Genomic DNA, 243,793 nt, shown 5'->3' on the forward strand with positions numbered 1-243,793 from the left:
ATGGACCACATTATAAAAATAATTCATCCAACATTAACAGACCCTCTACGCAATCGTATAGATGATTTAGAGAACCGAGTTGATGACTTAGAACAGTATTCTAGGCGAACATGCCTAAAATTTAGTGGCATCCCCGAAACACCTGAAGAAAACACTGATAATATAGTTTTAAATATTATTAACAATGACATACTTCCTGAAAAACAGGCTAAACTCACACTAAGTCAAATTGGCCGAACTCACCGGGTTGGAGCCAAACGCAGAGAAAAGGGCCGTGATATAATAGTACGTTTCAATAGTTATAGAGACAGGGCAAAGATATATGGTTCTAAACGCAACTTAAAACAGAGAAACCTCACCCAGATTCACAAGATCTTTATCAATGAAGCCCTCACTCGTAAACGCGCTGCACTCTACAAAAGATGTCGTGATATGTTTAAATCAAAGCTAATTAAAAACTGTTGGACGTATGATGGTCGAGTTTACATACGACCTCTAGCAGACGACGGAAATATTGTCATAACATGTGAGCAGGACTTCGATAACTTTCATACATCAACAAACAGAGTAAATTCACAAGCTAATAAGTCTTTGTTTAACTACAACGAAGCTACTTTATCACATTCTGCAATCAACACATCTTCCGACTGTATAGACGATGATAACAGAGTTGGGCCATTAAAACAACAATCCTTACGAGATTTTGGCGGGTTTGCCTCGACCCCACAGCCTGATAAAAAGAAATAATGATGCCTGACAGTATCTTTATATTTTTGAACCAATTTCATTCATCAATATCATTCCCAAACTACTGTACCTTATTGTGTACTGATTTTTCCTGTTTTTCTTAATGTCTACAAATGCATAAATATATATACGTATTTAATTATATTTAAACATCCATTGCAAGAGCTGAATCTGCGTATTGCAGGTCTTTTTTAGGCCTGAAATTATTAATTAAGACATTAATTAAAACTTATTCAGACCATAATCAACTCTCGATGTCATCGCTAGCCTGCGATATTTACTGGAGTAGGATCCGATTTGCTGCTCAGCTTTCATTCATGATTTAATCATGAAATGGATAATCGAATTCCATTTACATTATCTAGTTTTTAACTATTATAGTGAGATATGCCAGCTCTTTATCTAATCGCCCATAATGTATCTTTAAGTTGATGACCAACTGGATAGTACCTCAAATCGTTTCATGCATTCACCATTGCCCCAATTATCCTTCATGTAATAATAAGTTTGCTTAGATTTTTAAAACAATGACAAAATCTTTCTGTAAAGTAAAGTCATGTACATGTATTTTACTTGTTGGTTCCCTATTGTCTAACTATTACAGAGTAATATTAGCTTAGACCACTGTTTAGTTTATAATACATAGTTACATGTAGTTATACATTTATATTATTATATAACTAATTATGATAATAAAAAAAAATCGAATGTATAAAACTATGCCCACATTATTTATGGGCGTATCTTTTAAAAGTTCTCAATTATCTACTTAAAAGTTCCATTCAAATATTAACTAATTGGGTTATCATCTCAGTTTAAACTTTTGATTTCGTTTTTTATTCCATTTAAATTACTGAAATATAAACAGCCAATTATCTAAATAATTGTCAATTATGGGAACTCAGTCTTGCATCAAAATTGCATATCGGATTGTTAAACTGACCACCCTCTAAGTATTATCACTTTAACCTTCATCTTCATTTTTTGTCAAAATTGCCTGCTTTAGATATCATCGTACGATATTGTTATATTAACTTAACTATGACCGAAACATTCAATGTTTATGTATTATACTATTGCTTTAACTGTAAATAATTCACTGTTTTTGTCTGTATGTATGTTTTATTTGTTTACTAGTTATTTACATCATGTTCTCATGTCTCTATATCCACCAAAACTAACCACTAAATATTTAAGATCTAACTGTTTGATGATTTCTCAGTCCCCTCGTGCAATACTGGCGCAAGTGCAACACTCATTATATTTTCATTGCTACTGTAATAGTTGACATTTACTACACAGTAAAGCACGAGGCATCTGAGAAATGGCAATGTCGAATAATATCTCCAATAGTTTTATGTGAACTTGATAATTTTTGTCTGCTAAGTACTGTTTTAGCCTTATTAGTTCTAAGATCAGGAGACGTTCATAAAAATCCTGGACCTTCAAATCACGATTCAAATGAAAACCTATCAGTCTATCACTTAAATGCACGTAGTATAAGACACAAACTTGAAACAATATACAACGATGTCAATGATTACCATATTTGTAGTTTCACTGAGACTCATCTGGATAACTATGTGTTAGATTCATCTCTAAAATGGGACGGTTACCATTCTCCATACCGGAAGGATCGGACGTCGCATGGTGGCGGATTATTATTATATGTTAATAAAACCATTTATTGCAAACGGCGAGATGATCTTGAGGTTACAGGTATAGAGAGTATTTGGGTGGAATGCAAATTTCCAAACACCGTATTACTTGTTGCCTTATTTTACCGCCCGCCAAACAGCACAATTGAATTCTGGTCATTGTTCGAAAGATCCATTGAACTAGCCTATCAAACCACGCTTAAGGTTGTAATTTTAGGTGATCTAAATGATGACTTGCTAGCACAACGCTGCAAGCTACGGGATATTTTATCTTTAAATAATCTCAGAAATGTTATTGATGAACCTACACGCGTTACTGGGACGTCATCAACCTTATTAGACGTAATTTTAGTAAATGATGAAATTCAGATTAGTTCCAGTGAAACGATTAATGTCACTCCTGACATATCCGATCATAAGGGTGTTTATGCATTATTAGATTTTCCAGTTTCAAGTCCCAGGAATTTTAAACGGGAGATATTTGTATATAAGGATGGTAATTATAATAGGTTAAATACTCTTATCAAAGAACACGATTGGGAGAGTACCTTTGCAAATTCTGATATTAACTTAGTATGTTCAAAATTTTATGAAATTTTAAATAGCTATATTACATTGTGCATACCAAAGAAATCAATAACTATAAGACTAACTGACAAACCGTGGTTCAATACAGAAATACGTAGAGCGATAAGAATCAGAAACAGGTTACACAAAAAAGCTTTGAAAACACAACATGAATGCGATTTAAGAAAATACAAAGTTCAAAGAAATAAAGTAAATAATTTTAAAAAAGCGTTAAAAACAAAATACAAAGAAGAAATCACAAATTTCTTGAATTCTAACGATACAAATAGCCAGAATTACTGGAATAATTTAAGGAAAGTATTAGGCCAAAATGTATCAAATGATATTCCTCCACTTTTAGACCCCAATGGAAGAATTGCTCATTCAAATTTTGATAAAGCTGAATTACTTAACAACTATTTCGGATCAATTTCAAATAACACTCAGCAAGGAGAATTACCAAAATTCAATAAGCGAACAAATTGTCAACTTGATATTCCTTTAGTCGAAGAAAAGGAAATCGCAGATCTTATAAGTACACTGAAATTGAAAAAAGCCAATGGATTTGATAATATTAGTAACAAGTTACTAAAATATACCAAAACCTCAATATGTGTACCATTAAAATATATATTTAACAAATCACTAGAATCAGGCGTTTTTCCAACAATTTGGAAAAAAGCAAATGTCCTACCTTTCTATAAAAAAGGAGACAGCTCTCTAGTTTCAAACTACCGACCTATAAGCCTATTAAGTTCTTTGAGCAAATTATTAGAAAAGGTAGTTTTCAAACACCTGTTTAACTATTTTCATGAAAACAATCTCTTGTACAAATACCAATCAGGGTTTCGACCGAACTACTCTACTGTTCATCAACTTTTAGAAGTGTATCATGATATCTCATCTGCAATAGATAAGCAACTATATTCCTGCTATGTTTTTTGCGATATATCTAAAGCGTTTGACCGCGTATATTTACCTGGTTTGATACACAAATTAAGTCAATATGGGGTTTCAGGCATGCTAATTACGTGGTTGTCTAGTTATGTCCAAGACCGGACTCAACGGGTATTCGTAAATGGCTCTGTGTCATCAGAAATTACTCTTCAATCAGGAGTTCCCCAGGGATCAGTTTTGGGCCCCTTTTTGTTTTTGACTTACATCAATGATGTACAAGATGTACTCCATAATGTGGCTAGATTATTTGCAGACGACACGGCACTTGGGTGTAGCAAACAGTCAGTTTCAGAGATAGAACAGTCCCTAAACTACGATCTGACAAATCTCAACATTTGGGCGAATAATTGGCTTATAAACTTTAATCCAAACAAAACAAAAGCTATTTTATTTAGCTCCAAAAAAACAGAAAATTATCCGAGTCTGATATTCGATAATCAAGCACTTGAAGTGGTTAAATGTCACAAACACTTGGGCATTACCCTTTCAAATGACGCCAAATGGACCATCCATATAGAAACTATTATCTCGTCCACCTCAAAATTATTAAATATTTTGCGTAAACTAAAATTCACCTTTAATAGACAAACTCTAAATAACGTATATTTGATATTCATAAGGCCAAAATTGGAATACGCATGTGAAGTGTGGGATGGGTGTAACGTTTCCAATACCGAAAAACTTGAAAAGGTACAGCTAGAAGCTGCCAGGATTGTGACTGGACTAACTAAAACTTGTTCTCGTGAAGCGCTTTATTTTGAAACCGGATGGAATAAATTGTCAGACAGACGTACACAAAAGCGACTAACCACATTTTTTCAAATTAAAAATCAGAGAAACCCAGCATACTTATATGACATTCTAGAATATTATCAACAAACACCACAAAAATACAATTTAAGAAACATTAGCGAATATAGATATCCTTATTGTAGAACAGCATTACACCAAACTTCGTACTTCCCCACAACAATTCGAGATTGGGAATTATTAGAGGACCCCATAAAGCAATCAACCACTCTTAAATCCTTCAAATATCTATACAAACAAAAATTACGTTCCTTAATACATAAAGCGCCAATCTACTACTGTAAAGGTAATAGACATGAAAATATTATTCACACTAGAATACGGCATGGGTGTAGTTCGTTGCAAAATGATTTGTATGAAATAAACGTTGTGAATGATCCCACATGTTCTTGTGGCAAATTTATAGAAAATGCCGAACACTATTTCCTGCAATGTCACTTATATGATGTAATTCGTGCTGAACTATTAAATACATTGTCAAGTTATTCTGTGATAAATATAGATATCCTATTGTGCGGCAATTCAGAATTGTCAATTGAGATGAATACAAACCTTTTCCTTGAAGTTCACAAATATATCAAACTTTCAAAACGATTTAAATTTAAATAAAAGTTATTGTTAGTAGTTACATCTTAGAATAAATTATTAGCTTTAGCTTTTTTGGTGGATAACTTTTTTTTTTTTTTTTTTTTTTTTTCCCCCGCACCCCCCACCCCCCATTTTTTTTTTTTATTTTTTTTTTTTTTTTTTTTTTTTTTTTATTATTTCTTTTTATCATTTTATACATGCATCAGTTCATTTATATCCCATTTATTAAACTTTATTTTTCAATGTTTTAAATATAATTTTACATTCTCTTTATCACCTCTTCACTTATTTTATATAGAGCTTTGAGATATAATTCATCTGACTTTACTTATATTACTTATAAATTATTTATTATTGTATATACTATTTCGAAATCTTGTTAGTATTAAATAATGTCTATCATTTCTATGTATGGAAAGGGCTTTTCTAAGTTTTTGAAACTTGTGCTCAATCCTTTTGATATTTGTCAATAAAATATGTTTAAACTACTATATAGTTAAAAACTAGATAATGTAAAGGGAACTTGCTGAAAATTTCAATCAAATTGATCCACTCTGAACCGAGATTTTAGCGATTGAATTTTCGGCCTAGCCTCGATCATCATTACTAAAGTCGGTACGATAAAAAACAGTCTCGATTATCCATTTCATGATTAAATCATGAATGAAAGTTTAGCAGCAAATCGGAACCTAATCCAATAAATATCGCAGGCTAGCGTTGGCATCGAGAGTTGATGGTGGTCTGGATAAGTTAATTAATGTCTAATTAATAATTTAGATAACATTTCAGTCCTAAAAAAAAAGACCTGCAATAGGCAGATTTAGCAAATCATTATCTCTTCGATTTAAAAGCGGAGATTTGTACCCGTGTCAGGTAGTATTATATGCTTAATTGTGTGGCAGAAATGTTATAAAGAATAATAATCAATCGTTGTTTTGAAGAAAAAATTGTCAATTTTGCTTATTTGAAGCCCGATGTGATATGTTGTTTGCCAGATGAATCTTATGTAGTGTCATCTCTTATCTCGCCCCGTCTTTAGCCCAGTCGGAGCAGAACGGTAGGACGTTAAACCCTATTTCATTTCATTTCTCTTATCTCGAAACACGGAAGGTTAAGAGATGAGGTTGCTTATCTAGGTCCCGTGTTCGATCCCTGCGTTGGCCTAGAAATTTCATCGGGATTTTCCGCCGTGGTTCCCTCTTGTCAGTGATATAGGACGGAGGGCCTGGCAAAGGACAACGTATAAGTAGTTCAGGTTAGATGGGGACGAAAAGTCGAGGTCTCGTGTACGCATTGGCGTGCACGTAAAAGACCCCTTGACAGTTGGAATTCGAAAAATTTCTCTCATGGCACACTGCATGGCGTATGCCCGTCTTCATTAGCCCAGAAGGAGCAGAACAGTAGGGCGTTAAACCCCATGTCATTTCATAATTGTTTATCATAAGAGTCGCGTATTTGGTGAAGGCAGTGGCTATTTGCCACATGTGGTAAGCAAGAATTTCAAAATAGCCTTACGACTACAAACCGCAATTGTTACCCGATTTTAATGAAACTTACAGATTATAATAACAATGATAAGATCTTTAAGTAGCAAAACTTTCGACCACTTCCGGTTGGCGGTTTCCGAGATATTGAGGTTACCACACATTTCATGTGGCACGGCTACAGACCGCAATTATGAACCGATTTCAATGAAACTTGCAGATTATAATTACTTTAATAATATCTCATAGTAGCCAAAATTTCGACCACTTTCGGTTATCTCCGAAACTGCTAATCGGAAGTGGTCGAAATTTTGGCTACTCTGGGATATTATTAATGTTATCATATTCTGTAAGTTTCATGGATATCGGTTGATAATTGTGGTCTGTAGCCATGCCACATGAAATGTGTTGTAACCTGATATCTCCGAAACCGCTAACCGGAAGTGGTCGAAATTTTGCCTACTCTGAGATATTATTAATGTTATCATAATCTGCAAGTTTCATTGAAATCGGTTGGTATTTGCAGTCTGTAGCCGTGCCACATGAAATGTGTGGTAACGATATCTCCGAAACTGCTAATCGGAAGTGGTCGAAATTTTGGCTACTCTGAGATATTATTAATGTTATCCTATTCTGTAAGTTTCGTGAAAATCGGTTGATAATTGTGGTCTGTAGCCGTGCCACATGAAATGTGTGGTAACCTGATATCTCCGAAACCGCTAACCGGAAGTGGTCGAAATTTTACCTACTCTGAGATATTATCAATGTTATCGTTATCTGTAAGTTTCATTGAAATCGGTTGATAATTGCGGTACGGAGACTTGCCACATGTGGCAAATAGTCTCCGGATTGTCTTACCACATGTGGCAAATAGCCCCAGCCTTTGATGAAAGGGTGTAGTGGAGTAAACCAGATTAATAAACCCTCTAGTCCTTTTAAGGAGTTGATAAAGGGGCATAATCTTGTCACAACACCTTGAGATGATACTAAACAATAACAAATGTATGAAAATCAAAGGTAATGAAATTTGTAACTTTGGAAAATAAGAAGCAAATGCACAGGGTAACCAGCGGCTGCCAGGCAGGATACGCCCACATTTTGCAAGAGATGGATAGAGAACAAGCTAAAACAAAAACGATTTTTTGTACAATCAGGTCCATAATCCAGAAAGTTATGGTCTGGATAAAAACTGTGGCCTCTAGAGGGTCCACAACCTTGATATATACATGTAATTTTACATTATTTGTGTACAAGGGACGTACAGGGTAACCAGCGGCTTCCAGGCAGGATACGCCCACATTTTGCAAGAGATGGATAGAGAACAAGCTAAAAACAAAAACGATTTTTTGTACAATCAGGTCCATAATCCAGAAAGTTATGGTCTGGATAAAAACTGTGGCCTCTGGAGGGTCCACAACCTTGATATATCATACATGTAATTTTACACTATTTGCGTACAAGGGACGGCCATTATGTCCGTCAGTTTTTGTCCGATTTTCACGAAATTCGAACTCAACCATCATTAGTGTATAACTGTGATATATTCATACGTTTTCTTTAAACGGATAAAAATTGTGACCTTTATAGGACCACAAGCTCAAAACGCGATTTTTTTCGTGCAATCAAGGGCCATAATTCAGGAAGTAACGATCCGATATGTGCGAATAGCGAAAGGAACCAAGGTCTTTGCGTTATAAACATGAATTTCAAGTTTCATCAAAATCTAATCAAAATTGTGACCTCTAGGAGGTCTACAACCTTGATATACCAGATGTTTACATCATTTGCGTACAAGGGGCGACCATATATGCGAATATCGAAAGGAACCAAGATCTTTGTGTTATAAACCTGCATTTCAAGTTTCATCAAAGTCAAGGTCCATAATTCAGGAAGTTACGATCCGATATGTGCAAATATCGAAAGGAACCAAGATCTTTGGGTTATAAACATGTATGTCAAGTTTCATCAAAATCTAATCAAAATTGTGAACTGTAGAGGTTCTACAACCTTGATATACCATATTTTTTTACACTGTTTGCGTTCGAGGGGCGGCCATTTTGTCCCGCAGTTTTGGTCCGATTTTCATGAAATTCGAACTCAACCTTCATTAAGGTGTAAGGTGTAACGGTGATATATTCAAACGGCTTTTTAAATCGGAATAAAATTGTGACCTCCATAGGGTACAATCAGGGGCCATAATTCAGGAAGTTATGGTCCGATATGCGCGAATATCGAAAGGAGCCAAGATCTTTGGGTTATAAACTTACATTTCAGATTTCAACAAAATCAGATAAAAATTGTGACCATATAGGGTCCAAAAGCTAAAAACGCGATTTTTTTCGTACAATCAGGGGTCATAATCCATGAAGTTACGGTCCGATACATGCCAATATCGAAAGGAACCGAGATCTTCGGGAGATAAACCTATATTTCAAGTTTCGTTGAAATCGAATAAAAATTGTGACCTGTAGAGTGTCCAAAATCAATTGTGGGCGGGCGTCCGGACGTCCAGACGGACAGGGGCGACGACAATATACGGCCACATAAAAATGTGGGCGTATAAAAATTGTGACCTGTAGAGTGTCTATAAACAAATTGTCGACGGACGGATATTTGGGTTATATACATGCATTTCAAGTTTCATCAAAATCGGATAAAAATTGTGACCTCTAGAGGGACCACAAGCTAAAAACGCGATTTTTCGTACAACCAGGGGCCATAATTCAGGAAGTTACGATCCGATATGCGCGAATATCGAAAGGAACCGAGATCTTTGGGAGATAGACCTATATTTCAAGTTTCGTCTAAATCGGATAAAAATTGTGTCCTGTAGAGTGTCCACAACAAATTGTGGACGGACAGGGGCGACGGCAATATACGTCCACATGAAAATGTGGGCGTATAAAAATTACAACATGGGAAATAACAAAACTCCTACACACGTGCTTCAGCATACTACAGACTTACAAGACCGTTATACATGTAATAGTCAACTTAATTTATATTTCTAATATCGGCCATTATTTTTATGGGACAACTTTTAAACTTTAGGTATGGAGTAGCATCAAAAACATCATCTGGGATCAAGGTTTTTTTAGTTTATACGATAAATAGTAAATACAACATCAACTGGTGTTGCGTTGAGCTATTTTTGTATTAAAGGACAATATTGGTGCCAGTCATTATCACATATTTGATAGAACTGGTTTAACACATTCCAAATATTATTTTATCAAAGAGATCATTGCTACGATAGATGAGTGATCAATGTTTCAACAATCGGAAGTGACGAACGCAAAAGGAAAACACGAGTTATCCCTCTATATAACTGACTGAAGTGACGGGTGATAACAGATACATGGGCGAATTTCTGCTCACTAAAAATTCCGTTAAAGACCAAAAGTTGTTATATGAGACTGTAAGAGTATATCTGACAATTCAAAACAGTAATTGAATGTCATTAGATAAGAGAACACGAGAAAAATAGAAACAGGCCGTACATTCACGGGTGTTTATTCATTCTATACTTATAAAAACATGGTAATGCACGGACTTTTTCTATTTTTCTTTCATGTTCTCTTATCTAGTGACAGTCAATTTAGTTTATGAATTGTCAGTTATCCTTTCACAGTCTCACACAACAACTTTTGGTCTTCGAAAGAATTATTAGTGAGCAGAAATTCGCCCATGTATCTGTTATCCCTCGTCACTTCAGTCAGTTATATAGAAAGATAATTCGTGTTTTCCTTTTGCGTTCGTCACTTCCGATTGTTGAAACATTGATTACCCATCCATCGTAGCAATGAGCTCTGTGATAAAATAATATTTGGAACGTGTTTAACCAGTTCTACCACATATGTGATAATGACTGGCACCAATATTGTCCTTAAAGAAAAAATGTTAATAATATTGTTATAATTGCTCAATTCACTCTTTGAAACTTTTTGTCTGAAAGCAGAAATACATCTAAGGATTAAACATTGGAAGTATTCACTAAGTTTTATAATTATGAAGTTCAATATTTTCCCACAATCAACACAGAGTTTAGTATTTGTTAGATTTGACACTAACACTGATCAGTCCACACAATGCATACTGAATGTGAAAATGGCCCAAGTAAAATAATTAATTGAAAAGGACAATGCGTTGCAATTGGTGGGTCATAAAGGAATTAAATCCCTATCCTTTTGCACCTCGAAATGGACACCAATGGGTCGCAACGCATGTAATAATGTAATATGGATTTATTTAAACTGATTTGCATTCAATCGTTTCGGATTTTATTGTAATTTCTAATCAGCTATGTTCGGCGAAATGCGCGAAGAGTCCAAATTGAATTTGCAGTCTTTGGCGTACGAGACTGCAGGCGTACGAGCCAGGGGGGCAGGGGGGGCAGCTGCCCCCCTAACTTTCGGGCAATCTGACTTTACGGGCAGACGGGTAAAGTGATAAAAAAAATTTTATTTCATCTACATGGCAAAATAAAGTGCCCGGAAACTAATTTTATGTGCTGGAATCGCAGGAAAACGCGTTTGCGGCCATCAAATATTCCAAAATTTTCTTGGGGTCCATACAAGGTCAGCTCCGGTGTCGGTAAACTCGAAAATTTTTCGGGCATTTCGGGTTCTGCCCCCCGAAATTGTCATCGAGCGGCGGATCACGTGGCTAAGTGGGTAAGACGCTAGCTCGCTAGCCTGGAGGTCGGGTGTTCGATCCCTGCATTGGCCGAGAAAGTTCATCCAGATTTTCCGGCGTGGTTCTCCCTTGTCAGTGATGCAGGAAGGAGGGGCTGACAAGGAAAGCTGTCTAGTCGTTCGGATGGGACGAAAAACCGAGGTCCCGTGTACACATTGGCGTGCACGTAAAAGATCCCTTGGCAGTTGGAATTCGATATAAGAGTAGGCCGTAGTGCCGCTGTCCGGGCAAAATTTCCCTCATAGCACACTGTATGGCGTATGCCCATCTTCATTAGCCCAGGTTAGGAGCAGAACAGTAGGACGTTAAACCCCATTTCATTTCATTTCATTTCAGTCATCCAGCGCTAATAAAACACTAATTTTACTTTTCTTTTAATTGAATACAACGAATTTGTACTGAGATGACTATGGATTAAAACATTTTGTCTGGAGCCACTCTACTTTGTGCGACATTTTTCGGGTATCGATTATTATTTGTGAATGCAGCTGCAACAGTCTGATTGGATGGGTGGAATTCAGAGGGGGTTTTTGGTTTCAAAATCATTGGACACTTTTGGAGTTGCTTACACGGGCTAAAATAGCAGAAAACGCGTTTGCAGCCGTCAAATATTCCAAAATTTTCTTGGGGGCCCATACAAGGTAAGCTTGCGGAGCGGGGGCGCTCTCTGTAAACGCAAATTTTTTTTCGGGCATTTCGGGTTCTGCCCCCTAACAGTCATCGAGCCCGTACGCCTATGTCCACAATGATAGTAGTAGTATAGTTTGCAATGTCAAAGACCGTGGATGATATTGAGTTAAAGACTTGCCTCCTGTAAGTTAAGAAATTCTATATTAAATCAAAAACCATATTATTATTGAATGAAAAGTATTCTTTACAAAAAGGTAGAAACAAGCTTTTTGGTAACATTTACCAACATTTGACAACGGAAGCCATCATGGTTTTCGATTTTGACATTTCCATTTCTATTTTAGACGGTCTATATGAATAATCTAAATGCTACGTAATAGAAGTGACAGTTCTTGCAATGGTCTATAATATTAGGAGACCGCGATTGGCAACTATTATCGGTAATATGTTCACCCATGTAGGCGAAAGAACCTACTTGATGAATTGTCATTTGAAGGTGAACATTCACCGAAGACGTTTCAACTTTTGTCAGATCCAACCACTCTCAAAATATTTTAATCGCAAGGAAATACACTAAGCCGTCAAAAATGTATTTTAAGCAGCCATACTTATTGTTGTGGCAACTATCCAAGTTGAGTGAAGATCCATTTCGGTTTGTATTTGTCTTTAACCACCGCCCATTTACCGTAAATATCGACGTCCATGTAAATTATCCTCCTTACACTTCTTTTTCCACTGTTTAATCGCAGAGTCTCTCACTGTTCTCACAACAATTCCGACAACCCGACAAGTGTGGATACCCTTACCTTTTTGTCCTAGCATTTTTCTAGCAAGAATTTGTGTCTATACTTTCCATATATACCAAAATTGCCATAATTTAATTGGAAATAACTACCCTATAAATATTTTCATGGGAAAGTATCTTTAAGATACCTCGCGTAACAGTTGATATAATCACCCCAGACGACATGGGATTTACTGCTTTATTCAGATTTGAGTAGTCATTTTCTCAAATATCGCGTATAATGTCGATTTGTACATCTACTATATTTGAGACTATTGATTCTTGGGGTTCATATAATCGTCTTATGAAGACGTAATATTTTTTTATTGAGCGACCATAATGGAATCAGTAATGGATATAGCAAAGTGCAGAATCATTAGGGTTTCACACTGCGTAACTTGTAGGAAACACTATCGTTTTTGTTCGGATTATTCTTCTTCTTATTAGGCTTTTAGATTATTCTTTACCTTAAGGCCTATATCTCAAAGTCTGTAAGAGATATCGATCTGGGGTTTCAATTTTTGATGGAAAACCGTGTGATTGCTACTCGGAAAAGCAATTGCCAAAGGAAGTGCCCGGATGTTCGAAAACTGGAAGTCGGCCGTGGTTTCGAAAGTTCTTTATCTATTCCAAAAATAATTACATTTTTGGATACCGTGTCACAGGGTCGAAACTTCGTCGTTGACTTCTGTCACAATTGGTATGTTCATTTGGTATGTATAATTGTGACATGGTTTATTTCGGTGATTTAGGATACCTAATAAATTTGGTGTATGTCTGAAAGGAATATTTCTTTTTTTAAAAAACATTATTAATGGTTGTACAGGTTTTGGTTAATAAAGTTTACTTATTTTCAATGTATATGCGTTGTTTTTTTACAGAATGATTTTGGGTATGTTTTCACAAGTTAGGTAATGATGGTGTAAAATAATGAATGTGTCTGGATTGTGATGCATGTGGATGTGGTGCATAGTTTTGATTGGATGTTTGAGTGACTTAATGTTTCTTGGTGTGCGAATTGAAAAAGTTCTGTCAGAGAGGTTTGAGATAAGTTACATGTTAACTTTCAACATCTACAGTAACACCAATGACTGGCTTTAGATGATTAGAACCTGGTAAATAAATAAGATTTAATTAAATGTGATGAATCCGTTCCTTGACGAAATAACATTTAAACTAAGTTAACCCCTGTGGGTTGCCACAAATCGATAAACCACATTTAGTTTAAAAATATTCAAATATTATTTACATAACAAAACTCTGCAAAAATTGTATCGTGTAGAAGTATCACATTAACCAAATTTGATGCTTTTATTTGACCCAAATTAAATAGCCCCTGCTAAAAATTATCTCAAACTAGAACTGCGATGCAGTAATGATGGGTTTCACCGGTGCCACGTTACCCTTCAACTGACCTGACTTCCCGTACCAATGCAAACGTTAAACAGATTTCCACTTGAGCATTGCACGCGTGTAATAAAATGGACGCAGAATTAGCCAATAAATCCAGCAATATCAGTTCCATTTATAGAACAAAGACTTGACACAAAGACATCACTTCCGTCATCCACAAAATATTTAAATTGGATTAGAGACATACCCCTTTCGATTGTCCTTTGCGTGACAGAAAATTGATTAAAATTTGAACAGAATCAATACTTTATAAAACTTTATTAATATGCAAAAAATCCTAAAAAGTGATCCTGACAAAATTGGTTATTTCTCGTCAAGGCAAGATGTTAGAAAAACGTTTTTTATATCCATATGATCGTATGGATTCATACTATTTTCCATTGAAATCATATATCATAATTTTATACGAATAATGAATATCGGTTACTTCAAACAAATATTTTTTTTTTAGGGGCTAAGGATACAGTTTTTGCCATAATGGCATTACTTCTGGTGATTATGAAAATATTAATTATTTTTATGAAATCGTAAACGTTATTAGGCATCCCATGGTGAATTTTTTTTTATAAAAATCGAATAATAATGGACCCTTTTTTATAGACCAAAATCCTTGAAAAGTCGTCTATTTCTCTGCAACTGAACAAGTTAGAAACGATTTTGTGATATCTGTAAGACCGTATTCTTTTTAATTATCTGTTAATTTAAACTGAAAGTTAAAATTTTCAGAACGTAGCAAATAATACGCAGTTGAAAAAATATTGATTTTAAAGGATAGAAATGCAGTTTTTGACAAAATGGCGTTACTTCCGGTGTAATCAATTTGATATAACACGTATTTGCTTTATGCATCAAATGGTATCACTTGTATGGAAATCCATTATTAATTGACTCTTTTACAGGCAAATTCTCGGCAACTGCTCATATTACAAACTAATTTTGACATACATTGTTCTCTTGTGGATTATTGCTTCAAGTGTATGAAAGTTGCGAAGAAATTTTAAAAATATGAAAAGCCGGATTGCATTGTAAATAGCTCATTTTTACAACTTTTTTCATATTTTGCACCTTTAGTGGGAGCATTCACCTTGATCTATTAGATTTGTAAAAATTATTATTTGCTTTTGAAAAGTCCTCCCGACCGGTCTAAATTGATGTGTGGGCAAAATTCCGTCACTTCCGGGACCGACAGAAAATCGTTACAACAAAGTTGAGAATTTGCACCATGGAACATATGAACACTCTTTTATACAAATCAGGCAATAAATAATTAACATAGAATCCATAAACTGAAGTGAAATTAAAATGCGAAAAATCTTAAAAAGTGAACCTGAAAAAATTGGTTATTTCTCAGCAACGGAAGATGTTAGAAACAATTTTTTGATATCCACATGATCGTTTTGATCCAATCTGTATGTCCAATGGAATCAAATATCACAATTGCATACAAATAATAAATATAACTCATTATAACAAAATATTTATTATGGAGGCTAAAAATGCAGTTTTGCCAAAATGACACTACTTCCGGTGAGGTTTAATAAATCATAAATGGCATAATGCATCACATAGTGAAAAATTTATGAACATCGAATAAAAATTGAAACTTTTATGGACCAAACAACTTGAAAAGTGACTTGTAGAAAATCGACTATTTCTTCGCAACTGAACCGTCAAACAGATTTCCTCATGGTCCTTGGACACGTGTTATAAAATGGACGCAGAATTAGCCAATAAATCCAGCAATATTAGTTCCATTTATACAACGAATTCTCGTCACGTTGACATCACTTCCATTATCAACAGAAATAACCACTTCGATTGTCCTTTGCATGGCAGTAAATTAATTAAAATTTGAACAGAATTATCCTTTATAAAGCCTTATTAAAATGCAAAAAATCTTAAAAAGTGATACTGGCGAAATTGGTTATTTCTTGGCACAAGAAGACGTTAGAAACACTTTTTTGATATCTATATGATCGCATTGATCATACTATAATATAGTATGTCCATTGAAATAAAAAATCATAATTTCATACGAATATTGAATATCACTTTCTTCAAACAAATAGTTGTTTTGGAGGCTAAAGATGTTAGAAACACTTTTTTGATATCTGTATGATCGCATTGATTCATACTATTTGTCCATTGGAATCAAATATCATAATTCTATACGAATAATGAATATAACTTAGTTCTAACAAATATTTGTTTTAGAGGCTAAAAATGAAAATCTTAATCTACTTGTATGAAATCGTTAATGGGATTAGGTATCACATGGTGAAAACTTTACGAAAATCGAATAATAATTAACACTTTTTTTTACCAAAAACCTTGAAGAGTGACCCGTTGAAAATCACCTATTTCTCCGCAACTGAACAAGTTAGAAACCATTCATGATCGTATGGGTCCATGCAATTTGTTGATTGGAATCAAATATCACAATTGGAGGGTCTAGAGCACAAGTGATCTAACTACCAACCATTTTAGTTGGTTGTTAGATCACTTGGGCTCTAGAACCTCCAATTTTAATGGTGACACTTTTATGAAAATCTAATAATAATTGACTCTTTTACACGCAAAATAACATGAAAAGTGACTCATGCAAACTTACCTATTTCTCGGCAACTAACTTATTACAAACTAATTTTGACATACATTCTCTTTATATGCATTAATGCTACAAGTTGAAAAAAGTTACGAAGAAATTTTAAAAATATGAAAAGCCTGATTGCATTGTAAATAGCTCATTTTAAAATATGAAAAGCCTGAATGGGTGCTATCCGGTGCTATCGGGAAACTTCATCGGTAACAAAAAAAGGAAAAAAATAACACAAGGGACCACGGAGCTTATGAATTTGTTTTATGTAATCTGCGCCAATATTGTCTCTACCCACTATTTTCTGACAATAAAAGAAAGAAAAATTCTGTATACTTAATGTCCATCCCATCATTCTACTATTAGCAATTTTGGCCTTGTGTAAATATTGTAGTGGTTCATGATCAGTTTCAACCAAAAATTCAACACCATATAGGTATTCCTCGAATCTTTTATTATTAATACCCCAAACAAAGGCTAAACATTCTTTTTCAATAATAGCATACTTGGTTTCAAGTGGTAAAAGTTTCTTACTGGAAATTTGCCATCCTCAAAATTCCTGTAAAAGAATAGCCCCTAAACCTAATCCACTAGCACCAGTTCTTAATATAAATGTTTTAGTAAAACCTGGCAAACGCAACACTGGTGAATTTGACAAAACCTGTTTTAGAGAAATATATAAGCATTATTTTGAGCATTTCCCCATTCTAGTTAAATCTGTAAGGGGGACTGCTACAGCTGAAAAGTTAGGTACAAATTGTTGAAAATATACCACTAACCCTAAAAAGGATTGTAATTGTTTTTGTTTTTTTCCTTTTAGGAGGTTCAGTCTGTTTGGTGCTTACAATTTTATTCTATATGGGACGAATAACTCTGAGTCTCTGACCTACAAAATGCCTTAATTAATTTAATTTTGAAAAACTGATTGAACATTTGCTGGGACGTGCAGTTAAATTGGGCAGCTCGTAATCGTTCAAATAAACATCGAAGAATCTGTAGATGATCTGACCAAGTCTCCGAAAAACGTAAATATCATCTAAATAGTTATCAGTTCCATCCAAGTGATATAAGCGTCTCCTCATAATTTCACTTAATGTCGCGGGTGCTGTTACACATCCAAACGGCATATTTCTAAACTGCATCAAACCTAAAGGGGTTGCAAAGACTGTCTTTGACATAGAACTCTCTTCTAGGGGTATTTGCCAGTAGCCTTTGTTAAATCTATTTTTAAAAGGTATTTACTTTTTGCTATCCTAGCAAAGATATGATCATGTCTCGGCATAGGCTCAACATCAAATTCTGTTGTACGATTGAGTGCTCTAAAATCAATACACAAATCTGTTAGATAATAGGATAATAGGAGAACTATAAGATGTCGAAGGCTCAATAATACCCAAATGTAACATCGTCGCAACTTCTTTAATTACAACATCTTTCACAGAGTAAGGAGTTGGATACGGTTTTAGTGTTACTGGTTTATCTGAAATTAAATTAATCTTATCTTTGTCCAAGTTTGTACAACCTGGAACATCTGAAAACTCCTGGAATAAATCAATTAAATTAGTTATTTTATCTAAACTTAATTTTTTATTATAAACAATGTCTTTAAAGGTTTCCTTTTGGCTCAAATTTGGTAAATCTATCATCTCCGCCTGTGTATTAACAAGATCATCATAATCCTCTATCACTGCTGAACAAAATACATTTTCATAAACATCCATTTCAATGTTTGTTACATCAGTCTGCAAAACAATTCAGATTTTATCATCGTTTCTTGGAATATACTTTTTAAGCTGATTATATGAAAAGTTTTTAATTGATTTTTAATACTGATTTTTAAATCCATTTCTCCAAATTTCTCCACAGTAGTATAAGGACCTTTCCATTGCATGGGTAGTTTACTGGCATGTGTTCGCAATAATATGAGAACCTGATCACCTACGCTAATATTCCTTACCTTTTTATATGCTAACTTACATGTGCTTTCTAAACGTCCTTTCAGATAAAATACATACTGGTAAGTAGTAGTTATTAGCACACTTTCCGAGGTGTATCGGTGAATATCAGGACAGTTTTGGTCGAGGGGCCCAGCCGAGGCGGCTCCCGACCAAAACTGTCCTGATATTCACCGATACACCGAGGAAAGGTGCTAATAAGTTACTTACATCACATTTCTATCGAGTTTTGTGAAGCAAAATGTGAAAAATAGTATTTATTATCGAGTCGTTTCAACCGAAAAGTGACAAATACTTTCTGCTCTTTTATTATTTATCCCTTTCTGAGCCTCACGTTACATTTCATGGTAGAATGATTTCGCAGTGGAGAGACGACCTGAGTAGTATTTACACGTGCGTCTTGCTATAATACTCTGAGCGTAAGACAATCACGTGTTTGTTTAGACCACATCGTCAAAACAACTTGTCTATGGCGTAGAGGACAGCGATATTATTAAATGTAGTGTAAAGGAAATGCGAAACGTGGGTCATTCCTGGTGAAAGTATGCATCGGCGGATGGTTCTTCCGTTGAAATTTATTTGTAATAAAGTTTATGACTTTCTAGACGTTTTTTTCATCCTGCTTATTTTCAATGCCTGTGAAGTGTCCAGCAAGAGAACTGCGCCTTCTATCATCACAATTAATTAAAATAATTATTCAATATTCTAATTTATATATTTTGCATATTAATATAAATCAAACCAAATTATGAAATAGATGCCAATTGATATGTATAATAATTGATTTTTGTAATATGTTGTTATGTTAATTTAATGTCATTGTATATGTTTTTGAACTGCCATGTAGTTCCCCCCATTTTGTTTTGTTACTATGATTTTGACTAGTTGTTTCATGTACATTAACCTTGTGCATTGTATAGAGCCATCGTTATCAATTGCGATCTAGGTCGGACTAAACGTCCGCTACTTATTGCTTGATAGGTATCTAAAACGGTGTAAAAGTATCCGTGTATCAGAAATGAACAGTACTCTTTCTGTACATTTCTGATACACGGACACTTTAAAGCATGTATTGAAAATAAACAGGACAGTTGTATCAAAGGTTACCACTGGCAACGAGTAGAAGTGTGATGTAAGTGTTTTTAACTTCCGTTTTCAAAACATTACCTGCCCACAATAAAATTCATGTAATATAGCCATCGGTCCACGCACTGTTCTTCCATACAATAGTTCAAATGGACTAAACCCTAGACTTTCCTGACTAGATTCTCTATATGCAAACAAAACTGCTGGTAAAGATGTGTCCCAAACTTTTTTCAACATACTTTTTAAAGTACCGTTAAACCTTTCACAGAGTCCATTACAAATTGGATAAGGAGTCGCTACTAACTGTTTATAGATAATAGTTCACTTACCTTTTTCATTAGACAAGACATAAATTGTGTATCCCTGTCACTTAAAATTTCTCTCGGAAAGCCAATGCGAGATAGTATGTCAATCAATGCTTCAGCTACTTGCTCAGTTGCTATGGTCTTTAAAGCAATCTGGGGGGGGGGGCGAATGGGTAGCACATGCGCGCTGTATCATAAGGTCTGTCATTGAGTCAACTGGCGTGGTTTCGATTAGGGTCGCCTGTCCAACCTCGTGGGTTTTCGCCGGGTCCTCCGGTTTCCTTCCACTGCTAAAGACCCCTACGCGCAAGCGAATTATTGAAATAAAATTGAACCATGTGTTAGTCCCGAAATGACCTACTTTGTGTCGTGTGGACGTTAAACCTTATTTCTCTCTCTCTGACTCTTTAAAGCAACAGCTTCTGGATACCGAGTAGCGAAATCTACTAATGTAAGAATATATATTTTTCCTTTATCAATTATTGGAAAAACCGGACCAATTAAATCAGCAGCTACACGTTCAAATGGAACATTTATCAGTGGCATAGTACCTAAGGGAATTTTTGTTACTTTACCTGTTGGGCTTGTGCGTTGACAAATATCACAAGATTTACAAAACCTTGAAACATCTCATAAACATCTGGCCAAAATAAATATATAATACCCAGTAGTTTTACGAATCCCCAAATATAGATTCGTGAGCTATTTTAAGAACGACAAGTTGTTTGAAAGTTTCCCCATGTTCCACATCTGAAGACATAAAACACCTGTAAATTAAACCCGTGATTAGTATAAATCAAGATATTCAAATTTTTCACCATTAGTTACTTTATCTCTTACAGATTTCAACGTTTCATCCTTAATTTGTTCATTCTTAATTTCATCTACAGTTACTTCCCCTAACGCTGAAAGCACTGAAAGAGATTAAAACTTTTTATTTTTAGATATTACCTGTGCTAATGGTTCAGGAGATTTTACATGATTCGTAGCAACTGGTACATTCCATCGATTTAGACACACCGCTGAGTTCCTCCTGTAAATTGAGACTTATTAACTAAACTCGTTCTAACTACAGCCCCATTACATCCCGTATTCAGTAATACACTGATCTTTTTGTCATTAACATATCCGTCAACAACCGGCATATTTGAATTATTCCTAGAAGAAGAAACATTTTCCTTAAAAGATACACTTAAAACGGGTAAAATATGCCCACATTTTAGTTCAACAATGTTTTCTAAATTAGAACAACTGCATAAAGTCTTGGCTTAAGGTCTGGAAAATATGAATCGGCTTGGCAAAAATTAGCAAATTTATGTTGTTGGTGTCTATTCGGTGTATATGAAGGCGCAGACGCATTCCATCGTGCTATCGGCTCCCTTGATTGTAAATGAAATGAAATGAAATGGAGTTTAACGTCCTACTGTTCTGCTCCTAACCTGGGCTAATGAAGACGGGCATACGCCATACAGTGTGCTATGAGGGAAATTTTTGCCCGGACAGCGGCACGCCAATGTGTACACGGGACCTCGGTTTTTCGTCCCATCCGAACGACTAGACAGCTTTCCTTGTCAGCCCCTCCGTCCTGCATCACTGACAAGGGAGAACCACGCCGGAAAATCTGGATGAACTTTCTCGGCCAATGCAGGGATCGAACACCCGACCTCCAGGCTAGCGAGCTAGCGTCTTACCCACTTAGCCACGTGATCCCCTTCCTTGATTGTCTATTACCCGGAAACCTGTTAGGAGTGTATGGAGGTTTATATTTAAAGTCTTGATTCTGATAGTTAGAACTTGGAACTTAAGCACCCTGAAAAGTTTTCTGGACAAAATTTCATTTCATGATCTGGTGATCTGCAATATAACATCGTCTGATGAACCTTTGTGTCGTTTCCCTGAAATTAAATTTATTGAAGCGGTTATTACTATGTGCCTCCAAATACTGTTTAGCTAAAGATATATACTAATTCTTTATTTGTACCCGGTACTCCCTCTATAATTATGCAACCAACGATTAAAATAACCTTTAACTCTGGCCATAAATTGTTGGGACATTTCGGTGGGATAAGGTTTACAGTTACGGAATTTCCGTCTGAACCCTTCTTCAGTTAAGTCATAACTCCTCAATAATGCGCATTTAAAGGCATCAAAATCATTGATTTTCTCTCCTGGCAGACTTAAATACACACACTCAAAGCCTTAGCGGTTGCAAATCTTTCGGATCTGTTTAAGTTATAGGCATCCATGTCATATTTGTCATCAAAAGGTGGTAGTTTCATATACGGTTTACGTGTATTTTCGGAACCTTCGTGAATACGAGTACTCGTTAAACTGGTATTTGCAGTTTCTTTTTCAATTCTAGCAACTTCGAATTCTGCATCGCACAATGCTTTTCTTAGTTGTACTTCCTTTAACGAAAATTCTCTACTTTCTTTTTCACGCAAAAACGCTTTTTCGGACTTCGCAATTTCTCTCTCGCGATCAGCTTTTTTCTCTCTCGCGATCAGCTTTTTCTGAACCACGTCTTTCTTTCTCAATTTGTAACTGATGCTCACGATTCAATTCCTCTTGTTCTCGTCTCTCTTTCTCTCGCTCAAACTCAAACCCTTTCTCCCTCCCTTTCTCTCGCTCAAGATTAAACTCTTCCTCTTTAACACATTACTGTAAAGCCTCCCCATTCAAACCAAAATCTTTACCTATCTTAGCTATCTTTTCTAAATCCATATTGAACCACAAATCTTATCCAAAACCTGATCCTACACAGTCTAAAATAATAAACTTAAGTTTAGTGTATCAGTTATTGTGTTGGTATACATACAAAGCATGCACATTTCAATATACATTACTAATAAATATAACACAAAATTAAAACTTACAATAGGCCACTATTTCAAAAACTAATCTTAAAGCGCTATATAGACTATGTCATACCAAATACAATATCAGCAGTAAACAATTTTCTTATTAATATCCCTAAATGTTTTTACAGTCCACTTTCATAATGTTATTGTCAATAAGCAATTGCAAGCTCGCCAAGATGTCACAAATTGGTGCGATAATAAACAAAGTCTCGATTATCCATTTTTACGTTAAATTATCCATCACAAAACGAATTCAAATCCACTGAATATCACAGGCTAACGATGTCATCGAGAGTTGATTATGGTCTTGATAAGTTAATTAATGTCTAATTAATAATTTAAATAACATTTAAGGCCTAAAGAAAGATCCACAATAGGCAGATTTAGCTCTTGCATAATGCATGTTTAATGGAAGACAGCTAGCTTAGTATTTTGTATGTATTATATTGAAGACGTGAAGATTGTTCATTTTTTAAACGTGACGGATTTTTTTAAAATCTATGCATGTATTAATCTACTGTACAAATACACGTTCTGCTTTAAAAGATTGCCTTTTTGTAATTTGAGAGTTAACGCCTATTGAAGTAAAACCATTTGTGATAAAGGAAATAAACTACAGTTCAATGAACTATTTCAACCAGTAAATTGCTTAATGATTTGTTCAAATAAGTTATCCATGTCGCCTAATGATTTTCCAAAACTGTCAGAATGATTTAATTTAAAAATGGATAATCGAGACTTTTTTTTATTATTTTGACAATGACAATCGACACTACACTGTTGTTCTAATGCCGATAACTCGTCTCAGAATGACAGAAATTTTCAACATATTCTCTTTTCATTATCTATTTTTTAACTATTATAGCGAGAACTGTCAGTTCTTTATCTAAATCTTACATAACGCCCCTTTAATAAGATAGGTCTATAAATTGTCATTTTCAATTTATTCACTGGTTTGACCAAACTGAGCAAGATACTGTTTGGCGTAAATTACGACTCCGACGCTTCCTGGCTAGTTTCGGCTGCTTCAGCCCAATTTGTTTTTGCTTGGTCTACAAGGAATAGTAGTCTCAGAAAATGGACAAAACATCATTGATTGTGTATGTAGTAACTGTCAGTAAAGGTCACATTTCCTCACAGCCAGTCTACAGACCTGAGAATCACTGTATGGAACTGTATACAAATTTAGCACTATGTTTTCCAGACTAACATCGCTATAATTATAATATAAATGCTAATCGAACGAAAGCATGCTTCAAGTCAGATGCGTTCGAGATAAAAATGTTGTTTGTTTTGGAAATGTCATTCCTTAGACCAAACCGGGGTTAATATGTTTTTAATGTCATATATTGAAATTTAATTTAATAATAATAATAATAATATCGACATTTATAAAGGGCGTTAATACTGAAGAAAACAGTTTCTAAGGCACTGTTGGTTTTTATATTAACTGATTATTTACAGATCGGGGTTTTGAAATAAGAATGTTTTGAGTTTAAATTTAAAATGGTCCACAGACGGTAATTGTTTCATTGATTGTGGTAGTCTATTGCATAGAAAAGGACCAGCATAAGAAAAGACACGTTTTCCAAGTTGTAAGTTAATGGCTCGAGATTTTAGAAGATGTTTTTTTCTGAGAACGGAGTTTTCTGCCGGTAGTATAGTGTTCTACAAGACTTTTTATATAAGATGGAGCTTGGCCGTTTAACGCTTTGAAGAGGAAGAGGAGTAACTTGAACTTGATTCTTTGCTGAATTGGGAGCCAATGTAAAGATTGCAATACAGGGGAGATGTGTTGATGTTATCTAGTTTTAGTGAGGAGTCGAGCTGCTGAATTTTGAACATGTTGTAGTTTGTTAATCTGATAGTCTGGTAAGCCGTGTAGTAAACCATTGTGGTAATCTAGTTTAGTTGAGATGAATGCGTGAATGAGTTTTTCTTTATTTTCATAATTGAGATAGCGTTGGATCTTTCCAATTCGATGTATATGATAGAAGGCAGTGGAGCAAATACTTTGTATGTGATCTTTAAACGATAGGTTCGAGTCTAATATAGCACCAATATTTCGAGCTTTATGGTTTCCTGAAATTATTTCTTTATCAAAATTAACTAACGTTTGATCAATTTTCCAGAGTTGTTGCTTGGTTCCAATTACTAGCAGTTCTGTTTTATCTGGATTTAATTTCAAGAAATGTTCTGTCATCCACGCAAGAATTTCTGTGAGACGAAGTTCTATATTTTGTATCGTAGAATGTTGAGAGTCTGTGTCAAATTCAATATAAAGTTGGGTGTCGTCTGCAAACGAATGAATATTTAGCCCATAGCCTTCAGCAATCTTAGTGATGCTTTGTGAAGATAATAAAAAGTACAGGTCCGAGTACAGAACCTTGTGGTACCCCGCAAAGCATTGTATTATCATCGGATGTTGAATCTCTAATTCTGACAGCGTGGGTGCGATTGGTTAGATATGACTTAAACCAGTTAAATACAGAACCACGCAAGCCAATTTCACACCATAATGCATCAAGGAGATCCTCGGTATCGAGCGTATCAAATGCGGGTGAGAGATCTAAGAGTACCAAGATAACACATTTCTGTTGATCTATAATAGCCTTGTCAGCCGTCTAAATGCAAGGAACGTCCCACCTCGTGCTATTTGTATTTGGGCTACCATTCTTATAGATTGGATGCATTATTGTGTTTCTTATTTCCCTACGCGCAAGCGAATTATTGAAATAATACTGAACCATGTGTTAGTCCCGAAATGACCTAGTTTGTGTCGAGTGGACGGCAAACTCCATTTCCCTCTCTCTTGTGTTTCTTATAATATCAATTGTTATTTTGTTGAAGAAATTGAGAATAAACCAAGAAGAATAGTTAAGAGGTGTTTGGTTCTAATGCCTTTAAAAGTAGGTGGTATTATTATTTTGGTTTGGAGACTTTCGCGTAAATAGAAATACCAGCTACCGGAACCCGGTATTTTCGCCATGTAACATAATATTGGGCTATAACTTTTCTTGGTCAAAATAGGCCAGTTATACAGTGCATGACCGAAAATGACGTCAAATCACGTAAACGCGCCAATAGGCTTCTTTAGTATCACAAAGTCTTCGTTTAGTTCCTTTTGGGCATCAGAATATAATTGAACATGTTTTTAACACAGGCCTTATTTAAAGGAGCTAAATCTCACGGAAGAAAATATCAGGAGTCCTTTTTTTTCATGGTAAGATAACAACATCGCTCACTATTGATTGGAATAGATCAATTATAATTCGTGTTTGTAATGTCGAAGACTGTGGACTATATTAAAGGAGCCGAGTCTTTAACTCAATATCATCGACATTCTTCGAGGTATTGGTCAATTTAAATCAACATTGATGTTGTTATCTTACCGTGAAAAGTTAGGCTTCTGGTATCTAATATATAAGACAAAATGAAAATTTTAAAATTGGCACATGAATCGCGTGCCAGAATGCTATCGAGTGCCATTTGTATGAAGCGACTCGATGAACGAAGCTAAACATATCCCACTAGCGGTGTAGACGGGAATAACCAGACACCAAAGACTGCCATTCAATTCGGATTCTTCGCGTATTTCGCCGAACATAACTGATTAGAATTTACAGTAAAAACAGAAACGATTGAATGTAAATCAGCTTATATAGATTCATATTACATTATCATATATGCGTTACGACCCAATTTGTGTCCATTTCTAGGTGTCAAAGAATAGCGCTTTAGCTCTAGAGGTTTACGCCTTTGAATAGTTTCTTCAGCTATGGAAATAGGCATTCACCCGAAACTGATGACTATTGCATACAGAGATAATATTTTGAAGATTTCACAATACCTGTAGTTAGATAGTAATTTGTAATTTGCAACTTTATGGGAAATCTTGAAATACCACTTTGATCACCGTAACATATTGTTTATAATATGGACGAGAGTTGGAGATGTTATTTTCCCCAATCTGTGGATGTACAATATTTCAATACCAAGAGGGCTTACATTATAGCCATACGTAAATCATGATTGCCGGGATGTTAAAATGATTAGCTGTGACCAATAAATGCATAATATAATGTAATTACGTTTCCTTAAATATAATCATAGATGGAGAGAGAGAGAGAGAAATGGGGTTTAACGTCCACTCGACACAAACTAGGTCATTTGTCATTTCGGGACTAACATATGGTTTTATTTTTATTTCAATAATTCGCTTGGGCATAGGGTTCTTTAGCAGTGGGAGGAAACCGGGGGACCCGGTCAAAACCCACGAGGTTGGACAGGCGACCCTACTCCTTGGCACGTACAACCGGGGATTCGAAACCACGCCAGTCGACTCAATGACAGACTTTATGATACAGCGCGCACGCTAACCATTCAGCCATCCAACCCCCCAATCATAGATGGAGGCAGGCCTATTTATAACAGATCTTCGGCGGAATTTCAAATAACAATTGACGTCTCAAAAAAACGTCATCTATTGAAGTGGTCTACCGGTTCAAGACACGGTGGCTTATAAAATAGAAAATATCTTTCAAGCATAGCATTAGGCTGATGCTAAGTTAAATGCCTGAAATCTGTTATGTAAGGGAGATAATCAAATTTAGGGGCAAATCGATTGTCTCAAACCGTTTCTCCAGCAATCATTTTACTAAAGGTGAGAAACGAGGATTTTATACCACGTTCCATTCTCGTTAAATTTCTCAAATATCAATAAATTTTTACTTGCCTGTTCTCCCGAGGATGATTGTATATTTTAACAAGACCGTTTCCACCAAATATATACGACGTAACAATGAAATAATTCCATGGTTTTAGCCGAGTAGGCATAATATACTTTTCAACCTTCGTTTGAGAAAGGAAGAATCAAAAATCGCGACCGGACACATTGATCCGGCGTCATATAACGGACGATTCCATTCGCCGAGAGTGTTTTACTTTCCGTCAAGAGGTCGTAAATAACTAATCGAATCTACCAATTTTAAATAAATGTCGCAGACTTAATTTCTAACGACGGGGTTGTGATAACATGGGAATTAATTAGTAGCAATATACGTAAAAGCTTAATGTACGTAAGGACGGTATACAATTTAGGCTGCACTAAGCCAAAACGCTTCAGTTCTGTTGAAATAGTTCAAAAATTATTTATTTTAGCCTATTTATGTTTATTCCTAAATTGGTAATTTTAGCCCATTGAGAGTTTTCCGAAAATCTACCCGGATTATCACCCTTATTATTGCTCATTTTGTACGCTCTAACTTATGGCGTCAATTGGAAGACTATGGTATCGGCGTCCAGAAACGCCATTCAGCGTGCAGCCTGTAACAGGGACTGTAGAGTGCAGTGGATGCTTACGGTCTGCCGCCGTATACGTTTGTTGTTTATTGCTTTTGGTGTCAGTGTAGTTTGTGTGGCTTGTCCGCAGGTTTGTCTAGTGAGTTTTGTACTGCGGCTCTACTTCGCTTACCATTATAGATGGTCTTTCATTGAATCTCCTTCCTTCATTACAAACATGCAGAAGGTGTTTCGCGTGCAGTTTTCGATGTTGTTGCACCGGAGCATGTATAAACCCACTGCATAATTTTATTACAGAATGAAATGAAACGAAATGAAATGAAATGGGGTTTAACGTCCTACTGTTCTGTTCCTAACCTGGACTAATGAAGACGGGCATACGCCATACAGTGTGCTATGAGGGAAATTTTGCCCGGGCAGCGGCGCTACGGCCTACTCTTATATCGAATTCCAACTTCCAAGGGATCTTTTACGTGCACGCCAATGTGTTCACGGGACCTCGGTTAGTCGTCCCATCCGAACGACTAGACAGCTGTCCTTGTCGGGCCCTCCATCCTGCATCACTGACAAGGGCGAAACCACGCCGGAAAATCTGAATGAACTTTCTCGGCCAATGCAGGGATCGAACACCCGACCTCCAGGCTAGCGAGCCAGCGTCTCACCCACTTAGCCACGTGACACCCCCCCCCCCATTACAGAATGATCACAAGATGGTAGTTCCCATTTTCATAGCTAGTTTAGAAATTGATTTCGTAAAGTAGGGTTGTCCCCCTTTCATCACGACGTAACCAGTAATTTCTTCTCTAGTACAATAAAAGACTAAATTTTTCTTGACGAAATTTGATTATTCTGCGTTCACTCAGCAAACCTCGGCAGATTCCGTTGCTCTACATCTAGCCTTGGCTGTATGACGGTAAGTGATGTGTACCTACGCCTATACAATTGCGATGCAGCACCGGTTTACATATTAGGAAAACTTGCCGCTTTTAAAATTGCGTCGTTCGAAGCGTGTGTAGAATTTTTAGTGCAACGTTGTTCTTGTTTGAAAAAAATCGGATCAACTTGAAAGAAAAACGGCTTCAGACTTTGAAATATTTGTGTGATAAAACATTCTTCAAGGGCGTCGTCATGGGCAACGCCGTTGGTAATCCGGGAACTTGAAAGTAGTTCCAATGGCGGACTTCGTCATACATCCGAGGCTATCTGGTATCGTACCGTCGCTTTTCAAACACGCAGTTGTTAAACCCTTGATAAAAAAGCCAACATTGGACAAAAATGTTTTAAAGAACTATCGGCCAGTGTCAAATTTGACCTTCATTTCTAAAGTTCTGGAAAAAGCAGTAAAGAATAACCTCCTTGAACATCTAAATCAACAAAATCTATTCTATGAATTTCAATCTGCGTACAGATCTAAACACGGTACGGAAACTGCCCTAAATTGTGTAATAAATAACCTGATCACATGTGTCGATAGAGGGAAATATCCCTCCTAGTTCTTTTGGATTTCTCGGCCGCATTTGACACCATCGACCACTCTCGACTCTGGAACGACTGGAAACCGAATTTGGTATAACCGGAATTTGCTTAAATTGGTTCCCCCACCCCTTAGATCAGCGTTTGGATGGAAGTGCTCCGAAGTACCTGTGCGATCTCTTAAAATTTTACATCCCATCTAGACAGTTACGGTTACTTAATCAGAAAAAAACTCTGTGTTCCTCAGTGGAAGTTAAAGTTATTCGGTGGTCGCTGTTTCCAAGTCGCTGCATCTACTATGGAACAAACTACCATTAGACCTTCACAGAAGTCCCACACTTAATAAATTCAAATCTGACTTGAAAACTTATCTGTTTAAATTATATTATAAGAGACTTGTGTTATGCGCCATGAGCACGTTTTGTGGATATAGCGCTTTATAAATGGACATATTATTATTATCATTATTATTAGATGTGGAGCACTGGAATCTGCTGCGTTAAGCATTCAAAATAAAATTGTGCTGTGACATTGTTTGCATCCATGAACTCTGCACACGTTAGCCTATAATTACAGGTTGTGACTGGTGTCCAGCACGAAGCATGGTATTTCTACACCTCCAAGAACATCCGATACCAGTTATCAGTGTATTAATTTATGAAACATTTTTGTAAAACAAATACCTGATATTTACATTAATTGGCGCCTTGGCGGGAACCACAGTGACGCAGTGAGAGGCCACCCCACCCGATTGCAGAGTATACCCAAGTCCTCTAGTTTCCCAATAAAATACAGATGTGGCGTTCTCGCTTGGCACGTGTGTTAATATTAACTTATCGATATTGAGGATTCGTAATAAAAACAATTATTTTAATGTAATAATAAATGTTTGGTATTTAGATGTGTCTGGTCGCGTCTAACTTCATTCGCATTTCAGATTTTCAAAGAACAGTGGTTGTCATATTTGACATAAGGTTAGACATAATTTGACAGTAATCACATTGTTGATATTAAAGCACCTAACCTAACACGTCTTTCGTAAAGTAGAACTATAAGAGAGAAAACAATGTACTTATTCGTGTCAAAAATTAACTTGGTTTTAGTGGTTGGTATTTGACAATCTTACTACAAACTATAAAACGTCAATCAGGTTACCATTATGTTTTCTCTTCTCTTGACAAGTCCAAAGTCTATATTATAAAAAGGGGGGGGGGGGCGGATGGCCGAATAGTTAGCACGTGCGCGCTGTATCATAAGGTCTGTCGATTGGCGTGGTTTCGATTTCCCGGTTGTACGTAGCAAGGAGTAGAGTCGCCTGTCGAACCTCGTGGGTTTTCTCCAGGTCCCTACGCACAAGCGAATTATTGAAATAAAATTGAACCATATGTTAGTTCCGAAATGACCTAGTTTGTGTCGAGTGGACGTTAAACCCCATTTCTCTCTCTATAAATATATATTATGAGAATTATCATATTGATGCAACTTCATGTCACAGAGGTTTAACGGCAAAGTCTCTAATTTTTTTCTGGATATATTATTTTTCATACCGAGAAATAACTCCGCTGGCTGATAAAGTATTACATTCATTCATATATTCTTTTTATCATTCGACTCTTCTTCGGATTCCAATTGTCTATGTATATATAGCGGTGAACCTGGGTTGTTCGTCCCGTTCAAATACCTAGTAGGGGTCTTTAGTGGTGAGAGGAATCCGGGGGACCAGGAGAAAACTTAAGTGGTTTTAAGAAAATTCGTGGATCAATATTTTTGTTTTAATTGGAGACTGGCTGGCGAGCATACTGGGACAGCCAATTACAACTTACAACGCAAATAAACACAGCATATATCGTCCATTATTTTACATGGTCCCGTTTCTGCATAATGTATGTTTGAAATAACTTTATTTATCGCCCACTTCTACAATGAAGTGATATGGAAGACAAGTTACGGTTGCTACACTAAATCCCAAGAACTAACTAGAAGTGATGACAAAGGTTAGTGTGGCATCTTTAACCTTTGTCATTCGATGGCAAAAAAACTATTTTTGTATGCATGGACATTGATGTGTGCATGCTGTCCTTAATGGATGTACATGTAATATGCAAATAAAAGGTTGAAAAATAAATTCCACTTATCTAGAAAAGACGAAATACGCATTAACAAGGTGTTTATTGGAGTGAAATTGTCGATAATGAAATCAATTTTGTCGCTAGAACCTAAATGCATATATTATCATATACCTTTTTTCTCCCAGTATGTTTTGAACTAAGGTAAGTTAGCGAGACCACAGTCCACTGGCCGTCAACTACAGTAATTTGATTCACGTGTCATTAACTATAGAATACAGTCCATTAACCAAATCCATCCTTTCCCATTATTCCAAAGTGACAAATCAGAGCTCGCGATGGCAAGATAACATTACCACGAATTGTGGTCATCTAATGGATAAACTGTGAGTTTCGTTCACCATAGACAGTTACTCACGGTGGTAGACAAAGCCGTTCTGCCAGACTAATTGATGTCAGGATTGTGAAACCAGGTTGATTGTATTCGGTGTTATTTTTACAGGAACGTGGACAAAAAGTGACCGGGGTCGAAGAAAATTGCCTTTCATATGCTGTCATGACAGAAAGAACGGGCATCTGACCTGCCATGCCCACTTTCTTCAGCCGGGTCATCATTTGCTAGTTTGTGTCCAGCGATTGTCAAATTATCACGGGGTTTATAAATGTCATTCGGCTAATTGACTATTCTGAACAGACGACATTTGATATTTATTTCATATACAACGTACATACTGTTGTTTATTCTGTTTTTGACTCCGTACAAGTGTCGTGTTTGCTTGATATCTATATATATGTATATATTAAAATGATCTATAACCGTAGAAACATAATAAACATTAAGGATGCAGGGTTTTTTTCTGCCTTCAAATGTTAAATAATCAACTCTCTAGGACATGGTATGGCCGATATAATAAATATATTAGAACCATCGCGCAATTTAATATGGGATAACAGATACTCTGATTATTATCGAAGCAATCATACTTGACAATCGAGACTATTAGGCTAAACATTCGTAATTTGACAGAAATTTTCAATATATTCGATTTTTATACGCCCACATTTTCATGTGGACGTATTATGCCATCGCCCTTGTCCGTCTGGAAGTCCGTCCGTCCACAATTTGTTTGTGGACTTTCTACCGGTCACATTTTTAATCCGATTTTGATGAAACTTGAAATATAGGTCTATCTCCCAAAGATCTCGGTTCTTGTCGATATTGGCGTGTATATCGGACCATAACTTCATTGTACGAAAAATCACGTTTTTAGCTTGTGGACAGTCTAGAGGTCACGATTTTCATTTAATTTTGATGAATCTTGATATGCATGTTTATAACCCAAAGATCCTTGTTCCTTTCGATATTCGCGCGTATCGGATCGTAACTTCCTGAATTATGGTGACTTCCTGAATTATGGTGACTGATTGTATGAAAATGTATGAAAAATCGCGTTTTTAGGTTGTGGTCTCTCTAGAGGTGACAATTATTATCCGATTTAAAATAAAAACGTTCGAATATATCACTGTTTTACCGTAATGTCGGTTTAGTTCGAATTTCGTGAACTGCTTGACCAAAAGGCCACCTATCGTACGCATATAGTGTAAAAACATGGTATATCAAGATTGTGGAGCCTCTAAGGGTCACAATTTTGGTCCGATTTTGAGAAAACTTAACATACATGTTTATAACCCAAAGATCTCGGTGCCTCTCGATATTCGCCCATATCGGATCGTAACTTTCTGAATTATGACCCTTAATTGTACGAAAAATCACGTTTTTAGCTTGTGGTCACTCTAGAAGTCACAATTTTTATCCGATTTTAAATACATCACCGTTACACCATAATGTAGATGGAGTTCAAATTTCGTGAAAATCAGACCAAAACTGCTGGACAAAATGGCTGCCCCTCGTACGCAAATATTCTAAAAATATGGTACAACAAGGTTGTGGACCCTCTATAGGGGTCACAATTTTCATCCCATTTTTGATGAACCTTGAAATGCATGTTTATAACCCAAAGATCTTGATTCCTATTGATATTCGCAGACAAAATGGCGGCTCTTTGTACGCAAATTGTGTAAAAGTATGTAATACGAATGTTGTTGTGGACTCTTTAGAGTTGACAATTTTTATCCGATTTTGATGAAACTTAAAGTATATCTTTATATCCCAAAGATCTCAGTTCCTGTCGATATTTGCGCATTTCAGACTGTAACTTTCTGTTTAATGGCCCCTGATTGTACGAAACATCGCTTTTGTTTTAGCTTGTTCTCTATCCATCTCTTGCCAAATGTGGGCTTGTCTTGCCTGGCAACCGCTGGTTATTATCTATTTTTAAACTATTATTACTGTCATCCCTTTATCCAAATCTTACATAATGCATCTTTATTAATAGTTATGTTGTGTATGGATAAAACTGGGAAACATCTAATGAACACCACTGAATTCTAAGAAAACAATTCACCTATACAAGTCTTTTGCGCCTTTAATTTTTTTCTGTACAAAAGGAGCTAGAAAGAAAGACTTGACAATGTGCAGATAAGCCTCATTCGTTTTAACAAAACCATTACCTTGACATTTGATTTGTCTTAAAAAAAAGAAAATGGTGAAAGTGAAAGGTTGGGTTGCTTGGGAAGGTTTTAGTTGTCCAAAAGGTTACACATAAATCGAGTGTTGATCAACGCATTATTAGATTAGCCTAAAGGTATATGTCCAAGTATAACCCTGAATTACTCGGATTGTCTTAAAACAGGTGTAATAATAAAGCCGTGTAAATTAGAGAAAATTAAACTGTTATGACACGAATCATGTTAACGGTTTATCTTCCTCAACCCCTCGGGCAGACGTCTCGTAATTACCAAATTGTCAACACTACCCTGTGAGGTCCGCCTTATTTGTCATAGAGATCGGAGATATAAAATGTACAATTTTTCTTCTATTCCCGTCACTAAAATCTACATAAGATGTTGATTGTCATTTATTTCTTTTTTGCGATATAAAACCATAATTAAATCACGTTGATTCTTGGTCATTACTGCTTTTATATCGCAGTGGTGAGTCTATATGTTTATCGTTCTAAATTTGCTCAAAGCTTCTTGTACCACTTTAAAGAAACGGTATATAGATTCTGTGATTTACACAACTGGCTATGGTTTACAGCATTGGTGCTAATTCAAGAGATAAGATATACACAACCAACGTTTGGCATGCCAGGAATCGAACACCATGTGGCTTGGATTTGGTTAAGCTGTGAATTTGTTGAGATTTTGTCCGAACAACAGTGCATCTCCAGCCTAACTCCCTTGAGACAACCAACTCGCTGTATTATTTAGTTATAATAATTGTTTGATCATTTGTCATTGAAATAATTTCAATTTTCCATAACTGCCTGTGATGTGATGAAGAAACATAGTGATAAAATTAATATTACAAAATAAACTAAAAGTTTGGAACTTTCATCAAGGCGAAGAGGGTAGTAGTTGAGCTTTTGGCTGGTATGCGGGGGTGAGTGGATGGGGGGGGGGGGGTGGTCTCCATTCAAAGCTGTTTTTTTTCATATTTCAATCAATTTTCTGTTAAGAACGTGCCCTTTGGATGGAATCATATTATTATCATTAAGTCTATTATTCTTTGTAAGCATTAATGGTCGAATTTTAATTATAGTAGACATATAAATAGTTATTGCCGAATTCAAAGATCTTGGGGTATGTTGAGTTATGTATACTGTTAATTTTGTGTTTGTAAATTGAGTGTTTGTTTGTTTGATACACCCCACTTGATAATTAGGAATACAAAATGTAAATACGGAGGAAGAAATTGGCGGTATTATAGTATTACTTGTTGGGAGCGGACAAAATGAAATCCGACGTCCCATTTAACGTTTGCCCCTGACAGTTGGTCGAAATAAGGGTAGGCCGTGGCGCTGTCCGTGCGAAATCCCCACTCACAGCACATGAAATGAAATAAAATGTGGTTTAACGTCCTACTGTTCTGCACCGACTGGGCTAATGAAGACGGACATACGGCATACAGTGTTCTATGAGAGAAGTTTTGCCCGAAAAGCGTACCCACAAAGCTATGAAGTGAAAAGTGGTTCCATAAGCAATTCATGCCTGTGTCATGTTTCCATGTCGATTGTATTTCAGATTAATGAAACTAGATGAGATATTTACAGAATTACCATACGCCAATAAAACAGCCCTCTACATCAAATATTTAATCTCTCGTCAGCTTCGTTTTTCTCACAGCCGACCCGATATGTGTGAAATAGACACCAGGGTCATCATCGTCGACGTAATAAGATGGCGGGAAAGCAGTAACACGTCTGGTGTTGATGGAAGCACGCGGTTACGTGACCAGAAATAAAGATTGGTCAATTACGTTGGCGTTTTTTTAACTGATCTGTCATTCGTATGTGTCATACGATTAATTGCCTTGCAATTTTCAATTATATTTACCATGGAAAGGAGCTATGGCGGCCACGGTGTATTTAGCTTTAGAGATTTTTTTCATCTGGTTCCCATTAACACTATAAACTCCTTCACTATTGATTTCTGTAAACAAGCTTCTTTTTTTCTCTCTGCAAACAATTATAGTTCGGCTTCTGTCTTAAAAAAATATAAAATCTTCTTTTACAGGAGTCTGATTCACTTTTTAAGGGATTTAATATGTTCTTTGTGTTTCAAGGTGAATAATAATGACGCCAATAATAGAATTATTAGGATAAAAGTAAAAGGCTAACTTTTTAGAAAACTATATTTTCAAAGATGTTCAACAAGAAAAAAGCCAGATGCTAGATAGAAAAAATAATGCCCGGGCATGGTGTCCGAACTGTTTATATAGTGGCTGTTTTGAAGATGTAACTCCGGAACGGAAGGTGGCCGAGAGCTAAAAATCGATATGCCACCAATGTTTCACACCACATCGCGTTAACGAGCCAATTGATGACGGGCAAATCGACGAACTTTGGTGATGGCAAAATACACCCATGTAGGCATGTTAACAAGCCAATTGTTGACGAACATTGCTGACGACGTAATACACCCATATGGAAAGTTGTGGGTGCCGAAACAATATTAGTGTCTGGACGTAGAATTACAGTCGTGAATAAGTCAGTCTACTATGATAGAGTGTGTGAAACAATGTGACGTCCCCTCACCCACCTACCACAGGTATCATCAACTGATATTTATTTATCAACTCTAGATGTATTGTGTATTGAGTTATAAATAAAAATATTGGTAACCACTCTGCTCTGAATACACCTATGACAGATCGTTGTAGATCAAACCAAGCACTAGTCTACATCGGAATGAAACTTTAATCTAATATTTTATATATATTTATTTCATAACTTTTTTTATATCATCACTATAGCAACATACACCTGTGTCACTGTGCTACAAGGCATAACCCAAATTATTACGATCTTAAGCCAAATGTACACATCGAATAAGAGAAGGGATTTGTGAAGGATTACTTCTTGTCGCGTAATATTTGTTTTTAATAGATTCTAACGGATTAAGTAGACTTATTTTCTCATATATCGGCACGTTCTAATCTATTTTCTCTTAAACATTGATGTATATTTTATGTATAAATTTTATATATTCCGTCGTCTTTAATATTAAAAATCTACACCAATTTAAGAGACAGTTTCTTTAGTTCTAAAGGTAGCGTGTATACTAAAATATAGATAATGGGGTTCTTCAGTGGGTTATTTGTCTGGTGCAAAGTAATCCATGATTTGCAGAAAATGTTTAATTTTATGGATTGCAGAATAAATATATATGATTACGTTGCAGAATGAACCGGAAGGGGTTATCTGACCTCAAAATTACGCTTTGCGTCTCAGTTTATCAACAGCTTAGATCCATCATCTAACATTTCTGATTGTAATATATTAAAAAACTATCTTGGGTCATCGTTCTATTCAAGATTCCTGTGGGTAACGACTTCATATTGGACATGTTGAAACGAATCTTATTATCTTTTCGGGAGCGGAACCACTTGGGGGTTCCAAAGAAAAAACATCTGAAAATAAAAATGTTGGAGCTGATTCAAAGACGATGAGAAAACATATCATTATTTCTCTGAACAATATTTAGCCTTTTAATTGAATGGGTGTTTTTGCGGGAGAAAGACTTGTGCGCAACAGGTGTAATAACAAGAAACGCTCTTCTTTGTCAAGCTCAGGCGTCAAAAGAAGTCATTCCAAGTTAAACCTCAGTTTGTACATTGATTAAAAGCCCTTTAAAGTAGAAATAATAATATTGGACGATAAAAAAATTTAGACTGACTTAAATTAACATGTAAGTGAGCATCTAATTTATCACTATTTGTTTTTCTATCGAATTCACATGAAGAGAAAAATGGCGTCCAATTAGTGGAAGCTTGTTGTGTTCTCCTGTAGAGTCAACTAGAGGGGATATATTATTCCTCTCCTTTATAAGCTTTATTAAACCAAAAGACCCCGGTACTTCTATTTTTTGTATTTAAACAAACACATATTTAGTTTCAAGATGGTGTTGTTAAGTTTGAAAATTTTAATCAAGCACAAAAAATCAACACTGGTCTAACGTTTCTTGCATCCATTACCAAACATAACCTAATAACAGCGCACTCGTTAAAAATATTAATTGTTCGCCGTAATTTCGTCATTTACCAAAATTCAGTACCAAAAATTCAATCGGAACGATTTCTGGGGATGACATGCAACCATTAACCAAATTTCTTTCGAAAGGAACCTTTCGAGAGAGGAGATGGAGAGATAAATAGGGTTTAACGCCCACCCGACACATACTAGGTCATTTCAGTTCAATTGTATTTCATTAAATCGCTTGCGCGTAAGGGCCATTAGCAGTGGGGGGGGGGGGGTAAACCGGAGGACCAGGAGAAAAAACACGAGGTTGGACAGAAGACCTTACGCCTTGTCACGTACAAGGGGGGAATCGAAACCATGCCACTTTATGATATAAAGCGAACGCGTTAAACCATTCGGCCACCCCACCTTTCGATAGAAATCTACGCGGTTCATAGCCAGCATAAATCGCTGCGGGACAAATTAATTCTATCTAAATCGATTTAATTTTTTAAATTAATTGTTCAAAAAATTTGCGAAAATACAACATGAATTTTATGTCCCAAATATTTATATTATGCATAGTACATTTCACTGAATGCTAATAAAAGTGATCTAAGAAATCACCTCAATAAATCATGGACTTAAATGAACGTTGCAGTTAGAAACAGATCAAGCTGATTATAACTGCATCGTGGTTGCCAGGTTGTTCCTTAGATTATAAAGATCTGTGTGTGTTTATTTACAATATCATGATATAAATGGAGAATGATCCTCTAGAATTAGAACAGGCCTGATATAAAGTTTTATGGCCTTTCTCGCCGAGATAAAAGGAGAACACCCATATTGTAATGAATAAAACTGATTAATTCTGTAAGAAATACTTTCGATAATCTTTGTCTTAACCTTTGACTATAAGCCACCAAAATCCTCATTATATGAGGATGTGGATAACCTTAGCGAATATACAGTTGAAGAATGGGATTCCTTAAATGGGTTTTGTAACCCCTTTAAGCACAAGCGGCAATTGCAGAAACACTGTTTCTTCACACTTTGAGGTTTGAATGGTAGACCGTATACTAAGACTCGATGCGTGATTTAGCGCAATGGGAATCCCTTGCAAACTAAAATATTGTGAATGTTTAATCTGTAATGGGGACATGAAGGGATTAATAGGGGTGGAGAGTTGGTAGTGACTGGGATGCAGGATGCAGGCCCCAATATTAAAGGGGCCCACAAATTGGTTTTATGGTGTATATTGTTTGTACCAAATAAATCTATTTATCTAACACAATTACAAATTGTCTTTTCACTGTTGATGCAGGGGTAGCCCTAGGGACATTTTCAGTCAGGTGCCCCATGCAAGCTTAATCCGGCCCTGAATAGAAATATCAGTCCTAAAATGGTTCAATTCCGTTCAGTATTTACATAGTTATGATAAAAAGTCGACATGCTTTATCTCTCTATAGCTAAACATTGAAAAACGAGGCACGACGCGCGATGCTGGAAGTGGCTAGAATAGAACACCATAAGTTTAATCCAAGTCGGGAGGTTGTCTTGGTATACTGTAGCACCATCTAGCGTCCTTGTATATTCAACCCACTTTTATGAAATCCTGGTTGAACCACCAGGATATAGTCTAGTTAACCGGTTTTTAAATATGCGTTTACATCTGAATGCAGGAGACCAGTTCCTGAATCGTGGGGCAGGTCCAATCAGGCCACGACACACGCTTCGCCACTTAAAGGAGCTAAATCGCTAATATTTTGGACCTAGAAATTGGCACAAATGGGTCCAACACATATAATAATGTAATATGAATTTATATAAACTGTTTTACATTCAATCGTGTCCGTTTTACTGTGAATTGTCATCAGTTATGTTCGGCGAAATACGCCAGAAGTCTCAACCGCAAGTCAGTTTCTAGCGTCTGGTTATTCCAGTCAACACCGATATTATTTATTGCGCATGCTCTCCAAATAAGAACATGATATCACCGTTTGACATGACTTGTGGAATATGTCTAGCCTCATTCTTTGAGCACCTTGTTACAAATGGCGCTGAAACGCATTATGGTACACGATTCGTGTACCAATGGTAAAATGTTTATTTTGTCTTAAATATTGGATATCAGAAGCCCATCTTTTCCAGGTAAGATCACAACACCAATGCTGATTTAAATTGCCGAAAAATTCGTGTTTTCAATGTCGAAGATTTTGGAGGATATTGAGTTACGGACTTAGCTACTTTAACTGACACGCAAACCGAAGACATGTTATTTAATACACAGGACACGGGTTCCGTTTTATTTTTGTAATGTTAATGAGTTTATAAAATATGATGTTATTGAAACTATAACCAATCTTTGTAATTCATGGACCACATCCTGATCATACGTTACAAGGGATATTTATAAATTTGATTAATTTCGATTAAAGAAGCATTATGGAAAAGCTAAAACTAGAGCCTATTTGCAGTTCTTATTTATCTTTTTGTTTTGAAAATGTTTTATTATCAACTCCCTAGTAGTAAGTGCAGATCGGATGGCCTTGATATTTAATTGATTAGAACACGTCCTGATATTCCAGATTTTGTTTATTATTGTGGGAATTGTACTTGGCAATAGAGACTGTAAAAACTTCAAACAGTCATAACTTTGCTCAGGTTATAGTAATTTGACTGAAATTTTCAAAATATTCATTTTTCATTATCTATTTTCAAACTATTATAGTAAGAACGGTTAGCTCTTTATCTAAATCTTACATAATGCGTCTTTAAGATATATGCTGTACGGCTTGTTCCCTGTGGACGGTCGGAAATGAGTGAAGGCAATATCCATCCATATTTTGATAAGGAAAATAAAATAAACTTAAAGTAGCTAAGACTCTAACTCAATATCATCCAAAGTCTTCGACATTAAAAACACGAATTATTTGTCAATTTAAAGCAACATTGATGTTGTGATCTTACCAGGAAAAGATGGGTTTCTGATATCCAATATTTAAGACAAAATAAACATTTTACCATTGGTACACGAATCGTGTATCATAATGCGTTTCAGCGCCATTTGTAACAAGGAACTCGAAGAACGAGGCTAAACATATTCTACAAGTCATGTCAAACGGTAATGCCATATTCTTATCTAGAGAACATGCGCAATAAATACTATCGGTGTAGACTGGAATAACCAGACGCTAGAGGTTGCCATTCGATTGAGATTTCTGGCGTATTTCGCCGAACATATCTGATTTGAAATTATAGTATAAACAGAAACGATTGAATGTAAATCAGTTTATACACATGTACATTCATATTACATTATTATAAGCCCCTTTAAGTAATTACTAGCAAATGCATTTTTATTCTTTAGTAAACTGTGATGTGAAACTTACTTTACAGGCTAACGCTATTTAATTGTCCCCCCCTGCATTATCAGTTTACGTATAGAGTCTTCTTTCCTAGTCTCTTTGTTCCAATGTTTATATCTATACAGGTGAACTGTACTTACTAGCTTTATATGTTGGTGAACGTGCGATCAGCAAGCCTGGAATGAAACAATGTTATTTCTTGTAACATGTCATGAAGAGTTACACCATGGCACGGGGTATTTTTATGCCCTATTATTTTAATCTCTGTAAACATACGCGTTTCTTGAATTCATGCCGACCGAACTAACGTTAATATAAATGTTAAAATAACACAAATTTCCTCCCTGGCCGTTCTTTTCCCAGTGTAAATTATAGCCTGCTTTCCAGGTGCCGTATAATTTCACTTCTAACCAGATCCATATTTTGTGGTGAGTCAAAAGACAACGCCTTCAATTGAGTCAAATAATAAGTGCGATAAAATGTTCTTGGTGACTTGTCATAAATGTGACAAAAAAAAAACAAAAAAAAACGAAACTAAGAATTACACATCGGTATTAGAAAGTCACATTCACCTTCCTTATTGCCTAAATTATTAAGATTGTCGATACTCAATTTTAATCAAAGAGCGTAGTGCACAAGAAATTTTGTGTGTTGTTAAACATGTATGAACCATTATTACCAGTAGTGGTTGCAAGATAATTGTTTGGTTTTTTATTGATTGGGGGGGGGGGGTATAATCCTATGAAAAAATTTGGATAAATTGGATGTCAATAATGATTTGTGGCCCACATCTGGACTTGAATATAACATGACATTTTATAAACTATAATCTCACTCCACTGCTAATAAACAGAATGCTCAAATTTACACGTTTAATAGATACAGAATAATAAGTCATATGTTTATAATGGTATGGATTGGGGCGCCTAGATCCGTCACTGACGATATCCAAATATCGTTTATAATAATTTACATTTTCAGCTGCAAAAACGAAGAAATGACAACATACTTTTATGACTAACACGCATGCCTTAAAACCATGGCCAAAAATCATAGAAGTTACCCCTTATTCATTTTTTGTATAAATCAGATGTTGACGTTCTTTTGTGAAAAAAAAAATGCTTTTCTTAGTCTAATATAAAGGCTTTTCAACAATCAAAAAAGAGTCATCGACTTTTTACAGTCAACATATGTTATAGAGGAAGGAAATTGGGTTAAATGTATGACCACAGTCAGTTCCTCATATCACGTAGTAAAATATTCGCATTGTCATGTCAGTCATTTCTGATGATTTCAGAAGAAAAACAACAAAAGCTACCAACATTAAGAAAATATTTTCGGAATGACTGCTCATTATACGTTAGTAATATAAAATAATAAATATGAATTATTCAAAGAGTCCTTGAAGAATAACATGACACTCTGTTTTTACTAATTATGGAAATTGAATATCCAGTTTTTCCACTTAGAGTCAAATAAAAACATTACGTACAAACATAACATAAATATTATCCAATTATACAATAAAACGACTGGGATTATTCTTCGCTTGAAAAATGCGTGGTGAAAAATTCAAGATTTGGATAATATTTCCCACGTTGACGGTTTAAAAAGTAGGTGATCGGGTGCACAATGGAAAGTTTGCTAACTGGATTTAAAGGTGAACTATAAGACACGGTTTATTACATTCCATATAAAACAGTACGCATATCACATGTTTGATTATGAAAAATGGACAAGAACTTGTCTCCAGAGGACTATTTCAATCAGCGGGAAACTTTCAAAATGAACAGGCTGAATCCGGTTCACAAATTTGGACCCTACTAAAGTTTTATATATATATATATCTTACGCGTATTACTCTCAGAGTAAGGAAACTACCCAGAAAAGCTATGTATATAAGCAAATTAGAAACTTTTAATATTTTGTCAAATAATGTTCCTTTAATTGTATATTGCCTAGAAGCATTTCACAACAACCACATTTCACCATCGAGAGTTTATGGGCAAATATATTGGTGTAAAATGTACCGGGGGTGTCACTTTAAACATTATTTACTAGTACTTCATTTACATAACAATAAGTACCGTTATGACTGAAAAGCGCGGGAAAATGAGCACAATTTTTCAATCAGTTGTTGTCATACTGTTACCATGTGTCGTACTTATTAGAGTATGAGTCGATATGGTAGCAATAGACGTTTGGGGGGTCCACCCCTTTATAGAAAGTCTGTGCACGCTAATAATAAATCGGGTAATTTTACGTAACACATGTACTTTATTATTTTATACTATAATATACTCAACTGAGACAGAAGCACCCCAGCGCATGGAGTCGATGACAAACGTTAAAGAACGAAAATAATGTAAATATTGGAAACAAGTCGCTATGATATCATTTTATGGGGAATATTTATGCAAATCAAAACGGCTAAATTGAAGAAAAAACATATCTGAGTGAATTGACAGAGGTTTGATTGCCTGACATTATGAATTGTTGAAAAAAACGAAAGAGCCGAAGCAGGTAAAATTGTGGCTACAACAGGAATTGCATTCCTGTTCTTTTTTTTATTATATATTGTCTAGTTCGGTATGGTGTATATATATATATATATATATATATATATATATATATATATATATATATATATTTTTAGAAGGTCAGATTCTTGTGGTATATGTGAGGGTGGGCTCTTTCGTAGAGCTCAAGTCTAAAGTTGTTAGCTTAAATATAGAAACAGGGTATTTTCAAAAATCGGCTTTTAATTTGTAAAATAATCTTATTTGCATTACGCTATCTCCACAATAGACTTCGCAGATACAACCATCCTCGGTATCCCCAGTGGTCTCAATCCGTTCTACTCCACTATACCCTCGGTTTATCCATTGGTTATTCACGTATTCAAATTATTTGCCCTTGATCGTAGCTTGATTCCACGAACCAATCAAAAACAGTTTATAAACCAGTCTTCGCCCTCATTGTTTACGTTCACAAAAATATGGCAGCTTGTTCGCTTGATTACGAAAAGTTTGCAAGAAGTTTAATGTAAAAGAAGTGACATGCACACAAAATGATGTCATAAATCATCTTCTCAATGGGAAAGATGTTTTTATGTCAGTTCTTATGTATTTAACGATTTATTTGATTGGTGGATAAAATAGCAGGATCATTCAGGGCAGATAATTTGAATACGTGTCTCCCCCTTGGATGAACCAAGGGGTTAGTGGAGTGGAACTTAATAATGAGACCACTAGGGATACCGAGGATGAGATAATACTAGATTGATTTTTAATAACAGAGTCCTTTTATTAAAAAGTGTAAGTAGTGGGGCAAATGTCCCCTGCTTAAAAAAAATTGCCCATGATGTTGACATTGGGGGACGAAGTTGATTTCTTGAAACCAACACAGGGTTGAAAAATTTATACCTTTAGTTTGAAGTCATGTTCTGACTACTATGTACGCTCCAGAGCTTCAGCTTCTTTAAAAATAAATGTCCTATTTGAGAAAGTACAACTTTTACCGGAGTATACTCAAATGCTGACATCGTGACTGTGTTTACAGCAAATAGCTTTGTTTAAATAAAGAATCAAGTATGAAAATTAATAATATCTATAAATCAGTCGACTTGATTAAAACCATTAAAAACTATAAATCAGAAGAATGATGTCACGTGTCAACATTGGTCAGGGGTCAAAGGTTGACAATTTTTCTCGAAACGAAGGCACTGTGTAAATAGAAGAGAGTTTTATCACTGATTAATGCCACGGTTGATAGTTGGCCTGGGGGGTGGTCTGATACCAAACATAAACGCCAATTAGAAAAGAATGGGTAATTTAGCTCAGGACTGCTACATTACGTCGATAGGAGAATATTCTCAAGACTCGTTGTGGTAATGTGAGAAAGGGTTAAGGTCAGAGCAGCGGTGAACGGTTGGTGTCAAACTTATAACAAATGTAACAGACGGTAAAGATCATTGTTGGAAGTCGTGAAAAAAAAACTAATAGCTCATGCCGACTCTTTCCATTACTATAAATTGTGAAGTACTATATTTTACGACTGTACGTGGACAACGTTTGTGTCGTCTGCCTTCTATAGCTCTTGGGGGTTTCCTCCAGAATGTCCAGTTTTACATCAGTACTAACGGGCCCAGAATTAATCTGAATCAACGAAGTAAAAGTAATAAATATACCATATATAAGTTCAGGCATTACCTTATTTTGCTGAGCGGATGTTTAACTTTATTTATCGCCTCGCTTTATTTTGTCATGAATTTACCTAACGTTAAAACGGGTTGCCGTTTACTTCCTTATAGGTCGATTTATTTCGTTATTATTATCCCCTTCTAGGCGGCAATAATATTCGATCGGATGACTCCACTTATGTATGGATGTAAACTGTATGCCGTTAAGAAAGCCATATAATAAAGGGTTAGAGACCAGGACAGGTATATATTTGTTTTTAAAAAAGGGTTAGAGACCATGGCTAATTACAAAACTGGTCGTAGATTTAACACCATAAGTAAGTATTTGATCTACTCCCTTTAATTATATATAAGCTTATATTTGACATACTCCCTTTAATTATATATAAGCTTATTTCTCACCTGTGAATGATTTTAATACACCACCTTAAGTAACTTTATTAAAGAATTTCATAATTTCAGACATACGTGAGTTCATTTAATATAGAATGCAGTAATCAATTCCTCCTCTGAGCTTTAAATAATGTTTGAAAGTAAATTACCCAACACCTGCATTAATTTTCAAATCCGAGCGTAATTGGAAAAATGTTCCATAACTTACATAATGTCTTCATGATGTTTTCTGAAATTGAAAAATATATGCACGATTATATAAAAGTATCTGATAAACATACCTACTGCAGTGAGGCGCTATCAGACACTGGGTAAAATTGTTAAATTTTATCTTTTTATTTTTTTGTAGAAAACATGACATTTGTGCCACTTCCAGTGTCTCGAGTTGGGTTTATTCAAACTCTGAAGCATGTGTTGTCAATCTTGTTTCTTACAACTAGTCCCTAGGAGAATATCTTTACTCGACAACTTGTGTATAAGATTTCTTCTCGAGGTATCCTAGGTGTTTCGTGTCACGACATCAACAATCCACAAGCAATACTCCCGCCACGAGTTTCCTAAGGCATAATCTTGTATTTCTCCTATCTGATATTTAACACAACATCACTTTTATTACTTCATGTCTACTGTTTTCCTTTGTTGCAGATATTCTGTTTTTGGTAGAATTGATTCAAGTTTATTTATTTATATACACGTATAATTATTATCAATATTATTAAATTGTCATTCAAATATTAATTATCTAGATTATGTTGCAGATAATTTGTTTTGGTAGATCTGATTCAACTTTATGTATAAGTAGATGCTAAACACATAGTATTATTTATTATTGGTCAAATATTAATTATATTTAGCTAATGTAGATTCAACTCGACTATTTTAGATTTGGATTATTTAGAAGTTTATCAGATTTGGCAAGCAACCGTTAAGACTGGGGCAGTTCGAAAAGACTTCGCTTCCGCCTATTAGTTTAAACAATATTTTATTCCGCCTATTCTGATCTTTGCAAAACTCATCTGCTATCTAAGTACGGGGCGCCATTTTGGATTGCATAGCATGTATGATACGAACTTGAATGGTGTTGATGTTGTAGTGAACTGCAGGAAGTATTGCAACATGCTGCAGTAATGTCAACCGCTGGTGGTCCACCGGTAACTCTACTTGGTGCATTTTCACGCTGAACAGTAAATAGAATGAATATTTTGAATAAGGGTGTAATATCATTCAGACAAATTGATATTTATTTGCTGCAGAGAAAACAACAACGCAGAAGAAGAATATTTTAGATTATTGATTAATGGACACGGATTTAATTGTAGATTGAGATACCTTCTTTTTCGTGGGTCTTACTAAAACGTCTACAGTGCCGGATTTAGTTATTAGCTATACAAGTTATTACAATTCGCAGGTGCCTTACTCAACTACATTGTTTGTTGGGTTTTTTATATGGCTTTTTTATATGTATACCATAGTTTTTAAAATGACTTGTGCTATTAAATAGACATGTTTTTAATGTGTTGTGGCGACCCAAGATTTTGTTTTGGGGTGCACCTTTGTGCGACCTTCTGGGCTAACTTTATTGTTGTAAATATGAGATTTTATGTCCGCTTCCACCTTTCGGCGATATCGCAGACAATGTCTTTGATGACCCTCCCCCCCCCCTTCTCTCCCACTCTAGTTCTCGTCCGCTCAGGGTTTTATGGGGTACTTCTGTTTTTACTTCTGTTAATTTCTTGAGGTAAGATTGCCCTTTGACGGTTATTACGGTTATTCTCGCCTGCGCATAACCTTCGCATCAGCTTTTAGAATTATAAGCTGGGGAATGGAAGGGATCTTGGCCGTTCTGGCTACGATTTGGACCTATCTGACCACTCTTTTGGACTTTCGAGCCGCCTATGAACACCTCTCGCCATTCCCGCACCTCTCTGAAGCAGGCCCGTAGCCGTGGGAGGGGGACAATGCCCCCACCCCCCTGAAACCTCTTCTAAGTAGTTGGCGATAAAATCGTACATTATTGGGGTAACTACTTGGTGCATTTTACCGTGAAAGACGTTTGTGGCCCCTTTCATAGGGATTTCTTCCTTGTCAAGGATTGTTCCTTGCGATTCTTTGTTTTTCAGTTGAACGCGCAATTTACCTTCCCTGGTGTAAATGAGCACGATCTTCTCTCGGCTACCGAGTAATGATGTTAGAGCAGACTCTTTCTCGGACACTTTAAACTTTGTAATTATTGGGTCCATGGTTTTAGACTGGAACACTGGATCGTTGGAGCACTGGATTAAATGTTAACGGGACGAACGCTAATTAACATCTGGGTTAACAATCAGCGCAAGCTAAAATAGCATGTGATATTACAAAATGGCCGGCTGCGACGCCAATCCATAAACGGACACAGCTCACAAAATAATATTTCTACGCCGTCACCCACGAAAGTAAAGCGAAAGTTATTTGTAGTATTTCTCTTTTTCCCCCTTTTGCATGGCGATTTTTGTTGACTTTTTGGTGTAGAATCGAAGGAAAGGGTTTGAAAATACATTTTCTGACAGGTTTTGGTGAATATTCATGATTTTGAAGTGGAAGGATACAAGAGTTGAGAGGCTGGTTAGGTTGAAATGTGCTTTTGGGCAAGGCATTCCCACATGTTGCTCCATCTGTGGTAGAAAGCGTTCTACCCAACGAAAATTCGGAAAAAGTTAGAGTCGGTCTAAGAGACGAGGATTAACATTAAAGTCAATGGGGACATCATTAGTGATCTATGGCTAAACAGACGCCTAAAAATTCCTAATCAACTAAACATTTCTCGTCGTTTCACCAAGCGGAAAAATTGGCCCGTGTGCGCCAGACAGATCCGGATTGCCATGAAGCAAAAAAAGCACATGCTTAGGGCATCATTGGAAGGGGACACCACATAATTTTGGCTTTGTTAGATGACAAATTTAAAATATTTCATTTAAAGGTTAATTAAGAAATTTTAATTAGTTTAGCATTGTTTTGTCTTTTCTTACCATTACCTGCTTTGTCTCTATTAATAATAACGTATATAAGACCTCATTTTGAAAAATAAAATTAATTTTATGGTTTATTATAGTTTATGTTCTGAATTGCATATGTATGGGGGGAACCAAAGTGTTTTAAGTGCTTAGGTTCTCTATGGGTCTTAATACAACCATGGCGCCAGGATTTTGGGCTTCACCACGTATGCATGTGGCACTGACTAATTAAGTGGTACTAGACTCTTGCTTTGGACATTACACTCCCTGTCTTGAGTAAATGACGTCGATACTGATATTTTCAAAGAGTCTATCTAAATTGTGGCTGATCATTGATTGATCGTGTCATTCATGGTAATCAAGCATTAAACAAAGAATAACATCGATACGAAAGAGTGTTCATAATACGAAGTGACACGCTAGGGGGATGGGGGGCATGCCACCAGAGTTCTGGAAAATGGAAGAACTGATATATATATATATTTTTTTTTTCCAGTTTTACTCATTTTCGTTGTTTATATTTTACCTGATCTCTCTTGGTTTAAGACTACAGATTCAGAAATGAAATTAAAATTGGGTTTGAATTGGTCCATTTGGGCTTATGTAGACAGACATACGCCATGCAGTATGCTATAAGGAAAATTTTGTCCTGACCTATAGATTTAGATTTATAAGATAAGGATAGTGATTTCTATTCTCTATTGTTTGTTTAACATGTATTTATAGCAAGCTATTGAAGGGGTAATGATATTTATGTTAGAAAGTTATTTAGTATCTGTTTCACTATATATAAATAGTACAGGTAGTGATGTGATTATATAGCCTCCTGGCTTGGAATGTTTCTAATATCCTAACTGATGTTATTCATAAACACTATAGTTTGACACGTCTATTTTGGTCGTGCACATTGCAAAACTTAAACCAGAGTTATTGAAACATCGAGACGAGTGTGATCCTAAACCAATGCCTCACTAACAGTAACCTAACCCGATCCCTTGTTTTCCTTGATCCAGTTTAGACACAGTATCAAGATGGCGGCAAAAACAGACGATCATATTTGACATTTTGGTAAAAATATAAACAAAAAGGTAAAAAAGATGTGTTTGTATATTAGCAGCTGTGCTTTGTGCCAAAGATAGATTATAGCCAGATTTTGAGGGTGTTGAAATATGTAAAGCTGATGTATAACGCCTTATTACCTATATGATGCTATAGACGTTAGACTTTTGTTACTCGGATGATCAATATGAATAGAAAAGATGGAAAATATAGTGTTACCAAAAGTACAATAAAAATTGAGAGCTACAATACAACCATATTCTACAATCCACATGGCCTGCAAGGAGTCTGCTTTGTTTCTGTTGTGAATTGTAATTATATGTGCAGACTTAACCTAATTTAAAAATATAACTTTACAAAAAGGAAAGCCAATCAAAAAGTGTTTCCGTTTGCCCTACATGTATGCAGAAAGCTTTATGGTGGGGATCGACAATGATCTGAAACCTCAAACCTACCACAAGTAAATGTGGATGGACGGAAGGGTGTACATGTATCTCATAAATGTACACCAACATGAGGACTTCTCCTTTAATAATTGAAACGTAAAGAATTCAGGGGCCATTGTCTGCTCCAAGTCAAGGATTTCTCCAATTCTGAATTTGAATACGGATCGCAAATAAATAACGGTTTAAAATAATAAATAATTTTAATAAAGCTTACTTATGCATGCATAACCTTAAATCCATCTGAACTATGTCCCAAATATAAAAGTTTGTATCGTTTAAAGGGGAAATATTGCAATATCTCATTTATAAATGTCTTTCATTTTCTGTGCATGTGACGTTTTCTATAATAACTTTGACGTCGTGACAGTTACAAAACACCCATAAACTTAGGGATTTTTTTGAAAAAAAAAAATATAATTAAAACATCACGCAGGTTTACGTGTACGTTAACATAGAAACATAATGTTATGTTATGATTTATAGAGTATATTTGGGATATGAGTCATATGTCATTTGTTTAAAAGTTGAATATGATTTTTTTTTTTATCTTGACAATGCATGTAAATCACCTTTAACACTCAAACGAGGACAAGACTGTACCCGATATAAGGTGAAAATTTCTCCCCACCCCCCAACCCCCAATAATTTGCAAATACGAGCGTATGCCTTCCTTAGTTTAAACGTTTTCCTGGGCGCAAGTCCCCGGAAGCCCTTTTGGCTCGTTATTCGCTGGCACCACCCCCACCCTGCCCCAAAATCTCAAGGCCCTTGGCATCAGCCTGCTAAGCCTATAGGTAAATCCAGTAATTCCAACTGATTGAAACTTTATATTTATAGTTTAACCTCGGTATTATGTTGTATTTACATTGTTTGGCATGGAAGTTTTTTTCTATGATTATGATTTACGTTGCCTTAAAGAAAATGCTGAAATTTCTTATTGGCCTAGATTCACACGAGCGAATAATTTCAATGTGTGTTAGAGTTAGGGGTCAAAGGAGGTTTGTTAATTTGGAGTGATTTTTGTTGTGTTCCTCCTAGCTCATATCTTATTGTGCGTCACGTTTTGTTAAGTAGTAAAATGTTACACTCTGACTATACATTATATAAGTCAATACATTACATAATAACACTATCGTATAATTATTGGTTCAGCTGAACGAGACGAACACACGTCAAAAGATTTGACCGGAGTACGGCCACGATCACACCAAACGACCGAAACTCGTGTCAACAAAACCACAAGACTTTCTTGTTCAGGTGTCAATTTCTGATCATTATTCCAGAAAAGATCTTGTCGTCTAATTTATCTGCTACATTCTATATTATACTATCGCGTACATGTTAAATTATGTCGTCACCAGGCAACCCTATAATACAACTATACAAATCTGCAACTGTACTATATCAATAGTTTCCACGTACTCATTTTATTTCGTGTGAGACATGTTCTATTGAGTGTATGAGTGTATGAAACTTGATGCATTTCAATAGTCATTATATTAAATATTATGTCATAATATAATATCATTTCGTAACTCAACGAACAAAAATACTAACTACACCTGTGGTCGTTATCTTGGTTATCACTCGCTAACGTGATTTGGACATAATGCATAATGCATATTCTACCTATCGGGTCATTACTGCGTAATATTTTATGAAATGAAATGAAATGGGGTTTAACGTCCTACTGTTCTGCTCCTAACCTGGGCTAATGAAGACGGGCATACGTCATACAGTGTGCTATGAGGGAAATTCTGCCCGGGCAGCGGTGCTACGGCCTACTCTTATATCGAAATCCAACTGCCAGGGGATCTTTTACGTGCACGCCAATCTGTACACGGGACCTCGGTTTTTCGTCCCATCCGAACGACTAGACTGCTGTCCTTGTCAGGCCCTCCGTCCTGCATCACTGACAAGGGGGAAACCACGCCAGAAAATCTGGATGAACTTTCTCGGCCAATGCAGGGATCGAACACCCGACCTCCAGGCTAGCGAGCCAGCGTCTTACCCACTTAGACACGTGATATTTTATGCCAGTGACATGGCTTTTATGGTGATTTGGTAAAGAGGTTAAACATTGATAATTAAGTGAACGTATTAAATTGAGTGAACATATTATTAAGTGTACAAGGATCTAAAACATATTATATAAGTGCTGAAAATAAGAAATAATGTCAGTATGAAATGTGAGCTAATAAACCCTTCTTCGGGTTTAAAAAAGAGTACAAAAAGGCAGTGATCCAAAAGATACAACTAATCCTTTCGACGCTTGTCTCTCAAATGGGTGACTGGGTTGATACTAGCAATTTGATAATAATACATTTTCTAATATTCGATTTAATAATGATTTATAAATAGTTTAAAGCCGCTGGTCGCCATTTCCTTTTTGTGGTCAATATCTAAAATGGTACTCAAAATATCTAAGGTAGATATCTCCCGACTCGGATTCAACTGATTAAAAAGTGGCCATCAAAATTTTTAGCGAACATTATAGGTGGCGCTGATTTGTCCAATTCATCATATTTTTAATAATACTGAATGGAGTAAAACTATTTTTGGACCTATATTCCTTTCAGAGATTCTACTCAGAGACTTTAATGTTTCTTATATTTGACGAATGTACTCATTATCTGCAATAAGAGCAATGACTCACATAGGGCTGCTACTAACAATTTGATAATCAATATATGAAATGAAATGAAATGTGGTTTAACGTCCTACTGTTTTGCTCCGAACTGGGCTAATGAAAACGGGCATACGCCATACAGCGTGCTATGCGGGAAATTTTGCCCGGACAGCGGCACTACGGTCTACTCTTATATCGAATTCCAACTGTCAACGGATCTTTTACGTGCACGCCAATGTGTACACGGGACCTCGGTTTTTCGTCTCATCCGAATGACTAGACAGCTGTCCTTGTCAGGCCCTCCGTCCTGCATCACTGACAAGGGGAAACCACGCCGGAAAATCTAGATGAACTTTCTCGGCCAATGCAGGGATCGAACATCCTACCTCCAGGCTAGCGAGCCAGCGTCTTACCCACTTAGCCACTATCATCCCCGATAATCAATATAACCAGGTGAATTGGTCAGGCATTCCCTCGAGAAATTTCATCATAAATACATAAATATAGATTAGACAAAAATATAACAATATAGATTAGACAAAAATATAACAATAAATATTTTCTACCTTTTTACAATATACTGTTCGGGATGCTTCGGAGAGTTTATATCGACAACCTACAACTTTTGACGCAGCCGCCATAATGTAGCAAACTTGTAAGACGATGAATAGAGGAGAGCTGGTATTCCAGTGCCCGATGCAGTGGTGGTTCAGTGAGTAAGACGCTGGCTCGGGTTCGCTACCGGTGCAGGTCGAGAAAGTTCCTCGGGTTTTTGCGGCGGAGTATCCCCTTGTCAGTGGTGCAGGACGGGGATTTTATTGAGGTCCTGTGTACACATTGGCGTGCGCGTAAAAGAACCGATGACAGTTGGAAATCGAAATAAGAGTAGCGTAGTGCCACTGTACGAGCGAAATTTGCCTTGTATGCCCGTCTTCATTAGCCCAGTCGGTGAAGAATATAGGACGTTAAACCACATATTATTTCGCATCATGTACAATACTTGACGCTCTGTAACTTTAAAAGAGTTTGACCTCTGACCACTATTATTATTCATTTTAGGAATCAGTTCAATAATTATATTTATGTATTGATTTTAACTGGAATATTTAAATATTAAATTATTTGTCAAGCGCTCTTCTCAAGGTAGTTGAGTTACGTACAAAAACATATTAGAGACGACAACGTGTGTCCAAAAATTTAAATGCAGAAATGTACATTACATGATCAAATATAATTTTTGTATCAATAGATAAAGATGGTAATACAGGACAAGAATGTTAAAGGTATGCTAAGGTAACTTTTTGATGAATGGATTTCATAATCTAAATATATTAAACAAACATAATCCGCATACATCAAAAATAACGTATTGGTATTCAAAATGATGGTCTAATCCCATGTTATCATTTAGTTACCAATGAATGAGAGTTATGTGTTCATTATCTATCATAGTAACAGTAGATCATTGATATAACAAAATTGACCACCATTCAATAGTACACAACCAAATTTACTTATATACACAGCATTGTAACTCAGTTCGTACAGTTGTTGTTTGTTTGTTGGGTTAGACCAGTGGTTCTCAGCCTTTTTTTTGCCAACGGCACACCTTGGAACACATGCAAAAATAGCGGCACACCTGGCTAAATATATGAAAAATATTTGAATTTTGCAAAAAAAAAACATGGTAAGTCAAACTGAATACAACTGTAGACAGAGACGAGTCATAGACACATAGAATGACTCAAACTAAATAAAGAAATACACTGCTATGAACTAAATAAAGAAAAACACAGCTATGAAGTTACCAGTAGACACCAGTCTATACTCAATTGGGATCACGTGGTTTTTCACATTTTCAAAATTTCGCGGCACACTTAGGAAGATCTCGCGAACACTGGTTGAGAATCATTGGGTTAGACGTTCGGGTGGCACGAAAAATGGAGGTTCCATGTGCACTTTGGCGTGCGCGTAGAAGAACCATTGACAGTATTCGAAATAAGAGTAGGCCATAGCGTCGCTGTCCGGGCATAGTTCACCTCATAATGGTGTATGCCCGTCTCTTATTCGCTAGCCCAATCGGTGTAGAATACTAGAACGTCTAGCCTTGTCTGGGCCACAAGCAGCGAATTCGTTCGCGCTTGATTTTAAACCAATACCAATGAGTCCCATCCAGTTTATGAAATGTAATAAATTTGTTGTTACGACTTGCAGGATCCAAAGTAGATTGAACGACAATACGGTTGATTTTTTCATATAATATATTAACTGTAATGTGGATTGTTTGATGTCTGTTTGTTTTTTGTTGTTTTTTTTTTTGGGGGGGGGGGTTACAGAGAAGTGTTTTTTAACATGTTATCTATTAATCAAATGACGGGAGGTTTTACACTGTGCAAAGATAAATTTTTATTTTACGGAAGATTTTCAAACAGAAACCGGTTTTTACATCTTTTGCAGTTTTCTAGTTATCTGCTATATCTCAACGTGATCCAATGTGGATACTACTGTACTCAGTTTGAAATAGTATGAATCTTAAAAGACAGTAATGATAGATACACATTTCCTTCAAATCCGTAAAGATGCGTTCAGTTACGAACAAATTTCAAACACCATACAGTTTTCATAACTGTTAAATTTTAATAGTATCACATGTGTTTATATTTTCAAATGCACCGTCTGTTGAAAACACAGATCCTATTTCGTTTCGTTTTTCATAGTTCATAATTTCGTTTTACTTGAAAGTATAAAAAAAAACGAAACCAAATATAGTTCTGTATTTTAATCGAATTGAAAATGTTACTAAATATAGAAGCTCGGTTTTGGTTACTTGTTCATCGAAGTCGTTAATGTTGCTGGTTAAAATCTGGTTAAAGTCAGAAATTGTTTATATCTATACCGACTGCTTCTCTAATTGAGCCATTTCCGTTAAGTTGCAGGTGTTTCTGGTAATATGAATTGATAGACGTAATTGTATACAAGCCGTATAGCCGAGATGTTACGTTTCATCTGTTTCTATATGTACAATATATATACATACAGCAGATTATTATAGAGCTGGTGTAACTGTGTTATACACTATTCAAGATTTATTCATGTGTTTTTAAGAGAACAAATTCATCGCTTTAGCTGGAACCATAATTATATATTTTGATAATATTCTTAACAAAAAAAAGTACTAAAAAAGTTGTTGGTGTTTTTTTTTCCATTTACCTGAAATGCTGCATGAACATGATGCGCAATTAATTGAGTACAATAAATAAGCGAATGAAATTCTCAATAAAAATTAATTTGAGTAGAACATTCAATGCTCAGTTGAAAGGCGCATTTTCAACACTTGGTCTAATTCCAAAACTATACAGAAATAAGGAATTGGCTAACGGTATTGCAAATCCCTTTTTAATACTGTTACATAATATTTCATCAAATATGTTTCAATATTTAGTCTTTTTCGCAAGCATCACATCTTTTTGATTGTCCGACTATAAAATACAAATTTGACAATAATTTATATAATATTGAAGTGCACTGTGGAAGATTTGTAATATAAAATGCCTAGTAGTGTAAAAGAAGTTTAATCGCTTTATATATTGCATCTTCATCGCTCTTAAATGTCAAATGCTTGATGTCAAAATAAAACTAGGGGAGACAACTCTAATAATCACAATTCTGAAATGCGAGACCGTTATTTTAATTCATTCATCTCACTTTATGCAACGCACTAACAACTTGTAATTATCACATAATTTATATACGGCGACTAATAAGAATTATAAACTGGATATTATTTTAGTTATAGGTTTCTTTTGGGCGATCAACGAGATGTTTTTCGTAAAATTGCACTAAATTGCCAGAATGCGGGCTAGATACTCAAATTACTATAAGTGAAATTACTGCCCTATTCTATTATTTAGTTTGAGCCGCCCATTGCTCCTGTACTGCCACTGCTTTACTGAAAGGCGTTTAATGTGAGGTATGATCGCTGTTATTAATAGCAATTACGTCGTGAAATTTTATCTAAAATGGTTGATAATTATGCAAATCTGGAAATTATGGTGATCAATTTTGTGAACTACTGAAAGCAAGTGACATATAACCACATCATAGCCATAAATTAAATTAGCGTTAACATTCTAGAGCAGTCATTGCCAACTAATTTTCTCTAAAATCTCTCAACACTTTACCATTTATTTTCTAGGCTTAATAAGTAAGGCGTTAAAACTGTTCAACTAATTTTCCTGGTATACCAATCAATAATACTTATTGCCAACCTATCTTCTCTAAAAATCTGATAGTATATCGGGCCCTACCTATAGTACCTAGCGGGGACATCGAAATTTCTGATGATAATCAGAACAGTACAACCTGTACCCACGTTTTTAATTTATTATAAACACTATTATGCAGTCTTTTCATTAAAAGTCGGTTTTATCCCTTAAACGATCGTTTCTCTACCAAACCATTGAACAACAATAATTAATGACATTTAGCTACGGGCGATATACTGCGAATAATCCCCTCATTTAATCAAACCTATTAAATTTGAACGTCATTATTCCATTTACCATATCTTTTGGGAGAAATAATAATGCGTTTCGCTATATCCCACTCAACAACTGATGACTATTCTATCTATAGGAGTTTTACTCACATTAAAAGCGTCACAGTTGATGAACAGGAGTCAGAAGATGGTAGCCTATATACTGGCTTATTGGGGCAGAACTATAAAAAAATCATTTACTAAACCATATTATTTTAATATGATCATATCTGAGCGCAAAGGTGTTCACTAATAAAACTGCTCGCTCTCTCTCTCTCTCTCTCTCTCTCTCTCTGACACGATTCTAGGGTTTGATCTTCTTTTGAAATACGGTTCTAGGGTTTGATATCCTTTCGGAATATTTTTCAAACTGAACCAAGTAAAATGTATATAATTTTATAAATAAAAAAAAATAATATATGAACAGGAAATAGAATTTTATGTTTCAGTTTAAATATAGGTTCTTGACAAAGAAAAGACGGAGTTACTAAGCACGTGAAGACATTTCAATGAATATTTTTCTTAGACAAATAAAATATCAGAGTTTTTGGTTATAAGGAAATTTATCATTCAATTTATTAACCATGTTTACTGATGATAGATTGTTAATGAGATCAGCAATTTTAGTTATATGAGCAAGAAGAACTTTTTTCCAAAGTGTAATTATTCCTACATAGAAACAGTTTCGTGGCTCCGTGAGAAAGACGTTGGCTCGCTAACCAGGAGGTCCGGGTTTTGATTCCAGATTTGGTCTAGAAAGTTCTCGGGTTTTCCAGTGTTATTGCCCTTGTCAATGGTGCAGGACAGAGGGCTTGGCAAGGAACATCGTCTAGTCGTTCGAATGGGACAAAAAGCCAAGGTCCCGTGTACACGTTGGCATGTACTTAAAAGAATCCATGACAGTTGGAATTCGAAATAGGAGTAGGCTATAACACCACCGTCCAAGCAAAAATTTGCCCACGGCATCTTCATTATCCCGGTCGGTGCAGAAATATAAGACATTAAACCCAATATCATTTCAGAAAATGTTTCAAATACACTAATATCCAATAGACACTATATGAAGAAAAACGTACTAGTATTTACATAAATTTTACTATTTTTTCAACTGATGTGCCTAAATGGGAAACGGTGTACACAAAACTACGCATAAATTAACTTTTTGTATTCAAAGACCTTTATATATTGGAATGTGACACGTGCATTCATCTCCAAAAATTGACAAACTATAAGATTTGAAGCTTGTATAGACCGTATCATTTTTATTCAGAAAAAAACCGACTAAAAATTACTGAAACATAGAAATTTTAAAAAAAATTAATTTCGCTGTTTTCACATTTGAACGTTTAAAAAAGATAACAGTTTTGGACCTTTAAAAATTTAACAATAAAATGGACAAGAAACGTTGCTACGATAATGAACGACCTACGCTTTATCTTCAAAATCAAACAGTCATAATTTCGCTTAGAATAAAGTAATTTGAATGACATTTTCAATATATTCATTTTTCATTATCTAGTTTTGAACTATTATAGCAAGAGGGTCCAGCTCTTTAAAGAAATCTTACATTGTGCGTCATTCTTTAATATGTTATCCAAATACAACTTATGCATCCACTATCTCCAGGCCGAATATCTCAAGGTCGGCGTGCATTACACCAGTTTGATTTAAATGCATTTTCTATCCCCAATTCCGACTCATATTTGAAGTACTTAGCTTTACATTTGGTTCACTGAAAACTTGAATCTTTCTTTTTACAATAATCGACATTTCGATCTTTCGGTCTGGTCTGTATTTTTTTTAAATGTAAACAAAGCGACCGTCCTCATGGTGATAGCTGGATGCATCTTACCCCGTGTTTATACGTGTTAAAAACATTGCCTGGAAGATGAAATCAAAATGAATATTGTAAAAAGTGATCACCGTGTCAGCGAGTAATTCCCAAAGTTATGGTTATCAAAACATTGCCAAAGATGATAGGTAAACTGGTGTCTCAGTAGAAATTTTGAGACTCTCAGCATGATCGGAAATAAAATGAAATGAAACAGATATCTATGGGGGAAATTTTGCTCGGACAGCGGCGTTAAGGCCTAATCTTATTTCGAATTACAACGGGTTCATTTCCGTACATGCCAATGTGTACACGGGACCTCGGTTTTTTGTTCTATCCAAACGACTATACGGTTGTTCCTTGCCTGGCCGTCCGCCCGCACCACTAGCAAGGAGAAACTACGTTAAAACATCCCTGGAAACTTTCTCGGCCGACACTGGGATCGAACCCCAGACCTCCTGGTTAGTGAACTACCATTGTTTTATACGTAGTCTGGAGATGTAATGTAATAGGACCACCTCTAGTTTAAAAAGTCGACGTCGCTTATTTTCTCCATAGCTTAACATTGAAAAAAGCGACGCTCGGCGCGCGACGCAAAATTCGCTTTTTTTAAAGGCGACGTGCGGCGCGGGGGAAGTGGCCGAAATAGAACACCATACTTGAACGCAGTATTAAAGCCCGACTTAATTATATTATTGAGAATATGTGAAGTTTTTCAAGTGTTGTAACGCTGTGTATAGTAAGTTGCACGTGTGCGATGGCAGATAAAGGTGTAGTAGATGTTATCATTATAGATGTATGTATGAAATGTATATAATATACATTAGCTTAAGTATGGAAGGTAATAAAGTCGAGTAAAACAGGTGTTCAAGAATAATATCTTCAATACCGTAACATTTAATCATAATCAACTTAAAAATCATCACTACCCAGTTTGTCATTATTATCATCTTTATTTATTTTTTATCTCAAGATTCTTATGCTGTCACCATCTTCATCACCGGCTGTATCAGCACTATCACCATTTTCTTCATTATCCCTTAATCACAGAATCATTATCGTTGGTTTCAACTATATTGTCTTCCTATAATGTAGGACGTTTCGTCCCGCGGACATTTCGGACTAGGACATTTCTGTTAAGGACATTTCGTTTAATGTTTAAGAAAGAAGACAGTTCGGCCAGATTAACTTCTTTTCTCCTATTTTTTTCTTCTTATTTTGCTGTGTATGTGGGGGGGGGGCGTGAGGGGGTTGAATTTTACTGCAACAAATATATTTGATTTAAAAAAAGTCCGAACTCGTTGTCATCTTTGTACATGTTTGCAAGTCCAAGTTGACTGAGTAAGGTGATATAAACAGTACTTAATTTGTACTTGTAGTCCATACACCGCACGAAGAGTAAGATCTACAGAAAGTCTATTATAACAGTTAACTGGTCACAACCATGCTCCTTTAACAAACCGAAACATTAATTCATAAGTTGTCTGAGTCTTTCTTTGTAAAAGTATGTACACTAATGGAACAAAAACTCCGGACACACGAACCTGGATGACATGCAACAGCATAAAACTACTGAGTGCCATTGCGTAGTTATCGTCCATGCACCAAACATCGGAATCTGCAAGTTTCTGGACGTGTTGTTCCCTTTAAATGCTTTAAAAACTTACTTTACTCACTTTCAAAACATTGTAAAATTGGCCGAAATGTCCACAGGTCGACATATCCTAGATCAAAATGTCCACTGGCCGAAACGTCCGTCCTCCGTCTTCCTCATCGTCGTCTTCATCATCATTATCACAATCCGCATTATTACAATCCTCCTCACATTAAATTAGCTCATTGAAGTGTCATCACCCTGTTGATCAGGCGGTTGACAAGGGTTAATTGGAAGTACATGTAGTAAGAAAAAGTTAATGCCAGGAAGTAGACGTTTCATTCCAAAATGAAGGACATTACTACTGGCTTGTTTCTTGGCAAAGTACAGTGTTACAAAAATATATATAGGGGAGCCACAGTGGCTCAGTGAGTAAGGCACTGGCTCATTGGCTAGTAGGCCGGGGTTCGTTCCTACTGTTGGCCATGAACGTTCCCCAGGATTTTCCAGCGCGCTTCCCTTTGTCAGTGGAGCAAGACGGAGTGGTTGGTAAAGAACGGCGCCCAGTCGTTCGGTTGGTTCGAAAAACAGAGGTATCCTGTACACGTTGGCGTGTACCTAATAAAAAAAACCTGGACAGCTGGAAAGTAGTTGCTATCTGGGCAAAATTTCCGTCACAGCACACTGTATTGCGTATGGTGCAGAGAAAAAGGACGTTAAACCCCATTGCATTCATTCTTTATATGCTGAACAAAAAAGTGAGTTAGCTCATTTTGGGAAGATGTTTTGTTTTTTCAAGGTAGCACAACATTGTTGTTTAGCAGCCAGTCTGCGTCTTAAACTTTTCTCATCTTCGTTAAATATCATCATTGACAAAATGATAAAAATGAAGAACACACACGTGGTAATTGTAAGGTGTGGTGCAATGATTGTTCGTGTTAAATGATGAATGCAGCATAGTGAATAAACGCCGTTAGCGATGATTTAAAATATAGATACCGTATTCAACTGAAGATAACTATATTACGCGTAAGATCTGTTTTTAACAGAAAATTGGTAACTACCTGAACTTTCGCAAAAAATAGTAAATGGTATCAGGTGTTCTAGAAACAACATAACCTGTATCGTCGTCCTACCTTCGTTATTCGAGTCCATTCCGTTACACACGTGGGTCAGAATTACTAAATGTCGAGTTCCGCCATGTAATTAATGATAATATATCATTATGTTGTTATCCCATCCTGGGGATCACTTTGTATGTTATAATGTGCGTAGGTAACAGTGGCAAGACCCGTCTTTGTTATGCGTATTTATTAGGAAAATACGGTATCATTTAAACAATTAAACTCAGAAAGTGATGATCACAATCATATATATCTAAGTGGATTCTTTTTTTTTTTCTTTTTTTTTTTTTAAGAAAACATTATTAATATCCCTTGATTGTTGATGCACATAGATTTCAAAACTGAATGGTGATGGGGCCCATGATTTGTTGACACCAAGCTCTACGTCATATAATCAGCGCCGTATTATAATCAGCGTCATGGTAAGCTTCGAACTTTAAGTGTTGATTTTCAGCCAGCAGGAAACCGATATCCTGTCTAAATGTCCAATTTCCATATCAATTTACAAATAATTGATACACCGAATGACTCGAATAAACCCTATATTATTATATATCGTTATGACAAATGAGTAAATTATAACGTTTATAAAGCTACACAATAATACATACTAAACACACCTTGTAGCCCATTATGAAATTATCCCTTCATTGAAAATATTCAAATATTTTGATCTTACTTATTAAAGATAGTCCCACTACGTCTTCCTTTGAACATTTGTTGAAAGAAGAAAGATTATACAGTATGACTTTTAAGAATTCATAGTTGAATTCACATACATTTTTTCCCCCATTTAAATAGCGGACTATTTAGCATGACTGGGGGCTTACATGTAGTGCCCCCACCTACCTCAAGCAATGATATTTTGCCTCTTTTCGCTTCACTATTCATTAAAGGTTTTTTTATATAATAAAGTTTGTTTTTCTTTTTCAGATATGGTTTTTGACGAGTCCCAAAATTGCACGCTGTCCCCAAGTGTCTGGATAGCCATGTCGCGATTATTATATTAAACATGCATTATGCAAGAGGTAAATCTGCCTATTGCAGGTCTCTCTTTAGGCCTGAAATGTTATATAAATTATTAATTAGACATTTATTGACATGAAAAGACCATAACCAATTCTCGATGCCATCTTTAACGCAAAAATGGATAATCGAGACTTTTTTAATTATCGTGGCAGCGCTAACAATGACAATGACAAAAGATTTTAAAATAAGGTTTTCTCGGCTTAGAGTGAAGCAATTTGACTGAAATTTTCAGCATATTCCCTTTACATCATCTAGTTTTGAACTATTATAGTGCTAACTGCCAGCTTTTTATCTAATCTACCATAATGTATCTTTAAGTCATCCAATCTGATACTATTTCGTTTTGTTTTTTAGTTTAAAATTTTGTTTTACTTGTAGTGAAGGCCATTGAAAATATAAAAAAAACGAAACGAAATATAGATCTGTAATTTAATCAGATTGTAAGTCATCCACACAACTGACCAAATAAATGGAATTCCTTAAATTAGTTACGTAACGTCCTTAAGCAAAATTAGCGATCACTTCCGAACGTCTTGACGGTCTCCGTTTAACTAATAAACCTTCACTGACTTTAAGTAAGATTTCAATATAAGTAATACAATTCTGGTCCAAGATCTCATGATTATAGTGGAACTGAGTCAGACTGTTTGTTTCCTGGTGATAAGAAGTCAACAGATCATCAGCGTTTATTTCAAAATTATGTTTTTCAATACCAACATATCGGCACCATTCAAACACAGAAGTCTGGTCATTTGAAAATGAAGACATTCAGAAACAACATCTCACACACGTACTATCAGGAAATGGTGTACTTCCTTTATGTGGCTGGGGACAGGAATACTAGAAGCAGGGCCAAAACAAACCAGTAATAATTAATATTCAATCATAACTGCTTTAAAATAAACAAGCCGAGAGAATGTATGTCAGCTTTTTTCGAGAATTTCACGCCATTATGACGCTAATTGATTGCTTGTTGGGTGTAAAAATTGTTTCTAAAGGCCAAGGAGTACTATCATGTTGTTCTTTTTATGAGAGTTCGTGCAGCTGTGGTTCTCGAGGCTTTAGAGCAGACGATCCACGGTGTCGTCTGATCTACATAACTCAAAGAAAAATAATTAATAACGACCTTCTGTGGCTGTCAATCATCGCAGACCGAGTGTAAAATGGAATACAAGACAGACTAGGGATGTACGTTTACTGGTAGGCCGTATGTAAGTACACTCGGTACCACGGAGGTAAATAGTTTTAGTACGTTGCCTTTGATTACAGATGGGCATACTTCGGTGATTTATACAAAGCCCCGTGGCGGGATGCATGCGCATGACTTTCTTTAAAAAATTAGTTTACCCAACTTGTTCAGCAAATGTAGTTTTAACTTTCAACTCTCCCTCGTGTAAATCAGTAATTCGATCAGAGTAGCGAGCAATTATAGATACGGAAATAATGGGGCTAGTCACATATTTCTTGAGTTGAACTCTTCCACGCATTAAATAGTGAAGATTTAGAGTTTTTGTGTACATGATATTAACCTTCTTTGGTTGAACCTTTTTTAGGTGACATGTGAATTACAGGTAGTCAATTACATATCACACTTTATTGGTGACAACATCACTTCTCAAATCTCTACTTTGGGTTCATGAAATGAACAAATACTACAGACACCATATAAAAATAAATCTTTTTAATACTAGTAAACTTATTTTAGTTTTTGTTACGTATTTCTTCTATTTAAATCTTCTGTTGGTGAAGTACTCTGTCTTCACTGGTCCGGTTGGTGCAGAAAAGTAGGACGATAAACCCCGTTTCATTCACTTGATAAAGTACTGATTGCGTGTTTGAAAATAAGGCTAAAAGCAGAAGGCCCTAAGAAATTTAAAAGGGCGTCAAAGCTCAGCCAATTCAATTGTGCAGAATTTGAACTCCTCACGCAAACTTATCCAAGAAATGATGCAAATAACCTAACCATCCGAATAACAGCTTTGATATTTTAAGTTAAATTCGAAAAAAGTAATTCGTGCTCTTCCCATGGCAGTATGATCAAAATAATTTGCCCAGAGCAATACCCAAATTTGTTCTTTGGGGAAAAGCAACTTCTAAAAAAAATTGGAATTTGTAACATGATTCTGTAATTATTTTCAGAAGAAAAAATGTGAATGAATTTGCACTATGCTTATAGGAATTTGATAAATCAGTCAAACTATATGCAGTAATTTCAGTATCTGTTCTCCATTTTAAAAGTGATCGTGTTTTGTTGGTTTCCTATCTGTGTGGAGGCTCAAGTTATTTTATGTGAAATTAGTATTAGAGCGGGAGCCCAGGGTGGAGGGACAACCTAGCTGAAAATTGTATCAATTTTCATCTATATGGTATCAATGCATGCATATCTATCCTTGTTGGGGGCGTGGCATCTTGGGCGTGCCTGGTAGGGTAACCCACCGCATAAACTGTCTGGCAGTGGTCATTCATGATTCTTGTGGTGGTACTGAACAACTCTAAAGCTGTTTATGTGGTACAGATTTTTGCTAATCTACTAGTATAACTGTGGTCTGGAAATTAGATAACTCTTGTCAAGGATACTACACCACTACAAATGTCTGGCAATTACATAGCTCTTTCAGGGGTAACCCACCACTAGAAATGTCTCTCAGAGTGTTTTTGTAAAATGCATACATTGATACCATATAGGAGAAAATTGGTACACTTTTCAGCTAAGTTGATCCCCCTGGGCTCCTGGTCTATATGTATTGTTTGTATTAATAACAAAGTTACCGACTTCTAATAATTACTTTCAAATATTAGTGTGACTGGAATGTCGATGGATCTTCAACATTTCGTGAGTTACTGCTCTTGTTCACTATGTAGAATCTTGTGAATGTTTCAGTTATGATCCGATCTAGTTGAAATTTATATGCGCTCCGTTTAGATTAGTGATAACTATCAGATAAGTGTACAAAATTACAATATAATTACTTCCAGACCTTTTGTCCTACCTTGCATTTTAGAACACTGTGTATCAGCAAGGTGTTGCCCTTTATTTATCTAGAAAATCTAAAACGGTATATACCTCGAGCAGATTATATTTGCTGGCTACACATTTTATTGACTGGCAACCTATTTTTCTGGACTAAATCCTATCTCGAACCCACATTCGCTTCACGTGCAATACGGGTAATGAGAGTGGTGGACAGAATGGGGTTGGGTGGCCGAATGGTCTAACGTGTGCGCTTTAGATCATAAGGTCTGGCATCAAGTCAAGTGGCGTGGTTTCGATACCGCACTTGTACGTGACAAGAAGTAGGGTCATCTATCTAACCTCGTTGGTTTCCACTGCTAAAGACCCATGAGGCCCAACGAATTATTAAATGAAAATTGTACCATGTGTTAGTCCCGAAATGATCTAGTTTGAGTTGAGTGCCCCCTCTCTCTCTCTCTCTCTCTCTCTCTCTCCAAAAACCGAATTCATGTGTGCACTTCACATGCACGTAAAAGATCCATTGACAGTTGGAATTCGTAAGCCCGTCTTCATTATCCCAGTCAGTGTAGAAAAGTAGGACGTTAAACCCCATTTCATTTCATTTCTCTCTCTTGTCGGTCTTTGTTTGGAGTATAGACCTTCTTGTAATCAGCTCCCTAATATTGTGTGGTAGTTTCGTATCAGAGTTGTCGCCTAAGGGTCTGTGATAAAAACAGCGTATCCCGGATATACGTGCTTCACCTAAACCTTTCTTTAATATATTGTTCTAATTTATCATCGATAGTTTAGGATGGCGGCATGGAGTGGGGTTGTAAGGTCAGTCTCACACCGCACTTGATATTGTTTTTGGTGGAGCCCCCTGCTTGTTCTTGACCAGATTTCTAGCTGATTGAGCAGTGATATGACAAACTGGTGGTGATAAGGCACGGCGGGTAGATTGTTCACACGTGCAAGGGGGAATAGAACGGACTATAATTATTTGATTGATAACACTAGAAACCAACCGTTACTTGGTAATTTGACTTTCTACTTGTAACGAAATACCAAATATTCCCAGAAAAGCGTGAAAACGACTTAAGTTTTGACGCCATCATGATTTATTATTATTTACTTTAGGCTAATGATATCTGATGTTTGCCAACTATATTCGTATTGTTTTATTTTTTGTGACTAGTATAGGGATTTATAAAAGATTCAAACTGTAAAACGTGCAACAGCCATCATTCGTGTGTCCTTTTCTTTATTCTTTGGAATGTTTTGAGTAACATTTAGAAAGTCTCTAGCTTTTAAATAAAATCCTTATAAACACCATTATTAATGCTAACAAGCATAATGTTTTAAAATTATATTAATAATTTTGAAGAATAATGAAGCCGTCCAAAATGTAGGCATTAAATTCGTGCACTTTAAAGATAGTTAGACGGTCTTTCGTTAGAACAGAGACAAGTAAACATAGGCCTATTTATAATTTTCAGATCCTGGCCACTGTTAATGTTTATTTTATAGCTTACATTAGATTTATTGGAGGGTGTTAGTCGGTCTGCCTGGAAAATCAATGACCGGGTTCAAGGAACACTCGATAAACCAGACCCTGATAAACATTTACCACCACCATTCAAACTCAAGACGTGACAATCGAGACATATGATTACACTAGTGGGAGTTGTTTGCGATCCGCCATCATAAATCTTGAGGAAAGCCCCTTTAACCCATTCTTCATAGCAACCGAAATTAAACTGAAAGTTTTATAGTCGAATAAAAATCTGAAATATTAGGATGTCGAAAGTTCTCAATAATTTAGCCATTTCTTTGTAAACCCAGCAGATGTAAAATAACAAAAATAGTGTAAACATTCTAAGCTGTTAGAGATATTGCTATAATTGGTGTCGGGTTCTGTTGATGGTGATTTTTAACAATACTATAAATTCTGTGGTTTATTTTTTTATGTTGTGGCGCCAAACACCATAGCAACTAAGTCTGATTTCTGTTGCGTACTCCCAAGCAGTCATGTGGTGGTCAGGTGATCTGTTATGGTAATTTCTTCCTGATTAACTTATGTGTAAAAATGATGAAAAGTTTTTTTGTATGTGGAACAATTTCGAACTCTCTTATCTAGTATCAGTATTTTCTTTCAACACATCTGTCTGTGAGAAGATTAATTGTCGATCAGGGTTTGTAAATCTCATCTACGCGTCCTGTTTAAAGGTTTAGTGGGCAGCTGGGCTTTGATGTCGGCTCATTACTGCACGTGGGTTTTAGATCTTTTACTCCACCGCTGCTACTGGTTCGATGCCTGCAGTCCTCGCAGTCCAATATATCTTCTGAATCCGAGCCAAAATTACAACTTTATAAAAAGATACAAAAAAACGATGAATGGTAAACCATTTGGTTAAAGACAGGAACCCGTACATAGAAAACTGATTCTTACCTGAACACTAAATCTGATGCGTGAATTCTTCACGAGCAGGATATTAAAGAAATGATAATGAATGGACCATTACAAACATTTTTATGTATTGAACTTTTTAAACTTTATAATTTTTTTTAAATTAGTATATTAAATAAAATGACAAATCACATATTCCACTAGTATAGAAATTCAGAACACTCTTAAAAACATGTCGGTATTATAATCCCTTTAATCACCACACCTCTGTATATTTGTTGTACATTGGTATTATAAAAATAATTAATAGTAACAGTGATATATCATGGAGAGAAAATCATTTCATTAAAATAAAATTTTAATCAGTGGTCTACTTATTGTTACAAATTTAAAGTAACACCTGAGATTGCGTGGATATATATTATTATTTTTGAGTGAAGGTATCCCGAAGAATTTATAGCAAATGATTTTTTACAGGGTTCTTATTAAGAATTCATACCGGATTTCACAAACAATGACTTATACCGGTATTATGGTGTATTAACAGATAGTAATAAAATGGCTGTATACATGAATATGCTAAATTCGTATCTCGTTTCTCATCTTGTTTTGTCTAAAGTTGGACACTCAAATTTTTGTTTTATAAACAATATTTTATTCTCAGAAAAGGATTGAGGACACTTAAATGTAACGTCTTCCAATTTATTCGTATAATATTTCAGACTGCAAATTAACTATGGATCTCCGCATCAACTAAAGTTTATTTATGCTGAAGGGAGCCATGTTTTACCATTGCAGATCTGTCCAAAATACAAATTAAAATTGTTTACACTGATTAATGATCATAAGCTCAAAAATAATTTGGATATAAAATTGTATGCCTGGAACTGAACATTTACAATGTCTTAACCTTACAATATAATATGTAACGGAAGTACACGTTTGCTACCATGGATTCGTTTCTTGTTATGGTGGAGCCGTTGCTAGGAAGCCAGACTCTCCACGACAATAAACCGGATTTGAATCCCGGCTTGGGTTGATAAACTGGAGTCACTCATGTAGACATTGACAATTGGAATCCAATTAGGAGCGATCAGTGACGCACAAATTAACCGTATGTTAGTCTCAAAATGACCGAAATATGGTGTTAACAAGGCATTTAACGTCATTTCTTTCTTTTCCAGCCCATTCTATTTAACACAGTTTTACAACTAGATTCTACACAAACTTCAAAATGACATCTCCTGTGTTTATAGCGACCTTCATCCAAAAAAGAAATTGACTTAACATTTGAATGTAAGGTCCAATTAATCTGGACTACAAATATAAGTAATCTGTAAGAAGGATCGATTACGTATGGATGTACGTAGAATACAAAATCATATAAATGTAACCACTGACATTCAACACGGAAATATCTTCACGGTGGTAAAGGAAACAAAATAGTTAGTTCACAAAAGTTCCCTTTCTGGGAATTCAAATTAAGAATACCAACTCCAAGCCAAAAACCGTGCGCGGTATTGTAAATCTTTTACAGGCGAGAAATTAGTTTATTTTACTTGTGCGACCTAACCCCTCTGTCTGTTCCTCTCGTGTTTACACAGATGGTTGGTAGGGAAAACCAGCCTCTAGTATTACCCATCATTTGTCGAAGCTGTTCGCTTCAGCAGATCGAATTTAGAGTTGTTGCCTTCCCACACCAAAACACCTCAATTTTCCACAAATGATTCTAACAGCTGAAACATTAGTCGTTCTCGCACATTTTTTTTTCTTTTTCGCCAGACATTTTTTCTGTACTTCTTTCTCTCTCTTTTAGAACGGCTTCTATGAAGAACGTATGTTGTTATTTTAGACCAGTGTGTTTCTTAGATGTAACGCGATGATAGCCAGACGCAACTTGAACTTAAAATAAGAAATAATTACTGATTCTAGAGATATCAATATTTGGATTTGATTTTTGTCAAACTTGGGGCAACACTCTAAAATATTGAATAACCAAAACAAAGGCATACCGACATAGTCTCAGCGACATGAGCAATCTTCCATTCATTCGCCCATGATTTCTGGAATTAATTCAGTCTCCAGTTGAGGGCTTCTTTTGTCAAATTTCAGGAATGGATTATGTATTACGAGAAAAGGTCATCATTTAAACTAGATACAATTGTTAGAAACGCCCCCGGATCAAAACAGCATCGTCGATTATCATATATATTTTTGGTATTGTAATGTCTCTGAATTTATATAATATTTGAAGATAAATCTAGAGTTTGTGGAGACATATTTCTTAGATTTCTTGACAAGATTCGTGTAACTGAATGAGGTGGAATTTCTTTTGAGCACAAATATGCTTCCCTCTTTACTTTTTTAATTTCACATGGAATTTATAACCTTGATAGTAAAACATACAATTTACGGAATGAATGAATGAAATGGGGTTTAACATCCCACTTTTTCTGTAGCAACCGGGATAATGAAATCGGGAATACGCCATACAGTGTCCTATGAGGGAATGTGTGACTTGGCAGCATTTAAATTCCAACTATCAAGGGTTCTTTTATGTGCACGCCAACGTGTACACGTGGCCTCGATTTTCGTCCCATCCACACGACTATACTTTGTCCCTTGCCAGGCCATCCGTCCTACACCAATAACAAGGGGGGAAATCCACGTTGGAGAATCCCGGGGAACTTTCTCGGTCAACACCGACCTCCTGGTTAGTGATCCAGTGCCTTACTGACAGGGCCACCATGGCTTACTACAATTATTTTTACGGCAGAGAAAACAGATGGTATATGTTTAACAGTCAGTTACATTTAGAAAATTGCGGACGGAAACGAGTTTAAATATGCATTGAGCACTAAATCACACCCTTTTGGTGAAATCCAAAGAACAAAGGTGTATCGTATACACGGCACAGTATATTGTACAGCAAGATGATAACATTGTTCGTCTACAAGAAAAGGTCACCAACTTTCGAAATCCAATTCCAGTAAAGCAACAACCCCTTTTGAGGTGGATGATACGATATGGCGAGATGTTACCCATGTGTATATCACAATTATTATATACCTATCATCTATTAGATAAACAAAAGGTTAGCCGTATCTTTCTTCAATATTTCTGTTATGAAATCAACCATACCCCTATTTGAAACAATGGTATATAAAAGAATATTATGAAAGATCTGTTGTATTTACGACTAAAACTAACACTTTGAGAAAGTTATTAGAGACCTGGGATTGTAGAGATATTGATACTTTTCGTTACACCTTTTACATTCTGCGGTGGTGTAAATGTGTTCTAGAAATTCCAAGTGAAATGAAATAATGAATAATGAAGACTGACATACGCCATGCTGTGTCCTATGAGGGTAATTTTGCCCGGACAGTGGCTTTTCCGCCTACTCTTCACGGAATTATAACAGTAAAAGTTTATTTTACATGCACGCCGATGGGTAAAGGGAACTTACATGTAGGTTTTTCGTACCATTCGAACGACTAAATACGGTTTCTCGCTTTTTATCCAACTTTAGATTTAAAAAAAATGTCATAGAATGTGTAGGTGGATTTTTGGAAAGCTAACAGATTCAGATTTCAGGCAGTGCAATATTATAAGGTATGTCAAAAACATGAATGACAGAGGAAGAAGGGACACATCTTTCTAACTTCACCCTTGTCGCTATTATAACCGTCGCAGTAGCCTTCTAAACGGTTAAGCTAACAGATATTTCAGAAACACTTTTGAAATATTGCAACAAGACCAGGGATGAAATAGCATGTCACCGCCGACAAAGGCATGGGATAATATTAATAACATACTATATGGCCACTAATTGAAACACCAAACCCAGACCTTTATAGTCAAAATTACAATTTATTCATTTATATTGGCAATGTATAAAGTTTAATATATTATTGTGGATGGCCACGACTGTATTGTAATTAATACAGACTGTACTTAAATTAGTATAGACTAAACATTTATGAGAGATGTCCATCATAATCTAATTATTATGTCTCGTGTCTTAATAGGTTAATTAACATCGGTAAACTTATGATTGATTACGTTGTTGTGCCTTATACAATGTTTAGGACTGTTATTTAACATTGAGCCATTTATTTAGTCGGTGAGTGGGTGTTGTCACAATTTTGTTATGTCTACAGAGGTATGACGTATAATATGCATGTAAACAATAGATTTTAGATAAATTATGTACCTATATTTGGAGGGAATTACTTTAATAATTACATACATGTATACCTACAGATCATGCTAATGTATATCGATTAACAAATAGCTTTTAACCATCATATTATACACTGTTTATTCTTGGGTCTTAAGTTTTACTTTTTTATTTTTGTAGATTTGTTTTACTTTAAAGATGTATTATGTAAGATTTAGATGAAAAGGTGACAATTTTCACTACAATAGTTTAAAAATAGATCATGAAAAAGGAATATATGGAAAATTTCGGTCAAATTACTTCATTCTTAGCGACGTTATGAATGTTTGATTGTCTCTATTTTCATTGCTACCGTTGTTACGATAATAAACAATGTCTCGATCATCCATTTTTAAATTAAATTATTAAATGCCGATCGTGTTTCAATACGTACTAGGATGTGTGAATAAATGTATGATTCATAATTTATATAACATTTGGCGCCAAATGAAAGATCTGCACTAAGAAGACTTGGCTCTTACATAATGCATCTTTAAATATGAAATAAAATCTCTGTTATTAAATTGATATTTTATAAGGTCGTTGACATATCAATAAAGAAGGGGTTATTCGATTTTGTTTTGTTGACAACATTCATGATTCATTCATTTTATATTTTTCATAATCGATGTTGAAGAGATTAAATATCCATTATCGTATTCTACATAATAGTAAAGTTTATGTATAATTTGAAGTGCCCGAGTAATGAAAGTTTTACGAATCTGCGCCTTTAATATCTTTATATGAAGTGGTGAAAGTGTCTTAAAATTTGGAATATTTCAATATCCAATTCTTCAGAAAGATATATATAAGTGTTGTTTAAACTTTCATCAGCCAATAAAACCAACACGCTTCTTGTTTGTTTTTCGTTTGATGTGACATTTAAATTGAGTATTCAATCAAGCGACTGGTTAGTCTCGCCTTTCTGTATGAGTCTACGTTAATCAAATAAAAGTGTATTAGAAACGGCTGTGTATTTTTAAAGAGATAAAGGGTTGTTGGGGTTTTTTTGTGTTTTTTTTTTTGTTTTTTTTTTTTTTGGGGGGGGGGGGATATACATATAGATATCACCTTATATCACAACTCGTACCAGTGTTTACAATGCTCGACTCTCAGGTTACCTTGGTGACACGTGCTCTTTGATTATTTGATTGAACATAAGTAAACAATAAGTAACATAGATAAGTAAACATTTGTTGCCATATTTTACACCTAGGGCCACTCTAGTTGTCTTGCCTGACCTTATTTCTTTTAAGGTTTTTAATGTAGGTGTTTTTACCGAGATATAAAGTGTTTGTGTAGACATATTGAGAAATATGATAGTGATTTTATATGTATGTATATATGTATCTATTTTAATTAAGTCCATAGAAATTCAAAACCACGGTGATCCTGAAATGAAGAATAACTAAGTTTAAGCCAACAAATGCTGGAATTCACAGCAAATAATTTCACAAGAGTGGCTATAGCCATGTAAGCCGAGATGGCTAATATCTAGTTTATACAAATGTTTGTCAGACCTGATTTTAATTATTAACAAGAATTCTTCATAAAGAGATTTCTTGGGTTTGAAAAAGAAAACTGATATCCACAAAAAGGCTACAGTTGTTATATTTACCATATGGGTAAAGGGTCTACGTAGGTCGCCTCGAGCAACCATTTTTCTCATGTCGAATAAAATTGACAATCTCTTAATGTCTATATGGACAGAACCACGTGTTTATGATCTAGCGCATATGTTATTTACAAATATATTACCACAATTAACACTACTATAACAGAGTTTCACCAGAACATATCTAGTTTTAGCTGATACTAATATTATGTATATCCAAAAAAAACATTAAAGACTCTACGTTTGCGTCTGTACCTGCTTTTATTTTACGTTTTCGATTTAAAATACAGTGTTTAGTTACTACATGACAAATGACACGATTTCAAGTTGCTTATCATTAATCAACAACATATTCCAAACACCTGTTCAATGGGTTTGTTTGTTTGTTTACTAAATCACTATGATAGAGAACGCTCATTTTATTTGAGTGTCCTGCTTTCAAAATTAACACTAAAAAGACAATCAGATTACTGTCTGTATAAAAGTACCGTGTACATATGTATTTAGTTAATGTTTTAGTTAAGCCTAAAAAGTATTAGTGAGAAGTATGGTACGATTACGCTTATGATTTCCGACAACCTGGTTAAAACACAGATCCTATTTCGTTTCGTTTTTATAGTTCAAAATTTCGTTTTATTTGTCTTTACTACACTTGGATCTGGAAGAGTTGTTATTTAACTCGTTTTCTGAATGGTGTCATAGGCCAATGAAACGGTCTGTTACGGCGAGCTTTAGGTGTGTTGTGCACGGAACTGTGGGTAATCCACTAGTAGCATCAATGCTGATTGGTTAATCAAATGTCTGACGTCATAGGACCCTATATAAGTCGGTCTTTTGACCCCTGACGTGACCTATCGCTATAACTTGTCAGATCTTCATGTAGTGTAGGCCATCGAAAGTATACAAAAACGAAACGAAATAAAGATCTGTATTTTAATCAGATTGGATTTCCGACTTCCGATAAGTGGGATTATTTTATGTGGAAGATTTACTTGTCCCCTTCGTCATTATGTTTTTTTTTGGGTTTTTTTGGGTTGTTTTTTTTTGTTTCCGAACTGTAAATTTGGATCATTCATATCAAATGGCTTCCTGGCCACGTCACTACATGTTCCAATACTTCACAAATCAGATAAAGATTTAGCATCAATTTTTAAAAAAAATACTATGGTCCACAACACCATTTATTATATGAAACAAAGATTGGTGGAGATTTTATGAAAATCTGTAGGGGATGTACGATCAGATGTTTAAATTGGAAAAAGATACGAAACAAGCTTATAATAGAAATTAATGGATTAATTCTAGACAGATTTCATGTTTATTCCGCTTTTTAATTTTCTTCCAGACTTGATACAATCCTCTAGGGGTTTGTTATTTACATTTTTAACTTTAGATGATCGAATTGTTGAGTTCTTCCGAGAAAATGGATAAAAGTATTTTCAGATATAAAGCGATAAACATGAATATATATATGTGTGTATATTAAATCGTGTTTTTCAGAATACATAATACATATTGGAAGCTATGGTTACTTTACAAATCTTCTTGACGTTTCTTTATAGAATACTAAACTGTTGTTTATTCATACTATACACTGAAAGACCGACGTTTCGGCCACAGAGATTAAATATATTGTTTCAATGGTATACAGTAATTGAACTGGAAATACACAGGTCTCAATCCATTGGAATACAATTGTTTATTACTGAGCGACAGTAATTGTTTTCCATAGAGATGAGTCCGGTTTATAGAGCACCAAGTCTCAAATATTGTGCTAATAGGAACAGTCAACTGGTTAGGATAGAGCAAGGGTCAAAAACCCATGCCGTACTTATAGAGGATACTTATAGATTACTTATAGATTTGTATCATATTTATACTAATTTATGTGATACTTATAGATTTATATCATACTTATAGATTTATATCATACATATACATTATCTTACTATTTATATCTTACTTATAGATTTATATCATACATATATCATACGTGTATATTGATATCATACATGTACTTATAGATTGAGATCATGCCTATATAATTATAAAACACTGATAGGTTGATATCATACTTATAGATTGATATCATACTTATAGATTTATTCATACTTCTTATAGATTTATATCATACTTATATGATATATTTATATGTTACTTACAGATTGATATCTTACTGACATATTGATATCTTACTGACATATTGATATCTTACTTATAGATTTATAGCATACTTATATCATAAGTGGGAGGTTGGATGGCCTAATGGTTAGCACGTGCGCGCTGTATCATAAGGTCTGTCATTGAGTCAACAAGCTTGGTTTCGATTCCCCGGTTGTACGTGACAAGGAGTAGGGTCGCCTGTCCAACCTCGTGGGGTTTTCTCCGGGTCCTCCGGTTTCCCCCCCACTGCTAAAGACCCCTACGCGCAAGCGAATTATTGAAATGAAATTGATCCATGTGTTAGTTCCGAAATGACCTAGTTTGTGTCGAGATGACGTTAAACTCCATTTCTCTCTCTATATATTATCATAAGTATATATTGATATCATACTTATAGATTGATATCTTACGTATCGACTGATATCGTACTTCTTATAGATTTTTTTACCATACTTATATAATATATTTAAATTCTGTATATCAGTATTCTTTCCTTTCGAGATTCCCATCGATGCATACGTACTTACATATTGATATTTTACTTATAGATTTATATCATACTTATATCATACTTATATAATATATATAAATCCTGTATATTGGTATTTCCATCGATGCATACGAAGTATTGCTTTTGGTATAAGAACAGTTTTTTTGTAAAACTTGGTATTCATTAGCGCCCAATTCCTATTATTGTGACATCTGATCTGGGTTTAGTCAAACAATGTTACTTTAATCTGTTAAATCGGCTGCTCAAAGACGATGGTCAATCGGTTATTTCATTGACTTGACACATATTTGTTTAAGTGAATTGTTCGACTTTTTTATATGCTTGGTCCATTCGTGATCCGCGTGTTAAAGTAAATCCAAGATAGAAACGCTCATTATCGACATTGTTGCTGCAAGTTACAAAGCAACACTGTTAAACTGAGAATTGAATAACAAGTTCTTTCATATTTACATCTCATTACTCGACATGAATCAACCACTGAAATCAAAGAAAATTGATGTAATTTGTATATAAAAAGCACAGAGGTAAATATCAATACTACTTTGATATAGTAAATTTGTATTTGTACATTAGGCTTGTCCAAACGGTAGTCGTCAGCAGTCAATATTTGACATCGTGTGCTGTGTGTATGATGGGCTGGACAGCGACAGGCACGGACACTGGTCATACGAGAACGTTAAACCTCTACAGTCGGTCCCCTTCATCAATATTGACTTACATGTACAGAACGAGCTGGCAAAACGTTTTATCAAGCAATCCTACATTTACAACCAGTGTTAGACGATATGTTGGTTTGAGTGTGGACTTTACTCCGTTTACTTCACATCAAGTGAGTAGCCAATAATGGGACATACTATATATCAGGTTTTTATGAGAGTTTAATTCATTTTTTCAAGGACGGGTCCATCTTTCTTCAAGAAACCGTACTAACAAATACTAGTCACCTACTAAATACTATTATCTCTACAGGATTTCCCCATTTTCATAATGAAAATCATACGATATACTATATGATTTATAGTATATCACTGTGTACGTATGGCACATCCGCCCCATTAAACTGAACCCATTTAACTTGTGTTGAAATTATTAGCATTTGGATGATGATTTTGGAAAGTTTATAAAATATCCTTTCCAAATATTTCTTCCAGCATTGGTAATCTGAAAAATATTGTACATGGATAATCTGAAGTTTTAAAGTTAGCATAAACAACAATTTAGGCAACTTTATGAAGTCAACGGTGCTGTTTTCGTGAACATACCTCAACTGAAGCAAATGGTTCCTTTCTCATTCGTGCCGTCCATTTAACGTGATCCGATTTATAATTCTGCTGTTTGATACTTGGGCCCATCATTACCTTGCAAAAGAAATGGCATTCTGTTTCATTCCAACAAGTTAAATACTGCTGTTTAATTTCCATATTCAGCTAAAACAAAGACCCCATAGCGTCCATTTAAATTCATTTCTAAAATACCTTTATTTTAGAAATGGATTAATTATATGAACTAAAAGAAACTTCTTCTTCTACTAATTCTAAAAAAAAATATCTTTTTTTAAAAAAAAAAAAGTAATCCTGCAGAAAAATTGGCGGCCATGATGTTTACATGACGTCTGGTCTTCATTTGGGTTTTTACCGTATAAAACGTAAAGCTGGTTAACCGAAATAAAGACACGCACACGTGTTGTTGATGGTTAGCTTGGACATGGAGAATGGGTTTTGTATGTTGAGCTGACCTACAACAATCCTTAAAAACCAATGAATAATAACCAGCTTGTACTCTCAATGAATATAATGTTTTACTCAAGTGGCAGTATTGGCTAATAAGTTCTTTTGATGTTGTGTGAGGTTGTCCCAACAAAAAAGACGTTTTTTTTTTAAAATGAACACTCCTCTAATGGATTTTGGTTATTAAAGCCGTTCGACTATTCTGTTTCCTGGACATAATTAGAAATCTGAAAAGTGGCGTTAAAATGCTTTTTCATGGTCTGCTCGACGTATAAATTGTATTGACTAGAACTTTAATTTTATCACGAAATGTATATTTGAAAGCAGTTCTCTATTAATAAAATTCTTTAGATGTTTTAAAAGAATTATGAAAAGTATTGCATCACTCGGTTGTAAAAGAAAGTGTTTCCAGATTTTGCTAATGCTCCAATAATCAGTCATTATCTAAACTTTAACGATTTTAACTATTTTATTCTTTTAGTAAATATTGTCTAAAGACGAAAATAGAAAACGAAATATTTTGCATGTTTTATGATTTTCTGGTCACCACCAGCAGTTTTGACATAAGAATTCAAAGCTAGAACTATTTCCACCAGAACAGCCCACCAAGGCAACAAAATACAGACATAGCTGATTATCTATCCTACCTAGTTGACCATTATGAAAAATCCCATGGATGAAGTAACAGTTTCAAGTTTCTAATAACCCTGCTGGTGATCCTTCGCACCAGTATAATCTTCTACGCCGTTTGCTTCTGAAATAAAGACCCAAACCGCTTCAGTCAGCGCTAAGTGGTGACCGGTTTTGTGTACGAGGTAGAGTATGTACCGCTTTCTAGACAACCTGATATAACTTCTCATTAGGGTGTTCACATAGCTCACAAATTGTGCACAGGAGAATGGAAGTTGTATCTTTCGCTCCGGAATGAATTAAATGGGTGGCCTTACCATTAAATTTTACTATGCAGAGCGCGGTTGTTTATAATTTTATAAACGTGAAATGCTACAGTCAGAAAATTAATGTCTTGGTCGATTTCATTTCAGTGGCAATTCTGACATTAACATTGCAACTGTAATGCCCTTGAATTAATGGCGGTGCAATTTATGGTACGCCTACAACCAGATAATTACTGATACGGTACAATAAGATGTCACTTGAACCCTGAAACATTGTAATATTTTAATCATAATGTTAAAAGGATTAAACACAGTTGTAATTTAATGTGATAACAAGCATTTCTACATGACACTATGATGTCCAAACATAGATGTCTTGTCCAGAAGATGTTCTTACCCACTTCAGAACTAGAAATACGTCCAAAATTTACCGATGCCCATTTTTCTCTGTCGTTGACATATCGGGATATATAACGATATATAAGGGGAACCTAGCAACAACTAGAAACTTTCACGACACCCGTCTAGCTTGTAAACATGTAGCCTTTTGTTGGGTAACAATAAAGTCATCAGTAGATTGTATCGGTACTGCGTCTGACATAACTGGAGTCTGAAGTGACGCCATAGTGGCAACCTTATACAGCCATCATATTGTCTATGGTTATCCAGTCGAATATTGGACTAATATACCGCATGCAACGCCGGCCTGTCTGTTTGTTTTCATATATTATTTTTTCCTTTCTTTCTTTTACTTATACCCATCTATTCTAATGAAACACGTAGAGGCAGACTTAGGTTGCCAATCGCTGTGTAAAGATTTTGAGACGGGACCACGGGTAATGATAAAGTAAGAAACGTAACACGCATGTTTGTTAGAGATTAGTTTTCAAAGGTAACGGGTGTTTTTCTACAGACCTATGACCGAGTGAGACGTGCCTACTTACTATTGGCACTGTTGTGTCAGAGCTGAGGGCCATTGAAAATGTCCAACATAAGACACGTTCTCTTTGTGACCAACCACTACACACCGCTGGTCTCCGAGATGAAATGTTTGAAGAGAGTATTGTTCCTACTTTTTATCGGGGTCGTTGTATTCAAATTGGGCTCCCAGTTCAAAAAATGTAATTACACTTCATTTCCACACGAAGGTGAGGCCCCGTAAGATGCATGCTCCACTGCTGAGAGGAGACAAAGGGGTCTTACCGCTTGGTCGACTAGTTAAAATAAATTCCCTCTTCAACCTTTGCTGTAGTACCTGCCTTACAATCGCCAACAATTACTCGACTCGCATTCTTTGTGATGCCGCTTCACTGAACATAATAGCTGATTGGGAAAAGAATTCCCCGATACTCAACACGAAATGTGGTCTTTAAACCTATGTGTAGGAATTCATGCGCAACAAGGGAGTGAATGAGACCCTGACCAAATCCTCTCTTATGTTCGAGACGGGATAATATTTCGATGTACACGGATTGCCCCCAGCCTTACCAACTTAGAACTGACATGTCGACTGAGGAGATTATTGAAAACAACCTTTCCTGGTTTAAGTTTACATCGGTTCATAAATCCGTGTCGGGGCCCCGACAAACTAATATTTAAGGGTATCTTATAACTTAATGGATACTCTACAAAGCGACCCCATTACCGCCCATTCCCCTTTTAAAAGATACGATAAAGCCACGATTTAAAATGTGTTGTCTGTTGGCAACTCAAGGTTAAAGTTGAGTTGCTTGAATTTATCGTATACTGGTACGAAATACTGACACTGCCAGTGAACTGTATTGTGTGGCATCTCTCGTGTTGTTATCATGATATAGGTTTGTTACTTTACGTTGCCTAATACCCATATGCCTTTCAACCATTGACCCTTGCCATTAGTAAAGAATTATGTATTACTGTAGACCTATTCAGATGCTGTCACATGGTCGGCAATAAATTTTTACGCACATTTTGACCTTTTAAAATGGGGTCAGAGAGTTATCAGAGGTTTACACACACACACACACACACACACATAGACTTCAACTAAATTAAACATTATAATATACAATGTACATGTGCAGTACAGTTCGGTATACCGTTTCAATTCATAACGGTATAAGACTCCTCCAAAGATCGAAATCAATAAAAACATGTCTTCGATACGAAAAAGAAATGATTAGTTTGGTATTTTAAATTTAAAGAAATGAACAGTTTAATATCTGAATAGTTTAATGTATTATTAAAATAATGAATAGTTTAATGTATTATTAAAATAATGAATAGTTTAGTATCTTAATAAAATAATGAGGCAGAAAATGTGGGTCTTGCATGTCTAGAACACCTGATGCCGATTTCCACAATGGGGACATATTTTGTAATAGTGTGACGCTTCCGAATTGAGAGACTCGTCCATTCTATTTTACATTTTGTTTGCCGAAAGCGTTGTTTTTAGGGTTCCTATTTTAACACATCATTATACACTTTAATGACGTGCAATTAACAACGCTTCTTCTTTTCGCTTCGACGGTAATTACATCACAGACAAAGTGCCAACGCGATATAGTCACTTTAAATAGTTGTAGATTTTCATCTTTTAAGCATAGCTGACAGTCAATTCGTTGTTTGAAGTGCAGTATATAACTTAATCTATTGTTTTGACCTTAATCCTACCAACGTTTTAAGATAACACGAACTAATAATGTTTTGGGCCTTTTTAAGTTTTTAATAACTTAAAAGGATATTTTATATGCAGGCTTTAGAAAACAGGTGGCGAGAACGTTTTAGTTTGCTTTAATCCAATTTACATTTTATTCAATGTGGTATTTTTAGATATTGTAGTATTTCGTTGGTCTATATAAAAGTTTTTGATAAAAGAACTACATTATTTGTCGATTACTAGCACTTTCGCGTATAATAGCAGTGGTAAGTGGTTGTTCTAATGTATAGTATCATACATATTATGCTAGGGTCGTCAATAACGAATTGTGTAGGCTTGGGAGAATATATTCACTATACGAGATTAATACGAAAATATATTATCGAGATTGAGATAATCCGTAATAGGGCGATTAACGTTATTTTACTGGCAATCTGTCCGGCACAGAAACAATAAAATTTAGGAAAAGTCAATGACGGTATTGTTAATAAAACAATTAGGAGACTAAACGAACCTGGGTTAGCTATCCGTGTTCTGATATACGATCACTCCCAGATACATGTAGTTTTACTGTCGTTTTGCACTAAGCTCAGTTTTCTAGTGTGATTTGTTTCGTTTTGCAAATTGACAAAAGCGAACAAACTCGCGACCTACATGTAAAACTTCACACCTCGTTCGTAATTATACGATGTGTCAAACCTCGAGTAATTTTAACGCCTACAAAAATGCCTGGTGCCAAGAACACAAGATTGCAACATATTTATCCGCGTTTCCAAACTCCTCTCAAGTCAACAATGTGTGAAGTTGTATCAAAGCAGTCCTGTCGTTTGAACAACTGGGGGTAAACTGGTGCTAAAATCCACTTTCTTCTTGATGGGAAGAATTCCTCCTTTTTCAGCATTTTACTATTTATTGTCTTTTCAGTCTATCCTAAATTTCTAAATACGATGTTAAAGAGGCATTATACAACAGTTAAATCTGCCTATTGTAGGTCTTTTTCTGGCTTCAAATGCTATAAGAATTGGTATTTAAACATTTATGCACATGACAAGCCTATGATCAACTCCTTAGCCCATCGGATAGCTTAGATAGTGGGTGGATTAGACCATGTTGGCCATATCTTCGATAGAAGTTAATACGGGCGCTACCCACGAGAAGGACTGAAAATCAAGACATCGTTTATTATTATCGTGGCAAGGGTACTTGACAATCGAGACAATTTATGATTTTTCTTGTCAAAATATCCAATATCCATAAATAACTGTGCTAAGAACAAAGTAATTTGAAATTTTCAATAATTTCATTTTACATTATTTTTTTTGATCTATTATAGGAAGAACTCAAGCATTTATGGGGTTTATTTTTTGTTGGACTTTTTTTTTTGGGGGGGGGGATCTAATGGCTAGATTATTAGATTATGAGACCAGAAATTTTCAAATGACATCGGTTCGCAAGATAAAGTATGTGTTATTGTGGTACACTCTTGTCAGTGGATAGATATTGCCTACCCCACTATTAATACCAAATCTACACAGTCCCACGGGTGGTCTTAATACAGGGATTTCACTGTACAATGGAATCTATTAAATCCAGTAATATCGCACCTGCTAAGAAAGTCAGGAGTTGAGTAGACAGTAATACAGGCATGTTTCTGTAGCTTTTCTTCTGTAAGACAAGACTAACTTCTTTTAGACTAAACTGCTACTGCTGCTGATAGTGATAAAAATATTGCTATACTGTCTGGTAATCTGTTATCTGAACAAGTCCTATAATCAGCTAAGATCCAGACCTACGCAACTTCAGGGTCATAATCAAAATTTAAACTACCCTATGTATTTCGTATGTGTGTTATTGCTTGAATTGATATTCTCCCTGGTCAATTTGACGGTGTGATGTAAAGAACACGTACAAGCATAGGCATGTGGAACTATATGATTTTGGGGGGAAAGAGAAATGTGTGTTGTTGGAGTGTCCCGAATATCCAAAACAGTATCTTTCATAGTTCTTTCGAAGCATATGAATATTGATAATATTAGTGAAATTCTTGGTTCTGTAGATTAGAATATTAGTATTGCAGATGCTTGTTCAACGATTGCTCATTGGAATAGATGTGCAATGGGTATCCGAATTTCTGTGACAGCCTTGCCTGAATTATCGTTCGTCCCTGTCAATTCCCACTGGCTACCTGTGGCCAACGGCACTAAGACCACTGTGTACAAACAATTTCAATCGAATTTCATATTCTTTCTACAGTGCCCTTTACCACTTCTCTTTAGAAGTGTATATATCGCAAACACATTTTAGTTGTACGTTTGCTTCGTATGTAGAAGTCTTATACCTATGCTAGGTGCAACCAGGTGATTTTGGATAATAAGCCTGAAGGATACAATAATCACGACTATACTATCAGAAATTATCAGACCACACATTAAGTATCGACCTTTTTTTTACTAAGAAATGATTTGATAGAACTGGAAATCAGTTATATCTTATACGCACTGATGCCCAGCCCAGTTCCTTTCAACACCTTTTTTCTGTTTCATACAATATATATTTCTCGAGATTTGATCATAAAGAAAAGAATTTTCAGTTACAGGTGGTTGAACTACTGTGAAATAGTAATGAGACATTTTATTATTAGTTGAGAATCGGATTAAGAAAATTAAAACCGACAATCATAGGTATAATATTCAGCACGTAGCCTCCGGCATGACATCTTTAAGAGAGAGAGAGAGAGATCGGGACATTGCAGGTGTGTTATCTTGTATTGTGTTAGAAAATTTTCTGGGTTACATCTCAGCACATATTTGATTAAAATACTTTTATGTCAAGTCGAAGCTAGAAATAGACATGGGTAAAACTATGTTGTTTATTATCCCAATAGTTCAAAATTCACAGATTTTGTTCAGTGGGGATATTTACGTGAGTAAAACAGTACTTCGGATACTGTCGGGGAAAGTTAGGATGTCAAAAGTATTAGAACCATGGATATCATTGGACTACTTTCGTTCAGACTCGATACTATAAACAAGGAAATGGTTGCTGCCAACTCACAGGGTTAGGAAGGGAAAATTGTGTACGATTGATATTTAAAAAGTCTCAGAACCATAAATGTGCCATTCAATTTCATTATCCTCCAATTTCATATTTTGAACCGTCAATTGTCACTTTAACGGTTTTGTAATTTTACTGATAGCGTAATGTTACAACTTATTGCTTGTTCAAACACAAACCTTTATTAATATTGGTATAATAATTTATAGTGTATTCGATATAAAAAAGATAATGAGAATGTTCTACGTCAATAAAAAAAAAAAATCAGGCCCCGGTTTCATAACATTCTCAGACTTAAGAATTTACTCAATAACTTTCAATCACTGTTTATGAGAAATATCTTTGATCCAGAAACACAAAACTTTGCACATAGTTTCTTATTGATGTATTTGATACATTAAAACAGCCAAAGTTTTATAGGGGGCTATATTTTAGTTAAAATAAGGCGAACAATTTTGCGTAAATTCTTAACTTAAGTCTGAGAATGTTTTGTGAACTCGTTATGATGTAAAAGAAAAATAAGAAATTAGAATTGCGATGACACTGTTGTTTTTATGTGCTGTGGTAGTTTTTTAGGGTTGGGATCTGAGGTAGTTTTCTTGCTTTTTGTTTGCATGAGGGAATTGGATATGTTTTGGGGAAACAACGACGCAACATATTTATGGGATTTAGGTTTTCGACAGTTCTGTAATGAATCTAACCCTTTTTAATTCTCAGTACAAGGATCAGAGTGGTACATGTAAATAGAATATCTTGTTTTGAAACTGTCTTAGTTGACCCACTCCTGCTAATCCCAACTCTAAATTCATAATGAAGACAAGTGGTTTGGAGGTTGAAGATTAGGGTTACGAGACGTTCGGTAGCGATTAATAGCCCTAACGTAAATGAATACGTTATAATGAACAACAGAACCTCGTAAAGATAAGCTTCTTTGCCCTGCAGTTAAATAGGTTGCGGTCGTTAGTTGAATATTTACATATTTACTTGAAGCTTAAGACCAGACGTTTACCTTAAGATAAATGGTACGTACTATTTAAATCAGAAGCTTTCTTTGTGACGTTGTGTTATTTTGATATTTACATAGTGGTGACCATGCGGCTCAAGGTATCTTTGTCGGTTCGGTTGGCTACGGACTATTCTTTTCTTTAGTTTTACACAAACATACCTTAAGTACTAATACAAAGTAAAGAATTGGGGAACAATTTCCCATTTCATTAAACTGGAGAAGTTTAAATAACACCGGTTAAATTGAGAGACTTATATTCGTAGTTTATAAAATAGGGAATTTGAAATATCCCCGGTTTCACTCTACTAATCAAGGTTATACAAATAAATCTAATTGATACCTCATGCATAGTTATGATAATATAATAGAGTTTGTTATTTTCAAAAAAAAAAGTTTAAACTTCGTTGCTAAACGTTAATATATTATTTACTGATGTTATGCTGCTTGCAAAGAGATAGTTCAGATATACCAGAAAAGAAATGTAATTAGGCCAAGTTGACCCCTAGCTTGACCTCTGTCAAGTAGAAAAACAATAAACAAATAGTTCTTGGTATTACTACACTCGGTGTCAAGAAAAATTGCATAACAGAATGAAAAGTGTTTGTTGTAATTTCTTATTAAATTACAAGTTTGATCACTTCAGAGGGATGGTAGGTATAGCGTCTTAAGAATTGTTATACCCCAAGCAATTTGTTTTATTTTGTCATGTGTAGATTTCATCGATTTTATATACATGTCTGATTAGATTTTAATCTCCAACATTACAAGTAATACAACAGGAATTTTCATTTAAAGGGACACCAAGCTAAATGGTTCAGAAATATCTCAAAAGTAAAACAAGTGGGTCTGTTATCTAAGCACATCTATGTACGAAAACTAAAGGATATACTAACATGACTGTATAAGAAAGCCTAAATATTTATCTGTTTCGGTACGAATACTATATGTATCCTGAATTATTATCCTTTTAATAAATATTGTCGGTCTAAAATAGTCTGCACAATTTAAAGTCATATCTTCATTTGACAATCAAACACTGTAGTGTTAAAGTAATAATAGCACGTTTAAATTTTCAACTGCTACCTACTTTAAAGTCATCTTCATTTAAACTATGAAACACTGCAGTGTTGAAGCAATAACACTTTTAAATGTTCAGTTATCAGTTTTAGGCTACTATTTACAAGACCATGAACAAGTTGATAGAAATTTTCCACCGATATATAAATCATGTCCAATTTGATGACTGGTGTTCGGCCCTTTTCGTGCCCTCTTCAGTTTACGTGGTGTGTATAAATAAAGACAGGAGTGAAACTAATTATAAGAAACGGTTTCTTTCTCAACGGGTCTATGGGTTAATTCAACAGTATGAACAGAAATCTAGTAATTTTATAAATTTACCATGCCGGCTTCACTTTAAAAAGTACAAAGGAGGTTTACTACTTCCCAGAATTCAGTGTTTTCTTGTACTACTGTATCAATGACGTAGTTAAAATAAACAACTTGTTTTGTCTTAATTGTCTACAAAATCAAATTTATTGGCTCATAACGTTGATAAAGGGGGATTAAATATATTTTATGACGAACATTATTTGTATGGGAGCATGTGTTGTTTTTTTAATTATGGAATCAAATTTTTTCATAATTTGGAGATAAAACAAGCTTTGGTCCCTTTCTTTAACGTTAGGAAATCCTTGGTAGTTTACTAACTTGTGAACAACAATGCCAAAACGTGTTAATAGCACTGTGAAAATGTCACCTAGAAAAGTCTCCATCAGTAATTAGTGTAACAAACGCCATAGCTACACAGGTTGGTCATTAGTAAAACTCATTAGTAATTAACAATTGTGTTAACCAGATATTACTATTGCCATTGATGAACAATGTCAACTAATTTATAATGGACTTAAATAGTCACCTCACGACATCACATCGTTTCAAATCTACTAAACTAATCTTTTTATTGATTGACTTTCACAGCTTAAAAAGTCATCATTTGTATTGTAAACCTTACTAGGCCCTCTGGTCATTTGGACAGTGCCAAATGTATTGTTGTTTAGTGAAAGGATTGGGCGTCAATTTAGTTAAACGATTCTTAATATAATCCCTACCTTTTGGCACAAGGGTCAAATAAGTATTATCGTATGTTAGTCGTCGGTAAAACTTTGTAAAAGGTTAGCTTTCATCCAAATATAAAGTCTATTGCCCCTAAGTGTTTTGCTTAAATTTTTAAGATCATTTTTTTAAGATTTATACTAAGTGTCATTAACTTTAACTTCAATAAGACTCCTTTTTTATTTTATCTGAAATTTTATCAAACTCAACTATATCTACTTTTTCTGCTTTTAACAAAACCAATTAATGAAAGTTAATGGTCCATTTTGAAACGAAAATAGAACATTTTGTCAATAACCACATATTCATGTCAAGTCTACATGACTACATGTAAGTAACTTCATGAATATACAAATTATCATAGCAGTTTCACACTGAATTGAAGTTTGGAAGAGACAGCCGTGACACATACCAATGGTTGATTAGAAAAGACATTTATTATAGCTTTCATCTTTTCTTGTGTGTTACAGACACGTTCTTTACTTAGCGGTATTTGAAAAGGCAAAATCCTAACTATACGTTTACTAGTAAGCGAACAGTTCTAGGTCAAGCCTAGGCTAATTTTAGTTGGTCAAATTATGGAGAAAATTCAAGTTTGCTATCCATCAATATGACAAGAAAGATTTAATATTGCTCAGTTCATCATGTTTTCATTTTAACCAACTTATAACAGGTGTTAAATAAGAAGCGCAATTGTTGTTCCATATCTTTTACGAGATCAAATCTTTATTGGGCAATGAATGATTGAATTTGACATTCAACCCCGAATCCACAAACGACGTATTTACTTGAAATTTTCAGTTAATTTATGTAAAGATATAGTCTGTAATGTAATCATCTTTATATATTACATGTATGTTCTATGGTAACTGAATTACCATGCATTATAATATATAAAATACTGGCCACCGCTTCACTCACTCAACGTGTTTACCAAAAAGTGACATGTCTTAACTGGGGCTATAAGTTCATTTACGTTTATTCATGTATGAAGTTTAATGGACCTGCCATGTACGATTTTAGCAAACTAATCCAAGAAAATATTAATGGATTGGCTCGAATGGATACGGTTTCAGAATGGTTATCTTTGTACATAAACTAATGTAATCTTTAAATGGTCAACCCAGTTCGTTGTGATTGATTTGAATAATTTTGGAAATACATGTAATATGCTTCTAATAAAGAAAACTGTATATTTATATTGGACTTTCTACTCGTACTTGACCCCTTTAACCTTTTAATCTCGAAATCCCCATTTTCAGAACCAAATTTTAAATATACAAGTCACATTAATTCACACATCCTAACTTGATCAAAGACTATTCCATTCCAACGATTTCTGACTTTGATGTTTTCAAAAATGGTTTCTTTTTGAAACATACTGCATAAATTTGATATCCAAGTCATATTAATTCAAACATCCTAACTTGATCAAAGACTTTCCATTCCACCAACTTTTTAAATATGATGTTTTTAAAAATGTTTTCTTTTTGGAGTTTTTTGCAACATACTGCATAAATTTGCAAGCACGGGGTTAAAACCTGACCTTTAAATATCAAGTAAAGGATTTTAACAGCCAAAAAATTCATTATTCCCTTCAAACACAACATACTGAACCAAATCATAACAATGTACAAGTATTTTTTAGGTCAGCGCCAACTAACATCTTAAAGAAAATTGGAATTCCTCAAGATTTACTAAATAAATTAGGTGTAAAGTTGTGTTTTTATTTCTCAACTAAAAGTAAAATTACTTGTGTATGTAAGATAATTTAGGTTTAAATTATATTAGGTATGAGGTACAAAAATAAAATTTAAAATTATTACACATTCAGTAATGATTAACTCACATCCATTATATACAGTGTATTTACTAATGAATCTTTTAAATATTTAGTCTGCAGACAAAGGCGTGAAGGGGGAGGGGCAGTGTGATTTCTGTGGGTCTTTTTGCCAATATGCATGTGTACATTTAAGCATTCCTTAAAGTGACGATTGCAACTTAGTTAAAGCCACAAATTATCATATTTCTAAATAAGTTGACATTGTTCATATTCACGATTTACATAATCCTTCCAAAAAAATTGTATTTTCATATTTTCATAAGATATAATTCTAGTACACTGTATATATAACAGTCAGACATGTAATGTAGACATAATGGACAATTTGGAAAAAAGAGAACAGTGATGATTTGAAATCAAGTGTGGCATCTTATCATTGACATCTTATCATCGACATTTTGTTTATACATGTATAAACAATCAAAGAACCCGATGGGCTCAGTAGTGTGCAGCATTATATAACGCAAAATGTTTCACACACAAAAAAATCAGTAAATCTGATACATTTAATTATAATGACCTATTTTTATGCAAACAAAAGTACACGTTCAGCAAAAATTATCACCTATATGTACAGTGACGTATCAGATCATATTTACCCACTGAAATACATAAGAAGTGGTCTATGTAATGATTTTGGTTCTATATGCTTTGATTCTCTGTAGGTAAGGGTCATGGTTTGTCTCTATACAATGTACATGTTATTGTAGTTATAATAATTTGTTTAAGGTGTGTTTCTATACATGTAATGATTATAGTCTGGTTTGATTTTATACAATCTGTACATGTAATGATTATTGTTTGATTGTATACAATGTACATGTAATGTTTATGGTTTGATTTTATACAATGGTTTGATTCTATACAGTCTACATGTCATGATTATAGTTTGTTTATGGTATGTTTCTATATATGTAACGAATTTGTATTTGCTATATTTACTATTATGATTTGTGTTTCACTACATACATTTGTACATGTGCATGTACATGTACTGGCAGTAAATCAACGTAATATTATACATTGATAGTTGGTTTCCAATGGCCAAATTTTTGACGAGACTGTCACATTAAGGTGTGTTTACATGTATTAAAGACTATATTCAACCGACTCCATGTCTGTTTTCTCCATTTCCCATTGACAAATACTTAAATGGATTTGCAATGAAAGAGACAAGTACACAAGGGTTGTTTTCACTTTTTAAACTTTTATATCATGACAGATTGAATTCAGTATAAAATATTTGATGAACTCGATAATTATTAAAGAGTCACCATTATTATTATTAATTATTATTCCAATATATGTATAAAGTATTCTCTATACAGTGAGCAGATTAACATTTACCTAATTTACATAATGATGTCATTGTCTATGTAAATAAGGCAATCTATTACACATTATTTTCTTTTTAATGGGACCATTAAAATTTATATTCCATAGATTAGCATAAATTAAAATAAACGTATACATATTTTGTTCATTGATACTCCATCCTACAACAAAACTAAAATGAAAGAGAATTGAATATCAATAATACTGATTAAAGGCTTAAGAAATATTCATTGATTTTGTGTCTAATAGGGATTATCTTAATCTGCTCACTGTTCAAAGATATAAATAATTCCCCAACCCCCCAAAAATGCAATGATTTCCCACCCAGGGTAACTCTACAAGAGCTACCCCTATTAAAATGAGGTACTTGTGGATAAAACACAGCTACACAAAGTGTAGAAATGTCCATATTAATATAAAGTTGGCACAACACTTTCACACCCTTTCTTTATATACACAGTAAGTGTTGTGACATGCACTTTTTTCTAAAAAAAAAAAAAAATAAGTCTACACAACTAATGCACTTTTCTACAAGATAATACACACAATAACACAGTGAAGGCTAGTATCCATGATAGACCAGTCCTGGGTGGGGCACCATTCCCAAATGTTTTGTCATATTTTCTAAAATCAGTCCTATTAAGCTGGGAGTTAACTATAGAAGGGTCTAATTTTATTATATCTTGTAAAGCACTCAGTGCCGCTAATGTAAAATTTTTATCACCTGTTGTCATAAGATCAAACACACAAGAATCGAAATAAAAGTCCACCACTTTAGCCTCACGGCAAATGCCTTCTGCGTCCGAGCGCGGCATTTGAACTTTAATAGCACTATCTTCTTTTAGATTATCAATTTTTTTATGTCTCGTTGCTAAGTATTCCTGATAATTTATGCGTTCATGTGCTGGACACCCTCGATCACACAAACCCGAATTCGAATCACCCTTTGTGCTGTTAACTATTTCTTCTGGCATTTTAATGGCAAATGTGAAATATCGTCCAATTTGTCTCACAACGATAGTTGTTGCTATATATCTAATGTGAATTTCTACATGTTTTCCTTCTTCGATTTCTAATAATTCCACTGCTTTATGTGGTCCATAATGAGTGTGTCCATCATGAAAAGCGCCTGGTAATGCATCTGTCTGGGCTTGATACATTAAGTAGGGCTCGATAGCACAATCTTGATTTTTCTTTATCACAACGGTTAACTGAAAAGATAAATAAAAGATACATGTAGCTTTACATAAGTAATAGAAAGTGTTTTACATATAAAACATAGTATATGGGTCATATCTACATGTATTAATTATATTTCTCACTACTGGCTCCCCTTAAAGTGGAACTCTTTCTTAATTAAGTTTAATAATAGAGAATACATAAACAAGTTGCTCTGTAAATTATATTATCAATGCCAAGGTCATACATGTAATTAATGTTTCTGCATTTATATAGATATAAATCTATAAGGGTTTTTTGTGGGGGGTTTTCAAATTTTCAATACCCAAAGAAAATTATATTTTCCCATTCATTCATAATATATGCATGATGAAAATCAGGTGTGCAATATAGTACATGTATGCATGAATGAATGAATGAAATGGGGTTTAACGTCCTACTTTTCTTCACTGCATGTATGAATGAATGAATGAAATGGGATTTAACGTCCTACTTTTCTTTGCTGCATGTATGCATGTGTGATTGTTTAACTTTCGAAATCAATGAGAAGTGCTGTCTGGTGTTCTGGAATGGATAGACAATAGAGTGATAGATTCAGAACCGTGAGCTAACTAAATAAAGACTAACAAACCAACAGCGTGGCTGATGTCCCCCGCCTAAATCCCAAAATAAATACATTGTAGATGACACATATAAATTAATCGCACATTTAGTTTTTTCAAAAGTATCGAGCAATCAAACTATACACTAAGTTTCATCACTCTCTATCAGGTAGAATCAAGACTATCTTGTCCCAAAGCATCGACCAATGAAATTGATTAGTTCTGCTTAGCTTCAGCTCGAAATGTTAATAATTGAACTCGGTCAAGACATTCGTCTAACGAGTATCTACATCAAGTTTAAACATTCTACCTCAATTAAAAACAGAGTTGTTATGTTCCAAAGTCTTGATCAATCAAATTGCTTATCGCTCCCTAGCCTAAGCAGAAAATTCTCACCATCGAACTTAGTCAAGGTAATGATATAATGGATCTATATTCGGAGTTTCATCGCTCTCGCTTCATTATAATCAAAGTTATCGTGCCCCAAAGCATCAATCAATCAGATTGCTTATATCTGCTTAGCGTAAGCAGACAATGTTCATTATCGAACTCCATCAAGGCATTCGCCTAATAAACGCCTACACCAAGTAGGAGGAGAGTTACTGTGTTCCAAAGTCTCGACCAATCAAATTGCGTATCGCTCAGCTTACCCTCAGCAGGAAATGTTCATTATCGAACTTGGTCAAGGTATTGATGTAATTAAGCTATACACCAAGTGTTCTCACTCTCACGTAATTAGAACTTAAAGGAGCTAAATCGCTAACATTTGGGACCTAGAAATTGACAAAAGTGGGTCGCAGCGCATATAATAATGTAGTATGAATGTATATAAACTGATTTAAACTGATAATAATGTAGTATGAATGTATATAAACTGATTTAAATTCAATGGTTTCCGTTTTTACTCCAATTTCAAATCAGTTATGTTCGGCGAAATAAGCCAGCAGTCTCAAGCGAGTGAAAATTTCTAGCGTCTGGTTATTCCTGTCTACATACGCCGTTTGATTTGGTGCAATGTGTCTAGCCTCGTCCATCGAGTCTCTTGATACAACTGGGACTGAAGCGCATTATGGTACACGATTCGTGTACCAATGGTAAAATGTTTATTTTGTCTTAAATATTGGATATCAAAAGCCCATCTTTTTCCGGTAAGATCACAACATGAATGTTGATTTAATTTGACAAATAAATCGTGTTTTCAATGTTGAATATTTTTGATGATATTGAGTTAAAGACTTAGCTACTTTAAGTTATCGTGTCCCAAAGCATCAACCAATCAAATTGCTTATCTCTGCTTACTCTAAGCAGAAAATTCCCATCTTTGAACTCCACATTCGCCTAATGGACACCTACGCCAAGTGTGAATATTCTAACTCAATTAGAATGAGAGTTATTGTGTTCCAATGTCTCGGCCAATCAAATTGCTTTCCCCTCTGCCTACCCTCAGCAGAAAATGCTCATTATAGAACTTAGTCAAGATATTGATGTAATGATATTGATATTGATGTTCATCTTCGAACTCCATCAAGGCATTGACCTAATAAACACCTACACCAAGTTTGAACATTCTAGCTTAATTAGAATGTAATGATATTGATATGGATGCTCATCTTCGAACTCCATCAAGGCATTGACCTAATAAACACCAACACCAAGTTTGAACATTCTAGCTCAATTAGAAAGAGGGTTATTGTATCCCCAAAAGTGTGACGGACGGACGGACGGACGGACAGATAGACAGACAGACAAACAGACGAATCCATCTTAATATAAATTAAGAATACTGATAAATAATACGTGAGAACCAACGACAGACGCGGATGCTAGAATGGACAATAATACTGAATTAATATCTGGTGTTTTGTTCTTCTCCAATGCATAGGCCTAAACCCTATATTTTCAAAGTTTAATTAAAAATGATCATTGTTGATTTCATATGTCGATTTGTTTTGTGGGGTAACGATATGTTTTAATATTAGATCAACCCAATGCAATACCTTATTTTTGTACCAAAATCAAAGACGTTCAGTCTCTTTAACATGAAAACAATCTCCCTGATATTGTGCTATCTGCTTATGTTTTTGTTTATTTTTCATTCAAATAGTGTTACTAAATAACTTGGAACGACCACTTTAAATTATGCATATAATATGTGTATGGTAACAAACTGTTACGCCTTATGTTGGTAGGGCCTATATTATATATTAGGTTGTTTACTTTACCCAAGGCATATATACCACTGTAGTATATATATAATAAACTCAATTATTTGAGATATGAGGTGACATTCAGCCATATACTGGTATCAAGTATGACATTACAAACATTTTATTCCCCTGTATTATGAAATTATAAAAATATGTAGTACTTTGTATCAACACCTGTGCAAATATCTGATGTGTACTGCTTGTGTATTCAAGTTTCGGCGTATATTCAACAGGAATAAACAATCCCCTTTCTGTTAATTGTTTCTCTTGTAACAATGTGTACACAGCATCTTTACTAACTTTGAGCGATCAATAAACGATGGGTGCAAAGCCCAACAGATAAACTGTGAAATTACTTGAACATCGTATTCTTCAATTAGAAAATAACATCGGCCTACAGCATGTCATGCTTTATTACTTCAAACTGTTCCTTAATTTCTGTACCATCTACACTGACCTAAATAATTTATCGACACATACTTCTAACAAAAGGTAAAATAAACCGCGTTTGGTAGCTATGAACTCTGTTGGGCATACATTGCTCTACATGACCTAGGTTCACAGATACCACACTTTATCCGCCATTTTGTTTCTATCGCCCCATTTCACCTATGCTGCAAAAATCCTCACGAGTTTTGTCTCACGAAACGTGTATCTTTACACATTCAATAAACTATCAAACCAGTTACCCTACATACCAGCTACATATGTGGGGATATCTAAATATGTATTAGGAAAGTATGAACATGTAAAGGGGGTAAGATTTTGGGTGAGAACAAAAGACGGTGTATTGTTTACACACGCACTTCGGAGGTGTTGGCGGCCATGACACCCTGAGCTTGCCACTGAGAACGACGTGTTGGATTGGAATAATTATATAGGGGAGAAACCAAAGGGGTGTTAACTCTGATAATGGGAGATAATGGTGCTGATTAATGATAATTATTAAATCATATTACCTTGCTTGTGGCTGTGGCGCTACTTTCTCCCGTGACCGGATCATTGGTCACTTGAACTAGTAGAAATTTGTTTTTAACAAGCGGCCAAGCTCCTTGCACTTTACATGTTTGGAAATCTCCATGAAATGTACTCAAATGGGGATCCCCAAATAGTCCACAGTGTTTATACACTTTTTTCCCGTGATAAGAACATACTGATGGGATAGTAGGTACAGAAGTCTTTTCATCTTCAGGACCCAATGTTCGTCCATTTTTTGAGCAATTATTTTGCCCCATTCTATTTTTCACACCCGTTCGAACTGTCAAATAATTTAAATCTCCCTTGCAATCTCGAACCTTTTTCTTAATACAGTTCCAGTATGTTCTGAGAGTTATGCATTCCTTATCGGGCCCCATAACACCGTTTTCAACTGACTGTAATCTTTGGAATTGTTTAGCACATGTGTCGATATCACACCCTAGAATTCTGTCACTCAGCCCTTGTGCTGAAAAATACAAAAAGAAATATTTATTTTTTATTTCAGATTTGTTTACAAAATTAATACAAAAGACTGTCACGCTTATAAAATATATATATTTTCTTTTCTAGTATACGTATAGTATACCAGTTAAGCTAGTCATGGTCCACCATTATCAGGGTATTCTTCGCGCATATGAATGCGCATATGTATTTCTTTACATTTATCGATGTGATTTGAAGTTAAAACGTAAATATATTCACTTACCTGTAGTTAAGGCAATTCCTAACGTTAGTAGAAGGACGAGGGTAAGGACAGGATACACTGTTGGGCTAGGAAAACGGCGTGTCCCCATGCCCTTCCATTCAGTTTGGCTTGGTAGGGCCTTCGCCGCTTCAGCTTGTCGATCACACTGTGCTCTGTGAATAAACAACGTACCATACGCCATCAATCATTGTGCAACCTCCATTTTACAAATTATATTTCAAGAAAATGTCTACATATCGATAATAATATTCCTATATACTGGAAATCACTGATCACAATTATACATAATCCAAGTAAACGTACTGCTTCGAATCCACACTCAAACTGACTGAGAGATGGAGAGCTCAAGAAGCCGTCACTGTGAAAGAGGGTCAATAGGCGGATCTTTATGCCAATCATCAATCCAAGGTGTTAGCCACACCTCTAAGAAAACCACCCACTTCAAGTTTCATCGAATATCAGCTTTTAGCTGTCAAACCTGACCGCAATCAGAGATAAAAGACGCGATCTGATTGGCTAAAACAGGAGAATTATTAACACTTCTGGCCCCAGTTTTTCTTACCGTTTGACACCGTGCTAAAAATAACTAAGCGCATTTGTTATAGAATTATACGAGGTTTATTGGTTCTGGTTATGGCAAGTTTCGTGGATTTGATATCTGCAGATTTCTTATCTAAGTAAAAAGAAGTAATTTGGTATCTAGAATGTTTTTTCTTCGGGTTTATTTTTTGTAAAAACAGAATATTATTTTACAAATTCCGTGTTTAATGATCACTCCTCCGAAAGCGGTTTCAAAGCCGCCAGAAAAAAACACCAAACCCGAGAGAGTTGAGGCGATTCAATTTCGATATTTCTATAACTAAAGACCAAACGTATAAAAAAAACCACATTATTATGCCTAGAATGTGATAAAATCGCAATTCTGCAAATCATTTCAAAGGCGTTAAGCTACTAAGGAATTAGCACCGGTATACAAAGCAGGTAATCTTCAATATAGAAAATAATATCGGTAATCGATTTCTCAAATAGAAATATAACATACCTTTCGATACATATTATATAATTATGTCCATTGAATATTGAATACATTAATCGTTAGTGAGCCGATTATGGGTGGTAAGTTGATTCCAGTGCGATAAACCTATAACTGATAACACCGCTATGTTATAGTTCGTTTTATGCGCTTAGCGCGTTCTTGGGTCAATCAAATTGATTGAAAACTGAAACTGACATAGCAAAGCGTGAAACACACACTAGTCACATGTCAGTTTATAAAGTTTTCGCAGCTATTCTTGAGCGATTCAGTTCAAAAATGACAAAATCGATTAATGACAAAAGACTTACATTAATTAATAACGACACCTTAAAATATAATCCAATCAAGTTCAAAATATATTCAGACCCTTAAATCTCACATCTTAGAAGTATATTATTTATAAGTAAAGTTTTGGTGCAGAAAAGTAGGAAATTAAACCCCATTTCATTCATTCACCGGTAATGCTATACAGGATTTCAGATATCAGTATGCATGATATGGGGTTTAACGCCCTACTTTCTGCAGATATCAGTATGAGGTAAGAACCAACGATATATTTAATTTGGAGAGAGGGGGCATGGGTAGAAATAAATACCCTCATTACATAGTAATTGATTGAGATCTGAAGTAACTCTCGCGATACCACCATACCAACCAATTACCAAAACGACAGTAATAATGAAAGTCAGATATTTGAAATGGTAATGTAATACCACGTAAGTGCTCGCCAAAAGCAAATTAACAGGGAGGGGAATTCATTGAATTTAAGGGTTTCTTCAGTGCTACAGTTCTGAAATGCGTTTTGACTTCCGACTTTTCTGTGCCAACCTGGCAAATGATGACGGGCATACACCATACAATGTGCTATTAAGGAAATTTGGCCTACTATTTTTTTCAAATTCCAACTATCAAGAGATCTTATACCTGCGCACCAATGTACACATCGGACCTCTGTGGTTTGTCCCATACGTTGGTCCTTGTCATTCCCTCCATCCTACACCACTGACAAGGGCAAGCCATGCCAGAAAATTCTGAAGAACTTTCCCGGGGTGATATGCAGCCAACGGATATGTGTGCAATGTAAGGTAGGAGAATGAATTTTGTCGAGTTGCATACCCCGTAACTCTCTTAAACCCTCTTAAGTCACTGACAAGCATTACCAAGTGTTGACGGGGGAGGGGTAACACTCACTCGTCAGTCCGGTGCTAGCATGGTATTTTTACTTGCGGACAACGGTCGTTATACATTATGATTTTCAGCTCACGCTGTATGGAACTACCAAATATAGCGTTAATAAGTGACTGCCATTTCAAACAATCGACCCCTAACACGAACAAGGATTACCCTGAAGCTCCTACTCCTATCTATACTCCCTGATTAAAACTACTGTATGAGCCCCGCCAAATTAGCTGTACACCTGTGTTGAGAAGTTTAAGTTTTGAAACTACGACATGATTGAGCTTGTACGTGAGAAACGGTAATTTAGCACCCTGACACAACTTTGTCACGTTCACCTGCAAAAGGTGACGTATAGGTACCCTCGAAAACTGTCGACTGGAATCTAAACCTATGTCCGGTCCTGCCATATGAGAAAAAATACAGTTCTGTGGAAATATAACGGTTTTAACACGCATGCGTCAGGTAACTGACATTTTGCTAGAGAATGTTGTGAAACTTTGAGTGAAGGAGACTTGAAAATCTCTTCTTGTGCAGAAACGAACCCTGGCTGTAGACATTCTTTAATCTTTCAATTTCGCACGTAAACCCCGTTCAAATACAGTCAAGTTTGGTGATGGTAGAGAAGTTCGTTCAAACAGACACCTGGGCTAACTACGTCACTCGTTCGTTTCCACAATGTAAATATTTCGTGAATTCTTTGCTTCTGGGGGTCTGACTATAAACAGCTGGTTGAAGAAAACAACACACTTTTAACATTATTCATTCACGTTCCATCAAAAGTTTGAGAAAAATAACAATAACACCTAGTTTTATACAAGAATGACCGAACCCTATTACCGTCATGTATCGTATTAGGATTTAACCTGGACTTATGCAATGACTTGCTCTTACACCATTTGTATTCTAATACGTATTTATTGACTTAGACTCGACTCTAATGAATACTTCACGAAGTATAATACCCAAACCAATCTTCAAAGGATTGAATCTAACCTCATTTGGTTTTCACATAAAAAAGAAACAGTTAATTTTCCAAGCATAACATTAAGCAATTTAAACCCCAGGTTCAACTGAATTCGGTGAAAGACTTCTCTTCTTGTAATGACTTATATGGCCAGTATTTCCAGTTCTAAATTACCTCGAACAATAAACTAATAGGTACAAAGCCACATCTAGTCAATGACAAACATCTGATGATAGTAAGTTAATAGATAAGTATGAACAGCTACTTTGTAAGTACAGTTCTGTGTGTACAATGATAGATAGCAATTTACCTATCCTTTATATGATAGAAATAATATGTTACAAGTCAATCAAACCTCCATCACTTCAGGCATCATACAGCTTTACTGAATTTGAAAAAAAAATTCGCGTAATTTTACATAAGCAAGTGACCTCGTCCAAAGTTCGTCTATAACACAATATTTAATTACAAATTTGCTCGAATATGCTTACGGCGAAATCTAGTTTAAATATTTTTCTACGGGCATCTATTTTGAACAAATGTTAATTAATATCTTAATACAAAGAGAAATTATGTTCCTATGAGATTTAAAACCAGTCTGCATTTCAGATACGTCATGTCATAGTTCAATCAATGAGGAATAAGTCTATAAGTTCGATTGAATCAATACCAAAATTAATATTATCATTATTAGTTGCTTTAGGTAAATTAATTTATACAAATGAGAAATCAAAAACATTCCTGATTTCTTGTTCTCAAACATTACGCATAAAATATGTTAAGATGGCTCTATTCTACTTCAATGTCAATTGGATGATTACGAAGTCATTAATAATCAAATACCAAACTTTACATGATTATCTTTTGTAAATTTTGAACATTCAATTGTTTAAATGAAGTAGTGTCCGGTTCTCTGATCAACGTCAACTCTCAAGTAGAATGAATGACAGATCCCCTCGTTATTAACACATCAAGAGTGGTTCCCACGCGATGGATGAGTTATCGCCCCTGGATCTAATTATAGGGGCGTTGCCTAGGGGCTGGAAAAAGTCTTTGATTTTGGAATGAAATCGAGAGGTTACCATTAATGACAAATAACCGAGGCGGACGAGCCGAGGTGATGATAATTGAGTTTTAAAAACACTATAACTTCTTCCCCAAAACAAAACAGTCTCTAGATGTCGAGTGTGGCCCAAGGCGAATGTTGCGTAACAATTATGTAAGAAACTGTTGGTTCCCATGGCCAATTCTTTTGTAAATTTAGTACGCATGTCAGATTAACTGATTAAATAAAGGAGCGATGATTTCTTTTCTCATTCCTATCTTTAATTTATTTCCACTTAAAATAAACAGTTTAAAAGTTTCTCCAGTTCTCTATCACTTAAAGAAAACAATGGCACAGCTATTAATAAAACTTTCACTCAGTTGCCGACAAAAAATATCGTACATGTACATATAAACAACGACGCCCTTACCACTACAGAAATCCTTAGCTTCGTTAAAAAAGAATGTTTTAATACCACACATATAGTTGCTTGATAATGTTAACTTATTTAAATATCTCTATCAGTTTAAAAACATATCATCAGTTTAAATATCTGACTCACACAATTTTTCTCTCTTTTTTTTCTGTATTTGGAGTACAGAAACATGATTATATCAGAAAACAAAGATGAAGATATTTCAAATATTTTATTTTATGTAAATTTTTGGAAATCACTGCAAAGGGGATGAAAATGTGGTGTGGTGTGTTGTTTTTTTTTTTGTTTTTGTTTTTTTTGTCATATGTGTGAGCGTCATTGGTGAGCTCAAGTAGCATGTGACAATTTTTCCATAAAATAGAAATAACTTGCAATGACTACTCGAGAGTTAAATCATTATTACAACATTTAATGATGAAGCAGTTTTACAAATGGGCTGAAATCGATTATAATCCACAAAGGGTGCTACTGGAGTGATAACCAGCCATACTATCATATAACGGAACCATATGATGTACAATCCGCTGAAATCAGAGAGATGGTGTATGGGATCAATTATCGTACTGTTAATAATTGGTGCAAGCCACTATAATCTGACACCCAAATGTGATAGCTGTATTTTAATGGAGCGGTAATGACCACGGTGACTATTATCAGGGGATGTTTAAGTTAATGCCATTTCAAGCCAATACTGAAGTACTCATCGATTGCACACGCACTAGCATTCGGGTAATTCCGTACGTTAAAGAGTCCAGAAACAACTTTGCAATAAGCTAATTAAATAAGACAATACATAGAAACGTCTTGAACCGCAATCGTGTTAAAGCAATGAAGTCGTGATGAACGGTATAGTAAAAACAGTTATACGATTTTGAGCAACACTAAAACAGATGACGCAATCGTGAAATAAGCGAGATGACATCAGATAGCGATGACGGTTCACATAAACAAAGGGTTTATATTACGCTAACGAGGTAGAAAATAGGATGACTGTAATCAAACGAAGCATTTAACAAGGTAGTAGAGCAATATTCTTGTCAAATATTTTCCGACTGTTGCTTTCATTTTGTCCAGAATGCCGATCATTTTACAGATGGAGGTTGAAAGTAATTATTTTATGGCCCAATACCGTTGAGTGTTATGTTTGTTACTTTCACCTTGTCTAAATTGCAATTTGTTTTTTAAGGCATGGTTATTAACGTTATATAAATGTCGTACAAGTTTAGAAATCTGTAAATGATTCCCTGTTTTTAGTAGTCATAAAAGTGGTAAATCACCGACCTTTAGGAGGTGTCAATACATGTTACCGATCTTTGCAAACACCATATAATTTCTATTAAATCTATTTACTGATGGATTGTTTGCAGGGCCGAATTAACAATGAGGCATGGTGGGGCCCCAGGACATCAGCCCCCCGCCCCCCCCCCCCCCACACACACAACAACAAAAAAAAATAATTCCCGTTTCGTTCAAAAATGTATGTTACATGTACATGATAGTTACACCCGGCGGACGTGCATTTAATTAATCGCATACAATTAACCAACCATCTTCAAAAGGATTAAAACATGTCCGGACATGGAAGTAAACCAAAAGTAACGACCTTCACACTGTAATCATGTTTGACAACTTCAAAAACAACGAAGGTTACATGTGTGCCAATTCTATTAACTTTCTTTAGAAGTATTCTCAGGACTGACGAGGTATGTCACTTCCTATGTTCATACTATCATCAATGAACGCAGTCGGTGGTGGTTATACGGTGAACCCGGAAGAAAACTCAAATCTTCAATTTTGAAAAATCATAGCACCAGAGAGATACTAATTATTTGATTATCTCACAGATAAAGGTAACAGACCACCTTTTCGCATCGAGAACACAACAGATCAATGTACTGAAAGTACTGGTTAGAACAGGGGTGAACTTGATTCTTTAAGACACCAACTTATATTGGGATTTGGTCGCATTAGTAGAGGGGGTTTACACTGTTTAAACAACTCGGAAAGTAACAAAATAGCGTAAGTTTTACAAAGCGAATAAGAATATGACATGTTTATTCTTGTAACTAATTTGGTTTGAAATATTGTTCAGTAAACTTAACACAATTAATGAATTACGATAAAACAAAATGTAGTCAATTTTTTAGTCTTACAATACAAAATGATGCATTTGTGCAATCACATGTCAAAGTTTCGCAACCAGTAACACATTCTACCCAGAGAAGGACAACCACCGCTATTACTTGATTGGGAACATATCTGTAAAGTCAACATGCAGAGAATCACAATTACCAAAGTCCGAATATTCCGTATGTGCAGGGCCGTAACTAGCCCAGAGCAACGAGGGGAGGGAGGGGGGTGTTCTTAGGCGTGCTGTAAAATTGACGGACACTATATATCTAGTTTTTTTTTATGGTCGACAATTCTTTCACAGAGGGGCGGGAGATTGCCCCCCCCCTCCCCCCAGTTACGCGCCTGCGTATGTTTAAAACGTATTAAAATAATTTGCAGCCGACTTTCATTCTAAATGCATGATTATGATGGTTGTAGCTATAAAGAACATATCCATTAAACATCTTTTTTATTAAAATTAATACAACTTGAAATGATATGTCACCAGGTCCTAGTTTTAATGTGTCAACGTCCTGTTCTTTGTGTACAATAAAAAGTCCATTCAAATTTATTACATTTTATGGAATCATAATTTACATCAGTGCAGGCGTTGTCATTAAAATGTGAAATATATTAAAATGACACCGATTGATTGATGATAATTGCAGGAATAACTAGTAATGGCATAATAATAACCATAGCGGGCTGCATATGATATGACAGCAGCAGCCAGAGCTGTGAAACGTAGCAGAAGTAAATCCTGAATCCATAATCCATGCAAGAATATTACCATACACTGGAGCATTAAGTGTTAATGACGGAGGAAATTCTAATCATTCAAATTCAAATATTGACCAACAGCCTTAAAGGCTTTTTAATTGATCGGGTTTTTACACGAATCTTATTCATGCCTTCGTCATTTAATTTGTATTATTGTTACATGTCAAACATTTTCTAGCGTACATAGCATTTTCTTACAGACTGTATGCAAACTCACGTCCATGTGTTGTGTCTGTCCACGTGAGGCGTGTCCAGTAATTATTAAAGCTTTAATCGTATACGGTTGTTCTTGCTACTGTTTAAATGGGATCGTGTTGTTTCCATGTTGTTCAAGTTAAAATAGCTTTCGGCATGTCAGATCTGACATATTACTTAATAAATATTTACCTTTATCCTCTGTATCATGCATCCTTCGATATCATATTAAAGTAAATTGCTAAGAACAAAAACTGTTATGCAAAGTTCTAATATATATATTTGCCAGATGGAAGCCGATCATATACAGACGTGGTAATTTGATTGTTAATGAGCATAACTAAATTGGTTCCATTTTCATTTAAAACAATATCACTTGTGGCTTCTTTGAAAAGCATTGTTCAGTTTCATTAAGAAAATGACTGGATTGTATAAACGAAACAGACATTTTTATTTTCTTTCCAATAACAACATAGAAGATGTTACATGCCGACTTCACAAAAAGGCCAGAAATGGTGTCGTCGCTCTCTCGCCGCCATTTTGAAGATGACAAGAGTCGAGACAGTGGTACAACTACGGCGTTGTCTACCGCAGCTTGCAAGAGCTAGAAATCATAGCACAACAATCAAGGTGCAAAACTAGTGTTTGTCGAACAAATTTACCTTATCAAACACAGTTCAATATTTGACTTGTTGAAAATTTAAAACGGTTGTCATTGACTCATTGTCGTTGTATACCGAAGGAGAGAGCACTGTAAAGGAAACATCTTAAGCGAACCCACTAGAAGTCACAAGTATTATACATTTCCTTCTACTTGAAGGTATTTTTCCTGTATTGCTGTAACAATTATCATCTAAATGCTTTTATCTTAAATTAAAATTCGTCGATCATTGTGATAATAGGCGACCCACTTAACGTTTGTTTAGCAAAAAGACAAATTGTGTTTGTTCGCTTAAAATATAAAGAACATTGGATTTTTATTTAACATACTTTTTTTCGTCTTTTGTCCCCGTCTTTCAGAAACAATAGAAATAGACGAACTCATGTTTTGTCACAGTTCGCGAATAACAGACGAGAAGAAATTGAGCAAACGTTTATTGATAGAAACTGATTTGCTGTGCAAAACACAATTACACGGACTAGATAGGTAAGCGAAACTAATGTAACGGTAGGAGAAAATCGAGTAATAAGACTATTTATCAATGAAATAAAATACATCATATCTTCACATCCTCAACACAGAACTTGATATAAGTTAAAAGATGTTACAGGGTGTCCTTACATTTTACAAATTGCTCAAGTCGGCAACCTATGATTTACAAAACTAGCTTACACACCTTTTCGAGTGAAGGTTTTCAGAACTGCATAAAGCAAGAGAAAACTTATCGGCAACCTATGATTTACGAAACTAGCTTACATAGCTTTTCGTGTGAAGTTTTTCTCATGCACAAAGCAAGAGAAAACTATAGTCGGCAACCTATGATTTATGAAACTAACACAGAACTGCAAAAAGCAAGAGAGAACTATGGCAATATGGGTGTGTGCAAGAATAAAGAAAACCAAGCTGGTTAGCTATCGAATATCGATTAAAAACTAGTTTCTGTCTGATATTCGATCATTCATGGTTTTTTTTTTTTAAAATACATTGAAAAACTTTTCCTTTTATTAATAACAGAGTGTCGCCGTGTCTTAAGACAAACACACTTGTGTAAAACTAAAGAATACTTGACATCTTTAAATAACAGAAAAAGAGATAGAGCCAAAAAAGAGTTGATTTCATTCCAGTACAGATGGGAATCGCCAATGCATAGTATAAAATAAACACCATGTGTAGAAACTTTTAAGAAACGCCCTGTGTGTCAATCAAACCTCTCACGCATATTTGCATAAATAAATACCATTCCCGAAAATATACACACACACACGCAAGTACACAAGAGTCTCTCCCGTCAAAGACTGTAGCGACAGATTGTTACGTCAATCAAATAATGGGGTATGAGCATTATTTGCATAACGGAAATTTTCAGAATATAAATGCCCCCATAGTGTTGCATATATCACCACTGTCTTCTTCCATACTTATACACTGATTTGCTAACTAACATACATACATACATACATAAATACTAAACTTGTCAGACATCGTCATGCTTCAGTTATCACCTATTAAAAAGTCTTACGTGTGTGTTAATTAAATGTAAGAGTGACGGCTGCGTGAATATAACATTCATGTCGCAACTGTTTTTCTCCATCAGATAACATACCAAGCCTCTTCATACCTCACTCACTTTTCATTCATCCATTGCACTTGTGTAAAAGCCAAATTGCTGTATGTCCAATCTGTCTCAACTGTCGGATCTCATTTAGATTTAGTTCTTCAACCTGAATCTCTATTTATGAATGAATTTGTTTGCATCAAAACCTTGGTAACCGTAACTAACAAACTCCAAAAGAAAACATTCACATCTGACTCACTTTCGCGATCATTAGTAAATTTGATTTCTTGATTTGGATGTAGACATGTAAAATGTTATTAGATTCTAATATCGAGTTTAGTTTGCTAATTCAATTTCTATTCCATTACACTTTTTTTAAAATGCTTCATTGCAGATTCCGCAAGTGTGTAAAGTTAAATACTGGCTCTTGTATGGGTTTGTTAGTACGCGATAGAATCTTACTCCATAATCCCTAATCAGTTCAATGTGTGAAATGTTATTAATCATACACGATAGAGTGAAACACCGGGGATTATACTGAATAGCATCAACCTATAATTCAGTTATTAATTCATATCTCCGGGTTAATCAGTGTATGCACCATCGGTGTGAACAAGGAATGCAAACTAACAGTGCTCTGTATCCGGCATCGGATAATAGCTATCCGTGAGTCATGATCCCCGAGCAGCTGGGATATATCGGGAGGTTGAAAAGATGTTATGAGGTAGCAAGGATAATAATGAAGATTTAAATACTGAAATCATCAGTGGTTTATGATTGATAGTTTGTAATTAGCTTACCGGCCTTTGCTCATCAAATACAACATCTCCCGCCTTCCATTCTCTGATGTTTTCCCCAGTCTCACACCCTAACCAGCTAGCAGACGATATCCGGTAAGAGAAGCGTATTGGCCATTGTACAATCAAGTGAAGCCATCTAAATTTACAACTCAAAACATTTCCCTGGTCCTCATCTTATTACACTTTAAAATAATGCCATCAAAACGTTTGACTTAATTCGTTTGATTAACAAGAAAACATAAGTTTGTATTCGGCTACCTTTGTTAGAAAACGACTGTAAATCTTTCTACAGTGTGAATTAAACATTTCATACCATAGCCACGATCACGCCGACACTCCAAAAATATGATTTTCACTCCACATTAACCAGGAGAAAGGCTAATTAATTGGCCGCAGACTCTCTAAAGTATGTGAGCTTTATTTTCACAAGAAAATGCGATGTTGGCAGGACGGGTGTTCCACACGTGGAAAGAGTGCAAAAGTCTGGCGAGAAACTCGGCAAGTTTCTTTTCGCTTCCTTGCGAACTTTGTTTGGTAGAATTTAAGAGTAGTGTGTAATACCGACCAGTATAGGTAGAGAGTATTTTTTTTTAACTTAGCATTCAGTATCAAGAAGGAACACGTGCAGTGGGTGTGCTATAAATCTTCTGCGAGTAAGGGTAGTTTAAGGCGTGGCCTGACTGATGGTTTGTATTGAATCTGAGGCTAATTAAGAACCGTGTTACCAGCATCTTGCAAGCATATGCCGAAACATCGACCAACAAACAATCTCTAAGCTTATTTACTCAGCTCGGATCTGAGCCGGCATTAAATATAAAACACAAGTGGTGTGTTTTAGTCGACTAGAAATACAAGACGGTGCCAAGAGCACATGTTATTGTCGTTAACTGTGTGTGAGAGAGTTGCACGGGAAATCACCAGTTCCATATCACTGGTTGGGCATTCTGGCGTGAAACAGGCAATATTCTACCAGCTGTCGATTTCTCCACACTCCCCAAGTCAATGAACGCAATTTTCTCTAATATTTTAAGCTTTTCTCATACCAAAATGGCTGCTACAAACACAGAGAATACGCGATTACGGGTAGTGAAGAAGTCATACAATGTCTTCTCGCCAATCTCAAAGAGCAGACGACCGTCTTGAAGCGTTGTTTCTAAACGTCACCTCTAAACACAACGTGCAACACAATCAAGTCATCCATACTTGGTAAATTTATCTTAGTTGTGTTGACAAGTACAAGAAGTCACCAATGTTTGATGGAAAAAAGCCCCCTTGAAAATCAAATCAAAGATGTTACTATACGCCATCTTTGAACATGGCTCGCGTGGGATGTAAGCGATGTTTCAAAAGAAAAAAAAAACATTTACACGAAACGTCGCGGGTTTTGAAAGGAAAGGGGGGAAATCCGTAGCTATTAACTCTTGAATTTGTAGTTAATCAGCACTAAAGTAACCTCTGTCTTATGTTGTGCTAATTTATCTTAGGACGAGGTTTTAGTCGCTTGTCGATGTTTTTTTGGTTTTAAAAATGCTGGATTATGATCTGTTGACAGAGGGAGTTTCGCTCGCACATCAATGACTGGGACGACCCGATACCGTATCTTGCGAGTGAAAACACACCGACATGGTATCATTATGTATTCTGTACAGCTGTAGAATACACCCTACCACCTCAACCTAGCACAAAATTGACACCAATCTAACAAACTGCAACGTGCCAACTGCATACTAAACGGAATTATGAAGGTAGGGTGAAAAAAGGGCGTCATGATAAACTATATGTGCAATGAGAACAGTTCACATGACAAGATCTAAGTTTTGTCATGTAATAACAAACTTCTGCTTTATGTCAGAAAGTAACCTCCGATCCTTCTTCAGCCAAAAACCTATTCACAATGTCTGTATACCGGTACATGTTTTTTCTAGATTTAACGCTTAATTCGTTTATTCCTCCTACACTCCATCAAAATTATACAATGTTAAAGACAACCTTTTGTACTTCTTAGGAAAAACAAATGATATGAGATTGCTATGGATGTGATTTGTCTCTCTAAACTTTACTACTAGACTGCCGTAGAGGGTTTCATGCTATCCTAAAGTCGAAAATGGAAAAGAATATGGTAGAAATGCCATAAACTCAACATCACAGCTAAAATAGAGGTTCTTTTAAAATCAGTAAAGAACGGGTCGTGTTTTTGAAATGTGGGATACTGGCGGACCACAAAGTTATTCGATTCGTTTATTTCAATCCGCTTTTTTCATGATGCAATTCGATACCGGGGTGGGGGGTACCAGCAATAATGATTACAGTAAATAAATAGAAAGAAATTAGTTGACATTTCTAAATTCGACTAGAAGTGAAGCTGTAAAATGAATTACTGAAAAAATAACCTAACTGGCCGATTTCAACCAAACAGATACGTGCTTTATAAAAGCCTACTGTTAACTTAGTGAATTTACCAACAACAAACAGAAGGTGTGAAACCAACCTCAATGACTTTAAGAAACAATCTTAACACATATCATAGCCTACAGAGAAATCTAAACACGGAAAATGCCATGTATGGTCATCCCCCAAACCTAAAACAACCAGACCCTATACCACGCATACCGTTTCGCACTCGTTTTGTTGACACAAAGATTAAGTATTTTTCCTGCAAATTCTTGCTTTGAAAAGTTAGATACATTGTCAGCATGGGGCGTGTGATCGTTTTCAATGATTCGGGATTTTAAAACATCCAAACGTGTGATTTACCGTTTGAAAAAGATCGTCTGCTTTTCTAAGAGAACAACGTCTCGCGTGTGAACAATGGTGCATGATGGGACAATATATGAATAGTATGTAGTGGAAGTTTGTTTGATGTTTGATATGTACATGGTTTAAAGTAAGATGGTTATTACGATATAGACTAGGTTAGGACCTTACTACTACACCAAACTACGGGGAGCACACGATTACCATTGAATGAGGCACGCCAATTGGTTATACGAGCTCACTCTATCAAATATATCGAATTGCCTTCTCACCTTGCGCTATAACGTTTCATCCGTATCTATCCAGTCATCCATGCGGTATCCGAACTTCCTTGGCTAGTCATCGGCTGCTACAGGTTGGAATACTTGTCCAAATTAATAATCCAGTCTTTCCAGTTGTCATTACGAAACTAACCCCTACACTGAACGACTGGCGTCTTTTATATAGGTGTCGATACAAACTCCTAATGCAGTCTATTGTACCGGGGTGCGAGAAAAACTCTTTATACAAAGGGTAGGCAAACAACACAATTCTTCTTTAAAAGTTTAACTCAATCCACAACCAGTTTGGCAACGTACAGCAGAATTTAAATCGGACACTGGACACCGTCTCTTCTATTTCAATAGAGAAAAAAAATTAAACCGTGTCATTTTCAACAAAATGCGACATTTAATGGCGAATCAGTCTTATCCACTATAATACATCAATCACTTTCTATAGGCCGCTTTTATATCGTCATCTGTGATTACAGCTCGCGCTCACGCGCCAGCTCCTGAATGGTCAACAACATATTATTGGTCGATTTATTCCCCTTATAAAAATGATACGATGATTATTTGTCGAAAGATTTATAATATCCCTGACGAAACCATAAAAAAAATCCTTTTACAAAAAAAGTATGTTTTAAACGCGAGAAAACCAGTTTACAATAATGCATTTATATGGAAGGTATATGGACTTGCCTTCGGCTTTATTTATTTTTTTATTTTTTATTTTTTGGCTTAGGAGTTTTAATTGCTTCTCAGTAGATATGAATTGGCCGCTGTAGGGGGTACAAGCGCTGATAAGGTGTGTGAATTATAGATACAAGTCGGATCATACTGTTATTAAATTTAGCGAATACCTAATATAATATCGTAATAGAAGCAATTTATATGTATAAGGTGAAGTATTGGTTGGAATTGAGGTGGATAAACTGTTTTATATTAGCTATTATGCCGGATTTAAATCGCTTTATTGCGTGTCCCAAACACAGCGTGCCCACAGTCCCCGAGCTTTCCTACACAATTATATTGTAAGAATATAATCCCTTTACATCACTGACACCACACCAACTATGATTATTATTTTACAATGAATATTTATAACCAAATATCAGTTTTGAAGAAATACTCTAAGCACGATACCCAATTACCGCCATCGTCAGACAATCTTGAAACATGACATCAACTCGATGTCCTCGGTTATTAAGATCGCTTTAATGACATAAAGAAAATATCCAAGACCCTTAGATTGATTAAGGTAATCCATCTTATTTGCTATCAATTCTCATTTTAGTTGATGACCGAATGAAGATGGGATTGAATCTGATGTAGGCTGGAGAGGGTCTAGAATATTAAATTCCAGGAATTCATAAATAAACATCTCATAAAGGTTTATAAATTATGCATGCATTAAAATGTACTTCCATGTAGGGTCAAAGGGAAAAAGTTTTTAAATAAAGATGGGAATTTCTCGTCAAAGCGGATCAGGTGTCAAGCAGCACACAAATCTTGGATTACAGAGGACTTCATTTGCTGCGGTGCTCCGCCCTGGTCACGGGTAGTCAATCATCTAATTTAGATAACGTGCTTCTTATTCGAACCTCAAATCACCGCACAATGGCAGACGTCAAAATGTGAACATTAATCCGAGTAGAAAGGTGGCAGAAATATCACTTTCCCATTCTCACACCTAAAGTGTAAGGTGATTAAAGCGGGTCTTTTCACCCTGACTGAATACCTGTGGAGATGATTCGTCCCTTGTATTGTCTATAGACTAATCAGCTGATAAATTATGTAATCAGATTTGATCTGAGCCGACAAGAAGGTAAAAATATTTCGTTAAGAATCCCCTGTTCAATGGGACCAGTGTTTTTTTCGGTGAACGAACAAGAGGCTCAAAGGCGTCCTTATGAAGGATTTCGACATGAATAGAATTATATGAGAAAATCCGCCCATCACAAGAGGTGAACTCGGATAAACGAATAAACAAGCATAATAGCGGTAGAGAAATACAAACAATGGAAGGAGTCTAGGAATTTTTCAAGCCTGGCTGATTTCGGGTCTAAAGTTAAAGAAGTGGAAGAATTGCTGAAAGCGTTGAGTGTGAATAACTTTAACAATTGTGACAAGGGTTTATCGCCAGGTCGAGGAATAAAAGAAGAAAATAAAAAAATATGTGAAACGGCAGGAGACCATGACAATAAAGTAGGAACGTATATGAAAATATGTGTATTCATGTTTTAACTTTTTTTTGTTTTGTCGATTTGTAAACATGCTCGTGAAATATTTTAATCGTGAATTAGCTCATAAATCATTGATTTAAAAGAAGACAATAAATGAAATGGTGTGTTATGTTTGACTTTTTTGCACCGTATAAGACAGAAAATACCCCAAATAATAATATACCAATAGAAATATTTGCATATCCAACACTGATGTTTGTAACATCATACATAATATATGCCAAAAATAGACATTGAATTAAGCAATCAATAAAAATCACACCCTAAATAAACTAGTCAAAAAGGGTTTACGTTATTTTGTTAGATACTTGTATGTAAGTACGATGATGGTTCACTGAAAAGGCGAATAACTGGATAAGCGTGTGTGAGTGGGGGGGGGGTATATACGCCCACATTTTCATGTGGACGCATATTGTCGTCGCCCCTGTCCGTCCGTCCACAATTTGTTTGTGGACACTCTACAGGTCACAATTCTTATCCGATTTTGACGCAACTTGAAATGTAGGTTTATCTCAGAAATATCTCGGATCCTTTCGATATTGGTATGTATCGGATCGAAACTTCATGGATTATGGCCCCTAATTGTACGAAAAATCATGTTTTTAGCTTGTGGACACTCTAGAGGTCATAATTTTCATCTGCTCCTGATTGTACGAAAAATCGCGTTTTTAGCTTGTGGCCCCTCTAGAGGTCACAATTATTATCCGATTTCAAAAACCGTTCGAATATATAACCGTTACACCGTAATGGAGGTTGAGTCCGAATTTCGTGAAAATCGGACCAAAACTGTCGGACAAAATGGCCGCCCCTCGAATGCAAATAGTGTAAATATATGGTATATCAAGGTTGTGGGCCCTCTAGAGGCCACAATTCTGATCAAATTTTGATGAAACTTTAAATTTATGTTTATATCACAACGATCTCGGTCCCTTTCGATAATCGCGCACATCCGAACGTAACTTCCTGGATTACGGCCCCTGATTGTTCGAAAAATCTCATTTTTAGCTTGTGGTCCCGCTAGAAAACACAATCTGTATTAAATTTTAAAAAACGTTTAAATATATCACCGTTACACATCAATTTCGTAAAAATCTGACCCAAACTGCCGGACGAAATGGCTGCTCCTTGTACGCAAATAGTGCCAAAGTATGTAATACCAAGGTTGTGGACCCTCTAGAAGTCACAATATTTATCCGATTTTGACGAAACTTGAAATGTATGATTATAATCCAAAGATCTTGGTTCCTTTTGATATTTGCACATATCGGTTCACAATTTTTATCAGATTTTGATGAAACTTAAAATATATCTTTATATCCTAAATATCTCAGCCCGTTTCAATATTCGCGCATTTCAGACCATAACTTCCTGGATTATGGCCCCTGATTGTACGGAAAATCGCCCTTTGTTTAGCCTTTTCTCTATCCATCTCTTGCAAAATGTGGCCGTATCTTAATAATAATAATAAATTATATTATATAGCGCTAAATTATGTCCGCTGGTCATTTCTAAGAGCTTCACAGTGAGGTCAACTATTTGTTCTTGCACAGATATTTGGTAAACAGATATGTCTTTAGTGTTGTCTTAAAACTTGAAAATAAAATTGTCGAGCGCATCTGTTGAGGAAGCTCATTCCATAAATATGCACCATGAACAGGTATTTTCCATACAATTTATTATATCTGTGAACCGAAATCAATGTTTTATCTGCTAAAGATCGCAAGTTCTGTCGCAAAGGAGTAGTGAATGAAAAAAGATCACGCATATACTGTGGTGCAGTATCGGAAAACATGGCTTTATGGACGGTTGTCAGAATTTTATAGTCAATTCTAGCTTCAACAGGCAACCAATGGAGTTGCACAAGTTTATTGGTGATGTGATCCGATTTTTTAGGCCTAGTGACTAAACGAGCTGCATTATTTTGAGAAACCTGTAGGCGTTTTAAACAATATTTTGGTGCTCCTGCTATCAGTTCATTTGCATAATTCAGTTGAGATAGCACTAGGGATGACACTACTTTTGCGCAAATGTTGTCGCTCAGATAGTTTCGTATTTGAGATATAGGTTTCATCCGCATGTAAACCTTTCTTATAGTCAGGTTGATTTGCGGAGAGGATGACATTGTTTCATCCATCATATATCCCAGATTTTTAGCTTTCTTTGTTGGATAGATGGTGCAGTTTCCGATTTTTAAACCAGGAATTTCTCTAGTGTTTTTTATCTGAGATTTAGGATACACAACCAAAAATTCAGTTTTTGCATCATTTAATTTTAGTTTGTTGAAAGACATCCATAGGCGAATATCAGCCAAACATTTTTGTATTTTATGTAAAGATTCTCGTAATGATTCAGGGTCAGAAATACAAACCAACAGTATAGCAGCCGCTTGTTTTCTACAGTATTCCAACCAGAACCATTTATGTCGTTATGGATTTTTGAACAGAACCAGTCGCTACTTAAAGAAATCTACGAAGCCTAGTTTTTCGATCAGATCGCTTCAAATACCTTTACATTTGAATTTGAATAAAACTAATATGTGATTCGCGAATTAGGTCGACATTGGCGAACTTTTAATATACACGTACTTTATGTTTAATACATCTGCTTTAATTAATTTTGGAAGAAGAACCGCATGCTCCCGAATCCTTCCACCTGATACTGTAGCCCCAGTTTTCTGATTAAGAGGATATTTCATCTGTAATAAATGTGTCTAGGATGACGAATTGACTATCTACTAGCGACCACGATTATATTTAACTAAATAACCACTGGCGTGCAAATATTGATGACGTGGACTAATCTAATAAAACGTCACTGTTTTATGTTTACGTGAGAAATGTCTTATAACAAGGTGTCTGCTTTTTATCAAGTTTTAAACGACTTTTTCTCATAGTGCTAGTTCTTTTATAAATCTATTATAACAAAAAACACTGTTTGTTTTTCATTTGATTATTGAAATTATTGATTTCAAGATAAAGCAACTTAGATGTAATAATGTGAAATAGTAACCTGGTTTGTTAATCGATTTAACGTCTTCTGTCAATTTAAATCAAAATGGTGTACAACTATTTTCATAATCAGTTTAGTTACCACAGTAAAAAAATAGATATAAGATCTTTGCAGTTGAAGGTTTTGGACTCAGATCTGAAAATGCGTAATAATTATCAATATTCAGTATTTCATTTTGAATAAAAAAATAATAAATTAAAAAGATTTGTCGTTCCTGGGTAAATTAATAGTGATTATCAGCAGTTTAAAATGAGGTAATGAATTTAAAGTCAGGTCTTTAACTTATATTTTCTCATTTTCAGTGGTGCAGGACGGCGAATCTGGCATAGAATTGTGTCTAGTCCTTCGGATGTGATGAAAACCCGAGGTCCTGTGTACACATTGGCGTGCACGTAAAAGAACCATTGACAGTCGGAACTTGAAATAAAGGTTCTTATATGCACGTCAACGTGTAAACGGGATTAGATACATTCTGAACATCTGAGACACGCTACCTGCGGAGAGGTATCTCAGACACAGTCAATAGCCATGATATCCATATCACGTGTTCTACACATCACAGGTCATGACATTGACGTCAATGGGTCATGAGGTCAACAACACGTTACCTTGTAAACAATAGGTTTATCTTCAGCATTGTTTCCTTTACACCCATAAAGACTATATAATTCGTCCAGTCCCAACATGTTCTCTCTTCTTCCAATGATTTTTCACAAAAATAACATTTACAACTCAGAATTGACGTCGTCTTCAATGACAGCGTCTGCGAATGGTTGTTCATAGAGGCTGCCATCTTGGCACTATTTTGTGCGTCGGTCGTGTCTATTTCAGATATACACAATCAATTCTGTTGGTGTTTTTAGCGTTGGGATTGACTAATAGTTAATTTATTTCAGTTCTAAAACAAATATCTTAAACTTTAACGCAAATTTAGAAAATAGCCAAATTCTGGCTGGGATTACTGAGCAAAATGGCCATTCACTGTATACGTGCGAAAAAAAAGCTAGCCACCAATTAATTTTCGTACGTTAGTTACGTACGGATTAGATATTGCTTCTTACCAGGCCCTCCATCTTGCACCACTGACGAGGGGAAAAACCACGCCCGAAAATCCGAGGAGCTTTCTCGACCAACACCTACCCGTTATGCCTCATATAGATAGTGACACAATTACTGCCCAACAAACCATGGAACAACTGACACAGTTTTCGATATAATCGCAGCACTCTTTCCCGAGAGTTGTTTTTGATCAGAATTTGAGAAATTCGGTCAGACAAACGTTACAATCATGCGCATTTTGTAAATGTATTAATTAAGAGTAAGTATGAATACCAGATACTTTCAGGTGGTCTAATTTGCTTCCTATATATTTCTACACACAAACTGAAATGACATTATGAATAAACAGAATGTTTACTAATTCACAATTCTAACACGTGCTGAGTTTTAGGTGGATTTTTTATATTATTTATTTTTTATGGAAACTGATTAACTAACCTAGACAAGTAAGACCACCAGCCGCGATGAGAACTAGGATACTACAGATAAATAAGTCTTGTTTGCAGCTGCGATGATGGACTTTAACATGATAATTCTTCAAAAGTATAAATGCAAAAAAGAAAAAAAAAATAGACAAATTATCTTACAGATTGCCATCAAACTTTCCATTAACTCGATGGCAATAAAATAAGGCGCTTTATAAATAAAACACTTCTGCCATTAATTAAAGAAACGAAATCACATATGGTTCAACGTCCTACTTTTGTGCTAATGACAACGATCATGCAGTGTGCAAAGAGGGATATTTTGTACCGACTGGAGAGTTAATATGGGGCAGACGAGCATATCTTTTCGACCTATCGAGCAGATTTTTAAAATCGCTCCCAAAAATCGCCCGTGTGCCTGTTCACGGCGACGACGATTCTGCCCGGCGAACCATTCGCCGGCCGATCGCCCGTATCTAGCATGTTAGATATTTAGATTCCTTATGAATTTGCATCGAGCATGACAGAGGTCTGTATCTGCTATCAAGTTGAACAATCTGACTAGTTTACTTTAAATATTGTGACAGAACGTGTGGGGATTACATCTAAACTTCTGTCAAGTCGGTCATGATTTGGGAACTTGATTCCGTAACGAGTACCGCTTACCGAGGTGTGAAACCACGCCCCTATGTTTATTGTTGTGTCTGGACAAGCGAATGGAATATCCTGTTTGAAGTGAACATGGTGGTAAGAATTAATTGATCACCTCATACTGTTAGATAGGAGGATAGATAACAAAATAAATATTGACACGATCTACTAGCTTTCATTTCAGCTTACCATTTTGAAACTTGGCTTTCATCCGAGGGGCTGGTGAAATTAATAAGTCGACAACACAGTCAAGCTATGGTAATAACATGCTGTATAGTCGAGCTTATCGAAATAGAAGATTGGTGTACAATATCAATATGGTGATTTTATAAGTCTGGGCCCTGTTTCACAATAACTTAAATCTCCTTAAAATCATCGTAAGCTAAAATTTCATCGTAACTTAAGATAGACGCGTTTCACAAAGCGATTTTAAGCATTTTAGATAAAATCCACTAAAATAATTATTTTAAGTTAAAATAGTGGCGTTTCACAAAATTATTTTAGGGACAATTTTAACTGAAGTCAATTTTAACTTAGGACAGCCGTCACTCTCTCCTAACTTAAAATCACTTCAATAACAAACAATGATTAGGGCGATGTTGTTAGATATATTGCGACATATAGATAGATATATTTGGAATAATGGTAATACTGCCAAAGACCCGGGTCACATAGTTTTAACATACTATCATTCACGAAAACAATTCTCAGTCATTTTCTTTTCATAGCATGGGTAATATAGCTGCGGCCCAACCGTTTATTTTATTGTAAGGCAATTAGATGACGCCCCAAATTAAAACCCCAGGACAAAAAAAAACACTCAAAACCCTAGTAAACAAAACTCTTTGTTACTGTTATATATATTACATATGATTCAAATATAAATTATACTATTTTCAAATAATTAATAGACAAAAAAAAACTAAAAGAAAATCTGAACTCACTTCGTATCTAATGTCTTGGAAAGAAGAGCACTCTTATCTATAAAAAATATCTTCGTTTAAAATGGCCAATTTCTTGGTATTAGAAGGCATATTATACTAGACGTGTCATATGCAAAGTATTTACTCGTTATGGTTTTGGGGTAATTATGATTTGTAAAATGATAAATCAATAATTTCAAATATGTTTATTGAAAAATGTTATAGGCCTATTCGAAATTAAAGTTTAATTTCATAAATTGATTATTATTTCTTAATGAAGGCTTACGTTGATAACACAAAATATATCAGAGAAGTTTTTTATAGGAGCCAAAGATATTTTATCTTGGGATTAAGATAGATAGGCATTATCCAATAAGGAGTGTGACACTGGTAATTTCAAACTATTTTTGAAACAATATATATGGGGATGACATTTCGAATCTAGGCCACGGAAGATTGGCTATTTGGTGGATTAGATTCAAAGTTGTTAAGTACTTTTAAAATTCAACTACAATTTGCATCACAAATATTATATGTTTGTGACAATTCTCAATAGTTTCTGTTATCCAGAATACCATAAAACTACGAAATTCAAGCGATTTATTTTATCGATACACATTTCCATTGAAGCCTGCGAGTAAATCAAATGCCAAGGTCACGAACCAAATGCCAAGTTCAAGGCCAACCCACCGATACATTTCGAAACAAATAATACGCAATAAACTCATTTATTTCACCTCTCTACGGCTGTCTGACCATGTGCAAATATTGCTATAACGTACAAAACTCTCCCCCATTGATATTGTAACCGTTTGTTCAACCTGTCAACAGTTTTCAGTTTCGAAGCGCATTTGCTTACAGCCTAATTGCCCGTATCGGTAATGTACATTGTGCGGGCTCAATCAATTTTAACTAGAATCTATTAAAATTGCATTTCAAGTTACAATTGATCTTCGTGAAACGCATAAAATTTAAAATTTCATTTTGATATTAGTTAAAATCTATTTTAGTGATTTTACCTTATTTTTTGTGAAACAGGGCCCAGGTCTAAATGACGAACGAAGACAGCACCAGACAAACAGCATACTAGAAATTAGTTTTGGTTGTCACAGATGAAATTGAGTATTTCAAATATGGTTATGCAAGTAGATATACAGATTATGTCTGACCAGTTCATTTTTAAATTGTCGGGATTGGAATTCGCTATATTTTATAAAATGATATATTAAAAAATGTCAGTTGTGATGCAAAAAGAAGTTATAAACTTCATTGAACAATAATTTCCAATAAACGCTTTAAATTCGCAATATATTTCAGCCAGAAGCCTGCAGCCACAGTTCCATACAGATAGCCATATTTCTAACAATTCATCGTTTTGCTAATAGACAGTCTTTTATTAACAATAACAAAAGTCTATTTAGCCTCAAGGAATCGGTGGAACTATATATATCTATAATACAGCACGCTTCTTATAAAAAAAAATCTTAAACACCAAACAATTTGAAATGAAGATCTCAAATAAATCCCAGACTAAGAGAAACAGCATTAAGATATCAGTTCACGTGGTGCAAATTAACACCAAGAGTAACAAAAATTTTATCATTTCCGTAAGTTGCTTTAATTTACTGATGCTATCTTAGTAGTTCGTCATATTAACGCGGGGTGCTCCCTTCCTATCGCCTAGAGGAATGTTTATATGTTATATTAAATGCAGATATCCTCTTGAGCCTAGTGTATATATAACTTGCGTCTCTTATCTGCCTCAATCGTGTGTATTTGCCATAAGCACTTCTGATTGTGTAAAAGGCCACAGTTTGTTCCACGTTGTTTCAAAACACGGCGGTTTATCCCACCACAAGTAGTCGGAATTTCTATATGTTTGAACTTATACATATGTAAATTTGGAACTTTTGCTTTAGAATATCTTTATCTAAATTTGAAAACAGTAGAATCTTATGATCATTACATTGAAAGAAATAATATGAAAACTACAAATATTAATAATCATTCTTCCTGGCAATGAAAATGTTGCTACTGGAAAAATTTGGTGGATTTTAATGACAATTGAACATTGGTGACATACAATTTATTTAGGAAGGTTTAACTCATCCAATATTAATTGTGTTGATGGTTTATGTTGAGCATCCGTCTTCATTAGCCCGGATGGAGCAGAAAAGTGGGACTTTAAACCTTATTTTATTTCATTTATTTTCCGTTTTTAGCATAGTTAAACGAACATACACCAAACAGAGAAGTGTATATATATATATATATATATATATATATATCAGCATATAATCACACTAAATATTTGCATGTGTGAATTGTTATCATTCTGCTGGTTTCGTGATGCACATTGGCACTGCAACATTTGTTCAATATGTGAACGTTCTGCCGTCAAAATGCCACACGTGAACGGGTGAGAGAGCTACAGTTAAAATCGTTTTCAATGAATTGCACGAACAGTATTTGTAATATGCTGCGATAACGGCAATCTCCACATATCTTTTAGCATGTTTGGATAAGGGTATGTGCAATTTTGCCATTTCAATGAGTAACGAAAGAAAGATACTACTAAACTGCGGCTAGCAAGAACAGAGTCATACAATGAAGCTGATCCAAGAATTAAGATTAGAAAGTTGGGTCAGAGATAAATAACAAGTCGCCGAGTTTATAAATGGCAATAAGTCAAGAAAAGACTAGTTAATACAAGTCGAATAAAGATGACGATATTAACAATCTCGACACGTTTTGATTAATAGATTTGTAGATTCCCAAGCAAGATCGAAATCGTCTCGGATTATAGAACTCAACGTAACCCATGGAGACCAATCAATCAACCAATTAACACGCTCGTTGCATAAGAGTGATTACGACGTTTCCTGAATTGGTTCTCCGTTCACGAAAAACAAGAGGCAGTCGATCAGTCTTGTTAATTTAGCAATACCGTACATATTTCTAGTGCTCGACTATTTATCAAGATCAATGAAGCTGTCAATTATATATATATAGATCTTGTCTTGATTAAACCACTTTGAACCATAACGTACACGGAATATAAAGTACATTATAAACGATGCTTGATGGTGGTATTTCTGAGCAGATACTGCTGCTATAGGACGTGTTTTAGCGTCCTACTTTTCTGTACCACTCGGGCTAACAAAGATGTACGTACTCCATACTATGGTGAAAATTTTGTCCGGCGGCGGAGCCACGGCCCATTCTTGTTTCGAATTCTAACTGTCAAGGGTTTCTTTTACACGCATGCCAATTTTTACCCGGGACCTCGGTCTTTGGTTGCATCCAAGCAATTTTTAATACAGAGCTTTTATAAATTTGCTTCAATCAATCTGGTTACCGGATTTGGATAATCTGTCCAGCATTTTCTGGATTTCATAAATGTATTCTTACAGATTTGGATTTGTTTCTAGTACAAAGAAATGTCTTATCAGCCAACAAAATGTTAGACAGAAATCTGCAACCTTTCTTTGACCCAGCTGGAAATCAGATGAAATCAAATGGGGGTTTTACGTCCAACTTTTGTGCACCGACTGGGATAATGAAGACGCCATTCCATGACAATGTGCTATGTCAAGGGCTCCTTTACGTGCATGCCAACGTGTACACGGGACCTCGGCTTTTCGTCCCATCCGAACGACTAGACGCTGTCTCTTGCCAGGCCCTTCGACCTGTTCCACTGACTAACCTGACAGACACTAGGAAGAATATAATATGACATAGGTATATATGCACCTAAGTTAATTAATCGTCATTATTTTTAAAATATAATATCTGCACTTAAAGCACTTATCAATTAAACTGAATGACCCCCCCCCCCCCCCACACACACACACACACACTTTGTAATGATTCGTCATATTCATGAGATGAACAAAATCCAAGGTTTGCAGATTACATATTATATATAGATCAGGTGCCAATAATATTTGAACGCTGTGGGGTGATTTTTACATAGATAACTGAACTTTGAAATATGACTGATATTCACACGATATGAACAAATCGTCACCGTGTGCAGGTGTTAAAATATGATAAGTTATGATTGACAGCTAGGTGATAATTATGATCCTGTGTTGATACTTATTTTTTAGGGACAACAAAACAGAAGAAGAGTGATAAGTCAGTTCTGTATCCAACATAAGCCAATTTTAAACAAAAATATAATTATATCAAAAAATCGGTAGACTGAACACAAAGCTACTATGGTAGATTGAAACGCATGCATTATGTAAAAGTTAAATCTGCATATTGCAAGTCTTTTTTCTGTTATACAAATTATTATTTAGATATTTATTCACATGACAATCCCATAATGAACTCCCTAGACAAACCGACGGCTAAGATATTGAGTGGATTAGGCAACATCTGTCATATCTTTTTTTTATAAGGACGCCACTCGTGGAGGCTGTCGATTGAGGCACTGAAAATCGAGATTTCATTTATTATCGATGCAGTAGTACTTGACAATCGAGACGATTTAGGATATGTATTGTAAAAACTTAAATATTTATAACTTCGGACATAATTAAGTAATTTGATTGAAATTTACAATGAATTCATTTTCCATTATTTATTTTTAAACTATTATAAGAAGAAGGGTCAACTCTGTAACTAAATCATAAATAATGCATCTTTAAAATAACATTAAGACTATATTTAGTTTATAATGGGGTTGAAATATATTTGATTTGTATCCCGTAACATCCATATCAAGGGATTATCTAATCTAAATTACTACCCATCCATACGTATAAGCCCTTACTTTTCAATAATTGTATTAATAATAATGTTATTTCTCCCCCCTGTCGTGTTATCGTTTAAATAATATCTATAATAAAACGTTCACACTTGGATTTTATCTGTATGTTGTCTTACAAACCTACATAACTGAAATACCGCACATGAAAGCCACGCGTGTAATTAACCCGATTAATTAACGACTCCTTAATACGCAATTAATTATGTACATCCTTATTTGAAGTAATTATACCATGGCATCGTACAGAATGGAAGTGTGTGCTCGATTATCTATATAGCCCCATATGTGTCACTTTATATACTAAGATGTTAGTTTAATCTTCCAATTTGAATTTAACAAAATCAGATCAGGAGGATAACATGTGAAAAGGATGTTTTCACAGATTAATTCTCTCAAACACAAATAACTGAATTCGACATACTGGGGATGTTGAGATATGGGGTATAAATTTTGTCTTTTAAACACAGGGGCGCCGGAACGTCCGAGAGGCAGGGGGCAAGAGGGTTTGAGGGTCCGGGCGGGTTCTCTACCTCCTGGGTTGTAGTGGGGTCCAGGGGTCCACCCCCAGAGAAAATATTTGAAAATCGGGTGAAGAAACGGTGAAATCTGACGTCTTCTGACAGGCTATCATTTAAAAACGTATCAGATCAAAATGCAACTCAAATAACTACTAGTAAATCAATAACCGATTAGGTTTACTTCGACGTAGCATATCGAACAAAAATCTCGAATCCTGTTTTTATAGAATTTCATCAGATATATTCAAAAATATAAAAACTTATCATGACATAGTACGGCAACGTGTACTTAACCCAAGTATAATTTGAGCAGCGATCTAGCAATGAACTCTATAACCACCTTATTATATACATCTACTTCGCGAATACCAATGCTCACATATCAATTGTTAAAATCGGTGAAGAGTTGAAGCGAGAAGGATGGTCAGACTCATTGTTGGTGTACGAAAAACATTTTAAAGGGCAGTCAGCAAAAAAGTAAGGGCAGCGGGGCATTTCCCCCGAGCTTTTGGGAAGAGTGGGGGGGGGGCATTTGCACCCATAGCCCCGCCGTTTTGTCGCCCTTATTTAAAGAGCTAGGACCACTGGACCAGTACAACCCGTACAGTTCTGTGTAAGACGCAATGATATGCCATGTCTGACAGCTGAACATAGAGAGCACGAAAAACATTTTAAAGGGCAGTCAGCAAAAAAGTAAGGGCAGCGGGGCATTTCCCCCGAGCTTTTGGGAAGAGTGGGGGGGGGGAATTTGCACCCATAGCCCCGCCGTTTTGTCGCCCTTATTTAAAAAGTTAGGACCACTGGACCAGTACAACCCGTACAGTTCTGTGTAAGACGCAATGATATGCCATGACTGACAGCTGAACATAGAGAGCGCGCCATTGCGTTAATTCAAGAGGGCGTGAGTACCAGAACTGCCACCCGAAGGTTTGGATGCCATCAGAAAGCCATTCTGAAACCGTCCGATCGTTTCCAGCAGACAGGATCCACTAGAGATCGGTAAGGGTCGGAACGACAGCACCACGACAGATTGGTGGACAGTGTGCCAGACGACCTTACCTTGGACCAATTCTGACCCAACGTCGTTACTCACTTCCGATTTTTACCTGTTGTGCCCACATTTCAATGTTACAGATGCATTATGTAAGAGCCAAATCTGCCTAAGGCAGATCTTTCGTTTGGCCGCAAATATTGTATAAATCATTAATTAGACATTTATTCACATACCAAGCCCATAATGAACCCTCTAGACCATCGGATGCTTTTGATTTTCAACGGATTTAAACACGATTAGCAGTTAATAAATTAATAAAAAAAAAAAAAATGGACAATCGAGACTACTGTTCTTCAAACGACGCTCATAATGAAGTAATTTGACGGAAATTTTCAACCTATTCCCTTTTCATTATCTATTTTTGAACTATTATAGCGAGAACTCTCAGCTCTTTATCTTTAAGTAAAGATCCTATGGTATATGTGGGTTGTTGTTGATTTTGTTGTCACGGTAAATGTCCAGCATACAATCATGCCAAAAATAACAATTCAGTTGCATTATGTCTCGCCAGCACCTTCAGTCAAATAAGTGGTGCATTTATATCAGTAAAATGCATTAGACATATAAATACAACTTACTCTCATGTGGATACTTGAATTTGCATAAGTATGTTAATTGCTTATGCAATTAGTTCTGACAGATCAATGGAATATATGCAGTAATCTAGTACATGGATGCACCTCTTAAACGTAGTTTTAGGTAAGCGAGTACAAATGTACATGTAATACAATCAAAATATTTGAAACCTTTAAATACCTACATAAACTAAACATTCCACATAACATTTTTTTTTTTTTAAAAAGTGCAGGAGGACCGCACCACACATACACAAAACCACAAGACAAACCCGCGGACATGACACATAATATGAATAGACATTGTAAACAAGAAACCTATATATTAAATAAAGTGAAAAGTCAGCATTAGACGCGGGGGTTTGTTTTGTTTTGGTTTGTTTTTTTTTTTTTGTTTTTTTTTTTTTTTGACGGAATGTCTTTCTTTTCGAAATTGAACCCGACAAAAAACACGCTTATAACCTTGCATTTAAGATCAATGTCTATAAATTGGTGATGTTTTATCAACCATGTATCGCAATATCTAACACCGTCAATCTCAAGTTATCTATAGAACTAAGTAGGTTTCTTCAAGCAATAATTTTACACATAATCAATAACATAACAGTAATCAAAATATACATTGCTTCATTTATCGACTCATAAATAACGATATAAAACAAATGTCTATTAACAAACAACTTTCTAGCTCATTGATCAGTTGACCATTTCAATAAACGAAACAGAGATTGCCAGGAATTTACGGACGGCAGTAGCAGAGTTTGTCATTAATCGTGCGCTTTCCTGCCATCCGTAATCGTAATAAAACTATTTCCGATTCACTAGATTGTATAAATAGCTTTGATTTTACGATACAGCTGGCTTACCAACAGCAATTAATCAACTTTTTCTTTTCGCAGATATTTTAACGAGAACCCTTAGAGGCAGAAAAGATAAGAAAACGCAACGTAATTAACCAAAGATCGCCTAATTAAGGTAGCGCAAATATCTTAAGAAAAGTTTCTTACGCTGGCAGAAAAATGTAAAGAACTTCGAAAAAAAATTACAAACTTCAACAACATAAAAAAAAATGTTTGAAAAAAAGAATACCTGTCAGAATGTGATTTAAGGTCCATATTTATGTCGAAGAATTTCTCGCTTTTTCGTCATTGTAGATTTATCACTGTTATCAAGCGCCGAGTTGGTGAGCTAAACCTTTTTACCCTAAGTCGTGTAAAACTCTTCTAATAAGAAACGAAAGCAAGTCATATATATGCTTCGACATATGGATAAATATACAGGAGCCAAAATTACTCTTTAACGACACAACCAGTCTCTCACATAGAGCGGCTGTTTTCCTACCCAATATGTTTAATGATTAAATTTGTGGTTTATAGCTTTTTACATATACATAACACACGAATAAATAATACACCGTCCTCTGATGTATTTATATATATGTAATAAAATAAGATTTGGCTTATCGAATTTTTATTAATAAGTGCAGACCTATAATATAATACGCAAACTATATCTTTGCCTCTCCCTCTCCCTCTTTCCAGCCCTCGTTTCGTATCTGTATTAGCCTATTTGATGTTGTGAACGAATGAAGTTCTCAAATACAAGTCAGCCAAGAGAAATCTCAAGACAATATAGACTGACTGATGAATTGATTTAGCTAAAGAGCTAATCAGCATACATACATACATGCATGCATGTGTGTTCGTACATGTAGATCTTGGTGCTTTACAGTAAAATAAAACTTGGCCGCACGACATGGCAGTGATAAATGCATCAATAGGGAATTACCCAGTTGTTACATACATTAGCAACCACACGGTGAGCAAATGGTATCATCAGCAACGCTGAAATGGGAACCAAGTAACGGTTCACATAACAAATGTTTTTTCCAGATTGCAACTTATTGACATTAGCTACAAATATTTTTTATTAGTTCATCCAGTGTTCTAGTAAACAACACTAATAAATACATACAGAATGTGTCAAAAAGCATTTCTTGGGCTAGTATTTTCTAACAACTAGACAGTTCCAACTATAGTATGCGATCCGGTCTTTAACTAGGCCATTTCGGGACTAACATATGGTTCAAATTTATTTTAATAAATCGCTTACGCGTATTGGTCTTTAGCAGTGGGAGGAAACCGGAGGGCCCAGAGAAAACCAACGAGGTTGGACAGGCGACCATACCGCTTGTGAAGCGTGGAATCGAAACTACGCCTCTTGACTCAATGAAAGCGCACGCGTTACCCCCCCCCCTCCCAGGGGGTTGGTTGTCTTTGACTGTTCGTTCTGCAATATTAGATTGTGGAACGACCAAACCGATTTTATCACAAGGCATTTCTTTTATTACATAACGATGGGTTAAAACGCACACGTAAAACCCTAAAAGTATGCATCCAATCTTCCTGCATTTCCGCGATTGCATCGATGATTCTAGACGTCTTTTGGCCAGAACCTATTCAAAGAAGAGGGGCCCGGGACGACTTAAGGACTGACGAAAATCAAAAGTATACAATGGAAACAATTTTTAAAATATGCTGGACAAGGTGATCCGTTTACAGATCTTCCAAACATGAAAGATGACTGAAGGAGGTGGTAGAATTCTGTATATATAGGTCTAGTATATTATGTAAACTATAACAATAATGAGAGTCAGATATAATCCTTATAAGACATATAGAAGTAGATTTCACAAATTTGTAATTAACGATTAATCTGCTATATAGTTTCCAATTGTTATCTATATATTGCACCACATTTTTCTTAAATATCAATATTTCCTTGATAACGATATCTGTATGTGTATCGAAACATGTATCAGAAGTAGTATATCCATGTAAATGTTTTTAAAGAGTCAGATATGTTTAAGCCTCATTCCCACTGGCAAATCAGTCGAATGAAATATCAATAGATTAAGTGAAACGTTAGGCTAAACAAAATTTTTGATCCTTCGAACTATAATATTTGCCCATGGAACAAAATTCTCTTTCGATCGGTTGAGATTTAAATGATCTATCATCTTAGAATAAACAGGCTATGTCCCTTAAAATAGACACCAACCAATCGTCATTTTAGATGTTCCATATCATGGCTTAGTGGCGGGGGAATGAAATTCATTCTCTACAAAACACCTGTTGGCCCGGACACGGTACAATCTAAAAGACGCTGAATCGTCATCACATTAGTTCTTTTGTACATCACTCTAATGTCATCCCTCATCATTACTATACATAAACGTCATTATTGACGGTTGACAAACATCTTTGAAAAAATGGAACGGTCCATCATACGTCATATAAGCTTGCAAGCTGTGTCTTCAGGCTTGTTATCTATACGATTGAGTGAGTAGTAGATTATTCTATTGGCACCACTCTGACTTTCAATTTGATTCCAGTCACCAAGTCGTCAATAGTAGAGACAGTCATCTAACTCATTTTCTTAGAACTCCACAAGCAAAATTCACGACTCTCCTAATTAGAAGATAAGAGTAGGTGTGATTTGGGAAGATCAACTACGTGGACATTTGTCCAGCGTCTGTCAATATATAAATGGGACATTATAAAGCTGTTACACTTATTTACACCCGGAGATATATCTACAGACATGTCTCCAATATTCCAATTAATACGTTCTTGTGAACCACGGGCAGGGTCTTGTGAACCTTGGGTATTATCGATGTAAACGTAATGGAACAAGAGACATAAAACATGGTAATCACTCAAACTTATATTTATATCAGTGAAGCAGGATAAAGCCACTAATCTCATATTTAAGGCTGACTTACCACAGGCCAAAACATCCCTTGTTTATTGTTAGAAAATATCATTAAAAGAGATTTATTCATTTATTTTCCCGCCTCAAGTACTTTATGTGATTTTCTGCATAAATAATATTCTGTCGTCTAGAAAATTGTCAGTATCCGCGGACAACCAGTTAGCGATTGACATCCAGTGTTTAGTTGCATCAGTTGAGTTAACGAACATTAAGGCTGTTGTTATAGCACTTGATGTTCGAATATCGTAAATTGTGTCCGGTTAAAAGAAGGCTTTAGTAGACCATGTAAATCTTATCTGAATAGGGAAAAGTCTAGCTTTGAAGAGATTGTAATAAATTGTAATTCAATCATTCCAGCAGTTAAACGAAATTAGCCAGCACATTTTAAAAACTAACAAGCATTTAACTTATTAGATTGTGTATGTTAAATTAAGGATACATTTCCTAGCTTATATTCGTAATTATATATATTTTCAAATTCCTTCTTCAATGGAGCACAAACAATTTAATAGATTTATTCAAGCAATTTTTAAAATAAAATACGATATTGAATTAAAGGCTTTTAAAGACGACCCATTTTTTATATATATATAAAAAGTCTTTATCTTTCTTTAGAGTGTTTCATATTCCAATGAGAAAAATATTATTAGTATTAATCGTAGATACTGAACGTATGAAAATGGGTCAAAATAAAGTATTGAATTGGGTTGATCTGACGTGTTACTTCGATTAGTATCTGGACAAACTTATTACGATTAAATACTTTGTTTCCAAAGTAGCCTTTTTTAAATAATATTAGTTTAATCTTTGGCCAGCTATCGGTAAACAAAATCGGTTATATTTCAACACTAATAGATTTATTTTTTGACGTAATATTTTCAACGAAGACAGACTGTTATCCCACAAAACAAATCAACAATCAAATCATTTTGACCTATATCAAACTGGTCTAGCCATTTTAAGAATATATTTTAGAAAACAAGTTTCAGTATCAATACTGGTGATTAATTTGTTGGTTGGAAATATGAGAACCTGTTTCAGTTTATAATTCGTATAATTTCACAGCATTTACACTTCAATTTTTACCGGAATGGAACACATCCAGACGACAATTCTTCCAATCGCCTGCCGCTGAGACACGATGGCGACAAGCCCGTAAAATTTCAATTCAGTATTCAAAAAAGCTCCATTTTCTTAGGAAAGTTGATCCAGGAGGCGTCTGTGTTTTCACACGTTAACCTTGTTAGATGACTGGTAGGTGGCTAGCGAAATAAAACTAATTTATAATCACAAAAACCACCCATCATCTTGTAATCAGTGACAAATGCATTTTGACAAGATGGCTGCTCCCATACACTACCATTTTGACAAGATGGCGGCTTCCGCACACTGTCAATTTAATTCTATCAATTACTAATATTTCAACTTTTATTTAATTTTTTTCTTGAACATGCAAGACTGGCACTTAATGTCTGGATTTCTGCTGAACCTTGCTTAGTCCGTATCAAATCTTATCTACTAGTGTGTCAAGGTGTATTGGGTATATGTCAAAATAGTGCTGCGTGTATTATTGAAATCATATAGTGAAGATTTTGATTGTTCCAGAAACACATATGACTATAATAGATACTAGAAAATAAAAAACATCTGTACCAATTTAATTGTTTTCCTTTCATTCGAAGAGTTCACATAAGTCTTATGGACGATTTTGGAAACTAACTGCAAAACAATAGCGCCAGCAACCGTAACCAATTTAAATAACAGTATGTATATTGACAACAGCGTATTTGGCTTATTGTTAGCAATTGAAATACCGCTTTACTTTTATTCCACATTTATTCTCCAATTATTTATAAGCTTTGAGAAATGTTATGGCTGCATACATACATGGAGAATCTATTGTAGATACCTATTGTGACGGATTATAAAGTATGTTTTACTTTACTTTCAATAACGTTTTCGGGCCCCCAACGCAGATTTAAAACATTAAATTGATAGCATAACCATATCAAATGATTCAAAAACAGGACAAATTTAATCACGGATACTTCAAATTATTCATGGTAAAAAAGTTTATAGCAAATCATTCACCAGATTCTGTTGTTCTAAACACATATAAGATGGTGGCTTACTGGGTTCATCAATTTAGATCTTTTGCCATCTATGGTGTAAAAGACAGACTTCTGTACTGATGGGTTGGTGTAAAAGACAGATTACTGTACTGATGGGTTGGTGTAAAGCGCTTTCTTGATACCAATTGCCTGCAAACAGCAAAGTCACCTGGAATTCCAATGAACTAACAGGGTTAAAGCTGAACCCTCGATCATGTGGTATCTAAACGACCTGAATGCTAGGTCGACAAGAGATAATTTCATCAACCGTATGTAGTTTTACGCCTGCTTTCATCCAAGGTAATATCAGTGAATGGGGCTTTCACTTTTTATGCCGTTCCCGGAACAGTACGGATTATAGTGTAAAGTAGTCACTGTGCCACGCGATGTCATCTTGATTACTTCAAGGCAGTTTTGATTATGAATATTTTCAATTTTCGTTTTAATTGTCATTTCCGGACTACTTCGTTTTAATCTTTCTCATATTCGTGACTTCAAGATGACGAATCTTCAGGTTCGCCCATCAAATAAAGCACTAGTAATTATACATGAAGATTTGGAATATCCAATATTTACAAAGTATTACAACGGTTCATCCATTTTATATCTTTACTGATAATTTAAATGAATCTTGTTATCGTTGTCATTTTACTTTGGTGGTTACAAGAAAAAATCAAAATGATAAACCATCATTTATAGAATATCGCACAGACATTATGTAGACCAAACAATTGATTAATTTTTGAAAGTAAATGTCAATATCCTTGAATATGTATTTTAAGACACCGTGTTTTTAACATGTTTATATAATCTTGTTTTTCAAGATGGCGAACTAATAAAATTTCCCTGCGTTTCATGATAGTTTGTGAACGTACCGATGATGAGTATTGCATATTTTTGACAAGCCATCTATCGCTATATTGAAGTAAGACAGTAAAAAATTCTTGAGTTATTTTGATTTTGGCAGCAACGAGTAATTCATCTGTAGAATGTTTTCCAGTCTGTTAGTTTGGAAGAAGATGAAGAGTTAATGAGGCTAACGGTAAATGTTCCATGAGAAATGAGTGGTTGCGATTATTTAGCCAGATTTGTGGACGCTGTAGGCGGCCATGATTATGGTCTGACTCGTTGAAAAGCGAGTTTTTGATGAGTTTTCGAAGTTTTTATCATCAAAAAAGACAATTTGAACGTAAAACTGTTTACAGCAACCAAAGAAAAAAAAACTTGATCTCATTTTTTTTCTCCCTCATTCTAATGGAATTTAGTTGATAACTATATTTGGAAAGCAAAATGGCCGTGGAAGGTTTCAAACTAAAAAGGAACAAAGGGTCATCTGTTTGTTAGATATAACTTCCGCTTTTTACAGATGCTAGTCCTATCTGAAATCGTTATAGTGCAACATGATCAGATATTTTTTACCACTTTATTGATGAAATCTGTGTTTTCTTTGAATTTTCCAAAAAATAAATCATTTTGTAAAATAATATACACAGTAAACCATGTGTGACGACAGTAGCATATGCATTAAATGTTATTAACATACACGAAAATTATGTTTGAGAGTCATTAACGAGTGTTTTGTGATTGAGTTTCCTGTTAATTTATATATATATATATATGACGTCCCTTTCGTTTTCGGCAAGTTATTTTCAGGATGTGATGCACTGTTTAAACGTGACTATTAAATAACAATAACATCCTCTTAAGACCGACATGCTGAAAATTGTACGATCACTGGAACTTCTCTAAGTGCAGGGCAGAATACACGAAGCGAAATCTCAATACAGGTAATAGTTGTAATGTTTCATGTAATAAACATCGACCTCGCAAACTAAAGCAAGACATTAAAGATCTTATCCGTCCAGTCTATTCAAAATATGCGTAAGCTATCCTAAGTCCATGGGAAAACACTCATACTGGGCTCCTTCACGTCCAAACTCGACGGTCAGATAAGTTGCTAGACCGGAAGTACTATAGGAAATTTTCAAACTTTTAACATGACTATTCGACATGCCTTGCTAATAAATTGAGTCGCTATATTAACTTAAAAGACCTGAAGGTGATCAAATCAGGTGTTATTGGACACAAAAAATATTACCTGGGTTTACGATTACTTGGCACCAAAAAATAGTGTCGGTTGGGACATTTTTATCGCGGGGTTTGTAGGATAAGATTGAATAGAAATAACTGAACTAATAACTTCATCTTTTAATAAACTACACCGATACTTGCTTGTATTCTATAGCCTTTTTTGTCATTTATATACTTTAAATGGTTTATTATAGCTAAATTACCGAGTAAGGCTCGGGAAAATAATGCACTACGCCACGCCAAGACCGATTTATAGCACATGGATAATAAGGAAAAGGAGTTTAGGGTCGTCGATTGTTCTATAAAAAAAGGGTTGGTCGGGTAACCGTAAACATAGGCGCGCATTTTTTGTCCTTTAAAGACAGTCATACTGATAACGCCTATATGTCATAGGTTGTTGCAATTTTTAAAAGAAAATATATAAAAATGTTTTTAATTTAATTTGATAGAGGTGTTATTATAATATTACCTCTCACAGAAGAAATATAAATTGTTGTATTAATGACAGTACAGCAATGTATATAAATATATATCTATGATCATATTTCTATAATAATAGACGATCTCTCGTACTAGTTGCACCTAAACTCTTAATATTGCATACTGCACCTTTTTTTTCTTTTGTAATGAAATACATTATTGGCTTTAAAATTAGAAAAAAAACAACATATTATTTAGCACCAATAAAGCAATAGTTTGTTTTGAAGAGAGATTCGGTGCTTCAGTGAACAAAACCGACTTTTGTTTAAATACGGCTATACAAAAAGTTCTGATATACTACTAAAACTTTATCTGACCGGAAGTTTGTTGTGCACGTGATAGAAGATTGTTCATTTCTCAGAATAACTTGATTAATAAGACATAAGAAGAAATGAAAGGAACTAACTGTAATGAAACTCGCTTTTTTCTATCTACAATGGGATACATTTTAATTTGCCCTTAGATATGATATCAACGGTAACTATTAGGAGGTCCTGGTTGCGACCCAGCCTGGGTTCCCCTTTTCAGTGGTGCAGGATGGAGGAGGGCCTGTCCAGGAAAAATAAAGTCGCTCGGCAGGGGTGCATCGATGAATATCGGCCTAGCTCACCGACCAGGAGGTCCTGGTTCCGACCCAGCCTGGGTTCTCCCAATAAGTGGTTCAGGATGGATTGCCTGTCCAGGACTGAGACGAAAAACCGACGCCCCGCGAATAGTATTGGCAGCACGTTAAAGATCACACGATAGTTGGACATCAAAATAAAAGTAGGTCATAGTGCTGTTTGGTGTATACTTCAAGTGTTCATTATCCCAGTTGGTGCAAAAAGTATGACATTTAACCATATTTCATTCGGTCACTATAAGATGTTGATAGTAATACATACACATAAAGCCTTGTACGTATTTTTAATAGTGTGACTTCGGTTGCAGTTGTTTTATAGGGAAACCCACAACACCTGCCAATAAACCAGGTACATATAGAAAAATACTTTGACCCGAGTAACACACGTTTTATATAGTTTTCTGATAAATGAGAAATCCCCATGCTTGTTCATGAACGATACTTACTGATTATCTTTAACTTCGTTACATAGACACGTATGATACTTTCGTCAACGAATAATTACATGTATATTTTTATTTCAGTTCACACGTACACGTATTTACCATCCTGGCAGAAAAAGCCATATCTGATGGACAATTTTGGATAATTTCAATATATACACGTGTAACCAAGCGATCATTTTTAAGAGAGAAGGTGGCTTTGCTGTTTCACCATATCATTAAAAATACCGTAACGCTATTTGCTTTCATGTCGGGGTTTTCCTGTGTGGCGATTTCATATTGTACCCAGTTTGTATTGGCATCTTGTGCATAGGGCTCGGTTGAAGCCACGTCAATTGCGTAACTATTTGATTCTCTATTTTCATAAAGGTACACAATAATTGATGTATGCTATTGCTTGACTTTGTGTTTATATTTAAGATACCTTCCCGCTACAAACAGTGATTTGATGGACTAAAACATATTCAAACTAATTAATCTATCAAAAGTTTGCTTCAAATCTATTTTTATCATAGATATGTTTATTACGTGACTATAGAGAGAATCTATTTCCAGCTTGTATTTGTCGTTAGTCGCTATCCATTTACCATAAATATCGAAGCCTAAGTAAATTCCTGGGTTGTCCTTTGTCAAACTCTTTTTCCGCCGTTTAATCGCCGAGTCTACTGAACGTTACGTTCTCTCAATGTTCTTAGAAGCGTTAGCCATTAGATCAAAACAAAGGAAGCGTTCCTTGCTCCACTCGAGGTGACCGGCTATCCTGTGTGTAGTGTGGAAAAACTGATAGACTAGTGAATGGTAATTTAGAAACATAGAACAATATTTAAATCCTAAACGTTTCAAAACTAGAGCCGTTCCAAATCAGGTGTTGGTAAGATTGGCATATTTTCTTGCAAAGCGGAACTTGACTTGGTAAGCGAAGTATCTTTGATGAACTTCTTTATTAAAAGTGGGCTATTGCGACCACCATGATACAGAAGCTGTTTAATGACTTAAATTTTACTGTCATTTTTACTGCCTTGTTCTATCCTATTTGCTTTTTATATGTAAGATAAAAATGATATGGGTGTTAGCAAGTAGTATATCTCTGAATATTTTAGCGATCATACAGCCATGCCTTATCTTGGGCACGTAAATCAAAAAACAATCCAAAACGTCATTTTAAATCTTAGTTTAAAAATATGACGTTTTTGTCTCCCCCACCAGGTGTGTATAATGGAACACTTAAATATTATGACATTGAAGAACGTGTTATTTTATGTATCTGGTAACCGTAGACAGGTATAATTGTCAAGTACATACTTATGTTTTTATAGATAAATTTACAAGCTTAATAATGACACTAAATCTTGCGATTTTTTTTTTAAATTTTAAAAATCACTTTAAACGCGGATAATGTTATGCAGAGAATGTAATAAACCACTGGCGATAAAGTAATTCAGTGTAACGCCTTATCTTATATTCCAAGTGGTTTTGGTGCATCTTATACGTTGGTCATCGAATGGGTTTTGTTGTTTTTTTTAAATCTGGAGCGAAGCATTTGGGTTCATGAGAGGACATACTTGCTTGATTTTTAGCATTGTGCGACCTTCCGTTCCGCAGTTATGCTCCTTAATTGGTGTGAAGTACTGCGATCGGAGAGTATAAACCTTGTTGATTTTCACCATTCTAGGACATCTTAAAGGCTCTCCGTGTTTTTCTCAAAAATACTTTTATGTGGCCGTATTTCCACGCTTTGTGTGTCTGTCTTTGTAAATGAGAGAGAGAGAGAGAGATGGGGTTTAACGTCCACCCGACACAAATTAGGTCATTTCGGGACTAACACATGGTTCAGTTTTATTTCAATAATTCGCTTGCACGTAGGGGTCTTTAGCCGGGGGAGGAAACCGGCGACCCTACGCCTTATCACGTACAACCGGGGAATCGAAACCATGCCAGTTGACTCAATGACAGACCTTATGATACAGCACGCGCGTGCTAACCATTCGGCCATCCAACCCCCTTGTAAATTATAAGCTGCGGTCTTTAAATACTTTTTGAAAACAATTGGTATATGCCAGAATGTAGTTAGTTAGTAACCTTATGTTTACTATAAGAGTATATTAATTGGACTTTTTCAACTAGGAATGGCAGCAATCTGTAAACCAATCCTGTACCTGGACTTTTAGCGAAGTTTAGCGACCCTTAACGTAGGATTCCCCGTCCCCGTGCCAAATTCCTCCAAAAAAATTAGTGTGTTAATTGTATTACGTTTCTATGTTGAAAATATATGATTTTATGGGCGTGGATAAACATGTTTCATACAGAAGTGTAGAGACGTAAATGATGCAGAACTGTAAAGACGTATTCTACAGAACTATATACATGTATCATACAGAACTATATACATGTATCATCAGAACCGTATACAATCATGTTATTATATTCTAGAGCGTGTTCTGTAACTGTGTTCTTTCATCTGGTATCAATCTGATTACACCATGCGTCGATAACTCGAGTATAACGTAATATTTTCTTTGCGCTGCAAATTATTCTTCTCCCAATTCAACCAGGGTTTTAAATGCGTGTATAGAGGAAATAGCCAAGGCGATCGTAATTCTATAGTATTTTATCGATTTGCACGATAAAACATCTAAATCCATAATATTTGTAGTTGGGCATGAATAGCCGCCGAGGGAAATTGCTGGGATAAGTCTCGTGCCATCAATATCGAGGTATTCATCAGACGAGTTATGGCCCGTGAAAGGAATCAAGCGACATTAGACGAGTGATCTTAGAAAATCAATCTGATAGAGCATCGATTAGACCACTGACTGAAAGCACTGAATCACTACAGCACACTACACCACCCGCTCATTACATGCTGTGATCGCTCCGAAATGCAACTAGTCCCAACGGAAATCTATCTGCAACTCCATCTAGCGGTAACCGGGTTTTAATGGGAATTAGTGTTTCAGATAACCATTCTAAACCACGCATTTCCTTCCATGCCACAGTAAATCGTCAATAAACATGGTGAAAGCCGATCGAGTAAAGCAATTATTGGAATATGAATACAGGCGATACACATTTAATACTTGAAGTCTTGAACACGTATGAGGCATTGCTGTGATAGGAGAGATTACTGATAGCGACGAGACCTGAGCTAATATTTATATACAACCTCAGTGCTTCCATTACGTAATGAAAAATAGGAAATCTTTTGGTTTGTCCTACCTGCAACAGCATTTCATTCCTTCTAAAAAAAAAGGGGGGGGGGGGAGACCTCTCATGCTCGAACATCCAAAATGTGTTATACATGAGAAATGGTATCAGGTGTTCCAGACAATAGTAAGCATTACATGTATGACACACGTCACCATTTATAGCAAGATTAAATGGGGCGATATTATGGTATTTGGCTTGAGAAGCTGAAGTTACTTGGGTACAGGGTAACACATAAGAGAAAAAGTAAATAAGGGTAGGGATTTATGTTCACTAGCTCATTTCGCGAAATCTCAACGATTTGCTTGCCCACAAAGGTCTTTGTGTGTGGGATGAAACCGGAATACCCAGACCAAAACATGGGAGATTAGGCAGGCGACCATACAAGCTTTGGATCGAGCCCAGTACTGGAATTGGTATCAGGTATTCTGGGAATATTTTACATTGGCTGACATGACGAGAATCTAGAGCTCTTCTGATGTCCTGGCATAATATATCAATAAGACACAGCTTGTTCTATATTACATTTATCGAAACTTCTTTAGTAATGGCGATTCTACATTGCAGTATATTTAACCTGTCTCGAAACAACTATTTCTTACATTTCCAATTTGGAAGGACCATTTATTGCTGTATATCTCTTGTCCCATTTGTGTCCCCCTCCTCTCATTCTATCCCTCTCATTTCTGCTTCATATGTGAAGACATAATCAAATCAAAAAAAGCGGGGTAGATTTATTTTGGGAACCGCCATTGTTGTATAATGGAAATAAAAGATAGACTAACGATGACATTATGGGTAGATGTATTTAGGGAACAGTTATTGTTGTTTATAGATAGACCATAGATGAGATTATGGGTACATTTTTTTAGGGAACCGTTATAGTTGTTTATAGATGATATTAATAACTAGAAACAATAGGTATACCTGTTTCTTTGGGTAAATATGCAGCGTCTATCTTTGTCAATACAAATAAATACGTCTAATTATGTCGTTACCATAAAGAATGTAATTTTGCACTCGGTAATACTCTTTTAGATCGTCCTCCCGGTTATGTGTGGAACTCTTCACAGAAATAGTTAATATAAGTTGGCGATGATCACGGTGATACTAAAAGCGTGCGCATATTATGTATCGAGATAACCTGACCAGACTCGGTTTCCATTTACACTACTTCCCGGCCGAGTAGGGTTCGACCCGTAATACCAGGGAAAATGTTTAAGTGGTTCTATGTTCGGATTGAATACAGTTCCATTTTCATAGTGTTGGCCTAACAGAGATTTTGGACATTAGTCTTGAAACGGCGACATTCAAAACCACATTATAATTTGGGTCTTCAAGTCTACATCTTGTACGTCGCAACAATTATAATAGTCAATCTAGAATAATTATGTCTATCTAGACAATATCACGGTTTCCGTCCCTTTCAGTTACGATACGGAAAATGGTAGGCATTTATAATATACTATGGAACACAACCAAACCGGGGAACCGGGCGAAACCGTGACACCGGTAAGAATGCATAATAGTACCAACACAAATATCAAAGTGAATCCAAAATTATTAGGTACTTAAACCGACCACCGACAAAGCTCCTTATTTGAGACCAATGGAATCAGATGTCCCGGAAAGTGTAAATATACCCTGCATCATGCACGACATCGATTACAACCTGTAGCTTTGACAAGATGTGTCATTGATTGTTTATTATTGTACATGTAGTAAAGGTACTTGTTATTCGAGACTAAATTAAAGCTTCAGTCCGTTTAAACCTTTGCCATTCGAGGGTCTAGAAAGTTTACTATAGGCTTGTCATGTGCAAAAATGTCTAAATAATAGTTTATATAACATTTGAAGCCAAAATAAAGACCTGCAATAGGCAGATTTAGCTCTTACATAATGCATCTTTAAAGTCGGTTTCCATGTTTAAACTTAACGGGCTTAACCTGAAATTGCAAATTTACTAATTTTCAAAAATACTACTTTAATAATAGGAATTATAGTGAAGAGGTGGACAGCTATAACAATAATGTTTCCGCCTCATCCCAACGTGCAATATACAATGTGCACTACACCACTAATTATGTAATAAGGGAACGTGTGCTACCCTTCCTTACATATTGGAATAGAATACCGATATAAAAAAATGGACAACATGATGGACCGATTCTACCGTTATGATTTGAAAGCTCAGGAGATTATTCCAATTCATTGCAGTGAATCAGCTTTATTATGACTGATATGAGAAAACCAGTGAAAATATGTCACATCACTAATAACACATGAATAACACTAATCCATTATAATATTTTATTAAAGCTTTCTATTTGACCCGACGTTTAAATACAAAAAAGTACAATAGTGTTTTGATGCTGACATAATAGGATTGTTACCATGGTTACGCTATCTAGAAGATTGAAACTGACTGAAAATCGAATGACAGTGTTCGCTTCTTCAAATTCTTTATGTGGATCCTATACCCTAATCAGTCAGCGTCTATAAAACACTGCCATGTGTCAAAAAGTATTCACCCAAATCTCGTCACTTCATACACATAAAAAACGATGTAATAGCGATATTCTATCAGACGAATATTGAATGTAAACAATAAACATGTCGGATAAAGATGTCGGACAGGTTTGTTTTTGTTATGGCCATCACCACGAACAAACTGGCAAAAAAATATATTTGATTAGTGGTTTGAAAGAAGAGGGGGTCACCTTAACGGTGGTGTTGTTTGTCACGGAGTCGAATATCAGGGTTACGGTCTGCTGATTCTTCTCATAAGGTAGGCGGTAGATGCCAAATGGCGCGGAACGTATTCAGTTGCCAAACCTTTGTAAAACGTTTAGTTTACAATCATCTCAAGTAAATTAAAACTCCTATTAATTTTTTTTGTCAGCTACATGATAAGTCGTCTTCTATTATATCGAGTATTAATTATAAAACTTGTGATATGATAAGTTGTGATACGATCACTAGAGTTGTCCCTTCACAATAATGTGGCAAAAAATGAAACCAATATATATTGTAACAACTTTACCTCCATACACGCTTTCATCTTGCTTTATGATTTTGTTAACATCATATGTTTGGCTCTGCATCTTGCGGTCTTGAACAAACAAAAACCACGTACAACTGCGATGGAATAAATTTTCATATTTCGCTTGTTTTTAAATGATTATATGATTATACTGAACCGACATTTATTGTAATCGATCACTAAAACCGGTTTTTACCGTGGTTGATATTACTGATCATTCAACTGATGAGCCAAATGGTTCCAATAGCTTTTATGTAATAGAAATAGTAATTTGAGGAGCTTCCAATGGTATACACGGGACCTTGGTTTTCGTCCTACCCGATGGACAAACTAGAAGTTTTACATAGGCCGGTTCCTGCACCACTGACAATGGATAACCATTACATATTTACTGTAGAGGACACACACATTTCTAATGTAATGGTTATTTAAATCAAATCACAGTTGTTCGCAGAGCCCTATTAATTGGATGTCCACCTTAAAGCTTATTTTAACAATCTGAAAACAGCTATTTGAGACTGTAGGAAGTTATTGTTACTATTGCATTTATTTCATTTTGTTCAACCAAATTATTTCAAGACTAGATCCTGGTTCATGTTGCTGGTAACACCCGATTTCAAGCAATTGGACCTCAACAACAACGCCTTTCAGAAAGAAATCGTAATTGTCCAAATTGATTCAGTTATGTTATAGTGTGCTTTCTTAAAAATAAAATCCTGCTCCAAACTTCTAGTTGCTTTATTTCAGTGAGGGGGGGGGGGGGGTATATCTTTATGGTTGCACATAGGCTAACTTTGGTATTGGAGATTGTTTTTCTATCTGTTGGAACGTGATGTATGTTAATATTGTGCTTAGTGAAATGATGGCAATATCAGAATCTCTGGCACCAAAATAACTTCTTCTTTCAACTGAATCTAGACCAAGGGTACATGTGGAAAAACACTTAGATTCGTAGTCGTCTTCTAAACATTTCAAAACAAACAAGTCTTCATCGATGCAGCTGCCCAATTCTACACTTCGTTAACGTTCAACGCCTTTTAAAGATGTGAAATACACGTGAATAAACAGGTTTTGCCAATCTCTAATCTAATTTTATCTTGCAAAGTTCTAGCTTTAAAGATTTTTTTTTTTCAAAAATCATATAGGCCTTTAAATAACGCAAGAATGAAAACAAAGATATGAAGACACTATCGTTATCTCCTTTCTGAATTCGCGAAAAGTATTCCAGTCTCATAGAGTAGATATCTCTATCGTACCATGTTTTTACTTCTTAATTCCAGAGAAATAGCCTGTAAAAGATGTCTTTTATCATTATAGTTGATCAAATAATGACAATCGCTGGTTGTTTGAAAGATTGCACGTCACGCTTTCCGGTTGTCTTTAATTTAGAGCGCCATCTTGATTTGGCATGCGTTGCCACTATATTTACCAGTAAGTAAATGAGGGTGATTTGTGAGGGAAAAAATATATTCCTTAGTTTTGTGGCGCCACTGTCTTTGTTGCTAAGTAATTCACACCTCTAAGGAGACCAAGAGCCATCTTTTCTTTCCGCGTAACCAAAAGCATGCTAACTGCATGCAGTCAACTGTCTATAGAGCCTCTCAATAATTGTACCTTTTTCGTTATTTCATGAAACATATTGTCAGTTAATCAAATACCCCGCACTTGCTATTTCTTATAGTAGGAAATATAAATTCTGTTTGTTGAGACCAAATGACGCCGACATGGAGAGATTCTTTTTAATTACTAGCACTAAATGTCATACCTGTATAGCAGAAATAAACAATTCAATTGATAGAAAAAAAAATATATCGCCAATTTTTTTTTATAAGATTATTAGATTTTGTTTCTCTTGAAGCATTTTATTGAAAGAATGGGAAACATCATAACAATGTCACTGTGTTAAATATAGAAGTTGCATTACTGCATTAGAAACAGTATTTAAATGGGACTCTTTATCGCAAGATACATGTTGACTATGTGATATCAGACTTTTATTGCACAATCCCTCTGTAGAATGAATACCAGCCACTCTTTGTGCACACTAAGACATGAAGATTTGGGTTTCAGAAGCTGAAGAAACATTTAGAAAAAGTTATCTTGGGGTAAATGTCCATTAACAGATGCCGGGGAGATAGAAGACCATTAATTGAATATGAAAATATAATGCAATTTCAGTCTTGAAGAATATAATTTTGGCAAGGCGGCTGTTATCTGGTTAGGAACAAAATTTCGGAAATTATGCCCTTTAGTGACATGACACAAAATAAGAGGTAATCCCATCGTAATCTTAATTAGTCCAACATCGACTTTTAATAGTCCTATTACTTTTAACACACTTTTATCACACGTGTATTTCTCACTTTGTAAATAAAAAAGGTCAGTCAGATTTATTTGTGGTAATTTTACGGTTTATAGAATGGGAGGGAGGTTCGTCAGTTTTCACTGAGGAAATATATTTATTATTTTGTGCAGTCTCTTCTTAACATTGCTGAAAGATACTTTTTTTTAAATACAAAAACAATAATAAGGTAGTATTCTTCTATCCCTTTTAGGGAATGCAATTTAAATCGTATAAAAGAGGGGTATAATTATAATATTTTATAAGCTATTTCACCTGGTTGTCTATTCTGTATCTGAAAACATCTGGACAGTAATTAGAAACCAACAAACAGAACATGAATAAAACTAGTTTAATGTGAACAAACTGATTTATAAAGCAATGATTCATATATATAAATTTTTCAAAACATTTGAAACGGGGTGTGATCATCAATTAGAAGCTTGTTAAAGTTATACAAGCCCCAGGTAATTAATTTCGTTAAAAGTTTCTTTACATTTTTTTATTTATAATAATGAATGCAATATTTATCAATAAATTTAATGGTTGTGTAGTTCATGCATCAAGTAGCTATGATGAATGTAACGTCTGTAATTCTCCGGCTATTGATGTGTAACCAGTAAAGTATGTTAAGAAAAACTGTTCTTAAAGTCTATTTTACACGCAAGATGAAATATTTGGGGGTCCTGTTAATGTTTAATTTTTGTGAATAATTATATTCCTCAGCTTTGTAAACATATGGCCCCATATTATTGATCAAACATGCACAAGAAATGAAATGGGGTTTAATGTCCTACTTTTCTGCACCAAAGGGACTAATGAAGACGGACATACGCCATGCGGTTTGCCATATGTATGAGGGCCATATTTGCCCAGACAAATGTCGAGGGTTCGTTTACGTGCATATCAACGACTACACGGGACCTCGGTTTTTCATACCAGCCGAACGATTAGACACTGTTCCTTGTCAAATCCTATTTCATATCCTAAGGAATCGAATCCATGAACTCTTGGTTAGTGAGTCAGCGCTTAGCTCACTGTGCCACCGTTGTTCCGTACAATAAATAATAAGCCTCGTTTTATACACTAGAGAAGTAAATACTACCTGTATTATTGGCCTGTGCGGTATAAGTATTGTAGAGACGTGTTTTTGTGCAGTCACCTATAAAATCATATGGCGACAGAAGGTACAGGGTTACATAAGATATAATTTGACCAACAAAACACGGGCGTCACAAACTCGTCTTTTACAAAAGCTCAACGATAAAGATAAATGTGACAGACATCAAAACAAATTTACCTTCAAATTTTGACGAGCGCATGAATGGGCCAGAAAGGGATTTAGTGCCTGTCCTTTATGGATGAGGTTTTGATTGCCGAAGACGTATTGCAAGACATCCCGGGGATTAGGCTACTGTGTATCAACAGGCTGCTAGCCTGTTCGACCCGTCGGCTCATAAAACTACACCAAAAGGGTTTGTAGCGTAAAACCACTAACCATCCTGCAAATTGTATTTCGAATCACGTGATTCTATTTTCACATAGTTGTCAAATATTTGTACGATTAGAATGAATAGGGGAGGATTAAGCGATTGAGTTTATCCTTTAACAAGGGTAGCCCGGGTGCAAGTATATATTATATGTATGAAAATTACTACTTATAATTATTATAATGGTTCAATGAGCTTGTTTATTAGTGTGGTGAAAAGCAATATGTATTATTCAGATAATGCAGTTTTTTTTATAAAGCTTTCCAATTTCCAGTCGTTGGGTATGCATTTAGCTGTAAATCAGAGATGCTGATCATTTTGCAAGAAATTCGAAGTGTCTCCTTTATACTTTTTGGGTGGTATTTATAGGGAATATTGTATTTCGAAAAAATTCAATCGTTCCACATAATTTGTTCATCTGATGACCTTACAATTAATGCCCCTCTATCTCATTCTGGATCCATCCATAACAAAATCCCAAGAACGCACATGGCGACCCACCGCCTTCCTTTTGAAATCACCAAATTATTCGGAATGTTTTGCGCCAGTTAGACAGTATGTCCTTCCAGTTGAATATAAATGTTATTATTCAATCAGACGTTTCCAAATGGACGCATTCAGTCTGGTGAGAGAATCGGTTCGCGTTGAGAAGGTGCTTTTGGGAGACTCTCAGCAAGTTCCATTGAATGGCAGAGATATGTAAAGAACCATGCTTTCCTTTCTTTTATGATGGAGAAAGAATCCTGTTGATATTCTAATACAATCATCATATCATTATAGGTAAGCTTTGTCATTATGGGGGGGGGGGGGCAAAATTTGATTGAGAAACGATTTCATTCGGGTTATTTCATTATTCTACCAATGTCATTAATCTTTGCTTCATGATTCAAAAGTCTAAATTAAAACATCTTTGCTGGATTATTTTCTGAGTTTGTTATATTGGGAAAAAAATAGTTGTATTAATTGGTTCATTAGGCACCCGCATCTCAAAAAGTTGGTACAAATCAAAGCACGATTCTTAGACGTGTTGGTCACGCCTGTCAAATAGACTTCGGTAAAAGCCCAACGGCTTTGAACTTTGATATTTTTGCAAAGAAATAAGAAACCGTCAAGTTAGCTATATGTAATTATGTTTCTTCAATAGGTCTGCTGGTGTTTATTTAGTTGCTGACCTAATAGATTTGGTAACAGTTAACTGTAGAAATAGAGCTCTTTTCACGAATTACTGCAGTCATTGCCTAAACAGCACACACCACACAAGGTCAAACAGTCCATGTTGAATTCAGATGAAAAAAAACCCCATTAAATTAATTGGCTATATGAAGTGTAGATATTTTTTTTAATATTTCGAATATTAGTCACTGCATTCCATATTTCTTCTGATGAGAAAATTATAGATGAAGAAAGGTATTTAGTGTGTATTGGTTTGGAGGGTACTTGAGAGGGTTGTTTGATAATCTTATAAGCTAGTAGTTTTTCTGCGCTATTTGAAAGATAATTATCGGGATGTATCGTTTTATTCTTCTCCAACATAATACTTGTTAATATTGAAATCTTGAAGTAGATATTCGCTTGAAACGTCTTTGTGAAAACTATTTGTCTACAATTGTTGCGAATATTTTGGATTTTTGCCTCGGTCCTTCAGAAGAACTGCGTGTCAACAAAGTCTCTACCTCGCTGGCTCCTTGGTGTCTGGGTTTGTGAGGTAACACCAATAAGTACATTGTCACCTCGGCTGATTAATGCGGGGACCTGCACAAAGCGAGCTCCCTGGCCGACCCTCCATTTCGTTGTCTCTTGTTTGTAAAAGGCAGAACAATTTGTCGCTAGAGAAGCCTGTGGTGTGTGAAAAGAGAGACGGGTTTGTTATGTTTTCTATCGAGCACTTCAATAAGCCACTTATTCTACATTCAACTCCCAATTGGAAAATCGACTGTCTTTGACTCCACAGTTTTTCTCTTCATTTATTTGATCTAGTTATTTAGCTTCACAACACTTTGATAAAATATAAAGACATGCGTAGTTGTCAGTTGACACACAAATCTCTTACATCGATATTTTTATCTGTGTTAAAAAATAAATTAACAATAAACGATACTTTTTAAATGTTTTTTTAAATATCATCCTTTCCGATTATGAATTGATGCATTTTGCAAGAGCTGAACTTTTTTATGACACAATTTTACAATGGCAAAGCGATGTATATTGTCCTGTTTATTATATGCTTTCAGCCACCATAAGTTAGTTATATTGTGGTCCATAAGCTAAACCTATGTTGGAAATTCCATATTCAATATTACATTTTTTTTTGGGGGGGGGGGGGTGAGGGGGTGCATCAAAACCGATCCACAAACTTCAAATCTGCACGCCATTCATTCATTATTTAGTGGGATTGTGTCTAATGTGTGACGCCAAAAGATCGAATCAAATCGTCACGTTTCAAAACTATCATAATGATACCTAGATTGTTTAATGACTCGAATGTCGGGTTTTCGATGGACGGTGTAATGACGCCTTACACAATTAATAAAAGCGATCAAGGAATGACATTCAAATAGATGATGTAAGTCGACCTCATGTTGAGATAGAATAATTATTGCTGTCAGAGGCGTCTGATGTTTCTACTAAGCATGCTAACGCTTATCTGGTGTCAGATCACAAGTGGACATTGTCATATTATTAGTCCACTGGTCAGTATCGTGCCATTGACAGTCGGTGCATAGTTTGTTTGTTTAAACGTGACGGACAACTAGTTCTTCATAAGATTTATAAAGACTTTCCTTGACTGACTTCAATCAGTAAGCGTAGGCAAATCCACCCGATGTTGTGGTATATATACTCAGCCAAATTAAAAACTTGACACTCGGGATTTTTGGGACTAGATTTTTAATATTTGGTTTAAGGCAACTATTTTAGTGTTATGTTGTGCACAGACGACCTTGACATCAACAGAAAGCAAGAATACGTCTCGTCGAAAGTCTTTGACATTGATAACGTTCGTGATGTCACAGTACCCCCCAAAATGAAATTCACAGACTTGGAGAACAATCGGAATAAAGTGTTTAGTAACGGTTGTGGCCTCCTCTAGCGTCTCGTACTGCCACACAACGTCTTCTCATGGATCTCAGAACATTAGTAAACACTACCCGAGGGAGACGTCGCCACTGCTCAGCAAGAGCATGTTGAAGGTCCTGCAACGTCAGTGGTGGATTCACTTGCTGACGAACACGTCGACCCAGTTCGTTCCAGATGTGTTCAATAGGATTAAGGTCGGGGCTAAGCGACGGCCAATCCAGGACTTGGACACCGGCATTTCTTTAAAAATTCTGGGTAGCAATTGCTGTATGGGATCGAGCATTGTCTTGTTGAAACGCTAGTCCAGGCCCATGTCTCTGCATAAACGGAAGAAGAACAGGTTGCAAAATCTGATCCCTGTACTGGACAGCATTTAAGTTCCCTTGGACAACAACAAGAGGAGAACGTCCATGTGCACAAAAAGAACCCCAAACCATGACGCTGCCGCCACCAAATCGGTCAACTTCTCTGACGCATACTTGAGCGTAACGTTCACCTCATCTGCGGTACACTCGGACCCTGCCATCGGCAAATCTCAAAGTGAATCGAGATTTGTCACTAAAGACAATCGAATTCCACTGTCTTTGAGTAAATCTTATGTTTCTTGTGGCCCACACAAGTCGGTTACGGCGATGAAGATGTGTCAATATTGGTCCATTATAGGGCCTTCGAGCTCGAAGACCAGCAGCCTGCAAGCGATTTCGAACAGTTTGTGCAGTTACCCTTCCACCAAACACCTCTCTACTTGTGGAGGTTGCAGTGACAAATCTGTTTCTAAGATGACGTAATCGTATTGCTTGATCTTCCTGGTGTGACGTCACACGTGGCGCTCCCGCCCTTGGGCGGTCGGCAATAGTTCCAATTTAAAGCACTCTCATTCTAAGATTAATTATTGTCGTGCGTGAACAATTAAAGGCTATTGCAACAGTGACCACAGACTGACCAGCATAGAGCCTACCTATAGCACGTAGACGTTCTATATTTGAAAGGCGCGGCATTTTCTAACAAAGATGAAAATAACAATTTTAATTTGTTTTTCCAGTTCAAGTTACGTGTGCCTGTTCAGTTTAAGCAAACTTGCATCGATTGACCTCACTAGTTTGTGTTTGCACGTGTTTTTCAGGTTTTTCATCTTTATATGCTCAAAAGTCACGTGATCCACGTGACTTTACAATTTTATGAAATTAAAGGCTTCTTACTGCTTACTATCGTTAGAAACACTTTAAAATTTATTTGACTTACCAGAAAAAAAAAATTGTTGAAATTCATCAGTGTCAAGTTTTTAATTTGGCTGAGTATATATATATAGGGGATCACGTGGCTAAGTGGGTAAGACGCTGGCTCGCTAGCCTGGAGGTCGGGTGTTCGATCCCTGCATTGCCCGAGAAAGTTCATCCAGATTTTCCGGCGTGGTTCCCCTTTGTCAGTGATGCAGGACGGAGGGCCTGACAAGAACAGCTGTCTAGTCCTTCGGATGAGACGAAAAACCGAGGTCCCGTGTATATATTGGAATGCACGTAAAAGATCCCCTGGCAGTTGGAAGTCGATATAAGAGTAGGCGATAGTGCCGCTGCCCGGGCAAAATTTCCCTCATAGCACTGTATGGCGTATGCCCGTCTTCATTAGCCCAGTATAGGAGCAGAACAGTAGGACGTTAAACTCCATTTCATATATATATATATATATATATATATATATATATATATGCGATTTTTATATGGTGGGCACTGGAAGGGCGGCATGATCACATATTACAAGATCAATAATTTGAGGATATATTCACTCGAACATAGATTGATCACCTTTTTCTTATGACCAGGAAAAAGAATGACTCAAATTACAGGATAAGCCCACATAATAACAAACGCTTAGTGACAACCATTTTTTGGTTGTTACTGTCAAAGTACCACAGTGATGCTACTAATGGTTACTACGGTAAAATTTGCAGATTGTAAAATCAGCCTGTTTGAAATATCTCACAAGATATTTCTAGTAACAAATATATTTGCCCGGGTAGTTGAATATATTTACCAGTTCACGGTTATTCAACTGCTGGTTGAATAGAATATATCTCAATAACATACCTTAATTGTGATAATGGGTTCTTCGAGAAGATCTGTGATGGAGCAGACTCTTTGGGTACCAAGTGGGGTGGGTTTGTGTGTTATTGGAATACATACTTGGGGTTTCAAAGCTCGTTGAGCGGTGATTAGTATCCCATCTGTGGTGGAACAGACTCCTCGGGTACCAAGTGGGATAGAGGTTTTTGTGTTATTAAGAAGACATACTTGAGGTTTCAAAGTTCGGCGAGTCAGTGTTGATCAATATCCAATCCGTGGTGGAAGAGACTCGTCGGATAGGTTTGTTAATTTATTAAGAAGACATACGCGAAGTTTCAAAGTTCGGTGAGATAGTGGGGATCAGTATCCCATCTGTGGTGGAACAGACTCGTCGGGTATCAAGTGGGATAGGTTTGTGTGTTATTGCAAACCCCACTTGAGGTTTTAAAGATTGGTGAGACAGTGGTGATCAGTCACTTGGATAACATTTTTAAAAAAAATGAAAACATGACTAACAGCACGTACATGTATTGTCTTGCCATTTATAGAGTAAATTGTGTGTTCAGTAGAAACTATAAGAAAGGAATCAGTAATTATTGTTTAATTATTTCAGCCATCATCGTGCAAGTTTTAATTATGTGTTCGTTGAAAATGTCAGTCCAATTAATGATTTGTACTTTGTTGGAGAAGATAAACAATACTGGGAGAAAGTTTGGAAGGTAGAAGTTGACATTACACCTTGATTTCCACATTCGTCGACCTGTGTACACAGACAACATTCGTTCAACAAACACTTCATAAGATGGCTCCTTAACATCTTGATCAACCGGTCTTTAGATGTCTCTGTATACCATACAACCAGGAACTTGATGTTCAGGTCTTCAACTCGTTAATGCCAAGACGGTTCGTTAGAAGAAAGCAGTCCTCTGTATTTGCCAAATTTTTCGTGTTCAAAGAAATATATCCCCAAATAATTAAAAGTGTGTGTATGTAGAATGCTACTCTAAGAGTTAATTCTGTTTTTTGAGGCTACCAAAGCTCGTTCAGCCACCAGGCTCTCTTTATTTTCAGTTATCTTTATGTATGGACCAAGACAGCTGTATTTTGATAATCTCTACTTTTATTTTTCTATTGACATGCACGTGTGAAAATGCGTCATATAAATCTGCTAATGAATGAGTTGGACACTTAAAATAGAAAAATGTTTTATTTAGTCATTAGAGAATCATTCCCTTGAAAACTGCCATGAATTTGGTCGAGTTGGCAATCTTTTCCTGATATTCTTCGAGAAGAGCTAGCTGACATAACAATTCGGTTGGTTTCGTATCTAAAAACAAGAATATTTCAGTCTTATCAGTAATTTGAGCAACATCTAACAAAAATGCGCAATTTATTGTACTAAAAGAGGGGTTATAAGCAAGATACAAACGAACCTTCAACCATTACATCACACTGTTTTGGGGTATTTTTTTAATCGAATTATCTTCCCGCCAAAACTTTGCCGGTTACAAAACTTCTCTTTATAAAACACTCGCGCTTGGAAGTGAACTAGTGATAGAGTAAACCACAATAGTTATATATATATCCTGCAACATTCTAGACAATACACTATTTCACCACAATATATACATTTATACTATCTGCAATTTTAGATTAATCCTAGAATCTGTACTTTCAGAATTACCTTAGATTCTGTTCTTCTAGAATAACCTTGTATATCCTTATAGCTTATAAACGTATGAGAACGCGTATTAAATGTATTAATTGTACCACATATTTTATACGATTCGTGTGTGTGTTGGGGGGGGGGGGGGCGCATACAAATAATTGATTTAGTGTATCTCTTGTTTCTTGCAAGCATAGTGTCAAGCTATAGAGCAAGTATTAACAATGTTGTGTTCATAGAATTGGGAATCTAATTCCAAGACTACCTTCAAGTACAGAATGGCAACGATTTTTCCAGAATGGTTTACACGAAGGTATGACTTCGAGATAAGTGTACATTTTTTATCCTTAACCTTTGAAACCGGATGTGAATATACGTTTTCACTCGTCTGTTTTTGTTTTCTGGAATGTTTTCCGATTTGATTTCAAAATATTTGATTGCAGATAGGCACCCTGTTGTAGGTAACAAAGTTACAGATCAAGTTCCCGTTTTCGTATATGGTCCTTTGTTGACTTAAAATCATTGAAAATTGTATTTTCCTAGTTTTGATTAGAATAAACTTTGAGGTATTTGATTGAAAATGAGTACACTGTTTAGCAGAGTTCCAGATCAATTCAGGGAAATTATGCATGCTTGTATTTTTTGACAGAAGATCTGATGAATTTTATAATTATAAAATAAAAGAATTAGTGACAAATAAATGCATACTTCCCAAAATAATCTTTAACATCATGCAGAACACGATATTTCATTTGTATAATGAAAGACTATCAAACTATCCTTAGACTGAACAGGGGCAGAAAGAAAAAAAATTGTTAGCACTGCATATCCGCGGATTAACCACATTACCATATAAAAATTCCAATAAAGTGAAAGTATGTCCTTTGACTATAAACGTGAGAAAATGACAAGTAATAAATCAAAGTCAATGTACAACAGCATTCTTCAATTTACAATTTACTATAAGCGTAGAATTGAAATAATCCATCATGGTTGTCCAGGCGTATGTTATCGCTAGGTGACACTGCCATCGAGGGACAGAGATGAACAAGCCTACAAATTCGTCGCCTTCGTTGGCCTGTCAAATCATGATATGTCTGGGGACGATGGTCAGTTTGTGGTCATCCGTGATGGTCAGGTCAACCAGTGCAATATACTTTCTGGCACCACCAGACAAAGGGAAAGTTTATTAGTTTTCTTGTGTTTGTATGTAAGAGGAATTTGTATAATTCATTGAAATTGCTTGCATCCTGGGGTCATGACAGTGGAAATTTACGAGGATATGACCAGATCATTATGTTTAAACATTATGGCAGATTTTGATAATTCAATCTTTAGATCTTTATATTGTTATCCTGTATTAGCTTATATAGTATTTATACGATGGGTTGGCCTTCTGGATTCCCCACGGTTTCGAGTGATTCATCTACCAAAAAATATCCTACACATGACGGGATCCGGATAAGGGTTCAAGGATAGGTTTCAATGATAGAATACAACACTAAATGATGTCTTTCGAGTTACGATAATAACTGTACATAGCAATGGCCCGAGAAATCCCTCTCAGCCCATTGCTGGATTGGCTTCTGATACTTGAGCTTTTCAGGGAGTGTGTCAATTCTTCCCGTCCAATCAAATCTATCCCAAGTACAGCAACATGACAGCCCTTCGTTTAATCTGGGATCTTCCCTAAAACTTTGGACAGTGATTTAAGGTATTAAAAACGGTGAAAATCTTGTTCGTCTCCATACAGAATTGTTTACATTGTATCAATGTTGATAGCCTCATTTGTCACGCAATATTCTGCTATGCACTGGTTAATTAAGCATAATAAAATCATGAGTCATAACGTAATGTTATGTAAACATATTTGGTCCAATGCGGAGCTATGTTTAAAGCGTAATCAAATTGTTACGCAGTTAGCTATTGGTTGTTAATCGGACTATTGACCAGTCATAATTTGGAACAGAAATTTGCTTCCATTAAAGCAGTGTTTAGTGGGATTAGCTCTAATCAAACGAAACACTGCTGGGAGTATGGAACGCTAGGTAGTTTCAGTTAAACTCTAACAACTATTCATGCGTGACTTTAATGGTTTTAATACATTTAATTATATGATTCCATTAAAATTTGATTTTTGTTTCGTCCCAGTTTCTATCTTTCTTGGCCCTTCTACTTGAGGACAGAGGGCTTAACAAGGACAGTTGTCTAGTCGTTCGGATGAGACGAAAATCCGAGGACCCGCATATACATTGGCGTGCACGTAAAAGATCCCTTGGTATTTGGAATTCGATATAAGAGTAGGTCATATTGTCGCTGTCCGGGCACAATTTCTCTCATAGTACACTGTATGGCGTATGCCCGTCTTCATTAGCCTAGTCAGAACAGAACAGTAGGAAGTTAAACCTACTTGAAGATATAATTACTCCCTTTTATCAATTCTGTGTTCAATGGCTAGATGAAAGGTTGGGTCAAGCGAACACTAATATTTCAAATTGTAGTATAAACTACACGAATAGAAAATGAAATTAAGGATCCAATTATATTTAAACTAAAATGATTAGGGCGGTTTTCACCATTAAGTGTTGCCATTCCGAAAATAGATGACGTTATTGAATAGGCTTGTCTGATTTTATATTGGAAATTTAGCAACATTATCGCATTGTTCCTAACTATTATATTAAAATGAGGTTTCAATGTAAAATGATGGCTTCGTCTTAAAATCAGAAGAGAAAAAACTAACCCATTTCCACCGTGAAATCTTTATTCTAGTTACGTTGATGATGTGAATGGAAGGAGAGTGAGAGAGACTTTTAATACAGAATTCACAGTGTTGAAATGATTTTTCATTAGCTATATAAACAGTATCCCCGGGGTTTCATGGCCTGTTTTTACCGACACTAGTAATGAAAAAGAAGACATTTATTAAGCCACGGCTGTCCAATTTCCATTCCCCATTGTACATCGCAAGCTCTTCACAATGTCCAACATAGAAAGCAAACACAGAATTTTCATTACAACAGAAGACTTTCACACAAAAAAATAACTAAACTCACATCGGACGAACATTAGCCTTTCAAGATTTTTTTTTTATTGAGGACAGAGGGGGTTTGTGTAAGAGAACGAAGGGACTGTGCGCATGTATTTAAGATTAGTGTGTTTAACCAGTACAAAGTAAACTAGAATCTTCAAAATCTCCTGTTGACATGAAAGGTGTGAAATGCAAACAGCCAGGGGTGAAATATCGCGAGATAGCGCGTTACGAAGACGGCCAGGAATGGTGGAATAAAGTGGTTGCATTATGTTCAAGATATTTACCGATATTTCAATATTATTAACTCGGCTTTAGAGCTCGGGGAAGACTATTTATGGTCTGTAGAAATTAGAACATGATTTTACAGCTGAACTATGTATGTACATCGAAATCGCCTTAAACACAATGTGTAAATAGATAAATAATAAATAACTAGCTATATATTGTAGATAGTTTGAACAAATAAAGCATTTTCCCACTTTAATGTGTCAATGGCGGGTTCCTGTGCGTATTTACATAGGTTAATTAACTTTGATTGTTGTCTGAAATTGCTATTAGTCTATGGAAATTGCTTGTTTATAACACAGTGTTTGCCCACTATCTTCATAGAATTTAACAGCGGAAAGCCCTAAAGCGAGGAACATGTCTACATATTCATTTGTCGGGAGAATGTTAACACAAATTAAGTGAATTGATCATTTTTATTTCGTTAACAAAAAGCTGTCAGGGACAAAAAGTTTCATTCAAATTAAAAACGAGGTCCAAATTCTGTTTGTTGTCCCATCCGATGAACTGGGCCCTACGTCCTGCACCACTAACAAGGGGAACCCATGTCGGAAAATCCCGAGAAACACCGTGGGCAAACCCGAGACTTGGTTAGCAAACCAGAGCATTTGCTTACTGAGTCCCCGTGGCTCCCATTTTTTATGGTATATTCACACCTTAAATTGTAAACGTCTACGAATGTGAAGAGTGGAATTTCTAAAATAAAGATGTATTAGATGTCCAGAAAGAGTAAGCATCTCAATTTTACGTGCGGTGTCATTGGACTTGGATTCATAATCCAAACCCGTCGGATGAACTTCAAATGGTAATGATAAAGATACATGGGTTCTGACTTTTTTAGTTCAACATTAAAATATTTAAATTGATAGCCTCTTTCGATGCAATAAAGTCGACCTTCTTTTTTCACCTCACATGTTTTAACAATCGGTTAACGGATATTCGGTCTATCAATGTCGAACTAGATAACCTTTCACACATTATACAGATAGGTCTAGATGACACACTAAAAATAGATGTAAAAAAAAACTTGTCTTATCAGAATTAATCGAATAATCCCTCTTCATTTTCAAACTCGTTTATTTAGGAGAAAGCATTTTTTACTCATTCAGCTCACGTTAAATATCGACGTCATAGCAGTCAGGCTGTATATTTAAATATTTTTTTTTCTAACAAGTGTCCCAGTTCAAACACTTCAACCCCGTATAAATTAATAAATAATACTATCTAATACTTTAGACAAGTTTTATGGCTAGTGTTGTAACCACATTTCTTGCAAACAATTACACGCCCCTGACCCTAGCTTTTTAAAACCCACATTGTATACCCCATATCTGCACCATAAAATCGTGATTTTCAACAGTCCCATTCTGTTTGAAAGAATTGATATGCGGTGCGTTTACGCGATCGTGAAAATATAAAATATTATTCTCGGTTGTGATAGTCGTGTAAGATTACAGACTATTTCTCAAATATGGATGCTGCAAGGGATAACTTATCTATTTGTGGGACCGTTTAATTATAGGGTCGAATTTAAGTAACTTGGGTTAACATAAAGTTTAGAGTAAAAGTTTAAAAACTGTTTATTGTTCAGTTTTGGCAGGGGCGTGCTTGGCGGGTTGGCAAAAACTAAAGAAACCGGAACAGTTTGATATTGCTCGAATTCGATGAGATTTTCTACCAGGGTAGAAGGAGTGTATTGCCATGTGCCCTCCTATCCGAAAACGTGTCCTCTCTTCTGAAAAGTATCCTCTCTTCTAAAAAAGGGCCCTCGATTTTCGAAAGAGTTACCTCAAATACTCATGGAAATGGCCGCGTAAATTGCCCTAATTGCCAACATTGTGTCTTCCTCTTTGGCTGATGCCTTTCCCTGTATGTCAGTGTATGGTATGTCATGGCTTAAATATACGTCAAACCTATTCTAGAACCAACCATTTCTCTTCGCAGCCCCCCCCCCACCTAAAATACCTCTGAGTTTTGGATTAAATCGAAATCTCCGAATTTTAAATCAGATGGCCCAGACAGGTCTTTCTAGAGAGTAGAATCTTTTGAGCAATATTTTTTGTTCAGGTCGATTTAGTTATGTCATGAATCCCAGGAAGCACGTAGGCCTATATCTGAAATTTAAGGTAATAAATTTGTATTTTGACGCGAGTTTGGATTGTCTTTTATCGCAAGACAGTTTGTCGCTGCAACTTGGTCATTAACATTTTGATTATAACCACCAAAACATATCTAGAATGCATATCTGCCGGTTTGATATCTGAAATTTAAGAGTAAAAATGAAATGAACAAAGAGATTCGTATCGTTTGTTATTCATGTGAACAGCTTAGTTTGACTCTCTGACCAAACTACACATGGGAATTTAAAAACCCCATTTTACCTTTACACAGCCAAGATTTAAAGAAATTATTTAAAGACGTTCTTCGAACTATAATTCCGGAATCTGTTTCAGAACTCTTTACAAAACTACCACAAAGACGCCTTGTATCCTTTATGTTGTCTGATTTTCATATCGACCAAACCTTCTTAACGTGTGGTATGTGATCCAATACAACATGTTCTGCCTGCACAAATCCGCAATTTTGGATTACCGTCCTTTGTGATATGTTAAATTAAAAGTAATAATAAGGTCACATTGCGATTTTATTTGGACCAGAGGTCTTTCTTGACAGATATACCCCACCAGCTGTGTTTGTCACTCGTAATGCTTTATTGGATAGAATATACTCTGGCTTTTAAAGCTTTCAAACACAATCCATGCATTCCACCAGCTTCTGGCGTTGTCATTTTTAACATTTTAATTATAACATAAATATATGCCAATAACTGTATAGCCCCCTCTCCGTAGAGCACATCTATCTTCCGATTAAATTGTTCTGTTTTGGTATTGCTTTTAACATGGACAGAGTAGCCTACTATGTTGTACAACATATTACTTTCTTTAAACTGGCACAGACAGCTAACCACACATCAATCAAATGTACATGAACATGTAAAAAATAAACAGATTTCAGCTAATAAATGTCATGTAATACGTACAGCAGTTAATGATACATGTATATTATACAAAAGGATATAAGAGGAATGTGGAGATTTGAGTTTCACTATATGATATTCTATTTTTTTAAAACCATTTATTCCTTTTGGGTTACTGTTTTCATCAGCGCCGGATTTACCTATAGGTTTGGTAGACTGGAACGTAGAGCCTCGGGATCTACGGGGCCTCCGACCCAAAGTGTATACTACTTTGATACTGCCAAAAACCTTCCTTACACGCACTGTAGTTATCGTATAGGGTCTACCAACGTGCAACGTGGCATCCTGTATTATTTTATAGGGCATACCAACTTATACTATTTTAAAAGGCCTACCAACTTATAGGGCCAACCAACTTACACCATCTCCATAATGTCAAAGTAATAAGTTCTACCGTAGAGTTGGTCGGAATTAAGCTTCTTAACGATTTGTACCAGACTTGTATCGCTACACCTTTGAAGATGTAAATATTGTAGCGCTGATAGTTATTAAGATATTTCTATAATTTGTACGTTGACTGCCAGCCTAGGGTAATCTTCACACTTTGGTTAATCTCTCTCTCAACAACTACTTGTTGGTTTAACGACTAAACATATATACCCTCTACATATATTACATGCGCTAATTGTATTTTTGTATTTATGCAATATTCACGCATGACTGTGTTAGCTGAGCCCTCCGGCAATCCCACGATTTATGTGTGTAAAATATTTATTGGAACACCTGCGAGAGTAACATTTCTTTTGTTCTTGATTGAAAGTTATTGACAGTGTTGTCAATTAAAAGAAACAAGTACATGAAATTGGTATAGAGTTCGGGTTTTTGTTTATTGCAATTTGGCAGTACCATAAAATGTCTTTTATGCCATGGTACCAGTTCTACTCTTTGTTAACATTTGAGTTGTGTTTAGTAATAAAGCTAGGAACATTGTACGAAATAACTCTAATTTTATTGTTTCTTGTGGGGGCTTCAAGGCCGGCCCACGTCTAGTTTCACTTTATACATGAAAACCACGGAAAGTGTCAAGAAATACATACATATATGTACATGTGTAAGACATGTAAGATATCTGATCTCCTCAAAAACGTATACGGAAAACTATCATGATTTTTTTTTAATTTTAAAATTTATTTGCTAAACAGTTTACTTAAAACAGCATGGTTCCACAATATCTCTAAGAAAAGGCTCGTTTTAGCTTTATTTGTACCTGTTGTCATATATTAAATGGGAGCCATGGTGGCTCTGTAAGGCACTATAAACCAAGAGATCCGGAACTCCATCCCCTTGTTGGCTGAGAAATATTTCAGTGGTGCAGGATGAAGGGCCTGGCAACGAATAGTATCTAGGCACTCGGATAGGACGAAAACCCGAGGTTCCGAATACACATTGGCGTCCACGTAAAATTATCATTTGCAGTTGAAATTTGAAATAACAGTTAGCCATAGAGCCGCTGTCTGGGCAAAATGTCCCCCGTGGCGTATGCCCGTCTTCATCAGCCCGTTGGTGCAGAAATGTATGACGTTAAGACCATTTCATATCAAATACCAAAATGTGCAACATACACGACCCTATCTACAAGTCTCTCAGAGTAGACAGTTTCGGTTAACAGTAGTAAATCAGTTATTTGGGAAGCCGAATATTATACCACTATCAGTCTTATATCAAATTCCAGGTATACCCAATCAGACAATTAAAACCATAATAATATTTGATTAATTATTTAGATTAATATCGTTATTTTTTATTAAATGTGAGGGTTGGGTGTTGAAATGGTCTAACGCGTTCGTCTTAGATAATAATCATTGCGATAAGTGACGTGTTTTAGATTCTACAATACAAGGAGTGTTATCGCCTACCTAACCTCGTGGGTTTTTTCCGATTTTATCATATCCCTACTGCTAAAGACTTCTACGCGCAAGCCAGTTATTGAAATAAAATTGGACCATATGTTAACCGCGAACTGATCCTAACTTGTGTTGAATGAACGATAAAACACAGCGACTTCAAAATTTGCTCGACACATTTTACTTACGCTACCCTATTTCGCTGTGTTGTGTTATAAGGTAATGTCATTGGTGGATTGTTTTTTCACTATTTAACCTAAAACCTGCATTTTTTATAACTCTTTGTCAATCAAAATATAAAACGACCATTGATTTTATCAGATTAGTCACCATCATGACACCCAATTACAATAACACCTGCTTCATCATCGTCTTGTAGACGACAAGTCTTCTTCACTCGCCATCATCAAATCTAGAAATTCAATTTGTTATGATGACGATGAAATGTGACAGAACAATTTGAAAAATATTATTGAAGTTGTTTGAACATTAATCGTTAAGCTTCCTGTTTCTGACATTCGTTGCTGCTGGCATCGACTGTTTAACAGTAACTGAGCTAATATCAGAGTTCTTGCTGTTTAATATAACTTTATGACAGTCTTATTAAAATGTCCAGAGTTTGTATTTTTTATGTGCCGTCTCTGATGTTTTACAGAGTTACGACCCTTGTTTGAAAAGTGTTTGACTTTCAATGTGTTTAATAATTGTCATAAAGGGGTTTGGCGATACTTTGACGGGTGTATTCTCACGTCATCCTGATTAGATCTTGTAAATTGTTGATAGGATTGAACTAACAGTTAAAGATGAAAATTTAAGTGTAGTACAAAACATTTCACCGGTGTTTTCAAATGATGGATGGTCGTTGTTTAACTCTTGTGGCCCACCATAAACTCAGTTTGACTATAATATCGTTGTATGACTATACCTTTATTTTTTTTATTTGTAATATTCAATATGAAACTGTTATTTAAAGTTTATCTTTTAATATTTTCTCAACAAAAATTACCAAACCTGCTTCTATGAAACCATAACTTCCTTTAACAATCGGATACATATTGCGCGTTTACTACGATGTACTTTGAAATTAATTTTCTGTGTTATCAATTAAACAGCCGAAAAGTTATTTTAAAATGAAATTATAATGCCGTTTTTGTTATAAATTTTTTTTCTGTATTCCATGTATGTAAGTCTGTTAATCATTGCAGGTGGAGTGGAAATATAGCGGTTACCTCCCTTGATAATAGTTAACCCGCAACAACTTTAACGGTTGAATTGGGAAAAAAAAGGGTTCTGGAAATTCAAAAGTACTGTGAAGCCATTTAAAACAAATAATGTACGGAATGATTTGATAACCTCTATTTATATAATGGTGATTAATATGGATTATAATTAAAATTAGCGAGTATAATCTCTATGATCTAATAATCCACGGTTTTTAATAGAAAATGATTTAATATTCTTTAGTTGTAGGGAAGCTGAAGATATAAAAATAATGAAGTGGCGAGAAGGGGTAAAGAAGTGTAAGGTGAATCAAAGCATATCACAGGAAACGAACAGCTTTCAATAACTCTTGCATCTCTTTTTTCAATACAATACGCTGCTGACATTTCATTTCAATATTCAAATAGGCTATCATATAACCCAGCAAGTCAAGAGTGTAATTTCATCTTCAGATAATCAATGCCTATAGCTGGAACGAGATACAGATAGAAGTTGGTTTTTGTGTTAAGAGCTTTGGGTACTGAATTTATAAGTTTGGAGTTTGGATTCAACACGAACCATAACCCAATCACGCAATCTTCTATTGATTCGACTGACAATTTATATTAAAGATGATGAATTAAAGTGAGTTTACCGCCATTTATTGGCAATTGAAGTGTTGATTCATTCGTCTCATGTAAGGCTACCCTTCCCTATAACAATAAACCCACGACTTGATTTCTTTAAGTGAATAGAATAAATAGAATTTAGATATGGTGCCATAAAGAGACACTCGATAGGGCAAGTAATTGACGCTTCTAATCGGGGATGAACAAGCATCCGTTACCACGGTAATTCATCTAGATCTCTCGTAAAACTCGGCTAAGTTTTCCGTCTTTAAATAATTTATAGCTATAACTTAAGAATAACTTGATTTTTAAAGGAATTTGTAAACCATCAGATGTTTTGAAGTACATGTAATGAACGGATAGTGTCATTATGTTCATAAAAGATTTATTTGCGTATTCGTAGCTAAAACGAGGAAAAGCTGATGAAAAACTACAACTCTCTCAAAGGAGAGATATTAATTAATCTTAGCTTAATAATTCTCAGATATCATGCCGGGTCCCAGTTGTCTTGAAATATTAGCTCATCAATGACTGTTTTCAGTATGCCCGAAAAAAGGCAGGAATACAACATAGCCAAGTGATTCTGAATCATTCCAAAATCTACTCAAAGCAAACTGACCAGCATCGAACGGCGGCATTGAATTTCTTGTCAGCATTTAAAAGAAGAAGGGGATAAATGCGAACACGACCACCATTTTCTAATCAAACATACAAGACGCATTTGCATATTAGTCATGGCTGGGTGTCATATCGTCGTAGAGATTTCGCTTGAATTAAGACAGTAAAGCTTATCGACAATTGATGGGTGAAATCACTTACAGCTTTGCCGATTGGTCAAACTGATATTAACAAAACGTGAAACGATGACCGCTGATTGACGTCTGATTACTAAAGCCGGGTATTCTGAACCAATTTGAACGCACATGACAAACACAGCCATGGATTAGGTATTGAACAGTGCCCAATCATTTCTTCAAGTATAATTTGCCTGTAAAATGATGAATACCATGCATGCAATATGTGGCTTATAATCTTGAAAGTGAAATGGAAAAGAGCTCCATGACCCGTCGATTCCAAGCATTTGTGTATTCTTGTTTACAGTAGTGACGTTTCTTCGGAAGATTACCGTACGGGGAAAACATTTGTCTAGAAAACATCGTTTCCACATCAAACACTCCACTTGCACAATAAATGAAAATAAGTTTTATGCTATATCCATTTTAAGACTTACTATAAACCTCGCTCTCTTACAACTTGTTTCATGCCAGGAAAACATTAATGTTTATAAAAATATGTATTATAAACGAGTCTTCCATATCAGAGTTCGTTATTATTACGTTTAGTTCCATTGTGTAACGTCAATGTTTGGCTGTATTGTGAAGGATTTAAAAACTGAAAAATTGTTAATGATGCACTAAAAGCTGCTGTGTCGCAGCTAGAGTATCACGTATACATAAATTTAAGCATAATTAGATATACATGTATAGAAATAAACCGATCAATCCAGATGCCGGTGTATTGAGTTCATTTGATTTGCTCATCCAGTTTCAGTCACGGTGCCCAAATTGGATATGGTTTTAATAGCTTCAATTAGCAGGTGTTAGTCAAGGATAATTACTATATTACCGCAGGTCATTTCGTATATTGCAGAAGTACTTTCAAATTTAAATGGATCAATAACATTTTCATGGCACCATTCTAACATGTATGTAGTTTGGGATGACATTTTTAATTATATTAAAGGTCACTGTTACTATTTAATACAATTTGTTATGATCGTTATACAAAGCGTTCATATCCAGTACTAGCAAGATACTCACTGAAGGAAGAAATCTATATCATCTGAGAAACAAAAGTATTAGCTGAAATATTTGGGGCGAATTACGTTAGTCGACATATTTTAAAGCAGTGGACTGGTAAGCCTGATGGTGGTTTGAGACCCGCGGTTAGCATTTACCCAATTGTTTCGGCTTCTAAATATGGGTCTAAACTATAGCCCTAGTTAGCAGCTGTGCAGGAGGTAGAATATCCTTAGTCTTTCTGGTAGTGTTTCTAGAACACTTAACACTTCTGAAAATTGTATTGTAGCATTTGTATAAAACGGAGCCCTCTCTCTTTTACATGACATCCGGGCCTCTAGTTGTCTAAAAACATGCTGAGAAGTTCAAAACTGTAGCCCATATTGCTATGAATAATGACAAGTATCGTCAACGGGAGGGCATAATGTGCATACTTTCTGGAATACCGAATTCCAATTCTCGTTTGTTTGGGCAGTTCACGGCTAAACTTTTCTGTTTAAAAACAAGTTGACACATCACTAGTATCAGCTATGTACTGTGGTTAACATCTCCCGCATAGCCGAGATTTCTGAAACCCCAGTCGAAACTGTCGCTCTATTTTGCGATGGTAAGTGACGGATGTCGCGCACCAGACATATATGCCCACTTCCTCTTAAATGTAAAGGGAATTGCTTGGTAGTTTCCACATTACATTGGTACCTACAAATGTATTTACCGCATTCGAGTAATTATCAGAAATTCTTGCAATAGAATTTTTGTTTTCACTTGTCTGAACACTGCACATCTGTTTCAAGTAGATCAGACGGAAGCATTTGTGGCCAAAGCGTTCACAAGATTTCACAAAATGAACAAGGGTCATAACACTAGATGTAATAAACCGCGGATTTTGTTTAAATTCGACAGGCTTCCTTGTTGTTGTTTCTAACCAATGTTCATCAATTTCAAGCAGATCGGTTGAAGTATTTAAACATGCTTATAATAAAATGTAAATTATCTTTTTTAATGCCGATTTTGCCTATTAATTGTTATATTTCACATGGATAAATGTCAGAGTAAAACCTAGATGTAATTAACACAAATTGTTGAAAACAGATAGGATTCTTTGTGTCGTCAGTCTGATCAATGCACATATATTTCAAGCAGACCGAACAATATACTGGAATTGGATTAATAGCTAATGACACATCTTTCTTTTAGTCTGAATTAAGTAATACGTTCAGTTAAAGTTTCAGCAGGCTGATTCCCATGGCGGGAAATATTCCTCAAGTCAAAATGGTGTCGGTCTGACAGTGACACGTCAGTTTGTTGATTAGTTTGTTTATGGGTGTCAATCAATATAATATCGCCTTCGTGATGGTTGGAACTGGATAAAGGGCTTCGGTGATCATAGCATAAAATTGATGAACATAATCTTATAATCTTATAATAAAATTCTGAAGCGAAAAAAACGGAGAATGCGGTGACAGTGGGATAATAATTGTTGTATTTTTCTGATTTTAACACTAAATTAATACACCAATTATAGGGTGTTATTCTGGTCAAGTTTGGTACTTGACGCATAATGATTGTTTTGTGTCGTAAAGGAATTTGTCATATGCTTTGACAATTTGGAATGTTTGTTGTTTTGTTGTTTGTTTGGTTTTTTTTGAGGGGGGGGGGGGGCTGTTTGTGTTGAATTGTATATTAGACTCGAGTCCACCGTCGTCGAATGCCCTCTTTATCCAATATTGACCCCTATCTTTGAATATATACTTTACCAAATGAAATGGGGTTTAACGTCCTACTGTTCTGCATATACTTTACCCTTCTTTTATACATGTATACATATGCTCCTATGCATTCTAAATTGCCTTCGGGCCATCTTGTCTTAATAAACTCTGGTCAGTTAATAAACTCTCACAGCTATCCTTTGTGGTGGGTGTAGTGCACGAAACAAGGTAATTATGTGATTTTGTTGGCTTGTCAGTGCACTGCCGAATAGATATTGATAATAGAATCATGTTGCTGAAGAGAATCGGTACGGTACCGAAAGTCTAATAAATCCAGCAACATCATGGGCACAATACTTGAAATGCACCCGCTAATGCATTTCGAGAAGACAGGTGTGGCGAGTTTCTTAAATCCAACTCTACCAATCTGGACACAGGTGCTCTTCCTGTAGCAACAATTTTTGATCGACTGTGTATGCTACATTTTCAATAACCTTTACCCTATCAATAAATACGCCTGCTCGTCTCCTTTAAAATTTAACACTCCATCCTTTCTCGATTTCCAGATTCATGTGAAAATTACTGAAGTTAAACACTATCTAATTTCCTTCTATTACCCACCATATCCTTAAACATGGTATCATTGGCGTTTAATGTGTGCAGATGTCCATTTCTAATATTCACATGTATATTTTTGATGCAGACAACAACAACCTAGGGAATTTGAGTAAAGGACCGCAGCAGTTTTTGCCTGTTTATTTTACCTTGTATTTATTTTCTGTACTCGTGTTCTGTTTTGTAGGCGAGTGTGAAAAGCTTTTATGCGGAAAAGGCTTGTTTCAACATGCGTATTTTTATATGCTTAATTACGTGGTATGTAGCCGTTTAGATTCGTATCTGATTTCAGAAAGTAATTTGGAGCCAAAGAACCAGCGATAATTGCACGAGTCCAAGGTGTGAAATCTTTTACACAAGATAACATCATACCCAGACCATGAAATTCCAAGTCCCGATATATTTCAATGCCATTATCAAAAGCAATGAAGAAAAAATTAGTTATCACTTTATCAATCTCCCTTGGGTAAACCATTCGAATATTCCAGGTTACGTCGTGTTATGCGTCTAAAATCAAAGATTAATTTGGTCGATCAATCCATCTATATCATTATTTAACATAAAGTATTATCCAGTCATCCAGTAAGCTGATTTTATTATGAACAAGCCAACAGTGAGGCTGATGTCCCCCGCCAAAATCCCAAAATAAAAAGATGACACATATTTTTTTCAAATGCATAAAGTAATCAAATAGATTATCAACTATACACTCTCTATCAGACAGAATCAAAGTCATCTTGTCCTAAAGCATCGACCAATGAAATTGCTTAGCTCGGCTTAGCTTTAGTTCGAAATGTTAATCATTGAACTCAGTCAAGACATTCACCAAATGAACATCTACATCAAGTTTAAATATTCTACCTAAATTAAAAGCAGAGTTGTTATGTTCAAAGGCTTGACCAATCAAATTGCTTATCGCTCCTTAGTCTAAGCAGAAATTCTCATCATCAAATTTAGTCAAGGAAATGATGTAATGAATCTATTCTCGGAGTTTCATCACTCTCACTTAATTATAACCAAAGTTATCGTGCCCCAAAGCATCAACTAATCAGATCCCTGCTTACCGTAAGCAGACAATGTTTATCATCAAACTAGATTAAGGCATTCCCCTAATGAACGCCTACACCAAGTTAGAACACCCTACCTCAATTAGAAGAAGAGTTATTATGTTCCAAAGTTTCGAACAATCAAATTGCTTATAGCCCTGCTTACCCTGAACAGAAAGTGCTCATTATCGAACTTAGTCAAGGTATTAATGTGATAAAACTATACACCAAGTGTCCTCACTCTCACTTAGTTAGGACTAAAGTTATCGTGTCCCAAAGCATAAACTAATCAAATTGCTTATCTCTACTTACCCTAAGCCGAAAATTCTCATCTTCGAACTCCATCAAGGCATTTACTTAATAAACACCTAAGCCAAGTGTGAACATTCTAGCTCAATTAGAATGAGAGTTATTGTGTTCCAAAGTCTCGACCAATCAAATTGCTTATCGCTCTGCTTACCCTGAGCAGAAAATGCTCATTATTGAACTTAGTCAAGGTAATGATGTAATAAAACTATACACCAAATTTCAACACTCTCACTTAATTAGAACTGAAGTTATCTTTGAACTCCATTTCGAACTCCATCAAGGCATTGACCTAATAAACATCTACACCAAGTTTGAACATTCCAGCTGAATTAGAAAGAGAGTTATTGTGTCCCAAAAAGTGTGACTGACAAGACATACATTACAGACGGACGGACCCATTTTAATAGTTCCCTGATTTCTTCGAAAGGAGGGGGACAAAAATACTATATATCACACATCATTGCAGTACAAATCAGAAATTTTATCTATTCTGATTGGTCGAAAAGTGTGGTCGAATGGACAATAAACCCCTCTATTTTAGCGGTGGTACTTTTTTTACCGCCGACCACCGCCGACTACATGTTTTTTACCGCCGACCGTCGTGTAATTACCGCCGACCAAATACTTTTTACCACCGACCGCATTGTAATGACTTTCGACCGTAATATAATTACCGCCGACCAAATACTTTTTACCGCCGATCAAATGCTTAATGATTCCTTGTTACCGCCGACTATTTTAGGGTTGTTTTTTTTTTATATAAAAGAATACAACAAGAATGTTATTTTTTATTTGAGGTGTAATCACGTACCCACTGGCGGTGGTACTTTTTACCGCCGACCACCGCCGACTACCGCCGACCAAATGCTTTTTACCGCCGACCGTCGTGTAATTACCGCCGACCAAATACTTTTTACCACCGACCGCATTGTAATGACTTTCGACCGTAATATAATTACCGCCGACCAAATACTTGTTACCGCCGACCAAATGCTTAATGATTCCTTGTTACCGCCGACTATTTTAGGGTTGTTTTTTTTTATATAAAAGAATACAACAAGAATGTTATTTTTTATTTGAGGTGTAATCACGTACAACTGTCGAAAAACATTCATATATATTTTAAAGAATATGGAAGGACAAAACTACAATTTAGATATTGAAGGGCAAATATATCAAGATTGTTTCAGCCACTGGTTATAAATAAATAACATTTTAGGCCTATCCTCTATTAGTGCGAGGGTTAGGGTTAGGGTTGTCGACCATATTTATATATAATAAAATCTATATTTTTATCAAACCATGTGTATTTAACCAAATCTATTTGTCACTAATAATTTAATTAATTTTATATAGTCGGCGGTAACAAGGAATCATTAAGCATTTGGTCGGCGGTAACAAGTATTTGGTCGGCGGTAATTATATTACGATCGAAAGTCATTACAATGCGGTCGGCGGTAAAAAGTATTTGGTCGGCGGTAATTTCACGACGGTCGGCGGTAAAAGTATTGGTCGGCGGTGGTCGGCGGTAGTCGGCGGTAAAAAGTACCACCCCTATTTTAGTAAGGCGAGTAACCGTGTATAAATATTACAGTGCACTTTTTTTCATTCTTGTGCTCAACGATCTTCCTCAACTCAAATCTTTATTGACAAATATCTTCAAGGAATTCAGCACAAATGGCCATCACACTATTTTACAATCTTCATCTTATATCCAAACACATCTCTGAAATAATAAAACTGTAGAAAATCAATCATAAATCCATTTAAACCATTTTTCAGATATCCTAAATTATTTGTAACTAGACAGTGTGCACAATTTTGTTTTCTTTTTTGATAGGCTAGCATCGCTCATTAATGCTTACTTAAAGATACATTATGTAAGGTTTAGTTACAGAATTGGTCGTTCTTGCTATAATAGTTCAAAAATAGATAGTGCAAAATGAATATATTGAAATTTCATTCAAATTACTTTATACTGAGCGAAGTTCTCAATATTTGTAGTTTTGACAAGATGTGTGCATTAATTGTTTATTAACGTAACCACGGTGTTGGTTATTCAAGTCTTCGACTTGCCTTGCCATTTTTTAAATTAAATCACCTAAATGGCCTAGATAAAATTGGAGCCGTCCGATGATATCGAGAGTTGATTATAGTCTTGTCAGGTTAATAAATGTCTAATTAATAATTTAAGACCTAAAGAAAGACCTGCAATACGCAGATTTGCCGCTTTAATTAAGGAGAATTCTGACTACCTAGATCTGCCAAATAATAAGTAATTAGTCACATGAAATCGCCTGAAAATACAATAGGGGTTGGGGTGGGGCGAAATAGCAGCTGAATCAGGCCTAAAAAAAGGGAATTATCACCGATTCTTTGATCTTCTTGTGGTGTCCAGTCCTTTTGATCTTTCTGCTATTGCAGTCTATTTGATCTTTCCTCGTACTACGAGTCGTTATATCATAGTCTATTAATTCTTCTGTCAGTATAACAGGATCTTTCCGAGAAGTACCACAGTTTATTAATCTTTCCGATAGCACAAAGTCTACATGATCTTTCCTCGTAAGACCAGTCTATTGATTCTTCTGTCATTTTAACAGTCTATACGATCTTTTCTCGTCCGTACCACCTCAGTCTATTGACCCTTCTGATACATGTAGCACAAAATCTACTTGGTCTTTTTTTCGTAAAAACCCGGTCTATAATACTAGTATATGACCTTCCTGGTCGAATTCTACAATATCTGACCTGGCTGGTTGTATTCTACAATATCTGATCTGTCTGGTAGGATCAAGATCTATTTGATCTGTCTGGTAGGATCAAGATCTATTTTATCCTTCTGCAGAAGTATTCTCGTCTATCTGATCTTTCTGGGAGGATCAATCTATCTTAACTGTCATTCTGGCAGTACTAAATTATATTCCATCTTTCTGGAAGTATCGTAATCCAGCTATCTTTCAGGTAGGATCTCAGTCTATCTGATGTTTCTAGTAGGATCAAAACTCACCTATCTCTCTTGCAGGATCACAGTGTATGATCTTCCTTGCTAGATCACAGTGTATGATCTTTCTTGTAGAACCAAAGTGTGTGATCTTTCTTGCAGGATCACAGTGTAGGAGCTTTCTTGTGGGATCACGGTATATTTGATCTTTCTGATAGGACCACGGTGTATGACCTCTCTTGTATGATCAGGATGTATTTGCTCTTTCTTGTAGGATCCCAGTGCATTTGATCTTTCTGGTAGGATCACGCACAGTGCACGTTCTTTCTTGATAGGACCAGTCTGGTCTCACTGCTTGTATCACGACCTGAAATATATAATCACCGTGTCGCAATCTGTTTCATAATGCCAAATAGATGGTAAAAATGGCATGGAATGTCTCATTGTTGTCTGATACTACTTTTAAATATAACACTATGGTTTTGTTTTATTTGGGTATCTTTTTTTCTGACAGAATATTTGGTGTATTCGAGTTTCTTTTCATCGCATAATTACCAAGTAATATATTTAATATATGGCATGAATGAATAATTCTTCTTTAAAAGTGATAAATGTTTCGTCATCATCTGGAGGTGGCTTAGGGGTGTTGTGAGAACGTCTATTATACTACAGCTGCACAAGAGAAAAAAAGTTGGAGATTGTTGAAACCTACATTAGTTTGTAATTATAGAATGACATAATCTATGTTTTACACGCTAACTGATATCATATCTGATGAGATGTCAGTAGAGCTGTTAAAAGTAAATATATAACATAATATACATGTGCCCTACACAGACCTAAGCTTACACCCACTGGAGCAAGAGGGCTATATTGTAAATAAACAGAAGATTATGACGATATAATTTTTTATTACTTAGTATATACAGATGATAATAAATAATATCACTCCTAGGTATATTCCGATGTCTGCGGTGTGTCTGGAACTCTAGTCGGACCTTAAGAAATAGACGCAGTAGGTTTAAGAAGAAATTGCAGATATATCTCAAAAAGGCACTTAGAAGCCTTTATTCTGTTCCCCTTCTGTTATCTCAACCTAATCGCCTTGGAGATCATTTCTAAATCACTTCCAAACTTTCAGAGAAGGTAAGTAAATAGTCTCTTTCTTCATATTTTGATGTTTGATTTGCATACTTTCTTCCCGAGACCCAGTGAAAACGGGGACTTCCCTTTTGATAACTACAAATGGTTGAGGTAAGTAATCATAAACATTTATGACTGCATAATCGGCAGCGCACGGATGAGACCGTTATTGTGGCTCAGATGATTCTCAGCTAAAATGTTCCAGTTTCCAATTCCGGTAATTGGGCCATGCCAGTCCGAGAACAACCTTAATTGGGATATTTCAATCCTAGTCTTCATTGATTGTCAGGTCCACCCATGTAAACATCAGCGTGCATGTAAAAGAAACCGGAGAAGAGTAGGCGGAAAAGCCGTTATTCGGGTATAACTCCCCTACCGAAGTCCTAATTTAAAGGACAATATTGGTGTCAGTCATTATTACATATGTGATAGAACTGGTTAAATACATTCCAAATATAATTTTAACACAGAGATCATTGCTACGGGAGACTTGTAACAAGCACGTGAAGAAACGGGAAGTGACGCCAAACATGACAAACACGAGTTGTCCTTCTATATAACAGACTGAAGTAACGAGCGGTAACAGACAAACGATCGAATTTCATTTCACTGATAATTCCGTTGAAGTTGAAAAGTTATTGTATGGGACGGTGAGAGGGTATCTCACAATTCAAAAATAGAATTGGCTGTCACTCGATAAGGGACACGAGAAAAAGTAGGAAAATCCCGTGCATTCCCCCGTTTTTATTCATTCTGTTCTTAATAAAAACATGGTAATGCACAGACTTTTTCTAATTTGTTCGTTATCTTTTATCTACTGACAGCCAATTCTTTTTTTGAATTGTCAGATATCCTCTCATCGTCTCATATAACAACTTTTCATCTTCAACGGAATTATCAGTGAAATTAAATTCGATCGTTTGTCTGTTACCGCTCGTTACTTGAGTCAGTTATACAGAAGGACAACTCATGTTTGTCATGTTTGACGTCACTTCCCGTTTCTTCACGTGCTTGTTACAAGTCTCCTGTAGCAATGATCTCTGTGTTAAAATTATATTTGGGATGTATTTAACAAGCTCTATCACATATTTTATAATGACTGACACCAATATTGTCCTTTAACTATAGTTAATTATAGCTATGATTTAAATTCAGGGATGGGACACCATAGCATCATAGTAGATGCGAAAATCGGATAATTAGCATAACAAATTCGGTTGAAGATCATTCTATGGTATGAACGAAGAATTCGCCTATTAGAATTAATACTAACTTTGACCTAATTACTGCCTGATAGCCCAGAGATTAGACATATTACGGGAAATTCCAAGGCCCTATTCCATTAGCTCTGGGTTCGTATGCGAAGAAGACCGACAGTGCAATTTAATTTCAATTCAACCACTAAAAAATCCTATAACATTATGTAAGAGGGTATTAATTTAGAGGTTGATGAAATTAACTGACAGTGCTACGTGTTTGTTTTGAGGTGTTTTTGGTGCTATACAAATGTACTTTTATTATTACGATTTAAAAGGAGGGTATTTAAGAGAAAAGAATGGGTATCTATGTGTTTAGGGGTGTCATACAGGAACTTCAGTAGATTTAATTGACTCTTATTAGAAATAAGATTGAGTCGCGATTTGGAACACCAAGAGAGTGGCAAATTATTTATTTATATTTTTTTAAATTTCACTATATTTTTATCAAACCATGTGTATTTAACCAAATCTATTTGTCACTAATAATTTAATTAATTTTATATAGTCGGCGGTAACAAGGAATCATTAAGCATTTGGTCGGCGGTAACAAGTATTTGGTCGGCGGTAATTATATTACGATCGAAAGTCATTACAATGCGGTCGGCGGTAAAAAGTATTTGGTCGGCGGTAATTTCACGACGGTCGGCGGTAAAAGTATTGGTCGGCGGTGGTCGGCGGTAGTCGGCGGTAAAAAGTACCACCCCTATTTTAGTAAGGCGAGTAACCGTGTATAAATATTACAGTGCACTTTTTTTCATTCTTGTGCTCAACGATCTTCCTCAACTCAAATCTTTATTGACAAATATCTTCAAGGAATTCAGCACAAATGGCCATCACACTATTTTACAATCTTCATCTTATATCCAAACACATCTCTGAAATAATAAAACTGTAGAAAATCAATCATAAATCCATTTAAACCATTTTTCAGATATCCTAAATTATTTGTAACTAGACAGTGTGCACAATTTTGTTTTCTTTTTTGATAGGCTAGCATCGCTCATTAATGCTTACTTAAAGATACATTATGTAAGGTTTAGTTACAGAATTGGTCGTTCTTGCTATAATAGTTCAAAAATAGATAGTGCAAAATGAATATATTGAAATTTCATTCAAATTACTTTATACTGAGCGAAGTTCTCAATATTTGTAGTTTTGACAAGATGTGTGCATTAATTGTTTATTAACGTAACCACGGTGTTGGTTATTCAAGTCTTCGACTTGCCTTGCCATTTTTTAAATTAAATCACCTAAATGGCCTAGATAAAATTGGAGCCGTCCGATGATATCGAGAGTTGATTATAGTCTTGTCAGGTTAATAAATGTCTAATTAATAATTTAAGACCTAAAGAAAGACCTGCAATACGCAGATTTGCCGCTTTAATTAAGGAGAATTCTGACTACCTAGATCTGCCAAATAATAAGTAATTAGTCACATGAAATCGCCTGAAAATACAATAGGGGTTGGGGTGGGGCGAAATAGCAGCTGAATCAGGCCTAAAAAAAGGGAATTATCACCGATTCTTTGATCTTCTTGTGGTGTCCAGTCCTTTTGATCTTTCTGCTATTGCAGTCTATTTGATCTTTCCTCGTACTACGAGTCGTTATATCATAGTCTATTAATTCTTCTGTCAGTATAACAGGATCTTTCCGAGAAGTACCACAGTTTATTAATCTTTCCGATAGCACAAAGTCTACATGATCTTTCCTCGTAAGACCAGTCTATTGATTCTTCTGTCATTTTAACAGTCTATACGATCTTTTCTCGTCCGTACCACCTCAGTCTATTGACCCTTCTGATACATGTAGCACAAAATCTACTTGGTCTTTTTTTCGTAAAAACCCGGTCTATAATACTAGTATATGACCTTCCTGGTCGAATTCTACAATATCTGACCTGGCTGGTTGTATTCTACAATATCTGATCTGTCTGGTAGGATCAAGATCTATTTGATCTGTCTGGTAGGATCAAGATCTATTTTATCCTTCTGCAGAAGTATTCTCGTCTATCTGATCTTTCTGGGAGGATCAATCTATCTTAACTGTCATTCTGGCAGTACTAAATTATATTCCATCTTTCTGGAAGTATCGTAATCCAGCTATCTTTCAGGTAGGATCTCAGTCTATCTGATGTTTCTAGTAGGATCAAAACTCACCTATCTCTCTTGCAGGATCACAGTGTATGATCTTCCTTGCTAGATCACAGTGTATGATCTTTCTTGTAGAACCAAAGTGTGTGATCTTTCTTGCAGGATCACAGTGTAGGAGCTTTCTTGTGGGATCACGGTATATTTGATCTTTCTGATAGGACCACGGTGTATGACCTCTCTTGTATGATCAGGATGTATTTGCTCTTTCTTGTAGGATCCCAGTGCATTTGATCTTTCTGGTAGGATCACGCACAGTGCACGTTCTTTCTTGATAGGACCAGTCTGGTCTCACTGCTTGTATCACGACCTGAAATATATAATCACCGTGTCGCAATCTGTTTCATAATGCCAAATAGATGGTAAAAATGGCATGGAATGTCTCATTGTTGTCTGATACTACTTTTAAATATAACACTATGGTTTTGTTTTATTTGGGTATCTTTTTTTCTGACAGAATATTTGGTGTATTCGAGTTTCTTTTCATCGCATAATTACCAAGTAATATATTTAATATATGGCATGAATGAATAATTCTTCTTTAAAAGTGATAAATGTTTCGTCATCATCTGGAGGTGGCTTAGGGGTGTTGTGAGAACGTCTATTATACTACAGCTGCACAAGAGAAAAAAAGTTGGAGATTGTTGAAACCTACATTAGTTTGTAATTATAGAATGACATAATCTATGTTTTACACGCTAACTGATATCATATCTGATGAGATGTCAGTAGAGCTGTTAAAAGTAAATATATAACATAATATACATGTGCCCTACACAGACCTAAGCTTACACCCACTGGAGCAAGAGGGCTATATTGTAAATAAACAGAAGATTATGACGATATAATTTTTTATTACTTAGTATATACAGATGATAATAAATAATATCACTCCTAGGTATATTCCGATGTCTGCGGTGTGTCTGGAACTCTAGTCGGACCTTAAGAAATAGACGCAGTAGGTTTAAGAAGAAATTGCAGATATATCTCAAAAAGGCACTTAGAAGCCTTTATTCTGTTCCCCTTCTGTTATCTCAACCTAATCGCCTTGGAGATCATTTCTAAATCACTTCCAAACTTTCAGAGAAGGTAAGTAAATAGTCTCTTTCTTCATATTTTGATGTTTGATTTGCATACTTTCTTCCCGAGACCCAGTGAAAACGGGGACTTCCCTTTTGATAACTACAAATGGTTGAGGTAAGTAATCATAAACATTTATGACTGCATAATCGGCAGCGCACGGATGAGACCGTTATTGTGGCTCAGATGATTCTCAGCTAAAATGTTCCAGTTTCCAATTCCGGTAATTGGGCCATGCCAGTCCGAGAACAACCTTAATTGGGATATTTCAATCCTAGTCTTCATTGATTGTCAGGTCCACCCATGTAAACATCAGCGTGCATGTAAAAGAAACCGGAGAAGAGTAGGCGGAAAAGCCGTTATTCGGGTATAACTCCCCTACCGAAGTCCTAATTTAAAGGACAATATTGGTGTCAGTCATTATTACATATGTGATAGAACTGGTTAAATACATTCCAAATATAATTTTAACACAGAGATCATTGCTACGGGAGACTTGTAACAAGCACGTGAAGAAACGGGAAGTGACGCCAAACATGACAAACACGAGTTGTCCTTCTATATAACAGACTGAAGTAACGAGCGGTAACAGACAAACGATCGAATTTCATTTCACTGATAATTCCGTTGAAGTTGAAAAGTTATTGTATGGGACGGTGAGAGGGTATCTCACAATTCAAAAATAGAATTGGCTGTCACTCGATAAGGGACACGAGAAAAAGTAGGAAAATCCCGTGCATTCCCCCGTTTTTATTCATTCTGTTCTTAATAAAAACATGGTAATGCACAGACTTTTTCTAATTTGTTCGTTATCTTTTATCTACTGACAGCCAATTCTTTTTTTGAATTGTCAGATATCCTCTCATCGTCTCATATAACAACTTTTCATCTTCAACGGAATTATCAGTGAAATTAAATTCGATCGTTTGTCTGTTACCGCTCGTTACTTGAGTCAGTTATACAGAAGGACAACTCATGTTTGTCATGTTTGACGTCACTTCCCGTTTCTTCACGTGCTTGTTACAAGTCTCCTGTAGCAATGATCTCTGTGTTAAAATTATATTTGGGATGTATTTAACAAGCTCTATCACATATTTTATAATGACTGACACCAATATTGTCCTTTAACTATAGTTAATTATAGCTATGATTTAAATTCAGGGATGGGACACCATAGCATCATAGTAGATGCGAAAATCGGATAATTAGCATAACAAATTCGGTTGAAGATCATTCTATGGTATGAACGAAGAATTCGCCTATTAGAATTAATACTAACTTTGACCTAATTACTGCCTGATAGCCCAGAGATTAGACATATTACGGGAAATTCCAAGGCCCTATTCCATTAGCTCTGGGTTCGTATGCGAAGAAGACCGACAGTGCAATTTAATTTCAATTCAACCACTAAAAAATCCTATAACATTATGTAAGAGGGTATTAATTTAGAGGTTGATGAAATTAACTGACAGTGCTACGTGTTTGTTTTGAGGTGTTTTTGGTGCTATACAAATGTACTTTTATTATTACGATTTAAAAGGAGGGTATTTAAGAGAAAAGAATGGGTATCTATGTGTTTAGGGGTGTCATACAGGAACTTCAGTAGATTTAATTGACTCTTATTAGAAATAAGATTGAGTCGCGATTTGGAACACCAAGAGAGTGGCAAATTATTTATTTATATTTTTTTAAATTTCACTACTAGGGTTTCAGGAATTTGCGATCACATTTACCGAGCACAGTAACTATATATGTTATATTTATTCATTGTTCTGGAAAAAAAACTTAGTTGATACTTATACCAGCTTTTATATAAATACTCCACCCATATAGTATGCATGTACTTCTTCGTCATATTAAACCATGAATGTGAAAAATCCCCATCATGCAAATGAGTTTCCACCTAAATGATTTAGTATATACTTTTATGTTTATTATTTCTTATCCGTCGATTCGCCAAATTTAATCAAGCTGAGATTTCCCACCTGTCAAAGTAGCTAAGAAAATATTTTCTTGTCACAAACACCATATGTTTGGGAATTCATCCAAATACTGTTGATGTTTCTGCCGTGTCTGGCGTATCATTACATACATGTATATATGACTCACGTGGTATATTGCAACCAATGTAATGTCTGTTTACTGTCAGAACAGATTTGTTTATAGTTACGAACAATATGGTGCTCATCTGCAATCTGTTTCATTAATTATCAAACGTTTCTTTTTTCTATTTTTTAAAGATAGGTTGCCAAGCAACAAAACATTCGCCCACAGCAGCTAAATAGTCCAGGCAGTTGACAAAGATTGTCGCATATATATTCTTTTGTATGTATGTGGGAGAATTTATAAAGGCACCGATATCGAATGATAACTTTTGTCTTTTATAGAGCATTCACATTTTTCAATGAAGTGAAACAAGGGCCATCTGTAAAAACAGAAATTGCTGAAATTTAATAGGCTTCTTCATTTTACTAATCTAAATAATGCACATAAATTTAATACAGATCAGACAATAAATTTTTTGTACTTAAAGCGTTCGCAACGGGTTCAACAAAGTGAAACATGGGCCATAACTCTAGAAGTATTTAACGGCAATTGCTAAAATTCAATAGGCTACTTCAATTTACTGATCTAAATAATTCATAGAAATTTCATACAGATCGGATGATAACTTTAGTCGTTCGGGTGTTCACAATGTTCAAGGAAGTGAAACAAGGGCCATAACCCTATAAGTAATTTACGGAAATTGCTAAAATTCAATTATAGGCTTCTATGTTTACTAATCTAAATATAAATTTCATACAGATATGATGATAACTTTAGTCATTAGAACGTTCACAAGGTTCAACAAAGTGAAACAAGGCCCATTACTCTAGAAGTAATTAATGGAAACTGTTGAAAATTGATACGGATCTAAATAATACATATAAATTTCATACAAATTGGATGATAACTCTTGTCAAAATAGAGAGTTCACAAGGTTCAACAAAGTGAAACAAGGGCCACAACTCCATAAGTTATTAACGGAAATTGCTGAAATTCAATAAGATTCTTCATTTTACTAATTCAAATAATGCATGTAAATTTAATACAGATCAGATAATTGTAGTTGTAAATTTAATACAGATCGGATGATAACTGTAGTTGTTAAGAGTGTGCACAAGGTTCTACAAAATAAAACATTGACCATAACTCTAGAAGTAATTAACGGAAATTGTTGAAATTAAAAAGGCTTCATCGTCTTACCGATGTAAACAACATACATGTATATAAATGATCAGATAATAAATGTAGTCTGTAGAGTGTTCACAAGAAATTGTGGACTATGTACGGACAGAGGCGACTGCAATAATAATATATGACCACATTTCCATGTGGTTGTATGTATAGAAATATACGAAGACTTTTAAAGATAAATGTGACAATTAATTTATGCACAATTTGATACTTCTTAGTTCCAGTTATTTTCATTTTGTATTTTAAACTGATCAATGGAATTGATACCTGTTCCAGCTGATAGAAAAAAAAATATTTCCCCCGACACAATTTTGTAATTAATTATTAGCTAGAAACTGCAATACCTGAGCATCTTAACCGAGTAACATTTTGTATTTTTGAATTTCGAGACAATTTAATAATATATCTCTGCAACTCTACAGGCCTTCCTGTTTCATAGAGCCAGATTTATACACATTTAAAATGGGAAGAAGAGGTAGCTACATACAAACTGGTTTTCACAGAGTAGACACAAAGTCAGGTTGTCCAAGCCATGTTGTGGGCCCATAGGCGTATGAGCTTGGGGCCAGCCCCCCCCATTTTGGGCACCAAATGCTGGGAAAATTTGGGCACACAATTGTACTTTGTAAAAGTTGTATAAAATAATATTGCGTTCTTGAATGTGTCCAATTTAACAGCAAATTTATTATTATTATGTAACATACTAAGAACCTATTCATAATAACACAACTTTATGGATTTACTACTTCTTAGTTTATTGCATGCAATGTTTCAATACTCTTACAGGTATCTTTATCAAGCAATGATCAATAATGAATAACAACATTACATATTACAGCATCAGTCTCATGTAAATAAATGATATAACAAATGCAAATTACTAAAAATGTTCATATCAAAATATGTATTCATATACTGACATGGTAAGAATTCAAGTAACTGCACTATGCCTCATATAAACAAACTGTCCACTTTATTGTACCCGTTCAAATTTCATTAGAACTTTCTTAGTCAGAATTGTAATGATGACACGAACGAACTGGGTTAATGTACACCAAGAAGGTGGGTACTTATCCTATTTTAATCCCAATACTAATCTCACATTACAATAGGTAGAGAGAAGTTTGGGTTTGAATACCCTTAAAAAAAAAACAGAACCAGGACTCTCTATATAAGTGGTGTTGATGAAGCTACAGCATGACAACGTGGTGTTGATGAAGCTACAGCATGACAACGTTATATTTCAGCGCATAGATTTTGGTTGTAAATGTGCCCTGGATCAAAAATGTACACATACCCTTTCTATCAGGAGAAAACGTTAATATTTTTTTTTTATCATAATCGTTATTGCATGGATCAATAACAAATTAGTTCTGAATCAGAATTTATTCATAAAATCCTTACATATTGAGAGGTGGGTACCGGTATTTTAAGTAGTCAGTAGAGACACTGATTGAAGTGGTATCATTAATGGTTTTATGTATGAGATGACAAATACCGAGAGAGAAATACTAATAGTAATACCAAGAACTGAATGGTTTGTATAGTTATGACTCCCTTTCCTCTCTTTATTAACCTTCTCATGTTATGTCAATTAGATGTAATGTTTTATATTGTAATAACTCACTCTGACAATACATTACATTATATCACCCTTAAGAGGAGTCAGTTGCTCACTGTAGTAGTCTCTATTGTCGATGATGTGATTGGGTTGTTAAGATGATTAGCCTGTGATTGAGAAATGTTAGCTGTAAGGTAATCAGCTTGGTGTAGTAATGTAATAAGCCTGGCTTCTAATGTCTTGAACCAGGCATCGGTTTACAGACCACATTCCAATAAATCTTCACATCACTAATGAAAACTGAAGAATAATGATTGGAACAATTTGTCACAGAAATGGTTTGCCTACTGAATTTCACACTAGAAATTGATCCTCCCTGCAAAAAAATCAGTTTTATAGTAGAACAGACATTTATGATCAGACGAAGAACTAAGGAGAATGAGTGGGAAAAAATGGTTATAGATTGATGTTGCGGATTTCACCTTTGCATTTATAAGAGTTGTTCTGTGGAATATGAGACAACCGATGTTAGAACAAAAGAATAGTTCAGTTTATAAATTTTTTAGTCGATTTATACAGGTGGAAATCATTTTTGATTAACCAAGATATATTTTAATGTACATGGAATCAAATCCGCTGAGATGGATCTGATGATGAGGAAGATATCTCATTTGTTGGGTGCAACTTATGGCATTTCTCATCCCCTACCATTCCAACGGGTCCCTTCAGCAATAGCACCAGTACTACAAAACGCAAGCAGAGACCCAATCTCGAGCACCAGTCATTATGTTTAGAGATAAACCAGAAAGATACATTACTAACAACAAATTTATCATCAGCATGAATTTTGTGATTCTAAGCAGGTACCATCTTGTTACCTATTTGAAGTCGTTTGTGCCGGAAGGTGGCTAATGTTTTTTTCAAAGCAGTTTTGCGGGCACTAAATGACAGAAAATTAGGTCAAATATTCAGGATAACAACATTTGGTAATATGTGTCCAGTTTTGAGACACTAAGTTTGGTAACTTCGGTGATTGTACTTTATAAGTTTATGCTTTTTGGAGTACAAAGAACATTGGTGCCTAGCAGGTTGGTAAATGGTAACCATTTTCTACATGTGACTGACTGGAAATAAAATATTCCTTGATTCTACTATAAGACTGCCGATGGGTTACTGTAATCTACACATATTACAGGCAAAAATGTGTTTACAAATATGGTTTACAGATTTATCAATCTTCACCACATCAGGTCACTATGCGCTATTGGTATTCACACAGTAAGACATTAAGATTAAAATTCCCAAATCCTGTAAACAGTTTTTTCATTCTCACATTCGGCAAATATCATTAAGGTAGGCTGAAATTGGAGAAGACGAACATTGTTAATGATATGAGTTTAGCAGAGTGGATTCCATCATTGTTTGTATTTAATAAATCAGTGATGAGTTCCTCACGGTACTAGAAGAATCCATGACTGATTTCCCACCAAATCATGGCATTGTGATTGAAGAGATGGTCCTAATGGAAAATGACTTTATTTGATCAGAATAAAATTTGTAAAACAAGTTAAAAGCATCAAGCAAATCAGTAACGGTTTATGCCAAACAGAATTAGAAATATAAACATTAATTTCTGCCCAAGCAGAACTTCAACAACATCAGAAATAGCAATCTTGATGATGCAAGCAATCAGCGATGAGACTTTTATAACAAATCCATATGATGGAATTGAAAAGCAGAAAATTGGTAGCAGCAGGTCTATAGATAAGAGTTGGTGTGGAATCAACAGTCAAATTAGTGGAAGTGTTTGTAATTGGCAGATAGAGCTAAGAAAACACCCTTCACAACTCATGCAGAAACAGGGACATCTGCAACATGTTTACTCAATAATTTAGCCAAGTTTGTTTGGAAACATCCTTCAAGATTTTATTGTATCTAGAAATATTAAAAATCCCCAGATTCATCCACATCATAAAAGAGACTTGAATGTGGATTCCATGGAGCAAATATTTAAAATTGACTTTAGAAAATGAAGCCATTGAAATTGATCTTGAGTCATATTTAATTACAAGAAAATCCTGCAAGTGACTCATTATGTTGCTTTATTGAGTAAAACGTTACATTTTAATTAGAACATTTCAATTCGAACATTGATTGGGCATCTTGTTCAGTTAGAAGTTTACTCTATATTGTTCATAATGATAAGAGATGTTTATCGGAGCAATTATTGTACACATCATTTTAACTGTAAAGGGATCCACAAAATTTGCATATAAAAAAAATATGTGACTTCTACAATGTTCAAACACAATATGCACAACAAAAGTATCGATGAATATAAAGCAAGAACAGGGACAAAATTTCAGTTGTTTTTAATGCCTTTTTAATTTTCACATTTTAATAATATAATGAAAATGTATTGATTGAAAATAGGGTCTTTTTTTCCAGCCTTCAGCACAAAAGTAGAAATATGTTTCATGCACTATTACACTAATTTAGGTGGTTGGGTGGTTGAGTTGTCTAATGCCTGCTCTATACATAAGGTCTGTCATTGAATCGAGCGGCATGGTTTTGATCCCAAGCTTGTACGTAAACAAGGAGTAGGGTCACCTGCCCATCCTGATGGGTTTTCTCCAGGTGCTCCAGTTTCCTCCTACTACTAAAGACCTGTACACTAATTTTTCATTTTATTGCCTTTTGGGATCGATGGCACTATATTTTATTCTACATACCTGCTGCACATATGACTAGAATCAGCAGTCAAAATGTATACCCAAAATTAAAACTAGTCAAATTTTATAAACTGACGTTGCTCTTTCTGAAAGCTTTATATGTTTTTAATATAGAAGGTCTGTCCTATTTCTACATAAAAAACTTGTGCGATTTAAGTCTTCCTTCATAAATGTGTGCAGGGAAGGTTATTATATTTGGGTGTAGCAGACATTTTACACTCAATGACCACCATATTTGCACAATAAACTTTAATGATCTTTCTGTGCTATCTTGTGAAAATAAACCCAGGCACGAATAAACAATGAATTATTATAGAAATAAATATGTATTATATCTAAAATAAATCATAATACAAGGTTATGTTTTCTTTTCTAATTTTGTTGTTTAGAAGTCAAGCAGTTTTCACCTGAACTAACTCCAGTCTCCTTTCTGTCTCAAGAACATCCAATAAAAGACATCCTATTGTTTATTTGATCATCTTCTGGATTTTAGACACCTGACTAATTAATGAGCTTATTAATTAATGGTGTAATTATATCAACAAGGGGTTGTAGATAATATTATAATTATATATCATGGTTATCAACATTGTTAACAGGATATGTAAAATGTATATGCTTAAATTTAACCTTGTTTTGTAAAGTTTGCAGTATTCTCTCACAACTAACTCATTCCCAGTAGTAGAATTCTAAGGTTAAAGGTATTTTGAATGTAGACTTTAAAACATGTGTTGCCAGGTTGCAAAACAAGACCTACACTAACAAGCCTGTCCAGATATCAGTCCAAACTTTGTCACAAATTTAACCCCCTAAAATGTCTAACAAGCCATCAGGGAGGCTGATGTCCCCCGCCGCATATCCTTAAATAAATAGATGACACTTATTTTGAAAAGTATCATGCAATCTAACTGGTTATCTATACTTAGTCTAAGCAGAAAATTTTCATGATCAAACTCAGTCAAGGTTTTGAAGTACCCGGTATTGAAACTATACACTAAGTTTCATCACTCTCCATCAGTTAAAATCAAAGTTACCTTGTCCCAAAGCCCTGACCAATGAAATTGCTTAGCTTTAGTGGAAAATGTTAATCATTTAACTCAGTCACCTAATGAACATCTACACCAGGTTGAAACATTCTACCTCGGTTAAAACAGCAGAGTTGTTACTTTCAAAAAAGTCTTGACCAATCAAATTGCTTATCGCTACTTAGCTTAAGCAGAAAATTCTTATCATCGAACTTAGTCAAGGTATTGATATAATGAATCTATACTCTCACCCAATTAGAACCAAAGTTATCACGTTTCAAAGTCTCAACCAATCAAGTTTGCTCATCTCTGCTTAGCCTTAGTGGAAAATGCGCATGATAGAACACCGTCACGGCATTCACCTAATAAACATATATACCAAGTTTGAACATTCTACCTCAATTAGAAGAAGGGTTATTGTGTTTCAAAGTCTCAACCAATCAGATTTAAGTCTGTACTTAGTCTAAGCAGAAAATGCTCATCATCGAACTTAGTCATGGTATTGATGTAATGAAACTATACACTAAGTTTCACCACTCTCACTCAATTACAATCAAAGTTATCGAGCTCCAAAGTCTCAACCAATCAAATTGCTTATTGCTCTGCTTACCCTGAGCAGAAATCACCCATTATCGCACTTAGTCAAGGTATTGATATAATGAAACAATACACCAAGTTTCATCACTCTCACTTAATTAAAACCAAAGTTATCGTGCCTCAAAGCATCAACCAGTCAAATTGCTAATCTCTGCTAAGCCTAAGCAGAAAATATGCATCTTCAGACTCCACCAAGACATCCACCTAATAAACACCTACACAAAGTTTGAACATTCTAGCTCAATTAGAGGGAAAGTTATTGGGTCCCAAAAAGTGTGACGGAGAGACAGGCGGGGACAAAAAAAAAAAAACCAACATAGTTACAGGTCACTAAGTAACCCTATTTATTGTACCAGTAATGCCTATTTCCAGGAAACATTTTGTAATATACAAAAAAATCTTATTGTGCTTGATAAATTTGGACAAGAAAATATGTTTCTTAAAGTACAAGTAAAGGATGTATTATCTGAGTATAAACAGTGCAGTGAAATTATACAATATTTACTAGGTACTTGCAACTTGATAAAAATAAAAACTATCCTACCCAACACTGACTTCCACACACCAACGATTAATGAGAGAAAGAGAAAAAAAACAGTAGCAGAAGAATTAATCACACATAATATATAAATTGTAAACCGTACTCTGGTTTTAAAGCACAACCAAGTACATAATGTATTATTTACATCTGTATTATATACAATAATAGATTTTACAAACTACTTGTGGCTGACACCTCTTCTTTTTTTCTGTAATTTAATAATTTAAGCTAAGATTTATTTTGTGTGTTTCAACGTTTTTTTGTTTGTAATCCCCTCTCATCAATTCTACAAATCCACACAAAGGGGTTTCTGTTACTTCAATATAGTGGTTCATAAATTGAACAAATGGTAAATTAGTGTTTCTGTCAAATAGCTGGAAAAGCAATGAGAAATTTGGCTGTCAGGTCACAAGTTGGGGTAGGAGTTGATATGTAGTGTGACAGGTCTAGGTGAAACAATTATCACCTTTCTGTAAAACTAGCCCAGTGCCAATGTTTAAGCTATAATTAACAATAAAAGAAATTAGTCATATGTTGTAATGGAGTGAAATAAGATAAAATAATATTTCCAATTGTCATATCAGTTTCTCGTGGATTTTAATGAACCCGTATTGTCTCAAAATTCTAACCGTCTACAAGCCATCTGTGCTTCTTTTTTTAAAAGAAAGTACAAATAAATTGAATCAGAGCTTAGAAAGAAATTCTAATATGTAATAATATAGCAGTATTATAACTGAACAATTTCATCATTTTTATTTCATACTAAAGAAAATATATTGATAATAGACTAAAATATTAGTTCTGCATATACTTTGCCTTACTAAAATAGTTCATAGTTCAAAATATATCACCAAATTGCCTCAGTATCCCTAACATTAACCATATGTGTTGAAAAATCCCATATCTGCGATCTTAAGCAGCGAACTTGTAAAAATCACCTTTACAAAAAAAATAAGTATAAAATAGGTCAACCATATCAAAACCTATTTTAAAGCCTGGGATCACATCTCCCCTCTTGGACAGCACTTCCAGAAATGAATAAATAGGTCTAAGGGTTGGTATTTCATAAATGCATTGTTTAGTCCAAATGGGTCAACCATATCCATCCGTTTGTGCATAAATTGAACAGTGTCCTTAAAAGATGAAGCTGTCTACCCAAAAGGTTTATATTTTTTGTGGCTGTGTTTCTAATCTTCATTCCTTACACTTTTTTTGCACAAAGAAAGAAAGCAAAGGGTCTCAGAAACCGAAAATTATTTTGAACAACTCGCCCATAAAAACATATAACCAATGACTTTGATGTAGACCAAAATTCATTCAGCAGACATGAAACATTTACAACTTACTAAAATAAACTGAACAATACATTAAAGATGTAATCATTAACAGCTTTCTCTTCCATATTCAGACTGTTAATGTTACCATGATAACATCTAGCTTAGCAACCACTGAGAAAGAAAAAGCAAATTAAGGCAGATATTCTTTAAGACAGGGAGTTCACCTTCACATGCAAAAAACAGGAATAAAAAACACCAATAACCATATTAATAAATATGTAAAATTTATCTGCACCACATGCCCTATTCCTGTTTTCTCCATTAACAACCAAATTTGTCCATATTTTTATCAGGGGCCTTTCAAAAATTAATAAAGGAAAAATTGGGTACAGCCACATGACTAATATCAGTATGTGATTAGAGACCAGTACAATGCTTTACCATGTTTCAGCTATTACCTATTGTATAATATATCCGCTTGTTGGTAAAACACCACCTAATTGAAAATTAAAACCATACCTCAAACTTCTGTCAAATTAGTGTAAGATTCAAACCAAGTGTTAAGATACAGTAAAAAGATGACTGCCAATAAAAACTTTTTCACAAAAGATTCTATATTGGGTTTTTTTTTGGTTTTTTTCAACACACACGTAACATAGAGTGCCTTGTCTGTGTTTTCTCTATTCTCCACATAAAAGCAACATACATCACCATGGAAAATTAGTTAAATAATAATATTGGTCTTTTTTCTTCGATGATGATGATAATAAGATGAATGTACGTGTGAACTGGGGTCTCCTATAAAACTCTACCATCGGTTGCCAGGCAAGATAAGCTCACATTTTGCAAGAGATGGATAGAGAACAAGCTTTATAAAAAAGTGATTTTTCGTAAAATCAGGGGCCATAATCCAGGAAGTTATAGTCTGAATGTGCGAATATTGAAATGGACTGAAATATTTGAAACATAACCATATATTTAAAGTTTCATCAAAATCGGATCAAAATTGTGTCCTCCAGAGGGTCCACAACCTTGATATACCATATATTTACAATATTTGCATATGATGGGCGTCCATTTTGTCCAGCAGTTTTGGTCCAATTTTCACGAAATTCGAACTCACCTATCATAAGGGTGTAAAGTTGATGTATTCAAACAGTTTTTTAAATTGGATAAAAATTGTGACCTCTATAGGGACCACAAGTCCAAAACGCGAATTTTTGTCAAATCAAGGGCCATAATTCAGGAAGTTACGATTCGATATGCACGAATATCGAAAGGAACCATGATCTTTAGTTTATAAAAACATGCATTTCAAGTTCCATCAAAATCGGACCAAAATTGTGACCTCTAGGAGGTCCACAACCTTGATATACCAGATGTTTACACTATTTGTGTACGAGGGGCGGCTATTTTGTCCGACAGTTTTGGTCTAATTTTCACGAAATTCGAACTCAACCATCATTAGGGTGTAACGGTAATATACTAAAACGTTTTTTTTTAAATCAGATAAAAATTGTGACCTCTAGAGGGCCCACAAGCTAAAAGCGCAATTTTTCGTACAATCAGGGGCCATAATTCAGGAAGTTACGATCCGATATGCGCGAATATCGAAATGAACAAAGATCTTTGGGATATAAACATGCATTCCAAGTTTCATCAAAACCGGATCAAAATTGTGACCTCTAGAGTGTCCACAAGCTAAAAACATGATTTTTCGTATAATCAGCGCAATTTTTCGTACAATCAGGGGCCATATATCAGGAAGTTACGATCCGATATGCGCGAATATCGAAAAGAACAAAGATCTTTGGGATATAAACATGCATTCCAAGTTTCATCAAAACCGGATCAAAATTGTGACCTCTAGAGTGTCCACAAGCTAAAAACATGATTTTTCGTATAATCAGGAATCATAATCTATGAAGTTATGGTCGATACATGCCAATATCGAAAGGAACCGAGATCTTTTGAAAAGATAGACCTATATTTCAAGATTCGTCAAAATCGGATAAGAATTGTGACCTGTAGAGTGTCCACATACAAATTGTGGACGGACAGACGGGCGGACGGACAGGGGAGACGATAATATATGTCCACATAAAAATGTGGATGTATAGAAATGGTTTGACTCTTTGTCTTTTTTAGAAAGATTCTGTATTGTGGATGAGAGTAAAAATTGTTGTAATGATCATGATTTTGTCTACATTTAGATCTTAAAAGTCTCCTTTGTCCAGTTGTGTCCACCTACAGTCTACAGAACTAGCTATTAAGTTTATATAACTTATTCTGGCAATCCATTAGTAGGCCTATAATGAATTCTTTTTTTTTTTATTTTTTAATGACATTGTCCAGTTCTTACATTCATTTATGAAATAAACTTTATTATTATTATAATTTATCAAAGATTTAATCTATGGCCACTGCTAGAAAAGATGTTTTTTTCAAGAGAATTGTACCATATTAATTACTACACAAACTAGGTGTAAACTTACTTATATTATCAAAATATATAGCAGCTTTTGGTGTTAGACAATCAAAAACAAATGATGTACATGTATTTTTTACTATATTACGGTAAAACTGTTCAAATTCAGAGGGTTGTCAAAATAACCATATCATTACTTTAAAAAATTACATGAAATGGATTTTAATGTCCTACCTTTCTGCATCGACCAAGCTAATGAAGACAGAAATATGCCATTCAGTGTGCTATGAGAAAATTTAGCCCAGACACCGGTGCTATGGCCTAGCTCTTATTTCCAATTCCAACTGTTAAGGGTTCTTTTGCTTGCATGCCAGGACCTCAGGTTTTCATCCCATCCAAATACCCATCCTTGTCCGGTTTTCATAGATACAACAAGCAGGAAAATTCTGGGTAACTTTCTTGGCCTACACTGGAATCGAACCAAGTATCGTCTGGCATCCTACTCACTGAGCCACTGTGGCATCTAAAAAAAAAAAAAAAAAAAACCCCCAAAAAAAACAAGCGGCTGCTAGGCAGGATACGCTCACATTTTGCAAGAGATGGATAGAGAACAAGCTAAACAAAAAGTGATTTTTCATACAATCAAGGGCCATAATTAAGGAAGTTATGATCCGATATGTGCAAATATCGACAGGAACCAAGATCTTTGGGTTATAAAGATATATTTTTTCAACTTTCATAAAAATCGGATCAACCGTCATTAGGGTGTAACGGTGAAATATTCAAACATTTTTTCAATCAAGAGCCATAATCCAGGAAGTTACAATCAAAAGGAACCAAGATCTTTGGGTTATAAATATGCATTTCAAGTTTCATCAAAATCAGATGAATATTATGATCTCTAGAGTTTCCACAAGCTAAAAACGTGATTTTCCGTACAATCAGTGGCCATAATCCATGAAGTTATGGTCCGATACATGCGAATATTGAAAGGAACCAAGGTCTTTGGGAGATAGAACTATATTTTAAGTTTCTTCAAAATCGAATAAAAATTGTGACCTGTAGAGTGTCCACAAACAAATTGTAGACAGACGGACGGACAGACAGGGGCGACGACAATATACGTCCACATGAAAATGTGATATACAATAATTAATAGAATACATCTTCTTTGAGTGGCATTTAGTAATTCAACATATTATCACAAGGTACAATTTTATAGATACACAATTACTTGATAAAGACAAGAGTATTCTCGTCGAAACGTCCCTTAGTATTAAACTCAGTAATTGTGTATCCATAAAATTGTACCTTGTGTTAATATAATACAATATCAAAAAACCATCGTTTTATTCAACGTTTCGTCAGTAAAAATACTAACTTCTTCAGGGATGAAGAACTATACAAAATGACCGGGAGTCAGTTATGACATCATAGGAATGATGACATCATGGACTTATACATACCATGAAAGGTTAGCTTATAAAGGTAAAATTTTACAAGTAAGGAAAATTATGCATGATTATGAATGATTTTGAAACCCCCTGGATTTAACTCATTTAAATCGTTAGGCCAAACTGAATCAAGTCTATGAATCCACAGACTTTCTGCTGTGTTCAATTTTTTTTTATCATTATCAGGAATTTTTTGTACTATGGTACACACGAAATCATGACCTGGTATATTAAAATGGGGGGAATGGCCAGGTCTTTTAAGCTTTATATTACTTCTGTGCTTATTAAACCTAAAAAACTTTGGATCCTATCTTAAACAATCCGGATATCCCAAGAAAATTATACAAAAGGCATTTGAAAGAGCAGATCAGGAGACCAGGGCTGAATTATTGACCTAGCAATCCAAGACTGAGTTCGCCAAATGACTAAAGACCAAAATATTTTAGACGCAAATTCACGAATGACTAAAATTATGAATAGCAGCAAACTAATAATAGCAGAGAGAAAGAACCGCACAGTTGGCAATATCTTGAAAGAAAATAAGTTGAGAACTGCAGACACTAATAACAATATTAAGGACAAAAGTTCATGTCATTTTTATTAAATTTTTATTCACAAATGGGTCATTCATTCCATGTCAACTGGACCAATGGTGGGAACATGACCCCCTCCAAAAAATTATAAAATATATATGTTATAGTATATGGCTTTAAACTAAGAAATCCAAAATTTTACCTCTCTAGGCTGGAAACTCTCTGAGATATGGTCATTTGAAATTAGGGTACTAAAACGGATCATAAATTCAGAAATTTTTTTCAAGTATTCGGATGCTTTAAACTCACATTTCTAATAGGAGTAGGACTCTCTAACTTTTGGTGAAGATTATGAATTTAGCATCACACTCATTGTCCAATGCATACTGTTCGTGCCACCAGGTGGCAAAATGTGGAACAAATGAACTATTCACTTTTATTTTCAGGATTTTCACAGCTTCTAGCAAAGTCACTGTTGTATACATAAACTGCAAAACTGGCATAGTTAATGTCAGTTTGTCTTATATCAATTTACAAAAGATTTTAAGTCGATGGGATGTATACTTTTCCAAATATTCAGTCTCGAAATTCAATGCACACCGAAAACGTACAAAATATACCCATTTTCACCTTAAATTTTGGCCATGTGGGACAGAGGTTAAAATTCTGAAAAAGCTTGATAATAAAACTTCAAATACCCTACTATAACATACATTAAAGTCCATCTTCCGTATTTGATGGCTTATATTTTTAATTAGCACTTGAAACATGTCTATTTAGAGTGACTTTTTTGCGTAAATTACAAATATGTAATTATTTTGCCTCCAAAATGAACTAATCACTTTTATTTTCAGGATTTCCACAGCCTCTGGCAAAGTCACTATTGTATACACAAACTCCAAAATTGGCATAGTTAATGTCAGTTTGTCTTATATCAATTTACAAAAGATTCTAAGTCGATAGGAAATATACTTTTCCAAATATTCAGTCTCGAAATTCATTGCACACTGAAAACGTACAAAATATACCAATTTTCACCTTAAATTTTGGCCATGTGGGACAGGTTAAAATTCTGAAAAAATTTGATAATAAAACTTCAAAGACCCTACTTTAACATACCGTATATTAAAGTCCATCTTGTGCATTTGATGGCTTATATTTTTAATTGGCACTTGAAATCTGTGCGGTGATGAAGTTTTAATTGCTAGTATCCAAATTGTTGACTTTTCACATTGATTTTAAAATAACTTCTAAATGACCTATACTCTTGAAACATGTCTATTTAGAGTGACTTTTTTGCGTAAATTACAAATATGTTATTATTTTGCCTCCAAAATGAACTAATCACTTTTATTTTCAGGATTTCCACAGCCTCTGGCAAAGTCACTATTGTATACACAAACTCCAAAATTGGCATAGTTAATGTCAGTTTGTCTTATATCAATTTACAAAAGATTCTAAGTCGATAGGAAATATACTTTTCCAAATATTCAGTCTCGAAATTCATTGCACACTGAAAACGTACAAAATATACCAATTTTCACCTTAAATTTTGGCCATGTGGGACAGGTTAAAATTCTGAAAAAATTTGATAATAAAACTTCAAAGACCCTACTTTAACATACCGTATATTAAAGTCCATCTTGTGCATTTGATGGCTTATATTTTTAATTGGCACTTGAAATCTGTGCGGTGATGAAGCTTTAATGGCTGTTATCAAAATTGTTGACTTTTCACGTTGATTTTAAAATAACTTCTAAATGACCTATACTCCTCAAACATGTCTATTTAGAGTGACTTTTTATGTAGATTACAAACATGTAATCATTTTGGATATACATTGTATTGTTCTAATTTTATTTTGCCTCCAAAATGAGAACAAAATGGTTAATACGCTTCACAAATGGAATAATGGGTTTTGACGATCAGATTGAAATTATTTCTGAAAGTTTTAGGCCTCTTATATTTGTTATTTTAGATCAACCCTTAACATAGAATAAGAATAAAGACTCTTTGGGATCCAGGGAGTATCGTTTCAATTAAGTTTTGCTTTAAAAACAGTTGAAACGTGTTTTGTCAGCTTAGAAAGTTGAAGTATGACCTTATGTAGTTTCACTATCTTTAGACACCTCAAGCCGTAATTCTTAACGCATCGTCTTGAAACTATGTATAAAAGTTTCTCCTTAAACCCTAAGGATGTTCCCTATTGTTTTTGGTGCGTGCCAGACCCCCAGGGTCAGAGAGCCACGCTCAATATTTGCATGTGTCAGTTTGTCACCTACAAGCCACGATTCTTAATGGATTGTCTTGAAGTTGTGCATACTTATTCCTTTTACCCTAAGAATGATTGCTATTGTTTTTTGTGCATGACCAACCCCTAGGGGCAGAGCCATGCCTATTTGTTCTTTGTGTGTCTGTGTGTTTTGATCATCTTGAAAACTTTTCATACTTATTCCTTATACCTTTAGGATGACCGCTATTATTGTTGGTGCATGCCTGACCCCCAGGGTCATAGCAACACCCATTTTTTTATGTTTATCGCCTCGAGGCCGCAATTCTGAATGGATCATAGTGGAGCGTGACCGGGGTCGGGCATGCACCAAAAGTTCAGAATTGCAACCTGTGGACGATAACACTGAAATCTGGTGTTGCTATGCCCCTGGGGGTCGGGCAGGCACCAAAAATAATAACAGTCATCCTTTGGGTATAAGGAATATATATGAATAGTTTTCAAGACAATCCATTAAGAATTGCGGCATGTAGGCAAAAAACACACAGACACACAAAGAAAATTCAGGTGTGACTCTGACCCAGGTTGGGCAAGCACCAAAAACAATAGGAAACATCCTTAGGGTATAAGGAATAAGTATGCACAAAGTTTCAAGACCATGCGTTAAGAATTGCAGCCTTTAGTTTTCAAGTGTTCAGTGATAGTGTAACAACATTACTGTACTTCAACTTTCTAAGCAGACAAAACAAACTTTTCCCTGTGTTTGAAAGCAAAATTAAATTGAAACTATACTCCCTGTAGCCAAAATGAGTCTGTATTCTTATTCTAAGTTGCTCTAAAATGACAAATATGAGGGGCCTAAGTCTTTCAGAAGTAATTTTAAACTGACTGTCAAAGCCCAATATTCCAATTTGTAAAGCGGAATAACCAATTTTTTCTCATTTGGGAGCCAAATAGAAATTAGAACAATACAATGTAGATCCAAATTGATTGCATATTCGTAATCTACGCAAACATTTACTCTAAATAGACACGTTGACGGGTATAGGTCATTTAAACATGTAATTTTATAATCAACGTAAAAAGTCAACAATTTTGATGACAGCCATTAAAACTTCCATCACTGCACAGATTTCAAGTGCCAATTAAAAATATAAGCCATCAAATACACAAGATGGACTTGATGTATGTTATAGTAGGGTATTTGAAGTTTTATTATCAAGCTTTTTCAGAATTTTAACCTCTGTCCCACATGGGCAAAATTAAAGGTGAAAATGGGTATATTTTGTACGTTTTCAGTGTGCATTGAATTTCGTGACTGAATATTTGGAAAAGTATTCCCATCGACTCAAGAGTTTTTTGTAAATTGATAAAAGACAAACCGACATTAACTATGCCAATTTTGGAGGTTGCGTATGCAATTTTGACTTTGCCAGTGGCTGTGGGAATCCTGAAAAAAAAGAGTGAATAGTTCATTTGTTCCACATTTTGCCACCTGGGCACGAACTGTGTGAATCGCACATTGCGTGTGATGCTAAATTCATAATCTACACCAAAAGTTGTCTTAGATTGCAAAATTAGAGAGTTCTACTCCTATTAGAAATGTGAGTTTAAAGCACCCAAAAAACTGAAAAAAATTACTGAATTTATGATCCGTTTTAGTACCCTAATTTCAAATGGCCATATCTCAGCGAATTTTCGGCCTAGAGAGGTATAATTTTGGATTTGTTAACTTAAGTCCATGTACTGTAACATATATTTTTTATAATTTTTTTGGAGGGGGTCATGTTCCCAACTTTCCGGAATTTGGTCCACTTGACATGGAAGACCCATTAACAAAGTAAAATATTATACAAGAATTTTGATCTTGATTTTGTCAACGTGATTTTTGAATAAACTGGTTGATTAAAATGTATCTCATGTTTTATGTTTTGGTTATAATTTTGCAAAATTATTTGATTTTACAATTATTACATGTCGTCCTGAGGGAAAAAATTACTACATTTGGCTCTCGAAAAGATTAAAAATGCTGAAAAGAAAAAGAGTGTGTTGACAATCGGAAAAAGTGTGAGGAGGGTGATGACAATTTCAGTGATAGTGAATCTGATTTAGACAGTAGTAGTAATGATCCAGACTGGAAACAAAAGAAGAAATCAAAATACGACTACAGCAATAGTGATACTGATAGCGAAGGGCCTATAGAAGGTGAGGAGTTCGGGGCAGGGTCTAGAGTAGGTGGGCTGGTTGGGACAGGATCTAGAGTAGGAGCGCGTGCAGGTTGGGACACGACCTACACTAGGTGAACAGGTTGGGACAGGGCATACAGTAGGAAAATTGGTTGGGGCAGGGCCTAGTGTTGGTGAACTAGTTGGGACATGGCCTAGTGTAAGTAGAAAGGTTGGAGCAGGGTTGACTATGGGTGGACAGGTTGGAACAGGGCCTAGTGAAAGTGGACAGGATGACATAGGGCTGACTATGGGTGGACAGGTGGGGACATGGCCTACTGTAGGTGGGCAGGTTGGGACAGGGCCAAGTACAGGTGGCCAGTTTGTCCTTATATCAACCAAAGAAGGACCAATGCGACATTTGTGTTGGTCATGAAACAGGGAATGTGAGAGATGACAATTACGCAGTTCATGTTAAACGTAAAGAAATGAGAAATGAAAAGTTTCTTGATCAGGAGCGAGCTTTAGTTGACAACAAAATAAAAGTCTCAACCATGGATCTGCAGTCGGTACTCATATGTCCATCTATTCAGGCCAGTGCTGTTTACTACAAAACTAAACTCCCTGTCATAACTTTACTACACATAACTTGGCAACTAAGGATGTTCACTGTTATTTCTGGCATGAGGGGGAGGGCAGTCTTTCCTCACACAGTTTTGCATCATGTATTCAAAGCTATGTGCATACCTTAATTGAGCCTGGGGTTGAGGAAATTATTCTCTTTAGGGACAGCTGTGGATACCAAAATCGAAATGTATTTTTATTGAATGCTTTATTGCCCACTGCCGTCCAGAGGAATGTTGTCATTATCCAGAAGTACCTTGAGAAAGGTCACACCCAAATGAAGGTGGATTCAGTCCACGCAGTACTTTAGAGAGGAAATTTCGTAAAGTACCCATCTATTCTCCATTACACTACGTAGAATTGAAGAAACATGCTAGACCAAATCAACCATATGTAGTGAACTACGTTAAGCATGGCTTTTTTAAGGATTTCCGCTCATAAGACCAGGAAATAAAGTTGGTAACCCTTGCATACATGGGTTCCATGTCGGCCGTATATGTCGGTCAAGACCTAGGGCTATGGATAATGGCCATAACTATATCTGACCCAACGGTCATTTTGCACTCCGGAAAGAGAGCCTTTTTTTCAAAACCCAATTTTTAAACATGGCTACGATCAACCTCCAATATGTAACTATTCAATTGTACGGCCACTAATCTCATGATTAGTGTTATAGAGTTGTATACATAGTCGTCAACAGATTATACTCAGTGTTGATAATTAAAGATGTGTGTCTGGTAGTAGAACAATAACAGTAAATTAATATGTGGGAGTGACGCGGTCCATAGTTAATCATTCACGTATTGCTCACGTGTCATAAGAATTTTCTACAACAAAGCCGTTTACCGCTATTACGGCCACGCACGATGTAAACAACGTTATTATGATATTCGAAAAAGGGCAATTGATATGAAGAACTGCTCTTCGGATCCAACCAACTGTCATATCAAATAAAAACAGATTAAGAAATTACGTAAATCCTCAACAACGTACTATGTCAAAATGTATCAAATGTTAAAATCCTACCACTTTTGTTAATATTACGGCAATATTTAAAATAACAACAACTTTGGTGATTTCGGACATATCGCATTTTCGCAGAACGTTCGAAATAGCTTTAATCTCTAAGTCACACCCACTTTCCCAGTAAAACCGAAGACATTGAATCAATCCGAAAAGTAGTTTCCGAGATAGCCTCAAGTGGAAAAAAACCTCATAATAATAATAAGAAGAAGAATAATTTTAACAAAAACAATAGTGTTTCAAAGTTACGCAGTGTGAAACCCTAATAAGAATAATTTTAACAAAAACAATAGCGTTTCACACAAGCTACACAGTGTAAAACCCTAATAAACCGAAAATATCCACAAATAGGTTTTAAATCCTCTTTCCATGATATTACACACATAATTCAACTGGTATATAAACAAGTTCGCTGTTGCAAAGATTACTTTTAAATTTAATGGATATGACAGTTATTTGAAAATAATCGCATTTAATCTCATAACATTAATACAAAACACACAATGAATAATGCATTTCAATTCATGTTACAAATCTATTTTTTATTTGAAAATCTGTATACACAGCTTAAATAATTTCAATATCAAGAATTACATTTCAGATTAAATCCAATAAGAATATGAAGAAACTGCAACAAACACTATGGCAACCATTATATGGAACACAATGGTCGCCTTGATACATGGAAATCACCTGAAGCAATAATAATTCTATTGGCAAAAAAAAAACCTGCAATCATTAATTCTTTTTACACAAAGACTATCTGATCTAAAAGATTAGCTTTATGACAAAGGTGATATGGTAATCTTATTAATCCTGTTATAACTTCCATCAATATTATAATCTTCTTTTGATTAAGTATGTTCAAATTCAATTGGATGGCACATGATCAAGTTCATGAATAAGGATTGTCTATAATTCTATTTTAATTGAGGATATCCTTTGTACAATCTTTTTGTATAAAAAGAAAATACCTGGATGACCTAGTCTGACTTAATGTTATAGAATAATCCTGTTGTTATCATTTCACTCATCACACTAATAAAATTATTTAGTGTGTAACAACAGGTTCTCTAAATGTGCACCCATATCACATTTGAGATGATCCTAATTTTGGGTATATATTTTCTTTTCTTGCTGCCTTAATTTTACCTTCAACTATCTGAGTTACAGCTAGATAGACCGAAGTACAAAGAAAAAATATATGGCTTAAAAATCAGCATATCAGATAATCTGCATGCCATAAAATTCCAATATTTAACATAAGTTATAATTAAATTGCTTGAAAAGCAAATTATATACCCTGATATTATAATCCTTCAGTAGCAAAAATCGATTTTATTTCTTAAAAAGCCTGCAAGAAAGAAATAGAAGTTGTGAGTGTGACCCTAGATCCAAACATGATATATGTAAGAGTCACACCCATCATAACAAGTATGATAGTAGTATATAGGCCAGGAACTGAGCATGATGTCATCGTCACCATCTTGGAATTTTGAGGTCATATTATCAAAAATCAAAGTCCTTCAATCAATGCGCAGTTGTCCCATGGACATATGAGTCAAGTTCCATGTTGATTGTACTTGAAATGGTGGAGCCATAGGCTTTTTTTTTAGAGTGTAGCCCACAAGAAGAAGAACAAATATTCTGCCAAGAAAATCTGGAAAAAAAGCCTGTAATTCCTGCATCTATTTTATGTTCGATCTTTAATCATGTCTAGTCTCAATATTTTACTGTTTTATATTCATAATAATGATACATTACATATATTTCAAAATCACCATGTATTCAAATATATGCCGGTCATTAAATTTTCATTTGATTTTTTTTTTATGTGCATGCAAGCCTGATATGAGTTTTTCATTCCCTTAATTATGTAAATTTTACACATAACTCCTGACAGGATAGATTTATTATTAGCAAAATTTTAGAATTCTACAGCATTTCATATGTGTACCAGCTGTGTGGCAGGAATATTAGGCAGGAATTTCAGTATTAACAGTTAGCAAGCAACCTGGCCACCTGCCCTTGGTTAAGATGCAAGCATGTTTCTCATCAAATCAAACCGCATTGCAAAGACAAAGAATGTTTTATAGTGCATAATTTTCCATAAAAAGTTATTGACAGTGAAATATTAATTATATCAAGATATACACACCACTAACAAAGAACAGTAGAATCCGTCTGCTTCACCCAAAAGACCAATCATCCCACCAACACATGTCTATCAAATGTTGTTTGCTTTAAATATGAAAGTCATGTCTTAAATAAGTAGGGGACAAAATTAGTCAAACGATTAGGAAACTACACTGTCCCAGGTTCAAACTCAGATATGGATTAAGAGAAGCTGTCTTGAAAAATCCAAACATTAATAGAATTGACAAGGAAAGTATGCCAAATCATCTGGATAGGACAAAAAAGAAATCCCATGATTCAACACATCAGCTGCTCATACAAAGACGACAAGAATTATATGAAATGAAATAAAACTCCAAAGAGTACTGACGTGTTTCTTCATGTAACGTCAGGTCACGCACGCCTTCACGTCAACAATCAAGTTACACCATGAATTATTGAGTATAGTAACATCCAATACCTACTAAAGTGGAAAAAAACCTGTCATTTTGATCTCTTAAAAAAAAAAAAAAAGTTTTACTTCTCGACTCACCTTTTTTATATTAAATGTTGTAGACATCAAGGTCATCATACATACAAAGGTCAAATATTGAAAGGTTAGATCACAAGCTAGAAGGTAAAAAGTCGAACAAAATTCATAGTGAAACCGAAAGTAAACAAAATCGAAATTCAAAAATCTGCTCCCTAAGGATTGTTGCCATTTGGAGTAGGTTCAAAACAATAAAAAAGTTTTCGAAAATCGGAATCAAAATGGCAGCTGAATATCGATTTGAAGGTTTTTTGTAGAATCCAAAATGGCGGCCAAATGTTTGAAAATGTTATTGAACAAGGTCTCTGAAAATGAAAGATAATATCTGGGGCTAACACCACCATGGAGAGAATTATCCACGTACAGGAAATCGGAAGGACTCAGAAATTCCAGAAGTTTCCGGAAGCCATCACAAAGTTTTTTAATGCGCCATTTTGAAGGCATCAATGTGTTACTTATTCCTATCAAGTTTCAACTTGATACCTCAAATAGTGACAGAGATGCGCCATCTTGAATGTCAAAAAAATGCTGAAGAAAACTCACGCAAATATTTGATGCTAAAACTAATCGAGCGAACTTCCGAATTTCGAAAAACTGTCAGTCAGAGCCCCTATGGGATTTGTCCAAAGAATCCAAAATTGAAAACCCGAAGAAGATCCGTTGAGAAATAACCGAGATATGGGGATATCTGAAATTATTATTTGTCCCATCCTTTAAATACTTCCTGTTTGTCAAAAATTACCCAATTTATATTTAACATTTCATTGCACAGTGGCCAACTCTGCCTACGTTGGTAGAATGTTTGCCCCAATGCAAAGTTTTGGCTCCAACTTCTGACTAAAATCGACAAAAAAAAACCAACAAAAAACCAATGGTTTTTTAAAGAATCTCAACAAGAAAAAACAATTATTGAAATCGGTTAAAGATAGGTTGACTGGCAACGAAACATACGCCCACAGCAGCTAAATCGTTCGGGCAGTCAACAAGAGTTGTCGCATATTTTTACTTTTTTCAGTAATGGAACATTTATATTACACTAAAATCTGATTAAGAGTAACAACTCATTAAGTAATTATCAGAAAATTAGAATTTGTTTGGCTCATGCTAATGATGCTAACGTTTAGTATACAAAACATTTAATATCATGAAATTAGCTGTTCAAATTATCAAAAATCATTGAAAATCAATAATATACTAGTTCATCTCAAGACCTTAAACTCTGTGTGTCAATCTAAAGTCAATCGAAACGATTATATATAGGCATAAACACGGTGTATAAATATAAAATCAATCAGATGATAAATCCACAAGATTTTTCAAAGTGATCAAGGGCCATAACCCTGCCTGGAATTATCGGAAATTGCTGAAAATCAATAGGTTTCTTTATCTGATGACCTTAAACACTGTGTATAAATTTAAAGTCAATTGGATATCATCTTTAGCCTCGAGAGCGTCCACAAGATTTTTCAAAGTGATCAAGGATCATAAATCTGGCAGTAATTATCAGAAATCGTTGAAAATCAATAACTTTCTTCATCTGATGACCTTAGACACTGTGTATAAATTTGAAGTCAATCGGATATGCCTCTAAGGCATCCAAAAGATTTTTCAAAGTAATCAAGGATCATAACTCTGGCAGTAATTATCGGAAATCATTGAAAATCAATAGGCTTCTCCGTCTCATGACCGTAAACAATCAGATATTAACTTTAGCCTCTAGAGCATCCAAAAGAATTTTCAAAGTAATCAAGGGTCATAACTCTGGCGGTAATTATCAGAAATCGTTGAAAATCAATAGGTTTCTTCGTCTCATGACCTTAAACACTGTGTATAAATTTAAAGTCAATCGGATATTAACTTCAGCCTCTAGAGCATCCAAAATATTCTTCAAAGTAATCAAGGGCCATAACTCTGGCAGTAATTATCTGAAATCGTTGAAAATCAATAGGATTCTTCTTCTCATGACCTCAAACACTGTATAAATTTAAAGTAAATCAGATATTAACTGAGAGTGTCCACAAGATTTTTGAAAGTGATCAAGGGCCATAACTTGGGCAGTAATTATCGGAAATTGGTGAAAATAACTAGGCTTCTTTGTCTGATGACCTTAAACACTGTGTATAAATTAAGTCAATCAGATATTAACTGAAAAATAAAAGGAAATAACTGAGACTTGTATTGCTGTAATCCGATGACTTCCAGTTCCAGAAGTTTAAAAAAAATTGATCAAGTCCTTTAAAAAATCAGATGGATCAGAAAATTTAATTAAAATAGTGGGAAAAATAATAAAAAATGGCGGGAAAATATTGAAAAATGAAATGATATAATTTTGAATGTAAGTAATATTTTTGGAATCAGATTTACCCCAGCTGTTCGAATATTTAGGTCATATTTGTAAATTTTGAAAATTAAGGAAATAAATTGTCGTGTTAACACCTTTGTCGGGAAGAAAAGGTCACAGGCGAAAATCAAAATTTTGAAATTGTCAAACATCAAAAATTCGACCCTTTCAGAAATTGAAGAGGTGTTCTTCAAACAACGGCCTATTGCGATCAATTTCATGTGGATTTTTCACTTTATTTCATATTCAATTCAAAATGGTGACCATCGAGTTGACAAAAATAAAAATTCTGCTTCGATAAATTTTTAGCCATTCTTTCAAGGATTCAGAAAATGTAACTCCCATGTCTGTAAGTAAAATATTGCAAAAGCCTTAGGGATCAGGGATTTTTCATGTTTCAAAATGGTGGCACTTCCGGTTCGATCGACAAACACCATATTTTGTGTATGCATCAGTAATTTCTTAGCTACTACAGAAAAAAAATTCAAGGCATTCTGACCTACTTTTTTTCGATTTTTTCAAAACTTAGTCCCTTAATTTCTCCAAGGGGAGATAATTTAGAAAATTTCTAATGAGATCGTTGAAATTGGATCAATGAGGTCTACTTACATTCCAAATTTCATGAAAATCTTATTAATATTACGTCAATTTGGTTTTACTTCCAGGACAAAATGTCAATGATGTAATTGGCGAAATTAGAAAATAGCAGATTTGAAGAAAATGTTTCAAGGTACTCAAAGAAAAAAGAATTAGTAAAATAGATCAAAAAGTCACCAAGTTTTAGGTATGTAGGTCAATTTCTTTGTTCGTAAAATTAAGTGATTTTAATCAAAAGCTACCACCCATTTATTTTTTATTGGGGGGGGGGGGGGGTAGGTAAAAGTTTCAGAAAGATCCAATGGTTAGATTCGTAGAAGTCCTATTTGCAGGAAACGCACAAAAGAAAGAAAAAAATAATAATAATAATAATCTTAACAAAAACAATAAGCTTTTATATGAAATTTATGAAAGCTTAACTAAAACTATTCTCAAACAGGAGGAACAAGGAGGAATGCACGAGGAACTCTCTCGGTCAATACCGGTAGCAAACTTCCTGGTTAGACAGGCAGTGCATTACTCACTGAGCCACCACAGGTCTTTTGAAAAATAAAAGTAAGATTAGATTTTCAAACACGTTGAAATTCATTTTGGCTGACCAAATCTAGAAAAGGCTCTAGCGTTGTAAATGACAACCATATATCTTTAAAGTATGAGACAATCGTTTTACTTATACTTTAAAACAGCAGGACACGTTAGCTGTAGCTTTACTGGTATTCAAAGAAGACGGCATGTAGACAAAAGATATGTCATATAAATTTGATGGCAAACAATTACTTACTTAACTGACTTCATGACTTCATAAAATTAAGAACAAAAATTAAATAGCCAACACTGGGATTGAACTTGTGGCATCCTTGCTACAATGCCCGAACGTAAAAAATTGAGAAATACGAACAGCTACAAATTCGTGAAAACCGCATTCAAATTGGTTGAAAAACAAAACAGTTTCCTTTGGTGTCTAATATTGGTCTATTTTTGTCGATGACGTCACTTCCTGTTATCATTTTTTTAAAGTTTTAGTTATTCTTTTACCATTCCAACTAAATACCTATTGGATAGTATAGAGTTTATTTCTGTAGAATTAGTACTTTTTCCAAAAACGCGATGGAAAAAAAAAATAATAAATATAATCTGAAAAAAAACCCCAATAGTTTTTATACTATGTAGTCGTATAAAAACTAATAATCTTAACAGAAACAATAAGCTTCATACGTAATATGAAAGCTTAAAAACTTTAACAAAAACAATAAGAGAGAGAGAAATGGGGTTTAACGTCCACTCGACACAAACTAGGTCATTTCGGGACTAACATATGGTTCAATTTTATTTCCATAATTTGCTTCCACATAGGGGTCTTTAAACTGTTTAACGTCCTACTTTTGCCAAGACAGCGGCGTTATAGAATGGCTAGACGCAGTTCTTTGCCAGGCCCTCACAATCGCTAGTTATTGATTTAACAGATATGAAGCGTCCCCTACATCACTTGAGAAGACAACAAACTGACAGGTTGCCAGTTAGTGATACCCTTACATTTTTGTCCTCTCCACAGCCCATGGTTGTTTTTTCTGGGAAACAAGGATTTTCTAATAAGATTAGGCTTCTGTACTTTCCATATACAAAATGGGAGCCACAGTGGGTAAAAGGCTGTCTCGCTAGCCTGGAGGTCACATGTATGATCCCTTCATCGGGATTTTCCGATATGGTTCCCCCTTGTCAGTGGTACAGGATGGAGGGCCTGACAAGGACAGGTGTCTAGTCATTCAGATGGGGCAAAAAAACAGGTCCTGTGTATACAGTGGTGTGCATGTAAAAGATCCCTTGACAGTTGGAATTTAATATAAGAGTAGGCCATAGTGCTGCTGCCCGGGCAAATTTCCCTCATAGCACACTGTATGGCATATGCCCGTCTTCATTAGCCCAGTTGGAGCAGAACAGTAGGACGTTAAACCCCATTTCGTGGGAAGGCATCTTTAAGTGCAGCATACTTACAAATTTGAAAAGATTTCACACCACATCAAATCTTCTCACAAAGCTGCAACACTCATTTTACGCTGACCTGATCAGCAAAGAAAAAAAGCCTGTGAAAAGTGGTGAAAGTAAGACAGAAAGAAAGTAATCTATTTTTTAAAATATATTAAACATTCATTAAATTTTTAGATTGTGATAAACAACAATAATTATATAAGCTTATATAAAATACACTTACAGTTGATATCATTACAAAACTGGGTTCTGGGGTAAATTAACGTGTATTTAATGTGTGAAAATGTGATAATAATGAAGATATTAAAGCTAATGTATTGAGATTTAGCAGATGGAATCCCCATTTAAATCCCCAGTGTATTCCAATATCTGATAGAATGGCCATTTCAACAAAAATATTTAAGTCTATATTTTTACAAAATTCCCCTAAAGATCTATTATTTTTTTGAAAAATCGATCTTGTCCTTTTTTTTTAAAATGCGGATTCATAAAACCATTCCTCTGCATACGCCTACCAGACCTATATATGATCGATTTGAAATACAACTGTAATCTATTTCTTGCTTTGAAGTAATTTAAAGGATATAAACCTCTTTGATTAAGGTCAAATCACTTTGAGACTAAGAGAAGAGAATTAGGGCAAGATCAATACTGTTATTAGTAATATTACTTTCAAAATATTAAGGGGGAATGAACTGAACTGAAATGAAATGGAGTTTAACGTCCTACTTTTTGCATCAACTGGGCTAACAACACCATGCAGTGTGCAGACATTAAACCAAATTTCATTTCATTTATAACCCTAACCATGGTAATTTAAATAAAATAAATATAAGAAACCCTAGGACTTACCCAGGAATAGTGAAACAAGAAAACATAATCCCTAGGTTGCCTCCAATTATTTTCTTTTTTCTTCAAAAACAAAACTAAGATTCCAACTGAATACTAGAAACAACAAGACTACTTAGCAAAAGCTAGAGCCTTTTATTTGTGTATTAAAACATAATGTAGTATGTGATGTCATGTATAGATTGTTGCATCAAAATACCTTTTCTAAAGATTTACCACAAATCCCACTCCCTTTAGCGGTGTATTTAGTGGCCAAGACACCCCCACCATCCTCACAGAAAATAAATCAATGGAAATGCCCCTTAAAACTTTTCTGCAGGAGGACCATTAGATTGACCATTGTTAGGGTGCCCCATGCAACCAAAATTTCCCCTACTGAAAGTTCAACTCGACACAGCGAATGTGCATGCTTCAGTGGATTGTCTCGAAGTGATTTCTGGCTAGTCACGCGGTGCGATAACACTCAGCACAAGAGTCTACGAGTCTATAAATAGCCATCAGACGTGAAATTCTACACATCTCTCAACTATTACAGCCCGTAAAAAAATCTATTATTGACGATTCTGAATAGCTCTGAGAAGTAATATTTAGCTTTTTAGTTATTACAGCAGCTTTAGAAATTACATTTGTTTTATTTTTTAAATTGCTTTATCATTAACTATACCGTTAGTACAAATAATATCTCTGAAACACTCGGGTTAGGCAAGAACATGATACTAGCAGTAGTTTCATTTTACTTTTACAAGGTTCTTAAAACAATTGTTGAGTTGCCTAACGTGCATGTTTCTAAATTCAATTTCTTGTTCCCAGCTTTCTGTTATGTTTCGTAAAAAAGTATTCTTGATTATCCCAATCTGTCAATCAGACAGAGAATGGTCTGTAGACTGGTTAAACAAGAATAATTTTAAAACAAGGGCCCCTTTCCCCTTTTTTTACTTAAAAGTGCCCAGATGTTAAGGCTGACACTCTTAACCATTTTAGTCTATTATTTATAGATGGTTAAATGGTCATAAATAACCGTTTATTTAGTGACTATAAATGTGCGAAACTGATTTAGGCTTGGTATAATTGTCAAGATATTTGGAGATATTTATTTATTGTGGGGCACCCTACTATTGTATTCAATGATCATGTGTGGGTGTCATGACTGTCTGCGACTCTATGGACCATATCTTTACATAGTCGCAGACCACCATAATTCAAATCTTCGCTACACCACTGCTCCCTCCAATTCTTAAATCATTGATTATCAAAGCACCTGAGAGGAAAAATTATTTTACAACTGCTTCTATTATGATTAATATAAGAAATGAAATGAAGTTAAATGTCCTACATTTCTGCACCGACTGGGCTAATGAAGACTGGAAATGATACAAGAACTTAAAACATATGCAATTTACTTAGAAAAACAAATAAATATCAAACAAAAACAACTATGGTCCACCCTAGTGTTACTGAAATGAGTTTACAAACAAGATGCCACCCCTTCGAACATTTTAACACTATTGTAGGAGAACGGACCTAAGAAACTAACAAATATGAAAACAGCAAAAATCTGTCCTTCATTATCAATTATAGAACAACTGTGTCTAATGATACAAATGTAGCATATTACTTTATTTTATTTCTCTCTAAATACAAAACATGTCAGCGCTGCACGATATCATGACAATCAAATTATATTTTCATATGTGTACTTAATACACTTTCAATATTTTATAAAACTACTATTATCTTAACGATACACATGTAATGATTTTATATATATTCTAGTCTACAGGAAATTGTCACCCTGTAAAACACCAGACCTAATTGATGTAACAACATCACACATTGACAGAGAATTATGTAATTTATATCAAAGTTGTGAGCTGACATTTAGCATAAATAACTCCCACCAAAAGCCAAAATGGCAATATAATACATCAAGGATCTGACATTTTTACTTGCCACAAGTAATAATATTCTTACTCATTATACTTATAAATATTTGTGATGTAACACGCAGGTGGCTGCAATTTACCAATGAAATAATAAGCTAACAAAGCCAATAGATCATTAATGATAATATCATATGCTCAATTAAACAAATATGATTGACATCTACTGTAGTAAGGCTAAGTGGAGTATGTTAACAGTTAATGACAAGTTTTTGTTTCTGTTAGAAAAACAGTCACAGCTGTGTGTGTGAACTTTTCATAGTGTCACACTTTGAACCCAGAAAAGAAACATTTAAATCATTGTGAAGTGTGAATATTAAGTTGAGACTAACATCTGTGAATTTTAACACATACGTTTAACACATCTGCAGTTAGCATATAAGGTTTTGAATCTAGCTCTAATCAATGACAAGAGCGTTTTTTTGTCAATAGCTCTAAAGTTTTGCAACAAGCCAACAGTGAGGCTGATGTCCCCCGCCGCAATCCCAAAATAAATAGATGATGCATATTAATTAATTGCACATTTGTCTTTTTGAAAAGTATTGAGCCATCAAACTGATTATTTATAGTTAGAATCAAAGTTATCTTGTCCCAAAGCATATAACAATGAAATTGCTTAGCTTTCTCGGGAAATGTTAATCATTGAACTCAGTCAAGACATTCACCTAATGAACAACTACACCAAGTTTAAACATTCTACCTCAATTAAAAGCAGAGTTGTTATATGTTCAAAAATCTTGACAAATCAAATTGCGTATCGCTACTTAGCATAAGCAGAAAATGCTCATCTTCGAACTTCATCAAGGCATTCACCTAATAAACACCTACACTAAGTTTGAACATTCTAGGTCAATTCGGAGAGTTATTGTGTCCCACAAAGTGTGACCGACAGACCCATTTGAACAGTCCCCTGTTTTCTTTGGAAGGCGGGGAACAAATAATGACCCACAAGGAAAGAGATGTTATGCTTTAAATTTTGGTATCAAAAACTTTGTTCATATAAGTATGAACTCAAATGTCTCTGTGATTTTTAACCCACAGAGCATTCATAAGAAATTGTGGACAAACCAGCGACATCAACAATAATTATATATACAGTCCACAACTCCACATTAAATGGTGGAATATAAATATGACTCACCAGTTTCTCCTATTGATTTCAGAAGCCAATCATATTTTCATGGACTAAACTTTTAATCTTTTTTACTCAAAATATCATTTCTTTATCTTCAATGTAAAATTAATAATCTTTCCTTAAATATTCAATAACAAATTAACAAAAGTTCTTAATTCTCGCATTAGAATATTTTATATGAATTTATTTAATAGAATATCAATATAGGAAATTCAATAATAAAACAGAAACAATTTTTTGTTTGTGTCATAGCTATTCATCAGAAATTTTTTATTTTCCACGAATGTGACAATCAACAGTATCGTTTGGTAGTGAGGTTTAAGGTACATCTGGCTAATTATTAATAATTGGCTGGTATTTAACAGATGGCTTTCGACTAGCTGTAGGAAAACAATTAAATATTGCCGCCACATACGCGCATGATGCATTAAAACCAACTAATATAATATGGATGCTCCATTAATCCTCTTTAATCTTTTTTTATGGCGGCTCGGAGTGTTTCAAATTATTCAAGATTAGTAAATGTCGTTATTATATCATAAAATATTCATTATTATCATCTAGATGAGGCACCTTTTAACATTTTTATTTCATTACAGGAAATTTAGCCAATGAACTGCATATTTATTTTCTTCTCTAATGATCCCCAGAAATAATTTATTTTATTATTCATTACCACACAGATGGAAAAAATCGAGATGTCATTTTACTATCAATATACAAATAAATTACAGTCAAATCACAACTAAATTACAACAGGGTAACACAACCCCTGATTTGAGGGTTTTAACAGAGCTATTGATACATGTATGAGGACTTAGTTCATGTCTTAAAGAACACCATGGCATAGGGTTTTAACATTGGATTAGTGCCTCCACTAAAGTTGCGTTTCCACTTGGCCCTGATAAGCATTATGTTGTTATAGCCATTTCAGGCTGCGATAAAATTTAAAAAATTGTAAGGTTAAGTTCAGCCCCCCAAGTATGTTACCTGGGTGGAAACAAATGTGGACGATCAAGTTACATTTGGTCTACTGTTATTCAATGAAATCACTATGATGAGAGGAGACCAAAGCAATTAGTCATACCATTTGCTGGGAAAATAGTCAAAGGATCAACCTTAATACTAACACATATCCAGAAAACTGTTTTCATAACAGGCCAATTGCCTACACATGAACATAAACAGTTCATATGGGCGGCTTATCTGACGGCCCCATTTCACTCGCAAAGATGTACACTGTCAGAAGTGAAAATGGACGTTTTTGATTTTTGTCTTAATAATGAGTAATTGCTCCACCAATCCTCAGACATTCAGCAATTCATTGTGGCATGCTCCTAATCAACCGTCCAATCACGATTTGGGGCAATCTGATCCATTCCTCTTGCAAAGATATGCTAAACAGTAAATCTTATGCAAGTACCGATAGGAAAGCAAACATGGATAAACCAGCACGCGGCAGTTTTCATCATCCCTTCCTTGAAGTGTCAAATTTGACAATGAACCCCTCCCACGTGTATGGCGCTATTGCATGTCGCATATGCAGCTCAGTGGTTTTGTTGGGGCGATAAGTTCTTCATCTGTGATCATACTCTCAAAGCATGTCAAATGTCCATGACTATTTATCATATCGCAACCTGCATAGGTATTTGCATTTCAATATCCCCTACTTTTTTGAAAAGTATATAATGTTTGGAAGTACATGTATTTAAGACTAATATAGAATATATACTAAAGACCCTAATCCCCATTTCATTTCATTTCTTTTGGGTCATTGGTGCTTCCCCTTTATAAATAAATTACTTCTTGGGAAAGAACCAATGATTTTTTTAGTAGCACAGTGCCAAAGAAAAAGTCAAAAGTGTTAAAAGTTTCCAGCAATAGATGTAAAACATGTATCAGGTAGAAAACATGAAAGGATAAGATATAAGGAAGATGGGAGATTATATACTTACAATATGATAAATTTACTTATATATAGGCCAATAGACACCTGTCTAATTGAGCTATAACTCATTTTGGGTTTTTGACCTCCACCTTTCAATAAATTCTATAAAATTATCTATTTATTTTGCCACTCAGTAACTTCTCATCTTTAGATCCAATTACATTAAAGAGCAATTACCCCGCCTTTTTCTATCCTAAATTACCAGGTGTTTGACACACTATATAGTAGAGAAAAACAGAGGGATAAACTCTACACTAATTGATATAATGTTGAGTACAGTACAACATTACTAATGTGCTATGTAATTTTTCATACTGAAAAATATCCTATCCACATAAACCTTACATAATGTTTTCACAGTTTAAAAATAATACACTTATACATAAGGATTCTACACAGATATGATTTTTTTAGACAAAATAAACATTTATATTAGCCTAAATTGTTATGGTAATCTACATTGAATAAATTCTGGTAAAATTTTAGAAGCATCCTAACCACAAAAGATTAAGTATATGCATGACACCTTTCACAACTCACAGAGTTATACATGTAGTTTAATTTGACATGTCATTGCTTTTTGGTATAACATGACCTCCAGGCAATGGATGCTGGTGGAATCACCTTGCAAGCTGTTTAAATACAAAATTGATATCAGGTGTTCTAAACATAGATACATTGAGAAATACTGTGGCAAATAATCAATATTTATATGTGATCAGAAAGGTCCAGATTAAAGTGTAACACCTCAGACGTAAGTTGAGGTACCATGTGTGCAAAGGAAATTTAAGTATGGCCTGCCTCATGCACAACACCATTCTTAGCTAGTAAAAGCTTATCAATACAACAAATAACAATTAAATGTAGTTGTATTTCAATGACTATTGAGCTTTATTTGAGATAACTTTATGAGATAATGAAAAAGGTGCAAGCTAGCTAGGTTATCATATAACCAATGTACCATCATGTTATATAACGAGCTGACACATATCATCACTTCAGTAATCTTAAATATCACTTTTCTTCTACTTTGACTTTGAACATAAAGGTCATCAGAAATGGCCGCACCTTTATAAAGACAGAATTTGAACAACTCTGAGATATATTGAGTATCATTAAGATTTGCAACCAGAACTTAAATATACATTACTGGTATGCAAGAGCTAAATCTGCCCATTGCAGGTCTTCTTAGACATTTAGTAACAAAACAAGACCATAATCAACATTTGATGGCATCGGATACTCAGATCTTTATCTAAATCTTAAATAATGTATTTTTAATCCTCAAAAAGTGTTTATTGATGTGAAATTGATACAGTATAATATGGAATCAAATAAAAGTATAATCTGATATAGGATAGAAATTCGAGAGGATTTTTGGGAGAGGAGTTCACTAGTCTGCGGGTTCACTAGTCCGCCACTAGTCAAAAACCCTAACCCTAATAATAGATATCGGTGGACTAATGAACCGTGGACTAGTGCACTTTAACTCTAACCCAACCCCTAATAATAGCTATCGGTGGACTAATGAACCTGCAGACTAGTGAACCCGTGGACTAGTGAGCATTCCCCAGAAATTCTATCAGTAGACCTTTCCAATCCTCTGATAAAATATTGCAATAAAAGTTCTCTATCGTTTCCAATTCTCTTATAAACTTTTGCAATACAAGTTCTGAAGACTTTCCAACTGATAAACTATTGCAATACAAGTTCTGTAGACTTTCACAATTCCCATCCTCTGATAAACGTTTGCAATACAAGTTCAGTACTCTTCCAATTCCCATCCTCTGATATACTTTTGCAATACAAGTTCTGTACTCTCCCAATTCCCACCCCCTGATGAACTTTTGAAATAGAAGTTCTGTAGACTTTCCTGATCACTATGATGTTGAGGCTATGTATTGGAATCAGTATTTTTATCAATAAAATTGAAAAACTCATCATAGAGTTTAGGTATTGGGGTTCTTCCATTTTTTAAAAAAAAGTATCAAAATGTCCCTAAAAATAAAAGTTGGGTACACAATATTGAGTAAATGTATAATGGAGGGGATATTCATTTGGTAGGTACATGTATATAGATAAGATGACCAAGTGGGGCAAGTTATAAAAGATTAAAGTAGTTATTAAATCTATAAACTTGCTTGACTTAATCTCTATAACATTAATCTTCACTTGATTTACAACAGCTAGAGAGATAATTTCACATTTGACCTGTGATGGTTTATTTGTACACTGACCAATAAGTAAATCTATTGTAAGTAAATAATATTTTACAGGTCTACTTTTAAATTGGTGTGTGAGACCAATTTCACTTTTAAAAAAATTACCAAAGGTTGCCAAGCAACCCAGTCTCTTGCCTCTACTTGACCATCTTCCAATAGTTCTTTATTTTTTTAAATTTAATATGTTCAAAATACAAAATGGGATTTAAATTGTTTTTAAACACATAATTTAGATAATCAAACTAGTGGGAAGGTATATTCCTTAAAACTAGTGGGAAGGGTATATTCTTTAAATGCTAGTGGTAAGGTGATGTTCTTCAAGTGGGAAGGGTATATTCTTTAAAACTAGTTGGAAGGCGGATGTTCTTAAGGGTACATGTTTAAAACTGGTGGGAAGGGTATATTCTTCAAATGGGAAGGGTATATTTGTAAAAAATAGTGGGAAGGGTCTATTTTTTACAACTAGTGAGAAGGGCATATTATATATTCTTAAAAACTAGTGGGAAGGGTATATTCTTTAAAACGAGTGGGAAGGGTATACTCTTTAAAACTACTGGGAAGGGTATATTCGTTAAAACTAGTAGGAATGGTATATTCTTTAAAACTAGTGGGAAAGGTATTCTTTAAAACTAGTGGTAAGGGGATGTTCTTCAAGTGGGAAGGGTATATATTCTTTAAAACTAGTGGGAAGGGTGTATTCTTTAAAACTAGTGGGAAGGGGGTATTCATTAAAACTAGTGGGAAGGGCATATTCTTTATAACTAGTAGGAAGGGTATATTCTTCAAAACCAGTGGGAAGCGGGTATTCTTCAAAGCAAACAAAATGGTGACTTAGATATAGGCTACTATGTTAGTTCGAAAATGACCTTACTTGTGTTAAGTGGAAGTTAAACATCATTTCTCTCTCTCACTTTATTGCACATTCACAGTGCCACATGTACACTATAGTTATTAAAACCTGATGCCAATTTATCTGCTATTTTATGATATTTGGTGTGATTGAGATATTATAAATATGTAAAGAATATACAGATGATATATATAGTAGGTGTTGTCTAGTCAATATACAGTGTTACTGATTACCTTATCAGTACAGGTGTTAGTCGTGGCGACTAAAGGAATTAAATCACACCTCTACAATCAATAAGTGCTTCAAATCCCAGCCTATTCTGACAGCTACACACACGTTGTCACGCATGTTTGTTTGTTTTTTGATAGGATTGCCGTTTGTATGTACCCATCATTTTTAACCTCATTGATTTACATTATAATAAAATGTTTAAATTGAATACGACTATAAGATATATACAGTCATTTGGTTTTTTACTATATCAGAGAGAGAGAGAGATACATATGTTAGACTATTCCCCCACCCACCTTCAAGAACACTAAATAAAGAGAAAGTGGTTTAAATGTAATTGGTAAAACAATAATAGGAGCGGTGAGGGTTTAAAATTTGAGAACGTGGGAGGAAACCAGAGAAAACCCACGAGGTTGGGCAGGTGACCCTACTCCTTGTCATGTACAGCCGGGAAATCGGAACCCCGCCAGTTGACTCAATGACAGACCTTATGATACAGCGCGCACGTGCTAACCATTCAGCCATCCCCCTAATTTGGGGGGACTTCGCATTTTATGTAATATTTTTCATTCTACTTCTGTATTTTTGCGACAATTTTGTGATACATGTATCTGAACTCTCAATAGTCAGACCTACATTACTAAATTGAAGGTGCAGACATTCATTCTTTTTCTGGCTTGATGAGCATTTATTTACTATATTTATAGCGAGGCGACAAGATTTTTTATTAATATGGAATTAGACAGTTGTACTCATTAAACCAGCAAAAATTTGTGTATGCTTAGCTACCACCATTGTTTGTGGTCTTTCTGCAAACACTTTATATTGTAAAGGGGGAAACAATACAATACCATATTAGGAGATCGATGTCCCAACAAACTCTAATTCATATTATTCTTTTTCAGAAAATAATCAAGTCAAAATCAACAGACAAAAACATTCCCATCTCATAAAACTGGGAAATTTTCTTTCAGATTTTGAATAGGACATAATTGCTGTATTAGCCGTATTGAAATGGAGTCATTCTCATGGAGTTTATGGTGATGATATCTTTCATCAAGATTTACTAGTTTAAATCGAATTAGACAGAATCATTGAGGAAATACAATGGCCCCCTAGAGAAAAATCCAGCACAGACCTTCATATCTTAATAAAGACATCATTCAGGCAAAGTCGGTTCTTTTATAATATTTCATTTTCCATTTCTGGTCAGCCTTTCACAAAATGTCAGTTTTAAATCAGAGAGAGGAAATTTTTTCGCTTGGTAAAATTTATTCAAATTAGATTTTAATCCAATTTGCTTTGTGAATAGGTTAATTTCACACCAGTTTGAACTGTATAGTCTGTACTATATTTGGCACAAAAACATTTGTGACACCTAACTTGTCACTTTGATGTTGTTTGTGACCAGATTTTTAAACATTTTCTCTTTTACACAGGTATACTGAAACTGAATATAAATCTAAGGATATATGATTTACTTAGTAACTTGCTAGTATCTTAATATTGGGGTTCACTTACATGGTGAATTATGGGTGTTTTCCAAGATGCTCTTCAACCTTAATAACAACAAAAGGTCCCTAACTTCACCCCTCCTGCTGTGATGTCACTATGGTAACCCTAACATTAAAGATATTCATAGCTTATCAAGATTTCCCTGTTTAAAATAGCAGACTTTATAATAATATATGATTTATGAGATTTTGATGGCACTCATGGGGATTTCTTGAAAGGGATTTGATCTGATGGGTCTTTCTTGAGCAAAGATTATATTGATAAAAGACTTCACACAACTTTAAGTATAGTTGAAAACTAGATTAAAATTTGATAACAGATAAATGTTTTGACATTAAATCCAAGAATATTCACCTGTCAAATATCTGAAGGCTTCAATTGTATTCGTTCACGGCACAAAATATCTACAATAATTGTCTCTTTTAAAGCAGTGGTTCTCAGAGACACACATCACATTCCTCCCCTTGCACTACCAGGTTGCTACAATTCCTTCCCATTTAGAATTTCCATTTAGCCTAATTACTTTTACAGTAATTATTAAAACACTTTATGAAAATAAATTGCTTTATTAATTACAATAAAATGACTTATCCTGGGAAATAATGTGATCACTTTCATGGCCACAGACAAACAACTGGCAAATGGTCCGACAACCTGTTAGTCCGATAGACTGCAGTATTTACACCCAAATAATTCAACAATAACAACATGTTTCTGTATTCTTCAATTTATTAATCTATCCATACATACATGTATCTACAAGTATCATAATCCTTTAGCCCAAGGTACATGTAATTATTGACTACTCAGGTTCCCGGAAAAAATTAAGAGAAAAGTGATATTTTTTACATTGAGTTCTGTAGCTCATTTACGCAACCACTCAAAACTACTGTTCCCTAGCTAGACAGCCTCAATTTGCTGGAGTCACAGAACTAGTATACAATTTTGAAAATACATAGCATAAGATGCATTAAAACTTTTAATAAGAAAATAAATGTAATGAAATTGATATAAAGTTCATAATCCACATTATTAATAATACATGAATTTGTCTAATCGACTTGATACGTTTGTTGTTTATTACTTGCAATATATGTGTATGTATATTCTATGTCTCGTCCGCAGGTTTGTTTTATGGGTTTTGTTTATGTGTGGTGCAGTCCTCCTGTACTTACTATTAGATCAAAGCATACAAGGCATACAGAATCTTAAAACATCTATATCTCAGTGATGGATTGACAGATCTGTCTCAAGCTTAACACACAATCTACACCTCTGACATAACAAAATATTCAAATCATGGCAAATCAAAAATTATATTTTTTGTCGCCTGTCAAATATCTCCAAAGATATAATTCCTTTTTAAAATGACACTGTAGAAAATTAATATCTTGACTTCACTTCTAATTCAGGTGTTGGTTGAAACTAATCCATGGTAAAATGAAACCAAGAATTTAAGATAAAGCAATTTTTAGGACTGTAAATCACAGTAACAACAATTACGACTGGTATTAACATCTTACAATGATACTATCAAATACCAAACAACAAAGGACATGTGATCCAAATCCAATTTGTCTATGTAATATCAACAATACAATAGATATATATAAGACTGTAATAAATTTTAGTGATTTTCTTTTATATCCTGTAATTAAAATGTCGACTTCAACACCTGGTCTTATAAAGACACTGTGACATACTACATAATTATATCCTTACTCTTCTTAACACTTAAACTTTTAGAGTGGAACTGGAAGACAAGTGTGTGGTGTAATTCAATTTTGCAGAAGCAAATTTAAGATGGAACCTCTTTTATACAAATTATATTTGATCTGTTAAATGTGAATATAATGAAATACAAAGGAAAATTACTACATGTAGTATGTACCAAAACATTCCTGTTACATCATAGATCTTGGATAAAATTTATTATATGATCCATAATTAAAAAAAATAAACAAGTACAAGCGTACTACAACATATACAGAACAGTAACTGAGCATGACATCATCGGAGCCGTCTTGGAATTGTTGCATCATATCAAAAGTCTGTGAATAGATGCACAATTTTCAAAGGAACAAGCATACCAAGTTTGATGTTGATCGTACTTGAATTGGCAGAGTCTTGGGACTTTATTTTAAAGAGTGTTGCCTCAAAGAAAACAGGAAAAAAAAACAAGGTGAGTAGTGCTTGGAGCTTGGTTTCTGGTCTAAAAAAGTTCAACTCTTCCTTATAGATAAATAAGTGAACATTATCTAAATAAACAATACTTTTAGAAATGAATTGAAATGGAATGGGGTTTAACGCCCTACTGTTCTTCTCCGACTGGGATAATGAAGATGGGTATACGCCATACAGTGTGCTATGAGGGAAATTTAGCCCAGACAGCAGCGCTACAGCCTACTCGTATATCAAATTCCAAAAGCCAGGGGATCTTTTACGTGCATGCCAATGTGTACACGGGACCTTGGTTTTTCGTCCCATCTGAACGACTAGACAGCTGTCCTTGTCAGGCCCTCCATCTTGCAACACTGACAAGGGGAAACCACATCAAAAAATCCTGATGAACTTTCTCGGCCAACATGGGGATTGAACCCGCGACCTCCATGCTAGCGAGCTAGTGTCTTACTCACTTAGCCACTGTGGCTGCCAATACTTTTAGATCCATACTCAACGTTTCACCTGTGTTTGTATGCATTTAAATTTGCTCTAAATGTGAAATACATACGTGCACTTTCATTTAGGTATCATTTTGAAGTCGAATCTTTGTTTGAATAAATGGAGAACACTTTGGTCTAGATCTACTAGTAAATCATTCAAGCCCTATGAACTATGGTGTGATCAAAAATCTTTAAATAATATTATCATGCATAGTTTTATATAACTTGTTAAAATCTATTTCTTATCCTGGTTTTCTGAAGTTAAAGTAAGTTACAAAAACTTTGTTATTAAGATAAAGGGGGGCAACTCTTTTTTAGAAATAACAGCTGCTCAATACGCATGAACAAATTTTGTTAAGATTTGGGACATTGTAAGATAAGATAAACCAATTTGAAGTAATAATAACATATAGGATGTCACAAAAAACTGTAATAGTAACAGGTAAACTTCCAACTTTATTTCTATTTTCAACACGTACATAGCCTACATGTAACTTTAAGACTGGAAAGTACATACTAAGAAATCTGAACTAACTACAATTAAATACAGTATATTTAATGATAATGAATAAAACCATTATTAGTTAAGAATGAAATATGTTACCTATTTCAAGAATCTGACAATGCCCACTTACAGTTATAGCTTTGAAAGTCTGATTGACCATTATAAATTTTAATCAGTAAATAGTCATTTTCAGATATTATATTATATTATATTATAACTACTATTTTAGATTAGATTTAAGGATCATATAAACTTGAAAGTTATAAAAAATCAGTGCTTTCAAGCAACACAAATATGACAACTAGCTGATTTGATTAAGATGTGCAAAGAATCCTTATGACTAATCAAACAATCCCAGTAACTCTTAAAAAAGCTCTCTCGAAACCTGTGACTTTCTGATGGGCAGACGTGGTGGATACCAACATACTTCCTCATAATTTTTGGGATACAAGTTTTAGCGAAAATGACCTTCACATTTTTCAGGATTTGGTCCATTCGATGGTCACAGTGTAAATGCTAGTTGGGTTTCCGTACAAGAATTAGCTAGCTTAGGATTAACAGATGATATAGATCTTATAATAAGTGAAATACCTGTTGAATATTGTACTGTTAAAACAATAATACCTTCATTATGGAAACAACATAATCCTCATGTAAGTACTCATTGTTATTGGAAATATTAATTTGTATTTGCCACACAGAACCAAATTGTGTAAATAAATTTACAACATAACTCATACAAGTAAAGTATTACACAATGAGACAGAAAGAAATGGAATTTAATGGCCACTAGGTCATTTTGGGACTAACATGTTACAATTTTATTTTAATAATTTGCTTGAGCATAGGAGTCTTTTAGCTGTGGGGCAGAAACTGGAATACCTAGAGAAAACCCATGATGTTAGGCAGGTGACTACTCCTTTGACATTAAAAGTGTGGGATCGAAACCACGCCACTTGAATCACAGACCTTATGATCTGAAGTGCATTTGTTAGACAAATTGGACACCCAACCGTTCACAAGTTCAATGACCAGACATTTTAAATTACCAGGAAATACTGATGATCCATATCAATACCTCAGGGGTGGAATTGGATACAGTACCTGCTAAAAGGTATCCACTACTGGTACTAATAAAAATTATGTTCAATATGATATTATTTTGGGTGTCAGAACCAATTCTGGATCGGTTCCTTGGGAATATGTAAGTATGCCAAAATTAAATACTCTGTTAATATTCTTTTCTTATGATCAAATGTAAGAACCACTCCAATCCTGGTTATAGACTAATTTGGGTAACTTTTTCTTGTGTTTGTCAAATTAACTAGAATGAATCTATGCTTTCTTTTTAAAAAAGAATTAAAACATCAGTACACATTAAACATATATCAATTTTCAGTTGGTTGTTCATGTCGGGGTATCCACTTATGTTCAAGAACTTACATTAGAACAACAAGCACACAATGATGGTTATGATAAACATGATATATCTGGTAGCTGTCCACCAACACAATGTTGTGTAGAAGGAGCTGATACTTGTATTAAATCAGATATTGATATGCAAAATATCTGTAATGAAGTTAATAATATGCCAATTAAAATTAAAACGGTTGTATCTTATGCTGATACAGGAAGGTAAGAAAACCATGTTCAGTACCCCTGCGCATATCTGTAACACAGATATTGAGGTGTGTGTTGTGGTGGTGGAGGGTTGTCAGTTCACTTAGTGACTGTATCCACCTACACATGTTCAAGTCTATTTAGTGATTCAATGATAAGGCTTCAACATAATATTTTTATTTTGAGACTGTGAACAATTCCTCCACAATTAATATCAATCCATAAATACTAATCCCCAAGCAACAAATAAGACTGTAAGCTTATAGAAAATCACCCATGGTGATTGCCCGTTTGTTTCATGTGAGAGGAAAGTGGAGTACCCGGAGGAAACCCATGAGGTTGTGAAGATACATCTATCTCTATGCCACACACACTTAGTCCAAGGATCGAAACCACAACCAAAAGCCAGAGGTGACTGGCCAGCTAGATATCAAAGCACCATGCTCTAGACCACTAAGCCATTCCAACGCTCCCAGAACATGCAGTAGTCCTTTATCAACTGATTGAATGTAAGTGTTTACATAGATGTCATGACTACAGAGAAATGAAACTAAACATTATCTTACAAGTTTATAATTTTCACTGATTAAAGTGGTGAAACGTATAAGAATGTTACTTATGAATAACTTTTGTACCTTTTTATTGACAGATACCTGTGTGATTACGCATACTACCAATCACTACACATTGATAAACGAAAGGCAGCATTTATACATGTTCCTCCTTTGGGCTGTCCATATACAGCAGAAGAAATTGCTGAAGGCCTTAGAGCAGTTATACTATCTATATTAAATCAGTTATAATTAATAACATGACCAATATTATTTAAATAAAAATATTAGAGAATCATTTACCTCAATAGTAATATGCTCTTGAAAAATAAATAAATTTAATGTTTACATTAATTTAATAATAATGTGCTCAAGAATAATAAATACATCTATGTTTGTAATGTTTTGGTGTTCATATCTGACTTTTAGGGCTTAGATTCCACTAGACCTACATATAAAGGGTACTCAATTAATTTGCTTAAATATACATCTTTACGGTCTTAATTTCCGCCGTAAGACAAGGTATTTATCAGAAACGTCTGCCGATGGTCCGTAACTCAAAAAAAAAATTCAATTTTAAGGCCTTGGCAAAATTTGATGATAGCTGGTCTTGACGATACGATGATAATACGTTAATTAATAATATGACGATATGATAATTTCACAGGTTGATGGTTGTAAATTACTTGCAGGTCGGGGTTTTGGCCTAAATCAATCGATTTATGAGATATATTATTTGACAGAGATTATAATCATGAAATATGCCACCAAATCGCATATTTGGGGTTCATTTTTCAAAATTTTCATGGGGAAGAGCCCCCAAACCCCCCCAGTAAAAGGGGCCGCTCCGAGCGACAAGGATGCTTAATATTAAAATATCTACCGTACTCTAGTCAAATAATTATTTGGGTTGGGGGTTGATAATGCTTCTCTAAGTTCTGTTTTAGTGGTTGAATGTGGGTCTCTTTATTTACACACAAAAAAAAATAATGAATCTGACTTCAGGAATTGACAGTTTTACGAAAATAATTTTTAAAAAATCGAAATTCTCAGTCAGTCTCAGGACAAGAAAAAAAACAATAACTGGACACCATTTGAAAGTATGAAGTCTAGTGTCAGAAGAAAGATCAGTTATTGTGAATAAAACTTATTTCGAGAGAATTTTCATCAAATTACTAATTATATACTTGCTTTAATTTACTTGAAATGCCAATGCTGGCATAATGCTGAGGATAGTTTGGCCCATAAAAATTATATCAGACAACCGATTCTGTACCGTGGTCTAAGGGAAAGTACTCTATTCTAGAATCAAGAAAAGATAACCCACTTGTTTTACTTCCTTTTAATTTGTTCAGTGTGGTGACATGTGATGACAGATATAAGATTTTGACATATATTTTAATATAACGAAAGATTCGTGTCAGGGACAGAGTCAGGTTTTGTTTGCACTTACTCATTTATATATTTTTTTTTATTCAGGTATTAGAATTGTTGTTGTGCACTGCAAAGTGCCAACGATCAATCACCTGTTTCTCTGATTCTGGATTTCAAATTTCAATGAATGAAGCTCAAGCTGTGTGTTGAGTTTCTGTGCCAGTTCCTTATTCATCGATTTTCATAAAATTTGCATAAGGCCAATATTGATTTCTTAGTGTCCCCACTTCAGTTTATATCAACTTGTAGTCTAGCTACGAGAACGTAGCTAAGTTGAGATGTACTGATGTGCTTGTTTTTAGCAACGATTGGGTGTCTTTAGTTCCGGTTCCAATTAAGTGGCAAACTCAGTTTCTTTATTAATGCATAACATCTTAAAAATAAGATAATTTTATACTATTTTGATTAATTAAATTTACAGAGGCCAATGTAGTGGCACAACTATCACCTAACTCCAAATATTCCCATTTAAATTAATGAAGCATTGTTTTTATCTGACATAGGCATAGGCCTACATCTCCCGTTTAAAATTTTATACTATTTTGACTAATTAAATTTACAGTTGGATGTGACAGAAATATTATAATAATCAATCGTCGTTTTGATTAAAAATATTGTCAATTTTGCTTACTGATGCCCGATGTGATTTGCGTTGGGCTGTGCTATGTGCAAGTATTTTATAGCACCATCTCTTATCTCGAAACACGGAGGGTTGAGAGATGAGGTTTGTTATCTACTTGTAGTCCTACCTACACTAGAAATAAATTGGCAATTCATCTCAATTCTCAGATAATAAAAATACCTCCACCCCCCACCCTCCTACATATATATAAACCTACATATAACTGTCCAATATATCGCCTCAGCTTATTGGTCTGTATTTACGATTAGGCCTAGTTACATTAGGAACTGTCTCTGATCGGACGATATCCGCTGACAGTTCTATCGCTTTCTATATAGCTTCAATATGAAAATACCGCTCATCCTCGCCTTTTGTCTAAGGCTATTTTCGAATCCTTACCAGAAATGATTCCTTTTGCGAAAACTTAAACATTCACAGTGAAAGATAGACAGTAAGGGTTCCAAAATAGTCTGAGAACAGAGGTGGCGGAAGAGCGGTATTTTACCGTATTTTCATACTGCAGCTATATAGAAAGCGATAGGAACTGTCAGCGGACATCGTCCAATCAGAGACAGTTCCTAAAGGAACTAGATTAGTCCTACTCATTCAACAAATTAGGCTACAGTACAGTATTCAGGACCGTAATAAAGTTTTCACTGCCCTCATTGCATGCAGTGAGCTAGGATAAACACAGAGAAAAGCCATGGAGATATCCCCAATCCCAATACATTACCACTTAATTAAAATGTAAGATAGGTGGTAGTTCCCTTCATAACAGTCTCTCACAGACAAGGTTCTCTGAACTTTCCTGTCTGTTCCTATTAAGCTGCATTATGAAAAAAACGGCATGTCGAATTACCCAATAACTGCCCAATAACACCCAATAACTGTCCAATAACACTCATTAACTCCAAAATAACATCCAATAACTCCAAAATGTTGACTTTGGACACACAAAATAACAATTTAGTTGAATTTAAGAAGCCTCACTGGTGCCCAAATTGGAGGTTGACGCTCACTCGCCTGAAGGGAGATAAATCGTGTATGTGATTTTTTTTTTTTTTTTTACAAGAAACTAAAAGCTACAGATCACTAATGATTTCCCCATTGGCTTTAATGTTAATTCTCGTCTCTTAGACCGGCTCTATCTTTTTCCCAAATTTTCGTTGGGTAGAACTACCACAGATGGAGCAACACGTGGAAACCTCTTACTCAAAAGCAAGTATGAGGTTCACCATGGAAAACTTGAGATACATTAACTGGAAGTAAAGATCAGTAAACATGCAATTTTCCACCTCACATTTCAACCTGACCAACCTCTCAACTCTTGTATCCTTCCGCCTCAAAATCATGAATATTCACCAAAACCTGACAGAAAATGTATTTTCAAACCCTTTTCTTTAATTCTACACCAAAAAGTCGACAAAAATTGCCATGCGAAAGCCAGGGGGAAGGAAGACTAAAAATAACTTTCGCACTTAAGAATATTTGGTAAGCTGTGTCCTAATGTATCATATTATGTTCTGGTTGATTCTACACCAAAAAATCGACAAAAATTGCCATGCAAAAGCGGGGGGGAAGGAAGACTAAAAATAACTTTCGCACTTAGGAATATTTGGTGAGCTGTGTCCTAATGTATCATATTATGCTCTGGTTGAAATTCGTTGTAATGTATTGTTAAGTATTGTAATTAGTGATTGATTAATAGTTTATTAAAATAGCAATTATATGCATGAACAATATTATGGTTTATACAGTGCAATACACAATTTGACAATGCATGATGCCATTATCGTCTCTAAATTAAGTAGGCATACATACACATTGAGCTTTTTAAGGAGAGAAATCCAACACCTCGTGTGACGTCAATTTTTAAATGAATTAATAAGATCACATCGTGATTCAATTTCATTGATGCAAAGCATTAATCATGATATCAGACACCCACCCTCACCCCCTCTGGATCCGCCCCTGTACTTCTTGTCACGATCCATCGGGGAAAGGACGCTGAAATATAACCTGAACGAAATTCGCGGCCATGCCTGGAAATAACGGTTTTAGATGTACCTGACAAAATGTCAGACACTAATGAAATAGTACCTGACATTTTCAACTTAGTGCCGTACATGTATTAATAATATCAATAAATAAGACAAATCAGTTGAAATCAGTGCCGGACAAAATGACAGGCACCAGAGGTTTTGTGCCTGACAAAGTCTGAATCTGTGCCCGACGCTGTCTGTGACAGGTGCCTTATTTCCAGGCTTGTTCGAGGCGTGGGACCCCGGTCCATCCTCATTCCATTTGAGGCTCTCGTCACCAAATGTACCCAGGAGCCGTCGTGGAATCGGGGCCATAGTCTGGGCCTGTAGAATGCCAAAATGATGGTGAGAGCGCCAGTGTCGCGCTCTACTGCCAGTGATCATGCACGCGGTTATTGATATCTTTCGATATAGTTTATCTGATAAAAAAAAAAATGGTGGTCATGGGGTTTTTTTTGGTTTTTTTTTCAATTGTTTGCGTGCTTAAAATATCCTATCAAAATCGTAGTACATGTATTTGGTATGTCATATTATGCTGTGTTAGATGACCGGAAGTGATAATCGACACAATTTGTAAATAGGCCTATAAATAATATTTAGCTATAATATTAAATAGTTTATTGCACTGTAAATACCATAATATTGTTTCATGCATATAATTACTGTTTTAATAAACAATTAATCAATCACTAAGTACAATACATTACAACGAATTGCAACAAAAGCATACATTAGGTTCTTGTCAACAAAAATCACATACACAAGTTAGCGTGAAACACCGATTTGGGCACAAAGCCGCAAGGCTTCTTAGATTTAACTAAATTGTTATTTTGTGTTTCCAAAGTCAACATTTTGGAGTAATTGGGTGTTATTTTGGAGTTATTGGGTGTTATTGGGTAATTCGAAAATACCACTCTACTCCAGCTTGTAAAATTCTACATGTAAATAAATTGTTTCAATGGCATTTAGTAATTGAACTGGAAAAAAAACAGGTCACAATTCTATGGAATACAATTACTGCTTATTACTGAGCGACGTTTCGACTAGGCTTCTCTAGTCATTATCAAGCAATGATAAAATATGAAAATATAACAAGACAATATGTACATATGTACAACAATACTTGGTTAATGCTGACCAACCAGAGATACCTTTTTATTACATGTACGCAAAGAAGACCTAACTTAGTTAGGGATTATAAAAAGTTCAATACGGCATGTAGACCATTTGTTGTGGAGTATACAATGATTTATCAGGTTTTAATAATCACAAACCCTGAAAGAAAATGAATTGATTAATGATGTCAGCGATGACTTTACCTGAAATTAACCCAAATTATTAATAGATAGCTTGTTGTGGAGTATTTACAATGATTTGATCAGATTTTAATAATGACAACACCCTAAAAAGATGAAATTTGATTGGTATATAAACGAAAAATGTTGATGTGTACATGTTCATTTAAGTGATTCCACTTAAATACGAAAACCCTTAGAATAAAGACTGCACAAATCAACAAAGGTCCCCTGAAGGGCGACTATTTAAATTAGTGAGTAGTATTTGCACTGTATGCTACAGTGATTTGGAAAAGCAGGATTTGAACTATTAAGTGCATTGAAAATAGTTTTGGATTATTGTAAATTTGTGTCAGATATGGCAAAAAATGATTCCTTTTGACGACCAAAAAACAATTATAAGGTGCAAAATATAAGGTGAGGACTCCAAAATAGTCTTAGAACATTGGTGAGGTAAAGGGGCATTATTATATTGCAGCTTAATAGGAATGGTCAGAGGACTTCGTCCATGAGACTGTTCGGAAGGGAACCAGGTAGGTGGCAGAAAAATATTGGCTCATGAGCCCTAGAATGATTCATGTTTGAAAGGATAAATGATTAAGCTTGATGACTATGTATGTTGACGGTAGAAATGAGCCGATAATTTTGTCAAAGGCAAACATCAGTAGGCTAATTGCTGATAATTGGTCACTTTTATCAATGTTTTGATGGATATTCAATTGTAAATTAGATGTTGTGAGGGTTTTAGAGTTATTGTTGCAGCGGGAAACAATTGTATTGTAAACTGAGCATAGCTGGCCACAAAATTTGACTCAGATGATACCAATTGGTTACGTGTGGTAGTGACAGCTCAAAAACATGCAACCAATTTTCTGGTTACTCAAAACTAATCCTGATTTCTGCATCTCAGGCCAGAGACCATAGAGCTCTCATCTTGAAGAGTTAAGAGTCTACATCGTTAACACTGTTCATCACGTGCATTTTGCATACCGATAGTCCATTGGCCAATCACGCTATTTTACCAAGATTTCGCCTAATAGTTTGGATGCAGCTATGGCGGGTGTGGCGCCAGGCAGGGTAAGCTTACTCTTCCGGACACCTGTTACCACTGTTTGTCGTGTATTTTGTACACGGTGAACAGTCCATATGCTGATTACACTATTTTGCCTATACCGTTTTGTCAACTTTTCGCTGATTACTCCTCAATGTTTTTAAAGATGAAAGTAGCGTGTCCTCTATCGACTTTCTATGTAATGACTTTTCAAATAAATTTCAAAATCACTGCATAATTTATTAATGTGTGTGTTAAGTATAAGATTTGAATTCAAGTCCGCTGCAGACTGATGAAAATACAGATCTATATTTCGTTTCGTTTTTTTTTTTATACTTCCTATGGCCTCTACTGCATCAAGATCTGGCCAGTTGTAGTGGGAGGTCGCGTCAGGGGTCATACAAGTGGCTTTTGACCCTATGATGTCAGACATTTGATTAACCAATCAGCATTGATGTTTCTAGTGGGTTACCCACAGTTCCGTTGAACTCATGCCAAAAACTCACCTTAACAGGCCGTTTCATTGGCTAATCCCTCACATCATCCAGAAAGTGGATTATATAACAACTCTTCCAGATCCTAGTGTAGTAAAGACAAGTAAAAGAAAATTTTGAACTATAAAAAACGAACTGAAATAGGATCTGTGTTATAATAAGATTAAATCTGCTGTATCTCATAATCTTCCTATTTATATACGTCAACTGATCACTAGACTGAATGTCCAAAAATATAGTTGAAATGAATACATTTATAACAAACAGTTGGCAGATTATTAGCATATATATCAGACCATAACTTCGTGGATTATGACCCCTGATTGTTTGAAAAATAAGGTTTTTGGCTTGTGGAAACTGTAGAGGTCACAATTTTCATCTGATTTTGATGAAACTTGAAATGCATGTTTATAACTCAAAGATCTTGGTTCCTTTCGATATTTGCGCATATCGGATCGTAATGTCCTGAATTATTGCCCCTGATTGTGTGAAAAATCGTGTTTTTCGCTTGTAGTCCCTCAGAAGTCACAATTATTATCCGATTTATAAAAAAACATTTAAATATATCGCCATTACTCTGTAATGACACTTGAGTTCGAATTTCGTGAATATAGAACCAAAACTGCCGGACAAAATGGCGGATATTCGTATGCATATAGTGTAAATATATGGTATCAAGGTTGTGGACCCTCAAGAAGTCACAATTTTGATCCGATTTTGATGAAACTTGAAATATGTCTTTATAACCCAAAGATTTTGGTTCCTGTAGCGCATATCGGATCCTAACTTCCTGAATTATGGGCCTTGATTGGACAAAAATCGCCTTTTATACGCCCCCGTCTGTCTGTCGGTCCGTCCGTCTGTTGTCCACAATTTCTTGTGAACACTCTAACGCCAAAAGTCATGATCCAATTGTTTTAAAATTGATATATGTTGTTGACATTAGTGAAATGAAGAAGCCCATTTAATTTCAATGATTTCCGTTTATTATGTCTAGAGTTAATGCCCTTGTTTCACTTTGTTGGACCTTGTGAACGCTCTAACGCCAAAAGTTATCATCTGATCTTTGTGAAGTTTATATGCATTATTTAAATTAGTGAAACGAAGAAGCAAATTGAATTTCAGCCATTTCAGTTTATTACATCTAGAGTTATGGCCCTTGTTTCACTTTATTGAACCTTGTGAACGCCAAAAGTTATCATCCGATCTTTGTGAAATTTATATGCATTATTTGAATTAGTGAAACGAAGAAGTCTATTGAATTTCAGCAATTTCCCTTAATTATTTCTAGAGTTATGGCCCTTGTTTCACTTTGTTGCAGCTTGTGAATGCTATAACATCTAAAGTTAACTGCCTATCTGTATGAAATTTATATTAGTAAAAATAAGAATCCTGTTGAATTTCAGCAATTTCCGTTTATTACTTCTAGAGTTATGGCCCTTGTTTCACTTTGTTGCACTTTGTGAACGCTCTAACATCAAAAGTTATCTGCTGATCTGTATGAAATTTATATGCTTCATTTAAATTAGTAAAAAGAAGAATCCTATTGAATTTCAGCAACTTCTGTTTATTATGTCTAGATTTATGGCCCTTGTTTCACTTTGTTGCACCTTGTGAACGCTCTAACATCAAAAGTTATCTGCTGATCTGTATGAAATTTATATGTTTCATTTAAATTAGTAAAAAGAAGAATCCTATTAAATTTCATCAATTTCTGTTTATTATTTATTATGTCTAGAGTTATGGCCCTTGTTTCACTTCGATGAACACTCTTAACGCCAAAGGTTATCATCTGATCTGTATGAAATTTATATGCATCATTTCGATTAGAGAAACCACAAAGCCTATTGAATTTCAGCAATTTACAATTATTACTTCTAGAGTTATGGCCCTTGTTTAACTTTGTTGAACCTTGTTAATGCTCGATTGATAGAAGTTATCATCCGATATGTATGAAATTTATATGCATCATTTAAATTGGTGAAACAGGGGTCTATTGAATTTCAGCAATTTCCGTCAATTATTTCTAGAATTATGGCCTTTGTTTTACTTTGTGAACCTTTTGAACGTTCGAATGACAAAAGTTATCATCCGATCTGTATGAAATTTATATGCATTATTTAAATTAGTAAAACGAAAAAGCCTGTCAAATTTCAAAATTTTCTGTAAATTACTTCTAGAGTACTAGTTAAGGTCTTTGTTTCCGTTTGTAGAACCTTGTGAACCCTCAAACGACAAAAATTATAATCTGATCTGTATGATATTGTCTTGTAAATGCCTCAAATTACCTACAAAAGAATAAATATGCGTCAACCCTTGTTGACCGCTCGGACGAATTAGCTGCTGTGGGCGTATGTTTCTTTGTTTAGCTTGTTCTTTATCCATCTCTTGCAAAATGTGGGTGTGTCCTGCCTGGCAGCGGCTGGTTCAAATTGCTGTCGGGCTGTCAGGCAGCAAAAATTTGATCAGTTCCAACTAAAATATATTATTGTAAGCAACTATACCCTTTAAAGATTTGGATTAAATCGATGGTGGTTAACGGCTTTCAATTATTTGTTCATGCTGTCCTGTGAACTGACGGTCACAAAATTCATTAAAGCATATAATACTAATGCAGTGATCATTGTATAGGATTAGGCGGGTTATCATTGTTTGTTTGTTCGTGGGACTTTACATCCGCTTCCACCTTGGGTGGTATCGCAGACAATTGGATTATCATCGCGGTAATCCATTAAATACCTTGGACAGAGTAAACTCTGCGTGCACAGATTAGTCAACGGAAAATAGACACTGATTCGCAGAGGTGAAGGATTAATCTGTCTGTGAGGGGCAATCTGCGCTCAACATTAATAAACATTTCGAGAAGCGCATGGAAACAACTATCAACCAGTATCATCTTTAAGTCTATATTTTCAATACCAGATTTATAAACTGAAATGAAAAATAGCTGCCATGAAATAGGTTTTAATTTTGCTTTTGGCTTCATTTATACGTTTTGAAAAAGTGAGCAGAATGGTTTGATTTATAAGATTTGAATGTAAATTGAATCGTATTCAATCAAAATTACAATTTGAATTCAACCAGTGTTTAAATTTTTAAATGCCCACATTTTCATGTGGACGTATATTGTCGTCGCCCCTGTCCGTCCAACCACAATTATTTGTGGACACTCTACAGGTCACAATTTTTATTTGATTTTGAAGAAACTTGAAATATAGGTTTATATCCCTAAGATCTCGGTTCCTTTCGATATTAGCATGTATCGGACTGTAACTTCATGGATTATGGCCCCTGATTGTACGAAAAGTCACGTTTTTAGCTTGTGGACCCTATAGAGGTCACAATTTTTATCCGATTTTGTCGAAACTTGAAATATAAGTTTATAACCCAAAGATCTTGGTTTCTTTCGATATTCGCACATATCGGACCGTAACTTCCAGAATTATGGTCCCTGATTGTACGGAAAAACATGTTTTTATTTTGTGGACCCTATAGAGGTTATAATTTTTATCCGATTTCTAAATCCGTTTGAAAATATTACCGTTACACCCAAAAGATGGTTGAATTCGAATTTTGTAAAAATCGGACCAAAACTGACAGACAAAATGGCCGCCCCTCGTACTCAAATAGCGTAAAAATATGATATATCTAGAGGTCACAATTTTCTTCTGATTTTGATGAAACTTGAAATGTAAGTTTATAACCCAAAGATCTTGGTTCATCTCGATATTCGCGCATATCGAATCCTAACTTCCTGAATTATGGCCCCTGATTTTTCGAAAAATCACGTTTTTAGCTTGAGGTGCTTCCAGAGGTCACAATTATTATCAGATTTAAAAAAACGTTTGTATATATCACCTTTACACCCTAAGGATGGTTGAGTTTGAATTTTGTAAAAATCGAACCAAAACTGACAGACAAAATGGCCGCCCCTCTTACTAAAATAGAGTAAAAATATGGTATATCAATGTTGTGGACCCTCTAGAGGTGACAATTTTCTTCTGATTTTGATGAAACTTGAAATGTAAGTTAATAACCCAAAGATCTTGGTTCCTTTCGATATTCGCGCATATCAGATTGTAACTTCCCGAATTATGGCCCCTTATTGTACGAAAAATCGCGTTTTTAGTTTGTGATCCCTCTAGATGTCACAATTACTATCCGATTTAAAAAAAACTTTTGAATATATCATTGTTACACCGTAGTTTTGATCGAGTTTGGATTTTAAAAACCGTTTAAATATAAAACCATTCCACCATAATGAATGTTGAATTCGAATTTCGAAAATCGAAATGAAACTGCCCGACAAAATGTCCGCTCTTTGTACGCAAATCATGTAAAATTATGCGATACGAAGGTTGTGTACCCTCTAGAGGTCACAATTTTTATACGATTTTGATGAAACTTAAAACATATCTTTATATCCCAAAGATCTCAGTCTCTTTTGATATTTGCGCATTTCAGACCATAACTGGATTATTGCCCCTGATTGTACAAAAAATCCTGTTTGTTTTTAGATTGTTCTCTATCCATCTCTTGCAAAATGTGGGCGTATCCTGCCTGGCAGTCATTGGTTTACCTTGTGAGTATGTGAAGTGTCAAATTGATCTTGGAAATTACTGTAGTTTAAGTGGGCTTATTTAAATTTCAGACTTGTAGTAGAAGGTTAGCAGTGCTAGGAGAAAGGCTAGAAACAAAATGCCATCTACAAAGAAAAAAGTGGTTGTCACTGGTAATTTTCTTAACTTTTAATTAGCTATTCTATCGGTTAATATATATGTTATGTGTCCGACAGGTTAATAGTAAGTACAGGGGGACTGCACCACACACAAACAAATATACAGGACAAATCTACGGACAACACACAATATACAGACATCACAAACAACAAACATAGCCTACATATCAGATCAAGTGAATGGATCCGGGTGCTAGACGCAAAATGAAAAACGAACTAACAATAAGGGAATATTTCCTAAACGTTATATAATACTAGTCTGAGTTATGATCGGCTATTTGCTACATGAAATGTAAATGTAGGCACATTGAACTTGAAGGAAAAAACCTTTACAAGTAAACATTTACGTGAAATTTAGTAAAAAGTCAAGTAAAAATTAAATGGCCTATGTAGCAGTCAAAAAAAATAGGGATCAAAACGTTATAAGCATGCTAATTACAAAGGCCTTTGTATCAATTACAAAGTTATGGCAGAAAGAGCGAAAAATCAAAACTGAATAAAAGAAGCAATCAGAGAAAATGTGACTGGCATAGATGGCGGTTGTCTGCTGAATGACATTACGTAAAGGCGGTAGTTTGCCACTTGACGTCATAAATTAAAATTTAGTTATACCAACTATTAAAAGTAAAAGGCTGATAATGCAGATAAGTTAGAGAATGTGAGGATTGATGATTAAAATTATTAATAAGAAAGTTGAATACCATAATATATTTTGTACCAAATTTTAGGTCAATTGTTTTTGGATAAAATAACTTTGTTACAATAATTAATTGCCAATTGGGTAGCATGCAGCCCTTAGTATGATAATGCATTAATTATAATATGTGTGTGTGTGCTGAATTTAATTCATAAATGATATATTCATACCGGTAGTCATACTCTTGTCAGGTCATGTTATCATAAACTAACCTTATTAATACATTTGCAGGACAGAGGGCCTGACAAGGACAGCTGTCTAGTTGTTCGGATGGGACGAAAACCTGAGGTCCCGTGTACACATTGGTGTGCACGTAAAAGATCCCTTGACAGTTGGAAATCGATATAAGAGTAGGCCATAGTGCCGCTGTCCGGGCAAAATTTCTCTCATAGCACACTGTATGGTGTATGCCCCTCTTCATTAGCCCAGTTCAGAGCAGAACAGTAAGGCGTTAAACCCCATTTCATTTAATAATACATTTTATTTTGGTAAAGAATATGCATTAAAGATGCATTATGTAAAGTTTACATAAAGAGCTGGCTGTTCTTACTATAACAGTTCCAAATAGATAATGCGAAATGAATATATTGAAAATTTCATTAAAACTACTTTATTCTGAGTGAAGTTATCGATGTTTGAAGTTTATTATCATAGCATCAGTAATTATTGAGACTCTGTCTTGATTCACCTTTTTTTAATTAAATCATTAAATTGCAATTGTGTTTTAATCCACTTAAATCTTTGCCATCCGAAGAGAGAGAGAGAGAGAGCGCATCCACTTGACGCAAACAAAGTCATTTTCAGGACTAACATATGGTTCAATTTTATTTCAATAATTCGCTGGTGCGTAGGGGTCTTTAACAGTTGGGGAAACCGGAGGACACAGAGAAAACCCATGAGATGGGACATGTGACCCTACTCCTTATTACGTACAAACGTGGAATTGAAACCACACCACTCGACTCAATGACAGACCTTATGATGCAATGTGCACGCATTAACCATTCAATCAACCAACTAACCTCCCCGTTAGGGGCCTTTAACATTTGGGGAAACCGGAGGACAGAGAGAAAACCCACGAGATGGGACATGCGACCCTACTCCTTATCACGTACAAGCGTGGAATCGAAACCACACCACTTGACTCAATGACAGACCTTATGATGCAACGCGCACGCATTAACCATACATTCAAACTTGAAATATAGGTCTATCTCCCAAAGCTCTTGGTTCCTTTCGATATTGGCATGTATCGGACCATAACATCATGGATTATAGCCCCTGATTGTACGAAAAATCATGTTTTTAGCTTGTGGACACTCTAGACGAGGTCACAATTTTCATCTGATTTTAATGAAACTTGAAATGCGTGTTTATAACCAAAAGATCTTGGTTCCTTTCGATATTCGCGCATGTTGGATCTTAACTTCCTGAATTATGGCCCCTGATTGTACGAAAAATCACGTTTTTATCTTGTGGCCCCTCTACAAGTCACAATTATTATCCAATTTAACAAAACGTTCGAATATATTACCGTTACACGGTAATGTCGGTTGAGTTTGAATTTCGTGAATATCGGACCAAAACTATCGGGCAAAATAGGTCTATCTCCCAAAGATCTCGGTTCCTTTCGATATTGGCATGTATCAGACCATAACATCATGGATTATAGCCCCTGATCGTACGAAAAATCATGTTTTAGCTTGTGGACACTCTAGAGGTCACAATTTTCATCTGATTTTGATGAAAGTTTATAACCCAAAGAACTTGGTTCCTTTCAATATTCATGCATTTTGGATGGTAACTTCCTGAATTATGGACCCTGATTGTACGAAAAATTACGAAAAATTACGCTTTTAGCTTGTGGTCCCTCTACAAGTCACAATTATTATCCGATTTAACAAAACGTTTGAATATATTACTGTTACACGGTAATGTCGGTTGAGTTCAAATTTCGTAAATATCGGACCAAAACTATCGGACAAAATGGCCACCCCTTGCATGCAAATAGTGTAAAAATATGGTATATCAAGGTTGTGGACTCTTTTGAGGTCACAATTTTGATCTGATTTTGATGAAACTTTATATAGATGTACATATTTATAACCCAAAGATCTTGGTTCCTGTCAATATTCGTTTATATCGGATTATAACTTCCTGAATTATGGCCCTTGATTGTACGAAAAATTACGTTTTTAGCTTGTGGTCCCTCTAGAGGTCACAATTATTATCCAATTTATAAAAACGTTCGAAGATATCACTGTTACACCGTAATGTCGGTTGAGTTTGAAATTTGTGAGTATCGGACCAAAACTATGGGACAAAATGGCCGCCCCTCATACGTGAATAGTGTAAAAATATGGTATATCAAGGCTGTAGACACTTTTGAGGTCACAATTTTGATCTGATTTTGATGAATCTTAAAATACATGTTTATAACCCAAAGATCTTGGTTCCTGTCAATATTCGCACATATCGAATTATAGCTCCCTGAATTATGACCCTTGATTGTACGAAAAATCACGTTTTTAGCTTGTGGTCCCCCTAGAGGTCACAATTTTTATCTGATTTAAAAAAACGTTTGGATATATCACCGTTACACTCTAATGATGGTTGAGTTTAAATTTTGTGTAAATTGAACCAAAACTGACGGACAAAATGGCTGCTTCTCATACGTAAATATAGTATATCAATATACAGATCACAATTCTATGGAATATAATTACTGCTTATTACTGAGCGACATTTCGACTAGGCTTCTCTAGTCATTATCAAGCACTTGTTGACTGCCCCGACGACTTAGCTACTGTGGGCATGTTTCGTTGCCTGGCAACCTATCTTATAAAATTCTGTTGGTATCTAGTTGAAATCCCCATACACAGCACCAAATAACCAGCTCAGCTATAGTTTATAGAGCTATGGACCTGAATATTTCAGCCTTTATTCTTTATATGCAGTTTATTGATAAAAACTGAATATTGAAGAAGAAATTATTCTATTTTCAGGATTTGGTCCATTTAGTGGTCATAGGGTAAATGCTAGTTGGGTTTCTGTACAAGAATTAGCTAGATTAGGATTAACAAATGATATAGATCTTATAATCAGTGAAATACCTGTTGAATATTGTACTGTTAAAACAATAATACCTTCATTATGGAAACAACATAATCCAGATGTATGTATATATATATTTCTTATGTTAGAGAGGTCAAGCAGCTTATTACGAGACAGAAAACAACAATGTCATCAACATAAGATTACAAAAACATCAAATCTATAAGCTTTTTACATACATTAAAATTCATGTTTATGACAACTCTTGAGGTTTATATAGTAAGAGAGTAAGTATAAGCTCTATTTAAAGGAGGCATTGTTTTATGCGTTAGTTTCCCCGTTGCCATCTGCTTTGCCTGCAGAACATATACAAGGCAATAGTAATGCACCACTACATAAATAATAGAAAGTTATAACAGTATATTATGATACAAAGCATTTGACTGTTATAAGTATGAGAAATGCCCTTTTACACATTACTCGTATATGTGTTGCTTAACCTCTCTTTTTATTGCTACCTCATTGCTAATTTCTTCTCTTGATCCAGTCAAATAAAAGAATACTTCATAGATAACTCAATAAAAACATTTTACACATGAAATTATATCGTGCTGCATGTTTTAGAAATTTTATTATACGAAAAGATCTTTTGATCTCAGGTTCTAAAAAAAAAATTAAATAAAGTTGCAATTTAAGGACAATAAGAAATTATCTTGAAAAATGCATCTCAGCTTTTCTGCAGACTTGTTATTACCACAATTTTAATTGGCTGCTCCTCAAGTTTTCAATAACTTTATATTGGCTTAATTTGAATCCGTCATGTTTATATCTGACAGCTGATAGTGCATGTAGGTGTATCATCTATAGCTATGGAACTTACATTAGAACAACAAGCACACAATGATGGTTATGATAAACATGATATATCTGGTAGCTGTCCACCAACACAATGTTGTGTAGAAGGAGCTGATACTTGTATTAAATCAGATATTGATATGCAACATGTCTGTAACGAAGTCAATAATATGCCAATTAAAATCAAAACAATTGTATCCAACGATGCAGGAAGGTAGGCTGATTAAAATCAGATGTTTTTTGATTCATTCTATTTTCCATACCTTATATTTTACCTGAATCAATTTTACTTAACATCTGACAAGTTTTATCATTAAGTTGTGTTCTTACTTGTGTACTGTAATCAGTCAATTGAAATGCAGCTTTTCCAGTCACACCCAAGGCATCATCCTCTGCTCTATTTATAAACTTATTGTAATCTTGTGCCTCACACAGCCAAAGGGAACCATTCAAACTATTAGGAGTTAAAGTTATCTTCTTTCTACATAATAGCTCTGACTATTTATCTAGTCACAGGTTAAAGATACGTTCCCGTGTACAAACTGGGTGATTTGATGATGAATTTGGAGTAAAAACATATTCAAACTAATTAATCTATCAAAATTTTGCTTCAAATCCTTCTCAAAACATTGTTTACGCTATAAAAAAATCTATTTAATGAGGTCATGTTTGTGTCACGTGACTTAGCTGACGACCTACCTGCAATGTGTGCGATGTCGTAGAAGAATTCATTGCATACACAAGACGATGTTGCCTTTAATCGCTATCTATTTTTCATAAATATCGAAGCCTAATTAAATTGTCGGATTTTCCGTGATTTTTATCTCAGCAATTGTTGTATGTGTAACTCTTCATAAAGTTTATCAACATGTACATCAAGTGCTCAATCTCCGCATGCAACCTTTGACGTCACGCGAGCAGACATTCCTAATCCTCAGCCTGCTCCATGAGTGTTTTTCAGGGAATCCAAATTTTTCTAGTAAGATTGGTTATTTCTACTTTCCATATATACCGAAATTGCCATACTTTTATTGGAAATAACCACCCGATAAATACTTTCCTGAGAAAGTATCTTTAAGCTTATTGTTTCTAGAACACCAGATATCACGTTTTCTTTAAGAAGTACACATGATTCTGGGTGATTGAAGGTTATTTAAACTAAATACCAATAACATTTGATAATTTTTTCTATTCATCTGGGGAATTTATTTTATTATCATTTTCTATTCAACAGATACCTGTGTGATTTCTCCTATTATCAATCACTACACATTGATAAACGAAAGGCAGCATTTATACATGTTCCTCCTTTGGGCTGTCCATATACAGCAGAAGAAATCGCTGAAGGTCTGAGAGCAGTTATACTATCAATGTTAAAACACATGGCATTATGATTTGTATCTTATTGGAACAATATTTTTAATCTCCTATCCTTCTTTAAATCACCATCATAATTACGTCCCAAAATTATTCATGTTTTATTTAAAGCACAAACAATTCAAATATAAATTTGAATAAGATACATTTGTATTTTAAGATGTACCAATATGATCTATATTCATGATATCTGTGAACTGAAACCAATTTGACAGACTTTGAACTTATTTTACTCGGTTAATGATCCATCGAATATAATGGCATAATATACAGATAATATATAATATATAAATCACAATGCATTCCAATTTCACCCAAACATTAATTTGTATAACTGATGCTTTAACATAAAGGAATGAAATGGGGGTTGGCTTCTAATTGATATTGCCTAGTTTTGCCATTATGTTCATTTTGAATACCTTGATTTATAATTAAGATTTTTATACGCCCACATTTTCATGTGGACGTATATTGTCGTCGCCCCTGTCCATCCGGACGTCCGTCCACAATTGTTTGTGAACAGTCTACAGGTCACAATTTTTATCCGATTTCAATGAAACTTGAAATATAGGTTTATCACCCTAAGATCTCGGTTCCTTTCGATATTGGCATCTATCGGACCGTAACTTCATGGATTATGGCCTCTGATTGTACGAAAAATCACATTTTTGGCTTGTGAACACTGTAGAGGTCACAATTTTTATCCGATTTAGTTGAAACTTGAAATGTAAGTTTATAACCCAAAGATCTCGGTTCCTTTCGATATTCGCACATATCGGACCGTAACTTCCTGAATTATGGCCCCTGATTTTACGTAAAAACGCGTTTTTTGGCTTGTGGACCCTATAGAGGTCATAATTTTTATCCGATTTAAAAAAACGTATTATTATATCATCGTTAAACCCTAAGGACGGTTGAGTTTGAATTTCGTGAAAATCAGCCCAAAACTGACCGACAAAATGGCCGCCATTCGTTCTCAAATAGCGTAAAAATATGGTATATCAAGGTTGTTGACCCTATAGAGGTCACAATTTTTATCCGATTTTGTTGAAACTTGCAATGTAAGTTTATAACACAAAAATCTTGATTCCTTTCGATATTCGCGCATATCGGACCGTAACTTCATGAATTATGGCCCCTGATTGTACGCAAAAACGTGTTTTTTGGCTTGTGGACCCTATAGAGGTCATAATTTTTATCCGATTTAAAAAAACGTGTTAATATATCACTGTTACACCCTAAGGATGGCTGAGTTCGAATTTCGTGAAAATCGGCCCAAAACTGACAGACAAAATGGCCGCCGTTCGTTCTCAAATAGCGTAAAAATATGGTATATGAAGGTTGTGGACCCTATAGAGGCTACAATTTTTATCCGATTTTGTTGAAACTTGAAATGTAAGTTTATAACACAAAGATCTTGGTTCCTTTTGATATTCGCGCATATCGGACCGTAACTTACTGAATTATGGCCCCTGATTGTACGAAAAATCACGTTTTTAGCTTGTTTTCTATCCATCTCTCGAAAATGTGGGCGTATCCTGCCTGGCAGCCGCTGGTATTTATTGATTTCATTGATTTCATTTACATATAATTTCCAGTTATTGCATAATTATCAAATTCATGTTGATTGTTTTAAGAATTGTTTGTTTTGTTATACAACATCTAATTTGTTGATAATGTTTTCACTTTTCAGGGATACATTTTATTATGCCCACATTGAAATGTTATCATATATTGCTGTCGTCCCTTGTCTGTTCATTGGTACCATAGGTTCATAGTCCATCGTCCACAATTTTGCATGAAACTCAATCTGCAAACTAGATTCATAATCTGTCTTTTTCAAATTTATGGATGTTGTTTGCATTAGTGTGACAAAGAAGTCAATTGAATTCTGATGATAAATTCCAGATTTATTACCTATGATCACTTTGTAGAATTTGCGAACACTCTTATCAACAAGAGTTACCTGATCTGTTGAAATTTTTTCAACATTGTTCAGGTTAGTGAAGGCAGAATTCTATCAACAATTTCTGCATGTTCCTGAAGCAACGGCCATGAGTTGCTAACAATGGTACCTAATCTTCCTTTATAGCAGGCAGTGCACACATATGAACAATAACATTGTCAAATCAGAGGTCGCGATACACAACGACCTCTGCAGAAAAAGGCTTAGATAAGTTTAGAGCCATTGAAAATTGTTTTTTTCAGTTGAAAAACTCACAGAAAAGCAATCAAAGCTATTTTAGAAATTAAAATTTCTTGATAAAGATACCTGTAAGAGTATTGAAACGTTGCATGTAATAAACTAAGAAGTAGTAAATCCATAAAGTTGTGTTATTATGAATATTGTACCTCTACTTCTAAATGTCATTCAAGGAACATACTTTAAATTTATATTCTCTGTTTCAATTATTTCAGTCAATAACAATTAGAAAAATTGCTTTTTAATAAGCTAAACATTCACTATGCAACAAGCTTTATGGAGTGCTCGGACAACTTAGCTGCTGTAAGCGTATGTTTCGTTGCCTGGCAAAAAGGTATCCTTTGTTTTGACTCAAAAAGAATATCTTCTTAAAAGTTCTCTAAAACATTTTTATTCCTAAATTCACTGAATTTGACATTGTATCATATGTATTTTTTACTAGAATCTTTAGTAAACTTAGCTAGTAATAACTAGTCTAGTCTGCTGGATGTTTGGTCTTTACACATTAAATAAAATGGGGTTTCTTTTATACCAAATCTTACTTTTCTGGACCAACTAGTCTATGAAGACTAATTTACTCTAATTGTAAAATGTGTTAATTTATTTTGCATTAGACTTTCTTGATTTTTATATTTATACTAGGGCTCTCATTTTGGTCATGAAATAGAATTAACTTCTATTATATGTAAAAACATTTATACACTAAAAAATGTCTTTTGATCAGAAAGACATACTCTGGCTAATTAGAGGTGAATAAAATTTGCAAAAAATAGTCAGACAACATTTTGATGGGAGAGCCCTGGTTTGCACTGGTGATATTAATGTTTATATTAAGTTTGATATAAGGATTTTATTTTTACTAAATTTACAAAGGTGCACTGGTTTGTTCTTGCAAAAAGATCCTCGATACATTCGACTTGTTTTCTTGCCTACATATAGCTATTATCTTGTGAACTGATATTATCCATTCATTAATATTTTAGTAATATATCACAATACTGAAAATTGATTTTGATGTTAATTATAATATAGATAAAACCACTCATGTATATTTTTATTACCTATATATTTACAAGAGTAATTGTGATATTACGTATAAACAAGTTGTGATAATAAATATATGTTAATGAGTTGTGATTGATGTATGAAATCCATGTGAATAAAAAAATCCCCCAAATTTGATCTATTTGTTTCATGTTAGGAATGTACAATTATTATTTTGATAACTGCCTTCGAGATCATTAACAAGATCATTAACGTGGTCAAGCAAGGACACAATGCACAGCAAGAATCCGCGATCAGCAAGCACCAACCATATTTGCCACTCAGGAATTTTTAGACACAGAATTCAGGGCACATGAAGAATGTGAACCAGCGGCTGCCAGGCAGGATATGCCCACATTTTCGAGAGATGGATAGCGAACAAGCTAAAAAGAAAGTGATTTTTCCTACAATCAAGGGCCATAATTCAGGAAATTAC

The 243,793-nt window shown here is 35.1% G+C and overlaps 3 protein-coding genes and 1 long non-coding RNA gene across 9 annotated transcripts; 3 read left to right on the forward strand and 1 right to left on the reverse strand.

The window, feature by feature from the left end:
- Positions 1-92,728: 92,728 nt before the first annotated feature.
- Positions 92,729-128,177, reverse strand: LOC126817605 (repulsive guidance molecule A). 5 transcript variants are annotated; one of them, XM_050544690.2, is made up of 4 exons: positions 128,019-128,177; positions 97,913-98,064; positions 97,188-97,672; positions 92,729-93,451 (listed from the first exon to the last, which is right to left on the reverse strand). In XM_050544690.2, exons 1-4 carry the CDS (start codon positions 128,042-128,044, stop codon positions 92,756-92,758), a joined length of 1,359 nt encoding a protein of 452 aa, XP_050400647.1. In that variant the 5' UTR covers positions 128,045-128,177; the 3' UTR covers positions 92,729-92,755. The 5 variants fall into 5 exon arrangements, with proteins under 5 accessions (XP_050400647.1, XP_050400649.1, XP_050400648.1 ...); XM_050544692.2 differs by lacking the exon at positions 128,019-128,177 and adding an exon at positions 111,702-112,134; XM_050544691.2 differs by lacking the exon at positions 128,019-128,177 and adding an exon at positions 108,676-109,132.
- Positions 128,178-134,470: 6,293 nt separating this feature from the next.
- On the forward strand, positions 134,471-216,735 carry LOC126817622 (uncharacterized). The gene is made up of 3 exons (XR_008787952.1): positions 134,471-134,601; positions 204,505-204,623; positions 216,572-216,735. It is a non-coding gene; the product is annotated as an uncharacterized LOC126817622 (long non-coding RNA).
- Positions 216,736-220,112: 3,377 nt separating this feature from the next.
- On the forward strand, positions 220,113-222,820 carry LOC130010325 (pyroglutamyl-peptidase 1-like). The gene is made up of 4 exons (XM_050544715.2): positions 220,113-220,217; positions 220,764-220,933; positions 221,680-221,915; positions 222,550-222,820. The coding sequence occupies exons 1-4, from the start codon at positions 220,190-220,192 to the stop codon at positions 222,701-222,703; spliced, it is 588 nt and encodes a 195-aa protein (XP_050400672.1). The 5' UTR covers positions 220,113-220,189; the 3' UTR covers positions 222,704-222,820.
- A 970-nt stretch (positions 222,821-223,790) lies between these two features.
- Positions 223,791-243,493, forward strand: LOC126817617 (pyroglutamyl-peptidase 1). Of its 2 annotated transcripts, none has more exons than XM_050544710.1 (5): positions 223,791-223,887; positions 234,041-234,121; positions 237,830-237,999; positions 238,715-238,947; positions 239,968-243,493. In XM_050544710.1, the coding sequence occupies exons 2-5, from the start codon at positions 234,088-234,090 to the stop codon at positions 240,125-240,127; spliced, it is 597 nt and encodes a 198-aa protein (XP_050400667.1). In that variant the 5' UTR covers positions 223,791-223,887; positions 234,041-234,087; the 3' UTR covers positions 240,128-243,493. The 2 variants fall into 2 exon arrangements, with proteins under 2 accessions (XP_050400667.1, XP_050400669.1); XM_050544712.2 differs by having other exon boundaries at positions 223,793-223,882.
- The last annotated feature ends 300 nt before the right edge of the window (positions 243,494-243,793 follow it).

This window comes from Patella vulgata, chromosome 4 (genome assembly GCF_932274485.2).
Source record: "Patella vulgata chromosome 4, xgPatVulg1.2, whole genome shotgun sequence".
NCBI classification, from domain to species: domain Eukaryota; kingdom Metazoa; phylum Mollusca; class Gastropoda; family Patellidae; genus Patella; species Patella vulgata.

Coding starts and splice junctions, on each gene's coding strand:
- LOC130010325 (XM_050544715.2), top strand. CDS start 220,190: ATGTCACAAAAAACTGTAATAGTAACAG. Junction 220,218..220,763: donor AAAAACTGTAATAGTAACAG/GTAAACTTCCAA, acceptor CACATTTTTCAG/GATTTGGTCCATTCGATGGT. Junction 220,934..221,679: donor GGAAACAACATAATCCTCAT/GTAAGTACTCAT, acceptor ATCAATTTTCAG/TTGGTTGTTCATGTCGGGGT.
- LOC126817605 (XM_050544688.2), bottom strand. CDS start 99,001: ATGTATTCAATATTCAATGGACATAATTATATAATATGTATCGAAAG. Junction 98,065..98,954: donor TATATAATATGTATCGAAAG/GTATGTTATATT, acceptor GTTTATTCACAG/AGCACAGTGTGATCGACAAG. Junction 97,673..97,912: donor AGGAATTGCCTTAACTACAG/GTAAGTGAATAT, acceptor TGTATTTTTCAG/CACAAGGGCTGAGTGACAGA.
- LOC126817617 (XM_050544710.1), top strand. CDS start 234,088: ATGCCATCTACAAAGAAAAAAGTGGTTGTCACTG. Junction 234,122..237,829: donor GAAAAAAGTGGTTGTCACTG/GTAATTTTCTTA, acceptor TTCTATTTTCAG/GATTTGGTCCATTTAGTGGT. Junction 238,000..238,714: donor GGAAACAACATAATCCAGAT/GTATGTATATAT, acceptor TATATCTGACAG/CTGATAGTGCATGTAGGTGT.